Here is a 268,219-nt window from a genome sequence, read left to right on the forward strand (position 1 = left end):
ATGTCATGGCAACTTGTCTAATGTGTTAAGGCACAAATAGGTTTTGGGTCAAATTTCTAATCCACATACAGATGACAAAAAAACAACATAGTGTTTGAATAAGGTGTTGGGCCAATATGAGACTCACATGATCATCCTCACAGATTTTTGATTCAGTTATACATTTCAAAAGAGATCATCTTTTAAAAATGGCATTAACTGGATTTCATCTTTTCAATACCGTCTGATTGATCTAAAGAAGACTAGTAGTGACATCTGGTGGGGATTTCTCAACTGTGCTTTTGTTATTTCTGGTGACAGTGGGCTTTACGTTCATGCTGTTTGTAAAAGAACATGAAGACAACAAAAGGTTCGACACACATTTTAAAGTAACTGACATTTGCCCCATTTTAATTCAGAGTATTGCTGCTGGTGGTGGTCATCTATTAACAATATCAACACTGCTGCCAAAGGCAGGCTTACAGCTGCCATTCAGAATACAAGATTCATACCTGATACATCTCTGTTAATCAAAACCAACAGCCTTATATTGCTGAATATATGTATATATACACGTTATATCTTAAAGTGAAACACATTTGAAGAATACATTTCATTCTGTTATACACAATGAAAGGAAGGAAAAAAGAAACGCATTCTTGTTGGCATCCATTGAAACCAAAGTATATAAACTTAAAAGCAACCACTTGCGACCTTGAGATAATAACAGCATGGTTGAAATGTGTGGTGAATGTAACCTAATCCCCAGTGTAGAAGAACCTGCAGCTGTATGAACTACAGAGGGGGACAGAACCTCCACATGAAAGTCACTACAAACATGACAAAGACAGATATGCAGTTGCCGCAAAGTGAATGCCCACGAACAGTATGGGTTTGGTCTGACAATCCGTTTTAAGTTTTCCAAACAATATAAGATTACTAGTTCACACCAAGCTAGTCACATTTTTAAAAAGCATCTTTTCCTGTCTCCTGAATGGAGATTCAAATAAGGTGCTTGAACAGCAGATGGGTGCGTGACAACAATGAAAAATAAATTGAACGAAGAAAAGTCTTAAATCATGGCAGCATAAACCAAACATATTGCTTTATGTAGTTATCTTCACACTGGTGGTCTCGCATTGCCAGACCTATCTCCACAGCGCTGCGGAGTAAGGTCTGGCCCCTCCACACATACATTCCTGGATAGGAGAAGAAAAAAAAAACGCTTTGGGTTGTTTGTAATTCTTTAAACCAATCACAATCGTCTTGGGCGGCGCTAAGTTCCGGTCACAAAGAAGGTGGATCTGCAAAATGGTCTCGGGAAGGAACTTGTTTTAGTGGCACATTTGCACCCCGGAAAAAAAACAAAAACAAGCCACATACAATATTAAAGCAACACTATGTAACTTTTAGCCCTACAGGTTGTCTCATTGGAACTACAGCTGCAGCTAAAAGTTACATAGTGTTGCTTTAAATGAAGTTAACTGTTAACACAATACAGTAATGGGAGCCATTTAAATTAGCTGAATACATGGTTAAATGTAATTTGCTCTTACCAGTGTATTGCAGTGTTTTTTTTGTCCATAGCAAATCCCCGCCAATCAGTCCCAAAACGTCCCAGTTAGATAGTAAATGCCGTAAACATTTTCTTTGTGAATCTTTACAATCGTTCCCCGAAAGAACTAAGCAGGCCTGCCTTAGTGCACCAACCAAATTTTCTTCATAACCATTTTCAGCGTGTAGCTTACTAGCTCGTAGTTTGTTGTCGTTTCCTGAAATTAAGGGAGTTTCACCACTGGATGTGGCCTTCCCAATTAAATCAGTTTTCAGATAACTTGCATGTCACCAGCAGAAGACCAACTGAAGCCGTTCTGCAGGTGAAGGGTGGCCCTGCTCTTTATTAGGTGCCTTACTGTTGAAGTGTTTTGTCATCTACCTCTAGCAGCTTTCAGCAGTTATTAGTCAGCCCACATGCAGGAATGAGCACTGTAGAATTTAATTTGTACACTGTAAAACTCGTAAAAAATACCATGCAAGCCTCAGCTGAGGGAAAGGTGACAATTTCATACAAAAAAATAATCTAAACACTAAGCAAATCAGATGAGCTTTAAAAAGGATTTATATTAAGTACATACACAATGTGATTATATTCCTAATAGCTATGTTCAGGAAATGCAGTGTGTGTGTGTGTGTGTGTGTGTGTGTGTGTGTGTGTGTGTGTGTGTGTGTGTGTGTGTGTGTGTGTGTGTGTGTGTGTGTGTGTGTGTTTTATATATATATATATATATATATATATATATATATATATATATATGCGCGAATGAAGTGCTTTAAAAATAGGAAGTCTTAAGTTAATAAAAGGAAGATGAGATAGATTTAGCCTTGAAGCGTTTCAAGGCTTCCATGTTAATAATGGCATATATACTGTAAATGTATGTAGAGGCATTGAGAAGCCATTTTCCCCGTCATGGCGAGATTATCAGTCTTCTCGCTCCCCTCAGCGGCAAAGCACTAGAACATTTGTTCAGTTCACATTTTTATTAAAAAGTGTCCAGGTGGTGTTTGGTGATGAGAAAGATTTTCATTTCCCCTCACAAGAAATACAAAACAGGCTAGATTCTGGCCTTAAGTTCAGGGTCGTCATTCTTTATCCCGTCTTCCCGATTCTCTCCCAAGACCTCCTGCCATGAACTTTCACTGCGTCTAAAAATACGGTTGGAAGGAAGCACATCCTTTCTGTGAAAATCACTCAAAGATCAACTTATTATTATAAAAAATAAACTGTATTAATTTCAGACAGATAAAATGGAAACAAGCAGACAGAATGATACCACAGAAACACGATGAAAACCTCGCTGTAGTCTCAGTACCAACCTGTCCTTGCTGGGGAGTGGCTGGCTGGCCGGGGGCCTGTCCTGTCGGTCCATAGTACGCAGCCTGCTGCCTGTAGTACTCTGCCCAGGCTGCGCTGTAGTCCGGCTGGCCCCCCGTTGTGGATGCTGCTCCTCCAGCTGCTCCTGGGGCTGCAGCTGCTGTCGCAGGGACCGAGCCACCTGCCTGGGCTGGAGTTGACCGACAAAAGAGACATGACCCAGCTCATCGCTACATTCATTTTGACTTGAAGACGAGCAATAGTTCACCTTCGGAACGAAACATTCGGTGTGTCCCAAATCTATACTACATACTAATTCTAATCAGTTTTCAGAGTATGTAGTTTAATTTTAATTTGATTTATACTGTCAAATCATAACACAAGTTATCTCAGGAAACTTTTCATATAGAGCTGGTCGACACCACAAGTAGTAGGTCTTTCAAGTGACAAAATGTAGCGGACTAAAACCAGCCAGAATGCATACTAAATGTGGTGGATTTTTGAGTATGCTGTTGATGCACACAATTCTCTCAGAATGCAATAGACAAATTTAGTATGATATGAAACGTTACAAAGTTTAAACCAAAACAAGTTGACAGTTTTACTTAATAAATCACTAAAAACAAATGATTGATTATTTCATTGACCGTATTGAATTGATTATGTCTTTGAGATGCTTTCAGTATTATTATTTATATGATGTACTTTGTGTTTTTCTCCTGTATTCTGTGTTTCACTGCTGCACAACCAATTGTCCTTAAAATAAAGTGATTGATTTTTCTGTAGATCGACTGTTTAAACCAACAAATCATGTCAGCACTATTAAATAAAGAAATCAATAAGCTATGTTAATGCCAGTTAACAGCAGGTAAAATTACAGATGGTGTTCTTTGGCAGTCTCACCCATCTTCTTGTAGTAGTCCTCCCAGGCCTTGGTGTAGTCTGGCTGGCCCCCCGGCGTCTGTGCAGGCTGGGTCTGGTCCCCTGAAGTTTGGGCACCTCCAGCTGGGTTAGCAGGGTACTGGGCTGGCACAGCCCCCGATGGCTGCTGGTAGTACTGAGCGTAGTAGGCCGCCCAGGCTGCGTTGGGGTCATTGGCTGCTGCCTTGCCTAGAAAAGATGCAGGGTGGAGGGGTGAGGTCCTCATAGGGTGAGGGTGAGCCCCTGCTACTGGCCTGGAGACCGGGCTTGGAGACCAGGGGGGAAACAGAGACAGGGTTAGCCAGAGCTGCTTAAAGGTAAAGACAGTGCAACTAATCACAACATTTCCATCAGTACTCCTGTTGACCTTCCCAGATTTAGAAAAAGAAATCTCATTACTCATCTGAAATGACTGGGAGGGTATACAGTAAAACATATAGCCTGCGATGAAAGTCCTGTAGTAGGGTTGATGCATTTTGAGTCAATGTGCTAAAATGAGCAAAAACTAAAAATGTATCCCTGAAAACCAGGAGAGGCAGTGAAGTCAAAGGTGACTCACTGGGGTCATGGGGTGCCTGAGGCTGCCACTGCTGGAAGGTGTTGCTCCAGCCCTGAGGGGTGTACTGGTGAGGACCTGGAGGACCGCCACTGAGGAGAAAAGAAATGGTTTATCATTAATAACCTCTCAGGATCATCACCCTGACATGATGAGAAACATTATTTACTTAAATGCTAGAGCAAAGCTATACAGACAGCTGCTTAATAGTTGTAGCTACTCACTGTGGTGGTCCGGGTGCCCCAGGCGGCCCGGGGTTGTATGGGTTGGGGTTGAAGGGACCCATTGGACCAGCAGGACCTGGTCCACCTGGCCCCTGACCCACAGGACACAGAGGACCCTGGAACACATTACATAATCACACATCAAATGAAGAAGAACAAAAAAAAAGAAAAGAAAAAGTGTCAACTTTCTGAACTGCAAATTAGAATGGTAGGTGCCTCAATCTTCTCCTCAATGAGCTGCTTGGCGTGGTCGATCTGCTGCGGTGAGCCCCGAATGATAAAAAGCTTGAAGTTGGGGTCTCCGTTGGGGGGCGGCTGTCGAGAGATTTCTACAAACGCCCCGGTCTGCTGGTTGATGGACTTGACGTTCTCTCCTCCCCGGCCAATCACTAGCCCACACTTGTGGGCAGGAATAGAGAAGGTCATTTCCCCTCCAGGGGACCCCCAACCGCCTTGTCCCCCACCTCGGCCCCTGTTGCCTGCAGGCATGCCTGGAGGACCTGGGGGACCCTTTGGACGGAGGAGAGAAAGCCTCAGTACTATAGCAACGTTATTTTACTGCTGATGCAAACGTGCTTGAAAGCTAGCAAGCCTGCTGCCATACATTATCTGTTATCCCAGACTGATTAAGATGATACTTTACTACATTTTAGGGTGTGGGTCTATTAATTTACACGTGAAAACAGCATGTTGTAGACATTGTGACAGTTCATGCATGTGAGAAGGAGTGATCCATACCCCCTGTCCCTCCTCCCTGACCCTGATGCTCTGCAGCAGGTCGTTGATGATCTGGGCAGCATGCTCGCAGCGGTCAGGGGGACCACTGACGTGAGCAATCTTATCTGGACCAGTCCCATCATCTGTAAGAAAGATTTAAATCTGCATTAAGCTATATTTTTGATATTTAAAAAAAAAAAAAAAAAAAATCACATTACTAATGTGGAAGAGTCACTTGTAGTGCTAAGAATCTATACCCAACTCTGTAACTCAAGACCTCACACAAGCCAGGTGTAGGCTACCTGCTCATAGTGGTTAAAATCTGTTCAACACACACAAAAAAAAGTCACATCACTTCCTGCTAGGGCTGGGCGATACGGAGAAAATCAGATATCACAATATTCTTGACCAAATACCTCTATCGATATTGCGGCGATATTCTAGGGTTGACAATTGGTGCTTTAACAAAATATCTTCACACTTATATTTTAGATAAATAATCATCAGTAATGTGGACATAATGTCTAAGTGGGTAAAGGCAAATAATAGAACAGCTAGAACAGTCTGGTAAGTTCAGAAAAGTACATCACTTTACTGTAATGCAGCCTTTAAAACCAGTAAAAGACAACACTTATGTCATATCACGATATTACCATATCCAAAATCTAAGACGATATCTAGTCTCGTATCACGATATCGATATATTGCCCAGCCCTACTTCCTGCAGTCATGCCACTGTTTGCAGGCCCACCCCTCGCTCAGGCACATTTTTCCAATAATGCACGTTAGTTCAATAGAAAAGCAAAAAAAGAGAGCAAGATGACACCTGCTCTGTACACACAAACTCATGTGAAAAGGCATTTGTGTGTTCTAACAATAGAGTAAAACAATTGGGTAACACTTTACTTGAAGGTATTTACATAAGAGTGACATGACACTGTCATGAACACATGGCACTGTCATGACACGTGATCCCTAACCCTAACCCTGACTTGACATGACAAAAACTGAATGACTTAATGACAGAAGCGTTATGTCATAAACGTTTATGAATGTTTATAATGTTTATCACACGTTCATGACAGTGTCATGTCACTCTTATGTAGATGCCTTCAAGTAAAGTGTAACCAAAAATGGTTTTAATTTTCCCACTGGGGATTAATAAAAGTATCAATTAAAAATGGAATTAAAATTCACATAGTAATTTGAGAATTTCAACCACAGTGAGGGATTTTCCCGATTCAGTAGCCATTCATCATTAGGCAGGATTACAGTACATGCAGCTGCCTATAAACTGGATAAAAATGGATAATAAGGTTTATGCTCTGGTGTGTGGTGTTTACATTTATCATTCATTAAAAGACAAAAAAAAAGAAAGTAGAGGGACCATGAGTGCCCTTTCCTTCATCAGTGGCATCAGACATCAACTTTCATGTTGTCTTGAAACTGAGAACCTGAATGGGCTGTTCATGCAAAATAAATAGTTATTATAAATGCAACCATGATCATGAAAGTCATCACAGGGTCCTACCTTGTTTGAACTGTATCCGAACTCCAGCATCATTCTGTATTTTCTTAATCATCTCTCCATTGCGCCCGATGACCACACCGACTGAGTGTCTTGGTACAGGGATCTGAGTGGAAAACAGAAGTTTTTTTTAAAGTTTTTTTTAAACTTGGATTTGTTTCAAAGACAACTAAGCTCCACTTCTAATTTTGCTCCCACAAACTCACATCCATGCCTCCTCCCATTCGGGGGCCAAAATCATTTCTTTCACTAAAGCCACCGTGGTCTCTCTCCCTCAGAATCTCCTGCACCATCTCCTGGGCTTGCTGAAAAGGCAATCATGATGATTACAACACATGACAACTCAGCACCACACATAGAAATGTGTTCAACATAAGTTGAACTTGATGAGATGATTTTATAAATGTACCTGGACTTTGTAGGGTTCTCCGATAATGCGCAGGGGCTTGTCAACGTTGGGTCCCTGAGAGGCATCCTGGATCAGGATCATCTTCACCCCTGCACGCTCCTGGGACATCACACAATTATAGATTATGTTTATGTGCATGTTTATGATTGACACTACTGGTGTATTAAAAAAAAATAAAAAATAAATAAATATATATATATAAATATATATATATATATATATATATATATATATATATATATATATATATATATATATATATATATATATATATATATAAACTAAAGATACTACATTGCAAAAGTGTCAAAAGTGTCAAGATAACTACAATTTCTAAAATGCAAAAAGCAATTGCTATGCAATATACCTGTAGCTGTTTGATAGTCTCGCCTCCTTTGCCAATGACAAGACCAGCCTTGCCAGCTGGAATCATCATCTCATGCACCGTGCCATTCTGCCCGTTAGTGGACTCGTGATAAGAAGAAGGGGGTGTACCCCTCCCTCGTGAGACTATCTCATCCAACAGCCCCTTGGCATTCCTAGCCGGGGCGAGATGACCAGTTACTCCACATCCATTATACAAAATCATGTAATTAAGCTGATATAATTGCAAGTGACACTGAGGAATTAGGAAATAGGTCACTATAGAAGATAACCCATTTAAAAATGGAATTACATAATGGTGCTTCAAACAAAGTGCATTATCATTTGGAAAATGTTTAATTAGGCCAAACATTTTTTTGAAAAACATTTGATATATTCTAGCCCTGCCCTCCCTTCTGACAAATCTTGTGATTGGGGAAACACAAGTACGCAGGGCAACCCATTTCTTCTGATGCTTCCACAAAACTACAGTGAGCCTATTTCCATAAAGCCTGACACTTACTGTATGGAGTCTGGGGAACCTGTAAGAGAGACTCTCCTGTCTGGAAGGCCTCCGCTGTCTGGACACACACAGAGTACTTATATAACATATGAGTTAAACACCAAAATAAAATAGTAAACTATAATAAAAATGTAAACTGTAGATAACTGATAAGACCAACTTCGGACAGTACCTGGAGCTATCTGAACCTTGCAACCTGACTCCTGTTGAATCTTATTGATCTGTTCACCTCCACGGCCAATAACTGGGGACAAAGAGAGAGCAAACTGTGTGTTGTTGTTGGGTCACACTCTCAACAGGGCATCTGTTTGTGTCTTATATTGCAGAAACAGAGTAGCATCAATATGTGCCAAAACAGAGTTGGGCTGCACTCACTGAGTCCCACCATGCTGTCTGGTACACTGTACTCCTCTGTGCTGTAGGCGGGCCTGACACCATCAGCGAGGATTACAATGAGGGAAAAAGAGGCAAGAAATCATGCAACAGGAGACTTTCTAATTACATTTTTGCACATTTAGGTTTTTCTCCACTGCCATGATACAAAGGCTGCATAATTCTGCATTACAATCAACTGAAAGCTATGAGATCTCACCTTTGTTGTGCAAGAGCAGCTAGCTGTGCACCAATAGCTGAGATGGGACATCAACAGAAAAAAAAGAGAGTGAGAAAAATGCACAAGGTAGAGGTTTTGGGTTACTGATGGACTGTAAGACGCAGACAGAGGAGGGCCGGGAAGCATGTACAGACAACGGTAAAAGGGCAAACTACTTGAACAGGAGTACTGTACAACTGGAAGTCTATATTAAATAGTGTCAACTGTGAGTTCTAAACATTAAAAAGCAAACATAAAACAGAGCATAAAATATCGGGATGAACTTACACAATGCATTGGCTGAATCTAAGTCACTCTGTGCAGCCAGCTTCTTGCTCTCCGGTTCATCTGTCAGGTGAGGAAACAACAGATGTCTACTGTAATTGTGTGTGTGTGTGTGTGTGTGTGTGTGTGTGTGTGTGTGTTGTGTCTGTGAGGACTGCACAGGGAATATCTTCTGCATCTAAAGCCACCATTAAGCGTGCAATAAAGAGGTCATTAAGATTTACATTATCATTCATTTGGCAGACGCTTTTGTCCAAAGCGACGCACAAATGAAGCACAACCCAAGCCACAGTAGATCGAGGAGACTGCGCACTGAGCAGTGCAGTCACGATACCTGCATCCTCCAGCTGTCGTTTCTGTGCAGTGAATGGAAAGCCATCTGATGCAGTGTTGTTGTTCATGGGAGGACCAGTATCACCCCCGATCTTAGCTGCAATCTAAAACAAACAAAAAACGTAAAATTCACCATGACAATTAAGCTATGAAAAACACTGTTTGTACTACTACTCTGCCCCTCAAGTGTGCCCACTGCCTACATATTAATACTCGTGTATAAGCTACACATCGGACTGAGCATCTTACAAAAAACTGCATAGCCTTTAGCAATATCTACTTGGTATTGTAAAGTGTGTATTCAGCACAGTACATATTAAAGTTAACATTATGGTCCAATCTTTAATCTCTATTATCAGGTTTTTTTTAGTCTCTCTTAGTTATTGTGTATAATATGGCTTTTTAATTCTATTTTCTTTTTATTTTGTTTTTGTGATGTTTTTTGTGAAGTGGCTGCTGTAACACTTAACATAGCTAGCTAGTATTATGTAACGTCAACATAGTATTCTATCTTGCTAATGTACAACAATCTGTGACAGCTGTGACATCACGTAACTGTCTTTTATATAGCGTAAATATGTGTGAATTTATAATGTCAATCTTATGTGTCTGTGTCAACAATCTTAGCCCTCAAGCTAACTTAGCTAGCCCTCCCTCCAAACATGCTCCTTCCTGCCTGTCCCATCCCCTCACCTGCCGTGCCCGCTGCACCGCGTCCGCAAACGCATCTTTCTTGATGTCTCCAGCTCCGTTCCCAAGACCCGCCTGTCCGCCGAGAGGGGCCCCGGACCCGGGTGGCGGCACCACATTATACTCCGACATGTTGACCAGAAAACAGGCGAGGAAAAGGCAGCCAAAAACCGGGATCTGCGCAGGAGTGTTAAAGTCAAGAAACTAACGGGTACACCCGGAGACACGACGGCGGCCGGGAAGGTGCATTCGCGTTTTTATTACCCTATTTATTATATAGGCCTACTGTCTATGATTTTATCATATTAAAAATAATATATAAATCACTTAAGCCTCTGGGGAAAATGGGGAAATGATACAATGAATTTGTGTTTGCTTTAATTAGATGCTGTTTACAGGTTTTTACATACCACTAGACCATTTCTGTTTAAGCAGTGAATTCGCCCATTTTTTTATATTTTCACAAATAGAATAAATTGGTTTCAAACAATCTTTTGTTTTCTCTGGGTTAATATGGTCCAGATTGTGTGTGTGTGTGTGTGTGTGTGTGTGTGTGTGTGTGTGTGTGTGTGTGTGTGTGTGTGTGTGTGTGTGTGTGTGTATATATATATATATATATAAAATTCTGAAATAGGCCTAGTTATGTAGCCTACTTTTACTTAAAGATTTCGAATATAGGGACTTTTAGCATACTTAGAGTAGTTTTACACTGTGGTATTGGCATTTTTACATATATATATATATATATACATATATATATGACACAGTATTTCATATTTTTATCACTAGTAAGTTAGAATTTCATGTTGAATTGGCGCAGCCAGCAGAGGTAGCTGTCACTTTTTTCTTTCCATTTAATGCTACACCCAAAGACGCCATGTTTGTTATGGGCAAACTACGTCCGGCGATGACGGAGGCATTTTCTCTCCTGTGATTGGTGGAATTCGGTCATGCCAAAGGTCACGTATATTTGGCGCTCTTCATTCACGGCTAGTCTGGCGCGTTTTTGAAAGAGCAACATACAGTCAAGAAACATATATTTTGAATTCCTGCTCGGAACAATTTGGAAAATATCCGTGTAACGTTTGTCACTTTACGTTCCTATGTTGGTGGCTGACATGAAGAAAATGTTTGGACCATTTTTGGGACCGTTGAGGAGCGGAGCTGCTTTGAGAGTAACATCTACCGGAGTCTGCTAGCTTGTTGTTTTACAGTGAAATGTATATGTCTGGTGGCAACGTACAGCTGTCCGCCTCACACGATGAACTTTGCCTATGGTCATTTACACACTCGGTGAAGTGAATAAGAAAAGGCAAGAAGACAGTCTCTGAAGTTGCAGCAAGTTACCTGTTCCATTTTTATCAGTGAGTGTTTTCCTTGACCTTTGTTTTTTTTGGTTGCCTGTCATTTGGCCCAACTATTGTAACGTTAAGCGCTAACGTTACAGGGCGCCATGTCATGAATAATATCAATTTTTATGTTGCTGTCCATGACCACTATATTAAATTAATTAAACATTCTGTATATAATAATTTTTTATACTGACTTTGCTTCACCAGAACTTAACTTTCTGCATACCATGTATTAATGCTGCTTCACAATAATCGTTGTAATGTAACGTTACAGTGCTGTTTACATTGTCAACAGTGTCAGATAAGTTGGCGGTTAGTTTTAAGTAAAATATTGTTGATACATTTTAAATTGTAAAGTACATTTGTGTATTTAAAACATTCAGATACATTGTTGTTCAGTGTTGTGGTTTTTCACTTAAGTGTTGAAGCATGAAAGGTTATTGAAAACTATAATTGTGCATAACGTAAATGTTATGAAACTTTTGTCATATATTGAATTGAGGTATTTAATATTTGAATAATAATACAACTATCTCTGCTCCTCATGTACAAATCAATGTTTCCTTTTGCTTTAGGTCTCTTCAAATTATGGCTGGTGTTGTGGCTATGGCATCTGTCATTGAGGACTTTGACATGCAGGTCTGTCTATGACACTGATTTGGGCCATATATAGCATACACGGTAGCTGTTGTGAAGTGTTTTTATTCATTATGCATTTTCATAATTGATGAACTTTGTCAATCCTTTTACAGCCGTGCAAGAAATCTCGCAAAGATGGTGGCAGTCCTGTTGTCAAGACAATTACAAACTATTTTTCTCCTGTGCCCAAGCCTGTGGAGAAACCCTTTTCACCTCCACGCTCCAACAACATCATGGACTACTTTAGCCGCAAGGCTCCATCCTCTAAAGAAAAAACCAGCTCACCCGAACAGTCAAAAGAGAACTGTCAGACGTCTCAGCTTGCAGAAAGACAAACCAGCCCAGAGGCAACCGTGAAACAGCCATCTCAGAAAAGGAGTAGAAAGGCCAGCAAAGCTGTAAGAAAACTTGTGGAGGCTGAAACCGTAAGCTTCACAGAGGAGGAGAGCTGCTTTATTGTAGAGGAACCACGTAATAGCGGAGACTCCGAAGCAGTCAGCAGTTGTGGTGTTTTTGGCAGTAATACAGCATCCCTGATGGCCCAGCTTAGTACTGAGGCTTGTATCACTGGGGGAAAATCAGAGAGGAATGCCACTAAGACTGACAGTGTTGAGTGGGCTGAAGAAGATGGTTCCAAATGTAGGAACAGTGTCGAACTTAATTCAGAAGTGAACAGCATTGAATTATCTCCGATTGTACTTTCAAAAGATGAAGCAAAACGAATCAAAGCTGTTGCAAGGAATTCTAGGAAAGCAAAGCATTCAGAACCAGAGGAGAAAGAACAAGAGAGCTCCTTGTGTGATGTTAGTATGGAGGTTAATGTGGATGAGGCCTCTCAGTTAAACAACAGCACAGTCACAATCTCCTTTGAAGATTTTGTGCGGAGCCAGGGTGGGGATGAAGAGGACATGGAAGATGAACAGGGCAAAGAAGATGAAAGTAAAATCACAACCGAGGCAAAAGAAATGGACATTGACCAGTTGGACATCCCTAAAGCTGAAGTAAATGTTTGTTCTGTGGAGTCACCTTTTCGAGTCTCACCCCGAACTGTCACCATTCAGGCAGAAGTTCATGTAGTCTCACGCAAACAGGAAGAAGCCAAGACGGGGGGGAAGTTAGCTTCTATCTTCAACAAGAGAAAAGGGGCAATGAGCCCTGCAGAGGTAGTATCATCTCCTCAAATAGAGGCCAATCAACAACTTCCTTCTACCTCTTCTACGGTCAAGCGTAAATCCAATGTAGTACTTCAAGAGGAGGATCTAGTACTGGCTGTGCTTGAGAGTGAATCAATGCCTAAGTGCAGTGAGGTAGAGAGGAAGCAGTTCATGGCTGCCTTCAAACAGCCTAGTCTGGAAGGGTCCAAAACCAAGCCTGGTAAGACCCAGGGCAAGCAGAAGCATCCTGGAGAAAAGGCTTTGGATGATGCAGACAAAGTTGCTGAAGAGGACACCGTAATCCCACCCTCTGTTGAGCAAGTCCCTGTTGCCTCTGGTGAAAACAAAATAGCTAAAAAGAAACCAGCAAGAAAAGGCAGAATGAAAGCTAAAGAAGCAAAGGAGGCAGTCACCACCCCACCTGCTGCGGCGGAAGAAACAGCGGCACCAATTGTTGAAGTTGATAATAAAATAGAGAAGCCTCCCAACACCTCAACTCCCTCCATCTCGACAGTAAGGAGGTCCAGAAGAGAGACCGTAGTGAGGCAAGCACCGGAGGCCACCTCAACGACCCCTATCAGAAAAAACAGGACACTCAAGTCGAAGGATGCCGATGCCGCTTTACTTAATGACATCCCTGCAAATATGTCCACCCCAAAGATACGCAAGTCCAAACACGGAGTCTTTGTAGCAGAGATGGTGTGCCCACCTGACCCACAAGAAAGTCCTATCAGGTGACACATGCAAAAAGTTATGATTTAATACTATTACTTTGAAAAGCATTTTGGATGCATATGTATGTGTAATGGTTGGTTTTTATGTTTGTTTAATGTTCTAATTCAATGTTTTCTTATTCATAAGGATTAAATTCACTAGAGTCCATAGAAATGTTGCCACGACCAAGGCTGAAAGTGGAAGTGGCGTAAACACTTCTCTAGCTACTAAAGTAAGTATTATATTTTTCACAAATTGGACAAATTCTGAATGTAATGAATTGGTGTCCTGACTTGACAAGGGACAATATGTTTAAACATCGTAATTATGGGCTGATGATGTTGATGACATGCTCTCTAATACTTTTTCAGACATCAACTGACTCTAAAAAAAGGAGTCGGGCAAAGAAGTTGGTGGAGAAAGCCAGAGCAATTCAGCAGAATAAAAAAACTGCTGTCAAGGATGAGGGCACCTTAAGGCGTTCGTCACGAACTGAGGCCTCCACCAAGAGGAGCTACTGTGAAGATGAGGTACAGTTAAAGGCCAACACAATGGATGAATCACTAATTTCAGGGGGGGATGTGCATGTCTTTTTTTATTGTTTTTTAATGAGCATGAGCTGAGGCAGGAAGTCCTCCAGTCCATTTGTTCTGGCTTGTCAAACATTTGTCCATAAAACATTTAAGCAACAAAAAAAACACCCACAATAGACTAAAGCATATTTGGTGTAAGTTCTATGATTCTTTTCTCCTATCTTTTATTATCTTGCAACTGTTGTCTTGTACATTTATGCATACATAACATGGTTACGTTACATTAAGGTCACAACCTTGTTATAGACCTGTAGACAGTTTTTCACTTATTTTCTCAGTGGTCCGTCTTGTGAAAATAACAAAAGTGTACCAAACTCACAGAGAAGGTGTTGCAGCAGTACAACAGAAACGACCCTTTGTTGTCAACCCTAATGAGCTCAACATAAGCACTGATGATGATTTCAACAAAGGCACAATCGGGCACTTTCACAATGCAACACAAAAATTAAGGCAAAAACCTAATTTGTGAAATAACTCAGTTTCTTTTCCATCTCTTTTTCTCATGCTTTTTTTTTTTCAGGACTCTGTCATCTGCCTGGAGGAGCACCAGACTGCTACTCCTCAGACGGCACCAGGAAAGAGTAAAGCCCAGAAGCCTTTACGCAGTCTAAATGAAGTTCTGGGAAAAGCCAAATCTGTTGGCCAAGAGACCAAAGCTGTCCCAGGTAGTCTTTCCCACTCTAAATTATAATAATAATAATAATAATAAATATAATATAATTTACTGTTTAGCATTTGGTTGAAATCTCATCTAATGGTGCTGTGTTCTTTCTCACAGGCTCCAAAGGGGCTTCGCTGGGCCAAGAGAAGAAGGTGTCTGTGGTGGTTTCCATCTTTGATGAGAGCTGCTCTGAAAACTCTCAGGACGATGAGCAGTTCAGGGCACGCAGAGAGTTCTTGAAGAGTGGCCTTCCCGATTCCTTTAGGAAACAGATAGCCAAGACCGCTGCCACAAAGGAGGCCTACTCTCTCTCCTGTTCCTCCTTTCAACCAGTTATTCACATGAAGCAACCATCAAATGGTAAGCTGTTCCTTCATATAAATGTACATTTAATTTTCATTTGACAGTAGTGAAAACGTAATACTTTTATTCCACTATAGTTCAGAGGAAAATATATTACTTTTTACTTCACTACATTTATTTGGTAACTTTACTTTGCATGTTCAGATTAATAATACAAAACATAATCAACAAATAGATTATTATTTATTATTATAGTTTAAGATAAAACTTTATTGAACCTTGGTGCAAATTCACAAGCTACCCTGCAGTTTAAAATGAAATTAAAAGTTTAGTTAAATAATGTAAAAAATTAAATAATATAAAATAAAGTTTTTTTTCTAATTCATTTTTTAATGTTTTTTTCTTATTATTTTTCTTATTTTGAGGACTAGTAGGTACAGATGTATCAAGAAGGACAAGTAAAACTTGTTTTTGTTGTGTACTGACAGATTGCCCTCTTTGGAGTCTACGGTGGCCTGAGTCTTCATTATTGTGTCATCTGAAAGAGCTTTGGTGCCAAACATCCAACTCACTTCCATCCGTTAGTGGCTCCTTTTGTGTGAAGACAGAACCAGCCTGTAGAGCCATTTGTGAACGGGTATGTTGAAATGATTGTAATGATGAAGGTAATGATTTAATTACGTGTTTAGCAGGATCGTTATCTCAGAACACATTTGTCTAGTTTATAGCTGCTACCTGTCTGCCAGTATAGCTATGTTGTATTTAAAAAGGCTTATAAAGAGAGAGACTACTTAAAACACTTAAATGCTTATTTCTGTGCAATTTGTTGTATAAATGATCAAAAACGGATCTTATCTTGTTACAAGGATTTTGTCCCCCTGCAGAGCTACAGGGGGGTTAAACAGCAGACACAGAATTTAGTAATAGTATTGCTTTCTTTTGAAGGGTTCTGGCTGGAGGCCTGAGATCTCTGAAAGTGTTCGTCGGCTTCTAATGGAGGAGGTCAGCACCTCTAACCCAACCTTCCCCGTTCAGATGTTCATCACTCGCTTCCTAAAGATACACACTGACCACCAGCAGCACTGCATAGCCTCAGGTCAGTTGGATTAGAGAAAAAGTAGAGAGTTTATTTTAAGATGCTATTAAGCTTAAACTCAATTTCAGTATTTATCCTATATTTATTTACTGGCATCTACATGAAAAGGATTTGCACAAGTGCTCATGAATTTCTAACTTATCCATTGTCCCCTGAAAGCACAAATATTTGGGCAGTATTTTAATCAGTTAAAGCAACACTATGTAACTTTTCCCACTTTGGCCCCCCTACAGGTTGTCTCATTGGAACTACAAACAACCTGTAGGGGGATCAAAGAGGGAAGAGTTACATAGTGTTGCTTTAATGTTTTACAAACCAGCCAAAAATAGAGACCACATTAGAGCATTAATCCAAATGATTTTCAACATTCATTGCATGTTACTTGATAGAACCAGAGGCTCTAACCAGAGTCACAAGCACATCACTGCCAGCTGAACCAGGAGGAGGGAAGAGGAAGAGGATGGACGATGAGGGGGAAATGACAGTGAAGCTGGCTAAGAAGCAACGGGCCAACTGTGCAGAAGTTAACAATTCCGAGCCTGAGCCAACAAAAAGGGGGGGCCGTTCGAGACGAGCTCGGAGATCAAGGCCAGAGGACGGGGCTGATGAGAAAGCCAAGCCTTCAGTCAAAACCGCTCCCATCCAATCTGAAGATGACTCTGTGGTTGTGATTGATGACTTGCTTTTGGGAGAGAACCCTGGAAAAAAAGGTGAGGTATCACATTTTATGGTCTGAATCACCCATTTTTTATTACAACTATATGAACTTTGGGATCAGTAAACAATACTTTATAGTGTGTGGGCAAACTTTAAGAAGTAAGGGTTTAATGCTTGGAGTAGTTAAAAAAAAAAAATAGAGCTCCGGCCATTGACTCCACCACAACAATGTATAATTATTTTTAAAAACCACAAGAGGAAAACACATGCACACTAATATTCTACTATTATTCTGAATATGACAATATTCAGTATTTTATTAAGGTCATGTAAACAGCATATTCCGAATAAGGCCTTTTTCCGAATTTAGTATTTTCCAATGAATACGTGGGATATGCCGAAATTATTCATGGTTTAGAGGCATTCTTAGGACATGTATACAGCGCATTCAGAATATGCATCTCAGTCGGGGGTTTTACCGCATTTTGCAAGAGTTTAAGGCCGGTTTACGGCTTACGGTCAGCTCTGTGTGTTGCTATGGTTGTACACAAACCAACCAGCCAATAGTTCAAGTGAGTCCAGGTGCGGTAGGGATGCATGCTCAAAAGAAAAGAAACACAGCTACTTTTAAACATTATGAAAAACTTGGATACCAACAGGTTTTTGGATATGCGCAAACATCGCAACGCTGACTTTTTTTAGAAGGTGGTTGAAGGAATGAAAGAGGGGCACTGTGTTTGCCATCGGTGGAAAAAAATCCTGTTTTGGACAGCTGCATGTAAACCGGAATATTAGACTATTTACTTTCATTAGCCATTTAAACAGCTTAGTCAGAGTATTGTCTTTTTTGGAATAAGGGCAAAACCCGGAATATTATGTGCATGTAAACATAGTCAGTGTTAACATGTTTGCCAAATTAATATAGTGTCTGCAGAATTGATTGGCTGTTGTAAGTAATGTGGCAAATGGTTTGTTCTACAGATGTGGTGAAGGAGGACGTGTTATGGACAGACAAATATCAGCCCCAGCACTCCAGCGACATCATAGGCAACACTGCCTCAGTGAGGAGGCTGCACAGGTGAGGAACTAAAACTGCTTAATTTCACTGCACCTACAGTCCTGTTTTTTGTAAAAACAGAAGCTGCTGTATTTGCTTTATACTTTACCTCTTAAATTGTATCACCCATGGGCTTGAGACCACTGACATTGTATCAATTGTATTGTATTTTTTTTTGTACAGCTGGCTTAAGGAATGGAAACTCCGTACAGACCGAGAAGAGAGAAAAAAGCAGAAAGACAAGAAGCAAGAGGAAGGCAGCAATGGTGGGAGATTAGAGAGCTCTATTTTTCTCTTCATAACTTCTTCTGTGGGCTTGATGCAGGTTTGTGTTGACTGCATGATGGTCTTTGTGTCCAGACTCAGACTGGGACTGCGGAGAAGAAGACTTCCAGGATGGAGAGGACATGTGTAATACAATGCTTATCACAGGGCCCACTGGAGTAGGAAAGACTGCAGCAGTCTATGCTTGTGCCCAGGAGCTGGGCTTTAAGGTACAAAAGCTTCAAGGTACATAACTGATATGTGCGTAGGAATTAGCATCTTCATTTCCTAACTTCCCTATGGTCTTCCCAGGTATTTGAGGTGAATGCTTCATCTCAGCGGAGTGGCCGTCTAATTCTGTCTCAGCTAAAGGAAGCCACTCAGTCACACCAGGTGGACAGTCAGGGTGTCAACGCCAACAAACCCACCTACTTCAACAGTTACGGCCCAAGCAGCAGTGCTGGCACTCTAAAGCCTGGATCCTCGCCCAGTATGTACAGAGATTACATTTATAGCACTATATAGTTTGTTTCTAATGAGTTGCTGGCTTGTAAGAGGATCTGTTTTTATGCATATTTTGTATGTGGTTTGATTTGTATACAGCAGGACATTACAAGATGAGCACATGCTGTTGGAAATTGATTCATTGTTTTCTTCATCTTCCAGGAAAGGTTAACTCTCCTCGTAGGGTTGTTTCCTCTCCCAGGAAACACCCCCAGTCTCCAAGAGGTGCTAAAAGAGGAGGCCTGGCTCCCACCTCTTTAGCTAACTTCTTCAAAATGGGTCGACCCACCACCAAGGAGACACCTAACGCTAAGAAGAATGAACAAACCGGTAAATTCTAAGTTCAATGTGCCAATTGTTTACTTAGATGTTTTCCTATATGATGAGAAAAGTTTTAATTAGGACTTAAATAGTAAATACATTGCTATTTTTCTCTCTCTGCCCCATCTCTTTGTATAGCTTCTTCCAAGAAAGTCATAAAAGCAAAAGAATGTGCCAATACGCATAAAGACCCTGATGTAAAATCACCAATATCTACCACCTATAAAGAAAAGAACAATGAAGAACCAAGCAAGAAGACAGCCACCTCGCTTATACTGTTTGAAGAAGTGGATGTTATTTTTGACGATGACTCGGGGTTTCTAGCTGCCATCAAGACATTTATGACCACTACAAAGAGGCCAGTCATCATGACCACCAGCGGTGAGTAGAAGGAGAAAGGTCAAATGTCTTACAGTTGGTCTGTGTTAGATTGTATTTATGTCTGCTCCTTTGAGTTTAAATCAAATCTTACATGTGTTGTAGATCCTGCCTTCAGCACCATGTTTGATGGAAACTTCGAAGAGATCCATTTCCAAACGCCGTCAGTGGTGAGTGGACGATTTCTAAACATAAATGTTTAGAATGCGTATCGCCCTGCCCTGAGAAAGGCTCAAGCCAATACGCATCTTGGTGTATTTTTAATGTCTTGCCCTGTAAATTAGACATGTTTTTTAAAACTTTATTAGTCATAATTCTTCCTCCTTTCCATGTACTTTATTCCCTTACTTGAAAGGATACCAGGATACCAAAGGCGCTCCTCCCACTATTTTCTTTAATAAATATTTCACTTTTAGATCTTATTGACTGTGTGGGTTGTTTTAATGTGGCTTGATGCAAATCAAGTGAAGGAGATCAATTATCAAAAATACATGTTTGTGCATCAGTCAGATTTTCAGTTGTCCTTCTCTTCCTGGTACAGTTGGATGTTGGCAGCTTTCTGCGGTTGTTGTGTCTGACAGAGGACACAAGGACGGACCTGATGGACATCAGCTCTCTGCTCAGACTCAACGGATGTGACATCAGGCAGAGTTTACTGCAGCTGCAGTTCTGGACTTGCAGCACAGGAGGCCGCCACGTTACCAGACCGTTGACACGCACTGGCAGAAATGGTAAGGAGATGAGTTGGAGGACACATTAAAAAAAAAAAAAAAAAAAAAGTTGAATAATAACGTTGATAATTTGGTTTTGCTTCATGTTTAAATGTAATGTTTTGTATATGTCAATAACTGATAAGCATTTTTTTTAAATCAAACTATTTCTGCTTTTGACCTGGAGAAAGTTATTCATGCCTTTTTTATTTCATCCCCTCTGGATTACTATAACTCTATATTCCGCACTCATCCCTTCATTTGGTTTCCAGAATACGGTTAATAAAATACATTAATGGCTCTCAAAGCGTTAAACCGATTAGCTCCGAGTTACATCTGCTAAGCCCAGACGTATAAGGACACACTTTAGAAACTGCAAGAAGAGTTTTCTTTTTCTTGTCTAGACTGGCAACCAAGGGGAATTTAGCATTTGTTGCTATGGTACATAAATTGTAGAATTAATTACCGTTCACAATCCACACAGCAACATCTGTATTTCATTTTTTTAAATTTTAAACTAATGATTTCCCCTAGACAGCATTATATTTATTTACTTTTTACTGTATAATTGTATTGTATTCGCTCTCATGTCATTTGTTACATTTCACTGTGTAATTGTTATACTTTACTGTGTAATTGTTGTACTCTATTTCATGTCATTTGTAACTTTCTGTATCATTGTATTACTCTCTCTCATGTCCTTTGTTAAAGCACTTTGTAACTGTTAAGAAAAGTGCAATACAAATTGTTGTTGTTATTATAAATTACACTTTTTAAACTAAGTATTACCCCCCTCCCCTCTCATTCACATTAAAAGCTGAACTCAAGCCAGAGACAGATGAAGTGGCAGCAGGCATGTCTGTGTGTGGAGTGACTGTCCCATCCGCTCTCCCTCCCTGTGACACCGGCTGCACAGAGAGCATGCTGGGTCTGCTGAATGTTGAACCTGAGAGAGACATTTGGGACCTGCTCAGGGTAAACTCTTCATTTACCATCTACAGTAACACTGTTTAGACAGGCTTAGAGTAAGAACATGTAACAGTGTTTCAGTAAGGGTCTGAAACAATGTCACCATGCGATGACCTCCTTATGATTTTTGTGTGTTTTTTTTTCCTATTGTACTTACATATTATTGACCGGATACGTGTTGTCAACAGAGCCAGAGTCTGGTGCAAGAGACGTTATGCTGGGAGCTGCTAACAAACAGCAAGCGACGAGGAGTGGACCTGCTCTATTCCAACATGGAGACCCTCTTACCTCTGCCACTCACACAGTTAACTACCTCTATCCGCAAACCGGAGCAATCTGTTTCTGCATCACAGGACCATCCTTGGGTTAATCTAAAAGAGCTGCCATCCCATACCAGGATATTGCACACGGCAGAGTCAGCGGATTGCTCCGACGACAACAGTCCAGTTAAAATGTCCAGCAGAATGAGGAAGAACAAGAAGCGGCACAGTATACCTGACCAGGATGGACTGGACTCTGACTCAGAAGACAGTTTTCTGTCTCTCTGCAAGCCACAGGGCGCTCTTCAGGCTACTGAGGACGTCAAAGAGAGTTTAGTTTCAGAGACGGTAAAGAGGAAGCCACTAACTCCTGAGGAGAGAGTAAAAAGTCTCCCAGTCTCCCAGTGTCTAGAATCAATAGCTGACTTTTTAGACAATATGTCATACATGGACTCCTCCTTACTTGTTCATTCAGAAGGGGACGACAATCACAGAAGAATGTCACTGGTCGGTGCAGTGGTGAAAGACGGGATGACAGATGAGTCAAGGGTTGAGACTGACCGCTGGGTGAGAGGAGAGCACGTCTTGGAGATCCCGGCTGCTGTGGAGGCTCTGAGCTTCCACAAGTGTCGGTTTTCAGTAGCGGAGGCCTGGAGCAAAACCCAACAACTAGAAGGGGAGCTAGGAAAGGAGGCTGCAGCAGAACTCGCCCTCCCTGTAGCCGCTCATCAGGAAGGTTACAGCTTCACTCAGGACGGCCCCTGTCAACCACAGTGAGTCTTACTAGTCTTTCTTTGCATTATATTGGTCACTTAATTAACTTATTCTGCCTGACCAGTTGAACTTTTATACCTCAGGTGATCAGACAGCACAACAAGCACTTTAAACGTACATTTTTATAAATTTTGTATTGTATTTATGTATTTATTGTATTGTATTAGGCGGGTATGAGCACTGTCATTTCCATTTTTATGGATGGAAATAAACTTGACTTTGACTTTGAACCAGTTCAAAGAAAGGTAATGTGTATTGATATGTTCCAGGCTGGTCCAGCGGCGGAGAGAAGTGATGGAGAGACTGATGTTCAGAGGAGTGTTTGGTACTCAGGTCAACAGACCAGCAGCTGCTCTGGACTACTTGCCAGCCCTTCGCACCATCTGCAGATCAGAGCAGCTAAAGGAGCAGGGCAAGGTTAAACGAAGGTGAGCATGTAGAAACTATAGTTAGCCTTTTTTTTAACTGACAGGCTACAAATAAATGTGTTAAAGTGCTCATATTATGCTCATTTTCAGGTTCATAATTGTATTTGGAGGTTATATCAGAATAGGTTTAATTTTCAAAAAACACCATATTTTTGTTGTACTACATATTGCTGCAGCTCCTCTTTTCACCCTGTGTGTTGAGCTCTCCATTTTAGCTACAGAGTGAGATATCTCACTTCTGTTCCATCTTTGTTGGGAGTCGCACATGCACAGTACCTAGGTAAGGACTACAAGCCAGTCAAAAGCAGAGTGTGAGGGAGTGCCACTCTAGCAGCTAGGCGAGCATTATAACTTTCGTCACGGAAGTAAAGGCTGGCCTGGTTTGTGCAGTGTTTTCTGTTGGAGATGGTAAATCCCTTTGGGGTTGACTTTGGACTTTTTCACTTTGTAAACCTGTAACATGCACAAAAAAGATATATAACACAATAAAGGAAAGGGTAATATAAAGTGTAAACTGAATTGTAATTTTATGCAAGACATGTCGCATGCATGAAACTCAATGTGTCTGTTAAAATGGGTCCACAGAAAACTCAGTTGTTTTTTCCTCCTCCAGGTTCCTGCACTACCTCGATGCAATCCACCTGGGTGTTGAAAAGAGCATTCTGCAGCACCTTGCTGAAGACTTCCCTTGAACCATAGAGGAGAATCGGACGTGTCCTCGTGATCATACAGAAGCCTTGAACAAATGTTGCCCTTTAAGTGGTCGCAGTTTAAGGTCCATACATTTGGGTTATTAAATTGGGAGAAGGAGCACATTTACAGGTTGTATTGTGACACATGGATGAATTGTCGGGCAACAACATACAGTACATCAGAGATGAGGTGGCTAGCTGGTCAGAGGTGTGTGTGAACGAAGGACTGTCTGGTGAAATTTCCCCATATGGAAGATGGAAATGACTGAATCACTGAATACAGAAAAGGTATTCTTACCTGAAGGGCACACAGCTAAATAACCTCAAATGTTGTCTGCTTTAGCACATCTTTTGGTGCTTTCAAAGAATGCACTAAAGATTTCTACTTTATATGATTTTTGTAATATTGAGCTGTTCTGGAGTGTGTGGTTGTTGTACAGTTAGGGTTTTATACATTGAAGCCTCTTTTTTATCAATTTGATTTTTGTCTCACAATGTGTTTTTATAGTAGAAATTGCTTTTGAGGAGCATATGTAAAATAGAATTTGTAAAGTCTGTGTGTAAATTCTCATTCTCCACACAAAGTACTGTTGATGCACTCAGGATCTTGTTGTACTTCATAAAAGCTTTTGACAGAAAGTTCCACTATATTTGTAAGCCCTAAATCCCCTTTACTTTCATTATTGTGATTTGTTTTTGTTTTTTTCTTTTAATTTGATGTTTTATTAGTTTTGTACACATTATTCACAGTGGGTTTTGTTGGGACCAAATAAAGGTTTATAACAACTTAATAAATTAAGAAATTGTCTCACCATGTATTTGTTTAAATACAAAAACACTGTGTATATCCTGATTCCCGAGTTGATTTCAGTGTGACTGACTTATGGATGGTGTTTTGTGACGCTGACATAACCTGAAGTGCTTGTTCGTGCTGCGTGTATGTGGGTCGACTGGTTTCTGGTGAGTTTAATCGTGAAGTCATGAATGAACGCCTCTCCGCATCTGTATTTGGGAGAGTACTGCACAGAGGTATATGTTCTAAACAACAATACCCAGTGACCGAAGCTCAGCTCGCTGTTTCCGACAGTGGAGCTGGACGTGCACCAGAGGAGGAGGGAGCTTCGCGTCTGCATTGTGTCGCAACATCCAAAACCTTTTCTGTCGCAAGTTCCAGTTTTTATATGGACATCATCACAGACCTTTTGTCAGTTGCATTTCGCCATGTGTGAAAATATGTGACCACCATGTTTGGTTTAGACCGCGGGATTCGTCGTCGTTTAAGAAGAGACCGTGACTTTGCACCGAAATGGCAGAGCGGAACAAAAAGATGTTATTGGAACTATTGAAGCAGCCGGGCAACAGTCGGTGCGCTGACTGCGGAGCGCCTGGTAAGCAAGTCCGTTCACTGGTAACCACTGTTAAGTATATGTGGTAAACCTACATTTATTTGATCAGAATCTCTCCTACATAGAATGTGTTAATGGCCAAGAAAAAAATAAGATGTAGGCTTCTCATCTTAAATTATCATATTTTTGTAATAATAGCCTATAGGCTGCAATTGAAAAGTTTAGTTATCGTTGACATTTATCAAGGTTTTCCGTCAGACTTTGTATGGGAATATGCACTCTGATGAATGATATCAACTGCTATGACAAAAGCCCTTTATAACCCTATGAAGGTCTCTGTGATTAAATATAGTTTTAAGGTGAAACTGTACTCTCATGGTTCATATTCCTAATTTTTTTTAATTATAGTTTTTTTCAAAGACACAAAACATGAGACTAATATTCCAGCATGTGTTTACATTGTAGAATACACAGAGTGGGAGGAACAGGGGGTCATACAGTAGCCCCTACTGTAAGCCCCAAGCAGGACAATATGACCATGAGTGCAAAATGTTGAATTTGAATCCCACTTCTTCTGCACACCTCAGATCCAGACTGGGCATCCTACAAGCTGGGTGTGTTTGTGTGTCTAACCTGCTCTGGCATCCATCGCAGCCTGTCCAGCCGGGTCAAATCCATAAAGCTGGACTTCTGGGAGGATGAGCTGGTGGAGGTATGGTCTCCATCTCTGTTATTATTGCTACAATAACGTATTAGTTCATCAGGTGAAAGGATGAAATGGTCGTGCCCATGTGTAATCTTAATGTTTGTCTTATTTTGGGACCCGGGGAAGTTCATGAAATCCAATGGCAACGCCAGGGCCAGAGCTTTGTATGAAAAAGCTGTTCCAGCATACTACTATCGTCCCCAGGAAAATGACTGTGTGTAAGTAAATTTCCAGGATGATGACTTTCTTCAGAAAACAGTCTTTGTGATGGAATATTTGATTATTTCGTTCCAACTGCTGACAGGGCAATGCTTCAGTAAATAGAGAGAAGTGCAACTACTGACTGTAGAAGTGAAAAACAGATGAATTTCTGCCGCTAGATCAAAGCTTAATGAACCATGTTCTTGTCCTTATACGGCAGCTAATGTTGTCTTTCTGTAGAACTGTCTAAGAATATTTTTATTTTTCCCTTTGAATCTCAGTGTCTTAAGAGAGCAGTGGATTCGGGCTAAATATGAAAGGACAGAATTTACAGGAGAAACTAAGTATCCACCACTTTCATACACCACAGGTGATGTTTTCATTGTTTTCTAACACACATCTCTACTGTAGAACATACATCTAACATCATTATATATCTATCACCTAGCATTATGTTGGTGTAAAGCTGGACAATGTGGTTCCTCATACATATGCAGAACTGTGCAAGAAAAACCTGTTAACAATAATAGCCAGGAAGTGAAAGCTGGCCAAATTGTTACTCCTTGCAAAACATTACGTTACAAAACGTATTTACTTTTAGTAAGACCGGTGTGTATTGAATCACCTGTGACTCAGTATGTTTTCTTGGTTTTGATACCAGGTTTCTATGAAGGGATGCTGTGGAAGAAAGGAAAAGAGAACACACAGTTTCTGAAGAGGAAGTTTGTACTGTCAGAGAGAGAATTTACCCTTACTTACTATAACAAGGAAAATGTGAGTTTCCTGCAGCTCTGACACAGTTGAACTGGACTGTATGACATCACTTAAACCATTTAAATTCTTTATTACTACAAGATGTGGAGTTGATATCAATATTTCTTACAGTATATGTATAATGTAAAAGCATGAGCATTGATTTGACTGGATCTCTTTCCTCCTTTATTTACGGTGAGGCACCGTGGTGCTTTAAGCTAAATGCTAACGTCAGCATGCAAACATGTTCACAATGACAATGCTAGCATGGTGATTTTTAGGGGATCCAATGTTTACCATGCTCACCATCTCAGTGTTAGCAAACTGATATTTGCTAATTAGCACTAAACAAGAACAGTTGATAGGAGTGTCATTAGTTTTGCAAGTATTTGGTCATAAACCAAAGTACTGGACAACCTACAATTTTGACCTGATGATGGTGCTAGAGGAAAGGTCAGGGGATCAAAGTTATTACAATTCATCATTTGGGGCATTGAATGTCTGCACCCAATTTTATGGCAATCCATCCAGACGTTTTTGAGTTATTTCAGTCCAGACCAGAGTGGTGGACTGGCTGACCGACACTGCCATCACTTGAGCCATTGGAGCTAAACATTAGTGTACAAACAGCCCCGTGCTAATTTAATCCAGTTGTTGTGAAATTTCTAAAAACTCTAATGTGCACATTTATAAATGTGTGATCCAGGAGTCCAAAGGCCCTAAAGCTGTAATCTCCGTCAAAGACCTAAACGCCACCTTTCAACCAGAGAAGATTGGTCATCCTCATGGGCTGCAGATCAGTTACCAAGCAGACGATCACACCAGGAACCTCTATGTTTATCACGAGAGTCCGGAGGTGGGAGCGCATGATCATCTAAAGTATAAATAACAGTAACCAGCATTAATTGCTATGTCGGTATAGTTACGTGCTTTAACTATTTCGGAGCTTTAGAGGTGCTAGTAGGCACATTTTTAAACTCTGGACAGAAGGCCTGCTGATTCCCCCTGCTTCCATTCGTTAACTAAACTAAGCTCATTGCTTCCTGGCTTCAATGCAGAGACATGAGAGTAGTACTGATCTTCATATCTAACTCGTCAAAAAAATGTAAGCAAAATATCTCTTTTTCACCTTTATGTGTTACAGCAAACATTTCTTTGTATTGTACTAGCTGCGACTAAGTCATACTATTACAAAACTGACCGGAGCATTGATCGGTTGTAGTTTCAGCCCCTGCAGGTCTAAATCTAAAGTTTTATATATATATTTGCTGGTTACTGTTATTTATACTTTAGATGATATATATATATATATATATATATATATATATATATATATATATATATACATATACATATATTGATTGTCATGAAGCTCAAAGTCTCTTCTTCTACTCTAGGAAATAGTGACATGGTACAATGCCATTCGTGCTGCTCGCTATGCGTACTTGAAGACAGCGTACCCAACTGGAAGCGATGAAGAAGTAGGCATCAAACCTTCTCAAAACCGAATAAACTGACAAAATGTCTCCTAGATGTTGATGAATTTGAAATGCACTCTAAATACTTAAAGACATATTTCAGTTTATTCCCAGTTAATGTAGTGAACTTTAACTTTCAGCAGTCAAACGCAATAATAATAGAAACTTGCCTCTTTTCGCTTTTATGTTTTAAACGTGTTCCTTTACGCCTCTTTGTCAGCTAATACCAAAGATAACAAGAAACTACATCAAAGAGGGATACATGGAAAAGACAGGGCCATCGGTAAGTCATTAACATATACAGGTACAGATACATGTTCTTATGCGACTTATTTGTACTTATTTGTCAGTACTCAACTGCTGCTTTGACTTACGTATGAATCGAGAAAGGCGCTGTTTGTGACAGTAGTAGCCCATTTGAAAGTGTGTTTCTGTTCCTCTTACATACTCAAATGCGTGTGCGCACACACACACACACACACACACACACACATACATTTTTTGTAAGAATGGATTAATATGATAGAAAGAGATAGAAAAATGGGGCAACATTTTTTTATTTATATTGTAATTGTTCATGTGAAGTGTTTACATTTAATATGTTTTTGTTTAACAGCAAAAGGAGCCATTCAAAAAGAGGTGGTTTATTTTGGACTCTCAAAACAGGAAGTTGTTCTACTTCAAAGGCCAGCTGGTATGGACTTTTCATGCTTTGCATTGCTGTGAGGATGTTTGTCAAGAACTTTACCCACCATTCTGTTTGAATGTGTGTCATTATTGTCAAAGTAGGATGCAGAGGAGTTAGGGGTCATTTTCATCGGCCCCACAAACAAAGGTTACTCTGTGAAGGAGTGTGTCCCAAAGCATTCTCGGGGAAACAGGTGGAAGTGTGGTGTTATGGTGGGGACGCCCGAGCGACAATTTGTCTTCATGTGCGAGCAGGAGAGGGAGCAGAGAGAGTGGCTGGACGCCCTCAGACAAGTCCTGTCCAGGCCCATGTCACCGCAGGATTATACCAGTAAGCAAGGCTTGAAAATTCTGCCAATGTGTCAACAATGTACAGTGCACAGATATGCTTTCTGATATACACACACGCTAGCACAAATTAGTCATTCCTGTCATGTGAAACATGCATTTTTTTGGGGTCTGTCCAGTGATGATATGATAGGATGGATGGAAATTCTCAACCCATAAAAGATCTTATTTTCCACATTATACTTTTCTTTCCCCCAAGTTGAACATGTCTCAATTTAGCCACATCACAAACCATGTTCACCATCTTAGTTTAGCTTGTTAGCATGCATAGGAACAGACAGGGTAACACCAAAGTTAGAATGATTCATCATTTTTGGGCCACGAATGTCTGTACAAAATTGTATGGCAATACATCCAGATATGAAATATTTCATTCTGACATTACCATGCATAGAGCAATGCTGCTAGTGTGCCTAATAAAAAAAGCAAGATTACTCAGGTATCTTGATTAACTGGTCCAAGTTTTTCTCTGCAAGTTAGTCCAAACCATAAGTCTAAACAAAGCACCTGTACCCACTTGTTGTGCTCACTGTGTTCATGCTTTGACATCACCACATCAACCTTTGCATTATGCATCTATATGACCCTGCTCTAATACTTTTGTTTCTCATTCTAGTTGAAGCAAACATCAACTTTAAAAGGTGAACTACAGAGAGGTGTGTCAACAGGATGACTGCAGCGTTTGGAAACACACGTGACTTCACTTGACTACTGCAGCAGGACAGGTGAACAGTGATCTGCTGTCACTGCATCTGTTCCTACTCTATTTGTGTTTGTGTTGCAGTAATGCATCTTGAACCATGACTAACTGTGCTCTGTGCGACAGTGTGGATTTAAGACTTCCATCCACTCACTTTAACTGACACTGGATCTGATGCTCCATCTCAGACTTCAGAAAATACCGTATCACTATGTAAAATCCACTCGTATGGCCAAAGTTACACCCCTGACACGGGGTCAACACTGTTATATTGTTAACAGGAAATATGTTACAATCACTGCATATAATGCTATTTTTATGTTTTTATTTTATTTTTATATTTTTAATTTCCTAATAAACATGCATTTAATTTTATATTTGGTAGCAAACATGTTTCATTGCATCATGCCCAGCTAAATAAATGACTTTTTTTTAAAGTTACATGTGGTTTAATTCATAAATGTAGATTACATTTTAAGTGCATGTTGGATAAAACTTTAATTTCATTCTTTTTTTTCATTTTTTTTCATTTGTAAATGTAATTTTGGCAGACATGACTTCAGTAACACTTTTTTTCATTTTATTGCAAATGGAATTTGATAAATCATGATAATGTTACTGTAATATGGTCTATAACTTTCTTGCAACCACGATGGAAATTTGTTTATTAATTATTATTAACATAAATGTTAGCTTCTCAGTGAATTAAAAAAGATTGCTATTTAATAATTAAAATATAAAATACATTCAAAACAGGATTTGATTAGATGAGATTTTGTTCTGTTATAAACATAACACACTATTCAAAAAAGAACAAAACAAAAATACAGATACAAGAAAAGGAGAAAGCAAAACAAAAAGTCAGAACAAATCCATGCATAGACAGAAAATAAAAAATCAAATCAAACTAACTATAAATATCACAAAATAAACAATTCATTTTATATTATATTATTTATTTATTCATAAATTTAAGCATAACACATTATAACAACACCAAAAGTAAATAAAAACGTAATACAAGCAAGCAAGTATTAATGCCACAGATAATAATTATCCTATCCTGAATCTTTTATTTGAAAAAAGTTGTTTGTAACCATTTTGATCATTTATTAAGGATGAGCAATGAAATAAAAGCAGTTCCTTATTTGTTAATATGATAATGATAGTAATGATGGCGCTCTTGAATATCTGATACATTTTTTTATTACATTTCATTATTCTATGCAACATTTTGTTCACAATCAGACATTTTCTAAATCACTACCTAAGTTTTCACTGTTTCTCATTACACTGTAGTAAAATATTGATAAAACAGAAAAGAGTAAAATAAATAATAAAAATGATAATTGAATAAAATAATAAAACCACAAAATTATAAAACACTACAAGCAAGACTAAGATGAGGTTTTAAAGGAACTGCATTTATTGATTTATATTTGATCTGTATGTGCTGCTATTTTTTTTAAATTAACCTTATGTGAATAAAATAAAATAAAATAAAATAAATGCAGTTCCTGTCTTTGGCACCAGAGTAGCATAACGCGTTTTTCAAATTCTAGTTGAAGTTTGTCCTGGACGACTTGCTGTAGTTGCCGGGTGTTGGAGGTCGGGCATGCCCATGAAGCATCCACTGCGAAATGCAATGAAAGCACGGAAAAGAGTGTGAATAACATGAAATTCCAGAGAAGTGTGCCACAAATTACTATTTAAATATGATTTCCTGCTGAGCTGATTAATCGTAAATTGAGGAGTAGCGCGTAGAAAACAGAGAGGAGCGCAGAAAACTGTGCGTCCGTTTTGTCCTACAAAGGCGCCGAGAGTTTGACAGCGGCAGGACTTCTGTGCGCAGGCCTGACGTTAGGTAAACTGCTGGAGGAGGACGGCATCCAAAGGACTACATGACATTATAAAGACAGTCCTTTCTGAAGAGGGAAGCAAGCTGAAACATGAGAAAGGACGTGAGGATACTACTTGTTGGGGAACGTAAGTAGCAGGTGTCTTTAATCCCAAAGCGGTTGAATGCTTTATTAGCTAACATGCTAATGAAGGAGCTAGAGGCTACAGCTAGCAGATGCACCCAGTGAATCATCTACCAATATACTAAGCAGTGCGATTATAGTGAGGGGGCTAGCTGGTTAAGTCTATACGTCTATAGTGTATAAGAATCATGCACTGTGACTATAACTTATCCAAAGTTCATGATTAGCATACATATCCTTGACATTGGTTTCTTATTATATTTTACCAGAATACCTACTATGAACTGATTTTTGTTACAAGTTAAATACAGAGTTGCAACTCTGTATTTAACTTGTAACAAAAATCAACAGAAAACAAAAGGCAAGAAAGATTATACCATTCTACCATTTTATTCAGAAGTATGCAATACAGTTATTATTGCAACTAGGGCTTAAACTAATTCTTATTTTGATTATCGATTCATCTGTAGATTGTTTTCTCGATAATAGTTCGGTCTTTAAAATGTCAGAAATAGTGACAAATCACAGTTTCTCACATTCATAATTTTTTAAAGCCTAATTCAGGTGATATTTTAAAATCCGTTTGCGTAACAAATCCTCACAATTTAGAAGCTGAATGCAGAGACTATTTGCTATGTTTGATTAATAATGACCTAGATGAATATTTGATTATCAAAACAGTTGCTCATTAATGTCCTGTTAATCACCTAGCTAATTGTTTCAGCTCTAGTTGGCACAGATATGTACTGTATATTAAACATAATTATGGGTAAATAGTACTTTGTGATAAGATTTTGACTTTGCACAGGACTTTGGAGTCTCTGGTGAGTGCAGAATTAAGCCAAAAAGGCAATAGATCTTTTCACCTGGTCTGTTTGTTCTCTTTAAAGTGCATGTGTTGTCAGTACTATTTATATTTCAGTTATGGCTATGCAGGATGGCCTACATTGCCACATTAGGCGAGTTAGTACTGACTGTTGAGAGAGAGGTGCAGCCAAAATGCTACGTGCCTACTCCAGTGTTGTGAAGTTTAGTAGAGTACAGTTTGTGGGGTTACAGATAGCAGATAGCCTGTCAAGACACTGAGGGGCCAGAGGTACTGCAAACTATGGCTGCAATTAAGGGTTATTTTGAATATATACACTAATATTTCTTTGATTAATTGTTTAATCTCTTACTATGTTATTTAATAGTGAAAAGGCCATTATACTTCCCAGAGTCCAAAACCCCAAAGACATTCAATTTAAAATAATATAAAACAGAGAAAAGCATCAGATCCTAACATTTTATGAGGTGGAAACATTATTAGATTGCCAAAATAATTGGATTGATAGACTAATTAATAATAATACTAATAATAAGCAACTAATTGTTTCAACACTACAGCCAACTCAAAATCCTCCAATACAAAAGGCCTAAAATAAGTCAGGTTTTAAGAGGCTGAGGAACGCCTTTGAAAGAATATTTGGTTTTTATTTATATATTATCAAATCTTTGGATGGAAGAAAATTCTTGCAAACTACACAGTCTATGCAAAATACCGAGAGAACATTGGAAATGTAGTGTAGTTAGAAGCTTTTTCTCTGTTATTTGAGAGGGGATGTGGTGAAATACTTTGTAAATTATAAGAAAGTGTTTGGTAGTCACTTAAATAGAATATTATTTCCCGTTTTATTATTTAAGTTTTGCATTTACCAATGTAAGATAGGAAACCGTATGTGTAACTGTAGGGATACCTATAAAATATTACTGTCATTAAAACATTAGTATGTAACTCTTGTAACTCTGAAACTATTTTGTCAATCTATCTATCATAGGCTTATTTTTAGACCAAATATCTCCACCTTGTATTGTTGCTTTGCTCTCTGCTGGAATTTAGTAAGTGCTTATTTGAGAAGCGTTGCAGCACTTAACCCTCTTCAGCTGCTCCTATCTGTGGCCTGTTGTCACTTAACCCATTACCCAGCAGACCGCTCAATAAAAATGGTAGAGAGGTCTCGTGTTAATGACCCATTGTCAGTAAAAGATGTGTGTAATGCCAGATTGTAATAACAAATGATTTTCCTTTGCCCGTACAGCCAAGGTGGGGAAGACATCACTGATAATGTCTCTGGTCAGTGAGGAGTTTCCTGATGAGGTATATGGATGGATGGATGGATGGATGGATATATGGATATATGGATGGATGGATGGATGGATATATGGATATATGGATGGATGGATGGATATATGGATGGATGGATGAATGGATGGATGGAATCATTGTGCTCTGTCTTCCAGGTTCCTCTTCGAGCTGAGGAGATCACCATCCCAGCTGATGTCACTCCAGAGAGGGTGCCCACACACATTGTGGACTACTCTGGTACCCAACTCCATATTAATATAAATAATTTGATTTGGTATTGGTAAAAGCTTGATAACATATTAAACACTGTACTGATCCTGTTCCTTTTTGACGCCTTTTAGAGGCAGAACAGTCAGACGAACAGCTGTACCAAGAAATATCAAAGGTGGGGTGACTTAATTCTCACTCTCATCTGATCATGTAATGTCTGTACCCCATTTCCTATGCGCATCACAAGTTAATATTGCTATTTGTCTTTACAGGCAAATGTCATCTGCATAGTTTACTCAGTCAACAACAAGAAGTCCATTGAAAAGGTGAGCATGGTTTCTCTCTGTGCTCAGTATAGTTAATCAAATACGTAACTGTAGTATGTCTGGAATTTGAAACAGGACGCTGCATATGCGCATCATCTTAATTTGAGAAAATTAATTTGCGCGGCTGCAATGTTTGATGTTGTGCTTTACTACCCTAGGTGACAAGCCACTGGATTCCCCTCATAAATGACAGAACGGACAAGGATAGCAGGTGTGTGTCACTTTAATAGATGTGTGTTTGTGTATATGTGTCTGTCTTCCCTGTGGGTCATGTCAGCTAGGTGGTGCTGCATCTACAAGCTTGAAATCAGAGTAGTGTGAAGTAAGTTAATACTTACTAAACTGCATGTAACACTGTATGAAATATAGAATAATTAGTTCAGTTTTTTGCCTTTGCTAGTTATTGTAAACTACATGAATGAGTATGCCGTATCAACCTGAAATTGTGTGATAAATGCTCCACATTTTCCCAGGGTCCTTGACACACAATAGTCCAAAAGCCAAAGCTAATCAATTTACAATAATATAAAACAGAGAAGAGGCTGCAACCAGAGAATTTAGCATTTTTGCCTAAAACAAATAGTGTAAACAATAAATCTATTATTAAATTTGCTGCCTATTATTTTTCTGTCAATCCACTAACTGATTAATTAACTGACCGTGGCAGCTCAATAATGTAGTAATGAAAGGCTTTTCTGCAGGGTACCATTGATCCTTGTGGGGAACAAGTCAGACCTGGTTGAACACAGCAGCATGGAGACCATCCTGCCGATCATGAATCAATACCAAGATATCGAGACCTGTGTAGAGGTAAGAGATCAATACACAGCTTCACATCCATTGAGGCAGGGCTGTTTGGACCCACTCAGTGAATTGTAAAACAAAAAAAATACTTTCATGAAGCACTTGAGAGTGATGAATTGGCAAATGAAGTATGAAATCCAATACTAGCAGTGACAGAGAGAGGCTGGCTGTGTGCAGGACAGATTGGCCCCCAGCGGCTCTCGGGCTGCACTCCAGCTCCTTACTCCACTTACACACTGACTGAGTCATTATTAGATTTATATTATTGAACCCCACGCTCCAAGGCCATAGCCTGCTGACTGGTGGACTGTGAGTGTGTTGAGAGACTTGGCTGTCATGGAGGAAGCTGGCCTGTGTTTGCATTACTGTTTAATTCAAATTTCCCTCCGTCGCATGAGGCAGCTCAGTCATGTGCTCCTCAGCTGGATTAGTTACAAGGTTAAAGAGGGAGATGAGGAGGACGTGAGAGAAGGCACATACAGCGTGGATACAGTTGAGGGGCAGTCGCACAGCTGGTGAGAGAGAAGACATGTGAACCAATGTTTTACTGCTGGCTCAGTGTTTGACCAGGCCCAGGGTTGGTTGTATGTCCTGCTTCTATTTAGTCACTCACATCTCTGTGTTTCTTTATCAGTGGCGAAAAGAAAAATATTTTACTTAAGTAAAAGTAGCAGTACCGCAATTTAAAAATACTCTGTTAAAAGTGAAGTCCTGCATTCAAAATCCTACTTAAGGAAATGTACGCAAATAATGGACAAATGTATAAAAGTAAATTAATTCATTCTGCAGCCAAAATTGTCTCTGTCCGTGTTACATTATTATATATTATACTGTTGGATTATTATCATTGATGCCGTAAAATGTAAGCTGCACTTTGGTAGCTATTATTATTATTATACCGATTTCATATACTGTTGGATGGTTTAATTTCTGTATAACAATGCATTGTATTTTATATTCTCTTAATAGTACTTAGTTTAAATCTGCAAAGTAACTTGTAACTACAGCTGCCAAATTAACATAGTAGAGTAAGAAAATACAATATTTCCCACTGTAATGTAGTGGAGTAGAAAGTACAAGTAACTTGGAATTGTTCTTAAGATCGGCACTTGAGTAAATGTAATTAGTTACCTTGTGCCACAGTTCTTTATTAACTGTGTTTGACCATTGACGCTCTATTGACACTGTTATATTGTGTTTTCAAATAACTTCATTTAGTTTTTGGGGAAGTTGTTGAAAGGTAAAGGTAATCAGATTTTTATTATTTTAATTTCTAAGTGAACTTTTCAAGTCTGTGATATATCCTGATCGTTTTCCTCCAGCATTGCTTTTGTTCAGGGCATTCACACACACGTACCCTCTTTTTCCTCAGTGCTCGGCCAAAAACCTGAAGAACATCTCTGAGCTGTTCTACTACGCCCAGAAGGCTGTTCTCCACCCGACAGGACCCCTGTACTGCCCAGAGGAAAAGGAGGTGAGGTCTACACATTAGATTCAGCAGACATTTTGATTTGTCATAGTAGGTCTGAAATGTCCTATTTTGAACGACTGACAAATGTATGGCAGCCAGGATCACACCAATGTTATTGTGAGATACCCTGAGCTTTTGTAATCTTACCTGGAGAGACAAAGTTGGATTGGTGCATCCCTAAGGTTAGCTGCCACAATGCTTACTGTTGAATTTAAATCTTTGTAACCACCTAAATGATTGTTTCTCCTCCGTTACAGTTGAAGCCTTCTTGCATTAAGTCGTTAACTAGAATCTTTAAAGTGTCTGATCTGGACAACGACGGCATCCTTAATGACAACGAGCTCAATTTCTTCCAGGTAATATTTTCTTCACCTTTTAGTAAAGTCACTGTCAACATAATTTTCATGACTACTTAAGATTTCAAAATTGTCATCATTACTTAAACGGCTAGACTACATTAAGGTTGCAGGTTTTACCATAAACCAAGCCTGAAAAACCTTAGCAGCTTTCTCCAGGCACACATCAATGTGTCGCTTATTGTGTATGTCTAGAGAACATGTTTCAATACACCACTGGCGCCTCAGGCCTTAGAGGATGTGAAGAATGTGGTCAGGAGGAACATGACAGATGGAGTCAAGGATAACGGACTTTCACTCAAAGGTCAGACACTCTCCTGTTTTCTTGTTTTCATATTTCTCCTCTTTTCTCCATCCTCCACTTAATTACTTATCCTTCTTCATGTCCCCTTAACAATCCCTCCCTGTTTTTTGCTCATCTTTTTAGTCCATTTGTTTATGACTGTTGCTGACTGCTGACACCATCCGTTCGCCTGTCATTGGCTCTTTATTGCAGGGTTCCTGTTCCTGCACACCCTCTTTATACAGCGAGGTCGACACGAGACCACCTGGACTGTGCTGAGGAGGTTTGGTTATGACGATGACCTGGAGCTCACACAGGAATACCTCTTCCCCATGTAAGTGCAGACTTAAAGCTCAGAATCCGAGGACTCTAACTTAACTTTTTTGACCACCATTCTGAAATACAATCCTGAAGTAAAGGCTCGCCGTCACAGTTATAAAATGTTTTTCTTCAATAAAATGGTTTCCATAATTAAAAGTGATACATGCCCCAAAGCAAACAGCATGGAAATGATTGAATTATAAATTAGCTTACATTTCATAAAAAACACATATTCATTGATGCATTCAATTCATGAATCACATTTGTTTTTATAGGAATGAGTGATTGAGTGAGTGAGTCGGACAGAAGGAAGGACGGATGGACATTTTATTGTCTCTGGTTATTTTTATTTCACATTGACCCCCTTGAGTTAGAGCCCTGATTAGTATTTTATTTTATTTTGAAGGCACAGTGGTGACAGGAAAGAGGTAAATGTGACCAGAACTTTTACCTTGCTATATCAGCAGGGTGTGCTGCTGATGATCCTACTACATTGATGATATAAGTGTTTATTATGATGACCAGCATTGCAAACTAACGCATTTAAAAAAAAAAAGTTATGCTGCGAAAAGCACAACTTAAGTGTGTGTGAGTGCTCAAATCTTTGTCGGTGACACAGTGGACAAAGAATGATATTTAAAGTGTTTGTATTGCATATCCATAACGGCATCTTTATTGTATAATTCATAGTTGTATTGAGGTGTTGTTCCTCTTTTAAAATGACCTGTTCATCACAGTTGACAGTCTTCATATAATTTCCTCTTATCTAATGAATTGTTCTGGTTGACTGGTGTGACTTGAATGGATTCACTCAGATTGTTTCTTCATTTGTCACTTTTGAAAGCAGAATCCGAGTGAGCCTCAGTCAATATTTCAGAGCTCTCTGTTAAATGATTGCTTTTGTCTGTCCCTGTATCGCAGGATAAAGATGCCCCCAGACTGCACCACAGAGCTTAACCACAATGCTTACCTCTTCCTCCAGAGTGTCTTTGACAAACATGACAAAGTGAGTGGTTAGAAATGTTGGAAGATTTAGAAATGGATTTTGCTACCTTTTTATTTCTTTATTATGTATATTTATGTATATAGTTTGTATTTTTAAGGATGACCACTTTTCTGCTCAATTAGTTAAAACAAACCTTGTGTATCTTTGTGCCATTTTTTCAAAAGCATTTTACCTGTTAGCCACATTTCTTATGTCCAAATTTTTGAGTCCATGTATGTGAACTTGGTATGATCCAGGACAGAGATTGTGCACTGTCACCAGAGGAGGTGAAGGACTTGTTCAAAGTGTTTCCCTACATGCCCTGGGGCCCGGATGTCAACCACACGGTTTGCACTAACGAAAAGGGATGGATCACATACCAGGGATACCTCTCCCAGTGGACGTGAGTGTGGAACACATCTATTAATATACACCTATGCACATTCACATCTATTTCAGTATTATGTAACCTGAATACATTCACAATACTGTATGACATACATCATTATGTAGAATACATAGATCATTGAACATCATGCTCATAAATCTCTCATTCTGTCAGACTCATCATGACCTGTTTTTTTGTGGTAGGTTAACAACATATCTAGATGTACAACGTAGTTTGGAGTATTTAGGTTATCTTGGCTACTCTATCATCTGTGAACAAGAGTCCCAGGCAGCTGCTATTACAGGTAAGAGAATGTAATTAAATTGAATTTATTTTTGTGTTTTAAGCCGAGCAGCACTGTATGTTGATAAGCTAACAAAACTAGTAGTAAGTAGTTATGGACTAGAGTGCGGATTGGGCTGCGTTTTTCTGTCCAAGCCCGGCCTTGGTCCAACAGAGCAGTAATCAAATTTTTTTCTCATACTAATGACACATGTACATTTGTTTGTGTGGAAAGCTTTTATTAAGCAACTGTATTCGGAAATGTCATTCGGAAATGTCAACAGATGAGCGCATCAGCGCACACGGGGCAACAAGCGCACGTTAACACAGGCGCGCACCTACATAATGAGCTGTTTTTAAATTTAAAATGTTCAATGCCTTATTGCGCTGATGTGACCAAGCCCGGCCCGAACCCGAACATCATTTCTAAATATCTGTCAGAACCGGGTATCCGTCCTCTATTGTGGACTAATTTCTGTACAGAATAAACTTTAGTTTTCTTTTTGTTAAAATTTTAATTTAAAAGAAAGGAATGGGTTTTACAACATGTTGCCATTGTGCATATATGTTCTTGCTTAGTAAAAATATGCATTCCCTGTTCTTTCAGTGACTAGGAACAAGCGCATCGATCTGCAGAAGAAACAGACCCAGCGCAGTGTCTTTCGCTGCAATGTCTTGGGGGCCCGAGGCAGCGGGAAGAGTGGTTTCCTCCAAGCTTTCCTGGGCAAGAACCTGCAGGTTAGTTTAAATCATGCCGGTAAATTATTAAACTCCCTTTTTTAGCAGTTTGTCTTGCTGGACACACTCAGTTTCTGAGGGATCGCTTCCATGGGGGCTACATTTTACCTTTTATATCACGTCTCAAGTAAACTTTTTAAGTTAGTCTAATTACTGTGTGTAATTTAGTCAACTTCCAGAGTTGGAGCTAACAAGCCAGGGCCGAAAGAGACCATTTTATGAACATGTTAATAGTCTTGATTGGTTTCTGTTATTGACCTTGTTTATTGTCCACCCCAGGGACAGAGGCGGATTAGGGAAGACCACAAGTCCTTCTATGCCATCAGTACGACCTATGTTTATGGTCAAGAGAAGTACCTGCTGGTAAGAACCATTTACTCAACATCTGATTTTTTGAATTACTGTTACATAATCTGGGTATAATACACTCTGCAAAACGTTAATGCCTCCATCTGCACACTCTGACTCTCTTGCTCTGTTCCCTACCTGGTCTGCACACTACAAGCTCCATGAGGTCATGCCAGATTTTGACTTCCTGTCTGAGGCGGACCTAGCCTGTGATGTGGTCTGCCTGGTGTATGACATCAACAATCCACGCTCTTTTGAATACTGCGCCAAAGTGTACAAGGTATGTTTCAGAAGATGTAAAAATGCTTATTAGACGCACTGAGGCTTGTAAGGCTGTCTGCTATTTACACTCTAACCAGTAACATTGGGCGTTTGTGTTTGGCAGCAATACTTCATAGATAGCAAGACGCCATGCGTGGTGATTGCAGCTAAGTCGGACCTGCACGAAGTACGGCAGCACTACAGTCTCTCACCACACGAGTTCTGCCGTAAGCACAAGCTCCACCCACCCCAGCCGTTCACATGCAGTACGACCGAAGCACCCAACAAAGACATCTACACTAGACTCACCACCATGGCTATGTATCCGTGAGTATTAACCCTTATCTAGTTAACCCTTTACACCTCTGTGAGTGTTTCAACCTTATTCTCATTGCCCATCTTTTCCTGTGTGTGTCTATCCACTTTTACCTCTCTCCTGGATGTATGTGTCAGACAGTGTCGGTAATATTCAAAGGTTACAGGATGGGGAAATTAATGAAAGCCGTCAGGTATATCCTGTGTAAATGCTGGTCTTGATCAGTGCATTCATTTTTGACTCCTCCAGCCACTTTAGTCAGTGAGTGAAACTGTCTAACTTAGTTTTGATTAATCTAAGAGCAAAATTAAGACTGGCCGAACTCTACAGAGCCGTCTAATATCAGCCAATGGTCTTGAGATAAATATTTGTTTTTAGTGGTGGATTTATGCTTTATGTTCTTAAACTGGTTATACCTGTTGGGTCACAGAAAGGTTCTAGTCGTCGGAGCCAACAATTACAGATTGTGAGAGCTTTTGCATTTTGTTCATTTACAGTTATATTATAATAGTAATCGTTAGAATGTTTGTCTGTTGTGACTGTTCCCTTCCTTTCTTTGTGGTTTTCTTCTCCTTATGTTCATTCTCCTTTTTTTTAAGTTTAGACTTTTAAAAGTTCATTATAGATGTTTCCTTGTCAATACTTTTGTTTACTTTGTTAATGAGTTGAGGAGTTGAAGTTAAATTGCAGCAGTGCAGGTTTAAACTCAGAACTATGTATTCTCTTTACTCAGGTCATTTGATTCAGCCTAGTGGTTAAACGAGGTTGAGGTTCTTGTCTACCTACTGTAGCTTTGGCCTCCTCCTCCTCTGTGTGTGTTGTTTGTTGCGTGTTATCTTTCTGTGGTGGTGAATACACGCATTTTTGTGTGTCTTTCCGCAGCCACGCCCGTCTCCGATGCATGTGCGCCTGCAACAGGTGCACCTATTGCCTGTGTCAGAACCTCCTCAAGTTGGAGCTGCTGCGCAGTATTAAGGCCCAACTCCGCAGGGTCGTTTTCAACAGGTTCATACGTAGAATAAGCTCTAGTGTTTTAGTTGTAGTGACTCATTCCTCCTCTCTGTGTCTCCCACCCTCGGGTGTGACCACCAGGGTGGGTCACAGAGAGGCTCCTTTTTCGCCCAAGCTCTCTAACACGGGTGATGGTGACAGCTCCTCTGCTTTGCTTCAGTGCTCGCCCGTGGTCAGGTTTACACTGCATATCCACTTCAGGGAAAAGGGAATAGTAAATGTGATTGAGCGTGATGGTAGTGATTTAGATCCATAGGATAGTCTTCCATTTGTGAATAATTTGATACTTTGGTGGTTGCTTTCTGGGGAAATCTCATTTAGCTTGCTGCTGTGTTGCTGCATAGCTGTCACCCGTAGGGATCAGCTGTCTTGCTCAGCTAGGTGATGCTTGTTGACAAAGAGGGATCTTTGGTTGCATAGCTTAAAGTTACTCTCTCAAATCAAAAGATCAACCATCGGTCCTAGAGGTAATTCTTTTTCTGCTGGTTTATTTAGTTTTTTTTTTATTCAAACTGAATGTGAAAAAACAAAACAAAAGAATATCCGAACTCAGTTCTTTATAAATGTGATATCCAACCCAGGGGCAAAACATCTAAATGTGAAAAGTAGCTCTTACCTGGTCGAGTAAGGAGAAACTCCTTAAAATAAGAATGTCGGTCCTAACTTCAGGACTTTTTGGTCTTAGAGTAATTCACAAAGTATTTGCCCTAAAAGTAGCCCCTAAATCACTAATCCCTCCTCACAATCAAGCAAGTGCTGCAGGTATTTTTTAATAAAATTTAGTTATAAATTAATTAAATTAAATTTATTTTATACCTGTCAACCAATCACTGTAGACATGTTGTGTAGGTTCAATGATAAAACATGATGTCATCCATCTGCTCGTAGGAATTCTCTTTGTAAAAGTTGCTCTCAGCAGCTTTCATTCAAGATTATAGATGCTTCACAGCCAAATCAAAAAGCATTTCATTTACTTTCTGTGTCATATACCTAAAACCTATTGGTCATGTTAGGTGTTTTGGTGTCTGCTCCAGCTCCAGCCAGCCCACCTGCTCTCTGTACAGTTTGACACAGCGAAGTGTGACCAGGCTGTGCCAGCTAACACACAGGCTGCTAGCCAGGGAGGTGACAGTGTGTTGGAATCTGTGTGAAAAATGCATGATGTTATTTGCTTGTGCACTGCAAATTAACTCCTAATACTAACCCCCATACATAACACAAATATGTTGTAAAATTGAAAAGCATTTTCATTTTATTCAAGAAACACTTGAAAAGGAAAAAAAATATGTTTTTAAGTTTTGTGTGGTAAAAATGTATCAGGGATTCCAGGTGTGAATTCTGACAAACGGACCTATTTAGAGTTGTTTGCTCCCTCTTGCCCTGCAGCGGATATGCAAACTGTAAATCTGGACTAACAAGCATATTATTTGGATGGAGAATGACAGAAACAAACTTTGGTTTGTGCTTAATTCAAACTGAAAACCTCATCAATGTCTGCATGTTTGCTATGTGATTTCTTTTCAATCACATAAAAGTATTAAACTTATACCTGTCTCTTAATTTCTCTATGCCACTACCCTTAATGGATGGAGTGATTGATTTATTATCTATGATGTTTTCAGTCTTCCTTTCTCTTCATTTCGATTCTCAACACTGAAGTCTACACCTACAGGAGACCCTTTTTTATAATTTCAATTTTTATTGACTTTTTCAAAGGAATATTACAGCAGGAGACACCTTATTTTGAAAGCACAATTGTAATTGTACATACAGTATATACTTAAATAAAGACTGCTGTTCACTTGTTCTCCTGTGGGTTTAGACTTCATACATTTAACAGGCTGATGTTTAGAATCAATCACAATGTGTTGCGTTGATGTTTACATTGATTGTATTGTACTGTACCAATCACCCTGTCATTTCATCCTGTTCTTATTTTCTTGTATTTCCCGTCTCTGTGTTTTTCCTTCCACTCTATAGGTGTTCATTTCCATGTTTGTGGCTGCCCCTCTTCCTTTTTCTCTTGCACGTGTTCACCCTCTGCTAATCTGTCTGCTGTTGTGTTGCATGGCTAACCTGTTCACTACCTCTTTAGATAACCAAAGGCATGCCTCGGTCATTAGCTGGGAATAGATTTCTCTAGGGAATCTGTCCAATTCTACAGTACAGAGAGCTTGGTGTTTTTAAAATGATTAAGGGGGGGGGGGTGTTATTGAACCACAATGCAGGGTTTGAATGGCTGTTTATGGTGTTGAATTGTGTTGTGTGTTTTCATATTTTTGGCAAATAAGTGATTATTGTTAGCCCAACAATGGCATAAAATGTAGGGCTTCTGGTTGGGCGTTCATGGGCCCAGGCAGAGCTGCATACTATACGGTGCATCCAGTACTAACCCTTTGTCTTGGTACTTTTTTTAACCTCTGGGAGTTGTTGACAACATTCATAGCATAACACTTGATGGGCCAGGGGGCCGAAACACCACATTGAATGCCGACTGGTTTTCTGAAAAGTGGATTGGTTGACTGGGTTAGATGATGTTATTTTAATTTTACATACGGTAGTATGACATTGTAATCGAAGTCATCTTGCATAGTGTGCAATACTGAAATAACTTCTTAGGTCACCAAAATTACAAGCAACAATAGGAAATTGTGTCGGGCCACTTAAGAAACTTAGTTCAGAGGGAAAATAAAATGTAGAGTCTTTTAACGATTTATTTTGGTTGCTCTTTAATTTGTTAAAAATCAGAAAATCCCTACTAAAAAAGTGCCGTGTGTCTGTATTATGTAAGGGTCAGCCGTAGAGAAGGTAGGCACAAACTTAAGACAACTGGAGATGTACTATATTTCCCAAGAAACTTGCACTCTACTCAAATAAATGACGAGATTCACTCTTGAAATGCTCAATATTTTCAGTCTGGCTGCCATGTGGTGTGTACAGTCTGCATATGTGATATGTGAGGTGTGTGTAGCCTTTTTTGTCATAGATTTAAGTGTGCGGTGACATTTGACCAGGTATGCAGTCATGGTTGAGCTTGTGCTTTAAGGGTTTGGATGGTGATGGAAGTTCTCTACTTTTCGGGCTGGGTAGAGCTAGGTGATGTGAGAGAGCTAGGTGTAACTATTAATACTTAAAGGTGCAGTAGGTAAGCCTTACAAAACTAACTTTCTGTCATATTTGCTGAAACTGACCCTATGTTTGAGTAGAACTACATGAAGCAGGTAATAAAAAAAAAAATCTGGCACCACCTACAGCCTGTAGTGCGATTTGAAAAAAATCCAGTGCTCCCTGTTCAGATACACCAATCAGTGCCGGGGGGGGGGTGTCTAACTGCGTGACAATCACTGCTCAGGCAAACATTTCATAGCGTCCTCCCCTGCCCCATCCCCGCGCACGAGCTGCAGATAGGTTTCCTCCTCTTTCCCCCTCTTCAAACGCGCTCTATCGTGCACAGCTCTCCCTTGTGGGGGGAGGGGCTTAGGAGACCGTTGTGGGCTTTAGCGGAAAGGGGGGATGGACTGGGAAGTTGTCGATGTTTATATTTTTTGGCTAAGTCCTGGAACTTCACAATCCTACCTACAGCAGCTTTTTAAGCAAAACATTTAATCTAAATGTAATATTTCACCTGCCCAAAAAAATCATTAGTAATGTTGCCAATAAACGGAATCAACTGAATCATATTCTACCGAAATTCAGATCACATGTAGCCTTAGATCACAATATAAGTTTTATTTTGATGTCTCCCAGCCATGGTTCTGAAGTTTTGAAAAGAGAGAAAATGTAAATAATGTAATGGTAATGAAGAGGAGTACAAAAGCAAGTGCAAGCTTCATTCATAAAGACTAAATTAATAATTAATCAAGAAAGTAAATGGCAGGTTAATTGCCAATAAAATAGTTGTTAATTGCAGCCCTAGTCAATTTTAATATGAAGTATCACCCAGCTCTACCTACTATATCTGAGTGTGTGTGTGTGTGTGTGTGTGTGTGTGTGTGTGTGTGTATATGTGTGTGTGCACCGTGGGCAACCATGTGACTGTGTGTGTGTGTGGAAGGCTACTGGGCTGGGTGGAGGCTGTGGGGAGGATTTCAGCCTGACACAGCAGGTTTCAGCCATCTCCAACGTGGAGGGGTCCATCTTAATGGAGGCCTCTGCTAATTCCGCCAGAAAGGTAAAGGCTGTAAACACAGGAGGGATGTTATATTTTTTACACCAGGCCAGTGAGTATGTGTTGGATAAACTATCCCCTATTCAGCATTGACAGTTTGTCAGGTCATTATTTTAACAGCAATTATCAATATTCATATCTATTCCCGCAGCATTGTAGAGAGACTTATTGAAGTCTTAATAGAAATAATTCTACATCTTGGGAAATATGTTTATTCACTTTCTGATGGGGAGTTTCAGGAGAGAATCAATATCACTCTGATATCTCGCTGTTGAATATGAAGCTAGAAATTGGGGGTAAAATAGCTAGCCTGTCTCTGTCAAAAGTCTGCCTACCAGCACCTCTAAAGCTCACTAATTGACACGTTATATCTTGTTTGTTAAATCTGCACAAAAAGGACGTGTAAAAATGACAAATTGCCATTTTGCCTGGGTTATGTGCCGGACTATTTCTTGACTAGCAGCAGCATTAACTTCCTGGAGGCTCCACTGGTTGCCTGGCAACTGTTCAGAGCTAATAAATAATTCTCCTGTGTCCAGTCTTTGTGCTAAGTGTTTAAGCACCACCCTAACCCTAAGATAAGCTAACTGACAGCTGGCTAATAGCCTTATATTTATATTTAACAGTTTTGAAAGTGAGTGATCTTCTCCTCTAACTCTCCACCAAAAAGTGAATAAGTACATTTTCTATTGTAAGAACATTTTTAATATAACTATTCATTTACTATTCATTTTACAGGCAGCTAGACTTGGTTTTAGACCTTTTTATTCTTCCCAGTAGAGGGAGCATGTTTGAACTGTGTGAACATGACGTTTTAGGCTGGTTTCTCTCCTGGTCCTACATGAGTACCAGGGTTCTTGTGAGTGTGTTGTACACCAGTCACACTTGGGTTTGCTGTCTCCATTGCCTTTTTTTCATTGCTTGCTTTTATCACACTCTGTATAGCTCCCCAGTATTTGTGTTTCTTGCCAGATAAGCTGGATCTGTGTTTGGTAGGGATGGTCTTAACCCAATTTTAATAATCCATTAGTTGTATTTGTTTCTAGTTTTCCAATCAGAGCAGCTGCTTCTCATAGCTCAACAACTTTCCTTTGTTCTTTTCCCCAAACCAAAACTAAACCAACTGTCAAGAGAAAGCATGTGTTCCTATTTCAAATTGGTATCACAGGGCGTTGGTAGTCACTTACGGTCCTGATTTTGGGAACTATGCACTGGAGAAAGAGCACATAGCTTTGTTTTGTCATTTGGCAACATGTGGTTTTAACAACCGCGTTATATCATGTTAAAAGCTGCTGCCTCTTTTTCTTGCTTCGTTTTTCCATTCATCTGCTCTCTGTCTCTTGCTCCCTCTCACAGACACATGGCTCAGGCGGACCTGAAGAACTCAACCTTCTGGCTGAGAGCGAGCGTCGGTGCCACAGTGTTTGCCGTGCTGGGCTTTGCCATGTACAGAGCACTTCTCAAACAGCGGTGATCATCAGACAGTATGAGACGGCTACTTTCTCCCCCGGTCCCTCTGTTGACTCTGCCCCTTCCCTCCTACCTGAAAGACTCAAAAAGACTGGCTGGCTGGCTGACTAACCAACCAGGCCCATTGACTCAGCCCCCAACTCCACCTCATCCCCTTCCAACAATGCAGCACGGGCAAGAAACAAATGATCAAAATCATAGGTACATTTTATATGCATTTACAAATTAAGAGTGTGGTTTAGTTTTTTTGTTAATGTTGTGGGTAAAGGGGCAGATTACATTTTAAATCATTTGTCCATCATTCAATTTGTAAATGCTGACATTGTGTGATCTGTTGGTCTAGTCTAGTCCAGGTCAGACACAGCTAGTCACTGGATGTTTTCAGCTGATCCAGTCCTCCTTTTTTTTTTTTTTTTTTTTTTTTTTTTTCTCAGGTCAGTATTATTACTTAGATGGTTAGAGACCAGACAGAGGCAGCCATATACAGCAACACCACAAAGGGACTTGAATCTGTTAATAGTATGTATATGCAGTATATTATGTATGTATTCCTCAAGAATTTTAGGATTGGACCCATTGACAGCATCACAAGCCCGGAGCAACACCTACAGGTGTTAGTTATACATCTAACATTAGAAAGGTCACAATTGGCATGTTTATTTTGTGTGTTAATTTATTAACCAGTTTCTTTGTTTTCTTGTCTGTTTAGAGTGCACTGCATGAAACAGATGGAGGGATTTACATTTGACATGTATTTTTGTATTTAGTATTATCAAAGCTGTCTTCATGGTGTATCATGATTTTCTGCTTCTGTTTTTATTTTTTCTGGTTTTTAAATAGAGCTTTGTCCCTCATGTTATATTTTTATGAAGTTCGAAGCACCATAGAGCAACAGATTATGCTATTAACAACAGCCATTCAGCGCACCTCTCCCACCTTAAAACTGTAAAAGTGTTTCTTGTCATTCTTCTCTTTTCCAGCATTTACAATAAGAAATTGTGCGATCTGGCACAGTGTGTTGTTGGGTGAAATGACATCTAATTTAACAGCAATGACGAGGAAAATAAAATGGTTTTAAATATCTGTAATAAATGACATTTACACCCACTGATATCATTTTGTGTTTGTGTGTCCTTGACAAGAGCAGTAGTGGTCTTTTCAAAAGTAGATGTGTGGACATGAATGTGAGATCAACTGTTTTGTGAACAAATGGGACTTTTGTGAAGCAGAATAGAGAAGTGAGTATTTGATGGAGCTGTGAACGATACTGCACTCAGCCTGCATGAGGAGGAAGTCACACCACAAACGTACACAGGTAGATGGTCATTTCAAACTTTGGCTACTACTAGTTAGGTCTATCTACTGAGGGCTGACATGTCTTTAGATGGGACAAAATTATTGTTTGAAGGCTTCCTGCAGAAAAGAAAAGATAATTTGGTAAGTTACAAACTATCTTGTTATTTAATATGAGTATATGTATATAAGAACGTCAAAGGTATAAATAAAACTGATAAAGCGACTTGGTTGCTATACATCTACTTTTTTCTGCCTATAGAAAATAAGATGGGTGACATATTGGTTCAGGCTTCAAAATACAACCTTGTTCTTCTATACTCGGAAGAATGGCAGTGCTGTAAGTAGACATTTGCTGTGGTGTAAAGTTCTTTAAATTACACACTAGTGAATAAAATTCAGGCTCAAAATTCTTGTTGATTGTCCTGCTGAGTACCTCTTATTGCTGAAGCCAAAATATAAATCAATTAAAGGATGTTTACAGTACAATCAAGTTATGTTGACGTAGCTCTCTTCACAGGCACACTTGAGAGGCTATTACTACATTTACACAGTAAGTCCTCCACTTATCACTGTTAATATACGAGAGAAACTGATTTGCAGTTGTGGAAACTTAGTAAATTTAGTGAAGTACTGTGCTTAAGTAGAATTTTGAAGTCATTGTTCTTGAGTAATTCCATTTCATACTTATACTCCATGACATTTATTTGACAGATTCAGTCATTCGTTACTTAATATTTTCCAAAGTATATTTTGACGCTAATACTTATGTACTTTAAGTTACATTTTAAAAGCATTAATTAATTTATTTCTATGTAAATTTTATTTGTAGCATTTCTCACTGTGGTATTGCTACATTTACTTAAGCAAAATATTGGAGTACTTCCTCCACTGCTGTTGCTTTGGCTCTAGTTAGGTGCCCTCAGTATCTGTCTATCTGTCTAACCTCTTGGGCCAGGTGCAGTCGGTGCGAGAGGTCCAGAGAGTTGACAGCAAGCGCTTTATGTTTGAGATCTTCATGACCAATGGAAAGAGGAAATTGTTGGTGAGTCACCACTGTGGTAAAACCACAAAGGTTATCAATCTGCAAGCTGTGAGCTGGACAGGTCTGGTTTCAGGGGGGGCAACTTTAACCAAATTCTGTCAACTGTGTGTGTGTGTGTCTGTCTCTCTGTGTCTGTCTGTCTCTGTATGTAGGCAGCAGAGACCGCAGCTCTCAGAAAAGAGTGGGTAGGACTCCTATGGCAAGCCATGAATCTTTCTACCTCTGGGGTTTCAGACTCCAGAAGCACACAGTAAGTAAAAAAAAAAGGACGTCACCTTCATGACAGATCTGAACTTTAACTTAAAATTATAATCCACGTTCCAGGCGCTGACCATTTCTCTAATCATCAGGCATGAAGTGTGTGAGCAGCGAGAGCGGTTAAACAGCAGCGCACCCATCTCCTCACACAGTGAGCGTGTAATGGAGTTGCTGCCTGCTCGGCCCCTCTCTGCCCCTGCCCCTACAGGCCACGTCCACCACAAGATCAGGAGCATCGCCACCCCCATCTGCCTGTCTGAGGAGCCGGAATGTGAAGAGGCCATGCAGCAAAACACACTTCCAGCCTGTAGCTACCAGCATTACAACAGTTAACTTTACATTGATTTGCCCGTTTGCACCTTCACAAGTATTCATTTTTTAAATTCAAGTCTTAAATTGAGTTGTACATGGTTCTAACTACTCTGTTTTCAGGTGACAGTCTCAACAGTCCACAATGGTCCAGCGGGTTGAGCAATGCAGAAGGCAGACAAGAAGGAGACTATGACATTTTACCACTTAGAAACAGTATGATCTTAAAAATATACACAATGTACTACCACTATTTTAACATCAACATACAGTATGATGATGTTTACTGCAAATGTCCAAACTGGCCCTATCATGTGTTACGTTATGTCTCTTCAGCGGTATGTGAGATCAACGCTTCAACAGAGACAGACGAGGGCGTGTATGACTTTCCTCTCTCTTACAGGAGGTCTGCTGAACATCCAAGTGAGAATACATGTTTTTTTTTCTTTGTTTTTGTTTATTTACCAGCGGCTTGCTTTCAAATACTCGGTTATACCAAAATAATTAAAAAAGAATGGGTAACGTAAATGTCAAATGTTTTTTTCACATCCATCTCAGACCCCACAGAGAGCATCTATGATGTACCGAGCTCTCTTTTGAGAAGGATGCCAGATCACACTTTAGGTAAATCCTGCTTCGTGTTATTGTGGCTTTCCACCTTGTCAACATGTCTTCTCACTAATTCTTATAAAACAGCCACAGTTGCTTAAATTTACACAGAATGATTTATGTAACATAAGCCACATCTCAAGCTTTCACCTGTTTATTTGTGGTTGCAGAGGAGCAGCTGGAAGACGAAGTCTACTGGAGGATATGAGGTCCTGTTTGAGGACCGGAGGGTAGCGGTAACTCACCATACATGTAACTTTTGGACCAGACACAGAAGACTGTTGCTGCCTAATATTTATAGCTTTGTGTTTAATTATATTACTGGTTTGAATGAAACAAACAGATATAATGAGTGCAAATATTGTTTGTCAATGTCTTTGTTAAACTTTTATATGCTAGACAACATCCAAAACCACAAAACATAGGTTCAAATGTGGTATTTATTTTAGTATTTACTTCAAGACCAAGAACAACGTAGTCATTTATAACTACAGAGAACACGCTGTACACAAATGTCAACATATACGCACTGTGGGCCAGTCACACTGTGGTTAAAAAAAAAATGTATCATTTACTTGCTTCACAGTTTAAAAGTATAGTATACCACCAACCATATTGCTGTATAACACACTTTGGACCGGTTTGAATGGAAATGGTTTGATTTTCTAAAACCCTTTATGGGTTCAATGGAATACAAAAACTTGTTGCAGTTACACAATGAAAGGAAAATAAAACTTAGGCATGCTAACATTTACTGTGAGTACTGTTATACATCATCTACTTTTTTCAACATGTTTATTTTCTACTTTTTTCTGTGGGTATTATTTATGCACAACCTTTGAAACCAAACAAATGCTTAGTAAATGTAGTGAGTGACTGGTCACATAGTGACTGTTTTGTTCTCATGATGTATTTAGCTGGTGAATGCTATTTGGATTTTGTAAATAGAAAATGATATCCAAAAACTACACTATCTACAACACTGTATTAATAAAGAAGGATTAAACTTACATCTAATATCACTTGACAGACATGCGTACATACAGTAGCGGTATTCATTAGACAAAAATAATATTGTAGTGCAGGTATTGGGTTGGAATTTTTAGCACACACAAGGCCTAGGTAACAAGCAATGCATAATTGTGATTTGTGCATCCTCAATGGGTTTCTTCTCAAAAGAAAACTAGTACAATCACACAAAATTATATTTGGATATTAAATAAGTAAAAACAAAAAACAATCCCACTCCAATGAGTAGAAGCTTTAGTTTGGATCAATTCTGTTTTGTGATCATTGTCAGTTAGCAAAAACACTAGCAATAATATTTGGTTCAAAGTATTGTAAAAAACGTCAAAGGTATAAATAAAACTGATAAAGCGACTTGGTTGCTATACATCTACTTTTTTCTGCCTATAGAAATGGTCTGATGGAAGCTGAGTGTCAGTTGTCAGTGTTTTACAGTACATATTCCAGATCTGACCACCACTCTATCTTAGAAGCAGTAGTGCCAGCACAGGGAACCTATAACTTAGATTTAAATTCTGAATCTGCCAACAGCTGACAGATTCAAAATGCCCCCACTGCTAAATTTTTATTTGAGGAACTAATGTTAAACATAGAATGTAGTGCTAGGTTTAGAATTGTATGGGTTATCTGCTTTGTGGCTGGAAGAGCAGACTGTCTTACCAGCAACAGACAAGGTACCCAGGCCCCACAACTTGGAGTTAGGTGTAATGGAATCAGGCCTGGGATTGTTCTTTGAGGAACTCCTCCAGGACACTGATGATGCTGCAGGCTTCGGGCAGGTCGCTGTGCTCCGCCCTGGCATTCTGCAGCAACACATCCCCATTTCCGCAGCCCTGTAGAAACTGGCAGCAGCGAAAAAGGGCGTAGTGACTCATCTCTGCTTGTCGCACGAAACGCTTCAGGCTGTTCATGTCCTGGATGGCCTGCCGAGTGGAGTGGTGGTAGATAGAGAGGAGGAAACAAGTTTTTTAAAAAAGGGAAGCGATTTGGATGAACAGTTGCAGCAGAGTCAAATAATTTTTTTACTGTGTATCTGGAGCTGAGAGCTAATTTCTCAATCTTGTGGGTTAGTGGGATTTTCTATATATTTGTTTGATAAGTTGTCAAACTTTTTAACTGTTTAATTTCTCTATGAACAAAAACTTATTCCATCTGTATAATTTTAAAGTGCACAAAACACAAAAGTATGCTATACTCAAATTCACATGACAACTTGACAATGACAAAACTTTCATGGAAATTTTAGGACCTGAAAAAAGGCTTGAGAAACTTGTTATTTTGTTTACCTTAAGTTTGAAGTTCTCCAGAATCTGTCTGAGCAGGAAAGGATTACAACGCTCTGCAGCATTTAGAAATGCCTGAATCCAGCTGTCACAGAAACGATTACTGACTGGGGCAGAAAACATCTTTATCAGACTCTTCGGACAAAGATACAAAATAATGTTTCCTCATCAAGTGTATGTCATGACTTACCAGTGTTCGAGAGTGTGGGTGGGCTGGTGGAGCAGTCTATGATCAGGTCAGAGTGTGTGTCCTCTGAGATAGCCTTACACAGAGAAGCTGTTGTGGTGTCTTGTTGGGAGAGACCCTGCAAACTGGCTGCTTTGATGAACCTGGTACAGAGTACAACAGACACTTAACAGCTAACAAACAGAAGGCTAATCTAAAGAATCTGTACTACATGGGAATAAACAGAACGTCTACATGTCTGCAGTCTTGGGATTTAAAGACATGTTAATGTAGCCTGTCGCCTAACTCACCTGGACACATCAGCCTTTGTCCTCTCATCTGAATTATTGACTTCCACATGTGTGTGATTCAGAGCCTGTATACAGAACATGTAATGGCTGAAATGCATTGTTCTTATATGAATTCATTGTGCTTAATTTAAATGACAAAATAAATCAATTGGATTGTGGTATTTTAATGCATAGGGTAAATGGGCATTTCAATTAACAGTTTCCTCAAAAACACTGATACTTTCTCTCCCTCTTACCCAGGGTGCATTATATGCATCCAGATAGCTGTGATGTAACTTACTGAGGCTTGGACCCCTTTGCTATGGCTCAAACCAGTACAATTTGCCAACAATACTCTTCATACCTCACTGTTAAGTTTCACTTTCTATTATGTCATCACAGCAGAGAGAAGCTGTTCACTCTATTTTTTTGGACATACTCTAGAGGTAAAAATTACTCACAGCATGCAGCAAAAAGCTGATGTTGCTTTGGACCAGCTGCACCACCCGATAAATGTGCATCACAGACTCCTCGTACCACTGACTCAGATAGGGACGCACCTCTGTCTCAAGGTTCTGCAGCTGACGCACGCACAAATCCATATTGCATTAATAATGTAATGGCAAATATGACTTCATGACACTGTTATTACATTCCTATTACATACCTCTGGCGTTTGCAGACTGCTATGTAGGCCTTGGACATATTTATCAAGCTCTAATCTAAATGTGCATTGGGTCAAGGAATTGAAACTATTGCCCATTTCTTGTTACACAGTTTGTTTTGATTGATTGATTGATTGATTGATTTTATTTTGAATATGTAAAGAACAGCGGACAAGAAATAAAACAAAACAAAACAAATCAATAACAAATAACAAGACAAATGAATAATAATAACAACTTGTGAACACCACAAAGGAGTGGGAAGAAGTATTCACTTATTTAATCCCACCCCTGTGTGTAGGTACTTCAGAGATTGTCAACTCTACCCGCTTACCCAAAATCAATTCCAAATTGACATCAATTATTTACAAAAAAAGAGGAACATAAACGAGGAAAGAAAACATTTCATAAACTCAAAACAAAAATGAATGAATTAATAAAAAACAACAATGATAATACTACTACTAATAATAATAATAATGATACTGGAACTAAAACGAAACCCCAAAAAACACCTATTGAAAATCAACCCCTTTCTTTCTCCCTGTAACCCGTCAAAGCCATGTCCTTATACCCGATTTTTTTTTTTTTTATTAAAATTTTAAACTGCTCTATGTTTGGACATTGCTTTTGTTCCACCTGTAGACAGTTCCATAGCTTTACTCCAGAATCTGAAATGCAGAAACTTTTCCTGGTTGTCCGTAAACTGCTTATTTTGAAATTGAATGTCCCTCCTTAAACTATAACCTCCCTCTCTATCCTGAATATTTTTTGAATGTTTCCCAGTAATAGCATATTTCTAGCCTTGAACATTATTTGCGCCGTTTGATATTTTACAAGATCTAAAAAATTTAATCATTTTGACTGTAAGAATAATGAGTTAGTGTGATACCCAGCGTTGTGAATAATCCTTATTGTTCTTTTTTGGTGAGTAGATAGTGAATATAATGAACATTTATAGTTCTTTCCCCAAACCTCAGCACAGTAATTATAATATGGTAAAACTAGGGAACAACAATCCAGGAAAGGACAAGGATTATGTATACATTTAATGTTGGAGGACCTTGCATGATGCTTATAACTAAGGTTGGTTTCATAACAACACTATACAATAGACAACAGTGCAAAGGATATAAGTTCAGTCCTTTTTCAGAGCCGCCCATAAAGCAGATGACGTATCCGTTTCCATCAGCATCAGGCTGTTCAGGAGACCTTTCCTGCTCCAGGAGACAGCAGTAGCAGCCGACTGCCTGCTCTGGAATACTGGGAAGTAAATAATCAACACATTTGTGTTAACAAACTTATTTTGTCCACCTCTGAACCTTCATTTGTAGCTTAATTAATATTATTGCTGTGATGGAATAAAATAGACTTCATCCACTTTGACGCCATTTATAATATGATGTTGAAGCATGTGCTGCATAAGTCCAAGAAGAATGAACATGATCTTGTGCCGTTTTGTCATGAAGCCTTAATTGTGTGTTCCTCCTTGTATTTATGTATCATTACAACAAAACGTTGTGAGGAATATGTAAAATTGTTACCTTAGTTCCACAGTAGCGATGTTGCCCATGCCTCCCAGCAGGGCACCTTTGCTCAGCCTCCTTGAAATGTAGGTCCGCAGCTCAGGTTCCGCCTCTGATGGCAGGCTGCTGTCAATCAGTGTCAGGCTGTGGGCAGAGAAGAATGTCAGCATGGATATGAGCAGCCAGGGAAGGCAATGAAGAAATTGGAATCCACGCAAGTCAATGGAGATCAGATGGAGAAAGCTGATGAGCATTAGCCACACAACCAACACAACACACACAACTGAGTCACATAGCTGTAACTTGCCAACTCCACTTGACACATGGAATTGGAGACACATTAAGCAGCAGCAGCACAGCAATGACCAATCAGAACAAAATCACAAATGAAAACAGCATTGATTCCATGTTGATTGGATGTCCTGTCTGTTGCAGCCCGTGGATACACCAATGTACAACAGTGAAAGCCAAAGACAAATGACCACTGAGAGCAACGAGAAGGTAGGCGGATATCTCCTTTGTTACCTAAAGTCATCCTGACTTGTTGTGGAGTCTGTTCGTCTCTGGTTCCACGCCACATTTGCCCCAGAAGCCTCAGATCTAAGACAATTGACAGTGTACTCATCACCTAGTTAGTTTGTAATGTATACATCTGGTTTTACCTTCACGTGTCCGCAGTTTTGGGACTACAGAAACTCAAAAGGGCTTTAGGAGTAGGGAAGAATCATAGACTGTATAACAATTAAAACAATAATACACAAAGAAACACTCATTAAGCACCAGGGAGCTGGTTGTATTCTGAAAAAAAAAAGGAGTAGAAATAGTGTGATGTCCTGTAGGGTTACAATAGTTTTAGAATTAGGGTAACTAAGCTACTGTGAATATATACTCCAACAAAAAAAATAATATAAAAGTATGAAATGATGACATAGTAATATCAATAATCAATTGCAAAACTGAAAATGTCCATTAGTTATATTAGAGACAGAAGTTGTAACAGAGCTGTCATCTCACAGAAAACAGAAACTAGGAAGGGTAATATGGACGATTACCTTGTGCCTTGATAAAGATAGATGGTGTAGTAGCAGTTCAGCTGAATTTTCTGGCTGTATCCAGCAATTTCCTCGCTGTCAAAGTCATCTCTCTCTTCCACGTCAATTGACTCCTGGAAGGACGAGGTTTGGGAGGTAAACATGATCCTACTGCTGCACGGAGCAAGCTAGCAGCCGGCTAAAATGACAGAAAACAATGACGTATTTATATTGTTTAGCTGTGCTATGTTAGTAGACGGGTGTTATTGACGCTGGGATCTCCGGTTGATATTACGATTGTAACATCGCATATGTAACTGCAGCAGTAGTGTCAAAGGTATCCAGTCGTCGTTTATGTGCCTTGTACGCATGCGCGGTCCTCTGTGTCCGACCATAATAGTGTCCGACCGTGAGTACCGGTATCTCTGTTACTGGGCACGTTTCGTTCCTGAAGGTCTAGCGTTTAGTGTTGTTTATTACGAAGCGTTTGTCTTTAAATTGGCTGTGTAAATATTAGGTTAGTTTTATACTTATCAATTAAATTGTTAGCTTGCAATGGTATGAATTGTGAATCTATGTAGCTAACGTTAGCCTAAAGTCATCCAGCTAGCTAGTACATTTGCAATATTGTAGCTAGCTAACGTTAGAGCTGGTTGGCTGAAAGAAATATGGTAAAAGTGGTTGTAGCGTGGGTTCGAATGTCCATTTAATAACGTTAGTAGTAAAAGCAAACAAAGGATTATAGTACAACTGAATATTCCAATATACTTTCCTTAAACCAATATAGTTTTGGACCACCCGATGGCGCCTTGAGGCCGCAGTGTGTTGTGGGGACTTGAGACCAGACCAGACCATTGACATATAGGACCAGACCCGACGCCATCTTCAATATCCCCAGTTGTTCTCTTCTGGTCGGTGTGTTAGCTGGTTTACTTCACTGAATTAACGTTAGTATTACAGAAATCATGGGAAGAAAGAAGAAAAAGCAAATGAAGCCTTGGTGCTGGTATCCTTTTCCATATTTAGCTAGTGTTATGACGTAATATTGGTCATATCAAGACCTGTGTCTGTATTAGACAGCCATATCCTCTGTTTACTAAAGTTAAGCTAACGTTAAGGTTAACTGTATGTTAACATACGCTTCTTAACGTTGTAATAATAACATTAATAACAGCTGTATAACGTTAGCACGCTCACAATTATGTTGCCAGCATGTCAGATGATTTTAACCTTGTCGTTGTTGCTTTAGTTGAATGGTCAGTTCGGAAGGAAATACCATGACAGAATATTAAGTCAGGCGTTGTCGGTTTCTGATATCCTGTAATGTGTTGTTAGCAAGCACGGAGTTTTTGAGTAAACAAATGTACGACACGTCCAGCTGTGAAATAGTATTATAATTATCGAGTTTTTGAGAAGGGTTTCCTAAATCTTAATTTCAGGTACTGCAACAGAGATTTTGATGATGAAAAGATTCTCATTCAGCATCAGAAGGCCAAACATTTCAAGTGCCACATCTGTCATAAAAAGCTGTACACTGGCCCTGGGCTTGCAATCCACTGTATGCAGGTGAGGAAACGATAATGAGAACCATCTTCATAAAATCAAATAAAAGTCGTTGATTGTATAGGAAAAGTACCTCACTTTATCATATGTATCATAGGTTCATAAAGAGACCATTGATGGAGTCCCCAATGCAATACCTGGAAGAACTGATATTGAGCTGGAAATCTATGGCATGGAGGGTATTCCCGAAAAAGACATGGAAGAGAGAAGAAGAGTGCTAGAACAAAAGAACCAAGGTATTGGCGGCAACATATTTTAATGAACTTATTGTTATGGTCTATTCTAGAGACTTATTATGCTCTTCCCTTTTTTCAGAGACTCAAAAGAAAAAGCAGAACCAGGATGACTCTGATGAGTATGATGAAGATGACGAGCCTGGTCCCTCCTTCCAGCAGCCTGCTGCAGGCCAGCCACAGGCAGGCTGCATACCCCCTATGACCCAGCCTGGCATGCCTCCTGGCTCTGCTGCTTCAGGGATACCACCAGGCAGCTACTCAGGTAAGAAAACAAAAAAAAGGTGACTTTACTGCAACTGCAATTAGTTAAATATAGAGCTTTTCATAAACACACTGTTTTTGTATCATGCTGTTTACAATGTAAGTCCAACATTTAACATCAAAGCCATTGCTGACATGGTTTACCATGGTGCTGTATATTCTTTCAATTTCCCCTATCTGCTCTGCTTCAGGCTGTTCTTTTTACAGCTACACATGAGACTATATTCAGACAGATAGATGTTTTTGAAGCACATTGATTGCATTGCATTTTTTTTAAATGTTTCCAAATCTCTTGATAGTCATAGTTTGATCAAGGTTTAAATAACTATAAATGCGTTTTTAATACTGTGATTAAATTAAGAATTCTCCCTTTTTTAATATAGCCATGCTCACATGTCCTAAAATATTAATTACATGCAATTTAAACTTTACATTCAGGTATTGTTTATGTCATGTTAAAATAGGATTGTTGATGTTAACAAAAGCATGCTTAATATAAAATACATAAACTGTTTTGGGACATGGTATCCCACTTGAGTTTAATTAATCTCTTTGTTTTAGGAATTCCCCCAATGATGCCAGGTGTGCCACCAATGATGCCAGGAATGCCCCCCGTAATGCCAGGAATGCCTCCAGGGTAAATGTTTATTAATAAAGTTTTTAGTTTCCTATTAATCCAGTCCTCATTATATCTTGATATTTTAAACAAGGGGATTTTCCCTCATGTATTTAGGATGATACCAATGGGTGGGATGATGCCTCCAGGTCCAGGGATGCCACCAATGATGCCAGGTGTGCCACCAGGTAACGCGCTGCGTAATTCCTTGATGTCAAATTATTAATTTAAAATTATTTCATAAATGAAAGTTTGTAAATATTGTTGTAACACTGCTGTGGTGAGGCTTTACTTGTTACCTTATGTAATGTACTTGTTCTGCTGGTCTCAGGCATGCCTCCTCCTGTGGGCCACCGTCCAGGCATCACACACATGGCTCAGGCAAATATGCTGACTAGACCTGCTGTCCCTGCTGCCACTGTCCCCTCAGGCCAGCCTGATGTAACAAAGCCTCTTTTTCCCATTGCTGGACAGGTAAAATCTTTATGACACCACTTTTTACCACTTTGTTTAACACTTTTAATCTCCCTCAGCACTTTGATGGGGCAGAACAATACCTTCTCCTGTAGAATAAGGGATGTTTGAGCTCACACAGGCTGATAAAAAAGAGAATTTACCCAGCAATTCTTTTAAATGAAGAATTATTTTATTTACATTTCTATTCTTTACTCTTTTCCTGTGCTGCAGATGGGCAGTCGTGTTGCAAGTACAAGTGCAGGCTCATCCAGTGCAGACTCTCAGTCTGCCTCCCCTAAAGCTCTGTTCCCTGTCACGTCACAAGTATGCAGCTTTCTGTCTGCTCTACTCTGACAACCTGCAGCTTTACAAGTGGCATGCACACAATTGTGTATAGTTTGCTTGCTGTGATGTACTTGAGCAGATTAGTTCTATTTTATTTGCCAAAGCAAGAAATTATGAAATCCAACCATGTGTGGGGTAGAAAATACTTTTACTTTTTTTAAATGTACAGCAACATGCCTTTTGTTTGCTTTTGCTAAAAATCTGCATTGATAGAATATGACTGAAACATTTGTTTAATCACCTCAACAAAATCAGAAAATGGAGAATTATGCAGATTTGTAAATTGGGCTTCTTATTTCTGAACTGCTATAGGGCAGTATAGCACAGCATGCTCTCAGTATGAGGAAATATATTCAACTTTAGTCATACTTTATAGGGTTACTCTCCCATGTGTGAAACAAAAGTGTTGTTAACATGTTACAGAGATAACTAAGGGCTTCTTCACACCTGTAGTTCGTTTGCTCTGGTCTGAATCAGTTGATGCGTTTGTAAACTTGGAGCGTTTCCCCCTTGGTTCGGTTTTGTTTCACACAGAGAAAAATGCATCAGGAAGACGGTCCTGCGTTCTGGACTGGTGGATATTTTTCGCATTATCATGTATTTATTAAAATAATTTTCCAGAGATTGTTTCACGAGCAACGTTGCTACGTCAACTTTGCTCACCGAGTCTTCGCTCTGCTCTGCCGGCGTCTGTCTCCAACTTTAGCGGCACCTGGTTTGACCAGGAAGATATGAGTAGCGTCGAGCTTGACCGCAGTATGTTTCTTGCGTGTACTGTTGCTAGGTTGTAATTTCCACTCAAGAATTTTAGGGTTTGCATTTGAACACAGTCTCCGTACTGTCCAGCTGCCAATATCAAAATGTTGACATGTTCATCTAGGCCGCTTTTAATTAGTTATTAGCGTTAAGTGGCAGTGAGTGACATGCTGACTTTTTTTGCCCCAGTTTTTACCTCTCGAGCTACTGCTCAACCCTTTGATTGGTGGAGGTTGTACCTGCAGCCTGAAAGGAAGACCTGCTTGCACTATTTAACAGTTTTTTTCGATTGCTAAACGACAGTGGTCAACTGAAGCCACATGTGCCAAACTCTAACCACAGTCTGCATTACCAACAGTCACCTGAGCTCAACAGTTCACATCACCTGCAAAAACACAACACAACTCTTCACACGTCTCAAAACAGGCTCAGTGCAGTGAAACACTTTGAACAATCCTAACCGAGACAACACACAGAGTAAAAACACTAGCATCAAACACCAATACAGAAATGAGAAACTTTTAATGTTTACAGTTTGAATAATGTAAGTGACTATATATATGTTGTCTATAGTAATTTATGTAATTACTGGTAAAAAAAAAAAAAGTTACAAACTAAAGGTACGTAATAGTAACAAAGAATAGTGTGACCAACCCTGCCTCTTACCATCATCATACGACAAGTTTTCATTAACAAAAGCACATTTTTAAAAAAAAAATTTCCATTACTACAACCACCATTATCTGTAACTTTCAAAACAGTTAAGTGCGCAGTTTTACTCTAGTGAAGGTAGTGTTTTTCACATTTTTTATAGCTGTGTATGTAACCTTAGACATCTTACCTGGACATATTGGTAGCTTTGCTCTTTGACCTCTTCACTGTTTCTCTTGAACGGTACAGTGTATAACAGTTTCATTCTTATTTGGTGTATTTTGAGCTTTCCCTATACACAGTATGTGTTCACTAACAAGTCTAAAACAAGACACCTGCTTAGACTTTCAGCTGAAATTGCAATCAGCAGTATTTGATAGGCACCGGGCTGAAATCTATTCTGTTTTGAATGTGTGGTTAACAGTTTTGACAGCAGTGTGTTAGCATTTGAACAAATTGCTGTAAATTTAGTGTTGTGCAGGTTGTGGTTAAAGCCATGTTATAGGTGTGTAGAGTTCAAGTAATGAAAAACAAACAAGAGTTTGGTCCACATGAACTGCTGCTGTGCAGACTGCGGTCAGAGTTTTGCACATGTGGCTCCAGTTGTGCCCACTGTCATTTAGCAATCGGAAAAAAACCTGTAATGCAGTAAAATACTGCAACTCCTCTGCATGTTTTTCTGTTTAAAAGTTATTTATAGTCAGTGTTTATTGTCAAAGAGAAGGCAGTAAAAGGCAGGGCTCTTTGTTTTAAAGAACCAAATACAATATTATCTACCATAAAGTATCAGATCTCTTCAAGAAAACTTTAAGTGGTGCTAAGTCTTTAATAATACTGCAATTGAATGTATTTGTAAAATATATAAACACATGAAATAGCTTTCACATATTTACTTTAATGTCCCAAGCACTTCTGAAACCAAACCTGCTAACTGGTACTAAATTGGGAAAATGTAGGTGCAATCATGTTGATTGTCTATTTCTTTACTGCTTGGCTTTACTAAGGGGAAAGTTACAAAGTATTATTACTATTTATTTTGGGTGACATGACACTGTAAAGAAAGGAAAAAGTGGAGATGCAACCATTACTGGAACATTCCAGACCAATCCATCTTAAGCCTGTGTACAAACAGTAGCATTAATGCCAGCTTCAAATTACTACATGTAAACTCAAGAATGGGAGTAACCTCAAAGTATGACTAAAAGTGTGTCCCCTGTGAAATGTAAATGCCTTTCGGCAGAGTCTCTCTAATGTGTTTTCTTCTCTTCCCCCCTCTAGAGTCTGCAGTCAGGGTCCCCCCACCCTCCTTCCTCTACCTCCTCTGATCCCTCAAAGCCCACATTCCCGGCCTATACTCAGGCCACCGTAGCTGTGGCCAGCACCAATGCTGGCAGCAGTACGGTCTCCAAACCTCCCTCTACTGTGACCAGTAAGCCTGCCACCCTCACCACCTCCAGTGCAACCAGTAAGTTGATCCACCCTGATGAGGATATCTCACTGGTAAGTAGTCCAGCTGCAACTGTCTTTATTTATAGTTTTTACAGTAACTAGCTGTTAATCATAGCTTAAGTCATACTCTCTGTTTACATTAAAGACAATAAATGGCTTTTCTTGAATAAAAAATAATAAATAAAAAGAATGTTCTTGTTTATTTCTCCTGGTGGAGCTAGAGAGTTTTAGCATCAAATTATTCCGCCTCGTTTTCTTTCTGTGTCTTGTAGGAAGAGTTGCGCGCTCAGTTGCAGAGGTACCAGCTCAGTATTCTCCGCCCAGGCCAGAACAGTGCTGCTGCCCCGTCAGCGGGTTCCGTGGGTGGGATGATGGCTCCTCAGCAGTCCAGCATGAGGCATTCCATACCTGGTATACACCGTCTGCCTCTAGTTGAGAAATACTTTACATTTTTTTGGTCTTTTAACCAGAGCTGTCTACTCTAGGACAAGGATCTCTCTGTGTCATTATATAAATCATTATCTTAAAAAATGTCTTAATAAATGGTATAACTTACCTTGAATGAAATGAATGAAATGTGTGACTGTGGCATGTCTTTAGGGATGGCAATGATGTTGTTTCACCACTTTAGTTCAGATGGAAATATCTCTAACAACTAATGAATGGTTTGTCATGAGATTCGTGGTTCCCAACGGATGAATCCTAATGACTTTGCTGATCCCCTGACTTAACCTATAGCGCCATCATCAGGGCAAACTTCAAATTGTCCAATACTTTGGTTAGTGACCAATTACTTGCTAAACTGACACTTACATCAGCCTCAGCCGTACTTTGTTTAGTGCTAATTAGAAAATGTTAGCACGCTAAACTAAGATAGTGAACATGGTAAACATAGCTGCGTAGCATCAGCATGTTAGCATGCCGCTGATAACCTTTAGCTTGAAGCCCCACTGGGCCTAATGCTGCATTCATGTCGTATCGTAATTACAGGGTTCCCAACTTGTAAATAGTGTTCACGTCAATGTCCACTTTGTAATTATGACTGGGAAAACAAATATAAAAGTGGCTGAAAACCAAACCAGTGTGGACGCCTCACATCAGCCAAAGTCTGTCGTTCAGTGTAATTAAAGAATTTAATGAATACAGTGTTAGCTTGACAATGCAGTACTTTAATCCTCACACAATTAACTCTAATCATACAACTGTCTTGATGACATTATACACTTGCAAGTCGTTAACATGGGAATCTTTCCTATCTCTGCCATATAGGATTGGCTGTTTTTTGTAATAAAAAGCCAACGAACCCATGTTTTCGCAGGCCAGTACGGTGGTCCACCCCAGGGGCTGCCAGGCTACATGCCAGGAGGGATGCTTCCGTACGGACAGGCCCCTCCTGTGGTTCCCCCAGGGTACCAGGGAGCCCCTCCACGGCCACCCATGGGTATGAGACCCTCTGTCATGTCTCCTGGAGCCCGCTACTGAAGCCTGCCATCTTCTCTTCAATAGGTTTGGACACTCAACCCTTTTCTAATGTCCTCAGCTGCTAGTAGACAAACCAGTATTGGTATTTTAGTACCACAACATACTGTTTATTCTACTACTGAGCAATGAGGAAGAGACACTGAATAAACAGCAAACAAAAGAATCACAGAGCGCATGGGAAGTATTTACACTGTACCTAACCAAGACTATGTACTGTTGTTTCAAACCCTCTCTGTTCTGTGGCTTTTTTTTCCTTCTCATGTTTCATTCAGGTTTATAGAAGTGTAGTAGATATGGTTCGTAGTGTTGTGAAGGCGCTGGAGTTACATGAGCAGTACCCAACCTTTATCAAGGCAAGTTTTATGTAAATACATTTCTGTTCTAAGCTTAACAGTGAGGCCTTCACAGCACGTAGTGCTGTTGGACTTTGTGTCCCCAACTGTGTTTGGTGAGGGCTTCAAATAACTGTTGATGCATTCATTCTGTTTTATGTGCATAGTTTTAATGAAGAGGTACTCCCATAACCTTAAATAGTTGAAGTACTAAATGAAGTGATATATGTATTGTTGTAAAACTGTATTGTAATAAAATGTGGCAAAAATGTAAGACTCTTCTTTGCGGGATGTTAGTGGGAAAAGAGACGTCACTGCAGGTTTGTACTCCAGTTGAAATATGTTGGTAAATGTTTTCTTTTGGCTAGAAACAGTATATTGATTTTTAATTTTTATTGATTCTCTGAACGTGGCAAGTGCATTGTACAGCTGCATAATTCCGGGTCGCTGTAGCGCTAAAACCCAGATTTCTCTTCTCCCTGTAGCGATGCCATGGGGGACTGGCTGAGGCCCTGTCTCAGTGTAGCCCTGTTTCAGCCTGAGGCAAGTCTCACCATTTTCTGTCTTCTCATTCATTACCAGGGGCCCTCACAGCTTACACGCTGTTGGATCTCAATGTCCCCAAACTTGCAGCAAGTTTGGTGAAGGCCCTTGTTTGTGTTGTTGCGTTTAGGCACCATTTTCTTCAGGCATGTAAATTATGTTCTTGATTGTTAACCTCTAATGTGTCATTGAACCTGTATCCTCCATTCTTGGTTGGTGAGAGCATCAGGAAGCTCAGTTTTCATTTAATAACTTTATACTGAAAGTATGGAGCTTTTAAATGAAACCGTATTCCTTAAGAAGCTTTTTATAATAACTAGTCCTACAGTCAACAGCAATTTACTGCCTAAAATATTAAAGCTTGGTCAAAAGTCTGTCACAAACAGCCATAAATACATTAAATGTTTGTTGGGAGGTTTGTGATGAACAAATGACTTTTCATATGAATGTGAAAATGTCTTTACTACTTAATCCTGTTTGTTTCATCAGCTGTCCTCACTTGATCATTTGAGTTTAACTACTTACATGAAGGAGAATCCCTACCAGTAACAGGTTAGTTAAAGCTGTAAGTACCACTGCTGTAATTTTAACTTCCGTCAACCTGTGTTTTGTGTGCTCACACAGTTAGTCACCTTTTTTTTTTTTTTTTTAACAAAATGAGCCCATAATAATTAAGCATTCTACATTTATAGCAGCCAATCATTCAATATGATCGAGGAATAAGTCGGGGCAGAAAACATATGTGTGCAACACATTTCTTTCCACTAGTTCCTCTTAATGTGATCAGCATCTATAGTTTTTGATGGGAATGACCTCCATTTAAACTAATGATTTAATGCTTTACTTGAGTATCAAAAGGAGAGTCTTCACTGGTAAGTATGGGCTCATCACTTCTGTTTAATGTGCTAACAGGGCCGTGTCTGGGGGGAGTGGCACAGGTCACCCAGTGCGCCAGGTTAGAGGCGGTACCTTAGTTTGTATTTTGCTGGAAATTGGAAGTTGTTTATACAGTATTGTCCATGCAGGCTTATTCATTTTAATGTTGGTACTTTATACTTTGACTTTATTTTTGAATGTGCATTGTTTTCTGTTGTATGTAGCCTACATTTAGAGGTACAATTTATTTTTGAGACTTAAAGAATAAAGTCTGGAAGCTTTATATTACATGTGTATGATGTAATATACCAATCATGTGTATGATTGGTAGGTCTATTTATCTTTTAAATAAACATTTTAAAAACAGAGGAATGTCAGAACCTGTGAGACACTGTAATGTTAGTAATTAAAGTAGATAAGCGTATTGGAAAACAGAATGTTCAGGCTATTCTGACATGCATTTGTGTGTTCACCTGCACACACTACAAGCCACCTGTATAAGTGAGTGTCCCACTTGGATCACCCCAGTCAAAGTCTGGAATGTATTCTAATTCTCAGTTAATATTGAACAATTGTATCTGCTAAATAATACAGTTAAATAAAAATATACATTTTCATTAGCTTGTAGTTATTAAAGCTTTGGAAGAGGTTTTTCCGGTTTTAATTTGAGTGAAACATTCATCATGAATATTTCTTTTAGGATCAGTCCCTCAAAGCACAACTGGATTTGATTTGTGATGAATGCGCCACTGTCTGAATGTATACTGTTTTTTTATTTTTAAATAAACCAGTTCCTAAACTCTTGATGTCTTTGTACTCAGTTACTCATAATTAGAATAGTGTGTTTTGAGCATAGACTAGGCTGTCAATAGAACCAACGGTATGATTTTTTTTTAGAGGGATAGTGCGATAAGTAAATTTCAGACATAATTTTGCAGCACAGTTGCACTTTAATAAATCTTGCACATATCTGCAATCTGCCTGTACTTTTCCTTCCATTTGTCTGATCATCGCCATATTTATAAGCTGTCAAATGCAATGTCATTGCAGACCAAAAAAAAACACTTAAGAGGAAAACCTCTTTCTACCGTTAGTTAAGCTGGTCAAATGTATTTTGATTGAAGAAATGTATTTCCAGTCTTACTTGAATTAATGACCGTGACATAAAAAGAAGTTAAATTCTGTGGTCGCCTGTGAAATCTAATGACAACCTATAGATATCTTGGAAATATGTTAGTGTTGAGTCTGACGAGTGAACTTGACAGTTGAGTTAACCCTCATGCCCTCTTCGGTCATTTTTGTACATTTTTCTCAAGTTTTTTTTTTCATTTCGTGATCATTTTTGCTGTGTTACTTCTTATGGCATGAAATTTTGTAGGAATCCTTCTTTTCAGTCAAATTTTTTAAATCCAGTGTTTTTTACTCTTACATGTCTTTTATACTTAAATGATTCATTTTGTACCCTCTGGACACCTTCGAGGCAAAAATGTCCACGCACACAAAAACTGTTATTAAATCATCATATATCAATATTTTTTTCTGCTTTTTTTTCATGAATCACTTAAACAACTTCTTACCTAATCAAAACCACCAAACATTCAATCATTTTCAGGATTTTAACCCTTTAAATGCCAGTTTATGTATTTGAAGTATGTCATTTTTTATTAAAAAAAACACAAAAAAATATTTTTTTCCCATATAATGAATAATATGTAGATGGGGCTTTGGTGGTGATTAGAGGCTTGGATATGTCAAAGATAAGCAACAAAACTGATTTGATTGCATTAGTATTTTTTATGTAATTCCAGATACTCCCTCTGGACACCTTCGAGGCAAAATAGGCCCCATTGACTTCCATTATAACCACGTTTTGATCTCTCTGCCTTTATAGTATAAAACCATGCATTCTGTAATGTCAGCATTTCATTTTGGAAGAAAACTAGTCATATTTGACATTTTTACAGTATTTCACCAGATTCAACATTTGCCATTGTAGGCCGATGCATGAAATTATAGTTATATTATGGAGCTGTGTGTGTGTGTGTGTGTGTGTGGTGTATAAGACGCGATGGGCGTGTGTGTATATGTGTGTGTGTATGTGTGTCTGTGTGTGTGTGTGTGTGTGTGTGTGTATATGTATATTTTGTGTGTGTCTGTGGGTGGGTGGGTGTGTGTGGGTTGGGTGTGTGTGTGTGTGTGTGTGTGTGTGTGTGTGTGTGTGTGTGTGCGTATGTATGCGTGTGTGTGTGTATGTATGCGTTGTGTGTGTGTGTGTGTGTGTGTGTGTGTGTGTGTGTGCATGCATGTATGTATGCATGTCTGTGTGTGAAAGAGAGTTTCTGTAAATCTGTAAACAAACAATGATAATTTTAGTGGTGAAAAGCGCACCTTACTTTAGCCAGTTATATTATGGAGCCGTGTTTTGTGTGTGTGTGTGTGTGTGTGTGTGGGGGGGTGTGTGTGTGTGTGCATGCATGCATGTCTGTGTGTGAGAGAGAGTTTGTGTAAATCTGGGTGAAAAAAGGGCTTCTTTTGAAGGATGCATTTCATGTGTCTTTGAAGACGTGCTTGAATAAAAACATTGTCTCCTGCATTTGTTGTAAACAAAAACAACTATTAGTGTGTTCATGCACCTGGCTCTAGAGAAGGAGAAAGACCTGGAGCAAAGAGAAGGAGCCTTTATCTTCCAGCCAACTGCAGGACTCATCTGAAGATGACACAAGTTTCTGGAGTCTGACAAAATGGTCACTGGAGTCCTCCAACTCTGTGAGTGCCTCTAACCCTTCCTCTGAAAGTGGAGAGGACACTGAAGATCCTGTCCATCCTAACATTGAATGGACAGTGAAGAATTGGCAAGTCTGGTCTCCATCTAATACTGAGACGCTGCGCAACATTCAAGCACCGACCGGCATGATGTCAGAGCCCACGAGATATGCCATATCAAGAATCCATGATGTGGCATCCTCTTTCGACCTTTTCTTCACTCTTGACTTGGTGGTGTTGGAGGTGTTCAATCTCAGAATCAGGCTTCAAAATTAACATTTTCGTCTACCAGCCAAATGGCTAATGAATGTTCAAATATTACCAGCCATTCAATAGATTACCATTGGGTTTTTTGGCTGGTGAGTGAAGCAAATCTACCAGCCACTTGCATATTTCACCAGCATTTGGCTGGTAAACGGTGCTAATTTAGAACCCTGCTCAGAATGGAGTGATGTGGATGCTCAAGAGAGTTGAACATACATGGGACTTCACACTTGGCTGGTGTGTACCGGTCCAAAGGGGAATCCACCCGGAGCCTGTGGGATGTCCATAGTGGGAGACCAGTCTTCAGGGCCACCATGTCCCACAAACCATTTGAAATGATAAGTGCCAGTTTACAGCACATGCAGGAGACAATGTTTTTATTCAAGCACGTCTTCAAAGACACATGAAATGCATCCTTCAAAAGATGCCTTTTTTCAGCCCTAAAGTGATCATTGCTTGCTTACAGGTTTACGGAAACTCTCACACACACACATACACATATACACACACACACACACACACACACACACACACACACACACACAACACACATACACACACACAAACACAAACACACACACAGCTCCATAATATAACTATAATTTCATGCATCGGCCTACAAGGGCAAAATGGTTGAATCTGGTGAAATACTGTAAAAATGTCAAATATGACTAGTTTTCTTCCAAATGAAATGCTGATATTACAGAATGCATGGTTTTATACTGTAAAGGCAGTGAGATCAAAACATGTGGTTATAATGGAAGTCAATGGGGCCATTTTTGCCTCGAAGGTGTCCAAAGGGAGTATCTGGAATTACATAAAAAATACTAATGCAATCAAATCAGTTTTGTTGCTTATCTTTGACATATCCAAGCCTCTAATCCCCACCAAAGCCCCATTCCCCTATGATTTATTTTATGGAAAATAATTAATGTTTTGTTGGGTTTTTCATAAATAATTGTTACTTCAAAGATTTAAAACTGGCATTTAAAGGGTTAAAATCCAGAAAATTATTAAATATTTGGTAGTTTTGAGCAATTTACAAGTTGTTTAAGTGATTTATGAAAAAAAAGCAGAAATAATATTGATATATGATGATTTAATATCAGTTTTGTGGACATGTACATTTTTGCCTCGAAGGTGTCCAAAGGGAGTATCTGGAACTATGTAAAAAATACTAATGCAATCAAATTAATTTTGTTGCTTATCTTTGACATATCCAAGCCTCTAATCACCACCAAAGCCCCATCTAGATATTATTCATTATATGGAAAAAAAAACATTTTTTGTGTTTTTTGTAATAAAAAATGAAATACTTCAAATACATAAACTGGCATTTAAAGGGTTAAAATCCTGAAAATGATTGAATGTTTGGTAGTTTTGATTAGGTTAGAAGTTGTTTAAGTGATTTATGAAAAAAAAGCAGAAAAAAATATTGATATATGATGATTTAATAACAGTTTTTGTGTGCGTGGACATTTTTGCCTCGAAGGTGTCGAGAGTAAGTTTTTTTAAGGAGGGCATGAGGGTTAAGAATGTTGTGTTCACTCACTGCCCTTGGTGGTGAAAAATGCTGTTTAGCTAGCTAGACCCTGAGATGCTAGGTGACATCAACAGACCCAATACTGAACGTGTGTAAGTATTGTAACCCTGAGTTAGGCCACGGCCTTCCGGTGGCCAATGCGCGCCACTACACATTTCTATATATCACATTTCTCTTCTTGATGCTACTAGAGTGCTGTTACTCAATGCAACCACAAGAGGGTAGTGCACTCGTGTGATTAGCAGGTTGAGTTTGGCAGACCTTTTTCACGGCAGATATGTTGACATGACAGGCGTATTCAAAACCATTAACGATGGCTGCATTCCACTTAGGAGAGGCCCTGGTATTGTGCAGGCAGACTCACTGAAATAGCTTACCGGGACAGTTGATGGAATTGAGCCATCGTTAAGGTTAAGCTGTGCTATCCCTACTATGACAAGTCAAAATATCTGCTGTGGAAAAGGTCCATAGAGGTCAAAGAGTGCAGGACGTGGGTCAGTTGATTCCTCTGTTGTTGAGCGTTTTACTAAATTTCTAAGTCAACAGTTGCGTTGATTAGTTAAAACTATTAAATTTGTACCGTACGGATGTAACCTAACAGGAAGTATTAGCTAGCAAGAACGCTACCAAAAAGTTCCATAAATGTAGCTAGCTAGATAACTAACATTACAGATGTAGCTACACTACGATATCTTATAACTAAGCAATTTAAAATAAGTGTCGCAGTTCCTCACTGTGGCCGCTAGAGGGAGTATAACGTTCACACTTCTAAACAGTCAAGTCAGTCAGCATTATAGTAGACTACCTGCTGCCACTACACCACTTGTTCATGTACAACCCTTCAAAAAATTAATGCAAAGATTGCTACGTTTAAAGTAGTCGTCCACTGCCAAGTAGCTATGTTAATAAAACGCAGTAATACAATTATTCGAAAGAACACTTACTCAGTAGGCCTATTTAAACACTCTTTACTCAGATTTAATATTTTAATGCCACCATGCCAAGAAAATTAACAACACAATACAAATAATGTTTGTCTGGATTTTTGTCCCTTGCCTACTTGCTGGGGAAAACCATCAAAGGGCCAAGCGTTACAGTTCCACAAGCCATATCTGAAACAAAAAAAAAAAAAATCATAAAATGGTCATGGAAGAGCATTTTGTTTTGGCATTTCTACCACAGGGTTACACTAGTTATGAAACTCTAGTCAGGATCTACATACCTTTTGGGATCAGTCGTCTCCGATTTATATTACCGTTGGGAGAACAGGTACCATCACAACATTGACACACATCACTCCCATCCACATTTATCCATCTGATAAGAAAAGTATACAGACTTTTTATATATATATATCACACACACACACACACACACACACACACACACACACACACACACACAAAACACAACACACACACACACACACACACACACACACACACACACAACACACACACACACACACACACACACACACACACACACACACACCTTTGTATGGTCAAGTAAGGAGCTAAAAGAAAAACAATCACCTTGAATGTACATAATTGCAGGCCTTGTTGATGGGGCTGCTCTTCCACATTTTAGAGGTCGCTTTCAAATGGCAAGTGATAAATATCTTAACAAAAAAAAATATATATATATGTCTTTATACAACCTAGAGCATTTCCAAACAAAAACAAAAAACCAAATGCAGGTTATATAAGTGTCTCACTGCATTCCTTGAATCCTGGTGAAACAGGAAGGCATCAAGCTGCAGTTGAAGAGAAGAAGCCTTCTTTCTGGGTGGGAACAGTGCGTTTGATTCTTCCTCTTTTGCATCAACGAGGCACCTAACAAAAATTATTTCTCATGCAAGTTGAAAGCAAATTTGTTGTTTCATACTGTATACTGAGCTACTCTTACCCATGGTTTTCAATAAAATAGTATCTGGGGATTGATGTTGCGTCAGGTGACAGAGTGGCAACACAGCTGTCGATGAAGAGTTGGCTTTGTCCTGAATCAGGACCAGTGTAAGATGCCTCGAGGTGCAGGAGGTCTCCAATGTAGAAGACCCGGGAGAATGTCTCACTCGTCCAATGATCTACATGTAGACACGAATATCACTGCATGCACACTCAAAAAAACAAACAACCTAGCTAAAGTTCCACACATACCGGTCATCAGCTTTAGCGAGAAGGCAGCTGTTGAATACTTTGCAGGAGTGAAGCTCAGGGGAGGTTGCTGAAAGTTACCGCTCACAATGTGTGTCCTGTCCCAGAGAGTAACAAGTCAACAATCATGAAATCACAAAACAGCTTCTCTCTACAATACAATTATACAATCTCACCTTTTATAGTGACAGGAAACAGGGACAGCATGATTAATTCTTGTAATGCCAGGGTAACTGCCAGCTGGTGAGATTATCAGCTTGTTTGTGTAGATCACAGAGTCCTTAGATATCTTGAGATCAATATAAAAGAATAAAATCAGGGAACTTCCTAAAAACAGCCACAGATATACCTATCATCATTTATCAAACAACAACAACTGAACGTACAGCTAATTTGGAGCCACAGTCTTGCAATGGAGCTTCAATGATATATTCAGAGTCACTAGCAGCAGCAGCTCGGCACTGACTGCTCCGTGAATGCTCGGCTCCTCCCAAAAAAAGCTCTCCAGGAGACACAAGGCGTCCATTTTTATACAGGTCAGCCTTCACCACAATGACCATGGACGCTTCTTTGCATCGTACATGGACAGCCGATGCGCGATTGAATTCTGGTCCACTGACGTTTTCTGCATCAGTTCTTAATGTGGCAGATTTATATTCCCTTCCTTCAGCATCAATCATGGGTCCATCTTTTAAAGTTCGAATGGCATCTGCAACACCAAAAGCAAACAATATCAACAGTGCCAGAGAGGCGCAGTGACCTGCATTCACCATTGTGCTCTTTTCTCAGAACAACACAGCAAAGCCTCCTGCTCAACACAATCTGCAAGACAAGTACAAGTGTTATGAATGAGATGCAGAAGGTTCAAACACTCAAATACTTCCCAGTTCAGACCAATCAAATCACATGGAGAGAACAGCTGGAAGCAATTACCCATTAACTGATGTGGGAGAATTGAAGCTGCAGTCACCCTGAGATACATGCCTGTGATTGGCCCACACCCAGCAACATGGCCAGTCTAAACCGGCCCTTTTTTTATGCAAATCTGAAAAACATCCCAGGAGGAAGTCCTATCTTCTAAACTGCCTTTTAATCTACTGAGCATAGCCACATGGGATATCATCTCTCACACTGCAATAACCCAATCCTTGAAATCTTGCTCCAGTTTTTCCTGCAATTGCCTTAAAATAATGGCGTCTGTATATCATACCCATCTGTAAATTTACATTTGATGTATTTGAGATGTGTCCTCTAAAACAGGAGTCAAGAATCAAAGCAATAACTCAGGACTTTCATAACTTTGCACCAAAATGGTCTCACAAACGTACATATATTGTAGGAAAGTGTTCCCACCTCCATTCTAAACAGTGACATTATACATTTCAGTATAAAGTTCGATAAAATTCCACCCAGAATTTCAGGATTGAGTTAGACTAAATGCACATTTTTATACTGAACCATATTGCTACATGTGAACCCTTTTATCTATAGTGGCTGCTTCCATAACAGTGATTAATGTAGGTAGATGTGTACATAAATATACTAATTGTAAGCAATACCTTCTTTGTTTACCCTATGGAAAAGTGAAGTCCTTGGCACATAAAAAGGCATGCCCTGAGAAAATTTGTGGGACCCCTTTTTCACATACAAGAACTAGACTTTCCAGATGTTCTTGAATGATCAGGTATTTTAGCACCATTTCAATTGTGGGTGACAACTTCTAGTATGCATTTGTAAGTCCTTAGTCTTAGTACCATTTTGTTTGTAGTAAGTGTCCCGTCTTGGTTTTGTAGCGTTTCGATCTTGTCACTGCACCATCCCTATTGTACTGATCCTGGGGAAGATACTGTCCTCTGGAAAATATTAATTTGATTTTTTTGGTCAGTTATGAGCTAATCCTCTTGTGCATTGCAGGAAAAAAAAATAAAAAAATTAACAGCACCATTTAAAAAAAATAATTCCAAAACAAATTGTTTTTAAATTGTTTATTATCTTTTTGGGTCTGTAATGGTAGATTCTGCTGCAGTTGCATTCAACAGGTCGGTGGTAGCCAGAGAAAACTGAGCAGTTGGGCTGACATCATCGAGGGCTGTTGTGTTATTGTCCAGCGCTGCTTCCTTTGATTTCAGGTGGACCTCGGGGGATGCTTTTTCTAGAGGAGCAAAAGCTTTCTCAGCATCTCCATCTGTAATTAGAGAAACCATGTTTTTAAAAAAATGTGCATGCCAAAGGGTCATTTTTAGAAACGTTTCACATTTTACCTTTTAGATCTTCATTCTGCTCAGAACTAAGAGTCTTAACCACCACCACCTGGTCTGGTGTAGATTGTGAACCAGGAAGCAGTCCCTTCTGATCTAGGATCGAAATACAATTTAGCATGGAGATCTTTGTTGAGCAGAAAATTCTTAAATGGACAATCATTAGGGCCTAAAAAGGATCTAAAGTCTAATGATTTGGAGTTTAACTCTTACCAACTCTGTCATTTGTTCCACTTCTCCACTGACTGCCGTACAGTGCAAGTCTGCTGATTTTATTAAGAACTGAAGGAACCTCTTCCACAGGTATAGGTCCACTTATTTGCCTGGTTGGCAAGACCATCATCGGACCAACTCTCGCCTCCTGTTCCCACACTGCATAACAAGCATTATACATCTTAACAAGTCCAAAAACCATTTGTGAAGCCGGAAATCTAAAAAGGTGAAAAACATCTGCTGCCAAGAAACCCATTTTTCATTCTACAAGAAACCCCAACCTGTATTGGTCTTCATTGCACTCCTCCATAAGGGTTCAGTTTCATCCACAGTCCCAAACCCACGAGGACCAAACTTGGCTGGGCTGCTGGGCTTACTGGGGGTTTGGCCAACTTCGTTTTGGCTTTGACAATACCCACATAAGTAGTTATTACCATCAGCTGACCTCCATCTGAAAAGGACAAGAGAACATTCAGCACACATTTCTGCATTTACTCATTTTGTGTGTAATTTGACACATTTCAGATTGGATCTCACTTGCCTTCCATTTACAAAAGTGCACGCCTTATTTAGTGCCTCTGCATCAAATACTGGTACAGCATTAATGTGACAGGTGATGTAGAGCTGTAAAGAAAAGGGAAAAAATAAAGTGTGGGAAACAAACATATGTAATCACAAGTTAACCATTTTCATAAGTAGAGCCTCACCTCTCCTCTGTCCTCATTATGAAACCTAAAGGCATCAACAACCAATTGGAGCTTGTTGTCCTGTGTCCTGGTTAAGAACTGGGACCTTGAACCTGGAAGCTGGGAGTCAACCAAGCACCTATGAAGAGAGGGGGGGGTGGGGGAAAGTACCAACAGTGTTAAAGTGCAAAACTACATTGGCACTCAATGGACAGTAAAAACACCCACAATGCAACTCGATTAACAGTTTAGGTTTGAAATTTGGGTGGGTGATGCCAAGTTTGAAATTTGGGTGGGTGATGCTAGTAGCGGCCAATCTTTAAGCCAAAATGCGGTTATTTTAACTAAATGCACAATTAAGTTACATGCATTTTACTACACAATTATGTCAAAAGTACTTTTTAGAAGAAAAAAAAAAAAAAACCTTCCTTCCAATTCCACACTACCAGATTTCTCATTTTCAGAACCAAACTGACTCACAACACAAGTGACATCACTTATCAGGCTCCCTTCTGGAGCCACAAAGAGTTTCTCTTTAAAATTTAACATCAAGTTGAAAGTGCGTACCCATTTTCAATGAAGACGTATCTGGGAACGGAGTATATGTCTGGGGAAAGTGTGGCCACACAGCTGCTCAGAAACACTCGGAGCCCCACGTGATGTCCCACTCTGACTGAGGCTTCAATGCCAATGGGCTCACCGAGGTAAAACACGTTAGAACTTCTTTCATATAGCCAGTCATCTGCACAAAAGTAACAACCTAGTGAGCACAAGTAAGCCAAAACCCATCACGAGAAATGAATGAAACCCACTTGTCATAATTCTCAGGTCAAACTGCAAAGTTTCCACTGCAGATAGGGTAGACGTGAAGGGGATCCAGACAGGTGTAAGTGAAGAACTGGACAAACTGTACTTCCTAAAAAAAAAAAAAAACCCCAAAAAAACCCAAGCAATTAAAAAGTGGGACATTGTCCAAAGATCTTTAAAGATGAGCTTTAGCTTTAAAATAGACCTTTCATAATGACACTCAATTGGAATTACAGCCTCATCCATTCGAACCACCCCCGCTGAAGAGGCCACAGGAGAGTATATGAGGAGGTTTGTGAAGACCAGAGAGTCATCGGTCATCTGTGGAGAGTACATGGGTTTAGAACTAGAAATCAACGTAGGCTATAACAAATGTCTGCGGAAATAAATTAAATTTACCCAGTGCTTGGTGCCACAGTCCACAAGTCCAACACGGATTCTGTATTCATCTAATGAAGACGCTGTAGCTCGGCAGTAATCATTGTACTTCACTCCAAGGCGCAACTCATCCACATTAACAGGAGCTCCAATACCAAACAGGTCAGCTTTGATAACAATCTCCAACGAGTCTGGATGGCAGGTCACTCTCACAGTATTCACCTGCTGTCGTTCTTCAAGTGGAGACTTTTGTTGCTCAGTGTGTTTGGAGCTCCCTGTGATCTGAGGTGTTTGAAGTAAAGGATCTCTCGGTTTGGGTGCTAAAGCAAAAGATGACCCAACACAGAGTCCAACTAGGAGACTAACCCAAAAATACAAGGCCTCCATAAATGCCACTGAAAACAGCAAATTAGTGCAGAATGTAAGCGCTCCTCCTGTCTGACCCACTAGAAAGCACATCAGTCTGAGCAGAAGAGCATTTTAATCAGAGAAGCACCGCACACCTGTGTCTGTCCAATCATCCACTAATGAGCTTACAATTGGATACACACCCTCTGAGACTCAGGACAAAAGTCTGGTGAAGTTGAGGGGGATTTCACCAGGTACATCAGTTTAAAAATTCACACATATTGGCTTCATTGCTTGTTAAAATGCTTCAAAAAACATAAAGAAATGTAATATAGAAATGCAGCCATGCAGTTCAAACATAAAGACCAAATGGAAAATGCTTCAACATAATTTACACTTTACACAATCACTTGCACAGTGCACATAATTGATGTTCCCATATGTTGTCCAATAATTCCATTATATTTTGTAATTTTAGCGTGACTGATTCATTTTCCTGGCCCAAACAAAATACCCAGCAGTCATTTGCTTCTCTGTTCTTTACAAGTTCCAGTTTGGCATGAACATCTTTAACACAAGTGTGAGCAAAAACAATTACAGATTATCACCTAAATACATTTTCTTATGTTATCTTTTATTTGAAATACATTGGTATCAATGTATCATAAAAAACAGTTTTGGTTCTGTGAACTATAATATAGGCTCCATCTGTATTTATTTGACTGTATAAATTGCAGTTTGCATTCACATCTGAAATGGAAAAAGTCATAGTAAAGAATGTTAAAAAAGGTCATAGTATAGTATGTTGAAAAAATTCCTAGTATAACATGATGAAAAAAGTGATAAAAAAGTCATAGTACGTCGAAAAAAGGGTTAAAAAGTCATGTATAAAAAAAATCAGAATATAGTATATCAAAAAAGTCATAATATAGTATGTCCAAAAAAGTCATAGTATAGAATGTTAAAAAGAATCATAATATAGTATATCAAAAAAAGTCATAGTATAGTATGTTAAAAAGAATCATAATATAGTATATCAAAAAAAGTCATAGTATAGTATGTCGAACAAAGTCATAGTACGTTATGTCCAAAAAAGTGATCACAAACTCATAGCATAGTATGTCTCAAAAAGTGATAAAAGTCGGGCGCCTGGGTAACTCACCTGGTAGATCAGGCGCCCATATGTAGAAACCTCTACTCCTCAACGCAGCAGCCGCAGGTTTGACTCTGACCTGCGGCCCTTTGCTACATGTCATTCCCCCTCTTTCTCCCCTTTCATGTCTTCAGCTGTCCAATGTAAATAAAGGCCTGAAATGCCCCCCAAAAGTGATAAAAAAGTCATAGTATAGTATGTCTCAAAAAGTGATAAAAAAGCTATGGTGAAGTATGTCGAAAAATGTGACAAAAAAGTCATAGTATAGTATATCGAAACAAATCATGGCATAGTATGTTGAAAAAATTGACAAAAAAGTAATCTTTAATGTGACTATTATTGCCACTGTTCATCACACCCCAACCGGCACCGTCAGACACCGCCTACCAAGAGCCCGGGTCTGTCCAAGGTTTCTCCCTAAAAGGACTTTGTCTTCGCCACTAAATGCTTGCTCTTGGGGGAATTACTGGAATTGTTGGGTCTTTGTAAATTATAGAGTATGGTCTAGACCTACTCTATCTGTAAAGTGTCCTGAGATAACTCTTGTTATGATTTGATACTATAAATAAAATTGAATTGAATTGTATATAGAAAAAGTCATGGTATAGTATGTCAAAAAAGTGATAAAGTCATGGTATAGTAAGTTGAAAAAGTCATAGTATAGCATGTCGAAAAAAGTGATAAAAATTAATAGTATGTATGTAGTAAAAAGTCATAGTATAGTAGGCTATGTGTCAAAAGAAAAATCATAGTATGGTATGTCAAAAAAACCTCAAGAAAAGGGCCAGCCTGGACTGGGTATCGAACCTGGTTCTGAGTCTGCAGTGATTACTTGCAGATTGCCTGTTGTCAGCAGCGTTAACAAATGTCAAAAAAAGTCATTAAAAAGTCAAAGTATGATATGTCGAAAAGAGTCATAATATTGTATCTCGAAAATAACGTCATGAAAAGGGCCAGCTTGGACTGGGAATTGAACCTGGGTCAGAGTTTGCTGTGACTACTTGCTGGTTTGCTGTTGGAGCAGTGCTATACGCTCTGCCACCAAAGTATTTATGTCAGAAACAGTCAAAGCTTAGTATGTTGAGGAAATTCATAGTATAATACGTTAAAAAAAAAAAATCTTAATATAGTATATCGAAAAAGGTCATTGTATAGTATGTCTCAAAAAGTGCTAACAAACTCATAGTATACTATGTCTCAAAAAGTGATAAAAGTCATAATATAGTATGTCTCAAAAAGTGACAAAAAAGTTATAGTATAGTATATAGAAAACAGTCATAGTATAGTAACTTGAAAAAAGTCATAGTATAATATGTCGAAAAAAGTGCCAAAAAACTCATAGTATAGTAGGTCTCAAAAATTAAAAAAGCCATGGTATGGTATATAGAAAACAGTCATGGTATAGTATGTCTCAAAAATTTATTAAAATTAATAGTCTGTATGTAGAAAGTCATAGTATAATATGTCGAAAAAGTCAAAGTATAGAATGTTAAAAAAAATCACAATATAGTATATTGGAAAAAGTCATAGTCATATGTCGAAAATGTCATAGTATGTTATGTCTCAAAAAGTGCTAAAGGTCATAGTATAGTATGTCTCAAAAAGTGCTAAAGGTCATAGTATAGTATGTCTCAAAAAGTGATAAAATAGCCATGGTATAGTATGTCGAAAAAATTTCATAGTATGGTATGTCGAAAAAATGTGATAAAGTTATAGTATAGCATGTCGAAATTTTTTTATAAAAAAGTCATGGTATGGTATGTCGAAAAAAGTTATAATATTGTATGTCGAAAGAAAGTGATAAACTCCTGGTATAGAATAACGAAAAAAAGTCATAGTATAGCATGTTGGAAAAAGTGATAAAAAAATGAATAGTATTTAATATGTCGAAAAAGGTCATAGTATAGAATGTTGAAAAAAGTTTGGTCGAAAAAAGTCATAATATTGTATGTCGAAAAAAACGTCATGAAATGGGCCAGCATCGACTGTTTAGTTTAGTAATTTATTTGAATGGTTTTTGTAGCTGACAGTATGCAGAAGTAGTAGGCGACTGGAAATTGTACAGAAGAATCGGATAACAATACTGTAAATGCTGCTGAATCAGCATTCACACAATAATCCCTCTGCTGCTGCTGACTGTCTGTCCTCCTTACTACCTCTGAACTGCACTTTCACACTGATCTTGTACACACCTGACATATCCTGTGATACAGCATGATATTCTTATATACTCTTTTCTTAATCGATAATATCAAAACGTGTTTGCTGGAGGCAGACAAAAGAGTTACAACTGAAATATTTTGCACAATTCAGTTCACTTAATCAGACTACGTAACAATTAGCACTCAATACAACATTATATTAAAGTCCTCTGGTGGTGGAATATTTTTATGTTATTTACAAATAATGGGAAAAAAAGCATTATTTTTTAAAATGTGTATACGTAAGGGTTGTGCACCCAGTGGCTTAAGGCTTTAAAGTCTGACTCTGATAAATATAAAAAAAATAAAAGTGTGTTCAAGACCAATGATAATATGATTACGTGGTTACAGCAGTTCTCGCTTTGAAGTCCTCTTCCTGCTTTGAGGTATAGAACAATAGTGAGGCTGTCCACAAAGTCTCACATGAGACTGAAGGAAACAGGAGGAGTACAACATGACTTAGCTTTGGTATTTCTTAGTGTGTTTATAACTGAAAAGGCCATGAAGACGAGCTTGGCATGTATTCTAATATTCATTCAGCTTTTTGAAGGTAAGAGGAATTCACATTTTAATTACACTTCTTTATCCTGACATTAACTTGTAACGTATATAGTATTTGTTTGAATTTACCGGGAGGTATATCAGACCACAGTTGTGTGTGGCTTTGGTTACAGCTACTCTGTGAGGCTGTACAGCTAAATGCAAACATCAGCATGCTGACTTGCTCACAATAATGCTAACATGCTGATGTTTGGCAGGTATAATATTAACCATGTTAACCATTATAGTTTAGCATGTTAACATTAGCTAATTAGCACTAAACAGTCTTGTATTTAAATTTAATTTAAATGTTGAGGTTGTATTTACAATCTTCACTAAATAATCATTAGTTTTGCTAGTATTAGTATTGGACAAAATTAGAAATGTGGTTTAGGTGATGCAGTCATTAGTATTGTCGCCACACAGCTTGAAGGTTCTGGGTTTTCCCCCTCGTCTGACTCAAGGCGGTTTGCATGTTCTCCCTATGTGCTAGAGAGAAAAGTCAGGGGATCAGGTTATTACAATACAACCATATGCACACACAATTTCATGGCAATCCATCCAATAGAAATGGACCAAAGTGGTGGACTGATCGACATATCACTCAAAACCACAATTGTGAACCTCAAGGTGTCGCTTTATTAAAAGTTAAGGGTCACCAAGGTCTGTAGGGTTCATCCTCTGGGGACCATGTACAAAATGTCCTTTCAATCCATTCAGTAGTTGTTGAGATATTTCAGTCTGAAGCATAGTGGTGGACTAACCAACACTGCCATCCATCGCTATGCTGCTAGCATGACTAAAGACGTTAACTGTGTATTTCTACTAAAACTTGAAATACGTTTTTTTTTTTTTTCTCTTCCAGCCTCCACAGAGTTGATCTTTAGGCAGCTGACGGAGAGCCAGTCACTGGAGCTCTCCTGTTCCCCTCGGCTGGAGCGTAGCAGCCTGACGGCCCTCCACCTGTACCACCGCAGTGCCCAGAGCCAGATCACCCTGCTGTCCATGGCCGAGGGCGGCGAGCTGAGGGTCGACCTGGAATACCGAGGGCGGCTGCAGATCTGTGGAGGTCTGGACTCCCTGCAGGTCAATGTGACCATGTCCCATTTACAGCGCAGTGACACGGGACTCTACATGTGGGAGCTGAGATACAGAGAGAACAGCTCTAATCAGATCATCTTCAGTGCTCAAAAGGTGTTCTTGTTGGTTGAAGGGACAGGTATGTGGTTCAAACACCTCACGATCCACTTTGCTGCAGTTAAATCCAGGTAACTCTGTGCAGATTTTGATTTTGTATTGGTGTGTGTTTGTGGTGCAGGGAGGTCATGCCAGTGCTCTCCCAGTTACCCTCCTCTGCTCTTGACCATCTTTACAGTAACAGGGCTTCTTCTACTCACACTCAGCTGGCTGGCCACAGAGAAATGTGTGAGTATCATGTCAACTAATATTTCACCGAGCGGGCTGCAGATTAGGTTTGTTATGTTGTGAAGCAACAGTTCTCCTGTGTTTGATAGTATTTCTGACTGACACACTAGCTTTTCAGGCAGCAACTGTTGTAACTTACAGACAGCAACGCAAGTAAGACATATTAAGTTTAATATCGATAAATGCAGTGGTTCCCAACCTGGGGTCCGGGCACCCCCAGGGGGGGTGGCAAAGATCACAGGGGGGGCTCAAGTCTTTATCTGGTTTGAGGTTGAGGTAAAAAAAAAACATATTTGCACGTTAAACAAATTATGATAATACACTAGAATATATAATGTATACAAAAGTCTGTATGAAAACTATATGTTTTGTTGTATCCTCATTTTTTAGGCTGAGCCTATTTTATGAATGAAACATGGCGGAGAAACGTAACAGTGCTGATAACTGCTCTGTATTAAAAAAGAAAGTAAGGCTCTATCTCGAGAGTTACCTCAACTTTGGTTTTTTGGGGGGGGGGATGGGTGGGCTCAGCTTTTCTTAGACATGAGTAGGGGGGGCGCCAAGGGAAAAAGATTGGGAACCACTGGATTAATGTGTCAGCTTGAATAGAGGCCTGACAAACATCTGTTTGAGTGAGTTTTCAAGGCAAGTAATGCAAAAAAAAGGACTGATAATTATTGCTGAAATTGTTGGTGGACGACTCATAACATATGTGGCATTATGTCAAGTGGCATAGGGAAATATCTCCACATCAATATGAAACATCCAAAAGGAAAAATAGTAATCACATGTGGACCCCCAACATTACTAACCGACAGTGTGATATGTGTTAACTGTAACAAACTACAGCCTCAAAAATGACCATCAACATCAGTCAAAACATCTTGTAGTCCAAAAAAAACCCCTTAGGCTTCACTTAATCAGTGTTTATTGCAGGGATTTTGGGTTGTAAAGTGTTCATATTATTCTGTCTACTCCCTCTATTGGGCGTTATTCTGCTGAGTGGGCCTCAACAAGTCTTACCTTTGCTGTTCAGTGTACTGTATATCTTACTATTACTTAGAACAGGGGTGTAAAATCACCAGCTGGGTACCAGATGCGCCCAAAAGACATGTTTAGAATTTATAGTTACATCCCAGCCCACAAATAATTTTTCCTTTTTCTCATTTTGGTTTTTTGTTGGTCATTCATTTTAGAGTAATCATTAAGTTGCAGAATTGGGAGAACCAAAAGAAAGGTTAACTTGGAACACAGACAAAAGATTTTTTTTTTTTTTCAGTTTAAAGTAATTGCGTTTGTTTCTCATCTGAAAGGAGAAAGTTGTCGTGTGCAGGAATACAATCTCAGTGGTATTACTCTATTAAACATGCACAAAGATCAAGAGAAAGCTAATTTGCGACTATTTATTAATCATTTACAGTGAGTGATTTCTAAAGCAAAGATGCCAAAAATGATCTGGTTCCAGCTTACAGTGATCTTACTGTTTGAATAACTAAATGATGATAAACTGAATATCTTTTGGTTTTTTTCTTTAAAGGAACTAGTTCCCTTGGACTCTGGGAAGGCGTAATAGAGCTTTTTTTCACAATTTCCTGACATTTTATAAACTACAAGATTAATCGATTGAAAAGCAGGATTTACGGATTAACATCTAAATTGAAAATAACAAATACAAACTGGAACTTGAGAACTTAAGCATACACATGCAACGAGTAAATATTAAGGGCAAACACTAATTAATAATCCATACATAACATAAATTGATTTCTAAATAACAGAAAAAAATACTGTGTTGTAGGTGAAGGCGAGGAATCATCACAGACCACAACCTCCGGTTCCTATATATGAGGAAATGACCAGGAAGCAGCAGAGTGCCGGAATCCACCAAAATAACCCAGAGGCCCCATCACACCTGGAGGAAGTCAACTTCCCTGTGTACGCTAACTCCAACATCCGACAACCACAGGAAAACTATTACGCCTGTCCCAGACAGCTCGCCCTCAGAGCCTGACGTGACTTCTGGCAACATTCACAGGAAGACACCAGCTTTACTGCAGCAATATGAGACCGAGAGCCGACTTCTCATCCAGGAATTAAAAAAGATTGGTGGAAAAAAAGCCACAGAGACAAACACCAAATGGCACATTTTTAACAGCCAAGAAAAAAACCGCTATTTTATTAATATTGAAAGAAGCTCCATAGTTCATGAAAACATTTGTTTCGGTGCATGTCATGTAACAATCACATTCTATGAGGAGAAAGATATACAGAGAAAAAAAAAAAAAAACATTACAAGCCACTGACTTTTCATAAATCTCAGTACATACATTTTTACTTAATATTTCCAAAACAAAAAGGCAAAAAAAAAAAAAAAAGAGAAAAGAAAAAAGCAGCCCTAATCACATAACACCCACCCCACCCTAAAAAAAACATAACTGAGAAAAAAAAAAAATACCTTGAGGGTGACAGGCTAGAATCCCACAGTGCTAAAGAGTGAGACGCTCATTGGTTTTAGGAATACACAGCATGGCGATGTAGCGCTAGGTCAATCTGAAGAAGGGGAAGGAAGCTGGAGGCGGAGGGCTTTACATCAATCACCCCTCCACCCGCCTCCACCCCCTTATAAACCCAAACAAATAAAAAACACATTGGATCCCAAAAACCCCTGCATTAGATCAGCCACTTAGAAGTAGGCCATAAAATCCCCCATCTCCCCCCACCCCCCCAAAAAAACACTTGTGCATAGTTTCATGATCCTTTACAACCAGCTCATGTTTTACAAACATCCTCCAAAATGTGAAAAATGTTCCACAAAAGTCTGATTTATCTTCTAATCATACCCGCTGTGGGAGAATGAGAGAGAGAAAGAGAGACAGAGGAAAGAAAGAGTAATGCACAATGTTCCTGATTCAGTCAGGACGGGACCTCATTAAGAAAACACAATAAAGATTCAAACATACAGCATTTTGCATGTTATTCACTGTCTTTCTTTTTTTAACAATCAAAATCATTGACCTTTTTTGTTATTAAATGTAAAGCAATTTTAATATATAGATTTATATATAAAGCACTCATTTTTCATTTAAAGTCCATTATTTGGTTATGTAACTGCTACGGATTTAGAAACAAAAGGTATTTTCTCTTCTTCTGAAATCCATAACTTTCAGTGCTTAGAATTGTTTCTTTTAAATCATCCTCTTTTTTTTTTTTTACTCATAATCATAAAAATGTACATTAAAATGGCGTGGAGTTGGTACTCTGGAACCCTGGCCTTCCTGAGACAAGATCCACTTTTCCGTGTGTGTGCAAGATAGTGAGCAATTATGTCTTTTTTTCTTTTCTTTTTTTCTTATATATAAAGGAAAAATATATATAATCAACACAAAACGTACAGGCTTCAGATAGTCCATGAACTCAACATTAACACAGAACAAAGAAGGTTAAACAGAACAAGACAACACTGTTCAATCCCAGAGTTCTGAAAGTAGCACAATATATCTTCATTCTTTAAAGTGTTGTGTGTGTTGTTTTTTTAATGGAAGCATTTTGTCTTTTTTTTTTTTTTTTTTTTCCCCAACATTCCCATGGTTTAATTCCTTTGTGTTGCTGATTTAGTTTTGAACTCCAGAAAAAAACAAAGTGTTTGTAAACCATCAGTGGCCTTGCAGGAAAACAAATGATAATGATTGAATGGAACATAAGTGAAAACAGAACGAAAGCTAACAAACCAAAAAGGTAGGCACCGCTGAAGTGAGCCGTAGAAGCCAAGGCTCAGTCTGATGTCTCGTCCTTCACTCTCTCCGTTGCTCAGATTTTGGAAAGCTGAAGTCCTTCTACCCCAATCTATGGCCACAGGTCTGCAAAATACTTTTTTTGCGGCATTTGTTTTATACATGTGATTTTTTTTTTCCTTCAGTTTTCTTTTTTTTTTTTTTTTTTTTCACAGGTTTATAGTCCGAAAAATGGTGCAATACTCAAATATGATCCATACTTTCTTGGATTATTCCACAATAGAAGCCACTAAGGTAGATAAACATTACATTTTAAAAACACACTTATTTTAGTCCTTGAGTAAACATTTACACATGAACTGTCCCCGTCTCCCCTCAGTACTTGTATCATGTTGTTTGTTTAGCTGGATGAGGGGTGAGGCCGACACTCAGTGCAACGCTAGAGGCTAGTAACAATTAACATCACAATATATTTTTTGACAAGCAAAACAACAGAAAAACAAATCAACAACAAAAGTATACTAAATTGAAAAGAAACAAGGCGGATTTTTTTTCCCCGCTGTAATCACGAGCTCTCGTTCATATTTTCACCTTACACACTAAACATTCATTCATACAACATACAGTACAAGCAGCCTTGTGCAAACACTCAAATACGACAGATGTAAATTTGCCTTTATATCGATCTTTGTTTTCAACAACACTCGTATTTCAAATTTAATTCACTCTGAACCGATGCTATCAAAAATCTCTGAAGTGTATGAATGAGACAAAAAACCACTACAAAAAGTGTTCACATTACATTATTGGCGCTTCTTTTGATTCAAGTATTTGTTTTCATTATTTTGTATTACTCTGATATGTTTATGATCTTGCCTTCTGGGAAATATAATGTTGAGGAGGATACACAGGGCCAAAGCTAGGGCGGGGTTAGGGGGGGCTTAGGCTAAGTGGAAAACAGAGAGATCTAGCCATAAACACACATACAACCATTATGTACTATTGGTTGTATACTGTATATGAACTAGCATGTGCATATTCAACCCAGGCCTTTGTTTTTATTTTTTTAAAAGAGTGATTTGCTAATTCAACTCTTTTTGGGGCCCCCCAGACCCCTGTCTGATCCATGATTGAGAAGCATATTTTTGCTCGAGCTCCAGTTGCCTTTGAGTCCGTGCGACTTTAAAAAAAAATAAAAAAATAAAAAAAGGGAGAGCGTCTGATTTCCAACACTAGACAGGTAGATAAGAGTGCAGGCGAGGGGTGTGGGACGGGGCGGGGCTCTCAGTGCTGGTGCTGCGCCAAAAAAAAAAAAAAAAATCCAGGGCACATCTGAGACTCGACCTCCGTCCCAGTAACCCATCCTCCCACTCTATTCGACTCCCCACTTCCAACGCCAGTTGCTTGATTCAAGTCCAGTGTGGAGTAAATGCAGGTTTTCAGGAACAAACAAACACACAAACAGACAACACAGGCAATAGTGATTGTTTTGTTGAATGATGGGAGTCTAAAGCGACTCTGGAAGAGTGCAAATCCCTTACGTTTTAAGACTTGGTACCAAAACTTGAGGTGCGTCTCTATTTCTGCAGATAACGTCGGGGAACTGCTTGGACCCTGACCTCAAAGCCAGATAAGCAGAAATGACCTGTTGTATTTATGCCAGCGCGGCCTTCCGGTTGGAGGTCCAAAATGAACCACCTGGATACAGCTTCCCCACATGTGACCCGGAGAGCGAGCCCAGACGGGGTGAGAAGGCGACAGCTTGCAGAGAAACAGAACACAGGCATCTCAGCCTTGGAGTGCACAGCTAAACAGACTTTTTTTTTTTTTTGTAGTTTCTAGTTTTTGCAAAAACCTTGATGATAAAGAAAAAGATGTTTTTGGTTTGAAAGAGATGTACCCGATGTGACCCATAAACACCAACAACAACCCCCCCCCCCCACCCCATTTCCACAGCCAGGTTCTCCACTAAATTTCCAGTCTACTGTTGGTGAAAGACCAGCACCAATCATCTGTCCTGCCCGTCTACTCCTCAAGCCTCCTACAACTGGAGCTTGTGGTGTACGCCCCTGCAGCAATAATAAAAAAAAAACAAAAAAAACTAAGTATCATCACACTAAAGTTAAATTAGGATATGGCAAGGTGGAAGTAGATATTTGCAGATCAGTTGGCACAAGACTGAAGAGGTTACTCTTTACTCTGTTTGCCAACCACTAGTGCCTCCAGCAGGTCATTTAGTGTTATCTAGTAGCTCTGTCCACACAGTGGGAGACTAAACCATTGAAGAGGCTCTTTCAGTGTCCCTTACATTTTATCCAGGGGTTTCAAGGGAAGCTGCCTGGTAATAAAGGTTAAGAGAAAAGTGAAGATTGGCAGATGTGGGTGGGGGAATGGCTGTGATTTTCTAGATGGCTGTGAACGAACACATCCTTGTCTTTGCATAGAAATGGAAGGCTGTTATCAGTTGAGGTGGTTCTAAGTGTAACTGAGTGCTCCCAGAGTTAAACATAAAGCACCAGTGTGAGTGAGGCCCATCAACACTAAAGGATGTGTGTGTTATGAGACAACATCGAGTGGAGGTGCTCCAGGATGGGCAGAGGAAGTTGGCTCACTATCCTGGAGAACCTTTGACTACACAACTTTTTCTCCAGCAAGCAAGCAACAAGATCTCCCCCCACCAGGCTTTTCTACTGACATCTGCAGTGTTTCGTATGGCCTTGCTGACAGCTGAGGCGTACCTCTACACTACACACTGCTTGTGCCTCAGAGGCAGTGGGAGGGGCAGGAGAGAAGCTGAACACTGCATAAAGACCAATATTAAAAAGCCATGAAATCATCATCAGAAAACAATCATTATCTATATCATCAATGATAACAGCAACAATATCAGAAAACTCCATGACAACAATCAAATAAAAATGCACACTGGCAATTCCAAAAGTGAAACCAAGAAAAAAAAAAAAAAAAAACATCAAACGCCCCCATCTCTGGCTAAAGTGATCCTTGCAGGAGAGCGACAAAGAGGGAGTTGGAGGTTGCTGAGGACAGACTCTGGCGCAGCAGTAGTAGTAAATTTAATACAGGGGGGCCAGTTCTGAAAGAGCTGCTCTTGGCCTGCAGGCCAGGGGTGGAAGAGGAGGGAAGCCAGTCTGTAGGGATCCGCAGGGAGGCAGCGAGCGAGGGGGGCGGGGAGGGAGTTAGAGGGCTGCTGCAGAGCACTCTGCAGCAGGCAGGCACTCAGTGGCCACACTATCACACAGGTTGGCAGGACCTCCAATAGAAAGAAGACAAAAAAAAAAAAAAAAGGACAAAGAAGATGGCGATCCTCCCTGCTGGATCCAGTAGAACATAAACACGTTGAGTGTTTCCAGACACCAAGGCTAAAGATTTCAAAGTATGCAATGTAACAGTGATATTTACTTTGATAAAGAGGGTGAGTGCTTTAAGGTGCCACACCCATCATCAGTTGAGTTAGTTCTTTCTTTGCATTTCCCTTCACTTTGCTACCATGTTTGACATCCTTCCTGGTCCCACCGACTTGAGGGAAGAAGGATTGAAAGAAAGAAAAAAAAAAAATCTTCACATCCATGTCAAGTTAAAAAATAAGTATACAGAGAAGCCACTAAGCAGATTGCTTTTTAGTCTTTGTTTTTTAAGTTTTTATTTGCCAGTGTTGCTTCACTTTTCTTCTATTCGTTGGCATTAAGGGTATAACGAGCTGCGACGCTCCTGCTAAGTGCTATGATAGACCACCTATTCAAAAAATCTTTGCTTCAAACTTTTCTACCAACGCAAATTTGGGCAAAAAGAAAAAAAGGTCATCTGGGTAAAAAGGAAAACATTTTGGTTTGATGCCTTCTCCCCACACACACACACACACACACACACACACACACACACACACTGAAACACACACACCCGTCCCTCCCTCTCCCCCAAAACTAGTCACTGGCGTAAGTGTGGAGAGTAGGCTGGCTGAAGAAGTGCTTTGTGGGTACGTCCTTGTGTCTTGGACAGAAGGTGGTTGAAGACCAGCTTGCTCCTCTCCTTAGATCACACACTCATGGGGTGGGAGATGAAGAGTAGTAGTGGCAGTTTTAGGGTGGGGGGGATGTAGGGTAGATAGCGTTTTTGCAGTTCACTCATTCCTTACAGTCTCCTCTCTTTCTGTGAGAGGTCATAGTAGGGTGCTTGGACGGTAGAGTCTGTGGCTTATATTGCACTTCACTTGAAATGGTGGAAACACAGACCAGTGGGAAACATTTACGACTTGAGGTTTTCCACATCAGTGAGAGTGTCCGAGACCAAACTGCGAGTTGCCCGCAGATGAGTTGAGGTGCATTGAAGGGTTTGTTTTTACAGCTCCTTAATAATAGCAGTGGTTCATTTTGTCATCTATCACGTCCATAACTGTACATGTGACGACCCCCAAATCTTTCCCCCCACTAGGTAAGATTGACATACACATTTGAATAATATAATTTCCTAGCTTTGTTTGCAATGGTTTAAGAAGAAAAAAACTAAACAAAAAACACTACAAAAATAAATGGCTTGAACACGGCGAATAGAGTTGCATCATTCCCTTTGAGCATTGTGTGGGGAACTCAATCTGCTTGCAAAAATGCACTGAAGTTGTGAGCTGTGGTTGCTTACGTTGAGCCGCAGCATGTACTCTCCACTCAGGTTTTACTGGCTCAGAAATAAGGGTGTGCAAGTGTCCGTATGCTTCTTCACCAAGTACAGAGTGAGTGAGGATAGCAGGGCAGGAAAGAGGTTAAGGCTAATATTAGTGCTGAGAGAAACAAATGTTGAGTCTGGACCAGCTGAAAGTTTGACAACCACTCTGATTGAATTGTTTTACTTTGGGAATGATGCCTTTTCATGGATCTCTGAGGTGCAGTATGATTGCCTGAAAAGGCAGAGAGGGATTAAGCAAGTTTTAAGATGGCAGCTCATCGTGTCAGTTTGAACTAAACTACATGTTTCACACGGCGAGTTCCCAAAAGTTTATTTCTGTAAAAAGGTCTCTTTTTTTTCTTGAATGAAAGACTTCTTTCTGTAAAGTAAAGTAAAAGTTGAACACTGTGACCAAAATCTCTCACTGAGATTCACAAAAGAACTGCAACTGAAATGTCATTAAAAAACTAAAAAGGAGTAGAGGAGGTTGGCGAGGGTGAGCAGCGAGGATGTAGCCTCGCCCGCCTCTCGTCTCTCCTTGTCACCGTTACAGCCACACTGATTATCTCCACAATGATTTGCAAGATTTTGCTCCTACTGGTGTTTGTTAAGCCTGGGCTCTTCCGTCCTACATGGACTCCCCACTCAATAGGTCCCCAGGCAGCAGCGTATTGATTTGGGTGGGACTTCCCATGACCCGTCCCTCCTCTCCACTTGGGGGTCCCCACAGGCTGGAATACTGCTGCACACCACCCCACAGCAACTCTCCGCCTGTCTTTGCTCCACCTGTTCCCAGGCCACCGCTACTGCTGCTGCTGCCGTTGTTGTTGTTCCAGTGGGGTGAGTGACCGATGGGATGGGAGGCTCCGGACCCCGACCCACCCAGCCTTGTCGGATTGGTGCCTGGAGTGGCCTGCCAGCTGGTTGTTCCGCCAAGTGACTGGCCCTGTGCAAAGAAGCGGTTCACTTCCTCTTCCCCAGCAAACTCTGCTAGGATGGTGGTGTTCCCAAGAACGCACCTGGACGGAGATGACAGGAAAAACATTCATGAGCACTGGTTAAAACTTCTTAAAAATCAACCGAAGCAGTTAATTAAGAGACGTACATGTGCAGGGACTTCTGAGCCTTGGCAGCTTCATCCTTGGAGCTGTAGCGCACCACAGCGTTGCCCTGTGTCAGGTTGAGGTGGAATGTGATGAGGGGGCCATGTTGCATGCACAGTGTACGCAGAGTTGAACCGTCAATCTGGGACACAAGCAAGCACACAGAAAGACTTAGGCCATTAGTGGACAGATACAGTTAATTATCTGTGAGGCTAAGAGGAGGCAGCTGATTGTTAACTGGTACCTGTGGAGTGAGGTTCCTCAGAACCAGCCAGCTACTGGTCCTGGTGGAGCTGTCTGTACTCCATGTGGTTCCTGCTGTGTATAAGAGAGACACACAAAGATGCTTTTGCTTAACATGCTTATCTGAAACCAAAGTCAGTTACCTGAACTGAATGGGTGGTGTCGAATTCCACCCAGTGTCAGTTGACATCTGTTTAACCACAAGATCTTAAGTCGTTGTCAATCCTGCCTACACTGTTACTCTGTATCTTCATAATTGGCCTGTGGTTGTTTGCCACATCAAAGCACAGCTTGCGCTCATACTGCAACTTTACATACGAACACAATAATGGCTCCATAATCTGACCTTTAGACAACTCACATTTCATGACCGAAAGAAATGTCAAACATTGTGTATTAGCTATGCAGTATGTCAACTTTTTGTTTATGCCCAATATTTCCACATAAAGAATAAGAACACCTTATATGTCATATGTCTTTGCTGCCAAAAGGTGTGCAAAAATTCCTAATAGAATTGCAAGAATGTTTAATCCATTAATTAACTACAAATAAAACCAATAAACCAGTTTAATTGTCTTGTGTAATCAAGTAATTATTGTAAGAAATGTAGGCACTCTCAATTCAGGATTTATATGCTTTTTTAGTAAAATGATTTATCTATCATTACATTACATCCTAGGTACAATGTTTGTGATGGACGCATAAAAAAACTTGGCTTATATACTGTATATTCCACTATCAGACTACCTGAGGTGTAAGAGCTGCTCCAGCCTTGGGCCAGACCCAGGGAGTTGCCCCCCCAGGTTGAAGGCTTGGTGTTGGTGAGGCCAGGTGGGGGTCGGGAAGGGGCTGTGTTGCTGCTCCGGGGGCCCTGGGGGACCTTCCACAGCTCATGGGACAGAGAGCCCTGGTTGTGAGAAATGGGGCCTGGAGACCAAGTAGATTTCATCTCTGACAGTTTACCTGAATGGAAAAGAGTAAGGGAAAGGTTGGTCTGCAGAACCAAGTGACTGAAAGACAACTACTCCCACAGGAGGGAGTCCTGTAGAGAATAAATGGACTTAAAAGTTATTAAATATTTGTCCAAAGGACAGCACTTCCCATGCCACACACAAGGAAGAAGGAGATACACTAACACCACAGGGGAAATATGCACTGCATGAGAGGCAGAGTTGACAGGGAGAGAGTTCAAAAGAGGATTATATTTAATCAGGAGCTTGAATGGAAAGGAGAGATGTGGTTCTCTAATGAGTGGTTGAGGCACTGGTTCTTATAATAACAGGAGGGAGAGGATAATGTTGATTTGCAGTGATTCAGCCACTGCAATGTGGGGGGAGAAGGTTATGGATAAACCATGTACCTGCATCGTCCGTCTCCGGGGACGACAGACTGAACGAGCTAGTGTAGGCACTGACTGGCCAATCAGTGGAGGGAGGCAGAGCCTCGTTCTGAGATGAAGTGGGAGAGGAGCCTAAGCCGATGCCATCAACACAAACAAATAGACAAACACAAACAAATAAGGAAAAAAAATAGCAGAAAGAGAAAATGGAGTAAAGGAAAAATGCACTACAAATGATGATAGTAAGCCTATACTGTAAAGAAGATAAGAGTATAAACTGGTAAATGACAATGGTCATAAAAACAGTCAAAAGTAGGAAAATGAAGAACAAAAGAATAAGAAGCAGGCTCTCTGGTGGCAGCAACTGCCCGCAAGTATCAGACAATTTCAGTGGACTTAAAACATAGGGATACAGCTTGTTTTATAAAGAAATATTCAGGACCACTACACAAAAATGTCTTACTTAGTATCTCACTGAGACAAGTTTTCAGCCCTTTCAGCTCGAAAACTCTGTAAACCTGCTCTCACCTCCACTCCTGTCCCTTAGCAGGTAGCGGTTGACATCTTGGATATTGGTGTTGATAGTGGGCCCGCTGGGGACACTGCCTGGGGTCACATTAGGGTCGGTCTCAGGGTCAATATTCTGAAGACCCTTCCAGGGCACACCGGGGCAGAACTCTGAAAATTAAAATGTTTGCAAATGTTGTTTTTGTTCCTACAATAGCATTATATTAAACATTATCTACTAATTATCTAATATCTGTATTAACTAACTGCTACCATTTAGTTGCTAAAGTTTAACTAGGTGGTTAGTATATTTTAATTGTTTCTAGATGAAGTGATAATAGTATATGTGTAATTATGTACTGTATATCCCATATTTCAGTAATGCAAAAGTGATTTGAAAAGTGTTCCAGTATGAAATTAATGAAAAGTGCTCTGTTAAGATTTGTCTTTTGCTTGCCAGTTCTCCGATTTCGGACAAAGTAAATCAATAACCGTGTCATTCACATAGTTGAAAAATTCTACACAGAGCGAGGAATACAGCAGAGCTATTTGAATACACAAGTAGCTGGCAACATGGCTAACTCGATGAAACAAACTGGTTGACAGTGATCAACATCCTGCTGCATACGGCAAACTGACAAACCATCAATAGAGAGTACTTAAAGTGTTCCTAACCTGGTGGCCAGTTGATATTGGTCCCATTGGCCATCTTTTCATTGCTGCTCTTGCCCTGTCCCCAGCTGTCTTGGGTGACAAGGGGGCTGGTAGGAGACTCTGAGCTGGACATCATGTTGTAGGGGCTGTAAGAGTCCTCCAGCTGAGGGGGCTTACCAGGGAGGCCCAGGTTGGCACCTGAGAAAAGGGAAATTAAAACAATATTATTGAAATGTGGGACAAGTTTGGTACTTTTTTCAATGAAAAACATAGTCTGCATCTGGTCCTTGGTGTAAAAGCAGCTCAGTGTGAACTCAACTCAACTTGTATTGAGGTTTAATTTAGAAAAAGGAAGACCTTGCTATTGTTGTTAATGATCCTTCATCATAAATATAAACTTTGCATCAGGTGGGGGCTTCTCAGGATGCCCTTTCTTTTCTCACCATGCTTGCCCAGGTTGGGCTCTAGAGGAGAGGAGCTTCCAGAGAGGCTTTCCATGGAGTTGGGATGCGTCCACTGCGACAGGCGTGATTGAGGCTGGGGGGGTTCCTTCATAGACAGACTTCCCACCTCCATGCAGTTTACATTCATGTTTGGATTCAGTCCAGCTGAGGAGACAAAGAGATGTTACTACACAAGCGCTAGAGGTTTAGCGCAGTGTTACCTATTATCCGTTAAAAGAGAAAGGTAAATAGCTGGCTCAACCGTGACCAAGAAAATGATAGCTCATAAAAAATAAATAAAAAGGAGGTAGGTAAATGGCACTCACAGAGAGAGTAGGGACTGTAAGTGTTGGGAGATGGCTGCGGCTCTTTGGTCTGCAGGTCAGGGAGGCCTGGAGCCTGGGGGTGACCTGGAAATGAATCCAGGGTGGATTTGGACCCTCCATGATGCAGGCCCGAGTGGGAGGGGGGCGGCTGCTGTTGCTGCTGTTTCATCAGCAGGGCCTGGGCCAGCTGACGCTGGTGCTGTTGGATCTGCTGCTGCATGTTATTGATTGTACGTGCAACCTGGGATGACATCAGAATGAAGACCTATTTAGGATCTATAATGTGCAGGTGTTACACATAACTGAAATAAACATTGGCCTGGAATGTCTTCAATCAATCAGCTTTATTTAGGTAAAATAGTTATAACTCAGTAAATGTAAGATTTTTCAGTGATCAGAGTGAGTAATAAGAGAACAGGAAACAAGGGGAAACTTAAGGTTAAGAGGGAAACGTACTTGCTGCTCTTGTTGTCGAATGGGGCCAGAAACGTTGCGCTGCGCCTGCAACATCTGCTGCTGAATTTGTAAACGCTGGTATGCCTGTGTATCAGGTAGAAGCATGGTTTCAATGTCAAAAGATGTTATGTGTCTATATATCCAGTAATAACTCAATAGTAAACAAAAGAAATAAAAATAACATGCAATACAATTGATCTATATGTACACAAAACATATAGTATGTATTTGCACTTTATAGATATTTGCCATGTGCGCTCTACTGCAGGTAATTGTATCTAATAAAACGTAAAGCAGACATGGCTAAATGAGACTCACCAGTTGCAGCTGGTAAAGTTGATTCAGAAGGGTCATATGTTGAGGGTTTATTGGTGAGGTTAAAAGTGCAGGATTCAGACCAATGTTTTTTGCTGCAAACTGTAAGAGCTGTGCTTGAACCTGTGGGCAAAGTAAAACACATTAAAAACAATTTGTTAGCCCAATTAAAATGTAAAACAGACCATCTGTTTGTGTTTGGTGCATACACTGTCTATGTAAACATGAAGTTCTATATCAGCTTGTAGTATCAAGGTCCAGAAAGCAAAAATAATCTGCTCCTTTATTGATATATACACAAGTTCAAATAGGTCTAAACGGATGTATAACAAATAAAAAAAATACTTCACTGCATTCATTAAAATGCTTTGTCTAGTACTGTGTTTGTATAGTAAGTGAGAAATGAGGCCACGTGTGTGTGCTTATCTATATATGTGTGTGTATATACCTGAGGGGAGAGAAACTGAGGCACTTGAGCCCGTAGACTAGGCTGAGAGGAACTGAGAGGCGGCACTGACGGGTGAGGAGGCGGCTGCGGATGCTGCATGGCCCGGGCTTGTACTGCTCCACCACTGCCAAACATTCCACTCTGCATCTGCTAGACAAACAAAGAGTCAACAGAAATGATCAACAGAGTGCCAGCATGTCCTTAAAAAGTCTTGAAATCATAATGATGTAGATTTATCTGTTTGAAATGTCTTAAATATTTTATCTCAAGTTGCAACAGACAAATTCAGCTCATGTCACAAAATGACAATGCAAGGTAAGTGATCAATATCGTATAAAAGCAGTTGTAGTAAAAAATATGATGCCCAAAACAACGTCATTTTTTGCAAAGTGCAGGGGGGTTGAGAGGTTTAGACATTGTTGATTTGGCATTTCCTGTGCACCAAGAATACATCCCCCCTTACCAACAACAAAATGACAATGATACTTTAGGAATTTAAGGCACATTCAAAATGTCTAATTTGTTTGGGGATAGGAGACTATTATCTGTTAAACACCAACTTAACCTTCTTTGATAAAGGGTTAAAATTGATGATTTACTTTTAATTTGGAACCTCTTTTTATCAATTGCTTTTCCCAGGGATACCATTCAAACACCCCAGTAGAATTTTTTTCTACACCACATATGATGCTAAACAGCATTAAAATTAAAAATTATTTAATGCACAGTTATTTTTTATATAAATGTAAGACTTACCTTATCCATGAAGGGCAAGCGGGGATCTGACGAGGGGTCTTTGGAAAGAAGCGGAGGCCGAGGGCAGCTCATGGGCTTGTTGATGAGCCCGTTGTTGTAGTCGTGGCCGGCAATCCCCATCCCCCGTTTGTCCATCTCTGTCTTCTTCTCGAGCAGGGCACTCATGGCCTGGTCTAGGCTCATGTTGTTGCTCTTCAAAGCCTCCTCTGCTGGATCCCTCTGAAATTTACCAGAGCCCCGGATGATGTCTTCAAATGTCAAGTTTTGTCCAACCAACCAATAATTCACAACCCAAAGATATTCTAAATTAAACTAGCAGTAAATATTCACATTTGAGACATGGGAACCAGTGAAATTAGCTATGTTTTCAAACAAAAGTGACTCAAAACGATAAATTGTTAAAGTTGTTTATAATAGTAATTGTAAATAGTTGCCCTTTAATTTTCTGTCGATTGACTATTAAATGAATCAACTAATACCTGCTGGTTTAATCACCATCATTCACGGAGTGAACTTATTAGAATTAATTTAACATGCAACAACAATACACAGATATTTACATCATACCATTTAAAGTTCAAAACAAATAAAGAAAACAAAAGCAACCATCAAGAATAATCTCTGGCAAAATGATAATTAATTCTGCTTTTTGGGAGAATTTTAGTCTTGAAAGATAATACAGAGCAGATACAGGCGTGCATTGCTGTCTGCCACAGTGTTTTTTTTTATGCTCGCTCTGACCAAAGCTGTACATTTTAAAATTCTACACAGAGGCTTTACACGCTCATTTCAATTTTCCCACCTATGAAAGAGAAATGCTTAATAGTATGTTGTAACAACCATCATTGATCGAAAGTACAAAGAAATACATAAATAAAATAATGTTACTTCTGAGAATTGACAAAGAGCAGTGCAGTTTAGTGTCACTTCAACTCACAGGGAAGCCCATGTCTGTCAGCTGTTTGATGAGACGATTCATGATCCAGGCATCTTCTTGCTTTCCAGGGATCTTTCCCTGGGAGAGCTGATGACACAAAATTATTATTAACAAATTAACTTAATAATATTTAACTATGAAAATGTAATATAAAATGTTTTTCTCAAGGACTAAGGGACTATTCTGTATGTAATTAGCCCTGCTTCATACCTTCTGTGGGCCCTTTTTAGATGCATTGCCCCAAGAGTTACAGGAGGAGTTGCTCTCCTGGGAGGCAGCATTGTTCCACATGTCTCCCTCCTCAGCATCCCACTGACCCCCCGACAAGTTCAGCTCTTCACCTCCACCTCCCCATCCGTCTTGCATAGGTTTGGGGGCTGGAAAACACATTACAAGAGAGGATGTAAACCAAGCAGCGTTGAGGACATACTTTGACACATGCCTTAAGAAAATAATTTTGTTAGTCTTTACTTATAATAATTTCATCAAAGTCAATAACTTTGACTGTATACGATTTTTTCATTTGGAAGATTTAACTCTATCAAACTGGTTCAAGTTAAAGTTAAGCATCCAGCCAGTTGCCCTTTTGCTAGTGAGCTTTTAGTTTCAGGAAAATAAAAGTGACAAAATTCAACCCTGGGAAAATAAGAACTAAAGAAATAAGAACTGGTTACATAAACTTAAAACGTAACATGTTTCACATTTCTACATAAAAGTAATCTGGATCGGCCACTAGAGGTCAGTGTGGATATAGGGGTACAATTTCCAGTGCTCTGGCTTCCTTTGTACCATATTGATGTCCTTGATGTTCAAGATTGACTTAACTCATCAGGAGACAATTATTTCAGTAGTGGAGCAAACATGTGATATCATTATTCCTTAAAAAAGGTACACACATTTAGTAAAGACTAATTTGTAAAACCATACAGAGTTAAGCTATTTACCAGGTTTGCAAGATGCAGACGTCACTGTAGGGTTGCCTCTGCCATAGCTGTCGGGGTCTCCCCAGCTCCCGGTAGATTTGCTCCAGGCAGACGTCCCATTGTCAACGCTGACCGGAGCGGGTGCAGCTTCCCCCCAAGAGCTCTCCGATTTTGTGTGGGTGCTCGGTATCTCTCCCCAACCTGGAGGACACACAAGGAAAAGGGCCTGTCAATATAAATACTTCAAGCCACAACTACCAACATCTAAAATCATGCTTTGGATACAATCATAAGTTATCAGCATTTTGTCTCGATTATCTTGTTTTTAGATTTTCTCATAAGAAGGCAGAAAGATATATTATGAAAACCTAAAATAATGATATTATTATTTTTTGGGCATTTTTAGGCCTTTATTTGACAGGATAGCTGAAGACATGAAAGGGGAGAGAGCGGGAGGAATGACATACAGCAAATGGGTTACAGGTCGGAGTCGAACCCGGGACCGCTTCATCGAGGATTAAACCTCTGTATAGGACGACCCGCTCTACCAACTGAGCCATCCAGGCACCCAAATAATTGTATTATAAACTAAAACTATTACAGTAAGAAACAAATTAGTCATTGTCTGCATTTTCCAAAAATATCAGAAGCACTGAGAAATACAGCTGTCAAAAAATTAGCTGCATTTTCATATGCCATCTCACACTCAAACTTTATGGTGCTTTGTTACCGATTTGTTGAATTTACCGGTACTGGCCAGGCAAAAGTTAAATGGCAAAGTATGAAGCGTTGGGTTAAGTAGTTTTTGCTGGCTTGTGTTGACATACTTTTGGGCTCAACATGAGAGTTTGTGATGCTCATGTCTTGAATACAAAATGCTGAATTGAAGATTAAATAATTTCATTTACTTTATGTAAGTAAGTTTCTCACAGAAAACGGCTGTCTCTCTTCTGATTCCACATGTTGATAACTATAAATAATTTTATAGCTTAAATTGCAATGCATTTAACTGATATGCCTACAAAAACATACTTGCATTCTCTTTTATTTGTTTTCCCATTTGTAGTTATTTAACTGAGCCTTAAATCTAACTGAGCCTCTGGTAAACACCATCAACCCGTTTATCCTTCTGTTTTGGAGTGGGAAGGGCCACTCGTGCAGGAAGGCAGAAACCTGGGCTTGGCTTAGCAGGATGGTTGACAGAGGGAGAAGACACCCATTTAAGATTTGGCACAGCCTGGAACCTCTTGGCATGAAAGACACAGCACCGTCTCTGGGCCTGGGTAGTGCCAGGCTTAGCTTAGCTCTCTCTCCAGGGAGAGGTCAAGTCCTAAAGGCTGCTCCAAAATTATAATGAACATTCAACCTTCTAGTATGACTGGCTGAAGCACTATACTATTCCAAAGAGGGCTACTGTGACGAACAAACAACATATTTTTATCTAATGTGGAGTCTGCATGCAGGGTCAAGTGAGGGACAGCACTCCTAGGGGCTTGCTCCACCTCTCCCCTTCATCAACTGACAGATGGTGGCTCCCATATAATCACACACTTCCGATCCTTCTCAAACTGTTTGTGGTGAATCCCTATTTTCACAAGGCACTTTGTAAACAGCATTCTTGTACTTCCTTTGGGTACCTATCAGAGGTTGCCAGAGTTACCGACACAGACGTGTCTGTGTGTTGGGAAATGTGAGGAGCCTCATGGAGGGACAGGGCTGACACTGCTTAACTCATTTGGATAGTTGATTAGATGTAAATCCAAAGAGGGCAAACTAGGTCAAGATTTTACCTTTAAGTGGATCAAGAGATTGTAGCTTAACATTGCAACGTGCTAACTACCCAACAGCTTTTATGTTTGACACCTTTACTTTGAACAGTAAAAAAAGAGAAAAACGTGAAATTAATATAATTTGGATTTTGAATATGTGAAATAAAATCACCTTTAAAATCTGAATGTTGACAATCTAATTAATTTTTTTTTTTTTAAGATTATTTTTTGGGGCATTTTTAGGCCTTTATTTTCACAGGAAAGATGAAGACATGAATGGGGAGAGAGAGGGGGAATGACATGCAGCAGAGGGCCGCAGGTTGGAGTCGATCCCGCGGTCACTGTGTCGAGGAGTAAACCTCTACATATGTGCGCTTGCTCTACCAACTGTGCTAACCTGGCCACTCATCTTTAAACTATGAGTGAATTAATCTGACCAACTGTGCTTAACAGGATAGGTGTAGGGTATGTGGTACTATTACACATTTCAAAATCAGAGTACTATGATGTCTCACCTTGAGCTATCAGGGGGGCCCTGTTGTGAGATGGCCCAGACTGGTGTTGGACAACAGGATCCATGGGCCCACTGGTGGGCCCTGGGTTTTGGGAGTTTTGGGTGTGGTTCTGTAAAGGTGCAGACGGCCCGTGATAGGGGTGATTGTGAGAGTGGGGATGGTTGTTGTTGTTGGTGTTGGGGCCTGGGGGGTTATTGCCTCCAGTGGTAACTTTAGCCTGGGACATTCCTGGATTGTTCCTGTCCCACAGGTTGACTGACTTGCTATAGGTAACAGGGTCACCCCAAGCTGAGGTCCCATCATCTATCTCCATTTTACGTCGGATTGAAGGTGGGGAGGGCTCTTCCCAGCCTGTAGGCTCAGCTGAGGACTCCTTCTTACTGCCACTCCAGCTTCCACCCTGCTTCACTGAGCCTGATCCAATCCAAGAGCCTATGCTCCCTCCCCCACTACTACCACTGGGTCCATCCTGAGGCTTGCCCCCCCAACTTTGGGGAGGGCCACTGGGACGTTGACTCACTGGCTCTCCCCAGCCCCCATTTCCTCCAGCTGCTGGTATCCCAGGTCCTGAAGAAGACATTCCCCAGCCTCGTGGGTTTTCCTTCCAGCCTCCTGCTTCTCCCTCCCACCCTGGGTTGGTGGGACTCTTTTTGCTCTCTTCTGGTTCTCTCCAGTCCGCTGCATTACTGCTCCCTCCACTATTGCCCCAGCTTCGGGATGCCTTGGGTTGCTCTCCCCAGCTCTGGGATGTTGCCTTGTTGCGAGAATCATCCCACCCAGTTGACTTCTCTTCTCCCCAGGATTGACCCCCATTCTTGGGTATACTGGTGGTGGATCCTCCTGTTGGAGGATTCCCCCAGCCACCAGGGCCACCTGGGGGCTTAATGTTGTTGGGTGGTTCTCCCCAACCAGAGCTAGGCTGATTGTTGGAAGCTATGCTTCCACCCCAACCTGAAGATCCCTGAGAACCAGGCACATCATTTTTTCTCCCAGGGTCAGTCCTCTGAGAGGGGACCATGTTACTGTTGGAGGGTCCTTGGGCATCGCTTGGAGTGGTTGGGCCAGAGCCCCATGATTCAGCGGCTGCATCATTCTTGTGTTTAGTACTGTCCATGTCCCAGGAGGTGTGCTGGCGAACAGGGGTCTGTCCCCAGCCAGTGTTACACAACACCCTGGGGTCCAGATCCTGGGCAGGCAGCAGAGGAGCTGGATTATCTCTGGATGAGGGGTCTCTTTGCTTGGGATGTCCTTCCGTGCTGTCACTGCTCCCTTCACTTGCACCAGCTTTGTTCACAGTTTTGCTCCAAGGACTAGCCTGTGTTTCCTGGGGAGGAGAGGTGGGGGCATCCCAGCCTCCTTGGGCCTCCTCAGTGCGCTGCTTACCCCAGTTTCCACCAGACTGGTCACCCCAGCCTCCAGAGTTTCCTGCTCCACCTCCTCCAAGGCCCCAGCCAGAGTCCCAACCCGGGGCCTCCTCAGATGAAGATGCCTTTGAGTCGCCACTGTTACCCCATACTGAGCTACCATCTTCTCCATTGACCTGCGGGCCCCCTGGAGGGGTCTGGCCCATGGAACCCAAGCCTACAGGTGAACTACCCCAGCCAGACAAGTTGCGGATGGGGCTGGGGGGTTCCTGCTTATTAGTGTGATTTGGTCCATCAGTTTTAAGGTTCTGAGGTTCTGAACTGAAAGACACATTCATGGCTGGGGAGCGGTGTGGCTCTGATGTGTCAGAGGCCATTATGTTACCCCAGGCGGTGCCAATCCCAGAGGAGTTGCTGTTAGTGTTGGCTCCGGTACATGTGCTGGTCTGGGCTGGTGGGGGGCCAGGCGGATTACAGAGGTTGGATGTAGGTTGAGGAGGTGAAATGGCGTTGGCTCCCCCTGAGCTACCTCCCCCTGTGCCACTACCATCATGCCCCAACATGGGCCAGGCAGAAGGGTTGGCATTAGGGTTTAGGTTCAAGTTAAAGTTGGTAGTGGAGGATGCTGAAGCCCCCCAGCCCCTGCTGCCTCCTCCCCCCACTGGGCCGTCATTCTTCCCTTCACTCCCCACTGAGGACTGAGGGGGGCAATGGGAGGGGCCAGGCCCAGAGCCCCAGTTGCGATTGGCCTGGCTATTGAGCATGCTGGTTCCAGTATGATTGGCAGGGCTGGGCCCACTGTTGGCCTTGCTGCTAAGGTGGTTGGTAGGAAAATGGCCTGTCTGGCTATTGGCCCCCGTGGCCATACTCACTGTACTACAACTACTACTAGTACTACTGCTGCTGCTGGTCAGGTGACCAGGGTCAGTGTCCAAAGGGCATCCTCCTGGATGGGCTTGGCTCTGGCTGAGGGTAATCGAAGGCCAAGCCTCTGTGTTCTTCTGGTCAATGATCAGTTGATCCCAGCCACTGAGACTGGTTGAAGATCTTGTGGCACTCCTGTTGGCTGGCAGGTGTCCCCAGAGGGGATTATCATACTGGGCTCCCTGGCCACTCTGTGGAGGCAGTTCTGTATGGGAGGAAAGAAAAAAAACAGGATATGAGCAACAGGATGAGAGAAGAGAGGTATAAGTTATGTACGTCATCCCACCCACGTTTAGTAAGGTTGAAATACCATGGCAACACGTAACGTGTCTATTTATGGGTACATAGACTTCGCAAGATGCTTTTTAATAAAAATAAATACAATGCACACTGAAAGTGCACAGACAGACAGACCGACTATATATGATGGCAGAGGGATCTTTAATTTGAAAATAAATACAACTTTTATGCACTCTATCCAAAACACTATACTATCACACATACTGTAGTTTTCATACATTCCATTTGAAATATACTATGACTCAAGCAAGGAATAATGCTCTCTATGATGTAACCGAAATAAGATAAGAAAATATTCAGTGAGACTACAGATTATGTTACAGTGTTGTATTGACAAAAATATCTGTCAAATAAAGCAGTCATGGATTAAAGTGATGGTTCGGAGTAATTTCACCCTAGGGTCCTTTGCACCATGACCTCGAGCCAAACACCCCCCCAGAAGCTTTTTTCACCTGGGTCTAACATTGGGAGAGTTAGCGTAGAGTAGCGTTAGCCGCTGAATAGCTTAGCGCAGAGGCTAATGGATCCGAAGTGTCTCCTAACATTACCCCACTAATAATGCCCGAAATGATACCAAAGGTCTACACTTGTATATAGGTTATGCACTCATAAAACGATGGATTGTAAAGTTTGTAAGTACACCAGAAGGTTATGTAAATAACACTTGCCTGCTGGCTTCTGCTCTCTGCTGTTGTTGTTGCTGCTGTAAGACGAGTGCTTAGGGACATCTACAAATTACAACACCGAAAAGAGATGCAACAAAATATATTTTTAATTTAACTTATTTTTTAAAGTAAGTGCTGTAGTATAACTAGCAGGAGACAAGTAATAATTGAGGAACAAAAATATTTATTAATTTAATGATTAAATAAGGTAATGTCTCCAAACTTACCTCATTTAATCATTAAATTAATAAATATTTTGTTGCATCTTTGGTGTTGTTGTAATTTGTAGATGTCCCTAAGCACTCTTACTGCCCGGTAGTAACAGCAGCAGCAGCAGCAGCAGCAGCAGCAGCAGCAGAGAGCAGAAGCCAGCAGGCAAGTGTTATTTACATAAACTTCTGGTGTACTTACAAATTTTACAATCCATCGTTTTATGAGTGCATAACCTATTTGTACTACTGTAGACGTTTGGTATCATTTCGGGCATTATTAGTGGGGTAATGTTAAGAGACGCTTCGGATCCATTAGCCTCTGCGCTAAGCTATTCAGCTGATAACGCAACGCTACGCTACGCTAACGCTCCCAATGTTCGACCCAGGTGAAAAAAGCTTCTGGGGGGGTGTTTGGCTCGAGATCATGGTGCAAAGGACCCTAGGGTGAAATTACTCCGAACCATCACTTTAAGCTACATGGGATATGTCTTGCTTGCTTGATTGGCTTATTTTTTTAGTATCTATCTGGATTAAAAATGTAATTTGCTGTATTGGAATTCTCAAAACCAAACATTACTACATTCACTAAAGTAGTAGAGTTGTACAGTAGTTAAAGTTGTACAGTAGTGGGATGCAGCCAATGTGGTGGGAATTCAGACATCCATGAAGCTATTTTATAATCATTGTAGATATTGTTCAACATGTTAATGGGCTTGTGGTTAAACTGCTTGTTTAGGGTTTTTCCAAAAATACAACCTTTAGATTTCACAGTGGTTGGGTTAAAAATTAACCGCAATCTTCTTGTCATTAAACAATGCATTTGTTTGTCACATATGAAAAGAGAAGCCCTAAAAGCTAGACACTGTATCTTTCTGACAGGCCACCCTAAGAAGAAGTCTCATAATTGGGAAACCCATCGATGACAGGGGCCATCCAGCTGAGTCATCCTTAACCTCTGACCCCCTAACCATTTCAGACCTCTACTTGACATAAAGCACACATACTCTGCACTAGCCCTAGGCAGCCTGTCTCTTCAGCAACACGTCAGCCTCCCATCTGCCTGTATAACCCCTCTGACAAGTTCAGCTTTGGCTTATTTCTTGTAGATCCTCATGGAGTGAGTTGAGTGAGCTCCCTGGAGTTGCATATAGATCATGTTGGTAAAAATTAAGCCCCGTTGCAGATCACAACTGCTGCACTGATCGACCTGCTGCTACCCCATTGCCTCATTTTTGATGTCCTTTGTGCTGTGTCAGTTTGTTTACATGTGCCTTCACATGCATGCTTAGTTTGTATACAAAGACTCGACAACTACATGAGGGAAGTGACAGCATTTGTGTCCCACCATGTTTTCAGGCTTACTTCAATGCCTGCAACTCAAGAAGGAGAGAGAGAGAGAGAGAGAGAGAGAGAGAGAGAGAGAGAGAAGAGAAAAAAAAAAAAAAAAAAAAAAAAAAAAAAAAAAAAAAAAAAAAAAAAAGAAAAAAAGAGCAAGGGGGTGGAGGGGGGGAAGGGCACTGTGTTTCTGACACACATAGCGCTGTCGTTTTGTAGCTCACTCTACTGAGAAGTGCAGGGCCGCCATTTTCTCAGTCCTGAACTACAGACAAAAACGCTCTGAGCTACTGCCTGTAACTCCACCATTGCTGCTTTAATAGCATGCATGTCTCACTCACAATAAAAACAAAGCATAAGAACTCAACACTGCATGCTTGCAATGCACTGCCGCTGCAGTTTAAATGTTGGAAAGTGCTCATCCATACGGGACGGGAGGGGGGCTTGGTTAACAGCTGAACGATAAAGCCTGGAGACTTTCATTATGTACTCACTAGGCATGACGTAAAACAAAACAAAAGGTGGACTCTTCTCACTTCCCCCCACTCTCACATCTTTCAACCTTTCAAAACTGTCACTAAATATTTAGCAAAGACCACTCCATCCGCAATTAGCACTGCCACCCACAATGGAAAGCCTCTTGAATAGCCGTGACAGTGACAGGCAAGAGTAAGCAAGAAAAACCTCACAAAAGCCTGCTGCACCCCCTCCGGTGCTGGAATGACAATTTTCTCACACATGCACATTTATGTATGAACAGGCATATCATCAGATCGCACATGTTTTTTGTTTAAATTTATGACTGCTAGCCAAGAATGCTGTGTATATAAGCAGCAGCACCAAGCTTGAACAGAAAACTGCCGCTTCATGGGGGTGCCTTTTGGGCAAAGTACAGAAAAAGCAAGCCATGGTGGGCCGAGGCCCAAACGTGACGAGCAGGGCTGGGCGCAAGCGATGGCGGCGAGAGCGAGAAAACATAGAGACAAATAGTGTTAGACTTAATAGAATGCATGGAGGTTGGACGATAACCGGGGCTGGGAGCTCGGCAAAAGAAAAAAAGCGCAGCAATCCCCTGGATCAAGGCTGGTATTGTTTACAAATGATCCCAGCGCCCACGCAACAACACAATAAGTCAATGTTTAGTAGAGAACAGAGCCCCTTTTATGGATGAGGTTCAGCCCCCGGTGCCTCTCCACTGTGAGGACCTAACGTGCTGAGTTCACGGCTTGCTACTGCATGGCCACTTGCTCCTTTGTGTGTTAACATACACACAGTGCGACACTGTATCTACTGTGCATACACTGTCAAACAGAAAAAAACACACTACATACTGAATGCTCAGATCAGCAGGCAAACCTTTTCATGCTTTCCTTCAGCCTTCCAACTTATTTCATTTTACATAGCAAGTTGACAAGCATGAACGGCATGTACAGTAAGTGTAGTAAGGTGTGTGTGTGTGTGTGTGTGTGTGTGTGTGTGGAAACGTAAGGGTCAGGTAATAAGGGATCATTGAGGAATAAAAATACAAAGACCAAGATGGATGTTGAGAGATGGAAGGAGGAAGTAATCTAGGAGGGCTGTGTGGGACTCAGCTGCACTGATCCTGGCTTAATGAAGTCCCCGAGGGGCAGAGAGACTGGATGGTGCAGAGCTGACAATGCATGCTGCCAGCCAGATGAACGAGCTCTCTGACTGACACACACTGATATGCTGCACATCCAGGTATGTGCTACCTCTGTGTTTAATGATCGCAATAGTAACACCCCAATTGTTTTTTATTGGTGTACTGAAAAAAGCCCATAACTGTGTAGGTGCAGCACAAATTATTGATTATTTGACTGATGGAAATGAATTGGCAGCTATAAGAATTGATAATCAATTAACTGTTTTTGCTCGTCATTTTTCAGAAAAAAATGCCTAATCTTCACTAGTTCTTGCTTCTCATATGTGCCGTTTTCATGCTTTTCTTTGTCATGTATAAGAGTAAACTGAATATCGTAATATTTTTTTTTTTCTTTTGTCAGACAAAACAAGCATTTATATAAATCACCTTGAGCTTTTGGAAATATAATGGCCATTTTCACAACTTTAGGACATTTATTTGACAAAACAATTGAATCAACAATTGATTGAATGAAAACTTACTCGAGAAAATAAGCAGATTGATCCATATTAAAAAATTTGTCCTAAATGTGTTTGCATTTCAACATAAACCAAAAATGAATTACAATATATATATTTACATAATGCATGTGTTAGAGCAACATAAACTGTGTATCTATTGAAGATTGTCAATCTTAGGCACTGAATGAGAGTATTCAATAATAAATTATTATTAAGTTGTGAAACCACGAATGTGAAACATCTTTGAAAAAACACCAACCATAGACCAAACCAGGAGTTATTGTAGGCCCAGCACAAATAACACTTGACAGCCTTTTGTTACGGTCTGCTACTGTTGGAAATATGCTGAACTGGCACAGATAGTTTGTAGGCTGTTAGCGGAATTGTATTAATCCAGGAACAAACAACAGCAACTTAATGACAGGGACTGCACATAAATCTATGCAAGAAATTATATTTCATATGGATGCTTTCTTTGTAGCTACTTTGCTGTTAATGCAATGTTATTATCGCAAGGGAAAAGACTAACAGAGGGACAAAACGTGTTCTAAAAAGTAAACATCTAAGACATCTGGTCGTCATGTTTGCCTGTAAGTATCCTCTTTCTCCTCCTCCTCCTCTAAAGGATAAACCAGGTCAAGGGCTTTCTCCAGCATGCCAGTCTTAAAATAGCTTGGTCTCTCACGCCTCCTACATGCAAAGGGCCCTGGGATATGGATTGTTAGCTAAGCAAAAGGCAACAGTGGGAGAAGGCTATAATAATGGAAAGATTGACAGACTTATGTGCAGCCTGACTAATCCTGGCTGCCCTGGGGCCAACAAGGGTATGTGTGAGCTGTAGTGGTATAGCAGAGGTGGAGGAGGTGAACACATGTGCATCCGAGAACAATGAGCATGGCAGAGAGAGCGAGAGGAGCATGGGCACAGAGCAAACGAGTGCTCAACATTTGTGGTTAACAGGGAGCTGATGTTTAATCACATCACAAGACGTCCCAGTCCTCTTTGAGGGGATTCCCATGGCTCTTTTACAGCACCATCAGCAAACTTTAAGAGCACATCAAGTCTAGCATGCATACACTCTCCCTGTTCCCCACTAGACACGATATGAGCACATTAGCTACATTGTTCACTTGACAATGCCTTTTTACATTAAGATGTGGTTTGTTGGTGTTGGCCTCTGTTGTGCTTAGCAAGTACAATGCAGGTACATAAAACCTTGATCATTGTTTTATGGGCTTTAACTAGGGGTTGACAAATGCAAAAGGAGTAGCTAGAAATTGTATGTGCTATAGCCGACACATTAGAGGACTACAAGCTAATTTGATTAGTTAACAGTCATACTAAGGCAGAGAAGGCCAGGGTCGCTGCATTGTTGCCAAACAAAGGCATAAAAAGGGATTTCCCTATGTCATTTAACTAAATACCCCCAATAAGCATAACTTGTATATTCATTTAGAGTATTTATTTATATTGATGTGAAATCTGATAACTTGTCTTGAACCTTTACCATTAAAAGCACACCAGTAGTTGCAGCTGCTTGCCTTTATAGCAGAGTAATACTGTACGTGTCAGAGCAGAGCAGGGGCACATACAGCTAAGGCGGCAGAGGAAGAGAATGTTTGTTTACATACTCGCACATGCATATATGTGGACACACAGACCATGTTTATCAGCCCTACTTTTCAAGAGAGCCGACATGTGACAGGGTAATGAAGACGGGGTGAGGCGAGGTGGAGTCAGCGGATGGAGAGAAGAGGGAGAGGGGAGGGAATGAAAGCAGCTAGTGTGTCTCTACTGTTAGCTATCTGCAAGAAATACAAGCAGGGAGGGGGACAATCGTTCTATCAACAGACAAGGCTATAGGGACAGGGATAGAGGTGGGTTTACCTGGAGCGCTCTGTATGTGTGTTGAATAACAATGCTGAATATTTTACAAACCAGAAACTAAGCTGTGAGGTTTTTCGACTGACACATTAGATGGTTAAAGAGACAGATCAGAGAAGGGAGATAGAGTGGAGCGTCATGTGCAAAACTTCTCTGTGCTCCAGTTCAGCATGCAGCCTCTGTAGAGGTATATATACGAAAACCTCCCACTCGATTCCTATCTGTCTTTCAGTCTGTAAGGTTCTCCTGTCTGTCTGTCCTAATGTTATCAGTCAGTTCAAAGACGCACAGAGAGCAAAAGCAGAGCAGAGCAGGCCTGCCAGAGAGGGGCGGAGAGAAGCAGCAGCTTTTACCGTAAGCCATGAGTCACTTCAGCCCACAGTACTGGACCTCTGCCATGCTCGCTCTCTCTTTCTTTCTTTCTTTCTCACTCAGTCTTTCTATCAGTGCCAGGTCAGGCCCACTGAGGCGCCCAGCCAACTAGCTTGCTCCAAATGGCTCCTCCTCCAAAAACAAGAAATACTGTAGGGCTGGTCAGCAATGCTCAACGAAGAGTGGGAGGATGATGATGAGAGGGAGGAGGAGGAGAAAGAAAAGAGGACAGGGTAAACATCTCATCGTCATGGAGATAGAGCAGCATTCAAACAGCATCAGAGGGTTTGGACAAAGCTCAGACATACTCATGGTAAAAAATTGTCTTCCTTCCCAGACAATGAAACATGCCAAGTGCCCTAAAAAGAATTCTAAACATCATCATCTTCAAAGAGCACTGTTACTTTATTAAGAAAGAACAGACCATAGATATAGAACAATGGAATAGACCTTTACCTCTTGGAAATGCATAAGAACCTGGTTTACTGTGGAAGACACACACACACACACACACACACACACACACACACACACACACACACACACACACACACACACACACACACACACACACACACACACACACACACACACACACACACACACACACACACACACACACACACACACACACACACACACACACACACACACACACACACACACACACACACACACACACACCTCATTTCTAATTCCCAGCCAGAGTCAAAATAAACAGTAGCACCTGTGATGAAAATGCATTTGCACTGCTCTACAGGTACACCACGCTGTAACAATTACAGTGCCATACAACAAGTAGATAAAGCCACTGTCATTCAAGAATGCCAATGACAGTATATATAGAACACGACTACTATTGGGCGTAGCTGATAAAAGTCTAACAGCTGTCAGGATGGGTTGTAAAAAGGAATGGGAACATCACATGTACAAATATAACCTATGTGAGGCTTTTGTTATCTGGCTGTAAGAAAATGCCGGTTAAAGCGTGTAGTGTGAGTTAATAAAACGTACATTACAATAAAAGGGCACAGAGTTTTCCCAGCTTAAAACTAGCCAATTTGCTACTGAAATCCACTCACCACTCCCAATAAAGGTAACGTCACATAACAAATATACTGAAAGTGATTCACAACAACCTTCAACTCTCTTACAGCAAGCCCTTTTGCCACATGTAAAGAAACACTTTTCCAATATGCATTAATTGCATTCCCCTTTAAAAAAAAAATTGAGTAAGACATAGTGACTCGCCAACAGAGTGTCTCGGCTGACCTGTAGGCAGGCTGGCTGTGGAGGAAGAGGAGCAGGAGGGAGAGGAGTGTATGGCTACTGCTGCTGCAGGTTCAGTAGTGGCCGGACGTCCCGTTGTGGTGAGAGGCAGAGTCCCGGAGGGCAAAGGCTGGCCCCTCTTCAACAGCTGTTTGTGCTCCTGCTGGCGGAAGCGTGGGGGCACCTCTCTTGGCGGGTAGCGCTGCTGGAGCAGAGTCTGGGGCTGCTGTGCTGTCTGTGGCTGACATCCAGAGGGGGCGCGCTTGCCATTGCCACTGCTAGGGGGTACAGATGGGACGGCACTGGGGTTGACGGGGGGAAGAGGGGTGGGGTCGAGCTTGGCAGATTCTGGCACTGTGAAGATGGGAGGGTGGTGGGGGACAGGTAACAACAAAGCAGAAATGCAGGGATGAGGAGGAGCAGTTGTTGAGCGCACTAGCACCAAAGCAATTATTGACCGATAACAAAAACGTAAGTGGTTGTATTTTTTCATTTGACATTTTAAAAAGCAAAAAAAAAAAAATCCCCAAAAAATAGATTACTGTTAGTTACTGACCTAGTGCATATAGAAGAAAAACAATCATCAATATAGCTCAAGTTTTTTCTGGAAAGCTGCTGTGGTTAAGCATTTTCTCCATTGCCTATTTTTAAAGCCATGGTCACTTTTGGATTAGGGCCGTAACTTTAAATTCAGAAAGGCAAATGAGGAGAAATGCACAAGATTAGCCGACTCTCCTGGCTGGCTGAAGCTTGATGCTAGGCAGTGGTCAGTCTAAAACCTGGCTGCTCTTTGGAGAACCAAAGAACTGTAATAAATCTTTAGCCTTTAGGGATGCCAAGAAACACAACTCTTACAGTCTGCTTTTTGGTGCCTAGTCACAGATTGGAAGTGATGAAGAGGTCAAGTACCAGATAGGACTGCCAGACCTATCTCCACAGCGCTGTGGAGTAAGGGCTACACCACAGATGCATTCTAGAATAGGAGGAAAAAACGCTCTGGGTTGCTTGCATTTTTATTTTTAAAACCAGTCACAAAGTAAAGATATTCTTTGTAATTCTTTACAATCATTCAGGGAAATAACCAAGCAGGACTACCTTATTGCACAATTCAAATTCTCAGCAAAACTGGCTATTTTCAGCCGAAAAAGTTAGCTTGCTAGCTCGGAGGATGTTCTTTTTTTTCCCCGTAGCTAAGGGATTTTGACACACAGTTAGCAGCAAGGAAGGGGCAAAGCCTAACATCTTGTTCTTCGCCAGATATCCGGCTTGTCAGGCTTATCCTGGCAATGTACTTCCGTTGATCCAGACTAAAAAACAGATAATGGACTAACATCTGCTGCCTGCTGCATTATTGTGGGCTATTGTCTTCATCAGGACAGTACTTTAAAGAGTTCTCAGCCCCATCAACATAAGCTATTTATGGTTTGTAGCAGGTTGAGGCCCCTGAAATGATCAGCTCTTTGGTAGCGTTCTACCAATGCTGTTAGTTATTAACAGCTCGTGTGGCTGCTGAAGCGAAGTGCTTGGGTCCCACACTGATTTGGAGTCGTTTCTGGCCACCTTGCAAATGTAGGTCTAATATTAGCTCTCTTTTAGCTCTTTTTTTGGTCACTACCTTTTTCAATGAAAGCAGCTGCCTGCAGCGGCTGAAAACAATGGTATGAGAGCGGTTAGACTGAACACGGTGAAAACAGCAAAGTTGCAGGCCGGACAACTAACAATAAGCTGAAAATCGCCATAAAGCTCTGAAAAGCTGAAGGGAGCTACAGATTCACGTAATAATTCTCTGTGGGTTCATCACCATGAGCGATGCCTCTCACATTATATATAATCATTTGATAAATGGTTATTCTAAAAATATTGATTATAGCTGCTTTAAAGACAAGCTCCACATTCAAACTTGCAGACTGTAAACAAGACATGTCACTGTATTTTCTTTATAAACATTGCCAAAGAAAAGAAGCCAAAGCTGTTAAGTGTAAAGTCTTCAGCAGGCTAATATCCTGTAGCTGAATGCGGACGTGCAAGGTTAGAGGTCACTACTAAGTCAAACAGGATGATCAGCTCGGGGTCACAGAGCTGCTGCTGGGTGAGATGCATTATGGGACACAAAGCACACTGTATAATCGTCTCAGTACATTTCATTACATAATAGAATAAGCTGGTAAACTAGAATGTAAACAGGATGCAAAAAAATGTGTTTAAGACCTAAACATCAGCAGATCTGACATAATGTGCACCCAGACAAAAATGGTATTTGAGTTCTTGAAATAAAATACAGGTGGGGGAAAGGAGAAAAAAAAAAAAAAAAAAAAAAAACCTTGTCATGCAGCAACCAAAAGAAAAAGAAAATCTTTGTGTGGCCGTAATGAGTTATAAAGAGCAGTGCTCGCCATTGGCTGCCGTCCCGAGTGTGTGCAGTGAAGCAATGAATAACTCGCACACATGCGGCCAGCCCGACACACAGAAACACAAAGAGTTATGTAATGCTGAGGCCCACACTGAGGGGAGAGGACAGGATGGTGTTGTGGTATATACATTCACACAGCCTTGTAAATACCGACAGACATGTTCACTCACATATTACAACCAATTACTTCTCTTCCTCATTTTTCTGCGTATGTTTGCGTCCGTCATGCATGTGTGGGGGGTGGGAGGGGGTTTCTCTGTAATTTTTGCCCCCAGTACCGCAAACCCTCTGTAGGCTACAACCACCGTCTGCATGGTCTGATCCAGTTTCACCCGCATCTGTCTGTGTGTCTCCCTCTCCCTGCCGCTCAGGAATCAGTGGGGGAAGCTCGAGAGCTGGAGCTCGCCTCTCATCGGATTTCTCTACATCTGCTCCATTTCCTCTCCTATCTTGTGCTTCATCCCTCCCCACCGTCCCGTGCTCTCCTCTCCCTTTCTCCTTCATTCACTGTGATCTACCATTATCCTCATCATTATTACACCATTAGGGACGGCAGATAATTCCCAGACAATTCTCCCCGCTGATTTTAAAAGGTGATTTCCTCTTAAAAACAGAGGACTTTGTGGATGTGCCACAATATATAATAATAGTTTTTAAGGCAATCATTATACAGTTGGGACTCTCTGATGTGTGACGTAAATTCTTCTGGAGAAGGGGGAAGTTGGCTGGCTGCTCTGTCGGCCAATCAGAGGAGGGAGAGCGAAAGAGAGAGCTGACGTACAGAGGGAAGAGAAGGAGGTAGAGCAGGGAGGTTAAGTGATGAAGAGAATGATGTGTGTGTGTGTGTGTGTGTGTGTGTGTGTGTGTGTGTGTGTGTGTGTGTGTGTGTGTGTGTGTGTGTGTGTGTGTGTGTGTGTGTGTGTGTGTGTGTGTGTGTGTGTGTGTGTGTGCGTGTGCAAGACCGTCTCCGCCCCCTTGCATGCTCCACTGTGAATTCGAGTCTCACTGTCGAAACCAGCTCTGGTCTAAATCCGCTTACAATTACGAACACATTTTTGTATAGTATGCCACGCTGGATTCTTCTTCTCAAGACAATGACTTCAGTCCTGCTCACTTCTTCAAAGTGACCGATACATTCAAGCAAAATGTTCTAATAATTGCAATTATGTTCAAGCAAAATGGTCTATTGCAGTTATGTTCATGATGAAAATCACAGACTGAATCTGGTTAGGAAGGGGATCAGGAGACAAAAACAAACAAGTAAATACCTCTGACATCAGCAAGGTGTGGCTTATTAAGCACAAGTCTCACAAGGCAGTGCTTTGCAGGAAAAAGTGAAATAGAGTAATAAGAGATCTGAGTCACTTGCTCTAACAGCCTATTTGCAAAAACACAGTGCTCAGCTGTGCGAGTGCACAGGAGAATTCCCAGTTCATCAAAGATGCACATCAAACCGTGGCCTTAGGGCTGTGTGCTCTTCACGCAGAGGAAGACATCCCATTTTCCACTTTAAAAAGGGGTCTTAATTTTCTGAGAGGAAAGATGATAGCATGCTTGCTTGACTGTTTAAGACCTAGAGGTTGGGGGGAGGTTGTCTGGGAAGATAGAGAGTTGAAGGTAGGTGGAAAAAAGGAGAGGGCCCTTATAAGAAGAAAAACAGGCCGCATGACCTTGAAGATAAAGGATTCTTCTGTGTGTGAGCTTTGTAAGTGGAGGGCCATACATAGCAACTGTTCAGGACCCACAGGAGAACTTTATACTTTCATATGTAGACCAGCCAATGAAAGTATAACTTAAAAAGCAGTGAAGTGGGGTCTTTGGCACTCTGTGAAAGTTTTCAGATTCATTATAAAAATGTGTATTTATTTTCTTACAGGCTTTATAGTTTACAAAAAATAATTTAATTTTCGGGGTCTCCAGGTATATTCTCTATCTTGTAAGGGGTCCTTGGTTGAAAAATTATTGTGAACCTCTGATTTAAAGTTCCTGTTATACTGATTCCATGTATGCTGTAAAATAATTACAGCAACAATTTCATAACAGAAGACTGTGCTACTGCTTAGCCAGGGATTTGTCTAAACAAAAGGTGCTGTTCATATGAACTTCGTTAAGCATTTTAAAATTTTCAAGTGAGGAGGCATTTTCTTCTTGCTGAGAACATAAAATATTGTGCAGAGACCATGGCATTTAACAACTAATACTGGCACAGATTCAAATGTGGACCTGAGTAAAAGTGCTTGTGAGATGGATCACTGCCGATTCCAATACTATCAGTGCAAGTCTACTTACAGGTTTAATAATAGCACCATGCTGTCTCTGCTTTCCATTCATCGAAATGGATCGCCTTGCTCTTAGGGAGAGTATACACATATGCATGGAAAAGTTCAGTTTGTTAGTGAGAATAAGCTTTCTGTGGCTGAGCTTTTAATCAGACAGTTATGGCCTGAATGAAACTTTTACACACTAGCCAAAGAACATTCTCTAAACCGGGTTGATGTGTCTGTAGGATGCATGTCTCTATTCAAACAGGCAGGTTGGCTGGCTTCTATAAAACAACAGTTTATCATTTCATAGACATGGCAGCACAGTCACAAATTCTGTACAATGGGTACGACAGAATAAAGTTCAACAAAGAAAAAAAAGTGAAGGAATCTGGAGGATTCAGATTTGGTTAACCACACTAAATGAAAACACATACATAAAACATAAAAAATTATCATTTCTGGGCGCCCAGATAGCTCAGATGGTAGAGCAGGCGCCCATATATAGAGGTTTACTCCTCGACGCAGCGAGCCCGGGTTCGACTCCGACCCTTTGTTGCAGGTCATTCCCCCTCTCTCTCCCCTTTCATGTCTTCAGCTGTCCTGTCAAAAATAAAGGCCGAAAATGTCCAAAAAATAATCTTAAAAAAAGATTATTTCTAAAAGGCCATGGATGAAAAGGCCCTTTCATCCATGTGTATTCAAGTTTGACAAATTCTCTATGATACATGCCTTCTCTGTAGCCACTATATTTCAAGTGTATTGTATATCTGGTGTTGCTGCCAAAGTGTCATAGTACACTACTCTAATTGAAGCAAAAGGGAAACATGGGAATTACTAGATCCTTTTCAGATGTCTATTAAAGAGGAGGCAGCAGAAAGAGTATCAACGAATCATGAGCAAGGAATGGAGGCGTGTCTTTAGGGTTCTCCATCTCTTTCCTCCTGTGGGCTTTAAAATGTGAGCAGCGAGCCTCACAAGAGAGAAGATTAAAGGGCTTAATTAGAAGTGAATAAATATGACACTGTAGTTAAGAGGGAAACCCGTACCTCGCTGCATCACATTCAACACAGACAAAATGCTATTTAAAAGCACTTGATGTCTGACAGCACAGTGTGAAGAGCATAAGGCTATATAGTTCAGAACATTTATCAAATGGTAACTACATTTCTGAATGGTGCAACATAATCGCACACCTGAGCTGTATAATATACTGTAAGATATCATCACCAGTTACTCATACCAGCGACAATCACTCTCGTCTTTAAGGTACATCACCATGAGAGCCGGATGACAGATTAGAGAAGGGTTGCCTGTGTGCCCGCTGCTCTCAGGAGACCGTTGGAAGACAGACAGAGAGCTTCCCTGGACTCATCACTCCCCTATCCCTGGCATTTTGTGCCAACAGCTGCAGGCAGACCAGATTCCACTGTCTGTTATGATTTAGAGGAAGTGATGGGTGAAAGAGAGTTGAACGTCCTGTCCTCCTGACCTGGCAGCAACCGCTGGGCAAACACAATTCACTGAAGAATGATTGAGACTGCAATATTTGCTTCATACAGAAACTGCAAGAGGCTACAATTGTCACACACATTGTATTATACAAGATACCTGACAGATTAAATATTTGATTTTATTCAAACGTAGCAATTTCTAAGTAGGAATATTGTTTTGACCCTTTTCTACATTAAAAAAGGGATAATAAATTGTCAAAAATATATTTTTAGACAGCTTTTGTATAACCACAGATTGAATGAAGAGACATTTGATGACAAAAAGCTCATATGCACAATATATAGAGTAACACTCCACAACTGCAAAATTGAGCCCTGTTGCTCTTTAAAAAAAAAGTGGTTTATCATCGCCATTGCTGCATCCATTTAAGCTGTGCTCATTAGACATGTAGTAGTGGCGGTGATGATGACAAGCGGCACACTGGCATAAATTTCCCCCTGATCACACCGCAATTTGTGACTCTCCAACACAAAGCGCTGGGCGTAATTAAGCGAATGTGAAAAGGCAAATTAATCTGTTATGAAATTACTGCTGTGACACTGCTTTATAATAATGTTATCTTCTATTGTGCTATGTAAATGTGCGCCTTGAGATGTATATATGTTGTGCCCTATCTTATAGTGATAAAAACGCACAGCATGAACAGAAACACAATAGCTAATAAACCCTTAGAAATTAACTCTAGTACAGCTCGTTGGTGGCTGAAGGCCTTTGCTGTGGCACGATACATAGCTATGATGGGGCCAATAATTATTACTGTTACACTCATCTATCAGGTACTTTCTTGAGGATGGCTGGCCAGTGGCACTGACAACTTGCGTGGCACACACACAGATCAAGGTTTGGCTCTCCTGTGACGTTGATCTATACTGTGACAAAGTGGTGAAAACGAGTAAACAAAAGCTACATGAATGCTACTAGCCTTCATTTTAATTTATCTGCTCTGCTGTCACAAACGAAAAAGAAAAGAGGACGGGAAAGAGGATATTTGCTCTACTATTACGGGGGGGAGGTTACTATGTGGTCACTATGTTTCACTCACTTCTAATGAACAAGTGCCAAAAAAAGAGTAGGACACAAACTCAACACGCTGTTACAATGGTTACCAAATAATTTGCACAAATATATACATCAGCTCAGCTTGGAAGCAGACAGAGACCCTCCTTTTCAGGCAGTCTTGGTCTTGTTGACTAGTTCTCATCAGAGTTCAACAGACCGCTTTCACACCATCCCAAAAGAACGATACTAACCAGGCAAACCTACCAGGTTAGGTGTGAAAGCACCCTCATAGGTATTTTGGTATTTGGAGATGAATGTGCTACTTTTGCTAATGAAATTCTCAATGTGGGTTAGTGAGGCAGAGGGGTCTGTGTAGTATTTGTGAGTAGCAATGAAAAACCATATGAGTAAAACCATGTGTGTGTGTTTACACAAGCACACAATGTACATATGCTGCTGGTGTTTGCCTGTCATATAAGGGGACTGGCAGAATGACAGTGTGTGCCTGTGTGTATGTGTCTGAGAAGTGAGCCAGTAGACGTTTTCTTCAAATGGCCCCCTCAGCTGTGCCGGCAAACAGGAAACTGACATGCATTCTCAGTTTCACATGGCTCCGTCTGTTTCTTTTGCTCTCGAATTGCCCTTTTCCAGCTCTCTCAAAATCAACCAAAGGCACTGTGTTTTAACAGCTGCCACTCTACACTTTGCACAAATGTAACTACAACAATTAATTCCATCTCTTTGCTTACAGCCCACTTTCTTCTGCTCCCTCCTGCTGGTCCCAGAGTGTCTCTCTCTTCTTGACTAGACAGGAGGTGGTGTAGTGTTACTATGGTGCTTGTGGTCTTCCTGGAGATCTCCTGTATATAGATGCCTGTTTATTCAGCCTACACGCTAGCTTTGTTCTCCTAATTAGCTCCCAGTGTACCCTTCATTAGTATCAGATACAATCTGCCTCTCTTAGTTGACAAGTCACTCATAATGTAAAAAAAAATATATTTTTTGAAATGTTATTTATTGTTATTTATGTTATGTTTTTATGGTGAATTAGCCACTATACTATTAAATAATTAATTAAAAATAAAAAGTCATATCTCTGGCATCACAATATGTATAAATATTTTTTGATTTGAAATGAGCTCTAGATTTGAAGAAATTGCTCTGTATCTCTGTGGAATTTATTCGTGGTGAAACAATAATAGAAATTTTTTCAATTAAATCAACTAGTTGATAAGTTGAAAAAATCCAATGATTTATCATCAAGTAGGATTTCTTTTGGTCAAGAACAGTCCTACAATAAACTAACCAAAGCAGTCACCGTCACATGGCCGAAGAGGATTTATATGAGCATATTGGAGTACACATATGTACAATATGCTAAAAAGTCATATGTGACATTTAAAGGGGTGAAGATCGCAGTAAAATGAGGTCACGGCATGTCGCTGTTATGAGCAGCAGCCACGGAAATAACTGTGCAAATCACAGCCTAGTTTGAAGATGGGGAGAAAAGCCTAGTATATATATAGGTCAATTTGTAGATACTGTGAAACAACCCAAAAGACAAAGAATAGTAACACAGCCAACCCAGATCACATTCATTAGTGCAGCAAACTGTGAGGGGCTATAAGTGACTCAGGAAAGAGGAATAAGGGGTGGGAGGGGGCACCTCTGTGACATTACAGCCTCATTAACTTATCCTTCAGGGAGAGAGTAGGTGGTCAAGGCACTGACCCTTGACGACAGAGAGTTCACAGTTGCATGAACCCATAAGAGGAGAACTTACTTCTTTCTACTGATCTAAATTCACACAAACACATTTGTCTGAACACAGCTTTGGGCACAAAGACACTAACACTGTAATTAGGTGTCCATTCTCTTGCTGCCAAAGTCTGCCAGAAGCTCTAATCAGATTTCACCCTGCCCATCCCTTGCGAGACATTAAGTCCCTCTCCCATCTGCCGGCTCATCTCAACTAGGAGATCTGCTCCTGGGCTAACTGACTGTCCAACACTGTCTACCCGCCTCTCTCTGGTCATTAAGAGCACTGGCTTAGGGAGACAAAGTGAAGAGTGGGTCTGCAGCTGCCACAGAGCAGGAGTTCAAAACCTGCAAGCTAAGCACACCTTTCCCTTCAGAAGGCACCTTCCAATCAACTTTATTCATGTCTTTTTTTACATTTCCTTAGGTTTTCTTACTCTTCTGAGATTTCTCCTCACCTCTACCCTCCTAGGCATGCCTGAGGAGCCCACAGGGAGGCCCGAGGAACAGCTGCACCATCCCTATGCTCCTTATTAGTCTTGTATGGGCACCTGGCCTCCATTTTGGCTCAGGTAGTATGGACCACCTGGCTGCTGCTAATGTTTTCAGTTCAAGATGTTTGAATATAATAAAAGCCAATGCTTCATTTCCAAATTACACAGCAGTGAACAGAGAGCAAATTGAGGCTCTGTGGCAAAAAAAGCAATCCCGCACAAGAGTTATCCATCTACGTAATTAGGAAGATACACAATTTAACACACCCACACAATAAGTCTCCCTACTGTTTGAAAACATTGTATCACAAACTCATTGTAAGGATCATGGCAGACAAACCTGGCAAAATGTTGCCTGCACAGAGAAACTCTGTGTTATCACATGTGCAGCATGTTGTAACAGAAAGCAAAGGGAGATTCACATTTGCGGGGAAATAAAAAAGTAAATTAAATTTGAGCTACCTATTTTATGTGTGGCAGAATACACTAAATAAATAAAGTTTAATTCAATAAGTCACAAGAACTCACCTTTGGTTATCTGTTCTGTGGCCTGAAAAAGAGAAAAAACTAATTAGCAATAAAAAAAGAAGACTCTCTAGAATAACTTATAATGAAGCCATAATAACCATCTTTTATAAGTGAAAATTGTGGGCCTAAATGTTAATGTGCCATCAACATCTGAGTCGCATCGGCTGGCTCTCCAGCTGCATGACAGTGCTGGAGCAACTAGCCAGGGCAATCGGAACAAAATGTTCAGGGGCTGGTTCTGCTCATCTATTGAAATGCTAAAAAGGTTCATGTTCATTCGTGCTGCTCGAGGGGGTGAGCAGGTTCATTGCTCTTGTGGCTGGAGTGGGAGTAAAATAGAGAACACAAATGCTCCTCTTATACATTAAGAAACATAAACATTGTTTCACCCGCACTGACAAGAAGCACCAAGGATACATGAAATGTATTACAGAGAACAGCAGGTAAAAACTGAATACAGATAACCCACTAAAGCAACAAGTGAAGAGGAGGGGTAGAGGTGGGGGGCTGCGAGTAAAGACTACATAATGTTCTGGTTAATGCTCCCTGTGGAAACACACATGACAAATTGCATGTGCTCAATATGCATGTGTGATCTATGTGATGTAACTTCAGCAAAAACACCTGAGCATACTGTAGACCTGTGCTTTGTTGTGCACCACCTAACATTTAAAATAATACAAAAAGTTTTTACCCTCAACAGCTTTGTATGAGATTTGTTGTGAAAAAAAAGGAAGTGGAAACATTTCTTTTCATTGCTGGGGGATGTTGGCCATGCATGAATCTCCACCAAACGGGGGCTTATAGTATCTTACCATGTTGGTTTTGATTAAACGGCAGGCAGAGGCAATTAAAGCTAAAAGACAAGTGTATTTGTGTCAAATGAGAGGGCCTGCCACAAGCTTACCCTTTTCTGAGCAGCTTCTTTCTTTTTCTTCTCTTCTTGCTTTTTCTTTTTCTTATCTTCCATCAAATGGTTCTCTTCTCGTGTTTTTTGCTTCTTCTCACAGCTTAAAATACAAAAAGAGAGAGAGAGAGAGAGAGAGAGAGAGAGAGAGAGAGAGAGAGAGAGAGAGACTGTTTAATCCCAATCACCAACTGAGAAAGGTACTGTGCCTTGGCATGCGAACACCTGCAACACTGATTTATATACAGTCCTTCCAGAAAAATGCAGAGTTTTTTTGTGATTGTTGCGGGCAAAACTCCTTGATTATGAGGCACGTTTTCTTAAAACATGCGATGGAATATGCGGGATATTTATGCAATGAAATTGCGGGAACTAGCAAAAACTGCGGTTTGATGAAAAAGAGAAAAAAAAAAGTGATTCTCCAACACCATGCTTTTCGATGATGTTCACGTCGCGTAATTACGTCACTTCATAACGTTCCCATGGCAACAGGGGAAAATGGCTGCTCTTGTGTGAAGTAAATGCAACATTTTTCAACTTTCTGCTAAGATATGTGACTTTTTTACAACGAAAATGTGGGGATTATGAAATCATGCAAGCCCCGCATATTTAGCGCGGAAATCAGCAATTTATGTTGCAAAAGTGCGGCGTATTTGAAAGAAATGCAGCCCCTGCAGAAATATGTGGACTTTGGCTGATTATGCATTGAATTATGATTCGATCCACGATCGCATAATCACGTTTTTCTGGAGGGACTGTATATACAATTACTAAGCTGCATTATTCAATTGTAGCTCTCTTAGGTAAAGTAAGTGTTGTCAACGGCTGCTGTTCTAACATGCCAATGAGATGAGGCCCCCGTTCTTAGAACTAATATGTGGGCAGACCATAAAAACAATACATGGCAGTATTCTGGGTCGTAGACAACTTTATGCCCACCATTCATGTGGACAAAGTCTCAACACTGACCTGGTAATAGCTTACACCTTCTCTACCCAGTCCTGAGACAAAAAGTGTCCACAACAGACACACACACCACTCTAGTTGAAAACCACCTGACAATGCCCTGTAATTGCATGTGCAAGTGCATCCAGCTGAAAGCTTTATCTATCCTAATCCTCTACTCAAAAAAATAAAAATAAAAAAATAAAAAGCTGGAAGCTGGGTTTTTTAAGGACTGAGAGAAGAGGAACCAGCCTGGAAAAATACATACATTGGAATAAAGTTCCTTAAATCTTAAAATGGGGAATTAAAAACATCAGCCTTTTCTCCTGCCATGCCTATGCTGCTGCAGGCAACAGTGGTGTGTGCCATTGCCTAGCAACAAGCGCTCCCCGAGGCCCATGTGAGCAGTCAGGTGGAGACAGACAGCGCCCTTAAGCTCTGGGCTGAAATCTGTTTGATTGTGGATGTTCAATGATGGAATTGGAAATACAAGAAGAAAGTTGAACTTGGACAAGAATAAAAAAATAGCTAAAGCACAAATCTGAGATTATAACTGAGAAACTGAGTCAGGGCGTGGAGCATGAGAGCAAGGATTCAAGAGATGGTTTTGAATATCCAAAAACAAATAAAAACAAACAAAAGAGAAGTATTTCCTTTTCCCTGTCTTGACTGTTCTTTCTTGACCATGATGGCACATGTAATACGTTCAACCAAGGATATGAAAGGCCATTTATAAAATGTTAGAAACCACCAACTGTGTTGATAAGAGAATTCAACCAAGCAGCACTGATTTAGCTTTGTTATGATGAAACATTGTTTTTTTTCTGACAACAATAGAGTTGGAAACAGTAATTCACTGTTGTTTCCTGTATGGCTGAAAGGAGCTACTATGAATGGTACGAAAAGGTACGCGGGGATAAAATACAAAAGGGCTGTGACTGGTTTAAAATTTGAAAGTAGTCAACATGTGTCAAGTGCAGTGCCCTCCATCCTTATACGTGAATATGTCAGATGACATTGATGTATTGTTATTAGACCCTGTGAGTAATGATTTTACATGTGTAAGGTTTAGGTTTAGAATTGTAATGGTGCATATTCACTGCACATTAGAGTTCATTCTGCTACTACATTTGTAACTGAATTGAAGGTTTACAGTAATGTGTGATTCATTCTAGGGCTGTGCAATTAATTGAAATGTAATCTCGATTATGATTTCGGCCTCCAATGATCACAAAAACAGAATAATCGAGAAAAACAATTATTTAGGTCATTACGTTTTGCAGGTAAACTCTTATTTTCTCTTTTGTGTTCTGAATGAAAAAATAAAGTTTCAATAGGAAAGGTATTAAGGCAAAGTTCACAGCTGTATGTTTTTTTTTTACTGTTGATTTATTTGACCTTTTCCACTGTTTAAAGTACAATAATTGCAACATCTTTCCAGAAGTCTACGAGTAATCGTGTTAAATTATCGTGATTTCAATATTGACCGAAATAATCGTGATTATATTTTTTCCCATAATCGAGCAGCCCTAATTCATTCTTGATTTCTTGCACCATGATCTACCTAAACTGTTGAGTGTGCAGACAAGTTTTTCCAAATCAGATCTTGCAGCTGCTACTGCCACCATCTCCCAGAGGCCACGGTCACCTCTGCTCTCATACTGAGCGGCGAGCAAACAGGTGACAAAGGATCTCAACGGGGAAGCCTGCTGTTCGCAAAGATCAGACCCCACAGCATTTCTTCATCTGTTCTTTATATTGTTTTTAACGCTGATGTAACATGTGGGGAAACGGTTAGTTAGTAAGGAATTTAACTAGAGAACTGCTATTATTACATTTGTTTGCAGGAAACCAATGCATTCTGCTTTCTGAGTACATTGCGCTACACTGTTAGAAAGTGTGTCTTTGCATTGCATCATTTCAAGTGGCCAATCAGTGATGTGCAAGAAAGAAGTGTAAGAAAGACATAAACAACTAAATAATTAAATAGGCAACTGGAAACCACCCACAAAACCTGTGCAAGTGCGTCTCTAAATGACAATGTTGAAGATGAAGTGTAGCCAGCTATTGGCTATATTAAAATAAATGTTTTAATATATTTTTGGTAGACATACTGTACTTTAGATGTGATTTACTTGGTGCCAAAACAACCATAGCTGTTCTGAATTAACTGTACATCAAACAGCTCAACAACAAAGTCATCTATTAGTGATCAAAAAAAAAAAAAAGCTGCAAAAACAAACAACCTGTGACTAGTTATTTTAGCAAAGTTAAATCAACTAAATATTTGGCCAGCTTTTGATGTTTTCACTTCAAACTGATTTTTTGTTTTTATACAAACTTTTTAAAAACAGAAAATGCTGTCAGTATTAACAGTAACAAACAGGCTAATGTTAACAGGAGCTGAAAACTTAATTCAGCCAATCCTGCAGCACTCCAGGTCTGATGGTTTCAAAAAACAACACAGAAATGAAAAGAAGCTGCATGTTAAACAGAGTGTCTTTATAACTGGACTGTAACCAGCTAGCATGCATGAGATTAGGTTGTTGACACACCACCCCCATACTCCTATCTACCAATTCACATCATACACACTTATTTTTACCCTCAAGAGGCTGGATAGGGAACCTGCTGATGCAGCTGCCATGCTAAATATAGCGGGTGCTGCTCCTTTCAAAGGCATCAGTGTGGGGCTTGTGTCATGTAGGATCAGAGGATAAGAGAGATGCTCCAGTTAATGTGAGCTGCTGTCGGCCTCGGACCCAGATGAGGAGAGTGAGTGCCGAGCATAGCGTCAAAATTATTTCAGTTTAGGAAACATTGGGTCCCCTGAGCAGGACAGAAAGGAATCTCTCTCAATGAGAGCTTCCGTGTCATTTCCAAACATCTGCCTGGCTTGGACAGATGTGTGTCCCTTGGACTCTGTGTTGGCTGATGGTGAGAATACAGTAATGGCACCTCCTGCCCATTTGGAAGCTGCAGCATCTCTGGAAATATAATGGCACTACTATATTGTAGACATGACTTTACTTTAATTAAACTACTATTTAAAATCTGAATAAAAAAATACAGACTCCCCCATAGATAACTTTTGTAATTGAAAAGAAAGGAAATTCTGAGTAGAACTTTTTTATCAAATGTAGATAAGAACATTAATAATGATAACATAAAGGCCATTCTATAAATAAATAAAATTACACAGAAGAGGCTGCAAGACTGCAGTTTTCATTTGATGTTTACTCTTAGTAGCGGGCTGTGCTACATCATGAGCAGCCGTTTGTAGCGGGAAAGCACAGCTTGTGTGGATATGAAGGACGTAGGTCAATGAGCTCAGCTCTGTTGTGGAATTACACCCTCCTGTCAGAACAACAGGATTAAAGCTTGGTGTCCCTCTTAAACCACACACTCATTCTGCTGACAAAGGAAGGCAAAAGGAAAAGAAAAAACAGTCAGACTGGGGAGAGACCAAGGACAGCCAATAAAAGCAAGTGTAAAATTGTTGGAAAATTGAGTGTGAGTCTGAGAGGGAAGAAGAGTCGATGATCGCAAGGTGAATTGTGGACATGTAAATGCAGAGCTGCCCCACTTCGGAGCAATGAAGATGAGGAGGCTACGATTGATGGGGCTGGTTTGTGTGTATATGTGAGAGATGGGGGAAGGGGTGCTAGACGGCAGTCGCTGGGCACAGAGCCAGGAATGCCATCGCTGCAAGCTAAACAAGAGCACGGCGAGCCCTTGGGAGAACGCTCGCTAGCAACCACAGCAGCAGCCGCCACAGCTATGGCAGAATGTGCAGCAACCCTCTGCAATTGCACTTGAGGGCAACACAGCTTTTTACTCCGAAAATATCTGATATGCCATAGTGTTCAGCAGGTTTTCAAATGCACAACCTCAAAAAGACACACCACGAAAACATAACAAAAAAACATAACGAAAAGTAAAAGGCCGAATTAGTGAGCATTACCTTTCAAATAATGTGACGATTTAAAAACTGCTGGGTAAGCACTAACAAAGTCCTTGTGCTCCGCAAAGAGGATTGCACTCTCTAAAGTACTTGAAGCTATTCTCAGTGTGGTCATGTTAATGCTTTCTGACCTGAGCTAACGACAAAAAAAAGAGAAACTTATGCTGTACTGGCACTGTGAACAGGCCCTAAAATAACTTGTATGGACACACTCCAAAAGCACTGCCTCCAGTCCCAATGTCAGTGGTCTGCTCCAAAAGTAACGGGAACTCTTTCACAAGCCCGGTTGACAATGTATTGGTCCAGGTCAGAAAGAACGAAGAACGTCCTTAACAAATGTCTTTTTTAAACTCTAATCACGTAGCTTTCTTACAGTTTCCACATCCTCTTCATAATTAGAAAAAAAAGAAAAGCCTTTGTGTGGAGTAATAGCCTGTACTGTACGAAAGGGAGATCTCACATAACTGAGCTGCAGTGAGACCAATCGTGTGCTGGAGATTTTTATTTCTGTAAAGGACGATTAGGAAAATGCTTTAAATGTAGCATTTATCTAAAAAAAAAATACTGCCAATTGTCTGACACCCCAATACAAAAGCATAGGTGCACTGTTAACAGCTGTAAAGAACTAGGCCTAATCTGTACACAAATATAGCAACTACCTGTCCAGCATTCAAAAACAAACACTGGATGAATGAAACTAGCATTCATGCAAACTTGCTTGAAAAAATAATCTAAACTTCAAGACAGAAACATATTTCTTTGACAGCAACAGTTTTTCTGCGTAATGAAAACTCATGATTTCCACTGAGGACTCCAGCTAAGCATCCCATCACTGACACCAAACAACCCGCCAAACCAAATGAAGCAATCTGGCAAAATGCCCCTCGTCCCTCTAGTCCAGCACTAAGCAAAAAGCCATCGAGAATTTTGAACTGAAAGTGAGGCTATGACCTAAGCCTTATAGTAATCACCATATTTAGTGGCCTGTTTTTGTTATCAAGCCCCCCTTGGTGCCTCTCTGTGAATACACACTGCCTCTTTCAGAGGCTTGGGGGCTGACTGGGGCCCCTGACCCGGCAGGGACAGCAAAGGCCCCCACCCCCTTTCCTTTACTGCCACCATCTCTTCATCCCTTGCCAGGCCCAGACCCAAATTAGAGACTCTAACACATTAGTAAAACCAGCGGGCCTCAAAGCTTACGTCAGCCTGCCCTCTACATGCATCAGGGAGCTGGCATTCCCAGTCTGTACACAGTCTGCTTTCTCCTTCAGGGGTGTGTGTCACTGAAGCTGCTGTAGCAGGAGCTACAACAGGAGGCGGGCAATGATGTTGTCTCTACTGTATGGTGAAGGGAATAGAGGAAGCAATGCATCATATCTCAAGGTTTGCTTTCGATGCTGAAACTATGGACTAACAAGATAGATTTCCAATACAGTTTATAAAATATTACGCCGTTTCAATTTCAACAACCATCCCAAGGTTATGACAAGGCAATGAAAGGCTTAGCTGAGACAGTGGTCTCTAATCTCAGCACTTGTATTTTCTGCATAAGTGCAACATTTATTTCAAAGTTAAGGCCAGCAAACGACTAGCTATTCAACAAGAGAATGGCTGATTGGATAAGGATGCATGAGAAACAAATATTGTTAGTAATTGAAATCAAAAGACAAGCCATATGTGGACATGAGTAAAAAAGGTAAACTCAGCTTGCTAATGCGTTTACTGGCAGTCAGGTGATGCATGTTAGATACAGGCATCTCACTCTGCAGCACGGAGCATGTTATGTGAGAATGAGCTGCAAAAATATCCATGTCAACTCTACTCCTACACACCAGTGCAACAGCAAACGTTCAAACAACGTCTACAACGTACTACAAATACAACTCAACAAGCAATAACACAGGGTGCCCTTGAATCATTAGAACTGTGAAGCAACTGTGCTGGTTAGGCCAATTAACCCCGGTTACCACTGACATGAAACCTACAAAATCCGTGCTAAGGTAAGTAACTCATGCACTGACTAAAAACAAGGACCTTTCTGCAACAGACAACTGCGATAACCACTCGCAGCGAAGAAAACATTGATGTCAAAGTGGGCTGAGCTGAAATATTTTCATTCCCTTTCCAGCTGCCATATTTAACTTTAAAATGACGCATATTTCCGAAAGCGAACAACAACAAGGTGCAAATCTGTCGTGCTAAGCGCCCAAAGGGATTAAAGCCTACCATGAAGCGTTCAGGAGGATCTCGTTGGCGGCGGAGCCTCTGCAGCCATTTTGTAGTAACTGACCGGAGCTCGAGCTCGAGACGGTTGAATCGGTGGTAACGGGGGGAGGGGGGAGGAGCTTCACCTTGCCACGTGACCTTCAATAACAAAACAAACTGGTCCCACTTCCCAATGCTCCACCCCCGGCGTTTCCATGACAACTGCAGCCCCTCCATCACTCCCCTCTCTGCACTGATGCAGCTGTGTGGCCTCGTGCACCCCCTTCCTTACGATATAGCTAAATAATAGCTAAAGAAGAAAGTAAGCAAGTCAGCAAACTACGTGTGAAAAGTGAATTTTTCTACGGGGATAAATATAATATATAACAGCATTTCAGCCTGCAGTTTGTGCAACCTGGAACCTGTGCTATTTTTTTACACCAATAGAGGGCACAATTTCTACTATAAACCATAAACTAATGACTTACTCCACAATATGCTGCTGCTGTGGTGTCATTTTTTTAATATTTGACACATGTGCTAGGAGTGATACCAAATCAGGGGTGGAAAGTAATGAAGTAAATTTACTCACGTACTTTACTTAGACATCTGGTAGGCCTACTTGTGCTTCCATTTTGTGCTACTTTTATGATAATTTTACTCCTCTACATTTCAGAGGTAAATATTGAACTTTTGACTCCACACTGATTTTCTATAAAAATAAAAATAAAAAAAATATATGCTGGGCTATAACAATACTAATTAACAATACCTTGTTAAAGACAGTAGTTCTGAACATGTTGGGCTTGTGACCCCTTACAAAAAAAACTGGACTTGATGCCCTTGACATCTGTCACATTTTACTAGTATTTTTACATTTTATATACATTGTTATATTGCTACTTTCCTGAAAGGGGAACTACGGCATACATGTTATGGTCTAAGACAGTCCATAAATATGAGTAAACATGAACAACTCTCTCCCAAATCCCAAAACTAGAGTGCTAAAACTCAAATGTGTAATGTTATCAAGTAGCAAGTCTATAACTGCTACTGCTGACATATATCATATACAGGACACCCTTTGAGGCAAGTTTGTGATTTTGGGCTTCACAAATAAAATTGACTTGACTCGACATGACAACAAACTCCTAACTAACTCACCTAACTAAGGATAGAGAGTGTTGTATGCTCCACAGATTGAAAAGCCCCTTGAGGCAAATGTGTGATTTGAGATATTGGGCTATATAAATAAAATTTACTTGACTAGGCTACTTTAGAGGCAGGAATTGTGGATTCCAAACAGGCAACCTGTAACCTTCTGGTTGTAAAGCTTTATTACACCCGTCATATTTGTGGTAGATGCCACTTCACTTAGGTCTCACATGATTGTGCTGCATTTAAGTGCAATAGTATAACCATGTACAGGTATATGCTTATGCATGGACTGATGCATCAAAAGGTGGCCTGTAACCTAACCACCGACTTTAGACATATATATTCCCAATACACTGGAGGTGAAACTTCCAGAAGTCAATATTTTGGCCACTTTAGAATGAGAAATTCCCTCCGCGCATGGCTCAGTGGAAACTTTATCTCCACCATCGAACTGAGGTGAAACAAATAGGATTGGAGTGTGTGCCGGGCCAATATGTCACCACTCAATGAGCCAGATCTGGAGCAAAATAAAAACCCTCATTAGCAGACATGGAAGTCCACTCTAAAAGAGACTCCAGTGGCATCTGATAGGGAAATGAATCTGGAAACATCAAATGGTGAACACCCACATGAAATTACTATGAATCTGATTACAAAGCAGGGTGATCACCACCGTGTGCTTGCAATTACACAACCATCTGTACTTGCTGTCGCGGGCATATGGATTATGGTGTCACCCACATCTGGATAATCGGAGGATATGCATTACAGTGACGGTGGCAAAACACAATTATTCAGTCAACAAAATGATGGAGGGCAAGGAGAAAAGTGTGTGGAGAGGAGAGGAGGGGAGGCACTAATTATGCACCATGGTGATGAATCTTCTGTGTGTCAGATAGATTACCTAAATCATTTTTTAACTTTGAGTGAGTGAGTGTGTGTGTGTGTGTGTGTGTGTGTGTGTGTGTGTGTGTGTGTGTGTGTGTGTGTGTGTGTGTGTGTGTGTGTGTGTGTGTGTGTGTGTGTGTGTGTGTGATATTCTATGGTGACCACATTCTGGGTGATACCATCTTCTCAAAAATATCATCATCTCAATTTTAATGATTTGAAGATCTAAACAATGTTGTGATCCTGCATTTGTTTTTTGCATTTTAGGTTTATTTAGGAAATATTGCTGCTGTAGAGACTCAACTGTAATCAGAGTGTTGTGTGATTCAATGAACTATACATTATATTGATGTTGTCTCTGTACAACATATTGTTGCTGATGCTGTTAAACTGAGCTTGCCATGCTACACTGAAAACAGATACCATGGTTTTGTGGCCGTTAAAGTGAAGTGGACCGTGACCTCTGTGGTCAGGGTATACCATTTCACGTGAAGGAGAAGAAATGAAAGACAAATGGTTCACTGGTAGCTCTTCTTCACTGTATTTCAATGATAAATAGAGCCATTGTTTACGTCTAATTACTCCATTTGTATTGTTGACCTGTCAACCAGTTTACTCCAGAGAAAATAAACACATGTAAATGCATTTACTCTTACCATTTTGTCTTATTTAATGTAGCTGGTGTGACCGAATGAATGGTTTCTTGTCCACCTTCATTTCAATAAAATTGATGCAAGGATGGATTCATATCTCACATAACCTGTTCTGTAACATCTTTAACACTCCTGATATTGTTTTTGTAAATGAAGACCAAAGAGATGTTTTAATAGAGTCATCCTGGCACCCTTGGGGCATGTTCATATCTGACTATTGTTTATGATTGAAACGTTTACCAAAAAAAAGAGCAAGACAGTTTTTTTTTTACCCTGGAGTGTCAATTAATGTATAGCTCTCTATATTCTGTATACTTGTAATGTGATTTTCTGATTCAAATACAGCATCTAAAACTTGTATGTGTGTGTTTGTGTGTAAGATGGTATGTGAAAAGTTGTTGAAGAGAAGAAAATCTGACCTTTCTGTCTACACTCCGGACGTTAGCAGCATTGATCAGTGAACGCAGCCAGTCAATGTAAATCTGACAAATTCAATTATGATCCTGGCCAACTGACCTGTTTGGCTGAGGGTAAAAGTTCAACGGTCACATTGTTACTATATCAACCTGACCCTGTAAAAGGGCAGGTCTGGGACATCTCTCAGGAGCAGAAAGGCATTTGTATTGATTGAGTTAAAGGGTTGGAAACACAACTTATGACATACACACATAGAGGCGGGTACACGTGCTGTCTTAATATGCTCTTGTATAACAGTAACTTAAGGTAAGATATAAATAATCTGCATATTTTATATTGTATATTATATATATTTTTTTTTTTATTCACAATTTAACTCACAAAAACTAAACATACAAGACATACAAGAAGACATACTCCAAAACACAACCACACCAAACAATAAAGAAAAAAAATTATATATATATATATATATATATATATATATATATATATTACATATACATATACATGTATATTATATTTTAATGCATAAGTTAAAATAATCTAATATAACATATAATATTACAACATTCACAGGGGCCATTTTTCTAAATTAGGAATACTTTAACTTTTAATACTTTAAGTACATTTTTGCTTATATTACATTCTTTACTTATTGTAGGTGAAATTTGTAATGCTTTTACTATTTCCATATTGCAGTATTGCTAATTTTACTTGCGTAAAGGACCTGAAAAATGTAAAAATGTAAATGTTCCTCCAAAACTAAGTGTCACTTGATAAGGGAAGTATTAATAAAACAGTAATGTGTATTTACATCTATATGTGATTCGTAAAATGTGCACTGCTGTTCTAGCGAATAAAAGCCATAAACATATACAAAACATTGCCAGGTGTGTGCAATACATTCACTTTACAGATGAAGATAAGATTTCTACACAGCATAGGCCTACACATCCACCTCCTCTGTTCCTGTTACTTTGGTGCATTATTCCAACATTAGAGCAGTCATCTGAAAACCATGGGAGAGCTAAATCTAATGTTTGAAGTGTAGTGAGACAGCAGTTAAAGTTGCCTGGAGCATGCCCATTACATTGCTTATATTAGTGTCAGTCTTCTTTAAACTGGAAGAAGCCTATCAGTACGGATCTGATGTGATACAGGACCACTTTCTCAGAGATCTTTTCAGTATTTGTGCTGACTTGGCATCCCATTCTGTTTATCCCAAATTTGTTGAGAAACAGGTTTAACTTGCACATTATTTTATTTATTACTTCTATCCATACCTTGGCCTATAGTCCAAGTAAGATATGCAAGAATAAACCACAAGTGTTAGAGTGATCTAATGCCTGTGTATTTTCTTATAATAAGTGGCAAAATAGAAGATGTTGGTGTTAGGAAGAGCAGCTGAGGCAAGTATAGGATACACGGAAAGTGATAATCCACAATGTTGAATGGCCAGACATTACAAGTATGAAAAATATGCAAAATATGTCAGCACTAATCAGATTCATGACATACGTACACAACATAATTGTGTGCCTTTATGGATTCAAATTATTCAATTAAACAATTAAGCTTTGGACAACAGTTTCCCATTTTAATGTTTTTCTTTTTTTTTTTACGTTTCTTTGTGTCACAAGATTTTCCCCTCCCTTTCCTGTCATGACCAACATTACATATTCTTATGTATACTCAGTAAAGCACAAACACAGATAGATACACACAAATATGGAGCACATCTCTCCCACAGAGAGATAAGGCCGCACCTGCCAAGGTTATTCTGCTGTCACCCGTACCAACAGCTATGATTGCTTCTATTTTCATTTAAAATGAGATTAAAGTCCTTGGGAGCAGAGATATCAATATTTTGTAACATAATGAGTCTCTTCTAGTGAGCATATAGACACTTGGGCCAACAATGGCCATTGTCTGCCACTCGTGATTATATGCACAGAAAGCATCAAGTGATATAAAGAAACTGGGCACGGAGAGTGAGAGAGATAGAAGGGAAGACCAGTCTTTCACCAGACACAAAGAAAGTGCACGTGTTTGTAAAACCATCACATCTTCACCGACAATTTCAATTAGCAACAGCATCACACAGAATACAACATCTCTGTGAGCCGAGTAGATCAACACAGTAAGGAAAGAATGACTTGTACACACTGCATATCTTCAGATGGTGCTTTAATACTATTGGGAGCACAGAAGTGTTGGGCGGAATAAAACTGTAATAGTAATAGTTGCACACGCTCACACGCACGCACGCACGCACGCACGCACACACACACACAACACACGCACACACGCACGCACGCACACACGCACGCACACACACACACACACACACACACACACACACACACACACACACACACACACACCGTCCTCTTCTCCCCACAGCATCCATGTGTCAGAGTGATGAATGTCTCCTTCCTGTGAGTGACCTCCAAGGTCTGCGGTAGTGGGGCAAATGCAGCCTAGCTGCCTCATTTCCCCAGCAGCTACAGCAAGGTAACAGCTCAGGCATAATTCACCATCGCTTGGCCATGGCTCTAATCACAAATGTAATCAAACTGGCTGGGCTGCTACAGGCTCTGCAGTGCTGGGTTGGACTAGATCAGAGTGGGGTAGGCTGAAAGAAGGATTTGTTTAATTGATTTTGAAATTTGTCCAGGGATGCCTCACAAACATGTATACACATACATTCCTACACAGGGTCTACAGGGCTATTACACCACATCATCATACATACAGTACATAACACTGTGCTTACATTACTGTCAATCAGACTCAGAAAAGGTTTTCAGAATAAGAAAATGTTCTCAAGTGCTCAAGACCACACATTAGCAGACTGCCGGCATACATGTGCATATTAAAACATACAGGACATTACTACACACACTCAGTTATACTTCAGAGAGAAAGAGAGGATTAAAATAAAAATGCAATAGAAATAAACCAAGTGAGGAATAAATCAGTCACAACCCATGGGAACATTCTGTAGGACTGTAACGCAAAACTCCAACTGCCTCGTGCCAAAAAAAAAAAACGTTTGTTCTGTTCCATCATGTATGCCACCTCTGCCTTGGGATGTGCCTGTAAATTATACATAAGTATTTCATTACGCACATAAGCCAATGCCTAATGAATATGGGCAGCGTCGCAGTCAACAGCATCGCCTCACTGGAGAGATCCTATCTAGGCCACAGCATCAATCTTCCTGTCAGCGTTGCAGCAGCCATTATCTATGCTTCGCCATCATAAACAGATACATTATTCATGAATTAGCATTATTGCCCACTTAATTATTCAGCAGGTCTTAATCATCTGGCAGATAATCTATTACAGGTCGTGGAAAATTAGATAAGGAAAGATAACGTTGTTTCAAGGGTCTCACAATCTTGAGGCGAGTGTTGAGTGTTTTCTGCTTGCAAGGTTATGAATTGAGAGGAATGAGGTATGAGGTATTGTATTAAGATTGTATGGGAAAAATGTTTCGGGAGGATTATTTCCATTATTGGTAAGAATGGTATGAAAGTGATGGTTCGGAGTAATTTCACCCTAGGGTCCTTTGCACCATGACCTCGAGCCAAACAACCCCCCAGAAGCTTTTTTCACCTGGGTTGAACATTGGACGAGTTAGCGTGATCAGCTGAATGGCTTAGCGCAGGCGCTAATGGATCCACGTTTGTATCTCGTAAATGACCCCACTAATAATGCCCGAAATGATACCAAACTTCTACACTAGTACAAATAGGTTATGCACTCATAAAACGATGGATTGGAAAGTTTGTAAGTACACCAGAAGTTTATGTAAATAACACTTGCCTGCTGGCTTCTGCTCTCTGCTGCTGCTACCGGGCAGTAAGAGTGCTTAGGGACGTCTACAAATTACAACACTGAAAAGAGATACAACAAAAATATTTATTAATTTAATGATTAAATAAGGTAATGTCTCCAAATTTACCTCAGTCTCCTGCTAAAAAAAAAAAAAAAAAAGTTAAATTAATAAATATTTTTATAATATTTTTGTTGTATCTCTTTTCGGGTGTTGTAATTTGTAGACGGCCCTAAGAACTCTTACTGCCTGGTAGCAGCAGCAAAGAGCAGAAGCCAACAGGCAAGTGTTATTTACATAAACTTCTGGTGTACTGCTAACTTTCCAATCCATTGTTTTATGAGAGCATAACCTATTTGTGCTACTGTAGAAGTTTGGTATCATTTCGTGCATTATTAGTGGGGTCATTTACGAGATACAAACGTGGATCCATTAGCCCCTGCACTAAGCTATTCAGCTAACTATCCCAATGTTCGACCCAGGTGAAAAAAGCTTCTGGGGGGTTTTTTGGCTCGAGGTCATGGTGCAAAGGACCCTAGGGTGAAATTACTCCGAACCATCACTTTAAGTAGTAATGAGAACATTCATTTCAGAAATCTTCTGTCAATGAAGGTAAAGACTGTCCTCAAGGCAAAAACATAGATTAACACAACATTAATAAAATAGCATAATGGTCATTGCATGTACAGTGTTGCATTTAGCACACACACAGGTAGGTAAAAAAAACAAAAACAAAAACTCATAATTTATCTTTCATAGTCCCTGCTGCTGTCCTCCACCTCTGGCTATGTTCTGTCTCTGGTCACCTCATCTCCCCTTCCTGCAAACCATCCACCTCACCCTCTCAGTCCCTGCTTGTTTTCTAGTCCAAGCACATACACCACAGAGGGCGATGAATCATTCATAGCTGCACATAATGCCCTCGGCCCTCTCCCCAGAGAGAGACACAGACAGACAGAAAGAAAGACAGTGAGGCAAGCACATACAGAAGAGAGAGAGAGAAGAGGCTCGTAACAGATAAGCTTGAAATGAAATGGGTTAAGGTGTGCGACAATACCGTTTGCTACAGATTAAATAGATGTAATAGATACAGTATAAAGCATGTTATAGGGAGGCTGGGTAAGACATTTGACAATTTAATAAGGTCTGATTTGCTGATATGGACAGTTTTCATATATTACAAACATAGATACATCATTTTATGTGTTTAATAATACCTCAAGTCAAAACACTTCCTTTTTGTTAAACAGTCTATATGCTTGTGTACAGCATTCATGCATAACAGTATGTGCAGCCTTGTCTGAGTCAAAGCTGGAACAAAAAAAGCCAATACCAATTATAGTTCAAGACCAAGATCAATATAGTGTTTTTCAATTTTACGACATACACATATTAAACCCCACCAAACCTTTGGTGGGTGTATTTTTTATATGTTGTGTACATGTACAGATAACCTTTGCTCAAACACAGGGAACCTTTCAAAATTCCATCCCAAATATGTCAACGTTGACTTTTGGTTTCACACAGGACACGGACAGCTCCTGGGTGAAGGTCCTGTGTGTTCGACCGATCCATCCATCGCAACCTTCACCCTACCTTTTGTTTATGCTGCATTTGGCTGAACTTTCAATTCCCATTGTATCGTGCACTAAGGGCTTCATTCTGCAGGCTTTCTCACCCTCAAAACAGCCTAATTAGGCCCAAAAGTTGAGGAGATTAACTTTGAGATATTATCTTGTAGATAGGAGATAACACCTCATATGAGATAACATTTCTCACATAGGAGCTAAACTTAGGTTTTGACCAACAATGCCTACAATTTTTGTTTTTCACCTTTCAGGGCTTCCTTACCTATATCCATGCACATAAGCACAGACACGCTTACACACACAACATACACGCAGGCTTTTAAATACACCCTGCACACACTCATTAACCAATGGTACATTGTACATAATTCATGAACAACACGTGTAAATCATATGTACACAAAAACACTTCAATAAGCCTTATTAAACTATGATCTGTAATTGGCAGAATACCCCGACAACATGTCGTAAACAAGATAACAGGAAGGAAGCTTGTTTTGTTTGTCCCAGAGGGACAGAACAATATGTTTTATGTTCAACGGAAGAAAGACTCAAATATTCTGGTTGCCTCTGTGTTTGGGGAAGGCTCAGGACAAATGGCTGTTAATCTGGAAGCACTCATTGTAAGTACACAGTACACTCTGTGTTCACAGTACACTCTGTCAGCTCATGATGTGCCCTTTTCCAGTTCTGCCCCCTCTCACCTCTCCAAATTTCACACCTTCAATTTATTTGTTTCTTTGGTTTTTCAAATGTGTATGACTCAACAATGAGCATTTGGTATTAAGATTTGTTGTGGCTCGAGATGCCTCTCCTCATACAAACAAGCATTGATTTGTTTTCTTGGACTTTGGTTCTGCTTAATTATCAATTTTGGTTATTAAAGCAATGGATTTTGGTGTTAGCTAATCAGGTTGCTTTACATCTTTACATTAGCAGCACACTACTAATAACAATATAACTTGAATTCTCAGTGATAAGTCAGTAAGTAAATCTATCAATCAATTTAAGTAAATGGTTGTACTTGATCCCATTTAAGGGTCAACCATAGGCCTTTGCATAATAGCAGTAGCTGTAAACATGATAATATTGGTCTTGAACCACCAAGAGACCACAGCACCTGGCATGCAACAGCTCTGTGTACAGTAGCATCTGCTGCAGCCTGAGGATATCTATTCTTCTAAGTGGTCAGCGGGCCTCTAAATCATACAGCTAATAATACACTAATCGTCCCCTGAAACCACCCGGTGTGGTGTAACAGCAGGATTGAAACAACACAAGCAGTGACAGAAGCTAACATAACCGCATATGGTCAAAGGGAGGGATCTCGATTTCTTTTGTAGAGCAAATCTGTCCTTGTGTCTGTGATATTATCAGTAGTGGGAGAGTTAGAGGCTAGGTTAGATAAAGCATCTTAAAGTCTCCATTCTTTCATCAGCTCTGTATGGATTTTCCCTTTCCCTTCTGCTATTCTCTATATTCTTTTCCTCTATTACCCTTACTTAACAAAACAGTAAAAAAATAAAATTGCCTGTTTGGCTCGCACTGTCACATTACAGCTATGCCAGCTCATTTCCCTTGTGGGAAATTAATCAGTGAAATCAGCTGCTGCAGTATTTGGTTGCAGTGAAAAGCTAAACCCTCGCGGGTCATGATGGGACACCGTTAAAAAACACTAAAGATCAATTTAGGAAAATACAAAATGCTCAGAATCTGCTAAATTAAAAGAGCCTTTTAAGAACTGCTCTGGCAGCAGCCCAGCAGATCATGCATCTCTTTATGGCCTCTTAAGATATTAGGCTGACTTATTGCCATGCCACATTGGGGAAAGTACGTATATTTACCATGCAAACATGCTGCATTTAAAGTATAAATGTTAGAAATTGAGACTTTGATAATTTGTTTATCTGTCAAATGAGGTTGAGATAGACTTACGCAGACTGTTTTTTTTGTACAGGCCCTTTAATCAAGAGGAAACCCAGCCTGTATAACAGGTATGGTCAGATGTGTGCTGGAAAGTACCAGAGTTACAAGAAAAAAGCAAAGGAGTTGTTTGTCTATCCGTCTGTACAGGCAACGCATGCTGTTTGTCTGTGTCTTCAACACAAAAAGGCCCACAGAGACAGAAATATAAATAATATAATATATAAATATATTGTATTTTATGTGCTGGGAGAGTGACAGAAAAGTGAAATCCACTGACAGCCATTAAACCACAAAAGGCCACAACATGACAAGCCTGGCCTATATAAGAAAAGGAACAAGTGCTGTTAAGTCTCCCATTATCCCCCACCCTCTGCAACCTACAAAGGCGTATTTTTCCATCTCAAGGACCCAGAGTGTTTTCCTGTTAATGCATCCACTCCTCTCCTTCCTCTCCTGTTCTCGCCTCTCTCACATACAAATGCCTTTCATGTCTTTATTGGGAGTCTGAGGGCTCTGAGTTGTTTGTGTGTGTGTGTGTGTGTGTGTGTGTGTGTGTGTGTGTGTGTGTGTGTGTGTGTGTGTGTGTGTGTGTGTGTGTGTGTGTGTTAGTTCCACTGTTGCCTTGAGAAGCTCTCAAACTCCTAATTGCTGGACTACAATCGAAGCTGCTGGGACAGACCCAGTCAACTCTAACCCGGTTTTCACTCTGCCCAATGAAGGTGGGAAAGAGGGTGAAAGAGAGGCAGAGACAGTGACAGAGAGATGAAAAGAGAGAGCAGTAAAGAGAGAGAGGGTGAGGAGACAGATGCAATGTAAGAGAGACAGTAATGAGGATAACGTATGTGGGAGAATCTGAGTTAAGAACAAGCAAAAAAATGTGAGAGTATTGACAAGAAAAGATTTTTATCCAGGTATGACCGTTACAAAATGCATTTCTTCCACCAAGGAGCTTGCTGAGTTTTTCTACAAGCTTTAAAATCGAAATAGGTATTATTAAAGTGTCTGACTTTTTCCTATACCTTATTAAACGGGCAGTGAGAAAATCCCCTGTGCTCTCTTGACAGCTTTTGGCAGCAGGCAGCCGGCTAGACGCCTTGGCCCAAGGGGTGCAGCTAACTCACTCAACTAAGGCCCCCACCGCTGGTTGCCATAGAAATAACGGGAGGAAGATACAGAACCTGCCAGATGGAAAATGTCAATTACTGTAGATATGTAGATATAGGTAGGAAGTGTAGGGTATCTGGGTAGCCGTCTGGCAGGGAGGGGAGAGGCTGAGTGTGCCAAGCTTCATTTAAATATAATTCTATACACAACACACATCTGTCTCTATCTCTGTCTATTAGTGGATCTCTGTCCTTCTTTTCTCTCTGTTACACAGTGGTGATCAGGTGCTGAGTGTAAACATAAGAGGTGTTAGAGAACTGAGGGGTTTCTGGGGCAGCACCGAGGAGTTAACTCCCCCGTATAATCCACATATTGATCCCTCTACTCGGCCCGAGCCACGATCAATACAAGCAATAAAACCAAACCCAGCAGCCTCTCTGGGGGACTGTGACAGACCTTCAGGCAAGATGTGTGTGCATGTACACATACATCTCCCTGTGTGTCAGCAGCATGGTGTGTGTGAGGTGATGGCGTGTACAGTCACTGTGTGTCCCAACACAAATCAGTCAACCGGACAGCCCTTGGTGGATGTCATGCGCGCTTCCCTCTTGGGACACTCTGAACATTCAACATAACAAAACAGTCGTCAGTGTGCTGCATAAATGATCAGACAGCTGCCAAGGCTCAAACCACAGAGAAGTTGTATCACAGCATATGCTATCATCACTCACGCACATGCACACACACATTTTTTTGCATGAATGTGTAATTGCAAAACCGCAGATGTATTACAGAGTGTCACATGTACACACATAAACAAACAAAAACAGACATGTACCGTATAGACCAGGGGTGTCAAACTCAACTTCCCAGAGGGCCACACTAGGTATTACTTTATTTAATCGAAAAAGTCAAATATATTTGACTGTATTATTGCATGTGTCATATAGTCTTCTCACTTACAGTTTGGTCAGGAAAAACGTTCCTCAGCCATCATAGAAAAGAAGCGCCCAAAAACGTCGGAAAAAGTGACAGAAATGTTGGAAAAAGTGGCAAAAACGTCAGAAAAAAATTACAAAAATTTCAGCAAAAGTGACAAAAACGTCAGAAAAAGTGACAAAAACTAGATGGGCCAAAATGTATTGTGAACCTAAATTGATATGTGGGCTGGATCATAATCTGCGAGGGGCCGAATTTGGCCCGCGGGCCTTGAGTTTGACACATGTGGTATACACACACACACACACACACACACACACACACACACACACACACACACACACACACACACACGCACTCACCCACACACACAGTGAGATACAGTGCCATCTGCAGGTACACTGACCAGTAACAACATCTACAATATCTTTCTGATAATGAGCCACAAACATATTTACAGTCATTTTATATCTCCATCTAGCTATCTATATTTTATAACCCACACTTCTACTAGCAATATATTAATAATATTTGACAGAGACAGTAAGCTACACACAGGGATTATGTGCTTTTACACAACAAACGAATGAAGTTTGTTGATGAAGATTAAGTCATGCATGCAGCAATATAAAAATACTGGCTAACATCTCTTCAATATAGTAGGCTTATTTGCACGCACACACACACACACACACACACACACACACACACACACACACACACACACACAGACACAGACACACACACACACATCGAGCGCAGAGAGCCAATTTTCCTGACCTGAATACAAATATGAATTAACTATGAAATTACAGCAGGGAGATGTTTATAATTCACTATACATCCCAGGATTTGTTATTGTTACTACCCCCATCGCCTCGGTAATCATCATTACTTTTATTGTGGCTGTTAGCGTAGCATCATTAGCATACTGTATTGCAGTGGGTGAGGGGAGACCTGAGGTGGATTGCGATGCTCATAATATTGTCATTGTGGGCAAAACTATTGTTACAGGCAACACAATTATGCAATTTTGCATCTTTTAATTTCTGTTATAAACAGTTACACAGTTCCAGCTTCAATCAAATCTATGAGGTGTGTGAGTTGCAAAGGCGGTGAATTATATATTTATGGAAATCAGCCCATGAAAATCACATTTTTGTGATTAGACATCTCAGAGGCCATAGTTAATACTATTAGCAGCAAATATTATGCATCATTTTAATGTGGAATCCTATACAGTGCTTTTTTTTCTGGGGATACATTTTTGCAAGAAACACATTCTGAGGATAATCATGTGCACTGGACTCTAGCTGATGCTTGTAAACAGAGAAATTAAATTTGACCTGATGGTGATCCTCAGCAGTAGCAACTGCAGCAGGGAGAGAGGGAGAGAAAAATAAAAGGGAGGGAGAGGAAGGTGATCAAAAAGAAGGATGATGGGAGGAAGCGTAAAAGAGCAGGATGAGAACTCAAAGATAGACTGAGAAGTATTTTGAGTGAGAAATGTACGAATCAATGAGGAAAAAACAGACAGATGGGCAGACAGACTGAGACACAGAAGCTGTAATATTAAAGAGTAGCTGAGTGTTGAGCCGGGCAGACGAACCAAGCCTGTGATAACTTGACAAATCCCAGTGCTTTAGAGGATTGTGCTTCATTAACAGATAAAGAGCAGAGGAGACAGAGGAGAAAGAAAGAGAGGGGCGAGGGGAGACAGCTTCACTCTTTGTTCTTCAGCCTTTACTCATTTCACTGTTATCTGCTTCCGGGAGCTTTATTTGATGACATGACCTTTAAGTTAACAAGAACATGAATTGACAATGAGCACAAGTACACTGATTTGTGTTTCATCTCCTACTAGGATGCTCTCTTATCACATCCCCTCCTGCAGTGGCAAGGATAAAGAGGTGTGTGTGTGTGTGTGTGTGTGTGTGTGTGTGTGTGTGTGTGTGTGTGTGTGTGTGTGTGTGTGTGTTAGAAAAGAGTTTAAATGTGTCAAAGAAATAAATATGCTCTGTTCACAAATGGCTACACACCTGGTCTGCTGCTAAATACAAGTGTGGCAAAACAAAAACACCTCAATCACTTTTAGGAAGATAATAAGATTCACTTGACAATCACGTTTGTGAGGATTAGTTCAACATTTTGTGAAGTACGCTTATTCCCTTTCTGTTGGAGAATTAGATGAGAAAATTGATACAGCTCTTTGAATTTTCTCTCGCAAATTTTAGAGGCGGTACGATTGCCAAGTCAATGGATAGACACGAGTGGGTGTGAACCGGCCTGGCGAGAGTTGGGTGCAAAATTCTGGCTTATCCCAAAGCTTAATGAATATGCTTTATAAGCTTACATAGTGGAGAGGAAAATGGAAGGAAACTGGAAGGGAATAAAAGAAAGAACTTGAGTTTCTGGTGAATTTTGAGTTCAGTCAGACGTTGGGAACAAACACACTGTCGGTGGGTGTGTTTGTTGCTAGCTAGCTTACAGCTAACGTTCGCACAAGTGATTGTTTGTGGTGAATTAGCAGTCAAGTTTGCACATATGATGCAAGGTGAAAATTAACAAACAAGATAGAACATGTTAATTAGAGAGCTGTACAGGCGCTGGTAATGTTAGATGGATTTTAACGTTGCATAGAGCTAGGCTAAGTATTTCCTCCTGTTTCCAGTCTTAATGCTAAGCTAAGCTACCTGGCTGTAGCGTTATACTAAATGGACAAATATGACAGTGGTATTCATTTTCTCATTTCATTCTCAGCAAGAAAGCTAATATTTCACAATCTCGAATTATTCCTTAAACAGAAAAAGTAAACAGTTGGTGCACATGAGCCAATACGAGGCCATTCCCCCCCTTATCAATCCCAGACTCCCCTGGGAGTCTCCGGAGAGGTCAGAGGTCAGGGCTTCAGACAGACCAGCCAAGACATGACCCCTGACATTATAACCTTCGTAACAGATGATCAATAACCAAATGGGCTGCCAGCCAACCTTTGAGCACTTCCAAAAGCAAAGTTAATTTCTATAATGTATCACCTATAGCATTATAATTATTAAAATCATGATGATACTGGTAGGAAGAGAGATGAAAATTTCTATTATAGTTCACAACTCTTTGTATGATTTTAAGCCCTGGACTCAAAAAGAAAATGTAGGAGGGTCTCCTGTCTTTTCATCTTTACAAATAGTTTTCTCTGAGTGAAGCCCTGAGTTTGGTTACACTATTTCCTTTCAATTGTGAAACTCGGTTGTGACTTTTCAGCAAAGAAATGAAATATACATGCCCACTTTGTAGCCAGGGGGGTTGCTGATTGTGTATGTGCAGTCACGGAGAGTGCTTTTATTATTATTACAGAGTGGGGAATAAGTAGGGAGGGTTGGAGATGATGAACAAGGGCGTTATTTATAAACCACAGATCAATAACCATTAGAATTTTAATTTAGTTGCAACAGAGGTTAGTGTATGTGTGGGTCTGATAAAGGGTGATTGAGAGGAGAAGGGAGGGAGAATGAGAGAATATTTGCACAGTTATTCCCTTTAGACAATATTTGTAGGCACACACTGTCACAACGACACACACACACCGACACACCGACACACACACACAATACTTGTTCTGGGCTGCGCAGACCTTCATCCTGGTGATGAATAGAAGGCAAGGTCTTTGTATTCAATAAGCTCTCTCAGGTGATTGAATAAGAGTTCCTAAGAGAGATTTAGATTGATATCATGCCTCTTCTGTTAGAGAGGCAGGAGCAAAATACGTCATCTGCACTCAAGACAGCACGTTTATTCCTTCTATACTACTTCTTCTCACTTTACTTATCTAGAATCCCTCACAGATCCTCTGTATCCGTATTCTCGTCATATCAATTTTCTCTCCACTTTTTAGTAGGAAACACCAAAGGTTTCGTAAGCATGGATGGTAGCTGGTAAAGCAGTCCTGTTTTTACCACTGTAATTATGTACTTAACGGCCCAACACTTAATTCAATTTTTTGCATGGCTCTAGAGATGACAATGCCGGTCTCTTGGTCGGCCTACCAATTTGGTCCAGACTGAAATACCTCAACAACTATTGGATGGCTTGCCATGCCATTTAGTACAGATATGCATGGTCCATTTTAGAGAGCTAGCCAGAGTCTTCCTCAACAGTATGTTGTGTGGCACGTCTAGATAAAGAGGATGTTTTTGGAAAAATGATCTGACGTTGTTTATTAAATATTTTCTGTTTTTTAGTAGCCTTTAACGAACCCTATTTCCCATAAGCCTTAGCCGTTGATGTTCTCAATGCCAAGGCTCGACAAAAGATTGTCACTGTGAATATGTTAGCATGCAGACATCATGTAACTACGTTCACAAATGCAAATAGAAGAATGCTTATTTAATGACTTGGATAATCTACTTTCAAAGGTCATTTCTTATTTCTATTGGGTGTGAGAACCCCCCGTATCTGCCTCCATCAACAACCTAGTTATCAAGCGTGTGCTGTGTGTGTTGTACCACTCAGCCTCCAATCAGTCCTGCCATGATCCTCTGTGCTCTGCCTAACCCCTGATGTACTGAGGCCTGGGTGGGCAGTGAGTTAATTGCTATTTCATTTGGCAACACAACGGAGACCGCATGCTAAATAGAGCCGTTTCCCTGGTAACCCACATTAAACACAATGTAGTTTATTTCAATACTTTTATCCGAGCAAATGTTTGATGGTTGATTGTGTTGGCTGGGTGAAATGTCATTGTGTGGGATGTCAAATTCCCCAGTGAGCTTTAAAATGTCTGGAAAACACCCAGCAGTCGCAGCTCTGAAACCTGATATTGCCCGAGGAAGCTGTGGTTTGGCCAGAAAGTAATCACGGTGAGTTATACTTCATCTCACGCTCTCTCTCATTCTCTCTCTCATTCTCTCCCTGTTCAAACATTACCTCCATGGGGAGTGATAGACACACACTGATCCCACCTGTTCTCCTCACTGCACAATCACAGCAGTGTGTGTGTGTGTGTGTGTATGTGTGTGTGTCTGCTTGCAGATGCTGAAATCCAGCTTGCCTCTGCAATCAAGAGAAAAACACAACAGCGACGGAGCACAGAAACACAAAGCAAACACAGAAGAGGAGTCCATCCACCATTAAAAAAAAGAACAAACTCTCAAGCACACTGTCCAGTGACATCCTGTCCAGGCACAGACTGGGAATGGAGAGGGGATTACAGCCGAATGGCCTATTCTTCCCTCTTCAGCAGCCAGCCGGCTAGCCGAGATGAGCTCTATTCACCATTCCTATCTCGTAGCTGCAGCACCTCAGGCTCATCCATCTCCATTTCCCACTCCCTGTCGCCGTGTCTTCAGCACCAGCTCAGCCTTAATCAATCTAATTACCAACTGCCAAACAGACCCCAGACCCATCTACCTGTGTGTTAAACCTTCCAGAACCTCTCAGCGCCTTTGCTCTTAACATCACCTAAACTTAGTAGAGCTCGATTAAAGAGTGTGTGATTATTTGATGGTTTAACGTGAAAAGGAAGGAAATAGACAAGGAATTCACAAATAAGAGCAGGTTTCATTGTTCCTGTCATTTGGAAAGAGGAAACGGACATGTATATGTTGTTGTTGTTTAATTATCTGCACATTGTTGTTGTGCAAATGATGACACCATTTTAAAAAGGCACATTTTAGGTTCACATTTACTTAAATTAAGTTGTATATCACATTGTTCTAATACTTTCAAATGGTGCCCAGTGATCTATATTATTATAGGACATGTTTTAAAAGCTTATTTTAGATACACTGTATATTTATAAAATATGGTGTAAAAAGAACATTTTCATCAAATGTATTAAAGTGCTCATTATGCTTTTTTGGCTTTTTCCCTTTTCCTTTATTGTGTTATATATCGTTTTTTTTGCATGTAATACAGTCCCTCCAGAAAAACGTGATTATGCGATTGCATAATCAGCCAAAGTCCGCATATTCATGCAGGGGCCGCATTTTCTCAAAAACGCCGCACTTTCGCCGCATAAATTGCTGATTTCCGCGCAAAATATGCGGGGCTTGCATGATTTCATAATCCCCGCATTTTCGTTGCAAAAAAGTCACATAATATATCTTAGCAGAAAGTTGAAAAATGTTGTGTTTACTTCACACAAGAGAAGCCATTTTCCCCTGTTGCCATGGGAACGTTATGAAGTGACATAATTGAAAAGCAGGGTGTTGGGGGAATCACTTTTTTTTTCTCTTTTTCATCAAACCGCAGTTTTAGCAAGTTCCCGCAATTTCATTGCATAAAATTGCATAAATATCATATATTCCATATTCCATCGCATTTTTTAAGAAAACGTGGCGCATAATCTAGGATTTTTGCACGCAACAATCACAAAAAAAATCTGAAAAAGCCCAAAGTCCCCCCCAAAGGGACTTACCATCTCCAACAGAAATCACTGTTCACAAACTGCTCCAAACTCTGTTGTAGGCCAGCCTTTACTTCCGTGATAAACGTGCGTCACTTTGTAACACACGTTATAATGCTGGCCTAGCTGCTAGCGTGGCACGCCCTCAAACTCTGCTTCTGACTGGCTTGTTACCCTTCCCTAGCTACTACGCATGTGCGACTCCCAACAGAGATGGTACAGAAGTGAGATGTCTCACTCTGTAGCTAAAACGGAGAGCTCAACACACAGGGTGAAAAGAGGAGCTGCAGCAAAAATATGGTGTTTTTTTTAAATTAAACCTTTTGGATTCTGGGAAGGAGCGTAGAAGAAGGCATTTGAACCTGCAATAAACACACGGAGATCCATGTCGGAAGATCGCGGTTGTAATATCGACCAAAATCTCAATAATCAGGTGAGATAAACTCGAATTTCTTTAAAGTCATGTATAGTTTTAACATCAGTGATGTTGATGTATACTAAATGCCACGGACTTGCATGACATGAAATGAACCTTTTATATATGTCAATGAAATTAACTAACTTAGCTAGCTAGCTGCTAGGTGATTCCAGCTAGCAAGATTTCGATAGTTTGTCCATTAATCTTAGAAAACAATTTATTTCAATGTCCATTCATGTATACGATCTAAATCTATAAATAATAGGCTAACGTTATGCCTAAGTAGCATTCCCGTGGTCAAGTTTGTGTGCCATTCTTGCCATGTCTTTCATTCATTGCCCGTCTGGTTAAAGGCAGGTTCATCCTGAAAATCAAACGGCTAAATACATTTACTGATAGCTGTTAATGATGCTAGATAGTTGGTCTAAGACTGTATTTGATGATTTCATGTCAGCTGCTCATCTTTGATGGATTATAGCAGTTTGGGCTACAAACTGTCCAATCCAGCAAAAACAGCTACTACTGATTGGGCTAGTGCTGTATCTATGTGAACAGCTATTCTCTTTTAATTGCATTGGGATAGTGCACCCGGTTTTGTGCTTTTTTGCTGTTTGGATTATCATTGACTTGTAGATAAATGTGTACATTTGTTTTTGTTTTAAATTACAGATGCAGATGCAGGGTACCATCCCTGATCACACTGCTGATCAAGATGATCTCCCATATCTTGTATGTAGTGAATTCAATGTTATCAAACTAAACTCTGTATTCAAAATGAAAACTAAAACAGAAATTTGAAAGTTAAAACATTTGTTTCAGGAGAAACGGGAAGCCGCTTCAGCGCTGGATGCTCAGCATTGAGGGCCAAATTGTGTGCGAAGGGACCCAGTCCACCTTTGTGACAGAACTGGCGTCTTTTTTTTCTTCCTGTTTTTACATCTTTAACCTACAGTACCAAGAGGAGGCAGCCTGCACGCTTGAATTCATCCAGAGGTAAGATATTGTCTGTTAAAACCTGCATTTGTTCTGGCCTAGCTGTGGCTCAAGCATGGTTTTAACAGGTCTGGTGATGGGATTTAGCAATTAACTTTGCTTTAGAAAGTTTGAGTGCAACTTACAATATTCATAGAGGCAAGAAAATAGTGCATGTTGAGTATAGTTCATGTACTAGTTCATGTATTTGTTGACTTTGTTGTGCTGTTAGTCTGTGTGAATTACTAGATTTTCAACTAGTGTATAATTTTTCAGATGCTTTGTGGGTATAAACCCAGAAAAAAAAGGACAAAGGTTGCAAAGAGGAAAAAAAAACGAAGAAAGGTCAATTCAACGTCACCATCCTTTTGCGTAGGCTCATGGACTTTCAGTGGGATTTCATTTGAAAATGGTGAGTTAGATGTATACATTACACATATGTTCAAACAGCAATGATTCAGGAGACTGGGGAAATTCATTCTCAACTCCCTTTCAAAGTTAGAATGCTGAACTCCTCTTCCATGCTCTTTTGTCATTCTGTTTTTGTTCTTTCAATTACTTTTACTCATCACACTTTCTATTATTTTATGTTATTCTGCCTGTTTTGTGCTCTGTTCCTGAAATTAGCTTTTGGTAAAGCCATGTGATTTAATTTTGGATCAAAATGAAATTCATGGATCTCTCTCTCTCTCTCTCTCTTAGAACCAAGACGTTCCAAAGGATCCTCATTGTGTGCTTTGTTTTACAAAATGGTTAGTGGTCTAAGCAGTGACAGTGTTATTATTGTTTATTGCTCTTTACAGTATTGACCAGGAGTTCCATGAATTTACGTTAAGTCTTAGCTTGAATGTATTCATCCACGTTGAATTTAAGTGGTTTGGGTAACATTAAGTGTTGAGGTTCAGTATTTTGTTATATTGAACAATGTATTTGGGTTTAAAAATGTATTTGCTACAACTATTTTTAAGCCATAAACATGAGATTTGTTTGTCATTAATCTCAGCCTATGTGTAACATTTTTGAGTGACCAGGAGTTTGAGTCTTACAGGGAGGTGTGTTCAGGTGCATTCTGGGTGTGCTGGTCTTACAGGGAGGTGTGTTCAGGTGCATTCTGGGTGTATTGCTATCTTGAGGCAGTGGGAAGTGATGGCACCATTGACCAACACAAACCTGGTCTAAAGTCAATAACGCAGCATTTCATTCTTATTTTAACAGAGCATTAGTAAAATGCTCCTAGGCTTGTGCACAGCACACACACACTATGCTTGTTACACACACAGGGACATACAGCACACACACACACACACACAGACAAACATGCAGAAGATTACAGATAAATCCTCCATCATAATAGCAATGCTCCAAACGCGTCTGGCTTTTAAAGGGAATGGGAGATGATCTCTGATTGGTTGATTGCATGTTACGCCCAAAACACACCTCTGATTAATGAAGACACTAAGAACAACCCTTTAGAACCAGGCGCCTGTTGACCTAGCAAAAGTGGATTTGGACATGCTCTAAACACACCTGCGCCAGGCCCTTCACGCCTTACTTAGATCCTTAAAATAGGGCCCACAGTGTTGTAGATGTCAGCAATGAACATGATGTATTTTTCTGTGATTGATCCAATCTATGTGTGCTTACATTTGTAAGTATTTACCTTTCAGTGTTTGTATTACAATAAAAAAAGTTAATTTCAACACGGAACTAGATAGTTTTCTTTCACTTAACAAATGTATTATGCTTATTTTTGTATTAACTCATGCTAGAATATGTCTATTACAATCAGTGGTACACATACAATAATTAAAATTACATTTAAAAAGCAATATTTAATGGAAACAAAATAAATGGTGATTTAACATCAATTTCCTGTAAAAAAAACATTAACAGGAATAAACTGTTAAAATAACAGGAAAATAATGGTAACACTGCTGCCAGTAATTTCCTGTTTTTTCTATGATTTACAGTAAAGTCCTGTTAAAAAATATTACGGGGAGTGCACTGTAAAAAAACATTAACAAGAATAAACTGTTAAAATAACAGGAAAATAATGGTAACCCTGCTGCCAGTAATTTCCTGTTATTTAACAGGGAAATATTTAACAGTGCATGTAAACCTATCCTGGTACAACCTCTAAATACAATTATGAATCTGAAAATGAGCATAATATGAGCACTTTAAACATAAAAACAAACAACTACTCTAATTAAATGTTAAACAAAACCATTTAACAATTACAATATACAGTTGTTACATACATAGTAAAAGAGTGAAAATGAACTGCATGTACTCTCCTACAACTTACTGATTGTTACAAAGAAATCAAATCATATTCCTACTAGGCCTTAATAATATAAAGTGTGACCAAGCGAGGAGAGAAAATTGGTCTCCGATTTCTCTTTCTATCTCTACCTCTGACAACGGCAAGCTAATTAAAATCCTGGCATTTCATATTCATGACTAATTAGCCCAACGAGATGGCAGCTCCAGAGTGGGCTGCTCTTAATTAAGCCGGAGAATTTGAGTTACACCTTGGTGCAGAGGTGTGTGTCTGTATGTACATTGTGTGCGTGTTTGTGTGTGTGTGTGTGTGTGTGTTCGCATCTATGCAACATTTGTCTTGTCTAGTGCCCTGGCATTTTCCAAGAAGCTGACCCATGTCTCAGTGGAGGCAGAGGGCAAAGATCATTTAATGCTGCCTGTAAATACTGTACACTACACATTGTCCATGTTGTTCCATAGTGTCTCCAGTCCTGTTTTATGCCTCACTAATTATCAAGGTGTTATTACAACAGTAACTTATTTTACAGCTTTAGTGATGCAATGGTACAAACTGTGGTAAACGTTGGCACCTATAGCAGTTGCCATTGTTGTCCTACAACAGCATTGTGATACACCTTTATGGAGCAAAATATAATGAACACATTAGTTGCCCCCTAAAGCTTACAGTGGGCTTCAGTATTGTTGAGGAAGATGTCAATAAGATAAGCACGGTAAGTAAGGTTAAAGCAAAAGTTCCACATTTTCGAGACATTCACTTACTGGCAGAGAGTTGACTGCACTCTTGTATCTGTCTGTTAACTATAAAGCTACATCCAGCAGCTGGTTAGCTGATCTTAGCTTAGCACAAAGACTGGAAACGGGCAAACAGCTGACACTTTCTAACGGAAACATCCAGCAGCACCTCTAAAACTCACTATTTACAACCATCTCTTGTTTGTATAATTCGTACAAAGTGTAAAAATGACAATTCGTTTTACGGTTTATGTTTATGGGTTATGTTACTTGGCTGTTTGCCTGGCCACTGCCGCAATCTAGTGCCACATAACATAACTTACAGTAAAACAGACACATTTTTTCAAATTTTTGTAGCGCAGTTTTAAAAGATTGTGGGATGTAATCACAGGGTTGATTAATCAGCTGTCCATTATACACAGCTACATAAGAAAAAAAAAATTTTCTGTGCTTCTGTCATTCTGTCTCCAGTCTTCTGTGCCTGTATTCATTTAATAATACATTTTATTTATGATGCCATTTTCATCAAAAGATCTCAAAGTGCTACAGGTTAGAAACAAAAAAGATGAGCAGTTTAAAATAAAAAAAAAATAAAAAAAAAAACATCTAAAAGGGACCAAAAGCTTTGCTAAAAAGAAATGTCTTAAGACCTTTTTTAAAACAGTCAGTGGATTGAGGTGCCCTCAAGGTGTCAGGGAGGGAATTCCACAGACTTGGGGCAGCAGCACAGAAGGCCCCATCTCCCATTGTCCTGAGTCTGGTTCTGGGTATGTGGAGGAGGTTTGAGTGAGTGGAGCGGAGGGAGCGTGTTGTGTAAGTGGGTTGATAAGTTCTTTGAGGTGGGAGGGGGGGGCATGTCCATGGATGCATTGGTGTGTGAGGAGGGAAACCTTGTACTCAATCCTGGTGGAGACTGGTGGAGACGGGAAGCCAGCGGAGTGACTGGAGAATGGGGGTAATGTGCTCATGTTTCCGCACTCTCATCAGGATCCTAGCTGCAGAGTTTTGCATGTACTGAAGCCTCTGCAGACTCTTTCTAGGAATCCCAATGAGAAGTGTGTTAATGTAGTCCAGTCTGGAGGAGACAAAGGCATGAACCAGCTTTTCGGCATCTGAGAGGGAGCGAATGGGGCGGAGTTTGGAAATGTTACGGAGGTGGTAGAAGGAGGTCTTGCATAGGTGATTTATATGGGTTTCAAAAGTGAGTTGGGAGTCCATTTTTACACCAAGATTTGTGACTCTTGATGAGAGGGGGATGTTGGAGCCAGAAAAGGTGATGCTGGTTATGAATGATGATTTGGTCTGGTGAGGGGTGCCAACCAGGATTGGCATTTGGCGTATTAGGGCTTATATGCGCATATCTATGCTATCTATCCTTAGCTCCACAACAGGATAAACACCTCCCTCTGGCCTCAGTGTGCTCCCCACACAGCACAACCTAGACACATAGGGCGGCACAGTGGCTAGCACGGTTGCCTCACAGCAAGTAGCCCGGTCCGGGGAGAGTTTGATCCCCGGTCCGGGCAGGGCCTTTCTGTGTGGAGTTTGCATGTTCTCCCTGTGTTTGCGTGGGTTTCCTCCCACCATAAAGACATGCATTCTAGTTAACTAGGACTACAGTGCAAAATTACTTAACTAACACTGGTGCATTTACAAAAATGTTGATTAATGTGCATTGTCTATTCTAATAAATACATGTACACACTGTTCAACCACCAGCTCTCATTTAGTTGTTTTAGGTTAACTGAAAGACTAAATCTCTCACTCACACACACACACACACACACACACACACACACACACACACACACACACACACACACACACACACACACACACACACACACACACACACACACACACACACACACACACACACACACACACACACACACACACACACACTTCAGGTGTGAGAGAAGCGAAGCATAAATCAGCCTGGATAAAATTAGATTTAAGTTTTTATTACTTTACGTGTACTCCTTTGTTTTGTACATATATTCGTTTGTGTGTGAGATCTTTTCTCTGTGGTGTAAGAAGCAGAGATCTAGAGACGAGGAGAAAGAAGAAGAGGAAGGCAATAAAAACTAAGAAGAGAAAAGACGTTGTACGTTTGTACTCTATAACTTTTCTTTCCCCTGTGCTGATTCTCTTAATCTCAGCCAGAAAATCCTTTTTTCATTCTTTACAAGATTCCTAAATCCTGGATAAATCCACAGCAAGACATTAGTGCATTGAAACCCCTCTCCGACTTTATAGAGATTTGCATCCTTCAAAGCTCTCAGTGCCTGACTACTTTGATGTGGCCCTGTTATACAGATGCTGAACTACACTGCTTTTTATTTGTTACCTCCGTTTGTTTGTTTGTTTGTTTGTCTGTCAGCAGGATTATGGAAAAATGAGTGGCCAGATTTTCATGAAACGTTTTGGTGGAACAGTGTTGCATGGGCCAAGGAAAACACGTTACATTTTGGAGTGGATCCGAATCCTGTGGCGGTAACACTAATTCCTTCCAATTTACTCTATTTTCACTATTGTTGTTTTGCAAGATAGAGCATTTGTGCTGCATTCGTGTTGTGTCAGAATAATCGGAAAAACGAGGCCCAGACTCTCAACATTTACACTGCATTAACATTGTGAGACAGGGCATGCCTTGGGAGAGGTCTGCGCTGTCCGAGTGCCCGTCTAGTTATCTGAACATCAGAGCTACGATTAATGACACAGGATCTAAAAACCATGAGATGGTTTGTTTTCCATATTTTACCTTTAAATAAATTCAGATCATTTATACTTAACATTACAGGTGCCGATTTTTTGCAAAGCATATTATAACATTTAAGATAGATTTTTAATGCAGCCACTAGTTTCAGGTTGTGAAACTATGTATGGTATGAAAATAAATGTGAAACTTACATTAACATGGTGTGAAGACACAGCTGAGAGCAGGGACTGTTTTGGAATTCTTCATTTGTTGCAAGTGTTCACGGAAACTCACTATTCTATATTTGCTATTTGCTTTCTTGCTGAGTAACTTCCTGGAGTTTCGGCTTGTAGCTATTTTGCCCCGTTTCTAGTTTTTATGCTAAGCTAAACTAAGCTAACCAGCCACTGGCTTCATCTGCATATTTACTGTACATACATGAGAGAAGTATCCATCTTCTCATCTAACCCACGACAAAGGAATACGCGGATTTCCCTAAAACTTTTCCTTTAAGAGTTGACTGCAGAACAGGAACCTTTTTTTAAATTCACAACACAACATGTCCTTATTGTGTGCAGTCTGGATGCGATTTCTTTAACCGCATAGCTTATGAATGCAATGCTATTCAGCTCCCGACTCGAGCTTCATGGAATGCACCAAAATCTTTGACACATTGAGATGCTATATCTGTTATTAGCAATAAATACATGGCAGTCGGCTGAACTCGCACATGCAGCTTTCTTTGTACTTTGTAACATATAAATTGTTTCCGTCTTGTGACCTTTGTCACGCCCTTTGAACACTAAAAACTTCAATATATATATATACTCAATATAGCAATGTAATTAAAAGTAGGAGAAAATAATGTATGTGGGTGTCGTATGCTCATAAAAATGTCTCGCTAACTAAGCAGCAGGCTCTTAGCCGCGGGGAGTAGGATGTAGATTTCCATCCACTGAATAAAGGACACTAAGCTCTCTTGCTTTTATTCTTTGTATCACAGTATCCCTGGTGTCATACATAATGAATTAAACCTTCCTGGGGTCCACTGTAATGAATGGAACCTGAGCAGGAGCGCTGTAAATAGTCAACATTATAAAATCACATACTTCCTTAATAAAGCAGTCTTATTTGGAGTTTAACAGGGATTACAGGCACAGTTCCCTCCCCTTCTGCCTTTTATGTCATTAGCATGGCTGTAAAAGCCTCGGTGAGGACAAAAAAGGGAAAAACAATGTTGTGTTTCAACGGTGATATAAGTGATGGAAAAGTTGAATGCTTTCAGGAGAAAACTGAAACTGTTGAGATGAGATGTCTGGATGACAGGAAACGGGTAAGAAAACTAATAGGTGTAAATATGCACAACCCACATACACCCCACACACACACACACACACAACACACACACACACACACACACACACACACACACACACACACACACACACACACACACACACACACACACACACACACACACACACACACACAGCTTCAAGTCATAATAGATAAATCTAATTTCATGTGGGGGGTATACTCTATAATATTGTTACAGCACAAAACTAGACTACTTGCGTGTTGGTGTGAATGTGTGTATGTGCCTTTGCACCTGTTTATGTTTGAGTGAAGGATACAATCCGTCAAAAGCTATTGGCTGCTGAGGCCGGCAGGCTTTAATCCACTTGTTTCTGCACTGTGTAGATTAGCACCAGGTTAATGGATAGGCTGCCAAAGTGCCCCGTGTGTGTGCGCGCGCGTGCGTGCGCGTGTGTAACACACACACAAATATAAATATAACAGACTTTTTGGGAATACCACAGAGAAAACAATCAAGGCCCAATAAAGAATGTTTTATAGAGACGGACACCTTGAACATCCTGGAGGGCACAAACAACACACAAACAATGGCAGGACAAAGAGTCACAACAGTGGCCAGAAATAAAATTTGAAATGTGAAAAACAGAAGAGAGGAGGAGAGAGTGCTAAAATCATCTTTTACAGACAGACTTGTCATCTCCATGGTGCATAATCTCCAAGCCTCCATGCAGGTGTGGTGCGCAGGGATGGGGATGTGTGTGTGTGTGTGTGTGTGTGTGTGTGTGTTTGTGTGTGTGTGTGAGTGAGCATTAGAGATACCTGAAAGTCTGATGTCAGAAAGTCTGGCAAATTAACCCCTAAATCATTACAGACCATTGATGAACACACATCCTAAGTTAATTTATATACTGTGCAAAATATTTTATTCCATCACATATGAGCACAGATTCAAATCCAGGATCTGAATTTTTTTTCCTCCTCCTTCACACAGATCTAACTTCTGTCTTGCTTGTCCAAGACCGAACAGTAAGCTAAGCAGCTAAACAGGGTCACGTTAGAATGAAATAACGGTCTAATCGTACATGTTTCCTTATCAGCCGTATAACACTAGATCTATAGTACAATAAAAGATAAAAGATCTATACTACAATAAAAAGGACAATGTCGTTTATTCCTCTCTTCTTTGTGGAGCATCAGCTGGTGAAGATGCTGGCTTTTTGCTTCAGACTCAGTCTTTTTTTTAGCTTTATATCATGATCTATCCAAAAATGCATATTTAAAACACATTTAACAAGGTTCTCGATTCAAAACGAGTCAGCTTGAAACATTAAAAAGTCAGCCAGACAGTCATGGAGCTAATGTTGCTGCAGCTGATAAGATCATATGGCATTGTCATTTCAGCTGTCAAAATGAATGGTTGTTGGCAAGGAATGACAAGACTGCTTTTTTTCTACCTCGGTCAGAAATCCAGACAGGATCCAGTGTTTCAAAACTTACTCAGAATTTTGAGAGGTAAATCTGCCACGGTTGACACTAAAAAAAACGGAAAACTTCACAGGAATATCAACAATAATTAGGGGGTCGAGAATGGTCGATTGTAATTCAACGGAGTCACTGGTGTGGTGAGGCTACACAATCTTAATAATAATAATAATAATAATAATAATAATGACTCATACCTTGCTGATTGTTAAATAAATTGAAGTGCTCATGTTGTTTCTGACACACTCCCATTCCTCTTACTGTCTGCAGAACAATCTGTATCTAAATATATCACTCCTGATAGGACAGTCATCGATCAATAGCAAGCTCTCCATCCACCTCTCACAGAGGAATATAAGCAGACACAAAAACATTTTGGTAAGTGTATAGTGGGTGGAAACTCTCACAGCTGCATATGGAAAGTAAAAAAAAGAAAAATAAATAATTCCATGTTATACACCAGGCCTAACAATATTGAATATATCAGAGCGGAGACAGAGACCGAAACAAAGTTTAGACTGAGGTGCCGTGGAGACCAAGTGAAGGCGGAGGATCAGTAGAGCAGCGCAGAATGAATTTATGGAGGGACTTGGTGCCAACATTTCTCCTCTAATAAAGAGCACGTTCTCCCTCTGCCTCTCACTGCAGGCTTAGAGAGGCCAGCTTTATTGGTTTATATCTGACTGACGGCTGCAGCCAGTGTGTGTGTGTGTGTGTGTGTGTTTGTATGTGTGTGTGAAGTGGGTGGTCAGCATTCACACAATATTAAACCCTCACTAAAACCTTTCATACAAAGAGAAGAGACAAGTTGATGGAGAGAGAGCAAATGCCCTGAGGACAGATGTGCATATGGCAATAAAGGAAGTTTACTTTTACAGTTAATCTTATTGCATATTTGACATAAGGACCAAGGAGGTTTGGGCTTATGGAATATCTCCTTTGGTATCTCAAGCGACTTCCTGCAGTGAGATTTGTTTTAATTAGGCAGGTGTCGAGACAAGGCTTCGTGAGGGGTTCATCAAGCCAGTGAACTTGGCTGTGATGACTGACAACTGATGGGAACATAAGAGAAAACACCTACTGTACCTGTGCTGTGCCGATGATGCGTTTGTCCTCAGTGTCTCTGTAGACGCCTGATGGCAGTTCCATAACCTGGGTGACAAATCGGTAGGACAGACAGTCAATCAAGACTTGATGTTAAAACTCCAGGGCAGCACCTAGATTACTGTGCTGCTTTGAGGTCAATATAGCTGGAAATTAAACCAGGGTGCTTCTCTGCTCACAGTTTCATCCTGTGTGTCTATTTGCCTCTGCTTCTCTTATTTCCTGCTGCTCAGTTTTCAGTCTAGTTTGCCATCAAGCTTCCTGTCACACTTTCCTGTATTCTTCTTTTTCTTTCTGATCTAGTTTTTCCAAATTTAAGCACCCGAGTGGAGTTTTTTCAGTGTAGATGAAGTATTTGTGTCTCTGTAAGTGTGTGTATAGCGTATGTGTCCATCCAAGCATCCGCACCTCCCTCCTCTGTATCACCTCTGAAAGTGATGCGCAACCATGGGGTAAATGAATTCCTTATGACATGAATCTCGTCCACCCTGCTTTCTACCTACCTTCCCGTCTGTGTTCTTTAACAGCTCCATTGTTTGCTACCTGCACATGGAAAACACACTCCATCTCAGTCCATTTATCAACAGCCTTTCTGTTTGCTGCTTTGGCGTGAATCATTACTATTCTTAACCTCCATTTCTATTCACCTGCAGTCTCACCTGGCTGCATACATCAAACTGGCTTTAAAAGCCTCTTTTCCAGAGAGCCGGCTTGCTTTATCCGCCCCATCTATGATGAAATTTGCAGGCTGTCAGAAGACTTGAGCAGGAAAGTCAAACATCAATCTGGCAAGCATGTCCTTGCTAGAGGAGCACATTTAGGATTTTCCCCAGGCACCAACACACTGATTGGATCTTTTGGTGTGCTGTAAGTCCTGCATGCAGATGACACACGCACACGCACACACACACTATTTAGCATACTACAGTTTAAACCTTTTACACCTTTCAAGTCTACAGGGTGTCCGTTTTAATACTCCAAAGTAGATTTTGAGTTGAGTATCAGTTTAAAATCTAGACAAAAAAAAAAAAATACACATACTGTGTGGTGAGAAAAGCAAACCCATGTTTTTTTTCTTTTCCTTCCTTATCTTAATATTTAGATAAAGTAGGACATACATTGGAGTAGTATTTCTGTATTATTTAAAATGGTCAGTTTGAGTTATCTTGTTTGAATGTGATTTAGATGTGGTAAAGACTGGGGGGTAGGACCTGATAAGCCTAGGGTGTTATGTTGTCAATTCATTGCTTTTATTTGTTTTTTGTTATACATATTTGTTTATACATTATGTATGTATGTATGTATGTACACACAACCTGTCAAAAGTTTGGGGTCACTTAGAAATTTCCATTCCACTCCATTATAGACCGAATACCAGCTGAGATCAGTTGCATTGTTTTTTTAACCAGGGCAGCAGTTTTCAGATTACATTATGTGCTTACATAATTGCAAAAGGATTCTCCAATGTTTTCTCACTTAGCCTTTTAAAATGATATCAGATTAGTAAACAGAATGTGCCTTTGGAACATTGGATGAATGGTTGCTGATAATGGGAAACGTAGATATTGCATTAAAGATCAGCCCCTTCTTTCTACAACAGTCGAGAACCCTTTTTTATCGTTCAAAATAAAGATTTCATTCATTCATGTTTGGGGTGCCATCACGACACCAAACTCACTTCTGCAATAAGCCCATCACTTTGGTTGGGTCACCTACAGTATGTTTAAATGACTAAAACCCTTTTTCACAAAAACTGCTTTGGATTAAAGTGTCCACCACCACATGCCAAGCCGAGGGCAGCAGAAGAGACAAAGACCAAAATTCACAAAGCCCACGGACTCCACACCGACAAAAACATGATTCTTGCATGCACAGTTACAAGTACGCATATACACACACATGCACACGTACGCTCGCATTCATCTCCATTAAAGTTGCATAATCGTTGACATACATTTGCGACTAGTTTAATTACTCACAGTAATTAGCCAGAGGCAGGAGCTACCAACGACGCTCTTCTTTCTCTGTCTCACCTCTCTTCCTCTGTCTGGATCTTGCTCTCTCTGTGCGTGTTCAAAGTGTATATCGACCAGCATGCCAGTGTTGTATACAGAGCAGAACACTCTAGAACTGCATTCTAATATTATGACCAGTGACTGGCAGCACATATACAGCTTGACGAGTTTATTCCTACAATAAAGTGACCCTTTGAACCTCGTATCTAGCCTTTTATTAAAACCCCTCTCCCTGAAAACACCCCCCAGCCGTGATTTCTTCGTTTTTACAATCCTTACCCACACGTTTTGGGATTTTTCTTTCTTCCAAACACACGGCACTTTGATCCAGGCAAACCCACTACCTCCCTCTCTGTTCAGTCAGCTAATTGAATTTGCATCTGACTTTTAATTAACAGCCGGGTTGATTTGCATAAAGTCGGATAATTTGCATATGGTTGGCAGCCCCTCCCCCCTACATGTCTGAGTGCCTGGCACAGAGCCAAGAGAAAGACATTGGAGAGAGAAATAAGTAGGGAGGGAGGGAGGAAGGAAGGGACGGATGGAGGAGAAGGTGAGGTGTCTGCCAACAAAGGAGAAGAGAAACAGCAGATGGGGGAAGGAGGAGACAAATGGGGGCAAACAACAACTCATGCCATGAGATGGGGGAGTAAGCAAGGTAGACGCAGTTACACACAAAAAAAACAAATGTATGCACATGACCACACACACCCACACACCGATTTTGCAATCAAGTTAGCTAATTAAAGAATCAAAGGGGGGTAAAAAAAAAAAATAACGCAATGCATGCTAAATAGTTATACACATCTTACAAACAGGTGTTAATTAGTGGCATGTTGACTCTATGCAGATGAGCTGAGTGGGTGCGATAAGATATAGCAATGAGGTGTAATGCATCGGTCGACTAAAGGCCCTGACACACCAACCCGATAATCGACCATCGGGACAGTCTGGCGAGGTCAGTGACTTGAGTCTGTTCGGTGTGTTCCGTGCTGTCGTCAGTCGGAGGGGCAGTCGACTTGACTTGCTGGGTCGGAGGGCGGGCAGTCGGACTCAATGACCAATCTGGTTGGTGGACTGCTAACCCGGAAATGACTAGCAGGATGAGTGACGGGACGCCTCTCAAAATCTGACGAAAATCTTTTAAACTGACCTTTGTCGATCTGAAATGAAGACCGATTCAGCAACTGCATGGCCTATTTCTCGCTTAAAATGTTTTCAGAAACACGTTTCAGAGAACTATTTTCGTAAAATACGAGATCGTTATTTATGTTCGGCTGGAGAAGCCAGACCCACGTGACGCGTTCGTCATTTCCACCCATTTTTTGGGTGACAATACAGATTAGCGCCGCCTGCTGTTATGGAGACGTATTACGTCTCGCGCAGAAGCTACGCTCAAGTCGGCGTCGCTTCGGTGTGTTCCGAGCCACTTTTTGGACCTCGGGGAGCCGACTGATCAGTCCTACTGCCTTTTCTGCCGACAGTCAGCCGTCGGGTTGGTGTGTCAGGGCCTTAACACCGAGGCAGCTTCATAGAGGGATGCTGCAAGTGAGTATGCATCTCACATGGACCCTATGCATCCGTGTATACATACAAAAGCATTAGATATGGCAATTCACTTCCAAGCACTCCCCTCCCCCAAATATACGGACACTACTGTAACCACCTCTTGCATACGTATTCATGCGGTCACACATTAGGTTGAGTATTTGTCAAAATGCTTCCTATCCAGAGGGCTCGCTCTGCTCCGATAGGTCCCATCCATCACACTGTGCCAAGTTTGCCCAATAAGCATGCCCTTATCAATGAATACACATCCAATAACGCCTTGTAGGGTGGTCGGTCTGTCTAACTAGCAATATTGTGTGACGTGGGACGACATACTTTAATCTGCAGTGCAATTTGGCAGCAGAGTGGAAAAGCTGTTAAGGTGTCACCAAGCATTAAAAAAAGCTTGCATGGTGAAATCTGGAGCGTGCACGTAAGTTTATATACTCAGTGTGTAAAACTCAAATGTGCATTCAAGCAGAACTATCACCACAATCTGCATAACATTAAAACCTGAAATACTACAACTCTACATGTGCTTGTACACAAACACACAGTAAACAAACTCTGTGCTAACAACACAGGTTCTCGTTCTGTCTGAGTCGCCAGACTTCATTAGTATCCAAGAAGAATGCAGCTCATTAATGAATGTCATTAAGGCAGGCGGTGAAGCGCTGGGTGGCTGCCAACAGGACGACTGCTGGGTGGCATGTAGGGAGGGGACGATCCACGGCCAGCGCGAGCAGAGATGCAGCTGCTTCTCTCCCGGTTGTTCCCGGGAGAGATGGAGAAAGGGAGAGTTGGGGGAAAAAAAACAGTACGAGAATGTGGGGGTCTCAACTTTTGAGTTGACGGTAGGGGTTTGCTGGAGGGGTTGGGGGCTGTGTGCGTTGCAGGCTGCCATCTTAATACTGCAGAAGATGGGGCACGGCCGACACCATTTTAGGGGCGATGCAACGAGTCGCCATTTTAAAGTGCTCTTTGTGGGGAAATTGAGAATTGATAAAATAATTAAATGAAACCATCACTTTATTTTGCATCTCATTACCATTTTGTCAAAAGAAATTTGTAGGCCTATATCCAAAACGTTGACTTTTCTAGGAACTAACAAAAACACAACACTTTCATATATCTATTAAGTCACCCTTAGGGTAGGGTTAATTCCATCGAGCAGTAAGTTCTTTAAATGATATGTGACATGAAAATCTCTACAACTTCATCAGATATCGGTTTGTTAGCTCCGTCTACATTCTGCTGCTCCGGTACCTCAGGACGCAGACGTCGGCACATCCTCGCACTGATCCGATGCCTTGTCTGGACCTCAGGACTCGTCTTCTCCCATCGCTCTTAACTTCTCTTAGCTTCTTCCTTACTAGAGGAAGAAAACAAGCATTTGTGCATTCAAGTTATTCGTGCTAATCAGCCATGCACTAACCTAGCAGGCTATCGATTTCAGAGGCAAATCAAGTAAAGGTTTAATGACATGGCAATTAAAATGCTCCAGAATGTGACGGGGATCCTGCCTTCTGCAGGAAAGAGAATGTAATGCTGATGAATTCACGCAGTCTGGTTGTTCATCTTTAGCTCCTCTGCAGGTCTGTAAAATGTATTGATGGGAAGAAAAGTGTATACAGTAGTTTTAAAAAAAGGAAAATTCTCAGTATTGCAACAAAAATAAAATAAAGAAATGTTTATATTTACAACTTGAATCTTTATTTCTTTAAAATAAGATAAAGGAACATTTGTTATTATCCATAATACAAGTAAAAAAATGTATCAGAACACATTAGAATATACAGGACAGAGTATGATAGTGACAGCTTAGGGAATTATATATGGTTCAAACGGGTAAGATCCTTTGTATATTATGAAAAATAGAAGTAGAAGTGGACTGGTTAATGGAAGACTGGATAAACAAGGAGAAAAGATCGAAAAATGTCAAAATGTAGTCAACTTGACACCAACAAACCTGCTTTCTTTCCAGTTTCAGCCAAAATGCTAGCAAACATTCTCCAATAAATAAGGCACTACAATGGGCCCAAAAGCAGGAAAAGTATGTGAGTGAGAGTGTGTATGTGTCTGCATGTGTGTGTGTGTTAATAATCTGAAGTGGACCACAACTGATGACATTTTATATCGTGCATAAATACTTCATCTTAAATCACTCTTAAGATATTTCTATTAATAAGCAATGACATTTATTACTGGGAATTTAAAAAGAAGTTGAGGACCTGACATCCCTAAACATTTAACAAACCGTTAAATCAAAAACACTGACAAAAAAAAGATACAAACATAAGCTTTTTTTTGTTTAACTAAAGGTCGAGAGCTGAATGATGCTGCATCATACAGACTGGTTTGACTGCATGTGTGTCACATGTTGGCCAAGTGCTGCCTGGCTCCCTTCCAACATGCTTCTCAATGACAGACCATGTAGTGATCAAGTGCAATAATGGATATCATCACTTCCCACATACGTTGATACAGCTGTGTGCATAAAGACAGAAAACCGTGCTTCTGTTAAAAGCATCTGGCAAAAAACATCAAACTTGGAAAAAGTAAAAGTGAACAAGATTAACATGTTAGGCAAGTCTGACACTGAAAGATAATAAGCGTCAGTCCGTTCTGTTTGATAGATGCCTTAATGTCTGCCACCGCAAAGAAAAAACCACAAAGGTTAACTGTAAGACCTGGAAGCAGGTTAAATCAAGCTGCAGCACGTTAAGATGATCACACTTCTCTTCACTCTCTTTGTCAGCGATAGTGGTTGTTAACGAGGCAATAAACTGACATGAACAGTTCATTGAGCCGCCGAAAGTCATTGAAAATAAAGTCCCTCTGGCAGGCTGTTGAGTTTCTATCCCACCTGTGAGATGGATGGAGTGGAGGGCTGGAGTGGTGGGAGTGTCATAGCAAATGAATTACACCTAGTAGACGTCAACTGCAGTGGGGCAGGTGGCATCTACATCTCGTGGGCGGAAAGATGGTGTTCTGGGATACCGTTGGCATGAGCCACCACTGTGTTATTCTCATTGAGGCGCCTAACACGATACATTTCATAATGAATGCTGCTGGTGATGTCCTTAATGTTCTGCATATGGGTCCTAAAAGAAACACACACACACACACACACACACACACACACACACACACACACACACACACACACACACACACACACACACACACACACACACACACACACACACACACACACACACACACACACACACACACACACACCATTAGAAACCAGTAGAAGACATGGATAAACCTTTACAATTTACAGCAATATCTAAACCCCCCTCAACTCAAAACATGTAATTAGCTAGTTGTTACTTCACTTAGATGTTCGACCACTGTGCAGAATGGTGTTTGTGCAGTTTGAAAATAAACAAGAATGTTTTCACATTTATCAGCTGAAAGGGAAACATTCCTCTGTGAGGTCACACAATTCTGCTGTTCTCACACATTTAAAATTAAGTTTTAAAGATGAACACAACTTCTTTGGAAGCCAATCGCGGTCCAATGAGCAACGTAAAGATGTGGAAAGTTGAAACCTCCAGCACACAAACTTTTAAATGAAGTAGGAGACGTCTTGTGTCCAGTTAAATTTAGTAATTACAAATATTTACATACTCATTTGGATTCTGGATTCATTTATGAGGACGAAGGAATACATGCAATAGTGGAGAATTTTTAACTAGGCAATTGAACTTTTGGGAATATCAATTTAAAATGCTAATTATTATTCAAATCGGGACATTTTTATAAGTCACAAAACACACTATGACACAGTGACACAAGGCTGCATGAAAACAGACAGAATTTAAGACCAAGACATTATAATATGGAGACAAAAATCTCACCTGATGAGGAGATCCCGTAAATAGGCAAACTCACAGTGGGCTATGTTCTCAACTACAGTAGGGAGAGAAGGATATAATTAAAAGTGAGTTAAAACACACAAAGTAAAGTACCAAAACACAATAGGACAGCTAAGCTTTGTTGCAAATATGTTTTCTAAACAATCCCCTAGGTGGAGTCAATGATCTCCGTGTGATGTCCCTGTAGAGATGCTGTGTGTGGTCTCAACACCCACAAGCCCCGGCCCAGTACAGATCTCTGTTGCTCACTTCGTCTACTTAAGAGTACTTCTGAAGAAATACGACTAAACGCTCAAAATAATCTGCGTGTGTGTGCGCGTGTGTTGTGTCACAGCACACTCGGCAGGAAATTTAACGTAATAAGACACTTGATAGAGGTATGGTGCCTTCTGTCTGGAGTGGATAACATAATTAAATATTGAAAGATGAATCCTGCGGTAAGAATGGATGTTGACAAAACACAACACTGACTGGTACACTATTGGCCAACTGATAAAGTGGACTACGTTTAATTCTTAAAACAAGCTAAACATAAAAGCTCTACTAATTAATCTAATTATTTTTTTTCAAAAAAACATTAATTTACTACGTGAGCATTCACAGTATATCCTTTGTGGTACAAAAAGGGATGTGTGGAGTGGGGGAACCAAGCAAACAAATCAAGCCTCTTCAGACAGACCGCGTCTGCTGGAGGCCTAAACCAGCTGCGTGGCACACCACACCAGTCTGAAGACTGAATGGAGCATTGTTTTGACTGACTGATTAAGTGAGGTCTTTACCAATCTCCCTCTTGTCTTTTCTTCTAAACAAAAAAACACTTCCGGGTAAGCCTATGTGCATACTAACAGATTCTGTCCTGAAAGTGTCGTACCTTCAATGGTTCCCCACTTGGTCTTTCTCCCCAGCAGCCTCCTGCCATTGACCTGGTACTCCTGGTCGCTGCCCACCACAGCAAATGGGATCATCTCCTGCTCACAGGTTGAATGTCAACAGACAATGGAGTCAAAAATAATTCACGTCATGTACATTAACAATGACTCTGAATGGATTCAGGGTGACAGTGCTCTGTGGAAAGGCATGTCTGAGCATTAACAAGGATAATAGAGTCACAACTCCTGCCACATCTACTGTATCTTTAATTGCTTTGAAATGGTCCCCTCACCCTAATCTTCTCGTTGATCATTCGGTCCTCAGCATCCTCGTCAAATTCTTTCTGAGGGTACACGTCAATCCCGTTGGCTCGCAGCTCTTCCCTGATCTGGAGATTTCAAACATAGAGAAAAACAGAAACCGTTAACCCACTACAGTTTTGAAAGGATAGAAACTAAGGCCTCTAATTGCAGGAGTAATTAGACGTGCTTGATGCAGCCTTCAGAGACATGAAACAAATGCACCTTAATCTGCACAGTGTACAGATTATGGTGGTATTAACACTAATCTGCCTTCTAATCTACTCCAAAACTTTGGGTTTAGTTGTCAATTGCTGTTTGTATACAAACCAGAAAACCTTACAAGATGGATGCTCATGCACAACTTGTGCACACACCAAGTCTGACATGCACCGTACACACACACACACACACACACACACACACACACACACACACACACACACACACACACAAACATGCACACATAAACTAGGGGGTGTTTAGCCTCCTCATTGCTAATAAGAGGAGGGGTAATCCTGAGATCCTTCAAGACTGCCAAAAAAATTTAACGGCTGCAGCCTCAATAAACGTGTAGAGGAAGTGTAGAAAGTACCGGGTAAAGAAAGAGAGAGATGCTCTTGAGCTCTTGCTGGAATGTAGTCATGTTTTGTGACTGTCCAGAGAGCGAGGGGAGAGTGCAAGAGAGAACCACATAAGAAAACCACAGGAACTTATCCTATCTCTGGTTACTGCTCCACAAAAATGCAAGCATGAAGAGGGAGACAAAAAAAGAGGACATTTCTAGATTACAGTGTGGATTTAATGGAATAAAAAAGGAGAGGTTTTAGATACAAGAATATAAAAATCTATTAAAAAATAAACAAAAGAGGAAATGTAACCAGACAAATGTTACCTTCTTTTTGAAGAAGTCCCTCTCCTCCAGGGTGAGTGTATCTGCCTTGGCAATGACTGGGACAATGTTGACCACCTTACTGAGACGTCTCATGAATTCTACATCAAGAGGCCGCAGACTGAAAGGGTGAGACAAAACATAAGAAAACGTTTGTAACACATAACTCCTCCAGCAGGGGGCAGATGTTCCTAACAAATTCTCCCAGATGGAGGAACTACTGTACCTACTAACATACAGTATTTACAGTTGCATCCATGACCTAATCATACTATACAATATGTGAACAGCTACTTGATAATGTTGACAAGACTTGTGGTCGGTTTGAGGCCTTTCCAGCAGTTTGACAAACGCATCTGCATGTTGTTATGGCAGTGGATTCAGCCTTGCTAACAACACTTAAACAAAGACTGGCCATTGTCAACAAGGAGTCTCATGCACTAATGCAAGAGCACACTCAAAAAGACAAGTGCTTAATTGACAGCATGCTCCCAGACACCCACACAGACTCTCTGTCTCTCTCGTCCTTCCTTCCTCTCTCCCATTAGACTTTTTAAAGCAATCCTTGAGCAGCTGCTGGCCAGCCCATATGACATTTGCAGTGTAGGATTAACATGAAACGTTGCTGGATGGGACACAGACAGCGGGCCATCCCCCCACTGCCTGAGTAAAGACAGGCCATGACACAAAAATTAATAGAATTGCAGTTCCTGGAATGGTGCTCTATGATCAACTGTGTGGTGTTGTGTGTGTGCTCAAACAAGGCTCACAATTCACAGCTGCTTTCAACATTTTCCCAAGACTTTCCGGTGCACTCAACTAGAGTTACACAAACGCAAGAGCTATAAAATGCGCGGTGAATCTATCACTTGATGGACACATGAGACTGTGTGCACTCTGCCCCTAATTTCTTCTGCTAGTATACGCCAAACCCCTAAGCTCCAAACAGTGAGGGGCTGAACCAACACAATGTGGAGAGGGACGGCAGTTTATGCAGTTCGATTAGAGCCAGATGTGTGCGTCTGTAAGAGATCCAGGGAAAGAAACTTGGGACATTGTGCTGCTTCAGGGCAAGGCGAGAGCAGCCCATCTTTCCAGTGTGTGTGTGTGTGTGTGTGTGTGTGTTTAACTGGTGTTCATGGATATGTTGCATCGTGTTGAGCGGAAATGCGTGTGGCCGTGTGTGTGTGCATTTGTGTTCAAAATGAGGGCTAAGATGCAGAGAAATGTTTTGCATTGCTTCACACTGAAAAGCTTGAGAACAAAACAAAGAAATGTGATCTGTTAGCATGTTTAACAACACCGTTAATACCGTAATACATATTTTTTTGGGAGGGGAAATATGCTTACGGTATTCGTTTGGCCAAGAGTTAGATGAGAAGATGGGTACTGCTCTCATGTCTGTACGCTAAATACCTAGCTACTGCCATCTGCCGGCTAAATTAGCTAAGTAAAAACACTTTGAAAGAGATAGCCTAGCCTGGCTTGTTTTTGTTGTTGCATGGATTAAACAGTCCTGCCAATGGTTCTTCACTATACCACTGATCTATATGTGGCTTTAATGAGCCAAGAAACACAGCAATACACACACAAAGTCAGGGAAGAGGAAGACTGCAAGCTAGTTAACATGAATGTAAACAATGCGGGATCTAAAAAAAACATTGGCAAAAGGTTGGATGACGAAGGAAATGTATTCACTTTTGTTCGTCCTCAAAGATGCACTCAATGTGTTTTTGTGAGTAACCTATAATGTACATCTAACTTTTGTTGGTTTACTCCACAGCGCACGTTTAAGCTAAGTTACCCATCTGCTGGCGCTTGCATCATCTTTCCTGTACAAACATGAGAGTGGTGTCAATTTTTTGTCATTGATCATGCTGTATTTCCCTTACAATGTAACCTTTAAATGAAATTGCATTTGACCAGACGCATGTAATCAGGTTAAAAAAAATTAAAACAAATTTTTAACTGATTATGCTAATTACTTTACAATGTAAACTTTGACTGAATGAATCTTGACCTGATTGCATATGCTTAGGCATTATTGCTCACCTGGATGTCATCAGAAGACCCTCCCCTCTGGCTGGTGAGCCCTTTGTCTTAAGAACAAAGGCAAGCAAAACACTAACTGAAAGAAATAACCCTTACCAGAGGGGAAGGACCATACCAATGTATAAAGAAAGATGACAGCTTCCCATCTGTGTGCATATTACAAACTAACCTTTGTCTTGTTTTACTTGTTTTGACAAAGAAGTAGGGACAATCAATCAATATTTCTATGCTGTGTGTGCTCAACTTGTGTCCATATTTAACCATGTTTGAATGTGTCCTTACCAGTGTCCGGTCGGGGGAATGAAGTATATGCAGCAGTGGACTCTGGAGTCTGGAATCCTTTTCTTCCTGTTGATGTTAATCTCCTCCTGCAGGTACGCCTCATACTGGTCATTAATAAACTTCATGATGGGCTGCCAGCTAGACCATGGCAGGGATGGATTAAGGGAATGGTGAGAGAGGAGTGGAAAGGGAAGTGATGAATGGATAAAAGAGGAAAGGAGAAAGCAACACAGAGGTAGAAAAGGAAAAAGGGGTAAATGAGTAAAGGTGGGAGGGGCTCAGAGAGGGAGACAAACAGTGAGGAGAAAGATAAGGAGTGACATAACAGGAAAGGTTAAGAAAAAGAGAGGGGCTTCTGGTTAGACACAATTTAAATATTTCACTGTTTATATCATTAATGCAATGATGACAAAATTGTAGCGTACCAGTTCTCATTGTTGATCTGGTCTCCAAAGCCTGGTGTGTCGATGACTGTCAGCTTCATTCTAACTCCCTTCTCCTCGATGTCTGCACACAAAGAAACACACTATTATGTCAAAAACACCTGTTTGCACTATAAACTACTACTAAACAAGGCATTATAGAGGTTAAAAAATATTAAAATGTAGCATGACTCTGCAACTGCACTGCTTATTTCTTGCCTTATATCTAGTCGTACAAAACAGATTTGAGGGGATAATTGGTCATACTTTTAAGAACATTTTCAAAACAGCTGCCAAATTTCAAACTAGGCTGGTTTTATGAGGCTAAAAATACGATATATTCAGAGATAATTTCAGCCATGATTACAGTAATTAAAGAGAATTAGAGTGAAAGAAAAGTAGAGATAAATACAGATTAAGTACTATGACTGTTTGGAGTGACTACACACGCAGTATGTAAAACTGTCTGACAAAGAGAAAAGTGTAAAGACAGAAGAACAGAGAAGAAAAACAAAGTAGCTGAGAATGAGATGGGTGTATTTTGGCTAACAGACCTACAGACACAGATGGAAAGAAAACAGCCAAAAAGACGGTATACAGAAGAGCTGAGGGGTTCAAGAGGGCCATACCATGACTGATGGACTTTATTTCGATTGTTTTGGGGATCTTCTCCTGGGCTGTAGCCAGCACCGACTTACGGCTGACTTTAGACTTGAACAGCGTGTTCATTAGAGTAGACTTTCCCAGGCCACTCTGTCCTGTAAGCAAAAACAGTCAGAAAAGCAGACAGTAAGACATTGACACACATTTCAAGAAGAATCTTTTTCCCACATTGACTACTTACTAACAGTCCACACACTGTAACATTGTTGCCATTAAAAACCCAAACATGAGTCATTATTTCCATGACAGTTTGGACAACTCCACACTGTCAGTTTTGGGGCTGAAGCAGTGACAAGCTGCAGGTGTCTGTCTGCACAAACACTGCCAGCAAATCCATCAGCACACATGACTACAAACCAAACACACCATCAATAAGACAGATTGGATCCAAGGTAAACCAGTCTTTTCCTAAAACAATCAGAAGGCTCGGATTAATGTGCACTGAGCAACCAGAAATAAAGTATCCTCTGTACATTGTTCTAATACAGTTTGACAGCCCTATAATAAATACTACCTTGAGTTTTTAGTTCTAGGTGACCCTGCGTCAGAAATTAGTCGAAAGAATGGATATACATATGAAAACTTTTATACTTCATTTAATTATTTAATTTGCAAACACTTCTAATATAAAGTGTACATGTATATATTATACATGATTGATTGCCGTTTTCTTGCAAGGACATGACAATACAGGGAGTCTTGAAGTTCACGCTGCAGTTTGCTAATAAAAGGCCCTGGATAAGATGGACTGAGGGCGACTTTAATGTAAAAGCTGATGAACCAGCAAGACTCCTTATCTGTGAGTCATCATCAACTGTCTTTTGATATGGATGGGACCCTCTGTGACCCCTCAACACCATGCTATCATCACCACGGGTTAATGAAGAGGAGTTTGGAGGGTCCCACTGGGCAACAAACATTCATAGTTCAACTTCAGATTAAACAACATCAAGAAGAACATCTTTACTGATTTATGGAGACACAAACAGGCAGTCAGCAGCACAAGTTCCATGCAAACATGGATCGTTACAACTGGTACTGAAGCCAACAGCTGCAGATTTTAAATGGAGAAAATTCATATTCAGTTGGAAGTTTTGGGAATGATCATCACTACATCAAAAATCACATATCAACACTAAAGCTTTGGCAGCATTGATTGAACCCAATTCTGCCCAATACAAAAATGAAAAGGGGATTTAGTAATCTATATCAAATCTCTGAAGAGCTCACTTGACCATAAAGATCCAAACTCAATCATTCCTTCCTGCAGTCCCTTTTTTTTTTTTTTTTTTTAAGTGGTGGTATCTAACTTCACCTGAACATGGAAACCAACTTTGTTTAGTTTTGCTTACCATTGCCTCCACAGCTTTATATAACTCAGTCTCAACTCTGAGGCTGCTTCTTAAGCAAGCTTCATCACATCATCCAGAGGAGACATTCAGCAGGGAGGTGGTGTGGGTTCTATGGTGGCCTGTCTACTGTTGAGGTGTGTGTGTGTGTGTGATTAGCTCCTGTTTTAAAAGGTGTCTGATCAAAGTGATGAGGGTTCAGTGAGAAAGAATCCTACTGTGTGTGGCTGCTTATTAAAAATAATTTTGAGGCCTCCAATTTCTGTCAATGACAAAAAACAATATCATACCTGAACAGCTGACTAAAGAAGTTTAGAGTCACATATAAGTGTAATGGTAACAGCTTGATGCTACATGTAAAATTTACTTTCTGCCCTTGATGACAAGGCTCAGAATGAAATACAAAATAATCTTCACGATTAGAAATCCACCTTTTCAGTGTGCAGTATGTAGAACTTTCTTTCTGTGAGGTAACTGTGCTATCAGACACAATCATGTTAGCTTTAACTAAATCTGGACAATATGACTGAAACTTTAGCTGGTGTACACATGCGCTACTTACCCACAACCATAATGTTGAGCTCAAAACCCTGCTTCATGGCCTTCCTTCTCATCTGTTCCAGAATGGCATCAATGCCCACATAACTGAAGTCCAACACAGGGCCACCGGCCTTCTCCCCGTACGGGACACCCACTGCTGGGGAAACCATAGCATCAGGCGCCACTGCCTCAGACATGGCACTGCTGCTGTAGCTGGAAGTCACTTCTGGTCCTGATGGAGAAAGAGCGAGAGAAGGTTAAAGGGATGAGATGAGGTGTGATATGAAGGGTATGGGGGTGGATAGAAGTGACAAATGTGCATATGCAGTGGTGCTAATATGAAAAACAGGTCAGGTAAGCAAGACAAGGAAGTACACAAGGTGTTTTTTTCATCTTAACTCTTGGAAAGAAAGTGAATAAGTGTTTCTCCCAAAAATGTTGAACTACTCCTTAAATTAAGAGCGGCATGTTGATCCATTAAAAACAATACACATAAAAAAACCTGCCTGCTCATCAGTGCTTTGGATGCACCTGCTGAAGGACTGGAGCGAAGGTGACTGATAAATCTGGTTTTTACTAAAAAACAACACACACACACACCCCTTTTAAAAACATGTCTGGTCTTTTAAACAGAGGGGTTGGCTGGTCTCATGCCAACACATACTTTTGACTCAACAGAAAACTATTAGAAAATATACCCCATTAAAGTACTTTGCAATTGGCAGGAGGTTATCCCCGCAGTTTGTTTTGATAATGATTAGCTTAATGTCCTCCTTTGGAATGCTTTTGGATATGTATCTAATTTTAAAGATAAATATTCAACTTTTAATATGTTCCCCATGGTCTGTTAAAAGGTCACCAATATGCATGCAGAAAGTGGGTGAAGCTCTGCTTAAAAATGTGTTAAGTCAGCGTAGGTAAAGAATTTACAGCGTATGTTTGCGTCTGTATGTACAGTAGTTCATGCAGCTGCTACCCCTCACAGGGCCTCCCTTTCCCTCGCTCTCCACAGTGCAGTTACTGTCCTGTTAATATGAGAGTGGAAAAGAGAAATACTGCTGAGGCTGAAACCTGATCTGTTCACCCAGACACACACAAATGGAGAGTACATGCTTGTGCATTTAAACACAGTGGATGCCATGACCTCGTACACATACAGCCTTTTCCGCCTTTTGATCATATAGCTGACCTGCAGGCACACACACACACACACACACACACACACACACACACACACACGGACACACACACACGGACACACACACACGGACACACACACACGGACACACACACACGACTGGCTGCCAAGAATTAAACTGCTTTTGGATTCCAGCTCAAGCACAAATGTTACTCCTCGACACTTGGCCTGCCACAAGGAGAAGAAGTCCAGACAACTAGCCAGTACACTCGTACCACTTGAGGAATTAAAGCAACAGAGAATGACAAGTAGAAAGTCCACACACTTCAAACTGGCACTGCATTGATTAATGGAAGAAATTCAATGAAGAATAACACTGCTGTGGAAACTCAACACTAGTTCATGTTAGAATTGAGTCTTACTTTTATAATGTGCTCCTGTGTGTGTGTGTGTGTGTGTGTGTGTGTGTGTGTGTGTGTGTGTGTGTGTGTGTGTGTGTGTGTTCCACCTATGGAAGCAACTCTCCTGGCCTCCTTCACCACTTCCCCATCCTGTTCCAGCAGTCAGTCAGCAACTTACTATGACTTACTGCCCTCCACCTCTCCTTTGCACATCCCACATTCCCATAACTCTGCTCGTATCTTTTCTCTCTCAACCTCACCCTTTCCTCTCTCCACACACTGATACTGTGCTATCTCGCCTGTCATCAGTTTCCCTCTCTACTCCATCTCTTAGTTTTATATAATCTCTCCTGTGTGACTCCCATGTCTTCTTTGCTCTGACATTACAACTTTGCCTTCTTCTTCCCTCCCACTGGCTTTTATCTTGGACATTACATTTGTTCTCCCTTTTCCAAACTCTGCTGAAGTCACCTCTTATCACCTTTATATCTACCTCGCACAACCTCTTTCCTTTCATCTCCGCTCACCACTGTTCACGTCAATTTCTCTCTGTTTGACTGCTATGTGCTGTAAACAGAGATGTTGGCCAGGGGCTAGCACGCCTTGACAGGCATGGCTGCGACAACTGAGCTTCGCCTGAAGCAGGATGCCAGCAAAGCATCAAAGGAATAGACATAAAATGAATGGGGTTAACAGACACTTGCGGTAAAGTTTCAGCCTCAGAGGTCACATTTAAATATCATCCAACAGCAGCTACACCTGCAAAACACTAATGAAATAACCTCCTCCTTTTAAAATAATAGATACTATGAACACACTAAATGATCAAAATGTCAGAGACATCTTTTTAGAGCTGAAACAATGAATTTTTTTCCCCCAAATATATAATTATTATAGTTTTTCAATTTTTTTAAAGAATTTGCTGCATTTCTTTTTGATAGTAAACTGAAATCTTTGGATTTTGGACTGTTGGACAAAACAACAGCTGAACAACTTCACCCTGGGCTTTAGGAAATTGTGATGAACACTGCTCACTATTTTTCTGACATTTTAAGTAATTAATTGTCTAGTTGAGAAAATAATCAGATACATTTTCAATGAAAATATTCTGTTGCAGCCCTATATCTATTTTATAGCTACATGCAATCCTTCTCGAATTCTGTATACACACCTTTATTTTGTGATCAGTGTGGGTTTAAAAAAGGGAGAAAATAAACAATAATGGGTTTTACTAGAGCTGGGTTAAAAAAAAAAAAAAAAAAATTGATTTTCATTTGACAGTCCAGAATATTATATATATATATATATATATATATATATATATATAAAGAAAATCCAAGAATTGATCTTTGTCTGTATCATATGAAACTAAAAGACCTAAAAAATCCATTGGTACCAACTATGTAATACTACGGTGTCCGGAAGGGGGGTTATAATAACCCTCCAAAAATAAGCCACATTTTGGCGAGGGAAAAACTGGCATGGCTATTTTCAAAAGGGGTCCCTCTGTCACCTCAAGATATCTGAATGAAATATTACACAATACTCACTGACTGTAGAGTCTGTAGAGCTGCACTTTATTGTGTTCATGTTAAATAAAAAGTAAAATAATGTAACTGCTTTGGGGTCAGTTCTTAATGTAAACGTTGATACTTTTAAGAATGCAGCAGGTCAGAGGGAACCATGTACAAATGTAGAAATGTTCCTAATCTAATTTATATTGAATCGAAAATAAAATCGATTCGGGACATTGTGAATCGATTTGTTAAATCGTTGACTATACCGAGCCCTAGCTTTTACCCACATTTACCTAATCTGTGATAAAATAACCAGTGAAATGCCGCCGAGAGTTCTTTTGGTCCTAGCCAAGTTTAAGTGGTTCTGTGACCTGGTCCCTATTCTCATGGTATTTCTACTTTAGAAGGCTTTGTGTACAAACCAATACAGTACCTGTATTGTCCTGAAATAAGTGTCTCATTTCCTAGTTTGAGTACAGGGTACTGAGAACAATACCAACCACATCTATTGTATTAACAAGCGGTCTGTTCTGTTTAACAAATAGTCCTTCATGAGTGCACGCTGCCCGTTTGCCCAAGTCAAAGTAAAGTCAACACACAAAAGAACATAAAGTGCTCGAAGCAATGGAAATCAATCACTTTCATTACAAGTAGTAAACCGTTTTAGTCCTGTGTCGTCAATTTCAGTAAACTACAAATCCCACAAGTGAAGCGTATTGTGTTAATTCTGTTGTTTTGAGTGTGACTAATACCAGAATTGTGAAGGACTCACAAGTAGCCTACTGTAAAACATCTGGATTAACTGACCATAAATCAGAGGCATTCATACCTTCAGCTCTTCCACGATGTCCTGCCAAAGTGCTGTAGGCCTAAAATGTTTTCTAGCCAGTAAACACAGATGTCAGGAGACAGCCGGTTGGACAAGGACCCTATAAATGTTAAAAGACATTTGACCTCCACATGAAAAATGTCTAGCCCTGCATGATGTCTTACCAGCATGGGGACATTACCCCAACCTTAGTCAAAACACTAGCCTGAGATAGAAAGAATACAAGTTCATGCCAGGTCAAATAGGAATAAGAAGACACCACATACTGTAGGAGCATCAGGTATCTCAGTATGTGTGGTGGATGTTAGCACATAAACGGGCTTTGGTATAAACATGCTCGGTAAGGATTTTGTTTGTTAAAAAAAGCCTCAGGTCAACTGATCTAGCTCCAATTTGTTTTAAACAATTATGTTGAGCAGTTTATCAAATATTATGCTTTAAATGCCTGCGGTGTTTGAGATGATTGAGATGAGGAGCAAACACAGTTTTCCCTCACAGCCAAAATAAATATGAGTCAGGAGGACAGGGTTAATTAATGTCCCAGAGCAGTGACTACATATGTGGTGAAAGCCCTACACTCTAAAAGCCCAGCTTAACTAAGATGTCTTAATTTCCCATCAAGAATAATGCCTACAAAGATCAATAAGGGATTTAAAAGGATTTAGATTGGATAAAATGCTATCAAACCCCATCCCAATCAATGACACAATGTTATCAGTCTACCATCCCACAGCAACCCTGCACAACTGATCCCCTTTTCCGACTCAACAACGTAGCTTAAAAGGAGGAAACGTCTTAAGTGATTTGGTTTTTAGGCAGTAAAAAGCATACAACTTCTTACTATGGAGGGAAGGAGTTCTACATGACACATTTCTTTCAAAGTTACAATAATTACAGTAATTTATTTGAGTCTGTATTTTCTCTGTGCTCTTCTCACTGGCTTCTGAAGGGTTCTGAAGGGAAATAAGATGTATTTCGATGCACCAATCACACTTAACCCCCATCACATTTTGATTCCAATGTTTCTTGTTTGCTTGTTGCTGTCACTGTCAGTCAAATCTGATCAAACCACAACCACGTAGTCAAGTTTCTTAGTGTTAAACTGTTAAAAAATAACAGCTGAGAGTTTCTTTAGTTTTGATTGTTGCTTTTTGTCTTAAGTCTTTTATGTTGCAGAGAAGGAGAGTTTTCAGGGGCTATATTCAGGGGCTGCAAATGTCTGCCATACTTCATTGATCATATTATGCTCATTTTCAGGTTCATAAATTGTATTTAGAGGTTACACCAGAATAGGTTTATGTGGTTTAATTTTCAGAAAAAAAACCTATTTGTTGTACTGCACATTGCTGCAGCTCCTCTTTTCACCCTGTGTGTTGAGCTCTCTGTTTTAGCTACAGAGTGAGACATCACACTGCTGTGCCATCTTAGTTGGGAGTTGCACATGTGCAGTAAGTACTACTAGCTTGTCAGTTGCAGAGTACGAGGGAGTGCCATGCTAGCAGCTAGGCGAGCATTATAACGTGTGTTACAAAGTGACGCACGTTCGTCACGGAAGTAAAGGCTGGACTACAATAGAGCTGTTTGGAGCAGTTTGTGAACAGTGATTTCTCTGGAAGATGTCCCTTTGGGGGTGGACTTTGGGCTTTTTCACTTTGTAAACCTATAATGTGCACAAAAAGACACATAACACAATAAAGGAAAGGGAAAAAGCCCAAAAGCATAATATGAACACTTTAAGAGTTGAATCGTCCCTCAGCTCTACTTTCTAAAAGGTTTTCCCCTGTATCGGGTCCAGTTATGGGCTTGCATAGATAATGTTTTCTTTGAGTCTGAATAAGAAAGCAAAAATTATTTTAGAAATTGGAAAGCAGAGAATGACTCATTGGGCTTGCTGTGATCCTGTTTTCAATTACAGGCACTACAGAATATCCTTTCTTGCTTCCAGCAGTATCGGATTACTTTGCTTTTTGTAAATATGGCTGGGGTCTCCTACTGTATACCACGAAGCATTTGGGAATGGAGAAAGGACGAAAAATCTGAGCAAAGATAAGAAAGTCAAAGCAGCAAGAAAAGATGTAGTCAAGAAGAGGTAGAGAAAGGCAGGAGTGTGGGGATAAGCATGATAATAGAAGCAAAAAGGAAAAGGATTATTAAGTAGGGGGAGGTAAAAAAGATAAGGTCAGGAAAAAGAGGACAGAGGAAGGAGTGTGGAATGGAGGAGGAGGGGAGGAAACAGAAAAAAAGTGTGGATAATAGCGTTTGCGATTTATTCCACTTTTGGGTCATTCCTAACTACACACAAACCTCCAAACAGGGCTGTAAATACAGTTGAAACCAGTTAAACCCGTCCCTGTGCGTTGCCTTTTTTTAAAGAAAAGAAAAACTATGAAGAACACTGCGACTGTGACGTCTATGTTTAGTGGAGATGTGGTCAAAACCACTGAGCCATGCCTCAGCTGTCCAGGGTGTTGATCCTGACAGCAAGGCGAGCAGGTCAGAGGTCATGTTCCCAGTTTAGGTTGGAAAACAGTGGCGCTGAGGTTAGTCCCTTTATGACAAACCAGTGGTTTGACCCTCTGTACAAACTGGCTTGAATCTCAAGAGAGGAATCCAGAGAAAGAAAAGGACTTGGACCAAGAGAAGTGCATATCATAGGAGTACGATTCATACACTGAATCCTTAAAACTCTGATTCTTCTAAATCATTCCCTTTATTTAGATTATTTTAGGACTGTGTAATAGAGTTATAAGAAAGTACCACCTATTTTATACTTTCTTAATTAACCATGATATACCATAATTTTTTCACTGTTAATACTTTCAGAAACTTAAAGACAGGATGACTCAAGATGAGTCAAACCATTGTATACCTATTATTAGGGATGGTCTACATTTTTGGTCATTGTTCTTGTTTCAGGGTTCATATGCATTTTAACCAATACTTTTCCATGACTTTTTGGCAAATTTCCATGACTATGTGTTCCTGAAAATGTCAGTCGACATTATACAATAAGAATACAAATCTGTGTTAAAGTTTACCCTCAGAGGTTTAACTATAAAATGAATGACAATTTATGTGGATTATAGTGGGATTCGTAATATCGCGCCCCGAATACAAAGTAGAGGTTAAGACGATGTGAAAATACATTTATTAATGACATATTATTATTATTATGCTGTGTTAAAAAAAATTCCATGACTTTTCCAAAACTTTCTGGGTCTTTTTATGTTTCCAAAACCTTTCCAGGCCTGGAATTTGCATTTTTCAAATTCCATAACTTTTCCAGGTTTTTTCAAAACGTATGAACCCTGTTGTATGTTAATTACTGTAATAGTACCAATCATGGCATTCAGAGTGCAAACACTTTTAAAGTCAAGTTTCTGTGGCTAAGCTTAACCCTTCGATTCCACCAAGCGTGTCTGTGCTGTGTTCTGGCGCTGCTGTGGCCGTCACCAGCAATCGCAGCCACTCAAGACAATGCTTGGGATCCCACCAAGCAGCGCATTGTAGAAGCGCTCTCCAGAAGCGGCTCTCCAGAAGCGGCTCTCCGCTCTGCTAAAAATACATGCCAGGTCTATTTTTGATGGAACCGCGAGGCTAGAGCATCCTGTCAATTTTCCAAAATAGACCCCCGATCGCATATCTAATATACAGAAACAAATTTTTCATCCATGTCGTTCATAACTGGACTAAATGGAAGAAATCATCCAACTATGTAGACTACTTACTTTTATGGTAGAAGCACAAATATCCAGAAAAAAAATGACCAAAACAACGGAATCTGTGGGTTGGGAAGGTAAAATGCTCAACTTAGACGTGGGGAGGCGGCTTGAACTCAGGTATTTCAAGTCAAGTCATTCCACTACTTGTCTGGAGCTCCATGTCAAACACACATTAGCAGACTAATGCACTAAATGGGTCGTTTGCATCTTTGCTCTGGTCTAAAATCTTTTATGGGCCCTCTTTGAAAACATTTGCTCATCTTGTTTTTTTATTTACATTCCCAGACAGGACATAGAAGGTTTGCAGGTTTGTCTCATCGTAACATGGACACAGTTGTTTTGATGGTGACCCAGATCCTTCTTCAGAAATGTGTGGACTGCTGCAAACCTTATTCAATGTAATAAAATAAAGAAGTTTCTGTGAGGCCTTTCCAATGATTCTCGAGCTCGCTTTTTTACGGTTAATTTCCCCTAAGAGGAAGAAATGGTACAAGCATAACTGAGAAAAGATTAAAGTGCATGTAGCCATTCAATTACTTTCAACTGGGACTCCAACAGCCCTCCAGCACAGAATCAATTACTCTAGATAACTCAGACCACATTGGTTTAGGGCAAGCCCAGGGGAGGTTTATAAACATTCATGTAAATACACCCAAACACTTTTTCCCACCCTCTGACAGTGAATCCCTTAATAAAATGGGGAAATTGGAGTGGTGGCAGTGCAAACATGGTCTGTTGTGTTATTAAAGTCAGTGTGTTTGTGCAGCAAGGCCCAGTTCCCAGAGTCCTCATCATTCAGCTCTCTGGAGAAATGTGCCCTTTGACCCCTGCAGGGTCCAACTCGCTCATTGTGTCACCTGGCACTGGGTGTGCATTGGTCTGTGAAAAATATGTGTATGCTTCCTTCTATTCATAACATGTAGGGATGTCCTGATCACAGTATCCGAGCCGATTTTCGCATTTTTTACTGATCGGGGATGGGCATTTACCCTGATTACCTTACTCCGATCATTTACATCAGCTTGTACTGATTGCCCTAATCACACACGCCCTGCACCACAGCCAAACTGCCTGGATGCCACCACTTTCAAACCAAGATGGGCACGGCCACTCACCAGTGTCTGTCCAGAGAGTGTCTCCTAGCTTGCCAGCCCTTGGCAACAAAAAATAGTCAGTCACCTTTTTTTTTTTTTTTTTTAAAAACAGAAGTGGATTACACCAATTCTCCACACTTTTTCTGTGATTCCCCCAGGAAACCACGCTTTCAGGCCATTATTCCATGGAGACGACGGTAAACACAAGAAGAAAATCAAAGATTGACTCTTAAGCGCAAGAAGCGTAACAAAGTTTAGTTTATCAAAGATTGACTATTAAGTGCAAGACCCATTACTACATAGGGTTGGGTACCGTTTGGATTTTTACGATTCCGAACCGGTACTATTAAAACGATTCCGATTCCTAACCGATTCTTGAAAAACTGAAAAATTACATAAAAGAAAGGCTTTTTTATGGAGTTTTTTAAAAATTGAAAATGATTTAAAGTGATGGTTCGGAGTAATTTCACCCTAGGGTCCTTTGCACCATGACCTCGAGCCAAACACCCCCCCAGAAGCTTTTTTCACCTGGGTCTAACATTGGGAGCGTTAGCGTAGAGTAGCGTTAGCCGCTGAATAGCTTAGCGCAGAGGCTAATGGATCGAGGTGTCTCTTAACATTACCCCACTAATAATGCCCAAAATGATACCAAAGGTCTACACTAGTATATATAGGTTATGCACTCATAAAACGATGGATTGGAAAGTTTGTAAGTACACCAGAAGTTTATGTAAATAACACTTGCCTGCTGGCTTCTGCTCTCTGCTGTTGTTGTTGCTGCTGTGAGACGAGTGCTTAGGGACGTCTTACAAATTACTACAACGAAAGAGATGCAACAAAAATATTTTTAGTTTAACTTATTTTTAAAGTAAGTGCTGTAGTATAACTAGCAGGAGACAAGTAATAATTGAGGTAAGTTTGGAGACATTACCTTATTTAATCATTAAATTAATAAATATTTTTGTTGCATCTCTTTTCGGTGTAGTAATTTATAGATGTCCCTAAGCACTCTTACTGCCCGGTAGTAACAGCAGCAGCAGCAGAGAGCAGAGAGCAGAAGAGAGCAGGCAAGTGTTCATAAACTTCTGGTGTACTTCGCTACACAACGTTTACAATTATCGCTGAGTGCATAACCTATTTGTACTAGTGTAGACGTTTGGTATCATTTCGGACATTATTAGTTGGGTAATGTTAAGAGACACCGGATCCATTAGCCTCTGCGCTAAGCTATTCAGCTGATAACGCTACTCTACGCTAACTCTCCCAATGTTCGACCCAGGTGAAAAAAGCTTCTGGGGGGGTGTTTGGCTCGAGGTCATGGTGCAAAGGACCCTAGGGTGAAACTACTCCGAACCATCACTTTAAATTGAATATATTAACGTTTTAAAGTACTTAAATATATAATAAGTAAACCTAAGTCACCTAACACATAACTACAATAATTTAACAAATAACAGTTACACTATTAACAAGTAACAACAAAATAAATGATGTTGAGTTGGTATGCCAACCAGCTTCAAACTTTAGCAGTTCTTTTGCAGAAAAATTACCATATTTGCCTTCTCTGGCAAGATACTACACCTCTCCTGACTTTATGGCAGGTCCTGCACAGGAGAAAACTCTCTCAGATGGTGTCCACGACGTCTGTACACACACAGACAGGAGTTTGAAAGAAAAGACAATTTGGGGAGGCTGTCCTGCCTCCCCCACCACCAGGCTACACGGTCTTGTCCTGAATGATAGACTAGCAGAGCAATTGTAATATGTTTACTAGCGATCACGTGCAGTGAATGGTTAATATGCTTTTACGTGTACAAAAAGCCGTCTATCAGCAGTCCGAGAATAGCGCGGACACGCGCTTCACACCGCGAGCGGGCACGTGCGCCACTCGGCAGAAAGGGGAGAAAGAAAAAAATAAAAATAAAAGAGTCTGTTGCTGTCCGGAGCGACAGAGGAAAAATATTTCAGTCGGAACCGAAATTTGCGTTCTAATCCGGTCCAAATACTACCGTTTGCATAGGAACCGGTTCCATAGTGGAACTGGGTTTCGGTACCCAACCCTATTACTACATGTAGTTTTATCAAAGATTGACTATTATTCCCAAAAGGAGTCCGTTTAGTTTTTGTTCTTCAGCAGGGAACTTGAGACTGTGGTTGGGATCCTAAAGAGAACATTTTTGGTATTGAGAGAAAAGACTCATTTGCTCCACTAAGTTAAATGTATTAAGCTTAAGAAATATTATAATGACTTTGTTTACTTTGTTATTTTGTTAACAAAAAACGGTGTGCAGCTCTATTACCTGAGCAAAGTATCAGATCGGGACCCGGTATCGGCAGATATTCAATATTTCTTTAAAAATCAGATCGGAGGGTCAAAAAAGCTGATCGGGATATCTGTAATAACGTGTGGTTATGTCTTGTGTATAAACAATATTTTGTATGCATGTTTGTAAAGGATTGTATAATTACTAGGTGTCACCTCTCCATAGCTACACAACAAAATGTCTTAATACATTCTTGGTACTTTCAGTCTACGCAGCCCAGTTTTTATTCATGTCAGTGCAAGTAGCTTCAGCAACTAGTTTTACTTAAAATACTTAAATTTCAGTAATGAAAGTAGAAGCCCACAGGTTTGTCTAGAAGAATGCGTTCAGACACCACACTTAGGGCTGTGCAATTAATTGAATTTCGATTTCAATTTCGGCTCACCAAAATAGTATAATCGAGAAAAAACGATTATTTTGCCATGTTCCGTTTTGCAAGAACACTCTTATTTTGTCTTGTGTTCTGAAACACACACGCATGCGCACATCCGCACGTGCACATCCGCCCCTCCGCCCCTCCCGAAGCCAGTCAGGGAGGCAAGTCATGTGCATATCATCCGCTGGAATTTAAAAACTCAGCGCGAGTAAAGATGGCAGCAGCGTTTGGTGAGCAAAACAAGGCAAAACCAACTCAGTTGTCTGGGAACAGCTCTGCCTTTGACCGCGCAGTATACTGTCTATAGACATTGTATTCACTTACTGTTTAAAAAACTTTTTCCAGCTTAGTGGGGGTGCATAGACATACTGCTCAAAAACAACATGAGAAAACATAGTAATGTTCCCTCAGCATTTAGTTTTATTGTTAAACTGTATGTAAATGAGCAGGGACGTTAAATCACCTGTTTCACGTAACGTTACTCTAAGGTACCGTCTATGTGCTGGATTTTTCCTAAGGTTAGCTAGCAAATAAGCCCACTGACGATGTGATATTTTGGCACAATGTTTAGTAATGACAGTAGTAGTGGTCATAGTGAGTCAACATGTGATGTGAGATGCACATTGTGTTAGGTCTGTGGAACTGTTCATTAGCGGTGTAACGTTATGTGTGATATCTGTAAAGCTGAACCGACTCACAGTAGTAAAACAGATTTTATTCTGATCCAAAGACTCTTTCTGTGAGATAAAAGGACACTAACAGATTATACCCTGGACACTATCCATTATATCCAAATGTTAATGAGTAATCGTGTCAAATAATCGGGATTTCAATATTGACCAAAATAATCGTGATTATTATTTTTTCCATAATCGAGCAGCCCTACCCACACTGCAGTGGTGTAAAAGAGAGCGGTTTTCTTTCTAGGCTCTTTAACTGCCCCTGACACCGAGCAGCTCAACAGAAAAAGGTCCTTTACAGCAACAAAGTGCATTTTGCAAGGTTTAATCCATATATTATGAAAAGCAGGAGCAACTAAGGTAATGGACAAACTCATCACTCCACGGCTCAATTATTTAATTTCTAACTCAATATCAACATTTAAGGAAAGAGCTTCCACTGCAATACTACATTCCTGAAATTGACTGAATTGTTTAGCCTTACAAAACAATATTCTAGCCCAAAGCACCTGCTAAACATTAACCCCTAGGTGTGTTTACACAAAAGCTAACTGAATCAGGAAGTTGCCAATTGAGGCTCTTTGCAAAGAGGCTGAATAATAAGTTAACTAGCTATTATCTGCTAGCTGCTCACTGACAGGAGTTGCTAAAGTCATTAGGCTACCTCTGTGGTAGCTAGCCAGTGTAGTTCTTTATCTTAGTGTGCGGGTCAAAGTGTATCAGTGAAATGGTTGGCTGACAGCAAGCAAGGGTCTACAGGGCCATGGGGCTCAGGAATCTGACCTCTTTCCTCACATCAGTTTGACAGTCAAAAGATGTCAAACTCATAACACATCTTCACATGCAGTTGTATGTCAATATAGACATACATGAAACAAACATTTGAAGCAATCCTGTTTCTGGAATCCTTAGGCCCTTTGACCCACTCCACAATCTTTGTGTCTGTGTCTGTGTGTGTGTGTGTGTCTGTGTGTCTGTGTGTCTGTGTGTGTGTGTGTGTGTACAGGGGCAGTATTTATGGACTGTGACTGACCCACATACAAAGCTCAAGAGTAGCAGACAATACCTTCAGAAGACCCAACTACTACGGACTATAATAATTTGCTAGGTCATGTAGAACAGTTGACTAAGTGCGATTTCCTTTTCATTCAGTTCTTATTTTCTACCATTTGACTGCATTGAATGGAGGTTAAATGAGTCAATTATTAAGGCTTCCTCATCACTCATATCAGCACTTAACCTTTAAAATCCCTGTTGTCTTTTAGAGGACATGCTCTATTTTAAAATTCCAAAACATAATTTTTGACATTGTGTACATTACTGTACCCACTCCACTTAAAGATTAAGTCCTACACCTTTTGTGTTACTACATTGTAGTCTGTCCTGATTTATATCTGATCTATTTGGGAAGTGAAGATTCTGTTTCCTGGCACTGGACACCATACATGTGTGAATGAAAAAAAAAAAAAAATCCTAGGTTTACAGAGTACAGAGTCAACTAAAACACTACATTTTACAACACTTTCTTATAATGAACACAAAATGCACATGCATGCACATCCACACACTACAAAACGTGCTATTCTAAGAATGTACAGCACGTCGAGCTACAAAACCTTATCAATTTTACATTACAGAGCTCCGGTTGCATTCATGAAATATTTTGCATTTCAAAGTTGTGATGATGAATTCCACAACAGAAACATAATCGTACTGCACTGACTTATTGGCTGACTCAATCACACACAGACACAGAAAGACATTCAATATGCAGAAGGTAACGATGACCTTTTCAGCATCCCATCAAACACTGGTGAAAGGCCATTGCCTATTCTTGCCTGGCAATGCACAGGGGGCCACAACAGTGCTCCTTTCATCAGCTGTGTGTGTGTCAATGTGTGTGTGCATGCTTGTGAGGCAAAACAGAGGCGGGTGACTCTCTAAAAAGGTGAAGGGTGGCTGCTGTTTTACATCAGTTTGATATTATCAAAGAGCAAAGCCTTGTATCGCTCAGGTCAGGCCTAGACAACAAAGCATAAATGATACAATGCAGAGGTTCTGCTTTGTTACAACTGCTGTCACATCACCAGTTAGCCAAAAGATCACACAATCACTTTCTCGCTTACACACAGACAGAAAGAATAATTAAAGAAGCAGAAAAGCAAAAATAAACTTGAAAGAAACTTGAGATGGATAGGGCAAAAGATGATTCCTTCACTGTACATTCCAAAGAAACTAAAATGATTCCCTTACGCACTCTGCTGAGCCTAATGACAACATGTGGCGCTAACCTTTAACTTTGCTGCACAAACACACACTTCCGAGTGCTCGCTACGTGATCTGGTAATGGATCACTGTCAGAAACAGCAGAACACGTCCAGTGTGTTGACAATGTCAGAAGGGAGGAAAAATGGAGAAGCAGAGAAGTGGATTTAAACACAGTAGGGGCAGAAACATGATAGAACATCCCTCCGTGTGCGTGTAAATAAAGACAACACCAAGTCTCTCCTATACGACTTTTGTAGTACAACTTAAAGTCTAGTTTAACTCACATCTGTGAAAAAGTTTGGATCATAAATCAATAACTAAAAAGGAAAATAAAACTAAATGTCCTATTTAAAGTTTTCCCTGGGTTGGTGAGGGAGAGATCACTAAAGCAAAACTTGAAAGAGCGGCCTGTCACTAAAATGAGAATAGCTGGTCCACCTTAAAGTCAGCCCACCTTAAGTCAGTGAGCCTGAGCTGAAGTTGTCGCTAGCTCTGTGGCTAAACCTAAACTCTCCACTTTTTTTAACTAGCAGCTAGCATGTCAGACACTGGAACTTGGCTTGGGTCTTGAGGAGTAGTAGCATTTATTCACTGACCGATAAACTCTCTCTCCAACGCACACTCGCTACCGTGTGGGCTTCAGCTGCCGTTGTTTGCGTTTAGGCTGCTGCTAGAAGCTTGCTGCCTATGTTGTTTGGGAACTTCTGGATGGTGGTTCGTCATACGAGTGATCAAATTGGCGGCGTTAAAGGATTTGACACCGCATCCTCCTCTCATTACTTCGACCTTGCAAGTATTGCATAGTGCTCTCATGGGTCTCATTTTTTCACCGTGAAAAACAGCCAGACCGCGGACATTGTTATTAGTTTATAAGGTCGTGAACAGTGCCCTTTAATTAACTGTTCAGTAAAAAGGAGCAGCATTGGCCTTATTTCCAGCTGTAGTCCCCTTTGCTTAGTCTTCACTTTAGCTGAGTCGCTGATTTACAAATAGTAAAAAAATAAAATAAAAAATATACACACACACACAATGGTAGCTAGACGGAAATCATCATCTGTTGTTGACATTGGGTCAGTCTGCTTATTGGACCAATGCATAAAAAAAATTATATATATATATATATATATATATATATATATATATATATATATATATATATATATATATATATATATATATATTCTAAAACACACACACATACACACACACACACACACACACACACACGCGTGTCTATTATGCAAAGACAGATCGATTACACAGCTTGCCACAGAAACACACATAACAATTAGGGGATAAAATAGAGAATGCAAAACCTCAACAATAGCACACACACACACGAAAAACTGTATACCTGTACTCAAAAGCCATTTTTCTTTGCAGCCAACATATATACATTCGTCTTGCATATTACGCCTGACACTGAACTGCTAAAAACAATAACACTTAGACACCTAAACAGCTGGTTTCACGAGTCAAGTATGGAAGGTATGCAGAGATATGTATCAAGTATAGTATGTGAAAAGAGATGATCAAATCTCCTCTTACAGGAAAGAGGGGGAAGATGCAAAAAAAAAAAAACCGAACACAAAGGAAAATGTACTCCCTCTACTTCCATCTGCTTTCTTACAAACGCACACATCACACTCATACACACCGCGCACACTCCCAGTATGCAAAACACTCACCGTGTGTGAACTGTGTCTGTGTGTGTAAGAGATGTCCCCTGCCAAAGTGCAGCGCTCCAGTGAGAGGCCAAACTCTGCTGTGCTCTGCAAGCTCCCGGCCTGCCCCTCCCACTCATGCCTGTCATGTGACTCAGCACAAAAGGCTACACCCACTTCCTTCAAATGACCCCACCTCCAACAAATAAAGAAAATAACTTGCAATGTGTATAAATACAAAGGTAAACTTTTATTATGGAAAAAGTAGCAGAATTTAAACATTGTATAAGGGGGGAGGGGGGGTGTTAAGCTTAACATAGAGAAGCTGGGTTATTTGATGAAAGGCACTGAGGTTGGCTGAAGCCTTTGGGCCAGCTGAATGTCCCTCTCCTCAAGTCCCAGATAATTTACAACCCTAATTATCTGACCTGAACCTCTCATCTACTCCTCAGGCTCTGCATTCATCACATCACATTCATTCCTCTCACCGAGACCTGAGACACATCACACTGGGATTCCCTTTGTTATTACATCTGTTGGTAACACCGTTAGGATATCTGTCATCTATGAATCAGGGTTGCAGTTTTCACAGCCATCTAATTCACGCATTCTTGTGTGCTACAGAATGAGCAGAGGATATGGCGACATTTGTTCGTTCTCAACTAAACTGACATGTGTTGGCAATTGTAAATAACTCTGCAATAACATCCTCACAGATTTCCAAACAAAAAAAAGCATTACTAGTATGATGTAAAAATCATTATCATCACTATAAATATATTATTAAGTAGAGAACCAACACAGCAGCATTTGAGGATGCAGTCATTTGTAATCTTTTAAAAACAGAGCAGCAAATAAAGTCAGTTTTCATAATGTTTTAGAGGGAAACACAGAGAAGAATGACAGTTACATGATAATAAAACTCGAGTGTCTCAACATTTGGAGATTTTCTGTTAAATAGTCAGAAATGCAGCATTCACTTGTTTTTTTAGAACCTGGGAACAAACCAATTACTTTGGCAGATTACTATTCTTATGGAGTATAGATTTGTGTGATTAAAGAGGAGAGGAAACAGCTGTCTCCAACCTCACAGGATGTGTAATTATACACCAGTGCAGGGGGTTGAGTGCAACCTTACAGCCACATAAGCAGGCACACATGCACACACAGGGCAGCACCTGCATTCCTCGAGATGAAGAGTCATGTTTCTGAAAAAGCAGGCATAACAGGCTGGAAAGATGGATTGGTTTCATTTCTTTACACACACTTTGCTGCCAAGATAAACCTTTCTCCGAGCACATGCCGGCACCGTATTGCTGAATGCCTGCTACACCCAGTGCAGAATGTATACCATGTCCATCTAACCAATCTGAAGCATAGTTATGGGTTTTCAAATTCTACACTAGACCAACATTCAGTAAAAACACACACACACACACACACACACACACACACACACACACACACACACACACACACACACACACACACACACACACACACACACACACACCTTACTAAATGAGGAGTTCAAATAAACCCTGGGTATACTTAGTTTTACAATGTGGGAAATGTTATACTTTCCCCATACTACAGACCCAGTCATAAAACTGTTCGGTCTTTGCCTTTTCTCTTTTCATACCCCTCTTTGTGAAACTCCACTTTATCGCCCTAATAAAAAACCCAGTGTTTAAACTAAAGATACAAGAATGTGGATAAAACTGACAGGAGTTACTAGTGGGTTTAGAAGCTAGTGGAGTGAGTTTGCTTGGCGCCGTTAGTTTTATTATTTTATTTTTTTTTTTTTTTAAATCACCTCAGCACCATTTTCATGTACTTGAAGAAATTGGTCCTTTCTTCCTGTGTTCTTTAAAAAGCTGCCCTGTGGCTGATGCAGGTGTGACCACAGGAGAATATTACACAAGCACTGCGTTACTCATACCATGTACAGTATATTTAGATAGATAAACCAAGCCAGTGTAGTGAACTGAGCGACAAAATTAAATACATTCTACATCACATAAACAAAGGAAAACAAATGCAACATGTTCTTTGCCATGCAAAACACCCAAATTTAATACATTTAATACAGTAGCCTTATCTGTGATTGTGGCAGAGTGTCATGGTATAGTTGCTCTGTTGTTTAAAAAGAGAAATGAATGTGTTAAACTGCTTTGAGCAAATTTGCCAACTCTGAGCTCTGAATACAAACTTTTCCTCTTCCATCTTTCCCACATCACCGCCCCTCCGGAGCCAAACTCCGTCTCCATCTTTCATGATCATCAATAACTCAAGTTTGTCTTACTCTCTTTTACACCAAACATTTAAGTAACCGTTTTCTGAGCTCCCCCGAGTTCAGAGTGTAAATCTGTGTTGGCCCTGTTACCACTGACACAAAACATACCCCAGTTCCCTGCATATTTTATTGTAGCTCAGTCTGTGACAACTCTAAAGCTATGTAAGCTGACACATGACTTACAGATGTTATTAATAGGTTAAAAAAGATCTTTTGTAAGATAAAAACAGATTTCCATCCCCTCCCCTTCAAAGTTTCTTCTTAAAAGATGCTGACTCCTGCATGAGTGAACACTGAATGAGCCAGCCATCATTTGTTTGATCCGACATAACTTGGCATGCTCTTTTATTACATAGTTGTTGCCCTGCTGGGAACATGGCAATCCTAGATAAAATAATTCTTAATTTTAAGGAGATGAGGGATGTTGTGACAGAAAGCCAATGGCAGCGGCTGATGTTTCTGGGCCGCGCTAAGCCAAGATGGTGTCATGTATTGGCACGCGGAGCATAGAGCTGCCTGGCTGACCCCCTCGCAGCTGTCCAAGGTCTTTCATAACACAGAAACATGATGGATAGAAGTAGCATGACTCACTGTGTGCATCATAATAATTGCATCACTGGCTGGTATTTCTCCTCTACAGAAAAAAAGTGTATACTACGGTGGCCTCTCTCCCCTTTCATAGCTGTCCTGTGAAAATAAAGGCCTAAAAAGGCCCCAAAAAAGTATATGCTATGTATAAACATTTGTGAGTATAATATAATGGTATCAAAAGGGAACACGGAGATATCTTGTGCCCCACAAGTTTGCTAAATTAGCATGCCGTGAAATATTTGAATTATTTTCTCAAAATAAATCTACGACTACGATTTATAAAAAAAAAAAAAAAAAAAGAACAGCAATAAGAGTATCATAATACATCATCATTTGTATGATGCTCTTGTGTGCTTCATTACTATCCTTCCGGCTCTGCTGCAGGACAAGCTCTCCCAGCTGCAGGTGCCTGACTCCACTGGCAGGTGGATCACAGACTTCCTGTCTGACAGGAAGCCGTACATGAAGCTGGAGAAACACGTCTCTGACTCTCTGACCATCAGCACCGGTTCCCCTCAAGGTTGCGTCCTTTCCTCTATGCTCTTCTCCCTGTACACCAACAGCTGTACCTCCAGTCACCAGTCCGTCAAGCTCCTGAAGTTCGCGGACGACACCACGCCTACAGACTGGAGATTGACCACCTGGTGACCTGGTGCAGTCAGAACAACCTGGAGCTAAACACTCTGAAGACAGTGGAGGAGACAATGACGCAGCCCCACCCGTCCTCCATCACCCTGGGTGACTCCACATTCAACACTGTGGAGTCCTTCCGCTAAGCTGGGCTCCATCATCTCCCAGGACCTCAAGTGGGAGCTGAACATCAGCTCCCTCATCATCAAAAAAGCACAACAGCGGATTTACTTCCTGCGGCAGCTGAACAAGTTCAACCTGCCAAAGACAATGACGGTGCACTTCTACACTGCCATCATCGAGTCCATCCTCGCCTGCTCCATGACCATCTGGTACGGCTGCCACAATCAAGGACAAGGGCAGAATGCAGCGCATCATCCGCTCTACTGAGAAGGTGATTGGCTGCAATCTGGACCTGTACGCCTCCAGGACCCATTTTTCCACATCCTGTACTAATCAATACAGGCTTTTTTTCCTTAATGTTAAACAGATATATGTACATATTTGTTTCTGTATTTACTGTTTATTTCAAATTCCTTGTGTTACTTACTGATTCTGCTGCCCATGTGAAAGGTGTGGGTGGTGACCACAGAAAAACTAAATGTTTCCTCTGTGTGTTTGACTCTCTCTTTCTGCCTTCCCCATAGGGAATACCACAGTCTTCATCCAGGATATCAAAAGAAACTACTAGACAAAAAACAAACAGCTTCTGCACTAAACCATGCTGTATGCACACAAACAGCTGATCTGCTGTTTGGTATGATTCTAAATGTAAACTATAATGGACATTGGATGCAGCACTGACATACATTAAACCTTTCACAAGCTCCATGTTTGATACCTTCCAGGTGTGCGAGACCAACTACCTGTGTGACAGCATCTCCTGCTGGTTGCTGGTAGAGTTGCAGCAGCTGAACAGAGCTAATAACATCATATTTACACAACTTAACTATTCCTCATTCTGCAGACTATCACAGGAGAGGCACAGATAGAGTTCAGCATACTATTGATATCCGGTGTTATCAGCAGATCCTAATCCAATGTTAATTATGAAAGTGAAAAATAATTAAAAGTAATAAGATCTGCTCCAAAATGTAATGGGTTCTTCCTCGGCCCATGCTACACCCTTCCACCAAATTTGATAAAAATCGGGGCAGAAATTTGTATAACCTCATTGGACACACTCACTGCCATTACTCACAGGATGACTGCTCTCTTTACAGACTCATTCCTCTGACAACTGTACATAAAAATAATCAGCTTTTTGCATTTCTACAAGCACATGACTGGTAAACCCAAACAGGAAAGAAGGAAGTACTACTTTTCTTTTCTTCAATACAGTAGACTGTTTGATCTAAACAGCTGTATTATGCAACTTTCTGTAAACACCAGCAACTGTTCTTTTGTCAGTTTCATTTACAGGGAAACGGTAACCTAAAAGGAGTTCCACCTACTCTCACACAAACACAGAGATCAGATACTTGACGGCAGCAGACTAACGCAAGTGAGTTCTCTTAATTTTCTGATTGTAGTTTTGTTTAGTGGTTGTTTTCCACCAATTGGTGAATCCTTTAACCCAAGTCTTCTTTGTGAGTATTTTCTCCTCTCTTTGTTACTATCCCTTTACCATAGCTCAACAAGGAAACACTGTCTATTGAAACACAAAGAGGGAATTTCCTACTAAAAAGACTAACTTTAATAGATACTCACTTCATTTGATTAACTCAGGCTGCTGAAGCCTCACATTAACTTCAGATAAACACACAAATATATTTTTTCATAGAATGAGGACTGCAGATTTTTTACTTATTTATACTGGCCTAACCCTTACAGCTCAGTATGAGCAGGAGGAACGAAAAGACAGTCTAAACATGTTTCAATGTTCATATGGCCACCTGACTACTGTTTTAAGACAGAACTTTAATTGTCACCCGGTTACATCTGTTAGATGTTAGAATGAGCCATTCATCAAATCATCAATCATGAAAATAATTAATCTCTACAGATATATATATGGATTGAGAATGTACAGCATGGATGACTAATGGGGAAAATTACTTTTTAAATATACAGGATGATGAAGATGTCAGGAAGAGTCACGAGTTGCTGCGTAGCTCTGTTCTTTGCTGTGACTTCTGTGTCGGCTGTACAAAGGCTCCGTTCAATCAATGCTTTGAAGAAAATCAACTACGGCCAGTCTGTGCCCAAACACAGCCTTGTGCTGCTCTACTGGTTTGCCAACACAGTTGAAATAGACAATAACAATGTCATATTGCTGACCTTTGACCCAAACAATGGAGATTATGGCTCACATCATTATGGCAACTATGAGGGGCTGCTGGACCCACTGCCTCTGGGAATTAGATACAGATACTACACTATTGGAAATCTCAATCAAGAAACATCCATGCCACTCCCACGTTATGTTGTCCGTCCCCCAACAGAGGATATGGGAGGAAACAGGGACAGGATCATAATTCGTGTCAGAGAGCAGAACATAGTAGGGCAAGCTTTGCAGATAGATCAAGTGTATATCACACAGCATTATGACACTTCTGAACATCAGGGGACACCTTATGATCCAGATCATACCTACAGGATCACTACTAACCTCCTGAGACAGATCAGAGAGTTTTCTGTGGGAGAAAACCAACAGCAACTGTTGCATCTCAGAAACCTCTATGGAAGTAACGCTTAGGTTTTAGACATCAGAAACACATGGGGTGAACTTGCTTGCCTTGGACTGCTGATGTGTATTGTGATCCAGGAAAAGCACTCTTCTAACAAACACAACAACAGACATGAAAACAAAAGAAATTACCAAGCTTCGAAGAGCCATGTTCCTAGAAATTTTCAAAACCAAGGTTATGTTGCAGTGAATATTAACGATGAGGACCACGAAACCAGGAGGACGACCGGGATCTGTAACAACGTCAAGGGGTGGATCTGTTGTTTTTGTTGTATTGCCACCATATGTTTAATTTTTGTCTATTTATTTTATTAAGAAAATATAAAACTACAAAGTGGGAAGAGTGCAAATATAAAAGTCTAAGATAACAATACGTTGCAAATAAGGCAAAATCAGGTTAACAGTAAGGATTATAAAATATTTGTCAACGGTAGTGATCAGTGAGATATAGGCTTGGTATGACATCTTGTGATGAAAGGTCAATCCCCCATCTCAAACTGTGTGCCATGATGGGCTCAGAGTCTTCAGGACATTTGGAGATTTATAGCTTTATTTACAAAATTTTAGTTTGTTAATATTTCTTCTTAGTAAAATGGCTTTTACTGTATATTATAATGCACTGCTCTGGCATGGTCATAAAGTTTAGACTTCATTTAAGCAACAATGCCATGCCCCAAAATGTATAAAAATAACTCACTGACTATTCATCCTGTCTTTCATGGAGATGAAGAGAATGTAAATTTCGCTTACAGATAAATGAAAAAGATAAGTGAACGGTGGTCTGTTACAGACAGCCGTCATGGATAACGTATTAGCTTTAACAATAGGAGTGTATTTTAATGATGGTTTTGTATTATTTCTGTGGTGTTGGAAATTGTGTGAATATTAAACTATAATTGATCAGTCAGACTGATGACAGTGTTTTTATTTTAAGATCAAGGAAACTGGATGAGCAGAAGTTAGATGTGTAAAATCATGAAGACAACTTTAACGATTTGTCCTTTTACATACAATCACAGAAAGGGAACAGATATATGGAATGAGGCCTGTCACGCGATAAATAATAAATCAATTAATCGCATCGACAAAAAAATGAGGCGATTGGTATTTTTTCCGGCGCGATAATTTTCCATTTGCATGCGTGTTTTGTTTTCCTCGTCTCTCTACCAAAGAGACTGGAGGACCACTCAGCGGTTCCTTAGCGAACGTAGGAGTGAACCCTCTTGTCAGTCGCATGGTCTTTTTGTGGTAGCGGACTCCCGGCGGAGAGAGACAGAGACAGAAAACGCTAGTTGAGAGTTGGAGCAGGGTTTCCCGCAGTACTTTGCAGTTAAGGGGCGCCCAAAAGAAAGTATATGAGCTATATCCACCGATTACATCGGGCGTCCGCTTTCCCTTTCTCATTCAACCCACACAGCTGACAACCGGCAGGTGGAGGCGGTGGAGACAGGTTCGGACATACACGCCACTGTGGACTTGTTGTTCTGCAAGTGGGTTTAAGAAAGTTGCTGCCCCTGTGTCCGACAATGCACAGAACATTAACGGTACAAGCCTACACTGTCCGCGGACACGGAGTGTGGAAAGTATATCAGAGTTGCACCAGTGTTTGTGTGTGTCGGTGTGTGCCAGTGTGTGCCGGTGTGTGTGTGTGTGTGTGTGTGTGTGTGTGTGTGTGTGTGTGTGTGTGTGTGTGTGTGTGTGTGTGTGTGTGTGTGTGTGTGTGTCGTTCGACCCCACGAAGCTCCGACCCGCAGAGGAGCAGAAGCCGCACCCTTCGCAAAATGAAGACTGAAAAACAGTAACTATTTTCGTACAAACATTTACTCGCCATGTGGCAGATAGCCATATAGATAGATTTAATTTATTAATTATATATTATTTAAATTTAATAATATTTATTGTTCCATAATGGTAAAATGTAGTACAGAGTCTGTAGTCTGAGAACATACGTGTCACAAACGGCAATTCCACAACTGTACATCGGCGTGAAAGACGACATACTAAAAGGAGCTCAAAGACATATTGTGGATATTGTCTTCCAGTTCCAGTGTTAAATATTCTTTAGAAATAAAAGTGTATTGATCTTTGAAAAGGTGTACCTGCATTATTATTATGGCATTATCATTATATTAGATGCAAATGGTCTCTCAACGACAATATTATCGTTTATCGCAATAATTTCTGGGACAATTTATTGTCCAGCAAAATTTGTTATCGTGACAGGTCTATATGGAATGCCATTTTATTTAATAATAAATACATGATTGAATGAACAAATAAGGCCATGACACATCCTGAAATAATTTAGTGAGTCAATAAATATGAATATATAAAAACAAAAATAAATGGGTCAATATAGTTAAACAAATAAATCGTTTTTACTTAATTTTTTCAGGGGACTTTTATTTCATAATTACATTTCATACATTCATACTTAATAACTACTTGTTATTCAAATGAAGGGGCGTGGCCATCTCACAGCCTCAGACTAAAAGCAACTAGCTAGTGGTGAGCTCTAGTTCACCCAGTAGAGTGTGCTCCCCATGTAGGCTGAGTTCTTGGCAGCGGCCCAGGTTTGAATTTGACCAGCGGCGCTTTGCTGCATCTCGTCCCCCCCGTCTCTTCCCTTTCCTGTCTTCAAGTTATCTAATTTTGACAGCCGTGCTGTGAACCTGGCACTGCACTGGCTGAATGTGTTGCTACTGTACAGCCGGTGGGAAATGCACTCTGAGGGAGGACTCTCATTTGGACTTCCCCAATGTCTACCATGGTTACACCCATGCACAGATATATACTGGGGTAGGACACTACTATTTAAGAAGGCAGTATTGGTACACATAAGATGAGAGTAAATATTAAACCGTGACCTTCAATGGAAACACTACAATGAAAATTTGAATTTAGAAAATGTAGCCACACATACATAAGGAGGAATGAAGTAATGTAACTTATTTGAACCCCCAGCAATACTTGATTAGCCAGTTTAATCTACAGGGAAACAGTAACTTAAAAAGATTGACACCTACTGCACACGAACAGAGATCAGATACCTGACGGAAGCAAACTAACACAGGTGAGCTCTATTAATTTCTGATTGCTAGTTCTGTTTTTAATGTTTACCGTGTCACTATTCTACATTATTAGGCGAAACATTTAACTCATGTTTTGTCAGTGTTCTCCCCTCTCTGTGTCACTATTCCTCCACAGCAAAACAATTAGCAAACGCTGTCTATTCAAACACAAAAAGGGGATTTCTTGCTAAATAGACCAACTCTGGAAGATTATAGGTTAACTTAGGCTGCTGAAGCTGCATACTAACTTCAGATAAACTTATGAATATATTTTTGCACAAAACGAGGACTGTGGACTTTTTCCTGATACTGCCCCAACTCTTGCTGCTCAGTACCAGAAACGATAACAACAAGTAAAACCTGTTTCAATGTTCACCTGCTTATTGATTTAAGACAGACTTTTAATTGTCATCCTAAACTTTAGAAGTTAAAATTAACTATTCATCAAAATAAGAGAGAATATATGTGACGGGGCGCATAGCTGCCGTCACGGTAGCGATGCGCTACCTGTTTTGATCTCAAAGACGGAGTGAAGAAGTTGCTTGTAGATGTTTGTTTGACTGTCTATGTTCGGTTTGTATACTGGTTTTATATAATCTGTCATTCATCGTATTCTCCATATTAATCCCGTAGTTGTGTGCACATTTTTAACATCTAATACTGCGGTGATTTGTTATCTAGGCCTAGTTATATTCCTCTATACATTGTTTATTGTTTAAGACCGTACGGATTGTCACAAACTACACTTGTCATAATAATCAAGCGACCATGTATTTATTAACTATGTATATTTATTTATTGAGTTTAGAAGTCTTGTGACGTATTTATGAGGACGTAAGTCTGCTGTCAAATGGTTAGCTTTATAGCTTTATGTATTTTTGCTGTATTAAGCCATTACGGCCTACTCACCTGAGCCACCTCTGTGTTTTGGATTGGTGGTATGTTCCAATTTGAGGGGTGGCGTCAGGCTATTTAGAGAGGCGTCGTGTATTTGTCTCGGGAGAGCTGAAGCGAACGCACTGAGGAAGTAAGACCTACGTCTGTGGTATATCCTCATTGCTGAGACTTAAATTAAGGTCCATTTTTATACAATTGTTTATCTGATTGTTTGCCCCTTATGACTTGTAAGTCAAGTTTAATTTGTTTTTCTTGAAAGTGCTTTTTAGTTACTTTCCTTAATTTTGTTAATTGTTTCCATTATAATTTTTTTTTGCCTGTGGGCCTTAATTGGGTCTTTTATAATAAAAACCCATCATTTTTCATATCACCTTTGCCTCAACCGGAGTGATTAATACCTGCTCAAGGCTACTCACCGCATCTACCTTCAACAATATAAAATAGATTTATCAAAAAAGGAAAATAATCAGCAACTCTAGTTACAAATACATGTATGGATTGAGAATGTACAGTATGGATGAATAATGCCAGAAATATCTTTTTAATATTTATACAGGATGAGGAAGATTTCAGCAAGAAAAACAAGTTGCTGCGTAGCTCTGTTCTTCGCCCTGACTTCTGTGTCGGCTGTACAGAAAAAGCTCAGTTCAATCAATGATTTAAAGAAAGTCGACTATGGCCAATCTGTGCCCAAACACAGTCTTGTGCTGCTCTACTGGTTTGCCAACACAGTTGACATTGATGAGAACAATGTCACAAGGCTGACCTTTGACCCAAACAGTGGAGATTATGGCTCACATCATTATGGCAACTATGAGGGGCTGCTGGACCCACTGCCTCGAGGAATTAGATACAGATACTACACTATTGGCAATCTCAATCGTGAAACCTCCATGCAACTTCCACCTTATGTTGACCGTCCCCCAACAGAGGATATGGGAGGAAACAGGGACAGGATCATAATTCGTGTCAGAGAGCAAGCTTTGCAGATAGATCAAGTGTATATCACACAGCATTATGACACTTCTGAACATCAGGGGACACCTTATGATCCAGATCATACCTACAGGATCACTACTAACCTCCTGAGACAGATCAGAGAGTTTTCTGTGGGAGAAAACCAACAGCAACTGTTGCATCTCAGAAACCTCTATGGAAGTAACGCTTATGTTTTAGACATCAGAAACACATGGGGTGAACTTGCTTGCCTTGGACTGCTGATGTATATTGTGATCCAGGAAAAGCACTCTTCTAACCAACACAACAACAGACATGAAAACAAAAGAAATTACCAGGCTTCGAAGAGCCATGTTCCTAGAAATTTTCAAAACCAAGGTTATGTTGCAGTGAATATTAACGATGAGGACCACGAAACCAGGACGACGACCGGGATCTGTAACAACGTCAAGGGGTGGATCTGTTGTTTTTGTTGTATTGCCACCATATGTTTAATTTTTGTCTATTTATTTTATTAAGAAAATATAAAACTACAAAGTGGGAAGAGTGCAAATATAAAAGTCTAAGATAACAATACGTTGCAAATAGGGCTGCAGCTATCGATTATTTTAGTAATCGAATATTCTACCGATTATTCCATCGATTAATCGAGTAATCGGATAAGAAATACTTAGTAAGAAATACTTAGTAAACAGCAATAGTAAATATTTATTATTGCTGTTTACTAAAAAAAAGGAAACCCGTCGCTTGTATATATACAAAAGACTGGTTTCCTTTTTTAGAAAAAGCAAAAATTTGTATTGCCAAATTCCAAGACCCTTAAAAAGAAATACATTACAATAGTACATTTTTGGTGGGCCAATTCCCCTTATTGCCTCTGGCTCTTTGCACTGGATATGCAAAAGAGCTGTTCACTGACCAGAGGGTTTACAGCAGGGCTACTCAACTACACTGTTCTGGGGGACACATTTTCAGAAGGCTAATACACAGTGAGGAGCATAGCTATATCTATGGTGAGGAGAAAGAATAAAGAATGCAAGATGACGTCATTCACGTGCATATTAAGTAGCCATGCTGGGGAGGAGCCGGTTTTTCTCTCCAGCTACGCCATTTCAAAAGATGACAAGCAAACTAATAAAAAGTTACACTTTACAAACAAGGCGACAGCTTGCTTTTAGTCTTTGGTAAAACATCGCTATTAAATTAGCAGAGTAGTATGTTGTAGGCTGGTTGTAAAGATGTAAAAAACATAGCTATAGTAAAATAGCATGCTGCAGGCTAGTTGTAGCTAAACAGGCGTGAACGAGAGCAGCAGACGTTAGCTACCTTGTGTCGGGTTGGCTCCGTGGAATGGATGAGTACACTGGAGGTTTGTTACAGAGGTGATGTAGCAGCATGTTTGCAGCTTAAAATGATCCCAAACTTTCTGTCGTTTTCTCTAGCCTGTCTCTCCCTTTTAGACCCTCGCTATTTTCGTCTTCCTTCATTTGTAATCTGGGCCGTCAGTCTTGTGTCCGCAGAAGCGCAAACCTCTTGTGTGTTAGTAATAATCCTCCGTGCGGAAACACAGTGAGCCGTACAACCTTAATTACATTGATTTAACGAAGCTTCGAGGCAAAAAATTTTGCTTCGAGGATTTTTTGTAATCGAATTATTCGAGTTATTCGAAGAATCGTTGCAGCCCTAGTTGCAAATAAGGCAAAATCAGGTTAACAGTAAGGATTATAAAATATTTGTCAACGGTAGTGATCAGTGAGATATAGGCTTGGTATGACATCTTGTGATGAAAGGTCAATCCCCCATCTCAAACTGTGTGCCATGATGGGCTCAGAGTCTTCAGGACATTTGGAGATTTATAGCTTTATTTACAAAATTTTAGTTTGTTAATATTTCTTCTTAGTAAAATGGCTTTTACTGTATATTATAATGCACTGCTCTGGCATGGTCATAAAGTTTAGACTTCATTTAAGCAACAATGCCATGCCCCAAAATGTATAAAAATAACTCACTGACTATTCATCCTGTCTTTCATGGAGATGAAGAGAATGTAAATTTTGCTTACAGATAAATGAAAAAGATAAGTGAACGGTGGTCTGTTACAGACAGCCGTCATTGATAACGTATTAGCTTTAACTATAGGAGTGTATTTTAATGATGGTTTTGTATTATTTCTGTGGTGTTGGAAATTGTGTGAATATTAAACTATAATTGATCAGTCAGACTGATGACAGTGTTTTTATTTTAAGATCAAGGAAACTGGATGAGCAGAAGTTAGATGTGTAAAATCATGAAGACAACTTTAACGATTTGTCCTTTTACATACAATCACAGAAAGGGAACAGATATATGGAATTAGGCCTGTCACGATAGTCAATAAATCAATTAATCGCACGACAAAAAAAATGAGGTCGATAATTTTTCCGGCCGCGATAATTTTCCATTTGCATGCTTGTTTGTTTTCCTCGTCTCTCTCTACCAAAGAGACTGGAGGACCACTCGCGGTTCCTTAGCGTAACGAGGAGTGAACCCTCTTGTCAGTCGCATGGTCTTTGTGTGGGGGCGGGACTCCTGGCGGAGAGAGAGACAGAGACAGAAAACGCTAGTTGAGAGTTGGAGCAGGGTTTCCCGCAGTACTTTGCAGTTAAGGCGCCGTCAAAAAAAGAAAGTATATGAGCGATATCCACCGTATTACTCGGCGTCCCGCTTTCTCCCTTTCATTCCGAACCACACAGCTGACAACCTGCAGGTGGAGGCGGTGGAGACAGGCTCGGACATACACGCCACTGTGGACTTGTCAGTCTCGCAAGTGGTTTAAGAAAGTTGCTGCCTGTGTCTGACAATGCACAGAACATTAACGGTACAAGCCTAATAATTTAATGAGTCAATAAATATGAATATATAAAAACAAAAATAAATGGGTCAATATAGTTAAACAAATAAATCGTTTTTACTTAATTTTTTCAGGGGACTTTTATTTCATAATTACATTTCATACATTCATACTTAATAACTACTTGTTATTCAAATGAAGGGGCGTGGCCATCTCACAGCCTCAGACTAAAAGCAACTAGCTAGTGGTGAGCTCTAGTTCACCCAGTAGAGTGTGCTCCCCATTAGGGCTGGGCGATATGGCTGAAAACTGTATCACGATATAAGTGTTTCATATCGGTCGATATCGATAATTATTGATATTTTTTATGACCTATTTAAAATAAGGACCAGGAGAAAAATATATTAAATTTAAACATTTTTATTTTAAACTTAACCTTCCTCTGATTATAATCCCCTCAGTTATAAAAGCAGAAATGTCAACACAACCATGGTACTGATACGGTTACATGATTGGCTGTTAGAGTGTCACTCCCTATGTTGCTAGGTTACCAGAGAGTGATGCACTCTGAGGGAGGACTCTCATTTGGACTTCCCCAATGTCTACCATGGTTACACCCATGCACAGATATATACTGGGGTAGGACACTACTATTTAAGAAGGCAGTATTGGTACACATAAGATGAGAGTAAATATTAAACCTTCAATGGAAACACTACAATGAAAATTTGAATTTAGAAAATGTAGCCACACATACATAAGGAGGAATGAAGTAATGTAACTTATTTGAACCCCCAGCAATACTTGATTAGCCAGTTTAATCTACAGGGAAACAGTAACTTAAAAAGATTGACACCTACTGCACACGAACAGAGATCAGATACCTGACGGAAGCAAACTAACACAGGTGAGCTCTATTAATTTCTGATTGCTAGTTCTGTTTTTAATGTTTACCGTGTCACTATTCCACATTATTGGCGAAGCATTTAACTCATGTTTTGTCAGTGTTCTCCCCTCTCTGTGTCACTATTCCTCCACAGCAACTTAACAAGTAAACGCTGTCTATTCAAACACAAAAAGGGGATTTCTTGCTAAATAGACCAACTCTGGAAGATTATAGGTTAACTTAGGCTGCTGAAGCTGCATACTAACTTCAGATAAACTTATGAATATATTTTTGCACAAAACGAGGACTGTGGATTTCTTCCTGATACTGCCCCAACTCTTGCTGCTCAGTACCAGGAACGATAACAAGTAAAACCTGTTTCAATGTTCACCTGCTTATTGTTTTAAGACAGACTTTTAATTGTCATCCTAAACTTTAGAAGTTAAAATTAACTATTCATCAAAATAAGAGAATATAAAATAGATTTATCAACAAAATAATCAGCAACTCTAGTTACAAATACATGTATGGATTGAGAATGTACAGTATGGATGAATAATGCCAGAAATATCTTTTTAATATTTATACAGGATGAGGAAGATTTCAGCAAGAATCACAAGTTGCTGCGTAGCTCTGTTCTTCGCCCTGACTTCTGTGTCGGCTGTACAGAAAAAGCTCAGTTCAATCAATGATTTAAAGAAAATCGACTATGGCCAATCTGTGCCCAAACACAGTCTTGTGCTGCTCTACTGGTTTGCCAACACAGTTGACATTGATGAGAACAATGTCATAAGGCTGACCTTTGACCCAAATAGTGGAGATTATGGCTCACATCATTATGGCAACTATGAGGGGCTGCTGGACCCACTGCCTCGAGGAATTAGATACAGATACTACACTATTGGCAATCTCAATCGTGAAACCTCCATGCCACTTCCACCTTTTGTTGTCCGTCCCCCAACAGGGTATGTGGGAGGAAACAGGGACAGGATCATAATTCTTGTCAGGGAGCAGAACATAGTAGGGCAAGCTTTGCAGATAGATCAAGTGTATATCACACAACATATCCAACATCAGAGGACATATGATCCAGATCATACCTACAGGATCACTACTAACCTCCTGAGACAGATCAAACAGTTTTCTGTGGGAGAAAACCAACAGCCAATGCAGTATCTCAGAAGCTTCTATGGAAGTAACGCTGATGATATCCATATCAGAAACACATGGGGTGAACTTGCTTGCCTTGGACTGCTGTTGTTTATTGTGATCCAGGAAAGGTACTCCTTTAACCAACACAACAACAGAACAGAAAACAACCACACACCTCAAAACAACAACAACAGACCGGAAAACAACTACAGACCAGAAAACAGCGGACCAGAAAACGGCGGACAAGAAAACGGCGGACCAGAAAACGGCGGACCAGAAAACGGCGGACAAGAAAACGGCGGACCAGAAAACGGCGGACCAGAAAACGGCGGACCAGAAAACGGCGGACCAGAAAACGGCGGACCAGAAAACAGCGGACCAGAAAAAAGACAAAATGATTGGAATGATGATGCTTTGGCAATCTGCATTATTTCTTGTATTTGGTTTATTTTGTTTATTTATTCTTGGATTTTTTAATACACTGGGAAAAGTACATGGCAATAAATGAGGGATAGTAATTAATATTGTCTTAACCAAGGTGTGATGGTGGTGCTTTTCAAGGACAATGAGGACCATGAAGCCAGTAGGACTTATAAGTTGAATAGCAACAAAGATTCAGGCAATTACGACACATCAGTATCTCCGAACGATGGCCAGGTGTTGTTCTGTTTATGGTTTGTCCTTCCTATGTATACTTGTATTGTGTAGTATATTATTGTATAGTTAACATTAGGGATGTCACAAGACCCGGTACTTTGGTACCAAATCTGTCTCAAAATTCTGAAAAACGTTGACGGTACTTGTTTTTCTACAGTAGCATGGAGCTCGCAAACCGAAGGTAAAGTCTGCTTCTCTCTGCTGTTGTCTGTCACAGACAAACATTAGCTCCGATAGCTGACATTAGCTAACTTTAGCGCTTGTTTTAGCGGACCTCTATCATCAGTTAAATTAACTTTAACCAGCCTGGTTCTATGTGAAAAACAACAACGCCAGAGAGAAACAGACTAACTAAACATGCTTGCGGTCAGGGAGTTCCATGTGAACTCATGGAAGACGTTACTGTACGCTGGCTGTGTGGTGTTGCCAGGCTTCAGAACAGTGGGCCGTGGGTCTAGAAGACTGGCATTTTCTCCAGATTACATGCAAATCATGCTCTCCTTGCCCCCTCCACTCCAAAACAGTGAAAGAAAAAACTGAAAAAAAGAGTGACATGAGACATTGTTTACACGCCGTGCTATCGACTTTGGTATCGGGTATTGTGTACTTTTGGCGGTATCGGTACTGACTACTAGATTTTTGGTACCGTGGCATCCCTAGTTAAGATTAAGATATAGTATAGCATTAGGGCTGCACAATATGTCGTTGTTTTAGTCGTCATTGCAATATCAACTGGCGCAATATACACATCGCAAAAGGCTGCGACATATCGCGATAGACACAAAACTGATTTGTTTTAGTTGAAAGAAATTATCAGTAGAAAACTGCACGTTTAAATGTAATCTCATTCTTTTTTAGCGGTGCGTTTTATATTCAATGTGTTCATTTTTTATTTTTTATTTAACCTTTATTTATCCAGGTAAACTGGTAAACATTCTTCAATAGAAGAATGTTAGAAATGATTTCCTTTCATTTGTTTTAAAATAAGAGACTTTATTAATCCCACACTGGGGAAATTCCTGTGCTACAGCAGTTCAAAAGAAAAATTTACACACATCAGAATAACACAAATACACATTAATTAGACATAGAAGAAAAAAAATATACATAAACTATAGGAAATGGAAAATAGAATATAATTAGTTATAATAACAATAATAATAACACCGTATTTACACAATAAACAACCTTTATATAAACAGACAGTATATAAACACAGATATACAGATGAGTAAGGTGCGAATGAATAGAGATGACATATTGCACAGTTGGACGTGACACAGAGTAATAAATAGATAAATGTGCATAGTGCAAAACATTGTCCAGTGTTGGCTCATATTGCAGAAACAGCTAGCAGTGCTCCATTATGAGGTTGTATTAAAGAGTCTGACTGCTGCTGGAATGAAGGACCTGCGGTAGCGCTCCTTCTTGCACTGAGAGTTAAATTCAACAAGCAATGGGTTGTATTTTAGCAGAATACTGAAAGCAGAACGGAGTATACTTTGATATCTGTTTATTTATCGCAAGTAATATCGTTATCGCAATATTCAATAACATTGCATATCGCATATTTTCCTCATATCGTGCAGCCCTATGTAGCATGCTTGTGTGAGTTCTTTAAATGACCCATCTCAAACCATTTGATATGAAGGGCTGAAAGTCTTTGGACGTTCAAAGCTTTATAGCTCTATTTACTAAAAGTAGGCCTGTTGGCAGTGAGCAAAATGGCTTTTATTGTGTATTATGACACTGCTCTGTCATGGTCATAAATCTCCAGGCTTCATTCATGCAAAAATATGATGCTGCAGAATGTATTATCTAATAGTAATAACACACTGATGATTCATTCTGTGTCTGATAGAGATGAAGAGAATGTAAACTGCACTGATGGATAAATGAAACGGATAAGTGAAAGGCTCTATGGTCTATTAAGGATAGCCTTCACTTATAAACGCATTAGCTTTAAAAAAAAAAAAAAAAAGGAAGAAAAAACAACTAGGAATGGATTTTACTTACAGTATGTTTTTGTATTATTTCTGTAGTGTTGTTAAACTATCAGAATGATGTCAGTGTTTTTATTTTAAGTTTGAAGAAACTGGATAGGCACAAGATAATAGGGGTGGGGGAAAAATTCGATACAGCATAGTATCGCGATATTTTTCGTGGCAATACTGTATCGATACACAGATGCCAAGTATCGATCTTTTATGATATATGTGTTGGTCAGTTTGTCTGCTTGACAATCCCATTTTGCAGCAATAAAATTGAAGTGAGATGAACAAACAGAGAAATGTATCTTTCTAGATAAAACAGATGTTGACAAAATTGTCCTTTGGGGACATAATTTGAAATTGGGAAAAATTTGAAGTTGGAAAAAAGGTAGTACATTGCAATATATCGAAGAATATTGCAATATGTTTAAAATCGCAATAATATCGTATCGTGACGTAGGTATCGTGATGATATCGTATCGTGACGTAGGTATCGTGATGATATCGTATCGTGAGGCCTCTGGTGATTCCCACCCCTACAAGATAGATGTGCAAAATCATGAAGACAACTTTAACTATGCCTTAGTTCTACAGACATTACATAAGAGGCTCAAATGCATTTCAGATTACTATGGATATCTGGAGTTATCAGTTTTGAAGAACAAATTAGTATTTGTATAACATTTTTAATTAAATTGATCTGTGATAAGTGAATACTGGCTAATAATAAGTCAGGCACTACTACTAATCGCCTTGATTCTCACTCTGCAGTCCAAACGACACACTCGCTGTCAAACTTGGACTTGTGCAGGCTAGTTTCCTTCCTAAGCCTGCTCATAAAATTCCTAGATGACTCACATAGTGACTTCTCTCTTTACAGAATAAATCCTCTAAAAACTGTGAATATAAATGAGCTTTTTGCATTTTTCAAGGACCATGGCAACACTGACAGGGCATTATACATGACTTTTCTTACATTCAGAAGGAAGTTTAAACCAAACCACTGTATTATGTAACTTCCTGAAACCAACAGCAACACTTATTTTGCCAGTTTCATTTTCAGTGAAACGATAACTTAGGAGTTGTGCGTGCTCTCACACAAACGCAGATCACAAACCCAACAGCAGCAGACTCAGGTGAGTTCCTATTTTCTCATTTGATTTCTTGTTTTAAGTAATTACCGTGGCACTATTCCACACAAATGCTGAAGCATTTAACTTAAGTCTTTTCTTTCCTCTTTGAGATACTAAACCTCCACCGCACCTCAACAAAGAAATGCTGTCTATTAAAACAAAGAGAGCATTTCGTACTAAATAAACAGTACATTTGGAAGATACTGGATTTGATTAAAGTCAGTCTGCAGAAGCCTCATATTAACTTCAGATAAACTTACAAAAAACATTTTTGTACAAAATGAGGATTGTAGATTCCTTCTTAATATTGTCCTAACTCCTACTGCTCAGAATGAGCAGAAGGAATGATAAGTAAAAACCTGTTTGAATGTTTACATGGCCACCTGACTGTTTTCAGACAGACTTAATTGTCATCATATCATTCACACTCCCAGCCACAGTCTTAGGTCATCAGGTCAGAGGCTGTTAGTGGTTCCCCACACTCCCTTTAAGACCAGAGGGGATCGGTCATTTCAAGCAGTGGCATCCAGGCTGTGGAATGCACAGCCCCTCTCTTAACATCGTTTAAATTCTGTTGATTCTTTTAGTTAGATGAGGGTTTTTATGTATTTAGGTTTTTCCTTTGTATTCTTATGGCTTTTATTTATTGCGTTTTATTTTATTGTGAAGCTTTGTGAATTTGTGATTTGTATCTGTGAAAGGTGCTATATAAATAAACTTTACTTACTTAGGTGTTAGAATGAGCTTATTATCAAAATAAAACAGAGCCTAATCAGAGCAGCTTATATTGGTTATAGAGAGCAACAAGTTAGCAGACTGCCGAGTTGCCCTCTCTGTTTTCTGTGCTGCTCTGTCGCTGTGCTGGCTCAATGGTGTTTAAAGCCCCCAACCCCTGCCTTCAAGGCAGCGCTGCGACCGTCGACTTCAAGGCACATAACCCTAACCGTGACCATTGCCTTCCAGGCAGTGCTGCCTGGAAGACGACGTTGGCGGTTTAAAACACCAAACACCGCTGTGCTGCGAAGCGTCTGCCCTCGGCATTGTCGCAAACTTTTTTACTTTATTGATAAACTGTCAATTTTCCAATTGACTGAATATATGTTATTGTTACATTATGTTGTTACTAAATGTTTTAAATTTGACAATGTAGTGTGGAACATTGTGAACAAAGGTCAGATATTATATTGCATAAAAGTCTTGTCTAAAAATGGCATAGTAACCTGCGCTTTAAAAAAAATAAATGTAAAAATCAAGAATCGAACCGTGACCTTAGAATCAAAAATGTAATTGAAGATTTGGAGAATTGTGACACCCCTAGAGGACTGCAGATTTGTTCCTTATACTGGCCTAACCCTTACTGCTCAGTATGAGCAGGAGGAACAATAAAAACAACCTAAACCTGTTTCAATGTTCATATGGCCACCTGACTATTGTTTTAATTTTCACCCTGTTAGATGTTAGAATGAGCTATTCATCAAATCATGAAAATAATTAATCTCTAGTTACAAATACATGTATGGATTGAGAATGTACAGTATGGATGAATAATGGAAGAAATAACTTGTGAAGTGAAAAATAATTAAAAGTAATAAGATCTGCTCCAAAATGTAATGGGTTCTTCCTTGGCCCATGCTACACCCTTCCACCAAATTTGATAAAAATCGGGACAGAAATTTGTATAACCTCATTGGACACACTCACTGCCATTACTCACAGGATGACTGCTCTCTTTACAGACTCATTCCTCTGACAACTGTACATAAAAATAATCAGCTTTTTGCATTTCTACAAGCACATGACTGGTAAACCCAAACAGGAAAGAAGGAAGTACTACTTTTCTTTTCTTCAATACAGTAGACTGTTTGATCTAAACAGCTGTATTATGCAACTTTCTGTAAACACCAGCAACTGTTCTTTTGTCAGTTTCATTTACAGGGAAACGGTAACCTAAAAGGAGTTCCACCTACTCTCACACAAACACAGAGATCAGATACTTGACGGCAGCAGACTAACGCAAGTGAGTTCTCTTAATTTTCTGATTGTAGTTTTGTTTAGTGTTTACCGTGGCACTTTTCTACCAATTGGTGAATCCTTTAACCCAAGTCTTCTTTGTGAGTATTTTCGCCTCTCCTTGTTACTATCCCTTTACCATAGCTCAACAAGGAAACACTGTCTATTGAAACACAAAGAGGGAATTCCCTACTAAAAAGACTAACTTTAATATATACTCACTTAATTTGATTAACTCAGGCTGCTGAAGCCTCACATTAACTTCAGATAAACAGAAATTATTTTTGCATTGAATGAGGACTGTAAGGGTGTCACCAAAATTAAGTCACAATCTTGAATTTCGAATAAAAAATGGAATCGTCGATGCTGCCATGCCCCCATGTCACGTCTGGTCGGCTTGCCAAGCGGAAAAAAAGGTGTTTAAGTGCTTAGAGTCAACTTCCTCTAACTTAGCTACAGCCAGTCAAAAGAAAGCATGGCAACTGCAGATGCTGCAGACCCATTGGCAGAACTTGAACCCCCTCCTCTTTCACTGAAGTCGCCGGTGTGGAAGTATTTTGGATTTCCAGTGAGTTATGTTGACAATGTTCGCGTTGTCGACAAAAAAAAGTAAAACACAGTTTGCAAGCTCCGCTATGTGCGATTGTGCGTGTACCATATTCTGTGTGTTTACCATTGCACATTAGCCTAGCAGCTAGCGGAGATTCCTTCTGCTTATAGCTTCATCGCGACAAAACCGCACGTTGAATTTCAGCCTGCATGAACGTTTTGTAGCCTAAACAGAGCAGCTCATATTGGTTATATTAGAGAGAGCAACAAGTTAGACTGCCGAATCGCCCTCTCTGTTCTCTGTGCTGCTCTGTCGCTGTGCTGGCTCAAGGTGTTTTAAGCACCCAACCCCTGCCTTCAAGGAAGCGCTGCGACCGTCGTCTTCAAGGCACCTAACCATGGACCGTATATAAGAATGGACCAACAGATCCCGTTGCTCTGGACGGAGACCAGTGAAGGATATTAGAAGCACTTTTCCGGTGAGCGCTGAGCGTTACTGCGCAGTCTCCAACTGAGCTCAAAGACGTAGATGTGATGTGAGCAACCCGTCTGAAAGTTGTAAGTCTTCTGGTAGCTGTGCCAAGAGAAATCTCAATCATTCCCAATCTTACAGAGACGGAGAGCGTAGGTATATGTAAGGAGATAACATGGACACAGGCTAATTATTGCTAACTAAAATGCTAGTTAACATTAGTAATTAAACTTAAACAGCGAATGCAAGTCAAAACTGCCTGCGAGCTTCTCCTGTACTATACGGTAATTCCTCTACTATGTGACACAATCGTTAGCCTATTTTTACAAAAACCTCTGCTACGGAGCCATAACGTGAGATACAAGATAATGGAGCCTTTTATACATTGTCGTGTGTCTTTAGAAATAAACAATGGGCAAATAGAGTCTTTAAACGCTTCAGATGTAAAGTTATTCGCTGTCAAAGTTACATCAAAATGAATGGCAATCAGTGGAATGCTAAAGGGAGGTGATCGTTTTGTAGCATCAAAATGGCGCCATAGGAGGTTGGACTTCTGAAGCGAAGCTTACCCCTTGCACCTAACCCTAACCGTTGTCTTCCAGGCAGTGGAAACACCGCTGTGCTGCGAAGCGTCTGCCCTTGGCATTGTCTCAAACTTTTTTACTTTATTGATAAACTGTCAAGTTTCCAATTGACTGAATATATGTTATTGTTGCATTATGTTGTTAATAAATGTTTTAAAATTTGACACATGAGATACATTGCGATGGTACATTGTGAACAAAGGTCAGATATTATATTAGGGCTGCAACTAACGATTATTTTAATAATCGATTAATCTGTCGATTATTTTTTCGATTAATCGATGAATCGGATAAAAAATTTTTTTTAAAAAGCATTAATTTACATCAACTCAATACATACATACTTGTTGTTTTAGTTAATAGTTGTGTAAAGGTAAGTAACCCAAATAGCAGATACAGAGAAGACACACAGACAGACACTTATTCATTAAATTATTACCATCATTGTAGTAAGTGCAAGTTAAGTTCATTTATACACCACACACTAATATATTTGTCAACAATAACTGATATGGGACAAAGCACAGAAGAATTGTTTTAAGACAGACCTTTAATTGTCACCCTGTTAGATGTTAGAATGAGCTCTTCATCAAATCATCAATCATGAAAATAATTAATCTCTAGTTATAGATACATGTATGGATTGAGAATGTACAGCATGGATTAGGGCTGCACGATGTGAGGAAAATATCTAATTGCGATTATTTTGACTGATATTGCGATATGATTAACAATATTGGAGTGAATTATCATTTTTGTATCATTATTCTCATTGAAAATTATTAACATTGAAAGAAATTAAAATGATTATAGTGTGATTTTTGCAAGGAGCTGTACCAAACAAAGATTTTTTTTTTCTTTAGTCTATAGGATACGATTTGTAGGCCGGGACATCTCTGCAGCACCACAATACTTAATTCAAAATGGTTTGACACATTTTTCCAATAACAAATATTGCGCGCCCTAGCGATTTGGATATTGCACTAGTCCATATTGCGATTTCGATACAATTGTGATTAATTGTGCAGCCCTAGCATGGATGACTAATGGGGAAAATAACTTTTTAAATATCTTTACAGGATGATGAAGATGTCAGGAAGAGCCACGAGTTGCTGTGTAGCTCTGTTCTTCACCCTGACTTCTGTGTCCGCTGTACAAAGGCTCAATTCAATCAATGATTTAAAGAATATCAACTACGGCCAGTCTGTGCCCAAACACAGCCTTGTGCTGCTCTACTGGTTTGCCAACACAGTTGATATCGACAATAACAACAATATATCCCTGACCTTTGACCCTAACCGTGGAGATTATGGCTCACATCATTATGGCAATTTTGAAGGGCTGTTGGACCGACTGCCTTGGGGAAATAGATACAGATACTACACTATTGGCAATCTCCATCAAGAAACATCCATGCCACTCCCACGTTATGTTGTCCGTCCCCCAACAGAGGATATGGGAGGAAACAGGGACAGGATCATAATTCGTGTCAGGGAGCAGAACATAGTAGGGCAAGCTTTGCAGATAGATCAAGTGTATATCACACAACATTATGAGGGTCCTGAACATCAGGGGAGACCTTATGATCCAACTCATACCTACCAGATCACTACTAACCTCCTGAGACAGATCAGAGAGTTTTCTGTGGGAGCAAACCAACAGCAACTGTTGCATCTCAGAAACCTCTATGGAAGTAACACTGAGGTTTCACACATCAGAAACACATGGGGTGACCTTGCTTCCCTTATACTGCTGTTGTATATTGTGACCCAGAAACCGTACTCCTTTAACCAACAAAGCTGCAGACTACAAAACTACAGACAAGAAAACAGACAAAATAATGGGGGTGATGTTGCTTTGGCGATCTGCATATTTGTATTGTTATTTCTTTTATTTATACTTTCTAATACATCGGGAAAGTAGAGTTTAGATTGTCTAAACCAAGGTGTGATGGTAGTGCTTTTCAAAGACGATGAGGAGCATGAAGCCAGCAGGACTTATAAGTTGATTAGAAACAAAGATTCAGGCAGTTCAGCACCGGCACACTGATCGATGGCCAGGGGTTGTGCTGTTGAATGCTTTGTTTTGCCTCCATGGTTAATTTTATTGTGCATTATATTATCTTTTTATGAAATGGTGTTCATGTAAAATTGAGATAAAAAAGACTTGATATGACATGCTTGGGATGAAAGCCGAAATACTTCAGGACATTTGGAGCTTTAAAGCTCCATTTCCTTAAATTGTATTTGAAATGAGCAAAAGGGCTTTTATTGTATATTATAGTAGGGATGCACAGATACCCTTTGCCAGTATTGGGTATTGGTCCCATACCGTGCGCACGTACTCATACTTGTAATCATAAAATGACTCCGATACTCCCACACCCAATACCATATCATAGCAGCGTAATATTAACTTCTCCCTCGAGCATGTAGGCAGGCGGAAGAGGAGTAATGCCAGCCATTTGCATATTTTTGGCAGTAAAAATAACAGAGGCTCTTACCCAATACATGATTGCACTTGGCGACCAGCAATTGTCAGTCATTAACACTGGGCTTTGACATCTCAAAACGTATTTATTTCGAATGGCTTTTAATACGTAGTAGTGGTGTGACAATTTCACTCTCCTGTTTCTATGTAACCTTTTCTGATTTTACAGTTTTCTGTTTCCTTCTTTTTATTGTATGATATGTTGTTTTATTATTGGTTCCTGATGTAAAGCACTTCGGATACCTGCTGGATGCTGTAAAATACTATATAAATAAATGTTGGTTGATTGATTTTCAGTGTACTGGAGCCGGGGTATGAGAATCCCAGCCTTCACCACCTCGCAGAAAGTGTTTCCATAGCTGCATGACTTTGTAAAAAAAATCAGCAGCCTGTTGCCCATAAGCTTCACCACTGATATTTGTAGTAGCAATGTCAGCATTATGTCTATCATCAGCTTAACAGGCATAAACATGAAAAAGCAATACTTCAATCTGTTCCGGTTTTTTTTGTTTTGTTTTTTACAAACAAGCTAAAACAAAAGCTGTTAGTTGGTAGTCTAACTGTTTATATAGTTCGCCACAAGTCTTAAAATTTGGACAAAATCTTGTGAACTTAAATGCTGGCGTAAACAAACCATCCTCTCCGCTGGAGCTGGTAACAGATGGCTACTTAATATGCATGTGAATGACATCAGGATTTGCGTTCTTCATTTTTTCTAAACTTTACTCAGTATTTTGATATCAGGCATGGTATGATTTATTTTATTGACACTAGCTCAGGGAAAATGTCCAGCCCATGGGAACTAAGCTTTGATTAGAAAAAAAGGCATGGTACTTTGAAAACACTGCTTTGTTCTAATTGACAACAATATCAGAGCAGGCCAAAATCATCTGTGTGTCTGAAAACCCCCTCAGACCCCAGAGGTATTATTACATAAGTACTCATATCGGTACTCGGTATCGGTGAGTACCCAAATGTAAGTACTTGTACTTGGGTCTTAAAAAAAGTGGTATTGGTGCAACACTTTTCTAATGCTCCAGGCTTCATTAATGCAACAATACCATGCTGCAGAATATATAATGTAATATTAACTGCCGATTCATCCTGTGTCTGAAATAAAAACATAAATAAAAGGCTCTAGAGACTGATAAGGACTTCACTGATAATGTATAAATTTTAAAACAAAAAAAGAAAATACATTACATTTACGGTTTTGTATAATTTCTGTAGTGTTGGAAACTGTTTATTAAACTATAATTTATCAAGCCAATGTCAGTTTATTTATTTTAAGTTCAAGAAAACTGGATGAGCACAAGTGAGATTTACAAAATCTTGAAGACAGGTGACCAACACACACACACACACACACAAACACACACACACACACACACACACACACACACACACACACACACACACACACACACACACACACACACACACACACACACACACACACACACACACACACACACACACACACACACACACACACACACACACACACACACACACACACACACACACACACACACACACACACACACACACACACACACACGTCCTTGTTTCTAGCCAAGTTTAAGGCAGGGCTATCAAAAGGCCTTTATGTTAAAAGATTAATACTGTTTTAATGTGGTGAAACTAGGATAGCACTCAGTAGGCCCGCACAAGACCCAACCAAGGTTATTATAGTTTAGCATTTTTCATTAGTTTTTATTTTTATTTCATTTTGACTTCTTGTTTTCAAATGCAGTTTAGTTTTAATTAGTTTTTAAAGCAGGTTTGCTAGTTTAGTTTTTATTTTTTGAAAATGCTTAGTTTTAGTTTAGTTTTTATTAGTCTTAGTCTTTTTTGTAATATGGGTTATTTGTCAGGGGCAAGATTCAAAAAGGTCAGAAAAACGTATTGTGTAATAATAACAACTCAACAAAAACATCATACAATTTTAGAAATATGTATTCACAATGTATTCAACAATAACACCAGTACATAAAATGTACATATGATAATGAGCACAAATACGTAAACAGTCTACACAAGACGCAGCAGTACTGTAAGTGCAAAATGTGTTAGTAACCGTGCCAGGAAAAAACCTAAATAGCCAACAGACTAAAGAAGACCGACATAAACAAGTGTTTTGAACTTTGGGTCGAGTAAAGTGGCGAACTTTTTGAAGTCAATCGACTCACAGTTGTGTAGCTAGACATCCCAGTATCAATCCACATATTAACCCACGCTTCCTCACGCTTTTGGTGTTCCTGCGTATTTACTAACCAGCAGCTATCGGGTCGCCGATGTACCGGCCCGGGGTTATAGCTTCTGTTTCGGGGGAAGGGGGCTTTGCGTTCTCCTCGCCCTGTCACGGCTTGTTAAGGTAAGCTAGGTTAGCCTCCTTGTGCGCGCTTCTCAAATGTACTTTAAAATTCATGGGATTTTTCCCTTAATTGTCCACTTATTTTAACCACCTTCCACTGCGAGGCACTTGCTTTTATCTGACACAGTCATAATCAAATAGGACTCTGCCGCTTTCTTCCGACTTTCGGTACCGCTATGATGCCAGGCGAGGGGCATGGACATGTTGTGTTCAATTTGACGTGGAAGGTCGGAATTTCTGGGTTCCCAGTCGGAAACTATACAGGTCTACAGCATAGACTGAATAAAACCGGTCTATGGAAATGTCGACTCTGAAAGATATAACGTTATTTGCTCTGTGAAAGACATTGACAAAGACGAAAACTAAGAACATTTACTCGATAATTTAATTTTAGTTAGTTTTGCAAACAGACATTACATCGTTTTTTTGTAATGCCTCGTTTTTATTTTTTAACCTTGGACCCAACAGATCATAAGATAATGAGTCATCATTAAAAACTGTTGCCAACCCAGCTTTAATAAAAACTAAATTATCAAAAAAGTTCTTCTTTGATTGATGAGTCCAGAGCCAATTAGAGTCTAAAAGCTGACCCATTCAATCATCTATTCATACCATTTCCAATACATGCGTTTTTTGAAAGCAAGGTCAATGTGAGGAAGAATGGTAGTCTGCAGAAAACATCTTAAAGTCACAAAATAAGTTGTTTTTATGTTGATAAATTTACTAATTAAACACTGAATTGAAACTTGACATTTGTGTTGTTCACTCACTCACTTCCAGTTTACTCTATGAGCAGTCTGGGAGCTGTGTGTGTGTTTGCCCAATTAAAAAAAAAAAAAAAATCTACAATTAATCTATTATAACAATTGTTGTTAATTAAAATTACGACTTCATGACATTACTCTTTCTACAGTCTCACACTCACTATACTGCACTCAAATATTAGAGCAGATAAAAGTATTATCTGCACCTTACACACCCCCACAATGTTGCACTTAAATATTAAAGCAGATAAAAGTATTATCTGACACACACACACACACACACACACACACACACACACACACACACACACACACACACACACACACACACACACACACACACACACACACACACACACACACACACACACACACACACACACACACACACACACACACACACACACACACACACACACACACACACACACACACACACACACACACACACACACACACACACACACACACACACACACACACACGGGCTTGCTGTGCAAAAAAAACCTCTCAATCCACACAAGCTAACTCAGTACTAAATAGAGTACACTGCATTAAGTTGCCTTGCTCAACTTTCCCATCATACCCTTGAATAACTCTCCCCATCATATTGTAGATGGGCAGTTGCTGAATTTAATTTCCAAGGATGTATATTTGAGGAACTTAACACCATTTTTTCTGAGCAGTAAAACAGAGGGAATTACTCTAATTACTTCTGTATACAGAGGTCAGTGTCAGGAATGGATTATGTTGACATCCTTGTGTCTTGAAAAAGACTGTGGGCCTAATTTACAAACACTAGCGCAGTTTGCGCTGCGTTTGTTTATGCGAGTTCAGTAATAGCGCACGCTATGCTTCCACATTTTGCGTAGTATTCATCAACCCTGACACCCATCAGGCAATCAGCGTCTTTCTCCGCCCACTATACCGTAAATCGCGCTGTAGCAAAGCGGTACTGGTGCTATGATATGGCTGAGTGCAGACTGCGATATTCCCACAGCTGATGCTATGACTGTTTGAAATGATCCTGATGCCAATATTTGTAATGTAGCGAGGAGTTTAACAACTGCTGGAATGGGATGTGAACGCTGAGTGGGAGATTCAATTTCATCTTTGATTTCTTCCAGTAACTCTAATATTGCACGGCAGCTTGATCTGTAACGCTAAATGATGTTGTGTTCACTGACAAAGTGTGATTCTTATGTAAAAAATATTTTCAGCCTCGCCTATGTCTTCGTCTTGCTCAAATTACTGTTGCCATTTCACCAGCGGCATAAAGGTCTACGAGGAAACTCGATTGCGGCTGGTTTAGACCTGCTTTTAAGAGGCGAAGAATTTCCCCCCCAGAATAGAGGCGCGCTCTTACCGACAGTCTTTGTAAATACCACGGAATATATAATTAGGAGCACTTTGCGCTTATCCTCCCACCTTTTTGGGTGGAACTCCCACTTTCCCCACGACCCTCCCACGAACGCATATTGAAAGCGCAACTTGTCTCTTCTCGCTCATGTGGCAGACAATCTGCGATTTTACCCCAATTTGCGTTTGTAAATAGCCCGCATCGGTTACGTCCGTCTTTGCGACCAATTAGCGCCTGGAAACAGGCACAAACGGCTTGATAAATCTAGCCCTGTGTGTGGTGTCAGTCACACAAAAACACACACGTTCACATGTGTTATCAATGAAACACCTTTTCAATGCAGCCATCTTATTAATGACAAAATGCCGAAAGTCAAGGCATGGGACAACCGGCTTATCGCTTCTCTGCATGTTCATTTGTCACTCTCCCCTGGGCGAGACATTCTTAACCTCTTCAACTGTGTAAGGATGAATATACATTTAACGTTTGTTAGCACAAAACAGACACTAGAAGAAGTCCAGAGACAGCTACTGTAGATCCCAATTAAATATCCCATGAGCCCTCAAGCAACAGTCTAGTAGGCCAAATGGGACACACAAAAACACACCACCAGTGTCTCACCGGATACAGTGCTGATACAAGCAGCAAAGGTAAACAGAAAACATTTTCAGTTTTGCCTTCTGAAGAAATAACAAAATATTTATGTAGGAAAAAAAGAATTTGCCTGAATCCGTACTGCGTGCACTTGTTGAGGAAATGGAAAGTAAATTGCAGTTTTGGGCAAGTGGTCAAAGCAGTGTGGTCTGTCGGTTTACTTTCACTCCAAAATGACTGGAGGTTAAAGTGGGCTTCCCTCATTTTGTTTTCTCCCTGCAGACAGACTTTACAGGAAATCACACTCTCTTGCACGCTTTGTCTTTCTCCATTTTTCTTCCTCGTCTCTCTCACTCCACCTCCTATCTGATCCTTGCTTCTTCCAGCTTCTTTCTAGCAGCACCTCCCTCCCTCCAGATGCATAGCTAAGCAGAAAGATGGAAACCTGAGCCAAATGTGGCAGACGTTGAGACTTAATCCTCTCACTTTTCCTTGCTTACTTCCCTTCTACTGACAGGGTCACAATTTAGATATTTAGCATGCACATTTGCTGAATGATTAACCAATACTGTGGTACCTAAGAAATTATAGAAAAGAAATATTCTCAGCAAGAGGCAGATATAAAATAAAATAAAATCCTAGGCAGTCTGCAAAGGAAACACAGTGGATAGAGAGGGACACAGACAGGCAACATAGTATAAAATGTGGAAATTGGAGGCTTTCTATTTTTATGTTGAATGTTTTATGACCTCCAGATTTGGAATGTATCACCTCCCAGCCGCCTACGCCTGGAAACAACTCAACCAGTGAGAGCAACCCATGAGCACAGCTGTCTCCAGATAACAGTACTCGCACACCAGTATAAACATGAGCCAGTCTAATAGGATAAGAGTTAGGGAAGGAAACAGCACTAACAACCTGCAAGAAAAGTGTTTTTTAAAGAAGAAAAAAAGCTTTACAAACTCTACAGTCAGTGAGTATTGAGTGACTCATTCATTCGGATATTTTGGAGGTGAGAGATCAAGGACACCCTTGAAAATGGCCATGCCAGTTTTTCCCTCTTTGGAGCATTACTTAACCCCCATAGTTTGTACCAATGGATTCCTCAGGTATTCTAGTTTCATATGATACACAGATCCATTCTGGATTTCATGAAACGATATTGGATCATTCAAATATAAATCTATTTGAATCAGAAAATCGATTTTTTTTTTTTTTTTTTTTTTTAAACACAGCCCTACAAATAGACATATTTTCCCACCATAACAATAACCAGTTCCAAGCTCTGATTATTAAAGTCTACTTTTGAATTAACAAAATGAAATGATAAAGCATACCGTTGAAACTGTAACATAACCTATGCTCTATAACGCTCAGCCTTGCACATGCTGTTTAAACCAAAAATGAAAACAAGACTAAAAGCTTAGAGGCCTGCTAATGGCCCCGAGAGGCTGCAACCCGTTACACCCCACAGTAACAAAGGAACTGATGAAATAAACATACTGACAATTTAGGTAGAACGTTGCCAGTAATTCAGCTAAAAACGCAGTTTGTTCTAAGGGTGGCGTTAAAAGGAAGATAATTTGGTAACCTTGAACATTAGGTTTTATCCACTGAGGACGAGGAATATCCAGAACATATTTCATGGAAATTCAGCAATTAGTTTTCTAAGATACCTTGTCATGCACCACGGTGTGGCTTGAGAGCCAAGACAGATAGTGGCGTAACAACAGGATGTAACCAAAATTATAAAAAAATAGGAATTACTTTCTTGATAGTAGGAATATCCATACTAAATGTCATGGCAGTTAGGTCAGAGGTTACTTAAAGATGTCTTGACTCTAGAAAAACATGCTGGATGGACTTAATAACAATATAATAAAATTGCATCAATGGAATTAAATCTCCCCTTTAGAAACAAGTAAATGCATCTACTGCATATTCAGCACACACACAGAAACTGTACACTGCAGGTGTCTCTCAGGCAATCTGAATGTACAGTGATTTTAACAAGTGGCTGATTCCAGTTTAAGTGAGCTGGGCTTTTGAGTTGTTTGCCTGCATGAGTTCTTTTTAAGTGCTGTCCTGGGAGCAGCCCTGGGATTCTCATCATCACCCTCCCTGACCTACATTCACATTTGGCCTAGACTGACAAGCTCACAAGGACTCTGCTCGGGCTTTTTATGGTTGGTATTGTTACTTCACAACTGCCTCCCTCCTAGGTGGAACAAAAAGCGCAGAAATCCTGAATAACTACAAAGTAAAGTCAGTAAAGGTTTAAATGCATGTCATACTGAATTACAGAGGTCCGTTTGAAAATGTAATTCAACACGTATTTGAGAGTGTTCAGTGTGGATATGACTAAACTATAGTTTTAATTCTGTCTGCATCTTTAAGTGCCTCAACAAGACCGCATGAGTTTGTTGCATGAGTTTGTTGCATGAGTTTGTTGCATGAGTTTGTTGCATGAGTTTGTTGCAAGATGAGGTTCAAATGAATCGGTCGGAAACAGAAAAGAGAAACTCAGCAACAACATAAAGCAATGATCATTTGATTTCATCACAGCGTAGTTGCTGCCAAATTGTTGTAAGTCATTGGATTTAGAAACATAGGCCATGCTAAAACCGGTTACAATTAAAGAAATAAGGACAGTCAAGTGGCACATAAATCAAAAAACACAGATTTTATGTGTAAACTGTGTGAGGCTAAAATTCCTCCTTGAGCAGGTCTCTTCGACAAACATAGTTTAACCTTACCCAACTATTTTACACACAAGAGATAGTTTACAAAACTGCTGAATGCTGAACTGAGCAGGTACTCACTGTCTGTTGGCCGGGCTGTGGGTGGCTCGGTGACGGATGACGGCACCCTCTCCACCCTTGGCTCTGCCAGGGAAGGCAGGGGAGCACTAGGTGCAGGAGGCAGGTGGTTGTTGTTCTCCACTGCACTGCTTGGCACCAAACCTTCCGGCTGTCTGAAGACGGGCATCTCCGGCCTCCTGGAGGCCCCCTCAACTGGGCTTATGATCGGGGACGTGGACTCTGCTCTTCTCTGAGGGGGCTCAGGGATCCTTGAGACTGGGGCTGAGGACAGCGGGGCATCCATCCTTTTGGGAGGGACGGGGGGCTCATGGGGCCGTGTCATGCTGAGCTCTGCCCGCCTGTTTGTGGAGCTGGAAGTCGAGTTGGAGGAGCTGTCCAGGGGAGTACTCCGATTGCTCAGACTGACCTCAGGCCGCTTGAGGCCAAAGCGGGCGATGCCAGGACTGGGTGAGTTGTCAATCTGCTTAGAGGAGACCTCAATAGACATTTCTGTGCGGCGGGATGATGCTGTGTCAGGGTTACGACCCCCTGATAACTCAATGCGCCTCATGCCGGCCTTTGGGGAACGTGGATTGGAGGACTCGGAGGGAGAGGATCTGGAAGAGGAGTAGTCAGAGTTGCGGGAGCTCAGGTCATAGCTCCGCTGGCTAGATGTGGAGGAGGTGGATGAGCGGAGGGGGTTGGTGTTTCTACGAGACAGAGGCGAAGGGAGTGTGGATGAATCTGTCTCCTCCACCTCAAACGACCGTTTCAGCGCTGGAAAAGACAAAACATTTGTAGTTAGAAGAAACAGAAGCAACTCTTAGCCCGTACAGATGCTGGTGCTGGTTTGGGTTGCAGCACCAGACGATGTGTTACTGTATTCATTATTAAAGCATCTTATGATTATTACTCAAAACAAAATAACATGATCAACAAATCAGGGAACATGAGTGATAATTCTCATGATGACCTTTGAACCGTTGTTTTGACAGAAAGTCATCGATACTCCATGAAAACACTGGCGCAGCAACTCAAACAAGCATCAGTATCAGACCAGGGAACTTATGGGCTTCTTCAGAAGCTTGGTGCAGCTATTTTATCGGAGAACGAAGGTAATACGGACATCAGAAAAATACTAATTTGTTGTGTAGGAGCAAATATACAGAGCTACAACAGGTAGAAATAACAGGCTATTAACAAATAGCATGTTAGTTGATACGTTTAAACCGACACAGGACAGGCTCAAACTAAACGTTAACTAGCTAGCTAGCTAACTAGCTACATAAACGTTCGTTACGTTCAGCGTTACGTTAATTAACGTTACATGCTAACTACAAATTTTGTAAAAATGTACGGTGGGTAACGTTAAGGGTAGCTAAGTCAGTAAAAAAAATGCAGTTAATATGATTTTTTTTACACAATGCTGTAGCTAGTCACTAAACCACCTTAAACAAACTCCATTTAACATGCTAATCTTACCAGATTTGACACGCTTCACATAGCACGATAGCATGGCGTTTGTAATTTCTGGCTAATTCCCTCGGAAGAAGAATATTTGTCTATTACCACCAAGTAGGCGCACATCTACCACTGAAATAAATGAAGGTGTCTCTGTTATCCTCTGGCTAACGTTTTATGAAATTACAATTTCCTGTGACCTTACCATCGGGCACACCTGTTGACATGACGAGTATCGAGCTAACCACGCCTCGCGGGCGTTCTGATTGTTCACGTGACCCCTGCGCCTTAATTCCCTAGCGCAGAGATCCAAAGGATTAATCCAAAGGATTCACTGTGCCACATGTTTAACATCAAAACATGATTCATAAAATCATGTCAACAATTATTAATAGCTTAGTATTCTATGCATTCAAAATGTATGTGTATAGGCTTTAGGCCTCCCTACATGTTATTGTAGGACCAGTTTAATATGCAACTTCATTTTATACTAGGTGGTCCCTGCTCTGTCTCTCTTTCAGTTAAAGGGTCCTTGGCTTAAAAAACGTTGAAAATCTGTGCCCTAGAGAACAAACCAATCTATAAGTGACCAAATAAAAAACTATCGGGACGTTTTGTTATGTTTTTCTAATAAAGAAAGTACCATGCTATTGAGATAGATTAATATGTGTTTGGTTAATATTTAAACTACAACAAATACATGGAAATATGTGGCTAATAAATGTTTTTTTCATACTTTGTATTTTGCTTTGTATGTAGTTAGTTTACAGTAGATATCGCGCTGGATATGTTGTTTCTTTGAGGTGGATTACTCTTGAAAAGTGAAAAAAGATTCAATTTACAACAGATTTTTAAAACCTCTAATTTTCTTTAAAGTGGTAGGACCAAAACATTTCTTTAATAGTGTCTGAAGAATCACACCCAACATTTAATCAAAACCATCCCCACACTAACAGCCGTCTCCCTCCATATCAATTTAATATGACAATATTTTACCACCAGCCTTTTGTTTTACTTGTTACTGTTTAATAAATGCTTTTTCTCTGACCATGGTAATCTCCATGACAGATGTCACTTCAGCTCGGCCCAGAGACCAAAGCAGCTACAAGCCCTGGAGCAACAAGGCCTCTGTCCCAGATAAACACCCCAACCTGCTCAAGTGTCTGGCCTGCTTCAAGCCTGACGGGCCAAGCACCAGCATGGGAGAAGACCCTCTTACTGGAACTCACTGTTTTCAGACCCTTGATATGTATTAGCAGGTTTTTGTGTCTTATCAGAGGGCCTGGAGAAGCAGGCAGCTGGTGGTTCACAGTATCCACTGGATGTAAATGTGATATACTGGTGTCTGAATCAGAAAGATTAACCTTTCCAAGTTTCCTTTGTAAAACTTTGATTATAAATGTAGAACATATTGGTTCAGTCCTATTTAGCTTCACTTGCTGTTTACTTTTCTCACCTATTCTGTATGTTTATGGCAATTACAGAACGGCAGTTGATGACAAGTTTGAATTACAGGTCAGCCTAATCAGCAATCACAACCAACCTTGAACAAGTCACTCACAATCATTTCTGCTATATCTGCAGACAAACTGTATCCCACACTACCTGAACACACATTAACTTTAACAGCATACTGAATAATCAATCACATTTATTGCACTATTGCCCTTAGCAATGTGTCCTCAAATGTTTGTTGTTGTAAATTCCTGTGTGTTAACTGCATGTGGCAATTTTGGCACTTCTTCATTACACCACTGAGAGAAAAAAATAGAAAGAAGGCAATAACAAAACCACTGTCAGTTAGTTTTAAATTGTGATTGTATATCCGTATAGTATGCATCTCTACCATCACAGACAGTTTTATCTGTCTCTGACACTAAGCTCTTTGTGTTGCTCATATGGAATAATGTAATTTAATTTGAGAAAACTGGCCTAATGTTTTTCCTGGAAGACATGGTTGTTTCTTTAAGTAGAAGAAATAAGCACAAGAATGACACTAGTAGTCACAACGAAGTTATATGTAAAATTCATTGGATGCAGTGGTAAATGCTTGAAATATCTTTAGTCAAAGGTGATACTTTCTTGCCAATAAGAACAGGAAATGAACCACAAATGGAGCAGATAATAATAATAATTACTGTAGCTATCCCTCCATCCATCCTTTAATGAACATTACTTGCACTGTTCACGGATGTGTGATGCTCAGCTTTTAAAAGAGCTTGAGCAATGGCCGGTTAGCTCAGTTGGTAGAGCGGGGGCACATATGTACAAGGTCCAGGGTTTGAGTCCGAACTGTGACAGTTTTCCTGCATGCCTTCCCCCCTCTCTCTCCCCTTTTATATCTTTAGCTTTCCTATCCAATAAAGGCAGAAATGCCCAAAATAAAATAAAATAAAAAAGCTTGAGCAGTGAAAGTCCGTATAATATGCAAAATCATATTTAAAGTGCCACAGACCACTTAAAACTGTGTTTTAAACGTGATTTTGATATAATGACCTCTTTGCCTGGGATTGTGCTAACTGTGTGGTGTGTGTGCCTGCTCTGTGGTGACAGAAGAGCCCAACACAGTGAAGTCCTCACAGACACAGTGGAGACAGAGGCCCTATCAGTTATGTTTCCATCTCTCTCTCTGTGTGTATGTGCGTGTGTGTGTGTGTGTGTGTGTGTGTGTGTGTGTGTGTGTGTGTGTGTGTGTGTGTGTGTGTGTGTGTGTTTAAACACAGCTGTAGAGTAAAGCAAACACAGCCTGGTCAGCCCTGATTGGAGCCAAACTCTGCCTCTGTTAACTGCATCCTGGGATGTCTGTATGTATGTGAATGAGGGTAGATAGGGAGGTCACACTCAAATATCTGTGTGTGTGTGTGTGTGTGTGTGTGAGTGATATCAAGGATAAAACCCTTTTAATGTCTCCAAGTTGTTGTATGCTGCTGCTGCTGCTGCTCTGAGGCGATAGCAGTGATCACAGCCCTTCCAACCAAGCTAAGATAATACTAATGAGCACCAATGTGAAACAAATGTCAACATTAGTCCTCTCTCTTTGTCTCTCTTTGTTAGCTCTCCTTACCTCTCTTTACCTCTCATTTAACCTGGCATTGAAACCCCCCATTAATCTTGAACTCCATTCTCAGCGATAAACTGTAAACTTGCTTGCTGACTGAACTTCCAAATAAGGAAGACATTGCAGCCAAGCATGATGTTTTTCAACTAACACACATTGAAACATGATTAAACTGCCAAAAAATCACATGATGATGCTACTCTGTTCTCCAGTGTAGCATTTACTGGATAAGCACCACATGGACATTCTCTACACCTCTCTGAGCGTGACAGTAGATGAGCTGGACGGGTCATCGAGATGTAGTACTGCATTTGTCTTGTAGAGGGAAACTCTGAGGGTCGCTACAGTAAAAGCAGGGATTCTGTTAAACTGCTAACTGAAAAACTGTGACTACTCTCACAAGCAGCCATCATACAACACATACTAAATATTCTGGTATACTGTGCTAGAGGCTGTAAGGAAATCAAACCCTGTTTTGATACTATTTACTGTAGTTTTTTAGCAAAAGCCATTTAATATATTTATAATATGTAATTTCTTTTCTCTATGGAGTAGTTTTCATTGTTATTGGAGTCCACCATTCAGCTAGGTTCAAATTGCCTTCACACACATGGAAACCAGGCATGTATGTAATAAAGTGTTTGCTCTTATTATTATTATTAATAAGTCATTTTTTTTATTTCATTACAAGCCTTACAGTTGAAGCACAATGGATTTGTCACAGAGGTTAACGCTGGATGTGATGGTTTCTGAGACAATTTTCTGAGTAATAACAAGAACCACTGTGGCCTAAAAAGGCTTTGCATGTCAAAATGTGCTTTGGACCACTGAAATAAGAGCATTTGGCCCCTAAATATAATCTGAAAGACCAACTCTCTTTCCTGGAGGTGTATATTACAGTTGTCAAACAAAGTTTCCATTCCCTGCAGAAAAACAACACTTTATTCTCAATGTACAAAAGAAAATCTTTCATCACAGGCTATTTGTTTTTAGCTGTAGCATGGAGCCTGTTGATAACTCTGGGGTCTTGCCTGGGATTGGCATCGGTGCAGGTTTCACGCCACATGTCCAACAGGGAGAAAAACAGCAAAGAGTAGCTTTAAAGCCTAACAAAGACCTACTCTGTTCGCTCTACCTCGGTGTGACCCTTGGTGCTTCGCAGCAGCTCTGATGCTGTTGGCGTCATTAGCAGGAAACCTGTCCTAGCTGGTGAGTATAGGGCATCCTGATAATCCTGATAAGTATGGAGACTCCTGAGGATGGCTATCATCAGCCTCTGTCAGGAGAAACTTCCTCCCTCTAGCACACAAGCTCTATCTGTGAGGCTACTCGTGGCGTTTGGTCACAAGACTGACCTCAAACTTGATTGGTTAAGATCAATAGCATATTAACCCCATACTTCTGTTCTTTGGCAAAAATAACAATTGCTCCTTAATTGCACAGTTTCAGTGTATTATGGGTTACAGAGCACCAACTGACTTAAAAAATCCAAAACCACAGTTAAGTGGCAGTTGGTCATAATAACTGTTTTCATTTCGAAAGGAGTTTAAGATTCTACCATGATCCCTCCTTAAATTTTTCACCATCACCATAAAGGATTTTTGTCCTTAAACAAAGTGGGTCTAATTTGGAAGAGATTGCTAAAATTGTCCGTTTTTTATTAAAGAGCGAGTAGTGTGGTGGGAACCTGGTTGCAAACTGGAATGACAATTTTTTTTTTTCATGTGGTCTTTTTGTAAATGATAATTAAAAAGCACATATGAAAAATCCATACACATGAACAAATACAAAGTCTATGAAACCAATAGCATCTCTAAACTGGAATCATAAAGCCGATAATCTTCAGTGCTTTCTATTCTATTTATCCATTAATACCTCCTAACCTGGAAATGACACTTTAAGCTTTATCCTATCATTGACTGTCAAAACTTGTTTTATTGTAATGAGTTGATGACTGCCATGCAAGATCTGTAAAGAGAGAGCCCGGCTGTGCTCAGATCCACTCCTCCACTGCCTACCGCGACATTGAAACCCACCACAGAAATCTGCTCCTGTGGAATTTCCTCTCACTGGACCAGTGAATGCCCTTACCATGCAGCTTACAGATACAGACAGAAAAAGAGGGAAAGGGATCAAATGAAAGAAAAAAAGACTAGCAGCAGTTGCAGTGTTTGGGTTCCATTGCTAAAAATAGGAATCAATATACAGTAGGCCTGAGCCAGATATCTGGTTCATGGGATATTACTGTCAACTACCTAATGTCTCACTCACTAATAGATGATATTTTTCAAATCAAGATCTTTTTAAATTTAAATGGAAACACAAGAGGCTGTTTGCAAGACAACAGACCTCTTTCAAGGAGCTATAAAAAAATGTACACTGTATAAATGTGTGTGTGTGCAGCGTGTGTGTGTGTGTGCACGCGTGTGTGTGTGTGTGTGTGTGTTCATTCTGCTGAGCAGAAAGCCCAGTGGCCTGGTCAATGATCTGTGTCAGCGTGTCAGTGTGTGAGGTTAAAGTCACAGCTGAGGTCATCAGCCTCGTGGGCAAGAAAATCCTGTCCTCTGTCTCTCTCAGACTCTCACTGGCGTCATCAGCAAAGGGCGTGACATGGTGAAACACACTGAGATGGCAAATAGACACATTGTTACAGGAAAAAAACGGCCTACTTTCATTCAGAAATCAACTGTATAGATTACAGTAGCAGTGGCTTGCACGAACAAGTGTCACATTACAGCATATCATTAATGTTTTCTGTGGTGCTTTTCAAGAGCTCTAATAATCCAACAAGCATATGGTGTGAATGTATTTGCATGCACATATTTCACAACATTCAAAATGTAATCAGATGACAGACACATCTGTGAGCATTGAGGTTTGTCAGCAAATTGATACCCTACAGTGTTAAATGATAAACAAGCATATTCACACCATGCACTTATAGATCAAATTAAGAGAGCACAACATGCAGCCATAGAAAATGATACAAAATCATCAGCTTTCATCATCATGTACTATACATAGATGTAATATACTGCACTTAATAGGCACAGCTTTATTGCCAAACACACGAGTAGTTCAAAAATCCTACAACTGTAACCTGACCTACTGTATATATTACCCAGACGATGTATTTGTTGCGGCTACATACATGCTAAAACATAGTGCTACAGTAGTACAAGTAGAGAAGAATCATTAAGTCAGTGAACCGACTCATTAATGTCCACTATACAACATCAGTCAAACGATTGCTAACATTAGCCACCATAAGCTACTAGTCATACCAGACCAAGTAAGGCTTTAGCAGCAAAACACCCTGAGTGTACTGCATGAAGAAAGGGTGTGTTTTCTTGCTTCTGATTTCAACTTCTCCTTCATAAGAGGAGTTATTTCTTCTTTTCAAAGTTACATAGTCTCACTTTAAGATTAGCTGTCATGACAAAAAGTAAACTAAAAGTACAAACTGTTTTTTTGGGGGATGTGTCTAAGTGACATTTACTTGATTATGATATGGACACAGTGATAAGGCCAGTGTGGCATAATGAAAGTAACTATTTTAATATGAGTGAAGGTTTCTTTTTACAGATTATAATAATACATTTTAATGGAACATCCTTGACTGCAAAACACCAGTTGATTCTTGCCTTTTCAAAAGTAGTTTTATTAAATATTTTAAAATGTCTAATCTTGATAAAGCTAATCTGTTGCTGTTAGGCGAGAACTTTACTTTCCAACCCTGATTGTTATCGACTTGTTGGCTGATAGGACTCACACCACGCTGTATCTGTGCTATGCTGTCCTCCCTGAGCCACACAAGGCCATACATCATGGTGCATGGTGGTGACACAAAGGTATTACCAACCACTCAGCCCAACCAAGGGCAACACACACCACTGACAATCACAACAGTGACCTATTATGTTGGTGTTACACATGAGCGAGGGATGTCTGAAAGCATGACTTCCAGCCACATGGTTATCGCACACTTTTTTCGCCCCTGGTGCCTCTCTTTTCTGAATGCCACTTATCTTTCTGCTCTGTTGCACTGTGTAAGCCACAGGTTTAAATACCTAAAGACAAGGAGAGAGATTCACAATACATACCACAAGCAAACTGGTGTTGACAGAGGAGCAGCTCTGGACAAGTGTGGATGCGTTTCCTAATGGCTATGTGTTTGTGAGAGACAGGAGACAGATAGATAGACAGCCAGGTTGGGGATAGGTGTCGGCCTGTCAGCCCACCACCCACCCTCCTCACATCCACCAGCAGCCAGGCCAAGGGGAGAGGGGCTGAGGATGGGAGAGGGGCTGAGGATGGATGAGCTGCTGAGAGAGGAAAAGGGGAAGCACAGCCGTTGGATGAAGAGGTGGAGGAGGAGGAAGAGTGGGAGGAGAGGGATGACAGCGGGAATCTGCGGGCCAGGGGCAGAGAGATGAAAAGGAGAAGAGGGAACAGAGAGGGGAGGAGTGCCAGGTGTTCCCCTCACAGCCGTATGGTCAGTTGCTGTCTCCAGCTGCTGCGTCTTCTGAATGCACAGTTTCTCTCTGACACATCTCAGAATCAGATACACGACATCCACAACAAACACACACTCATGTATCTCAACAAACGATGAAGAGCAGTAAAAAGAAACACTTTTAGCATGATTTCCCTTTCAAAACACAACAGCTCTCCGCAAACTCTCTCTGTTTCTTCCAGATCCGATTAGTTCCAATCAAACATGTGGAAACCATCTATAGTGTCCTCATGGCAGGGTTAAAGAGTGTCTCGCTAGAAGAAGAAAAGCGGTGGAGCAGCAGAGCTCAAGAGAGACAGTAACTAACCTTCAAAGTCTGATATGATCCCTTCCAAGTGAGCGTTGACAGTGGAATCAGACATGTTTGGGAAGAAAGTGTGTATGTGCGGGGGTATATAATGCGAGAGAGAGGGAGCAGGGTTCCCTTTCCCAAGCAAGGAAAAGTCTTCCTGAGGCGCAGTCCCGCTTTTAAACAAATCCCAAATTAGGAGCCTGTGCAAGAGAGAGGAGGGGAGGAAAGAAAAAAAAGAGTAGCAGCTCACTGATCCAAACCCTCTCTCTATCTCTCCCCTCTTTCTTAAAGCAGCAACTTATTTTTCTCTTCTACTCCTTCTGAACTTCCAGAGCTTGGAATGAGCGAGCGATGACAACCCCCACCCTCCCTCTCTCCCTCTCTCTCTAGCTCACTGTCTTCCCTCCCCCCTTTTCTCCTTCCCTCCATGTCTCCCTCCCCTTCTGCAGCCGTCCTCTCAGACTGGTTCCTTTCTGTGAAAGCTCTTATTTTTGACTGGGCTGGTCAAATGATATGCATGTTCCATTCAAACACACGTCCTGTATGCTCCATCCCATAACTAACACACTCCGGGCAACTGATGAAACACTATATAGCTATAACTGAGATTCTTTAAAATCCTTACTCTGTTGATTATGCCAACATTAGCATCCTAAAAGCACATGAATCAGCACACTCGCTTAAAGTCACATAGAAAAATAAATCTCCATTTAAACATATCTTACAGTGGATGAAGTAAAAGGATCACAGCAGATAGATAAATAAATCCAGAGTGAAGACAGAATCACACTATAGACTAATATGGTCAAGACAAACTCAGGCAGGCAGTTAGATCGTCTGACATGCTCAGTTGCTCTGTCGGCAGACATCAATAAATACGTAGCCAAATTACTTAATGACCATGTGAATGAGCATCTGTGTGTGGGGGTGGAGTGGGAAGGGAGGACAGGGGCGATGGTCAGTGTGTGTGTGTGTGTGTGTGTGTGTGTGTGTGTGTGTGTGTGTGTGTGTGTGTGTGTGTGTGTGTGTGTGTGTGTGTGTGTAAGCATGTGCTTTGGAAAAGAAGTAAGATGAATGTGGCAGTTGGGGGATGTCATTATCTGTATGTGTGTACTTTATGTTTGTATCTGTCTGTACTGTATGTGTATTTCTGCGTCTGGATGTGTTGTTCAATGAATGCATGTCAAGATGAACTTGTCTTGGTAAAGATGATGACGCACAAGCTCTTCTTACTTCTAAAACAATTCTGAGCAAAACATAAAAACAGCTGTCTCAATGTCATCACTTTCATTCTCCCTCTCTGAGAAAAGTAGAGTTACCCAGCAGTCTGACAGATTCAAGATTCAAGATTTAAAATCCTTTATTAATCCCACAATGGGGAAATTCACACTTCACAGCAGCAAGGGATAGGAGGAAAATTACAAGACAGATAAACAAACAATAAATAAATATAATTAAAGAGAATAAATATTAGTCAGACAGTGAGAAGTTGCCCTGGGACAACTAAAACATATTCATCCTTTACCAGCCACATGCCAGTAGCAATGAACCTGTTGCTGGCCTCTTTGTCAAAATGAATCAATAAACAATAAACAGTAGCAGTAGCAGCGTGTGTATATGATGGGACTCTCTTCTGACAAAGCACATAACTCTCTTTTCAAACTGCAAAGATATACTGCTTCCAAAATAAGAGCAGCTTTGGAAGCTTGGAAAGTCAGCAACACCTGAGGCAAATAGGAGAAGATCATTTCTATATGATAGAATGTAGAGAGATATGGAAAATGATTTGTATATGAGTGGTAATAAAGAGAAGCGACAGAAACCTGAATAGTTGTTCCATGTGTAATTTATCATAAAGTATTTGGGACTAAAATCTTGCATGTCTGGCAAACTTACCGCCAATTTGTTTGCTTACATTGGAATCAAAGTTTGCGTTTTCTGTTGATTTAGGCATGTTTGCAAATCATAAACACAGTTTGTGTGTGAGTGCACAAACACACACTAACACACAGATTTGAAAACTAATATGAGGCTTTACTGTACTAAAACTTGCAATCTGCGCTTAATCTTACACCACATTTCCCTGCAATTGAACCATGCAAAGAATGTAACCCACAATATGTGTGAGAAAACTCTGTAATTGTCACTCAATATTTCTGGCTAACTGTGCCTGGAATTTGTAAAAGCCAGGTCAGGTAAGAAACTTTTCAAGTAGCTGGCTGAGATGCCAAATACTAAGGGCACTTAGGATGGTCATCCTACTCATCCAATTGGCCCATCTAGATATACATACACTATCTTATACTTGTTTCTATGAGGTAGCTGACTCTGTGTCACCTTCTCCAGCAGGGGTCAGTGTTGCTCCTATAAATAAAACCTGTCGCTATGGGCAACAGTTTTAGTGGTAGCAGTTTCACTGGCATACAGTAATGTGATCTGGAAATAGATAAAAATGGAGACATGAGGAGAATCCTGCTCCGGACACACCCTCAACTCACACAGTGTGTCCTGCCTAAAACATGTGTGTGTCAGATTCCTCCACTCCCTGGCACACACTCATATTCACACTAAGATGCATGTGTAGACACACAAACAGATTTGTGTGCAGCAGATGCATGCAAAAATATGAACATGCATGCACTCAGCCCAGCACCCAACCCTTTCACAGAAACACACACAAACATAAAAAAAGCACACTTCCTTCCACTGCATATCTTTGCAAGTCCCAGCCTGCCCAGACAGCGCTAATTCAATCTGCTGTAACAACTGTCACACCGAGAGAAGACTATGATGTTTTTCACCCTGATCTGTGATGCAGCATGCAATGCTCTGAAAAGCTGTTTGATTCTGCCATATACAGAAAAAATGCCTCGGATACAGTAGCTACTGCAATGGCCTAAATGTTTGCATGACTGTGAAAGGTTATACAAGGTCATGTTGATACCATATATTTCAGTGCTTGATATCTTTAGCTTCTTATGGTGTGAATTCCACCACACTGACTCTTATTTCTGGGAAACCTAATTGCTGCGTCCTGATGCTCAAAGACCAAGTTCTACTTTGTCATCACCAATGTTAAACTGTGAGATATAGAAGTAATAGCATTAGGCCTAACAGTAGACATAAACATTATTATCCCAATAATTAATTCATCATGAGGAGACAGAGACTTTTGGATTCTGATTCTAAAATTAGTTTTGGCAATGGTATATAACTATAGTTTAAAAAAAAAGAGATGATCGTCCGTAAATAATGAATCTCTTGGGGCCTCAGGCTTCCTGTACATTAGTGTATTGTATGTATTTGAATAGGCAGCTGCTGGTGTTATGTTGCACTGCAGCCTACAGATGAAAAGAGACACAGACTGTCGCCTACTGCTTAAAGAAACACAGACCACCACCACCACACAAGTGGGTTCTGCCCTCCTGAGAGCTGAAAAAAGAGAGGAGCAGAATGGGAGGAGAAGAGGATAACTTCTATAAACAGATGACAAGCCGGCGTGGCAGTTGCTAGGGTAATGCCAGGGCAACAGCAGGTTACGAATGTCAGCAGTCGAGCTACGCATGCACAAAGACACCAACAGGCCCACATGCCTCGGCGCCAGTCTGCACCCTCCCGTGCGGACCGGCTTGTGCCAATGGACGGTAGTCCTGCGATCTCTGGAATCTGAGATGCAGCTCCAAGAAACAATTAAATAGTAACCAAACCCACACTGGGCATTGGGATGCAAGGATACAACCGGAACTGTTATATTCACGACTACAGCTATTTCAAATGCAACTTCTTACAACTTTTTAAAATACCAGATTCTGACTCACTATCAAAATGTAACCACTCTCTTGCAGCCTCTGCAGATTTAATAAATCAGTTTTTATTGTTAAGTGGGAGATGGTCAAGTCAATACTAATCTACCAAAATAAAGCACTTATGTAGATGACAAGTTTATAAAAACAGGTTTTCAGCAGATGATATAAAAAAGAATAATGTCACAATAATAAGTCCCTATGTGTAAAAATGTATGTTTTTGTGAAGAAAATAAACCATTTAGTAACATTATATCCGTTGAAAGTTGTGTGTTACAGGAATTGCAAGCATTCCCCAGCCAGTTTTATAGTGTGAATAATGAGCCGTGTTTCATTTCAAGTCATGTCAGGTTTAGACAGTCATTGTTATTTCAAACATTACCAATATCAGCTAGAGAGGAAACCCCAGGTTCCTGCTGAGTTCATCATTAAACAACAAATGCTTTGTTGGCCTCCATGTAGACAGCTCATCCATGAGTCAGGCTATGTCAAATGAGCCATCTGGATGAGGTTAAATCTGTGCGTGTTGAGCTTTGGTGAGTGTGTGCATTGATTGCGTGCGTTCATTTGTACGGGTGTATATTTTGGATGTGACTGGCTAGTTACCACTGCTCTGTTTACATGGCAACACCCATAATAAGCAACTGTACCTGGCTCAGGACATCAGAGGGGAGAGGAGGAGAGGAGGGTAAATGTGTGCCAGTTCTCTCCCCAGGCAGAGAGAGAACCCCCATTGCTTAAATGGAAACTAGCTGGAAGATTTGAGAAAGCAAGAAAGAAACAGAGAGACACAGAAAGAGAGCAGTGTTAGCATGACTTATGAAATCAGCAGCACTGGTAGTGTAAACATAACCAGAAAAGTGCCTGGCTTCCAGTACAGTACACTACAGTATAGTACTGTGCTCTCAGCTAAACGTGGCAATGAACGGCAAGAGAGAGCACTGCAGTGAGGATCACTGACTGTCCAGTATGTTCAAAAATGTTTGCAAACAAAAGATTTGCATAGCTGAAGCTGATTAGTGTACATATATAGCTGCAGGTCAGACAATTTCACAATATTACACACACACACACACACACACACACACACACACACACACACACGAAAACCCATCATGTGGCCCCAGAGCCCACATGCTGAAGTAGCTTCGCCTAAAGTATATGCACAGCTGTAGTGACAGCAGCTGCCCTTAACCAAATGTTAAACAGCAGCACCCAGCCAGGCTCTGCTAACTTTAATCAAATACTGCACCTGTTGGAAACATGGCACGACTGCACTGTACACACACACAGCTCACATGCTGGCATACCCCCTTGATTGCTCAGTGGTCTTTTTTGCAATGTGCCTGTGTGTGTGTGTGTGTGTGTGTGTGTGTGTGTGTGTGTGTGTGTGTGTGTGTGTGTGTGTGTGTGTGTGTGTGTGTGTGTGTGTGTGTGTGTGTGTGTGTGTGTGTGTGTTTTGACTGTCTGCACCCTATATACAGTCTATGGTCTGCACACATGCTTCTGCCTGCATGTGTGTGTCTTCCAACATGCATGGGATGGCTTGGTAAATAGAGAGAGCAGCTGTCCTCCATCACTGATGACTCTCAATAGGCCTCTCTCTGTCTCTCTGTCTCTCTGTCTCTCTCTCTGTCTCTCTGTCTCTCTGTCGCTCTGTCTCTCTCTCACCTCCGCCCTCTGCTCTCTCGACCGAGTAATAACACTGTTTTGTACGTCAACAAGCCAGCATTGTAAACGCCATCCTCGTTGCTCCTGCTGCACTCACATTGTTCTGCTCAGCACGTTGCCATGGCAACTCACCCAACAACACCAATCGTGAGGCAACATGGCCACAATTTCCTCTAGGCAATAACTTTTCTCTGTAAACCTATAGGGTGATATTCAAAACAGGCAGGCTGTGATAAACACGTGTTGTCTCGTGTGACTGTTCACAACTGAGAGAGGGAGACATTATGGTGAAGGTATTTTGGATTACTCAACTCAGCACCTCCACCTGGTGGGGGAAGCATATATTACATATCAAACAGCACAGATTCAAGATGACACGGCATCTTTCACTGAATTCATTAAAACCTTTGCATGAGGGTCAGCTAAGCTAGCCAAGGCTGCTAAGTCATGAGTCTGAGCTGACGGTGGCTGTGTCACAAAGACTTTCATGAAGCATCATCAGATGACCACGCTGTGACTGGAATGAATGGGGCACGTCAGCCCCTATGTCTGTGTGGCTGATGGACAGTTTCCGCTGAGAGCGTCATCAGTGTAGATTCATGTGGGAAGAAAACACAGGAAACAAAGGGAGCCTTGCATATCAGCATCAACAGCAAAGTGGGAGGAACGTTAGTGAGAAATGAACTGAATTAATTTGGCCATACCAATACATGTCCAAATATCTGAAATACAATTTTATTACATGTGAGCCTGTAGAAGCCAATATACCACAAGGAATTGATTCCTGTACTTTTTCACAGGCGGTACACACTCACACATAGAGGTCCCAGCCTTTAGACATACAATTCGACATACCTCCTGCTTGTATGTGCACACACGCATTAACATCAAACTGACCCAAAAGCACACTGAAATACACACTACACACTAGAAAGTATGAATGCATAAATACTCCAGTGAACATTCTGTCAAAAACATACACAAAGTATGTCCTGCTGAAGCCGTTACAACTCCCTGGAGGAAGCACCTGGAGACAAGAGGCCACAACGAGAGAGAGAGAGAGAGAGAGAAAAAAAAAAAAAAAAAAAAAAAAAGGGAGAGTGATACCTCCATCACACACACACTTGTCAATGATCTCACCTCCATCCAGTTTTCACACACCGTGTAGGTGCTACAAGCTATGCTGGGTCACACACAGACACACACACACACACACACACACACACACTCATAAAATACTATTAACAAGCAGACAGCATTGCCTCACTAATGACTTTAGCATAATGTTCAAGACACACACACACACAATCACACACACACACACACACACACACACACACACACACACACACACACACACACACACACACACAACACAGACAACGTCTTATCAATTCAATATTGTTTACAGCATCCAATGGTGAAAACAATGTCAGAGGGGCAGTTTGGAAAAAGTAAGGATTTTCATTTGCAAGTTAAGCTTACTCTTTGCTAGTGGACTGAAGCAGGGCTTTCTCCTGTTAGCTAAGGGAGGGACTGACTGATGGCCGACTCGGGATCAGAGCCACAAGGGACAAGAGTAGTACTGTTCAAACAGAGCTCTTTCCTGTTTTCACACCAAAGAAGAATGGGAGAATGCAGATGTACGGGAAAAAAAGAGAGAGAACATGTTTGAGAAATATCACTTCACCACAGAATGCTCAGAAAGTTTTTGTCCTGGAACGAATGTCTTGTGAATGTGAAAATGTGTAGATTGGCAGGGAATGGAAAAAAGTTGGCAAATGAGCGACAACCTGTAAAGACAAAAGTATTTAACTGGAAACAATGGGACAGAGAGGGGTGGAGATGGTGGACACAAACAGAGACAAAAAAGCGTGCAAACATAACAGGCACAGAACAGATAAAGACAGATACACCAAAATAGGTCCGCTAAGCTGCTACAGCTACAGAGACTGCTGCAGAGCTCCAGCTCCAAACCCCAAAGAAAACATGCAGTCAGCAAACAGGACAGAATGAGAGAATGGAAAATACCATAGAGGGGAAAATAGAGGAAGGCTGCTACAGAATAGACACCCCATCACAGTAAAAACACTGATTGAAGAACCTTAAACTACACTTTGTTTTTCATTCAGAATAGAAGCGTCTGGGTTGAGAGTTTCCGGAGAGTTTGTCTTACCTGAGAATTTGTCCCCCTCCATAACCAGATCACTCCCTCCACAGCCACATGTAGTGTCTGCTCTTTAACTCCACTCTCTTTCTCCCTCTCCCTCCCTCTCTCTCTCTCTCACTCTCTTTTTTTGGACTTCCCTTTCTCTCTTCCCTCTCTCTCTCCCTGTTCCTCTTCCTCCTCTTCTTACTCTCTCTTTTCTTTCAGGCTCTCTGTTCTCCCTCCCTCTCCCCAGTTTGATTCCTTCAGTGTGTCTTGCTAATGAATTCAGAATTACGACATCCCCATGTGCTTATCATATGTTGCATTCACAGCTCTCTCGCTTTCTTTCTCCTACCCTCCCTTTCCTCTGATGAGAGCAAAAGACTGAAGCAGCATTGTATCTTGAAAATAGAAACCATTAGCTCCGCCATGTGACATGGACAGGCTCCTTACAGACTAAAATAACCCGTTGGACTTGCAACCTCTTCCGTCAGCTTACTTATAATGTTCCTTGTGTGTGTGTGTGTTGTGTGTGTGTGTGTGTGTGTGTGTGTGTGTGCGTGCGTGCGTGTGTGCATGCACGTACGTGTGTGTGTGTGCGTGCGCGCATACGTGTGTGTGTGTGCGTGCGTGCGTGCATGCGCGTGCGTGTGTGTGTGTGTGTGTGTAGCTGTGATTCATTTGATCCCAGCAGCAATCATGTCAAGTTGGAGTGAAAGACATTCCCTGAACTACGTCTAGACTTCCTCATGATGAATCGGAAACAGCTCTGCCTTTGTAAACGTGTGGAAGGATGATAGTCTGTTGAAATAATACTGACATGCAAAAACAATACAGGGTGGAAGCAAGGGGGGGGGGGACTCTGTCAAAACACACTTCCCAAAAATATTTTCAAGGATTAATACAGGAGAGGCAGTGTGACGGCAATGACAGCAAGAGTGAATATTTGAGACAGAGAAAGAAAGAGTGACTAGTGTGTGTGTGTGTGTGTTTTATGAAGATTAGTGAAACCCTAGCCCTCGCTCTAAACTGTTGCTTGGTGTAGACCAATCTCTGCCTTCAGGAAAGTCAGATGACCTCTGACCTTTAGCACGTCACTCACACTGCGCCCGGGGTCAAAGCTCACATGGTGAGCGTCTGAGCTCTGATAGAGAGATCAAACACACTCAGACATGTCAGTCTGACATTTGTGCAACACACATCGCTCCAGTCAGTGCCCTTGGGTAATTGCATGTTGACCTGTGTGTACAATGTGTTTGTATGGTTCTTTTTTTCTTTAATATACGTATCTGTCTGTAGTCATATGTTTATTAGTTCTTTCAGTAAAGCCAGCTGCCAAATGTTGAAGCATTAGGTGATGAAATAAGGAAAATGTGCGCTTTGGTGACCCCAAATGGCAAAACATGTAACTGATGGCTTGTAAGTTACCATAAGTAAAGGGCAAACAGTTTGCAAACCTAGCAGGAGAAGGTGTGAGTGTGAGGAAGGATTAACATGCAACCCCAAAGTAATTAAGGACTAAAAAGTAGCAAAGAAATGTCTTGATACCAATAGTGACAGAAGAGCCAGTGGTGCTCTTTTAGTTAAGGTATCTTGTTATGTCTTCTGTTCTAGTCGGCAGAAACACAAACAAAAATCATTCTTTTGGGGGATGGCTGGGAATATATTTAAAATTTTCTCTGAAGAAAAGAAAGAGGCACACTTTTCTTTTCTTTTCACACACACACACACACACACACACACACAAATCAGCATACCAAGACACAAATTACTTTTGTTCTTTGTAAGACACTGTGCCATCCGTCTGTCTCTAAAGCTCTCTGTGTCTGTGATCTGTTGTTTACTTGCTATCAGCTATTATCTGAACAGGAAACAGGACCTGCTCTGACTTTAGTGTTACCACATCCCTCTGCTGAGGGTCAATGACATTGACTTACATAATGCTTTAGAGGAATAGTGAGTGATTAAATGTAGGTTGTTAAGCCAGTGCATGACTTTGACAATGACCAAATCTGGATGGATGACAGATGCATGGACATGGATCTGTCAGTGGACAGTCTTTCAGATATATGGATGCACTGAATGTATGCTGTACTAGCTACGCATGTGTGGAATGTATGGATGAATGATGTATGTGTAGATGGAAGTGAAAGGGGTGCAGTTTACTCACTGGGACTGGTGATGCCAGATCCCTCTCTTTCTGTTCTCCTTGTCCGCCCGCTGGCTGATCTCACTGTAAATGGGACAAAAAGGACAAAAGGACATCAGTAACATCTCCTGGAGGAAAGAGAATCTGTATGATTAACAGATGTTCCATTACATATTCATCAACAAGAGGCTCAGCATTAGGAAAGAACTACTGCACACGCTCTGATCCATCATTCCTGATAAATGCTTCACTGCCAACAGTTTTTTGTTATTGTTACTTATATTACAGTAAGCCTGAGTGGCAAGTTTGGTTTTTGACTGTCCAATAAATGAGCTTTTAAGCCATTGCTCTGGACTTACTGTAACAACGCAGAAAAAGATGCATAAGCACCAAGTGGAAAACAGTTGCTTCACATTCTCCCTAAGGCCAAGTAATCTATAGTTATCATGTGAAAAAACTAAGTCAGCCGATATTTGAAAGATCACTATTATTGCTTGACCACTGAGAAACTGACATTTAGTTGCTGAAGGAAAGCCAGACTTTTTTTCCACTGCTTGGATGATGTGGAAATACTTCAGACCAAACTCGCATGTAGGACAAAATGCATGAAGTATAGCATGGTAATAAAACTGCATGGCACAGAGTGGGACAACTCTTCTTCAGGTATAAAACCTTTCTAAGGTGTGTATTTTTCACCTGTTTGCACATCAATAAAGTAAAACTTAATTCTGTCAAATATCAGTGAGAGGATTGGCAGGTTATCATCACAAAAAAGTGCCCAAGCATTATACATGATCAAATAACGTAAATAAACCAAGTTTCTATTCAAGTTTTTCAAATATCGCTGCCACAAAATGTTGTACAGATATTAATGCTCCACACACAATAAACCCTAGTGATTTTGGTGATCCGCTGACTTCTCTTCTTGTGCCACCATGATGTTCACATTTATGGTTTTCTGTTCCTGGAACAGGTGATGGCACGACAAGATGCTGCATCTCTCTTACGTCAACCACACATTTGTTATTTTCTTTTCTCCACTTCCACCGTCATCTGTTCATCTCTGCATCAACCCAGTCAGTGCTTTTCAAATGAGGTAAGTTCATCCGGTGGCTGGTGAGTCAGTTCAGTTGTCCCATCCTGTTCTTAGAAATACTTCCTACCGCAAATCAGTATAACATGACATTCATTTTCTGCCAGTAATGCCAGCAAACATGGTGGTTGGTTTTCCACCTGTGTTGTCACTGGTTTCAACAAAGAGGCAGCTGGTCCAAGGGGAAAGGGAGTGAATGTACCGCTGTATGACTGGAAGACATGAGTAAAGCTAGTGTAATGTGTGGTGTGTGCGTGTAGAAACAACTGTAAGAGATGATGAAATGTGCAAACAGAGATCAGTGCCCTTATATATATTTCTGCCACGACCAGCCCCACAAGACGATTTCTGTGTCAGGTGAGCCCAATCAAGCCCAAATTTTACTACACTGCATCTTGAGCGTGACAGACATGAGGCTAAGTGAAACTGCTGAAATTGCTTCTTCAAAAGTGCTTGCTTGTCAGATGGTGCAAAGCATAACCGTTTACTTTTCACCAATTATATTACAGATGTTGCTTTTACACATCAGAATTGACAGATTACTCTGAATAACACATTCAATTAAAACACAACAAAATAATGTCTATTCAAGCAAATATTTTTGCATTAGCTCATTTGTACTTCCTTGGCAGATGGTAAATACAATTGGCAGAGGAGGCTGGATACTTTGACAAGTGCAGATACTCTCATTATTTTAAATTGATATATATAACTCAACAAAGCACTGACACAGAAAACATGTTCCAGGTTACGTATATTGTAAAAATGTCAGTTTTACAGTAAGTATTAACCTAAAATTGACATACATGTCAGTAACAGAGCTGCTTCTCGTTTGATTGTTAATTCAGAGAGGATGTCTTGACTAATTTCTTAGACTTTAAATCGCGAACTGGGCGCTCAGAGTGTCAAAGGTGCAACAGTCAAAGAGTCAACCCCTTTTTCCTGCTTTAAGTGCAACTCATGAATCTGCTATGAGCCATATGATAACACTGTCAGTCTGTAACGTGTGTATACATATACGTGTGTTTTAGAGCTTAAGTGTATAGAAACGTGACGGAACAAATAAAAGCCAGCCAAGTCTTTCAAGCCTTGCAGCCAAAACTACGCGGCCCATAACTATTTACTCGGTCTTTCGGGGAATACACCTTGAGAGAAGAGCAGGTAAACAAACACAACGCGCGTGCAACGCACAGAGCACACACACACACACACACACACACACACACACACACCCTTACAACACAAAGTGCTTCAAAAAGACCAAGGAAACACTTCCGGCCACCGAGTGGTTTAAAGTGAGAGCAAAGTACTGACAGACATAAAGCCAGCAAATATGCATTAGCCAATCACAGTGAGTTTTAATACAAACTAAAGGAGTGACACCTGAAAAGTTAAACTGTATGTGTTGGCACAAAGGTGTGTGTGTGTGTGTGTGTGTGTGTGTGTGTGTGTGTGTGTGTGTGTGTGTGTGTGTTTGTTTTTGTGTGTGTGTGTGTGTGTGTGTGTGTGTGTGTGTTTGTGTGTTTGTGTGTGTGTGTGTGTGTCTATGTATGTGTGGCTGTACTAACCTGCTCAGTCTTGTCTATGGCCACCAAAAAACACACATCACACACACACACACACACACACACACACACACACACGCGCACAGCACATATCACTGCTTGAACAGGTTTCTTAAAAAAATCTCCTGACACTATGATCCATGCATTGTTCCCCTCGAGGGGATTTGTAATCTTCTGAGGTCATATTTGTCTTATGACACTGCTATGTACAACAGAGGTCATTACGTGCACATGATACATAAAAAAAATGAAACCAGTGTTTATTCTAATGGACAAAACCTTGCAGTGCCGCAAGTGATATTGTGTACCCGAGTAAATGCATTGCTGTCTGCGTATTTACTATGGGCCTCAAACTGATTGATGTCAATTGCACTGCTTGGTGTAGCCGTGTATGTGGTTGTGTGTCTGTGTGTGTAACATGACCGGTCAAGTGCATGGCTATGCCTGGACAAACATGTCAACTGATTAGTTATTGGTCTCAGATGACTAGAGAAGGTAAACAGAGGGCAGAGGGTGCAGCACTTTAACATACTTGAAACACAAGAGCTATCACACACACACTCTCACATACACACACACACACACACACACACACACACACACACGACACCCTTGTGTGGGTGGAGTGATTTACAAAACATGCACTATAATGCATGCTCTGTCTCTTTTGCACACAACTACCTGAGATTTTTGTGTTTGCAAAAGGAGGCCACGCTGTGTCTTATTTGAGCAGGAGGTGAAGGATCTTTACCTTGTTTCTTTCTTTTCCTCCATTTTCCTCTGTCCTCTTTTACTGCACATTTCCCTTTAGGGCTATGTTGTGTTTTCAGTAACGCATGAATCAACTGTATGGTAGACATTGTTGAAGTGTAGCCACAACATTGTGATGGAAGAGGTGTTTTCTTTAAAACTTCATTAATAATAACCGTTGTAATTTTTATTCTGTCCACAGTTACAGTGTGAAGCTACCGTCACTAAACACAGTCCTCACACAGTCAATATCAATATGTGAAAACGTTAACGTCATTCATACCTAATTCCCTTCCTCCTCTGTCTCTCTAATCACCCATCTGTTCCATTGTGCTTTTATGGCCCTCATTACACATGTTAAGAGTACGCTGCAAACACAGCATTTTACAACTATGCCTGTGAAAGACCTGGGAGCAGATGTACGAGTGGAGAGAAAGAGAGTGAGTGAAAAAAGAAAGAAAAAAAGCAATTTTTCAAGATTGTTTTTATGTCCAGATATGGCCTTTACCTGGATGCATTCCTAATGAGTAAGGACCACAGTGAACACACACACACACACACACCGGACACCAACAGACTCATACGCACATGAGATCCCACGTATAGTCGAGGAAAGACATTGGCCATGACCCTGTACTGCACTCCTCCCAAATGAATAGCCGTTGTTCTGGCGCCAAAGGTATAAACTGGCAACACCTTTTCCTACCTCTGCACTTTCAACACGAACCTATTCCTCACTCACCACGCTCATGGAAAACCAACACCGCTTTGACAAACACACAGTCACCTTTTTGTACTCTTCACAACACAAACACAAGCCCAAATCATATTATATAAAAGTGTTTTTAACCCGGGGTTAGACAGGATACCGTGGCAGTCTATAAAACAATACTGGTGTGGCAGATAAGGATCGGCCTTCCTTCTTGAGAGACTGTTAAAACCCACAGAGTCAGTTAAATAGTTCATGGACCTTTATGGGTTGAAACTCCCCAGGAAACACGTAGTTAACTGCATGTCATACATATGTGAACAACTGAGTGAGTGAGCGGCTGTGTGTACTGTACATTCACGTTGAGAAATGTGAGAAAGACATAAACAAATGTCACTCCATCTTAACATGGTATGGCGCATAAGCTTTATTGGTTTTTATGTGGCGGTGCATTAAAGCACAGGGCTAAATGTTATGTCATCATGATCTAAATTGTATGTTTATTGACTGTATTGATCTAATCGCTTTTGCAATACTGTTTCTGAACTATCATGTATAATAAAGTTCATCAAACTGAAACTGAAGCATGCCCCCATCAGTTGAAATCAGCCAATACAAATAATGTTTGTTCAACTCCCAGATAGTTGTAATGTTATAAAGAGTTATCTTTTTACACTACTTTGCTATGAGTGATATAAAAAGTTTGTTTGCTCCCAACAAGGAGTCTTGCATGCAGCTAACAGGCATTATCTTGCAAATTCTCCGCTCCAGTAAGCTCTCTGAAAAGATATTAATCACTAACACTTAAAGTGTTAGCAATAAAAAATGTATTCATGTCATGACAGGACAAGGTTGCTCCTGCACATTTCGTTTTATGGACTTTTCCCTTCTAGATTAGTGGTAAAGTCTGTCTTATCAAGTCTATAAGTTAATCAGACTTGAATTTAAGGTCACTTACATGTTTAAGGTATTTTAATTAATACATCTATTTGAAATGGTGAAATAAGTGTATATATGCCTGTATGCCTGTAATAAATGTATGTGTGCCTGTCCATGCACTTTATCATTCTAATACCCATGTAAGTGCACATGTTCCACCACACATCATATCCTCTCTTAGCCTGCCATTATCTTTTTACAGGCTCTCTCCTGGCTTCAGGCCTACTGTACAGGCAGTCTGTTGTATCAGTTGACACCCCCAGCAGCAGCAGCAGACAGCATCACAGAGCTGCATTCTTTGCTGCAGATAATAAACACAGAGCGGAGTGGACACTTCAGAGCAGGCTCCACATGGCTGAGAGGGGAGGACCATACACAGCAGAGACAAGACATAGACTGTAGGCCTCCTGCAATCAGGGGAAGTCCACATTCCAGAGTATATCAGTGACACTGTGTGAATAGAGTATAGTGTAGAACAAAGTGGAAGTAATGATTGTGTTACATGCATTTAAGTTATTTACACAACCACTCAGTTTTTGGATTAACAGCCTATCTATCTCTAAAGAAATACCTTTTAGACAAATGGCCAATTCGACAGTTTACTAAGCCAGGAATAGAATAGAATAGAATAGAATACACTTTATTGTCCCCGAGGGGAAATTTGTCTTGGACACAGTGCCACATCCGTTGCTTCACAACACAGACAATATGTAACATAAAAACATTCTCAAGTTAAATACAGTAAAATAAAGTAAAATAAAGTAAAATAAAATAAAATCAACATAAAAGTGAGATCAGCACAGTGTCCTGAGACACAAGGACACAAAAGCACAAAAGACAAAAGGACACACATGACAACACAGAAAACACAACATCCTGAGAATTAACTAATAATTAAAGTGCAAAGTGCAAAAATGGCTGGGGTATTTACTGCACCCCTGCTCTGCTGGACTAAGATTTACTATTGGAGTTCAGCAGCTTGACAGAAGTTGGAATAAATGATAACTTTAGTCTGTTTGTAGGAAACCGTAGTTATCGCTGCTACACCTGTCAATCATATAAGGTTTACAATAAAAATGGGCAGATTTATATTATTACAAAACATAAATTTATCACATAAATGCTGCAGTTTAAAGTGATGGTTCGGAGTTATTTCACCCTAGGGTCCTTTGCACCATGACCTCGAGCCAAACAACCCCCCAGAAGCTTTTTTCACCTGGGTCGAACATTGGGAGAGTTAGCGTAGAGTAGCGTTATCAGCTGAATAGCTTAGCGCAGGGGCTAATGGACCCACGTTTGTATCTCGTAAATGACCCCACTAATAATGCCCAAAATGATACCAAACGTCTACACTAGTACAAATAGGTTATGTACTCATAAAACGATGGATTGGAAAGTTTGTAAGTACACCAGAAGTTTATGTAAATAACACTTGCCTGCTGGCTTCTGGGGTCCGTTCCAGGTAGGAGGTTTAACAAACTCTGAGTCTAACCTTGATGTCTGAGTTGATTTACCCTGAGATGGGAAACTCTGAGTTTTCGGTTCCAGAACAGCTGATATGAGTTGGTTCAATCAACTCGGAGTATGTTCACTCAGGGTTACGCGTGCACATAAGGCAGTATGAATGGAGCCATGATTCTACGATTCACCATGGTAACAACCACAAACAAACGGGTCGGCGGAAATACTCATGCACACAAACAGCGAGTTTGAACCAACATGCATTTCGTTAAAAAAGCAAGACAGCGGCTGCTGCTGCAAAAGAGAGAGAATTGGTGTGGCAGAAAATTGCTGCTCGAGTCAATCCGTACGCATTCACAGTGTATTAATTTCATATTTAATCACAGTTAACTTATAATATTAGGCTACTGGTGAAAACTGGAATTGTAGGCTACACCTATAATTTTATTCAGGTGCAATCCTGCGGGCGAAAAAGTAAACTATACTAATCCCATTCTGAGGCTGCAGCACCATGATCATTAACAGAACTATAAGTATAATCATTTATTTCTTTTTAATGGCTCTCACTGGTTTGTGTCCAGGGAACATAACACGTTTAAAAAACGTTTCAGAGCGATCACACGGCTCTACATACAGTGGCTTTGCTATTACAGTATGATCCACTGCTGTTATAAAGAAAACTGCCGTTTGCAAAAAACGTAATGCGACACAAAGAATCTGCTGGGATGTTAAAGCCTGTCCACGATGTTGAACTAGTGGAAGGATAAGGTATCTACATATCTAATAGACTGTGATAAAAAATACCACTCAAATCGGTTATGTGGAAATGAAAAAACATCTAGTCGGGACTCAATATGATCTCCCGACGTAAACTCTCTGAATTAATACAGCTTTTTCATCAACGGGATCGTCGACAAAAGGACATTACATGTTTGAGAAAAAAAACATTTTATAGTCTGCCTAACATAAACCAATACGTTTTTTTATTCATGCAGATAACAAACTGCATTAAAATGCGCCTGATACAGACTGAATGAATGAGGAAATGAGTTGAGAGAAACTCAAGTTTTTTCCCCGTTTCTCTCAGTCTCCTCCCTCTCAGAGGTTTCTTGAAGAAAACCTGCTCCCGACCAGGTTAGGTTCACAGACTCAGTTACCATAGTAACTGACTCTGAGGTTAAGTTACCTCTCTTTCTGGAACGGAAAACCCAGAGTTTCCCTCATCTCAGGGTTAACCAACTCAGAGTTTTCACTAAACCTGCTTTCTGGAACGGGCCTCTGCTCTCTGCTGTTGTTGTTGCTGCTGTAAGATGAGTGCTTAGGGCCGTCTACAAATTAAAAACACCGAAAAGAGATGCAACAAAAATATTTTTTAATTTAATTTAACACTGTGATACAAAACACACATCATTTTATATTAACATTTATCATTTCATGAATGTAATATAATATTAATAAATGTGTCTATCCTATGCATTTGTTTCTCAGTTTATGTGTGTGTTGGTGTTGTTGTTGTTGTTGTTGTTGTATGCAATTTTGCTCACTATCCTGGTGAGTAACAGATATAAATGGAAACTGTTCAGTCCGACTCTGCTTAAATTTCCAGGTGTATATACTTATATGCTGTCCTGCCCTGCCATTTTAACAACAGCTAAGCTAACAGCTACGTCTGCCTGCGCAGAGAGCCGCTGCATACACGCCCCTTGAATCGGGTTGTGGATTGTGGATTTTGGATTGTGGGTTGCCAGGTTGCGGTAATAGCTGGGTTGAAGTTGTATGGAGTGTGTAGATTGTGTGTGTAAATTGCGTTTAATAGACAATCTGACAGAGTGGGTGATGTCAGACAAACAAACCAAACATATGGATCTGTGTATGACGATTATTTATAATAAAGTTTGAGGGCCATGCAAATTACAGGAGGGCGACAGGAGATTGCCTTAAAATAAGTGAGAACCCCGGGAAAACGGGAGTGTTGGCAGGTATAGAGAACAAAGAGATGAGCACGGAGAGAGAAATTAACAGAAAATCAACCTATTGCTCCCATATTTGGTTATGATTAGATTTGAATGGTGACTGTAGTGTAAATTTCGTTTTACTTGAACACATGGGCATGCTCGCCCGAACCCCATGAGGCAGCTTAGTTTTCGGACCTCAGTATTTCTAAAACCCTGCATACGGCCCGGATACCAACCAGAGTACTGTATGTGCATGTCCACGTGTTACAATACCTTATTAGTCCATATTCACAGGCTTCTAGGAAGCCAAATTGAAGGTTAGACCATCCTCTGCATGCTTTGCAAGATGACAGGGCAAATATGTCTCAACACAGTTTATAGCTTGACTTTCAAGTTACCATCTAACAATAGCTTCAGGCTCTGAATCAAAGCTTCACTGACTCTCCAGTATAAACAGGCTAAAAGCCGTAATGCAACATGGAGTGAGGCATTCGTCACACAGGTACAAGTAGTGGAATTAGGTGTGTATGTGTGTTTTGAGCAGCACATAAAAGCACATACCAAAAGGAGTGTACTTGGACAAAAATGACTCTGTGTGTTGGAGTGGGCTGTTATTCATACAGGTTACTCATTGATCCAGACGACTTGAGGGAGTGGTGTGCAAGGCAGAGATCGGCTCCACGAGCAGCTGCGAGGGGTTCACATGAGTGAACACAGAGACATACACACAGACACACACGCCTATGCAACCCCTTCTCAAAACATGACATGTATACACATTTCTATACATAAGGTTTAAAACTAAAACTTCACATGTGCCAGATACACAATCATCATTCTGCTTGTGTGTGTAAGGGTATTTGCGTACAAAACATAAGCACACGTGCTGACACACAGGCCGAACCTTCCTCTCTCAGGCCTAGTCCACATGTACATTATTAAAAACAGGGGTTTTCCTTTGTTCGATTTAAAAAAAAAACTCACCCATCCATACATGGACTGTCCCTCTAAAAATCTCTAACTACTACCCACCTAGAAGTCCGACGGTGTCGTTAAAGATTCTCTACAACTAAAGATAGCGCATCACACGCTGCCCATATGGTATAAAACGGGATTTCCTGTCTCCTAAATGTACTCGTTTGTAAGGGTAGTGAGCGTTGTGTGGATGGATTAAAAGTTATATTTGCAACTTTTTTTTTGCTAACATTACATATTTACACAGCTAAAAGCCATATTAAGCATTACGAAAATAAGTTGTCTGTCGCGTTCGCGAACATTAGTTGACTTTAGCCTATCTGTGTTGCCAGATCTCGCGAGTGTTTGTTCCTGAGACAGAAATAGCTATTGAACAAAGTCATTTTCTCTGATTTGTCCGTCTGAAAAATGCCATTTTACTGTCAGAATGTTGGAGTGATATGTGGCTTGTGAAAATGGGTCCAATATTTACTTTGGTGACTATGGGACAAACTACTCTCGCATAATCTGTGTTCAAGTTCACTTATCCCATTGAAATGACTCTGCGTTGGGGCGTCTTTCTAAACATAGACATTTAAATAAATGGACCAACAGATCCCGTTGCTCTGGACGGAGACCAGTGGAGGATATTAGAAGCACTTTTCCGATGAGGGCTGACCGTTACTGCGCAGCCTCCAACTGAGCTTGAAGACGTAGAGTTGTTGACGTGAGCAACGTGTCTGAAAGTTGTAAGTCTTCTGGTAGCTGTGCCAAGAGAAACTAAACTAAAATGCTAGTTAACATTAGTAATTAAACTTAAACAGCTAATGTAAGTCGAAACTGCCTGCGAGCTTCTCCTGTACTATACGGTAATTCCTCTACTATGTGACAATAAGTCGCTTGGTTATGACACAATCGTTAGCCTATTTTTACAAAAACCTCTGCTTCGGAGCCATAACGTGAGATACAAGGTCATGGAGCCTTTTATACATTGTCGTGTTTCTTTAGTAATAAACAATGGACAAATAAAGTCTTTAAACGCTTCAGATGTAAAGTTATTCGCTGTCAAAGTGACGTCAAAATGAATGGCAGTCAATGGGATGCTAACGGCGGGTGAGTGCTTGTTAGCATCAAAATGGCGCCACAGGAGCTACGCTTGCCAGACGCTCGCTTACCCCCTTGGTTCTAAACTGTCTCTGGTCTCGTCCAAGACCGACGGCGTTGGCGTCTGTTTCGTGGCGGTGTTGTATTATTTAGCAGTGACCGCCGTAGCCCGTTCTGACTCTGTCTCTGTTCCACATACACATACAATGGAAGAAGAAATGTTGCCTCATTGGTGACGCCTCACAAAGGTTACAAGCCCAAAACCTTAATATTCCTGACCTACACGACAACACACAAATGACATTTTACAACCCTTCAACCTAGCCGGTGTTTTCCAAAAGCTCTGTTTACAGTGACCTAAATGCCCCGGAGATAAAGCTACGTTGAAAAAATATACTCGTGTATGTGTGGACCAGGTCAAAGCCACCTCTCTACATCTCTGATGCTTGTCTAAACACCCCTACATGTTAGAGAAGAGGGCCTTTCACAACACGCACACATACATCAGACTACACACACTTTGTTATTAGACAATTCCACAAGTAGAGCTCTGACAAGGAATGTGACAGCTCCACACATGTCGCACAGCAGAGGAAGAACACACACACACAGGAGGAGGAGAGGCAGCATGACCCAACATGCACTTGGCTCTGATGGAAAACCGTTGGACGCTTCATCGCACAAAGACTCTGGAAAGACGAGCCGGGAAAGCCGGCATTCCGCGGGATAGGGTTGTGTACACTGGACTGAGCCGGAGCTTAGAGGAAGGGTAGAGAGAGAGAGAGGAGGGAGGAGGGCAAGGAGGCTCAGGAGATGATAGTAAGAAGTGCCGGAGAGAAAGGGGAGGAAAAAGGAAGAGTTGGAGGAGAAGAGAGACAAAGGAAGGAGGGAAGGAGATAGAGGGATGTCACAAGGACGTACACAGGTAGTGATGGACTGTTTGGGGCAGCCCTTATGGTTAGTGAGTTTATCCTTCACATTTCCCCACTGAAGTGTCTTTGAGCAAGGCAGCAACATTTGACTTCACCTGCACAATCAGTATACAGGCATGTTTAAAATGCTGCAAGCTGTTTAATACCCAGTTATGATAACCTCTGCTTTTAATAAGACACAATTTCGCAATAACCACAATCAGATCCAGCCAGTCCCAGAATAAAGAGGCTCAGATTTGATGCAGATGCATCAATTCAAGTCCTTCTTCAGGCTAATAGCAGGGAGGCGTGAATGAAGGGCACCATAATCAAAACCGATTAACAACCTAATTCTCTCATGGTTGAAGTAAACAGTATTGTAATGTTTTACTTTGTTCTTCAACCAGCTGCAAATGAATCCTGCACAACCGCTGTGCACTCCATGTTTCCTCTGTTTTAGTGTTATTCTATTACAAACAAACAAACACCAGCGGCAAGAAGGCCACAAATGAACTTCTTTGTTGTGTTCTTCAGGGCATAAAAGAAACTCACATTTTGCCTGAAGACTTTTTAGAAGAAGCTCTTGGTGCCACCTTTCTGTCATGATGCCATATGTAGGCTATAACGGCTACAATAAAAGACCATCATCTGGCCTTTGGGGAAGAAATGTTTCCCAACCACACCCACAGATATGTGGGGCCCTTTTTTTTTTTTTTGCAAAGGGGAAATAAAAAAAAAGAAGACTTAAGTTTGAAATGTTCACATTTGTTGAGGAGCAGTGATGAATAACCTATTGCTGTTAAACATTTACCTGGAATTACGTCAATACCGTCTAGCTGTCACACGGGCACGCACACGCCAATACTTTACAAGCCTTTTCCTATAATCAGCCTGATGATATCTCAAAAGGAAAAAAACACGTTGCGTTATGTAAGAGCAACACGCTTACCTGGATATGAATACTTCTTCATGACTGTAGATGTTTCCGCTCTTAGTCGTTAAGTGGTATTTTAATTAGAAAATATCAACAGTTGATGAATCGCTCTGGTTTCTCAGTGCATCCGTAACTTTTCCCGGTTGTTTCTTTTTTTTTGCGCTCTCTCTCTCTCTCTCTCTCTCTCTCTCTCTCTCTCTCTCTCTCTCTCTCTCTGTGCCTCTCTATCCAGTTCTGCCACTCCACTCCTGAACGGTCAGCTTTCCAAACGCACCTTGGCGCAGGTAAATTCACTTCTTATTGAACTTCCTGAACTTATTCCCCTCTTGATTTCCACAGCGAACCACTTGGGGAGACTGTTGGGAATGGATACAATCACACCTGCGCTCCTGACACACGCCCAGTCCAGGAGCGGGAGTGGTTTAACGTATTACTGTTGGGGCTTTCACGTGCCAAAGCTCAGGGGTGGAATAAAGACATTTAAGTCATATTTGCTGTAGGCTTGTGATTTGAGTAGAACAATCTGAAGCAAATGAATGAATTGGACAGCTCAGTACTAATCCTGAAATACAGCAGGTCTTGTCTGTTGCGCAACATTTGTGAATGATAAATGTCATCCAACAGATCATATAAGACATGATAATCATCCTTAGAAATAGACAAATGGAAGGTAAATCTCCCTCTATTTGTGTGTATGTATGGTGCAATTTATCAAAGAGCTCATGCCATCACCCACACACCACCACGTGTGTGTGGGCCGACTGGTGTGTGTGTTTTTGTGTGTGTGTGTGTGTGTGTGTGTGTGTGTGTGTGTGTGTGTGTGTGTGTGTGTGTGTGTGTGTGTGTGTGTGTGTGTGTGTGTGTGTGTGTGTGTATTTGATATGGGGGAGTGCAGGGACAATTTGTTAGTAATATATACTTTGTGGCTGGGTGGGAACACATGTTGAGTTCGCCCACATCTATTCAAATATTCTGCTGTGCCCACGGCCTTTAACCTTTTTTTTAAATTCCACTTGTCAAACTGTAGCAACCTGCTTCATGTTCATAAGACCTGGATTCCATATCCTGCCACAAACAGCTGCAGTTCTGAGCCGCAGAGACCTCTTGTGGCTGCTGCATGGTCTCGTCCTCTCATTCTCAGAATTCTGATCTCTGGTCTGTGTTCAACAGCTCAACATCAGCTTTGACCCAACAGCAGATATCTATCTGTGCATATCCAGCTCTGAAAGGCTACCTGAATTATGTAATGCTCAAATAAACAAAGTTCATTGAAAGCATGTTCAGGTTTGTCCCTCAAGATAATTCAGGGAACTAACATCCCATCATTCTTTGGAGTGTCATCAGTTGGCATAGACTAAAATTAGGCAAGCATTTAACTGACAGATGATTGGCAAGTGCTTTCCCTCATTAAAACATAAAAAATTAACTTTATGAGTTAATTTAGCCTACTTAGCCTACTGAGTGCTTATTGAAACTGAAGTTTCAAACAGCAAAAAACATAATGTCAGGTACGACTAATGAAAAAAAGTGGTCAGTATGATCGATTCACAGATATTCATGAACTAATCATTACTTATTGATTCTTTAAGGATCCCCCAGTCTGTTCTCTAGTAACTCATAATTATATAGTCCTTCATTAGAAATTATTAGGAAAGTACCTAATAACAATTCATCAATTATCAAGTCGTTACTGATTTGTTCCTCGATTGATTTTCTATGAACTAGTCATTAACTAATCATTAAAATTTTTTTAGTAGTTACAAATTAAAGGGATGGTTCGGAGTAATATAAAATTATAAATATAAAATATTTTTTAATTTAACTTATTTTTTGAAAGTAAGTGCTGTAGTACAACTGGAGACAAGTTATAATTGAGGTAAGTTTGGAGACATTACCTTATATAATCATTAAATTAATAATAATCATTTTTTCAGTGTTGTAGTTTGTAGACGGTCCCTAAGCACTCGTCTTACTGCCGTCTCACTGCCGGCTGCTCACAGAGACCAAAGCCGTCAGGCATTGTGCTATTTAAATAAACTTCTGGTGTACTTACAAACTTTCCAATGCCTCGTTTTATGAGTACATAACCTATTTGTACTACTGTAGAAGTTTGGTACCATTCCGGGCATTATTAGTGGGGTAATTTACGAGATATACCTTTGGATCCATTAGCGCCCACACTAAGCCATTCGGCTGATAGTGCTAACTTGTCCAATGTTAGACCAAGGGAAAAAAAGCTTCTGGGGTGGGGGTGTATGGCTTGAGGTCATGGTGCAAAGGACCCTAGGGTGAAATTACACCGAACCATCCCTTTAACTAATGGTTCACTAGCAGTTAGTTCCTCATTTGTTCCTCATTCATTCCCTAGTAACTACTCAAAAGTTTGTGTACATTATTGTAAAGTATTTATTTGTAATATAAAGAACGTGTTTCTTGTCACAAGTCACTGAGTCTAGTTTTTAAAATGTTTTCAAGGGAAGTGCCACAAAAATGTCAAGTGAGTCATCGCAGTTCTCAGAAACCAGATGAGTGTACTTGTTGTGTATGGACCAGAGTTGTGTCAAGCATTTGTTTCTGGTTTTAAAAGGTTGACACAGCTCTAGTATGCTGACATATGGAAGATCACACTTAATGTATGTTGAAGTGTTTATATCATTCCTAAGCCTCCATCAACAGGGTTGATCCTGCTCTCCTTGGGTCAAATTTGACCTATTTTCAAAAGGTTTCTACATCAGAAATTTGGGTTTCTTTCAACCAAATTGTCAATAACATGACTGGTTCCATACAACACTTTTTCACAAGTAACATAAATAATCAGTTCACTACTTACATTGAATTTGGGTGTTTTATTCAATTTTATAGCATTTAAAGAAAAATTGATAAAAGAATGTTGGAAAATTGAAAACACGTTGGCTTCAAAAAACATGGGGAAAAAACAACCAAAGTCCAAAAAAAGCACATAAAAAAATCTACAAAAACATCGGAAAGTGACCAAAAACTTGGATGAAAGTGTCAAAAATGGTTTGAATTTGAAATTCTGACCCACAAAAACATAAAGTTGCATGGTTGACGGTAGGACAATAATACAAGGGTTAAAATAGTTACTGAGTGTTTGGAAAAGCACAGAAAAAAAGTTAAAAGAAACGTGCACCTGAATAAGAAAATTAGAATAACATCATGCAACCTTTGAAATGTGTTTACCCCAAAGCTTAGTCAGTTTCATTTCACTGGCTTTAAATGTGGGATGCTCTGGATCACAACATCAGCATAAACCCTCGCTTGCCAGCAGCAGCCAGAAACCTTCTGCAGGATCAGAATAATATCCCATAACTGCTGATTCAGAGGCTCAGTGTCTCTGTGTTCCAGATGTATTAAAAAGTGGTGGCTGCAAGGAGTGGCCACATGACTCTATGACTCCAGGGTCCCATCTCACAATGCAGGATTACTAAATGCTCAAAGTGTTGCTGAGTAAAACTTAGAATCCACCAAAGATTTGAAACTGAGACTGCCCCCTGACTGCTTTTAATGTTCATAGTTAAGTATGCTTTTGTGTTAATGTTTAATGTTTGTTACACTTTGGCCTAGATTAATTCAAGATTTCTAGGAGGAAGAGCATGTGCTGTATCAGCATAATCAAAACATCAGACAACCACAGTGTTCCCTAAATATGTGAGGAAAGCTGCCAGATATTGTTGATCAAAAAAACAAATCACTGTGCATGCCATTATACATTTAGCCTCATACTTAATGAAGCCCGTGATGATCAGCTAACGTTGACTTCTAATTTAGAATCTGCTGAAAGGTTATGTAGACTTTGTATGGAGGCTGTAACTGCTACCTGTCCAAGACTTGTGCGTATCATCAGGGGGGTCAGACTGGGGGGAAAAAGGGGACTGAGTACCCATGGCCCTCATGTGAGGAGGGCCCAAAAAAGATGCTAGAATGAATAGCTGTGGATGCGGGGAGGGGCCCATAGAAAATGCCTTTCTTTTTTTTTCTTTTTTCAATCTCTTTATTGTTTCTTCCAAGTTAGCGACATTTGCATATACAAAGCGTTGTACAGATAAGTGATAACAAAAAGGAGCTTCACACCCATTTACTGGACCTTCCACACACCTGTCTTCAGGTCCCTATATAGCCCACCCACAAAAAAGCAAACGAGAACCCAGCACTCACACAAGAACACCCCACACACACACACACACACACACACACACACCAGGACAAAAGAGACAGAATAGACAAATCCCAAAAAATAAATAAATAAAAAAAATACATAAAAAATAATTATACAAGAGGGGAGGGAGGGGATTGGCTCAGGGCTCAGTTAAGACTGGTCAGTTTCTATCAGTTTCTTCATTGATATCTAATGTGTTGACATGGGCTAAAAGGGATGCCAGAGTTCTTGGAATGTCTTAAAGGAACCTCTTAAAGAATACCTGATCTTTTCAAGCCTTACACATTGCAGTACCTCAACAATCCATTTGTTATGTGTGGGAGGGAGGAGTGAGTCGATTTAAGAAGGATGAGCCTCCTAGGGAGAAGTGTGGTAAATGCAATCACCTGCTGCGGTTTTGGACGTGATGAGTGAGGGAGAGATTCCGAAGAGGGCGGGAGGGGGTTGAGGTGTACAGGTTTGTCTAGGACTGTGCTAATTGTACCAAATACTGTAGACCAGAAAGCTGATAAATTGGGACAGAGCAGAAACATGTGCATGTAGTCGGCAGGCGATTGATTACACCTGTTGCAATTATCAGTTCTATCAGGGTATATTCTAGCTAATCTTGCGTTTGTAAGGTGAGCTCTGTGTAGAATCTTGCATTGTATAAGGCTGTGTCTTGAGCACGGTCTAATATCTGTTCCCATTGCTCATCTGCTAAAGTGACACCAAGATCCTGGCTCCAAGTAGTCCTAAATTTAAACTTAAAAAAGTTTAAATTTATGTTTGAAATTAGATTATAAACTGTAGATACGAGGCCCCGTTGACTTGAGTTTTGCGATAGGAGTTTATCAATCATAGAACCTAGGAAAGTTAGGCAATTGAGAACGTAAATAGTGTCGAATTTGAAAGTAGCGGAAAAGGTGGCTATCTGGAAGGTCAAACTTTGCTGATAAATCTGAAAAAGAATAGAAAACGCCATCAGCATAGAGGTCGTTGATAGTTAGCAGACCCTTGTTTGACCAGATCTGGAAAGCTGGGTCCGAGCAAGAAGGAAGAAAGGAATGGTTATGAAGGACTGGAGCCAGACCTGAAGTATGTAGGCCAAACTGTCTCCTAAACTGATTCCAGACTTTAAGTGTGTTTCTCACTATTGGATTCGAGGGGAATTGCTTAGAAAATGCCTTTCTTCAGGGCCCAGAATTTTGTGCTACGCCCCTGCGTATCATCATCAGCAACGGCAAGTCAGGCATCTAGAGGTGAATTCTAAAACTCCACTGGATTTTTAGGGAAAAGAAGTGCTTGCTTTGTGCTGCAGAATTATTCAGTTTGCACTTGCAGTTGCTGATGAATATACAAATTTCCACCACAAAGCAATCCCTCAGAACAACAAAACTTTTATTCATGTCAAATTTATTCAAGGAAATAACTATGTGGTTGTAATTACATTGATATACTCTTATCAACCGATGATTGATAAAGTTATACATAATACATGCTTCTACATACAGATTAAATATAAATATTAGCTATGTTACATTTTACTTTAAAAGGCTGACTTTGGTGGCCGGTTAGCACAGTTGGTAGACGGCGGGTACATATGCAGAGGTTTATTCCTCGACGCAGAAGGTCGAAGGTTATAATCCGACCTGGGACGGTTTTCCTGCATGTCTTCCCCCCTCTCTGTCCCCTTTCATATCTCAGCTTTCCTATCAAATAAAGGCAGAAATGCCCCAAAAAATCAACAACAAAAAAACAAACAAAAAAAAGGCTGACTTTGTATTTATGATTTATGACTTTATGTAAGGCCATAACCACATCCTATTGTTACAACAGCGGAGGCTTTTGGTGTTACACTGACTGTGCATGAGAGATAGCAAGAGCTCTCACATCTTTGAACATTATATGACTTGTATGGAAAACACTAATCAGATAGAGTTAGAGAGTTTTCAACAATACACTTTTGATCTACATTAAGGTATAAAGTATAAAGTCTATCTTATCTTATCTTAAATCTTTTTCACACCTACCTACACCTCTAAAAGCACCTGCTGTAGTGCAGTTTCCGGTCCTGCCTCTTTTACAGAAAATAACTTTTGACAAATTAAGCAACAGCCAAAAAAAAGTGAGTTGTGCAGCCACATTTCAAAAGCTGTTTCATTACATAATATGGTCAACAGCACCTGTAAGTGTTTGGATTATCAGACCTGATAGTGAGGCCTCTCGGAGGTTACGTTAAAACAGATTGTCGGTACATGTGGCTTCAATGTAAAAATATCATATCCTTTTGTAAAAAAACGCGTCACAGCCCTTATTGGCTTCGTAAAACTGTTGCAGATTATTATCTCTTACTGTGTTACAATCTATTTTTACACCTCAGATTCTGCTGTACCTTATCATTTGGTGTTTCCTGTTACAAGACACGACAGGTAGGTTCTGGAAATTACCGCAGTTGCACAATCAGGAGTTTTCTGTACTTGTAGAATTGATACAAATGGAAAATTTGTTGGGTTAAAAAATTGTCTGTAAAGTAACTGTGACCTTGTAGTGCAGATGCTCGTGTCTTGCTGTAAATGTGCTTATGCGTTGTTATTATGTGTGTTGTCTTTCTCGTCAGAGGGGTCTCAATTTCAGTTTGTGTGCACTACCACTCACCTCTAAGCACAGTTTCCATTTCTTGCTGGACTTCCATTTCTTGCAAGTTGTGTCCCCTTTCATACAGGCACAAAATTACTGCATACTTGCACCACTACATCTTGAAACTTACCACACAGACGGTAAACACACATTTCACACTCACACCCTCGGCTGATCTTTTTGCTGCTCGGTGAAGGACATGAGTCGAGCTTGTAACCACACAGATGCACCGCACAAGTAAACATTCTTCTGTCTTACATGCTGCCACAAAATGAGATGTTTTTTCCTGTGTGACATTTTAATGTCGACTCATACAGTGTCTCTCAGTCAGACCTGAGTTTGGATACAACTTTGTCTTGTTTTATGAAGTTTAAACTGTTGCTTGATTTACAGTGTTTGCATTAGTGAAAACATGCACTCGGCTCGACTTGGCACCGGTAATAAATTATCATGTTTTTCAAAAGGTTGTTTCTTCTTGTGTGGTTAACATTTACTTTGACTTGTTAAGTACAAAAAAAAAACACATTAAAATATTTCATTTCAGAAACATTGAATTCTCTTGTGATATAATAAAACAACAGTGTGTCACACAAAAGCCACACATGACAAATGGACTGATTTGATGTGGGACATTGAACCACAGAAAATTATGGAAGCAGTAGATGTTCCTTGTTGTGATGTTATCTATTTTACAGTAAGGCACTGTTAGGGCACGTATACAGTAAGACCCACTTACTGACTCATGTCATCACCTGTTTACTTTCAGTAAGCCACATAATTCCAGTGCTGCTCTGCTGCTCATCAATCGCCAAAGTGTGAAGCTGCAGCTTAGATATAAGTCAGAGTGGTCAGAATTAGGCAACTTCACTACTACTCATAAGTCTAGTGTTAGTACAAAACATTGTAATGCTCACGCCTAAACCGTGTGTCTGATTGACACCACATGACCATACAGAGTTAAACAAAGAGTCAGCCCTTCTCAACTGGTACGCGCTGGTTTGAACTATTTCGATATTTAGATCGCTCAGACATTTCTCCCTAACTTTTCTCCTTTAGTTAAAAGCATAAAATCAGACTGCCACTGCAAGGACATAACTGTATCTACCTAATTTGGGGGTAGTCTTGTATTTCCTGTTGATTTATTGGGACATGAATACAATACAAACACGCAATATACTGTTTCTTATCATGGCTCGGTGGTGATGCCCCAAAACGACTGCATCCTGGTATTCTGAAAATAATTTCACCAATGAAGATATTGTACCTTCAACAAGAAAAAAAGTAAATTACTTCAGACATACTAATGGTATTAAGGTATTGTTTTATTCATGTAGACACATAATTACAGTTAATATAATCACAATACATAGTATTTATCTTATATGGCAAGTTAATCCTGCCTTTCTTTTCAACTAATCATCACATTGTACAAAAAATACTGTATACAAAATTACTGAAGAAGACATATTTACATAACAAATACTGTACATGTCAGGGCCCTCATATCAGTACAATCCAGACAAGACATTTGTACTTCTCTATACTTTCAGGGTTGTGTTATGTATTTTTGTGCCAGTTGTGCCGGTTGTTCATTGGCAGCGCGGGTGTTCCCATGTTGTACCTTTTAGCAATTCATAGACTTTATTTTCTTAACTGTCTTTCAGGCGCGACACACAGAGGGCCAGAATAGATTACAGAGAATATGCTGAGTTGCAACATTGCTCCTCATGCATAACTTGCATCTTAGTGGTGCAGAGAGATGGTGGAGTTTCAGGTTGCTTGCGTGCAGGCTGACATCTTTAGCGTCTGATTGTTCCACGCATGTCCTCATAAACATCATTGTTGGTGACGTTCCTCGGTTTCATTTTGGTGCGCCTTTTGGTAGTTTTGGTCTGGTAACAACAGATATTGTTTTCATCATGTTAGATGTAGGGCTATTATACAATAAGTAGTAGAATTATTATTCAGTATATTTCTTACAATTTCTCTTTATTGAGGGTTTTTTGTGTTTAGATCATTTCTTATAAAAGTGAGATTTTAAAGTTACACATTCTCCTTTTTTCCATTTATATCATCATATATTATACTTTATATCAACTTATATATACTGTTTATATTTGGTACACACATGTATGTACTGTTGAACTGTATTGTATAATAGCAAAAAGCATTTCATTTAATACAATTCAACAGCACCACACACTGAAGACCAAATGATAATGTAAATATTTTTATATATTGTATTGTATTATATTGTACACACACACACATACACACCCCACATACACACACACACACACATACACACATATACAAACAGAATAACAGAATTCAGATTCAACATTCTGCTAAGCAATACATTGGTCGCATGCAGCTTTGCAGCATTATATTGTGTAAAAGTGACTCTGACAATAAATTCCACAAATGATTTGACTATGTGTGTTTATCAGTTGAGTACTGATGAGAATAACGGGAACATGGAAAACGCCCCCAAGATTCCATCTGAGTCATAGCCAAGTACAATCAAATACAGAAAAAACACACACACACACACACACACATACACACACACACAGCACACACACACACACACACACACACACACACACACACACACACACACACACACACACACACACAGACTAAAACACATGGGTACCTTAAGGATGATCCATATGAGGAAGCACACAATGATGCCAGCAGCGGCGCACAGATCACAACAATTACCAGGACCAGATTATTGTCTGATGGTTCACATATTGAATCTGTAAATAATGGACAGTGTGATTAGGTTTTTATATATATATTTTTTTTTTACAGTGAAAATAAGCAGTCATGGCAATGGAGTCAAAAACAGTCTCATTTGCAATAAAGCAAATAAAGCATGAATACAATTTCTATTAGATAGGTCAATGTAAGTTTAGTATGTATCAGACACGTTATGGTAGTAAGTGAAATCCCTGGACTGATAGGTCAGTTAATGCATTAGTTAGCTACATCCTAAGCCTACTGTTACATGTTACTGTTGCTGTATGTTATATGTTTTTATTTTGTGAGTATACGTACCGTGCTGAGGGACCACCTGCCACCAACAGGAGAACAGACCCTGTGCCTTTCATTTCCAGGGTTTTACTGAACACCCGTCAAACTTCTTGTACACGCACCAGTGCGGTCCTGTGTCATTAGAGGTCAAGTTTTTGATGAGAATGTCCACTTTGGGGAATACTCCATTTAGCTGAAGTCTGCCCCTTGAATTTTTGGGTGAATGGTGTTTTTTCTGACTTGCCATCTTTGTACAAAACATCATACTCCTCATTGAGACCCTTTTCAGAGTCAGGTACTCTTGGCCTTGATTTGGTTTGAAAGGTCTGCACTGGATAGTGACTGCTTCTCCAAGATCTCTCCATATCACTTCACTGCTCACTACATAGAGAAGACAAAAAAAAAAACAGTTATTTTGTTTCATCTCACTTTACATTTGATAAAGCTCTATGAATTACATTACAATAATTACTACCAAACACATTTGTTTCATTCTTAGCCGTTATGCGTGTAACCAGTCTTACCTAGGCCATTCATGGCTGGGCAGGAGAGGATAGTAAGGAGGCTTAGGAGCTTTAACCAGACAGCAGACATGCTGACAGTGACTGTCACACAAAGGTGCACTGAAGTCTGAACTCTTCAGTAGGAAATGTGTTTTCACCCACACCACCAACCAAATTAGACTAACAGCAACGTGTGACCTACATCAAGCATTTGATGTGGGCGGAGAAGATGACGCGTAATCTGACAGACAGTTTAGATACATTGCAATGTAGGATTGGTAGATTTGTGAACTATAACTCTGAGATCGCACCACTTGTGTTTTGTGACTGTTTTAATCCCTCTCTAAAATGGAGCCAAAGACTAATCGGATACTGTAGAAGTTGTCAACTATTAAATTAATTGCCAACTATTTTGATAATTGATTCATTGTTTTGTGTCATTTTACAGCTTCTTCTATGTGAATATTTTGTAGTTTCTTCACTCCTCTGTGACAGTAAACTGAAAATCTTTGAGACTTTGAGACATTTTGAGGAAATCATCTTGGGCTTGGTAACTGCAGTGTCACCAGAGGAAGAACAAACATCTAATAATAAACGAGTGCTTGAAAACCACAACATTACAAATACTGCTCATCAAATGTGTCAAAATATTAAATGTACTAATTATGAAATATTTTTTAAGTAATTTGTAATTTAGAAGTAAAGAAGCCATTCTATACAAACTGATATTATCACATTTTGGGCATTTAGTATTGCGGTCCTGACCTACATTGAAAAGATGAGCTCTGTTAATTTCCCACATTACTGAGTTTGAAGTTATTACAATCCGGAAGGGATATATTTAGGAGGTGGGAATGAAGATTCAGGGGGTGCATGCTGGGTGGGCAGCCAATTCAA

General features: G+C 40.3%; 14 protein-coding genes across 49 annotated transcripts; 8 read left to right on the forward strand and 6 right to left on the reverse strand.

The window, feature by feature from the left end:
• Window positions 1–2,268: 2,268 nt before the first annotated feature.
• Window positions 2,269–10,218, reverse strand: LOC120574053 (far upstream element-binding protein 2-like). Of its 4 annotated transcripts, XM_039824073.1 has the most exons (18): window positions 9,996–10,218; window positions 9,304–9,406; window positions 8,973–9,032; window positions 8,685–8,721; window positions 8,468–8,520; window positions 8,265–8,336; window positions 8,093–8,150; window positions 7,574–7,745; window positions 7,207–7,305; window positions 7,004–7,102; window positions 6,801–6,903; window positions 5,291–5,412; window positions 4,769–5,062; window positions 4,553–4,668; window positions 4,332–4,420; window positions 3,755–3,961; window positions 2,854–3,041; window positions 2,269–2,682 (listed from the first exon to the last, which is right to left on the reverse strand). In XM_039824073.1, the coding sequence occupies exons 1-18, from the start codon at window positions 10,122–10,124 to the stop codon at window positions 2,674–2,676; spliced, it is 2,010 nt and encodes a 669-aa protein (XP_039680007.1). In that variant the 5' UTR covers window positions 10,125–10,218; the 3' UTR covers window positions 2,269–2,673. The 4 variants fall into 4 exon arrangements, with proteins under 4 accessions (XP_039680007.1, XP_039680008.1, XP_039680010.1 ...); XM_039824074.1 differs by lacking the exon at window positions 9,996–10,218 and having other exon boundaries at window positions 9,194–9,321; XM_039824076.1 differs by lacking the exons at window positions 2,269–2,682; window positions 2,854–3,041 and having other exon boundaries at window positions 3,826–4,038.
• Window positions 10,219–10,917: 699 nt separating this feature from the next.
• On the forward strand, window positions 10,918–24,371 carry atad5a (ATPase family AAA domain containing 5a). The gene is made up of 22 exons (XM_039825050.1): window positions 10,918–11,356; window positions 11,920–11,983; window positions 12,097–13,871; window positions 13,999–14,083; window positions 14,223–14,381; window positions 14,965–15,109; window positions 15,223–15,465; window positions 15,897–16,045; window positions 16,354–16,504; window positions 16,894–17,214; window positions 18,143–18,239; window positions 18,402–18,484; window positions 18,579–18,712; window positions 18,795–18,972; window positions 19,149–19,316; window positions 19,446–19,688; window positions 19,791–19,855; window positions 20,227–20,416; window positions 21,213–21,370; window positions 21,553–22,397; window positions 22,668–22,826; window positions 23,440–24,371. Exons 2-22 carry the CDS (start codon window positions 11,933–11,935, stop codon window positions 23,516–23,518), a joined length of 5,478 nt encoding a protein of 1,825 aa, XP_039680984.1. The 5' UTR covers window positions 10,918–11,356; window positions 11,920–11,932; the 3' UTR covers window positions 23,519–24,371.
• Window positions 24,372–24,486: 115 nt separating this feature from the next.
• On the forward strand, window positions 24,487–30,259 carry adap2 (ArfGAP with dual PH domains 2). 2 transcript variants are annotated; one of them, XM_039825051.1, is made up of 11 exons: window positions 24,491–24,906; window positions 25,452–25,576; window positions 25,697–25,788; window positions 26,053–26,141; window positions 26,433–26,545; window positions 27,231–27,380; window positions 27,922–28,005; window positions 28,223–28,285; window positions 28,619–28,696; window positions 28,792–29,020; window positions 29,654–30,259. In XM_039825051.1, exons 1-11 carry the CDS (start codon window positions 24,825–24,827, stop codon window positions 29,680–29,682), a joined length of 1,134 nt encoding a protein of 377 aa, XP_039680985.1. In that variant the 5' UTR covers window positions 24,491–24,824; the 3' UTR covers window positions 29,683–30,259. The 2 variants fall into 2 exon arrangements, with proteins under 2 accessions (XP_039680986.1, XP_039680985.1); XM_039825052.1 differs by lacking the exon at window positions 27,231–27,380 and having other exon boundaries at window positions 24,487–24,906.
• Window positions 30,260–31,306: 1,047 nt separating this feature from the next.
• rhot1a (ras homolog family member T1a) lies at window positions 31,307–48,693 on the forward strand. Of its 6 annotated transcripts, XM_039824803.1 has the most exons (21): window positions 31,307–31,723; window positions 33,798–33,856; window positions 34,000–34,081; window positions 34,186–34,229; window positions 34,327–34,380; window positions 34,539–34,591; window positions 35,082–35,190; window positions 36,557–36,658; window positions 36,913–37,011; window positions 37,207–37,315; window positions 37,508–37,628; window positions 38,537–38,621; window positions 38,858–39,003; window positions 39,192–39,292; window positions 39,878–40,008; window positions 40,288–40,371; window positions 40,514–40,636; window positions 40,742–40,944; window positions 41,816–41,938; window positions 42,979–43,077; window positions 43,925–44,850. In XM_039824803.1, the coding sequence occupies exons 1-21, from the start codon at window positions 31,687–31,689 to the stop codon at window positions 43,989–43,991; spliced, it is 2,031 nt and encodes a 676-aa protein (XP_039680737.1). In that variant the 5' UTR covers window positions 31,307–31,686; the 3' UTR covers window positions 43,992–44,850. The 6 variants fall into 6 exon arrangements, with proteins under 6 accessions (XP_039680737.1, XP_039680732.1, XP_039680733.1 ...); XM_039824798.1 differs by lacking the exons at window positions 42,979–43,077; window positions 43,925–44,850 and adding an exon at window positions 47,469–48,693 and having other exon boundaries at window positions 31,308–31,723; XM_039824799.1 differs by lacking the exon at window positions 42,979–43,077 and having other exon boundaries at window positions 31,308–31,723.
• Window positions 48,694–48,729: 36 nt separating this feature from the next.
• LOC120574484 lies at window positions 48,730–51,850 on the forward strand. 3 transcript variants are annotated; one of them, XM_039824813.1, is made up of 10 exons: window positions 48,730–49,019; window positions 49,138–49,215; window positions 49,396–49,428; window positions 49,834–49,920; window positions 50,073–50,170; window positions 50,271–50,506; window positions 50,611–50,703; window positions 50,824–50,910; window positions 51,046–51,111; window positions 51,267–51,850. In XM_039824813.1, exons 1-10 carry the CDS (start codon window positions 48,957–48,959, stop codon window positions 51,302–51,304), a joined length of 879 nt encoding a protein of 292 aa, XP_039680747.1. In that variant the 5' UTR covers window positions 48,730–48,956; the 3' UTR covers window positions 51,305–51,850. The 3 variants fall into 3 exon arrangements, with proteins under 3 accessions (XP_039680747.1, XP_039680748.1, XP_039680749.1); XM_039824814.1 differs by having other exon boundaries at window positions 50,271–50,485; XM_039824815.1 differs by lacking the exon at window positions 49,138–49,215.
• c15h17orf75 (chromosome 15 C17orf75 homolog) lies at window positions 51,519–57,477 on the reverse strand. Of its 2 annotated transcripts, XM_039824811.1 has the most exons (10): window positions 57,105–57,477; window positions 56,578–56,652; window positions 56,071–56,196; window positions 55,661–55,789; window positions 54,529–54,589; window positions 54,323–54,442; window positions 53,883–53,947; window positions 53,596–53,735; window positions 53,409–53,512; window positions 51,519–53,045 (listed from the first exon to the last, which is right to left on the reverse strand). In XM_039824811.1, exons 1-10 carry the CDS (start codon window positions 57,245–57,247, stop codon window positions 52,836–52,838), a joined length of 1,173 nt encoding a protein of 390 aa, XP_039680745.1. In that variant the 5' UTR covers window positions 57,248–57,477; the 3' UTR covers window positions 51,519–52,835. The 2 variants fall into 2 exon arrangements, with proteins under 2 accessions (XP_039680745.1, XP_039680746.1); XM_039824812.1 differs by lacking the exon at window positions 56,578–56,652.
• Window positions 57,478–57,485: 8 nt separating this feature from the next.
• LOC120574482 (BUB3-interacting and GLEBS motif-containing protein ZNF207-like) lies at window positions 57,486–67,453 on the forward strand. 7 transcript variants are annotated; one of them, XM_039824810.1, is made up of 12 exons: window positions 57,497–57,600; window positions 57,871–58,089; window positions 58,523–58,649; window positions 58,744–58,882; window positions 58,962–59,144; window positions 59,705–59,780; window positions 59,877–59,947; window positions 60,091–60,233; window positions 60,447–60,539; window positions 63,246–63,467; window positions 63,689–63,827; window positions 64,735–67,453. In XM_039824810.1, the coding sequence occupies exons 2-12, from the start codon at window positions 58,049–58,051 to the stop codon at window positions 64,896–64,898; spliced, it is 1,398 nt and encodes a 465-aa protein (XP_039680744.1). In that variant the 5' UTR covers window positions 57,497–57,600; window positions 57,871–58,048; the 3' UTR covers window positions 64,899–67,453. The 7 variants fall into 7 exon arrangements, 6 of the variants coding, with proteins under 6 accessions (XP_039680739.1, XP_039680744.1, XP_039680738.1 ...); XR_005641865.1 differs by lacking the exons at window positions 57,497–57,600; window positions 60,447–60,539 and having other exon boundaries at window positions 58,049–58,089; window positions 64,735–64,922; window positions 65,171–65,251; window positions 65,716–67,453; XM_039824805.1 differs by lacking the exon at window positions 60,447–60,539 and having other exon boundaries at window positions 57,486–57,537.
• A 4,718-nt stretch (window positions 67,454–72,171) lies between these two features.
• On the reverse strand, window positions 72,172–74,234 carry LOC120574486 (zona pellucida sperm-binding protein 3-like). Of its 6 annotated transcripts, none has more exons than XM_039824818.1 (8): window positions 73,762–74,232; window positions 73,552–73,664; window positions 73,379–73,473; window positions 73,128–73,305; window positions 72,937–73,054; window positions 72,755–72,840; window positions 72,442–72,536; window positions 72,172–72,331 (listed from the first exon to the last, which is right to left on the reverse strand). In XM_039824818.1, exons 1-8 carry the CDS (start codon window positions 74,146–74,148, stop codon window positions 72,276–72,278), a joined length of 1,128 nt encoding a protein of 375 aa, XP_039680752.1. In that variant the 5' UTR covers window positions 74,149–74,232; the 3' UTR covers window positions 72,172–72,275. The 6 variants fall into 6 exon arrangements, 3 of the variants coding, with proteins under 3 accessions (XP_039680752.1, XP_039680754.1, XP_039680753.1); XR_005641866.1 differs by having other exon boundaries at window positions 72,303–72,331; window positions 72,755–72,815; window positions 73,762–74,233; XM_039824820.1 differs by lacking the exon at window positions 72,442–72,536 and having other exon boundaries at window positions 72,755–72,815; window positions 73,762–74,234.
• Window positions 74,235–75,345: 1,111 nt separating this feature from the next.
• LOC120574485 (zona pellucida sperm-binding protein 3-like) lies at window positions 75,346–78,200 on the reverse strand. The gene is made up of 10 exons (XM_039824816.1): window positions 77,739–78,200; window positions 77,545–77,660; window positions 77,345–77,448; window positions 77,100–77,274; window positions 76,554–76,671; window positions 76,388–76,470; window positions 76,128–76,297; window positions 75,847–76,005; window positions 75,637–75,729; window positions 75,346–75,560 (listed from the first exon to the last, which is right to left on the reverse strand). Exons 1-10 carry the CDS (start codon window positions 78,174–78,176, stop codon window positions 75,364–75,366), a joined length of 1,653 nt encoding a protein of 550 aa, XP_039680750.1. The 5' UTR covers window positions 78,177–78,200; the 3' UTR covers window positions 75,346–75,363.
• Window positions 78,201–81,832: 3,632 nt separating this feature from the next.
• On the forward strand, window positions 81,833–85,773 carry LOC120574489. Its single transcript, XM_039824828.1, has 4 exons — window positions 81,833–81,969; window positions 82,825–83,178; window positions 83,278–83,384; window positions 85,183–85,773. Exons 1-4 carry the CDS (start codon window positions 81,843–81,845, stop codon window positions 85,393–85,395), a joined length of 801 nt encoding a protein of 266 aa, XP_039680762.1. The 5' UTR covers window positions 81,833–81,842; the 3' UTR covers window positions 85,396–85,773.
• A 6,169-nt stretch (window positions 85,774–91,942) lies between these two features.
• Window positions 91,943–131,155, reverse strand: tnrc6c1 (trinucleotide repeat containing adaptor 6C1). Of its 6 annotated transcripts, XM_039824823.1 has the most exons (21): window positions 130,983–131,155; window positions 123,848–123,950; window positions 122,941–122,962; window positions 112,979–113,329; window positions 102,527–105,019; window positions 100,264–100,443; window positions 99,530–99,696; window positions 99,320–99,406; window positions 98,383–98,601; window positions 97,627–97,776; window positions 97,182–97,301; window positions 96,864–96,947; window positions 96,408–96,648; window positions 96,082–96,246; window positions 95,660–95,836; window positions 95,006–95,155; window positions 94,499–94,609; window positions 93,886–94,101; window positions 93,140–93,213; window positions 92,898–93,037; window positions 91,943–92,811 (listed from the first exon to the last, which is right to left on the reverse strand). In XM_039824823.1, exons 2-21 carry the CDS (start codon window positions 123,908–123,910, stop codon window positions 92,421–92,423), a joined length of 5,601 nt encoding a protein of 1,866 aa, XP_039680757.1. In that variant the 5' UTR covers window positions 123,911–123,950; window positions 130,983–131,155; the 3' UTR covers window positions 91,943–92,420. The 6 variants fall into 6 exon arrangements, with proteins under 6 accessions (XP_039680757.1, XP_039680761.1, XP_039680756.1 ...); XM_039824827.1 differs by lacking the exon at window positions 112,979–113,329; XM_039824822.1 differs by lacking the exons at window positions 122,941–122,962; window positions 123,848–123,950; window positions 130,983–131,155 and having other exon boundaries at window positions 97,627–97,773; window positions 112,979–113,483.
• Window positions 131,156–166,147: 34,992 nt separating this feature from the next.
• Window positions 166,148–257,348, reverse strand: LOC120574065 (septin-9-like). Of its 6 annotated transcripts, XM_039824102.1 has the most exons (12): window positions 256,997–257,348; window positions 244,628–244,690; window positions 225,529–226,284; window positions 175,736–175,945; window positions 173,791–173,919; window positions 173,165–173,246; window positions 172,740–172,877; window positions 170,409–170,526; window positions 169,507–169,602; window positions 169,216–169,312; window positions 168,327–168,378; window positions 166,148–167,561 (listed from the first exon to the last, which is right to left on the reverse strand). In XM_039824102.1, exons 1-12 carry the CDS (start codon window positions 257,016–257,018, stop codon window positions 167,420–167,422), a joined length of 1,905 nt encoding a protein of 634 aa, XP_039680036.1. In that variant the 5' UTR covers window positions 257,019–257,348; the 3' UTR covers window positions 166,148–167,419. The 6 variants fall into 6 exon arrangements, with proteins under 6 accessions (XP_039680036.1, XP_039680039.1, XP_039680037.1 ...); XM_039824105.1 differs by lacking the exons at window positions 244,628–244,690; window positions 256,997–257,348 and adding an exon at window positions 242,485–242,597; XM_039824103.1 differs by lacking the exons at window positions 244,628–244,690; window positions 256,997–257,348 and adding an exon at window positions 234,850–235,070.
• LOC120574067 lies at window positions 196,405–203,465 on the forward strand. Of its 3 annotated transcripts, none has more exons than XM_039824109.1 (4): window positions 196,405–196,557; window positions 196,654–196,747; window positions 197,317–197,761; window positions 202,890–203,465. In XM_039824109.1, exons 3-4 carry the CDS (start codon window positions 197,318–197,320, stop codon window positions 203,373–203,375), a joined length of 930 nt encoding a protein of 309 aa, XP_039680043.1. In that variant the 5' UTR covers window positions 196,405–196,557; window positions 196,654–196,747; window position 197,317; the 3' UTR covers window positions 203,376–203,465. The 3 variants fall into 3 exon arrangements, with proteins under 3 accessions (XP_039680043.1, XP_039680044.1, XP_039680045.1); XM_039824110.1 differs by having other exon boundaries at window positions 196,405–196,532; XM_039824111.1 differs by lacking the exon at window positions 196,405–196,557 and having other exon boundaries at window positions 196,743–196,832.
• Window positions 206,337–218,876, forward strand: LOC120574068. The gene is made up of 3 exons (XM_039824112.1): window positions 206,337–206,594; window positions 207,164–207,636; window positions 216,671–218,876. The coding sequence occupies exons 2-3, from the start codon at window positions 207,165–207,167 to the stop codon at window positions 217,042–217,044; spliced, it is 846 nt and encodes a 281-aa protein (XP_039680046.1). The 5' UTR covers window positions 206,337–206,594; window position 207,164; the 3' UTR covers window positions 217,045–218,876.
• Window positions 257,349–268,219: the final 10,871 nt, after the last annotated feature.

Source organism: Perca fluviatilis, chromosome 15 (genome assembly GCF_010015445.1).
Source record: "Perca fluviatilis chromosome 15, GENO_Pfluv_1.0, whole genome shotgun sequence".
Lineage (NCBI taxonomy): Eukaryota > Metazoa > Chordata > Actinopteri > Perciformes > Percidae > Perca > Perca fluviatilis.

What these genes read in the sequence shown, in the direction of transcription:
- LOC120574067 (XM_039824109.1), top strand. Translation starts at nt 197,318, where the DNA reads ATGATGAAGATGTCAGGAAGAGTCACGAGTTGCTGCGTAGCTCTGTTC. An exon ending in TAGTAGGGCAAGCTTTGCAG is followed by an intron (nt 197,762 to 202,889) that starts ATAGATCAAGTG and finishes CAAGCTTTGCAG; the next exon opens with ATAGATCAAGTGTATATCAC.
- c15h17orf75 (XM_039824811.1), bottom strand. Translation starts at nt 57,247, where the DNA reads ATGTTTACCTCCCAAACCTCGTCCTTCCAGGAGTCAATTGACGTGGAA. An exon ending in ATCGCTACTGTGGAACTAAG is followed by an intron (nt 55,790 to 56,070) that starts GTAACAATTTTA and finishes TTTACTTCCCAG; the next exon opens with TATTCCAGAGCAGGCAGTCG. An exon ending in GCAGTCTGCAAACGCCAGAG is followed by an intron (nt 54,443 to 54,528) that starts GTATGTAATAGG and finishes TGCGTGCGTCAG; the next exon opens with CTGCAGAACCTTGAGACAGA.
- LOC120574489 (XM_039824828.1), top strand. Translation starts at nt 81,843, where the DNA reads ATGAGACTGAAGGAAACAGGAGGAGTACAACATGACTTAGCTTTGGTA. An exon ending in ATTCATTCAGCTTTTTGAAG is followed by an intron (nt 81,970 to 82,824) that starts GTAAGAGGAATT and finishes TTTCTCTTCCAG; the next exon opens with CCTCCACAGAGTTGATCTTT. An exon ending in CTTGTTGGTTGAAGGGACAG is followed by an intron (nt 83,179 to 83,277) that starts GTATGTGGTTCA and finishes TTTGTGGTGCAG; the next exon opens with GGAGGTCATGCCAGTGCTCT.
- LOC120574484 (XM_039824813.1), top strand. Translation starts at nt 48,957, where the DNA reads ATGTCTTTAGATGGGACAAAATTATTGTTTGAAGGCTTCCTGCAGAAA. An exon ending in CTCGGAAGAATGGCAGTGCT is followed by an intron (nt 49,216 to 49,395) that starts GTAAGTAGACAT and finishes CTCTCTTCACAG; the next exon opens with GCACACTTGAGAGGCTATTA. An exon ending in TCAGACTCCAGAAGCACACA is followed by an intron (nt 50,171 to 50,270) that starts GTAAGTAAAAAA and finishes TCTAATCATCAG; the next exon opens with GCATGAAGTGTGTGAGCAGC.
- atad5a (XM_039825050.1), top strand. Translation starts at nt 11,933, where the DNA reads ATGGCTGGTGTTGTGGCTATGGCATCTGTCATTGAGGACTTTGACATG. An exon ending in AGTCATCATGACCACCAGCG is followed by an intron (nt 19,689 to 19,790) that starts GTGAGTAGAAGG and finishes CATGTGTTGTAG; the next exon opens with ATCCTGCCTTCAGCACCATG. An exon ending in GACACGCACTGGCAGAAATG is followed by an intron (nt 20,417 to 21,212) that starts GTAAGGAGATGA and finishes TCACATTAAAAG; the next exon opens with CTGAACTCAAGCCAGAGACA.
- LOC120574053 (XM_039824073.1), bottom strand. Translation starts at nt 10,124, where the DNA reads ATGTCGGAGTATAATGTGGTGCCGCCACCCGGGTCCGGGGCCCCTCTC. An exon ending in ACGACAGCTGGAGGATGCAG is followed by an intron (nt 9,033 to 9,303) that starts GTATCGTGACTG and finishes CTCACCTGACAG; the next exon opens with ATGAACCGGAGAGCAAGAAG. An exon ending in AGATTCAGCCAATGCATTGT is followed by an intron (nt 8,722 to 8,972) that starts GTAAGTTCATCC and finishes GTCCCATCTCAG; the next exon opens with CTATTGGTGCACAGCTAGCT.
- adap2 (XM_039825051.1), top strand. Translation starts at nt 24,825, where the DNA reads ATGGCAGAGCGGAACAAAAAGATGTTATTGGAACTATTGAAGCAGCCG. An exon ending in CGCTGACTGCGGAGCGCCTG is followed by an intron (nt 24,907 to 25,451) that starts GTAAGCAAGTCC and finishes TGCACACCTCAG; the next exon opens with ATCCAGACTGGGCATCCTAC. An exon ending in ACCACTTTCATACACCACAG is followed by an intron (nt 26,142 to 26,432) that starts GTGATGTTTTCA and finishes TTTTGATACCAG; the next exon opens with GTTTCTATGAAGGGATGCTG.
- rhot1a (XM_039824803.1), top strand. Translation starts at nt 31,687, where the DNA reads ATGAGAAAGGACGTGAGGATACTACTTGTTGGGGAAC. An exon ending in ACGAGCTCAATTTCTTCCAG is followed by an intron (nt 37,012 to 37,206) that starts GTAATATTTTCT and finishes GTGTATGTCTAG; the next exon opens with AGAACATGTTTCAATACACC. An exon ending in TCTTTGACAAACATGACAAA is followed by an intron (nt 38,622 to 38,857) that starts GTGAGTGGTTAG and finishes GGTATGATCCAG; the next exon opens with GACAGAGATTGTGCACTGTC.
- LOC120574065 (XM_039824102.1), bottom strand. Translation starts at nt 257,018, where the DNA reads ATGAAGAAGTATTCATATCCAG. An exon ending in ATTCCCCCGACCGGACACTG is followed by an intron (nt 170,527 to 172,739) that starts GTAAGGACACAT and finishes TCACCCTTTCAG; the next exon opens with TCTGCGGCCTCTTGATGTAG. An exon ending in GGGACTTCTTCAAAAAGAAG is followed by an intron (nt 169,603 to 170,408) that starts GTAACATTTGTC and finishes TGAAATCTCCAG; the next exon opens with ATCAGGGAAGAGCTGCGAGC.
- LOC120574486 (XM_039824818.1), bottom strand. Translation starts at nt 74,148, where the DNA reads ATGGTGAATGCAGGTCACTGCGCCTCTCTGGCACTGTTGATATTGTTT. An exon ending in GTTTCCTGTCACTATAAAAG is followed by an intron (nt 73,474 to 73,551) that starts GTGAGATTGTAT and finishes TCTCTGGGACAG; the next exon opens with GACACACATTGTGAGCGGTA. An exon ending in GAGACGACTGATCCCAAAAG is followed by an intron (nt 72,332 to 72,441) that starts GTATGTAGATCC and finishes TTTTTGTTTCAG; the next exon opens with ATATGGCTTGTGGAACTGTA.
- tnrc6c1 (XM_039824821.1), bottom strand. Translation starts at nt 113,468, where the DNA reads ATGAAAAAATACAACCACTTACGTTTTTGTTATCGGTCAATAATTGCT. An exon ending in GGCCCCCCTGATAGCTCAAG is followed by an intron (nt 100,444 to 102,526) that starts GTGAGACATCAT and finishes TGTGTCCTCCAG; the next exon opens with GTTGGGGAGAGATACCGAGC. An exon ending in CCCGGAGACGGACGATGCAG is followed by an intron (nt 94,102 to 94,498) that starts GTACATGGTTTA and finishes TTTTCCATTCAG; the next exon opens with GTAAACTGTCAGAGATGAAA.
- LOC120574482 (XM_039824810.1), top strand. Translation starts at nt 58,049, where the DNA reads ATGGGAAGAAAGAAGAAAAAGCAAATGAAGCCTTGGTGCTG. An exon ending in CTGATGAGGATATCTCACTG is followed by an intron (nt 63,468 to 63,688) that starts GTAAGTAGTCCA and finishes TGTGTCTTGTAG; the next exon opens with GAAGAGTTGCGCGCTCAGTT. An exon ending in CATGAGGCATTCCATACCTG is followed by an intron (nt 63,828 to 64,734) that starts GTATACACCGTC and finishes ATGTTTTCGCAG; the next exon opens with GCCAGTACGGTGGTCCACCC.
- LOC120574485 (XM_039824816.1), bottom strand. Translation starts at nt 78,176, where the DNA reads ATGTGCTTTCTAGTGGGTCAGACAGGAGGAGCGCTTACATTCTGCACT. An exon ending in TGACCTGAGAATTATGACAA is followed by an intron (nt 77,275 to 77,344) that starts GTGGGTTTCATT and finishes ACTTTTGTGCAG; the next exon opens with ATGACTGGCTATATGAAAGA. An exon ending in TGCAATGAAGACCAATACAG is followed by an intron (nt 76,006 to 76,127) that starts GTTGGGGTTTCT and finishes CTTGTTATGCAG; the next exon opens with TGTGGGAACAGGAGGCGAGA.
- LOC120574068 (XM_039824112.1), top strand. Translation starts at nt 207,165, where the DNA reads ATGAGGAAGATTTCAGCAAGAATCACAAGTTGCTGCGTAGCTCTGTTC. An exon ending in TCAAGTGTATATCACACAAC is followed by an intron (nt 207,637 to 216,670) that starts ATATCCAACATC and finishes ATATCACACAAC; the next exon opens with ATTATGAGGGTCCTGAACAT.